General features: G+C 33.8%; 8 protein-coding genes and 3 long non-coding RNA genes across 14 annotated transcripts; 7 read left to right on the forward strand and 4 right to left on the reverse strand.

Annotated features, from left to right (window-relative positions):
- Positions 1 to 1,845: 1,845 nt before the first annotated feature.
- Positions 1,846 to 10,912, reverse strand: LOC135132591 (uncharacterized). 3 transcript variants are annotated; one of them, XM_064060738.1, is made up of 2 exons: positions 10,841 to 10,912; positions 1,846 to 3,714 (listed from the first exon to the last, which is right to left on the reverse strand). In XM_064060738.1, exon 2 carries the CDS (start codon positions 3,084 to 3,086, stop codon positions 2,100 to 2,102), a length of 987 nt encoding a protein of 328 aa, XP_063916808.1. In that variant the 5' UTR covers positions 3,087 to 3,714; positions 10,841 to 10,912; the 3' UTR covers positions 1,846 to 2,099. The 3 variants fall into 3 exon arrangements, with proteins under 3 accessions (XP_063916808.1, XP_063916790.1, XP_063916799.1); XM_064060720.1 differs by lacking the exon at positions 10,841 to 10,912 and adding an exon at positions 10,627 to 10,675; XM_064060729.1 differs by lacking the exon at positions 10,841 to 10,912 and adding an exon at positions 4,160 to 4,211.
- Positions 4,213 to 6,007, forward strand: LOC135132580 (uncharacterized). The gene is made up of 5 exons (XM_064060709.1): positions 4,213 to 4,789; positions 4,861 to 5,088; positions 5,141 to 5,379; positions 5,434 to 5,717; positions 5,770 to 6,007. Exons 1-5 carry the CDS (start codon positions 4,479 to 4,481, stop codon positions 5,797 to 5,799), a joined length of 1,092 nt encoding a protein of 363 aa, XP_063916779.1. The 5' UTR covers positions 4,213 to 4,478; the 3' UTR covers positions 5,800 to 6,007.
- Positions 6,016 to 8,027, reverse strand: LOC135132570 (uncharacterized). The gene is made up of 3 exons (XM_064060697.1): positions 7,551 to 8,027; positions 7,362 to 7,495; positions 6,016 to 7,304 (listed from the first exon to the last, which is right to left on the reverse strand). Exons 1-3 carry the CDS (start codon positions 7,840 to 7,842, stop codon positions 6,162 to 6,164), a joined length of 1,569 nt encoding a protein of 522 aa, XP_063916767.1. The 5' UTR covers positions 7,843 to 8,027; the 3' UTR covers positions 6,016 to 6,161.
- LOC135132605 (uncharacterized) lies at positions 10,074 to 11,036 on the forward strand. The gene is made up of 2 exons (XM_064060749.1): positions 10,074 to 10,265; positions 10,324 to 11,036. The coding sequence occupies exons 1-2, from the start codon at positions 10,086 to 10,088 to the stop codon at positions 11,029 to 11,031; spliced, it is 888 nt and encodes a 295-aa protein (XP_063916819.1). The 5' UTR covers positions 10,074 to 10,085; the 3' UTR covers positions 11,032 to 11,036.
- A 1,131-nt stretch (positions 11,037 to 12,167) lies between these two features.
- Positions 12,168 to 216,695, forward strand: LOC135132619 (protein borderless). Its single transcript, XM_064060762.1, has 7 exons — positions 12,168 to 12,517; positions 211,699 to 211,933; positions 211,993 to 212,274; positions 212,334 to 212,743; positions 212,801 to 213,152; positions 216,032 to 216,334; positions 216,386 to 216,695. The coding sequence occupies exons 1-7, from the start codon at positions 12,329 to 12,331 to the stop codon at positions 216,622 to 216,624; spliced, it is 2,010 nt and encodes a 669-aa protein (XP_063916832.1). The 5' UTR covers positions 12,168 to 12,328; the 3' UTR covers positions 216,625 to 216,695.
- LOC135132615 (uncharacterized) lies at positions 37,720 to 39,750 on the forward strand. The gene is made up of 2 exons (XR_010281071.1): positions 37,720 to 38,425; positions 38,510 to 39,750. It is a non-coding gene; the product is annotated as an uncharacterized LOC135132615 (long non-coding RNA).
- On the forward strand, positions 80,695 to 82,320 carry LOC135122923 (uncharacterized). Its single transcript, XR_010279495.1, has 4 exons — positions 80,695 to 81,079; positions 81,130 to 81,267; positions 81,319 to 81,753; positions 81,804 to 82,320. It is a non-coding gene; the product is annotated as an uncharacterized LOC135122923 (long non-coding RNA).
- LOC135122934 (uncharacterized) lies at positions 151,472 to 153,464 on the forward strand. The gene is made up of 5 exons (XR_010279496.1): positions 151,472 to 151,565; positions 151,631 to 151,696; positions 151,749 to 151,803; positions 153,138 to 153,285; positions 153,340 to 153,464. It is a non-coding gene; the product is annotated as an uncharacterized LOC135122934 (long non-coding RNA).
- Positions 216,696 to 221,862: 5,167 nt separating the features above from the next.
- LOC135122945 (uncharacterized) lies at positions 221,863 to 224,458 on the reverse strand. Of its 2 annotated transcripts, none has more exons than XR_010279504.1 (7): positions 224,102 to 224,458; positions 223,685 to 224,040; positions 223,524 to 223,625; positions 223,146 to 223,472; positions 222,408 to 223,005; positions 222,247 to 222,374; positions 221,863 to 222,150 (listed from the first exon to the last, which is right to left on the reverse strand). XR_010279504.1 is itself a non-coding variant. In XM_064047451.1 (7 exons), the coding sequence occupies exons 1-7, from the start codon at positions 224,107 to 224,109 to the stop codon at positions 221,943 to 221,945; spliced, it is 1,704 nt and encodes a 567-aa protein (XP_063903521.1). In that variant the 5' UTR covers positions 224,110 to 224,458; the 3' UTR covers positions 221,876 to 221,942. The 2 variants fall into 2 exon arrangements, 1 of the variants encoding a protein (XP_063903521.1); XM_064047451.1 differs by having other exon boundaries at positions 221,876 to 222,150; positions 222,247 to 222,387; positions 222,444 to 223,005.
- A 36,978-nt stretch (positions 224,459 to 261,436) lies between these two features.
- On the forward strand, positions 261,437 to 263,331 carry LOC135122961 (nuclear apoptosis-inducing factor 1-like). The gene is made up of 2 exons (XM_064047461.1): positions 261,437 to 261,498; positions 261,577 to 263,331. Exons 1-2 carry the CDS (start codon positions 261,485 to 261,487, stop codon positions 262,007 to 262,009), a joined length of 447 nt encoding a protein of 148 aa, XP_063903531.1. The 5' UTR covers positions 261,437 to 261,484; the 3' UTR covers positions 262,010 to 263,331.
- A 1,362-nt stretch (positions 263,332 to 264,693) lies between these two features.
- Positions 264,694 to 265,779, reverse strand: LOC135132525 (putative nuclease HARBI1). The gene has a single exon (XM_064060681.1). It carries the CDS (start codon positions 265,777 to 265,779, stop codon positions 264,694 to 264,696), a length of 1,086 nt encoding a protein of 361 aa, XP_063916751.1.
- Between the last annotated feature and the right edge of the window lie 22,579 nt (positions 265,780 to 288,358).

The raw sequence follows: 288,358 nt of genomic DNA on the forward strand, positions 1-288,358 counted from the left end.
TGAAAAATGGCGGGAAGAAGTTCTTTCATACAAGTGCATACACTGTCGAGAGCGCAAGAAATAATAGACAAAATTAGGAGCCTTCCTAAGGAGGAAAAAGAAACGAAGAACGACAGACGCTCGATTTGCCCTTCTGGCGAGTCCGCAGGGCCAAGGTGTCATCGGTCTTCATTCCCCAAAACCCCCTGGGGTTTTATTCACCGACATATTACATGTCAAACACCCTAAGATATGTGAAAGAAAAACACTCGCGAATTGACAGACATACACATATGAAAACCGAACGAACACAAGACCTACACATATGTAAATTGGATGGCAGAACCCGAATCATTATGAGAGTGTGGCGATCGAACAAAATATAGAGCAAAATATATCAATTTCATTTACGAGCACAGCAAAATACCCAGAGGGGGCGTTGTAGCGCAAGTGGAGGTTGGGACTCCTGATCATCACTGTTCTCCCTCACGACGGTGATTCTATCTACACCAAGGCCTGCTCACACGCACATCTCCATTACGAACGTGCCCTGCGAAACGAGGCGGTTACGATCGCAGATCCGTAGTGGGGTCCCGGCTATCACGAAACCGGCAGCGTTAAAAACCCGCGACCGCCCCCTGAAGCTATACAAAACCCGCGGACTTGTGCAGGTGACGCGATTAATCCCGTCAGTTTGAGAAGAAGTCGCGCGCCCCACGTACACTACGAGTTATGTGTTATTTACCTTCAATTTCATTTAAATGTTCAAACTCTATGACTCTAACATTAAATGACAACCGAACAAGCGTTAAAGTTTCAACAAAGAGCAATAAACCACATTTAAATTCGCCACACACTCTTACGAAAATTCAACAACAAATAATTCTTAATTGAGATCAAATTTGGACATCCGATAATTTATATGAGAGAAACATTCATCAACAAACCATTTACATGATCAAAACTTAGCAAAGATTTATAAAACAAAGATCTGGTGTGAAATAAGCTTGTACAAATTAAATATCATGTTAGGTCAAAATTGCAGAGCATGGAAATTTACGTTCAATTCAAATTATACAACAAGGAAAATTACTGAAACTGAAATTGTGAGACAAAGACAAATTGCATGAGGTGAAAGATTGTAAAGTTAACAGATTTACATGTGATTAATATTAATTCGTGTCCAGTCAAGTTATTGGTTAAAATTCAAACGTGAAATTATTTAGCTGCATTGTGGGCCATTATTACACATACATTTCCCCCAAACAAAACACATAAACAAACATGGCAGACAATCTGCAGTTGCAAAATGGCGTTGGACGAATTCGTCATTCCAAATAATAGGCGTCGAAAATATGCGATGCAAAAATACGATGAATCCTGTGGCGTTGTATAAACGATGGGCTAAATAAAAGGAATAAAGGCACGTCCCCCCATGACCCACAATGTTTGTTAATTTGTGCAATAGGTTCAGTTAAAACATGTGCTCGGTTAAAAGAAACAAATGGACGCTTCAAAATGGCCGCTGCCTGAACAAAGAACGGTGAAAATAACAATTCGTTTGCCGCCATCCAAAATACAGATTTCACAAATATAGCTAAATAAAGCATGGCCCGAAATAAAAATCACTTCCTGTAAAGCCCTACTGCGATGGATTTTAAATGAAAGATAAAAAAACGAGATTAGTGGAAAAACAAGCGCACGCGTCGCTGCGTCACGAGGTCAGAAGTATCGTCGGGACTTGAAAACTCGCGGCGAAACAGGTGTTCAAAACATACCTCTCCAAAGATGCGAAGATTTCGACACAGCTTACCGCCAACAGGAACACAAAAACCTCGTCGTAAGAACGATGAGAAATCAGGAACACCCAATGGCTCAACGGTGGCTGCTAGGTTTTCCAATGGAACTGGATCAACACTGGAAAAACAAAACACAACAGCAAAAGGCACAGAATAATTCACAATTAAAAATACAACCTGTTGCTCGAAGCGCTCGAAAAGAAGTCGACCGTTCTCTCCAAGCGATCAAAAGGAAGTGACCGTTTTCAAGACAATATCACCCTCGCTTTGCGCATCTCTGTTTCTTTGGGGTGGTTGGTTGCCAACCTCTCCTTCTTCTCACTAACCGTTTCTTGTGCGCGCGGAATTCGTTTGAAATTTTAAAAATTCGAATTGGATCCTTACAAGGGCGATTGTAGAATCGGGCGAAAACTTAGGTCCCCAAGCTGCTACGCTTTTAATAACCTCTAAGCTAACTCCTGCCCTACTTGCTGACGATGTGGATGCGTGTCGAGTGCTATGAGCACCAAATTTTTGCGTGTCGACTCCACTCCTGCTAAGTGTAGTCCGTATCCACCTGGCGATGGTTTGACCTGATGCTGCTCGATGGGGTTTTTTATGGGTCAGGAATAGCTGCTGAATGGAGCCTCGTAGCGGAGCTGTAATCTTTACATAGTGTTTTAAGGTTGAGGCAACACACAACTTGGGAATGGTCTTAAAAAAGGGTAAGACTAGCTTGGGCTGCACTCTAGGTGGTGCTTTGCTCTCCACAAGCTGCCCCCCCCACCCAGTTTTTGAAGCATCTGTAAAAATTTCCATAGAAATCGAAGGAGGCACTAGTGAGTGCAAGGCTGAGGGGATTGTTGTTTGCCACCAAGTAAGCTCGCCCTGGACAATATTTGATATTCTTATGGTGCCCTCATAATTTCCTTGAGATTTTTTCAAGGCCGCGAATTTGGACTGTTCTAAGAGTTTTAAATGCAAGGGTCCGTAAGGGATAGCAGGGCAGAGAGATACTAGAGAACCCAACACTTGAGAAAAGGTTCGAATTCTACAGTGGTCCTGGCCCTTGAGAGCCATTAATCTTTTTTGCATGGTGTCAATTTTATTTAAGGACAATGTAATAGTTAAATTGGTGCTATCAAAAAAGAAACCCAAAAATTTACATTGTTGCTGGGGTATTAAGCAACCTTTGTCCTGATGAATAACAAAGCCTAAGCGTTCCAAAAGTGTGACAGTTACTCTGACATTTGTAGAACATTCAGTCCTAGAATCCGCTATTAACAACAGGTCATCCAGGTAAAATACCGAACAATAACCTCTTTCCATAAGGAAGGAACTAAGGGGTTTTAAAAGCTTCGTGAATACAAACGGTGCAGTACAGAGTCCAAAGGGTAGGCATGCAAACTGAAATAATGTTTGACCCTACTTAAAACGAAGATATTTACGAGAGCTCTTCTCTACTGGAACAATAAGGTAGGCGTCCTGCAGATCAATTGTGGCCATGAATGCATTTGAGGTCAAAAGATGTTTTACCGATCTGTAATCTTCTAACTTAAAATGGGGAGCCGTACTGAAGGTATTAAGATGTCGTAGATTTAGAATAAACCGATTGGAGCCATTTGGTTTTTTAACCAGGAAATAAGGAGAAAGAATCTCCTCTGGACAGTGTTTGCATTCTTCAATTGCTCCCTTGCTTTGTAATTCAGTGATGCATAACTGGACCATCTTTTCACCATATGTTCATTAAGACTGGTATCCTGGCTATTAGCTGTATTGGGATCGACACCCAGTAAGGAGACAAATTCTGGGTGGAGATCGAGTTCCTTTGGCAGTCTTGGTGGTGTTGTTGGTTGCTGGGGGACGTCTGTAGACTGAACAGACACAGAGGAGTCTGAATGTGTCTCGAATTCAGACTGGTCGAACTGCCCATCGGACTGCTCTGAATGAGAACTCTCTGAAAGGAGAGGGCCGTATTAATATAGCCTTCTTAATAATTGGCACTCTACATATATAGAGGCGTCAGCGATGGATTAATATAGCCTTCTTAATAATTGGCACTCTACATATATAGAGGCGGCAGCGAGGGATTAATATAGCCTTCTTAATAATTGGCACTCTACATATATAGAGGCGGCAGCGAGGGATTAATATAGCCTTCTTAATAATTGGCATTCTACATATATAGAGGCGTCAGCGAGCCACTCCGTAAAAAAGGAAGGTGGCACTGTGTGTCCCTGGCAACAAAACGTATCTACATATATAGAACGTCTAGTCCCTCTCAACGAGTCCCAGGTGATAAGAATTTTGCAAATGGAGGTTGACCTTTGTTGCACATGAGGGGTGTCCTTGGGGTGAATTTCGCTATTCTAGAAATACTGAAATAATTAGTGGTTACCGACCTGAGGAAACTGTGCCCAGCAACGTTTCGAGTTTAGTGAGCTTCTTTCGCAGCTTTGCCAATCGACACTGCTCGCCATCCCCACTCTTTTGCTGTCAAAAACAACAGCTGATTTTTGACGCTACAGGGATACTCCGTGTAGGTTAGCATGTGTTTAATACAGCGTGGTATAACAATTGTTATATTTACGACAGTGTTCTTCAGTTTTTGATGTGTTTTTGTACGAATTTTATTTAATCGACAGTTTAGTGACAATTCTGTGACAATTTAGTGTTAATTTAGTTTAATTTACTGATAAATTAGTGACAATAGCAACCAACATGTACTTGAAATTATCAACTGTGTGCAATTACTTAAGTGCAACCCCTGCTAGTAGATGTTTTGTGGAAGGTGAAAATGTTCTGGAGGCCGAGCATTTAATTTTATGTGGCACAACGCACAGAATGAATGAGGAATGGGGCCTTAAAGCTTTCTGTCTGCAAAGTAGTCACATAAAAAAGGATCCACATGAAATAACAGGGGTCATAAAAGTTGGACAGCACGTAGAAATTGAAAATTTTGTTTGCACTTGTGCAGCAGGAGCTTCGGGAAGCTGCAAACATGTAGCTGCAACGTTGCTGTTTTGCACCAGGTTGTATTTTGATTGATATTACAAATGGCATCATGAAGTCTTTAAAATTGTGTGTTTTTTTTTTCTTTTAGGAAACCAGTAAATGACTTAGAAGAACTGTCGAGTACTGATGTAGGTTGTTTGTGGAAAAACAAGAAGCCAAAACTAGAAACTAAGTATTTGCCACAACCTCTGAAAGAGACTGAATGTTGGAAACCTGTCATGGAAAGAAGACATATAACTCTTTCAAAAGAAGAGGCAGAAGAGGTTCGTACAATAGCCTCAACATCTGTGCCAATATGTGCACTTAGTTTACATAGGTAGGTTTTGTAGGTAGTGCCTAATTAAATTCACATCTACTGTGTTGTGCAGAATTGGTCGAAGGCAAGACATCGAAGAAGAGACTCTTGAAATTCCCCCATATTTAGAGAAAATTCTAAATAATTCGAAAAATTCAACATTTATGCACAGGTTAGAAATTGACTGCACTGTTAGCAATGAATGTTGCAAACAAATTATAGAATTATTTAAAGCTGACATTATTCTTAATGGACTTGTTTGCAAACAAGGTAGTCTTGAGTGGAAAGCCTTTAGAAAAAATAGAATAACAGGTAAGAAATAAATACTTTTATTTATTTATCAAAACTAATTAACATAACTTACAGGATCGACATGTCATACTGTCTACAGATTTAAAAAAAATGATTGGACAATTATGTTAAACAATTTTTTTAATAAAAAAGACGTCATGACACAAGCGATGGCCCACGGCCGAAAACATGAAGGGTCTGCACTAGTGGCATTTGCAAATCAAAATCCCACTTACAGTGTCAAAACAATGGGAATTTTGATTTGTAAAAAGTATCCCTGGTTGGCATACTCCCCTGACGGGATTGTTTTTGAAAATGAGGAACCAACCAGACTTGTGGAAATTAAGTGCCCTTTTTGGGTAAGTGGTTTAATTTTTTTCGTTATTTAAAGTTAATGGAAATTTCTTACAGGAAAAACTAAATCCATCCAAGAAGTTCTAACTGAAAATCGGTTAATGTAATGATGACCTAACATTAAAAGAGTCGCATGCTTATTATTCCCAAATACAATTGGGAATGGCCATTTTAAATTTAAAAATTTGTGATTTTATAATATTTTGTTCGAAAGATGAAAGTTATTTACAAATTATTATACCATTTAACGAAAATTTCGCAGGTATGTTAATGGATAAAATTTGTAAAAAATATTTCAGCAATATGGTACATTATGTTTGTGGAGGAAAAAAAATCCAATAAAGGTGTAGAATTTTATTTACTCTAGTAATTCCAAGTGCATTACCATTATGAGGAAATTAAAAAATATATAGTTAGGATGTAATAATATACTTAATTTTTTTGTAATCTTATTTTTTTAAAAATAAATCATCTCGCATTACAGGCTTACTTAGGTTTACGATCGCACAAATTACTATAAAAATATCATCAACAATTGAAAGTAAATGCACTGCTAACGTATTTTTCAATATCCTAAAAACTTTAATTCGTGCATTTACTCTTTCTATGTGGACTCGAGCTGCAGCAATGCTTTTACTTTCAAGAGCCTCTGCTTTATTGAATTGCTTTTTATTTCTTAAAAATGGAGGTCTTACAATTCCAATTCCACGATCTTCGCAAAACTGTTCGATTAAAAACCCTTTATCCACCATTATTTGGTCCACATATGGTTCAAGTTTTTCAATGAGATTTGATTGTTCGAAAATACTCTTGTCAGATGCTCTACCACCGTACGCGGGACTGACATAACTGATAAGACCAGCAGGAGTAACTCCTGTCATGAACTTTACTGTATTGGATTTTTTGTAATTGGAATATAATTTTATTCTACAACATAGTTTCTTTGGTGCTTGCACATGAACCTTGGTACAATCTAACACAATTCGTACTTTTTGGTACTTTTTAAAACACATAGGTATATTTTGTAACACATTCTCTTTAGGTGGTAAGTAAATAAGTTCTTTCATAATATCAGCCAAAATCTGTACAGTTTCAGAAAAAATTCGTTTTATTGATGTTACTGATATATCACCAAATAAAATCCCAAGAGCTGAATAAGTCAAGTCTAACTTTAACTTCATAAAGACCAATAAAATACGGTGTTTAATACTTAAACGATGAGAACGAACATCTTTTTTAAATTTAGAAAGTAAATGAATTAAAAGATACAGAACATTAAATGATGGAATTCCGGTTAAAATACTTAACGCCTTATTATTATTGATAATAAAATCAGCTACCGAAAACCAAGAAGTGTTCACTTGAACACTGGTATCTTTCATAGGTTTAGTATTATCCCAAAAACTACTTTCTTCAGTCTGTGTGGAACAATCTTGGAAATGTTTAGTAATCACTGGAAAAGTACAATTCTCATTGTCAGTCACTCCAAGTGGGGCTTCTTTGAGACTCAACAATGCTTCAGCTGCATCATTCCTTTTAAATGAATTTTCAGCCTCAATACCAGCCTCATTGAGTTCTTGCACAGTTATATCCTAAAAAATGTATTTATTTTCTACCGATCATTTTAAAAAATTGCCTTCTCTACATACCAATTTTCTTCTTTTGTTAAGTCGTTCTACCCTTTCTTCTGATTTTTTTTTTGACCTTTCACTATAAACACTCCTTTCTGGCAACTGTTGAGTAGGGACTGCGGTTTTCTTTAAAAATCGCCTAGTGTAACAATCTAAAATTAAAGTGAAAACCTCTGTACGCATTTTGTAAATATTTCTAGGTTATACCTTCATCAGGAGTAATGTAATCTGCACTGGTAAAGTGCCGGGAACACACATACATGTACGGTGTTACGCTTTTGCCCATTTTTAAATTCAATTCCCAAAGTTTTCGTCTATCAGTCAAAGTTACTTCACCAATTCCAGAAGTATGTCTTACTTTTTGTCCCAGAGGTGGAAATTTATGAAATGAGAGTTCAGGATTCTTTTTATTGACACTATTGCACTTATAAACGCAGCAGTTTACATTAGATTTACTGCTTTTACGGCGTGAATGCACAGATTTCAACACAACACTCATTTTTTATAGTAAATTACCACACAACTAGTACTGCGTACGTTGATTTATCCCTGTAGGATTAACGCCACATTTTCACGGCAGAGGGCGAATCGCTTAGCGCAAACAGTCACAGGCCGAGTCCGTATAGGGAATTTTGTTCTGAGCTGTCAACTAGTGCACTAACACCCGCCAGTGGCGTAACTACAAAGTGGTCTACAAGACGTAACTACGAAATATAATCAATAAAAACGTCTGCCGTGATAAATATGATATTCTAAGACTACAAGAAACAAAATATGTTAATGGCAGACTTGGTCAAAATTAGTTTGAAAATTTTATATTTTTTGGCACTTTCAAAATTGTCTGCCACGATGTTAGACGCGTGATAATGGTCTGCCATGGTTACTTTTTAATAAAAATAAAGATATATTTTAAAATTTCCAAATGGCAGACATGGTCAAATGCATTTAAAATTAGTCATTTTTTGATACCTGGCGTACCTGAGCCCCAGCTGCGCCAGCCGCGCTGGGCTTAGTGAGTCCCCGCCCCTTGTATGTTGGATCGAGGAGACTCTCTGTACAAAATTCGAGGTCTGGTCAATTACATACAGGTAGCCGGCCACTGGCTCTTAGACTATTACTATGGAGTTAATAAAGTCAGTTTAAATTGTCAAAATGGAATAATAAATATTATTCCATTTTGACGAATTTTATTAATAAAATTTCAATAAATAAAAATTCGAATCGAGAAATCGTGTAAACTGCGAAACTAATTTTCGTGACAACCAGCTTAACAACCAGTTGTTTACATTTTTCTAAATTTGTGACACTGGCGGCATTTGTGTTTTCCTAGACAAAAATGTCTGGAATTTTGGAAGATAAAGACGAAAACGAAGTGTTTGTACCCTCAGCAGTCCTAGACGAAGCTTTGGAAGCTATCAATAAGGTGGTGCCAGCAAAATCCAAGCATTCATATGAAAAAGAGTATACGAATTTTTGTGAATAGAGGAAACGAAAGCATGCAAAAGGAGTAGATGAAAGAATAATTTTGGCTTATATTTCGGAACAGTCAAAAAATGCTAAATCTTCATCACTATGGTCGTATTATTCCCAACTGAAGAAGATGTTATCTGTGAAGGAAAATATTGATATAAGCAGGTTTGTGACATCGCAATGATTAATATAAGGTTTAAAATATTCATTATTATAGATTTCATCAAGTGTCAGCTTTTCTAAAACAACAGTCTGTAGGGCGCAGACCAAAGAAATCGAAAGTGTTCACGCTCGAAGAAATGGAAAGGTTTTTAGATAATGCTTCTGATGATGAATATTTACTGCAAAAAGTAATTTTTGTCGTGGGAGTTTTTGGAGGATGTAGAATGGGTGAATTGGTGGCCATGTCAGTTGATGATGTTGAAGACAGGGGTAGCGTACTTGTAGTCCAAATTCCAAACACGAAGACATTATTTTGCCCATTCATCGGAAATTTGATATAAATTTTAATAATTTGAATAATTGTAACTTTTATATTTCACACTACAATGACAAAGACTAATTCAATGTTAATATTTTTGGAGAAGAAATAAAAATATGTTCTTAATTGAAATTTTTTAATTCACTGAACGCTTTGATTCTACTAGTGAATTCAAACGCTTTGATTTCACTAGTGAATCATGAACTCCTTATGAAGGTTACTACGGAGTTAATAAAGTCAGTTTAAATTGTCAAAATGGAATAATAGTAATTATATACCAAGGGAGAGAAAACAATTTTTATAGCCGAGCTGAATTATACCCGAGACGCGTAGCGTCGAGGGTAATAATGAAAGCGAGGCTATAAAATGGTTCTCTCCCGTGGTTTATATATTATTTTTTTCACTACTAGCACATTTGTTTAACTTTTCTTTAATGACAATGTATAAAAGTCGGAACGAATTTAAGATATCCATGAAAATCAAATAGCCTGTGAAAACAAATGAATAAAAATGACATTAAACCAAAAATCTTAATAAAGAGCAAAATGTCGACTAGCGACGAAGATACTAGTGTGTGCACCCCGCCAGAAATCCGAAAAGAAGCAAGTAACGTGCAGTGTGATCAATTACTGCCACAAAAATCAAAAGAGTTCTACTTAAAAGTTTACGCACAATTCAAAGATTGGTGCAAAATTAAAAAAGTGGCCAAAGTGTCAGAAAATGTCCTTCTTGTTTATATGGAAGAAAAAGCTAAAAACAAAAAAGCTTCCAGTCTATGGGCCACATTTTCTATGTTAAAACAAACTCTTAAATTAAAAGAAAATGTGGATATTTCAAAATATTATAAAGTAATTGCTTTTCTCAAACGCAAAAATGATTCCTACACACCCAAAAAGGCGGCTGTTTTTGAGAAGCATCAAATCACAAAATTTATTTTAGAAGCACCTGATGAAATTTTTCTTTCGTCTAAGGTAATTCTGTTAATTGACAATGAGATTTTAAAAAACGCCAAATTACATTTGCTTCCAGGTTATTCTCATTATAGGAATTGCAGGAGCTTGTCGGACAGATGAGCTCTGCAACATGAAAATGACAGATGTAGATACACGAGAGGATATGATAGTCATAAATATCCCTCAAACAAAAACAAAATCTTCTCGAAAATTTGTCATTATGGAGCCCACCTGGATTGATGTGGTTAAAAAATACTTGACAAAAAGGCCGTCTCCTGATATGGCAAGGCTTTTCATTGGGTTTAGAGGTGGAAAACCGACTAGACAAAACATGGGACATAATACGATAAGCAAGACACCTTATAAAATAGCTCAATACCTACAACTGCCAAATGTCGACGAATTTACTGGCCATACATTGAGGCGAACATCAGCGACTATTTTGGCTGATATGGGTGGGGACATATTATCACTCAAACGCCATGGGGGCTGGAAAAGCTCAATGGTTGCTGAAGGGTATGTTGAGGAGTCTCTCACTGACAAAAGAAGAATTGCAAATATAATTCAGGGAACACCTCATCACATTAACCTACCTGCTCCTAGCTCTTCCAATATTTTATGTGAGAGGAGTGAAGAAGTGTGCAGTGAAATGCCATCTACTTCCACACATGCTGCTACAAACAGTGAAATAACTATACCGGTGGAGAACTTTACCTCCAATCGCAATACATCGGGAATCAATATGACGTGCCACAACTGCACAATTAACTATTATTTCAAATAATTATAGTTGAGGTGTTAATCTTTAGTTACTTTGTTGTTAATACTTATTATTCTCAATTTTTTAATAAACATTTGTCTTTCGAATAACACAATATTATTTCTACATTAACATTTTCATTATTTATTATAAAAATACTACTTCTTAACAGATTACACAAATTAGAGGTTAAAAATGTCGCGTGCTCGTAAGAATAACTGCAATAGATTTTTCATGGTTGCTCTGGTGGCATTCTTGCTGGAGTGTGGTCCAGGCGGCAAATTTAAGATTTCGCAAGAAATTTCAGCTTCCCAGTTCTACATCATCTGTCATTAATAAACAATGTATAAAATGTGGCAGCTTAATGTCAAGTAAACACCTCAACTACGACATTCTAAGGTAACCATGGCAATACTGTCAATTATTTTCATTATCTACTAGTAGGAGAGAAAAATCCATTATTGGGTAAGGTGGAGAACAGTAATTTCTCAAGCATCAAACACGATATATAATGAAGTCTTCTGAGGCTAGTAGTGAAAAAAAATTTTTAAAGGAACTATGAAACGTAATATGAGTCATGTAAAATACTTTAAATTCACCATTACTTAGAAGGTTTTGTTGTGAAAAAAGTATGTCAAAAAAAAATAATTTAGAGGTATTAGGTTGTGAATTAACTGGTAATTCGCATCAAATTAAAAAGTTAACCTCAGTTTGTTCAAATTTTAATTTCTCAGAACGCGCAACTAGTAATATGATGATATCGTAGAATTCTTTTTTATTTAAGATGTTGTAAAACTGTACTGATTAAGACATCTGGTATGTTTCTATCTCTGTATTCGTCCGACACACCGTAATGAATACCCGCACTTCTTACCATTCTAGGGGTGGAAACGAATACCTGCTTAAATATAGTGTGTCCAACGAAGACAGAAACATACGTCTTTAAAACATCTTGAGATAATTAAAGGAATTCTGCTACACTTTCCCTGCGAAGTCGAAGCAAGTTCGAATACTTACAGTCAGAAGAAATCATATATAACAAAAAAAGTAACAAGTTAATAAAGACTAATGCTAAGAGCTTGAAAAATGTTTTCCGGTGCCTTCGTATTGTACGTGTTACACAAAGAAATTTATTACGTAGTCATATTGTAGTGAGCATTGAAGCAGCAAACTTAATTGACTCCGTTTTATCCATGAAGGGTCCCTGAAGTGTAATCCGGGTCAAATTTAATCTAATCTTCTAGTTACCGCGGTTATTACAGTTGATTTAACTCACGTTTTTTGTATTTAGTTTTGCCTGTGAGTGGTTTATCAGTATAAAATGCTGGGTAATCTGAACATTTGTCGCTACTTAATACTATTACCTATGCTTAAAGTGAAGTGCTATTATTATGAGGAACAGAAACCTATTTATTTAACGGCGGCCGTAGGCGATTATGTTATATTTAACTGCAACATTGACTTTCCACAAAATATTCCCATACCGTATATGCTAAACTGGAAAAAGGATGTAAGTTTTCTATGTCTCTATTTATACGTAGGCCCTACTTAATCTATAATCGTTGCAATTTATTTATAGATTTTTTTTCTTAGTTTACTATGGCAAAACTTCATTAATTTAAATTTAAATTATATTTAATTATATGTAATTATTTTACAAGGGACTAATAATATTAAGAGTTGATGTTTACCATCTGCCTTGTCTAACCGCCCGTTTTTTAAGAGCACAATATTATGTGAGCTTACTTTCCCAGATACTTTTGACTTCAGAAATATATGTCTGCATTTAATAGTTATTTCTGATTTTTCTACAGATGCCTCGGTTAAATCAGTGACTGAATCAGACAGCAAACGAGAAACATGTTTCTTTGAACAAGCGGTACCAGTTCTTTAGAAATAACCGACAAAGAATTTATGATTTTAGGAGCCTTTTGTTAATTTATTTTTCAAGAAATGCGGTAAAATATTAAAGCTGTGAAAACAGGCAGTAAGAGAACATAAATTATGTGGGTAGTCGACTTGTGTGGACCTAAAATTGCGCAAAGAAATACGCAAATGCGCGATGCTATTTCTATTCACGAAAGAGTAATGGTAACATTACGATTTTTTGTATCAGGTACATATGTAAAAGTTTATGTAAATCATTGAACAAAATAAGTTGTTCTCCATAAGTTATGTCACGCAGATTTTGTGGTTTTTGAACCCTTCTTTTCTGTGTCACAGGTTGTCACATTCATAATTATGATCCCACCCTCTATTATAATATCATATAATTTTAATGTAGAGTTGATTTTGATTAAATCAACATTGCCTCTTATTTAATACTAGCTGACCCCGTGAACTTCGTTTCACCTATAATTTAATTTTGAATCTGCAAAACCGAATGCTTTGAAATCTTGCAAATGTTTTAAACATATGATAAGCATAATAAATTTTTGTTCAAAATCTATTTACGTATCCCCTCCAAAAAATTGATGACGTCAGCCCAAAATTTTGCCAAATGAATCCTATCTAAAATGTCCAAAATAGGATGAGACTAGACTTGTGATTTATCATTCCATTCATATTTTTTAGTTTTGCTTATAGGGGGTGTCTCAAAAAAATTAATCACTGAGTCAATTTATTTTATTGATTGAATCAAGAATTGCAAGACTGAATTTTGAAATATTGCAGACGTTTGGAAGTTACTGTTTGACATGGTACGTTTTTAATCAAAATATATCTGTTTATCAAGCCCAAAAACTTGATGACTTCATCTCAAGATTTTGTCGAATAAATCCTATCTAAATTGTGCAAAATATCATCAGTATATTTTCGTAATTTATCATTGCATTCATATTTTTTGTCTTTGCTTTTACAGTGACTGAAAAAAATATTTGGATCAGTCAATTTATTTTAGTGAATAACTCAAGAGTTGCAGAAATGAATACTTTGAGATCTTGCAGACGTTTTAAAGTTATTGTAAGCATGGTAAATTGTTAAGAATATTTATTTATTCCCCCCAAAAAATTGATGGAATGGCTCACTCGATTTTCGCAGATAATTTTGGGAATACAATATAGTTATTTTTAGTAATACACTGCACAAATCCTAGGTGGTATACGTGTTGATGGTAAATGTTGATTAGGTCATCACAAAATTGTGTGAAGAAAATGCTGAATATGTTTCATACTTTTGGTGAGAAGGAAGTTCTGTCGAAACAACGTTCGATCAATTTTTTGACAATGGTTGATATAAATAAAACTCAGTAGATGGTCATACTCGAAATACGAAGTATTTACTCGAATATCATATCAACATATTTCTAGTTTTTCTAAATGATGCTAATACTTCAGTAGGTAACAGTTGATGTTCAAGTATCACCGTGATACAACAAAAAAGGAAAACACTGACAGTGTTCAACCATAAGTTAGTATGGGGTAGACACCTTGAGATGGGAATCTCTATGGCCAGTGTTAGAAAAAACGCACTGCACAATTTATGCATAAATAAAAGGTAACTATCTGAAAAGTTGTCGATATTCCCGCTCCTAATGTGTTTTTCAAACTGAATGCACCTCTTGACGACGTTCCGCGTTCATGAAAGTCGCCATGTTTAGTTAAAATTCACTTTTACAATTATCCTGCTCGTTTTCTAGGCTTCTCAATTATTTGCCACGCCGATGCTAATTTTTAGATTAAATGCTCACAAAACGCGTAGATGTTCAATTTGTGTCCGGGGAGATACAGTGTTTCCAAGCAGGTACTCAGTACATAGAGCATGGCCGACTAGTATAAAGATTATGGCCTGTCCAAGAGGTACCATACGTGTTGCCATCTGTTAATAATTACACTTAATAATTTAGCAAAATTTTAATTTGATTTGACATTATGAAACTTCAAAACGTGTAATGGTCGTTTGTTTCGGTATGAATGCCTTTGTACCTTTCAAAAAGTGTTAATAATTCTTTTGTCGTTTTTGAATTATTAATAGATGGCAGCACGTATGGTACCTGGACAGGCCATAATCTTTATACTAGTAGGCCATGCATAGAGTAGATGCTCAGGTATGTAAGAGTAATAATGAAGTAGGTACTTTGTACTTCGAATATGAGTATCTACTCAGCTGTATTCATACCACCAAATGTCTCGCTTCAATGTTTGATTATGTTGATTATGAGCACAACGCTGATCAACTTCCATATCCGAATTACTCATGAAACAAATCATTGCGGTTTGCACCTGAGGTAGTTCGTCGCACATTTGATTGACTTCGTGGACCTATGTCAGCTTGTCGTCTTCTCGGCATTGTAATGAACTTCATAAAACGACACAATTATTTTCACAGTCAATCAAATCTGTAAATTTTGTCTTGAGAATTTTAAAATACTGAAAACTTCAAATTAAATCCTCGAATAACGGTAAAGTTTGAGGTTTTGTCGAAACCAACAATGTGAATATAGGTAAATAGAATGGCAGATCAAAATTAATAAGACACTTTCGCAATGTGTAAGTGAATTCACTTTAACCAAAACTTTTCTTAAAATAAACGACGTTTTTTTTTACGAAAAAACAAAGAACGATTTGAAATGCAATATACTTTTCACAATCGCAGAATAGTTTTGTATGACACGTCAGTTAGACGACAGGTCCGTCAGGAACGCCAACTATTGAAATTAATTCGAAGTGGCGATTCCCATACAAAATTTTTAGAATTTTTTTTTTAGACTTTTCCAGGCAAATTTTTAAATTTTTCTCTCCGTAAGAACCATCCTCGTACTTCAACGAATATTTGAAAACAAAAGTTAGCCGAAACGGTTGAGTCGTTCTCGAGTTATGCGCTTAGCAACACATTTAGCGATCCATTTTTATATATAGGTAAGATTATGTAAAATCTTCTTTCCAAATATCTCTTAAAAATGTAAAAAATTGGTCGAAAGTTGTTTTGGCAGAACTTCCCTAGCACCGAGAAAACAATGAAACATATCTTAACATTTTCGAGTTGAGTTTTTTCTTTACACAATTTTGTGATGACGTCATCAACATTTTTACAAGGACACGTATATCAACTTGGATTGGTGCAGTATAATACTAAAAATAACAGTAGATGAATATGAATATGAATGCAGTCATAAATCACAACTAAAAACTCAATATATTTTGCACATTTTGGATAGAATTTATTCTGAAAAATTTTGAGATGACGTCTTCAAGTTTTTGTTGGGAATAAACAGATATATTTTGATTAACAATTTACCACGCTTACAATAACCTTAAAACGTCTAGAAGATTTCAAAGTATTCAGTTTTGCAATTTTTGTGTTATTCAGTAAAATAAATTCACGCATTCATTAATTTTTTTGAGTCACCCTGTATAAGCAAATCTAAAAAATATGAATACAATAATAAATTACAACCATTAGACTGATCATATGTATTTTGCACATTTCGGGTGGAATTTATTCGGAAAAATTTTGAACTGACGTTATCAATTTTTTGGAGGGGATAAGCAAATACATTTTGATTCAAAATTTATTATGCTTATCATAACTTTAAAACATCTGTAAGATTCAAATTTAAATTGCAAAATGTTGTTTTATGTTTTTGTTTGTTTTTTCAAAAATCTGGAATCGGCCCAGTACTTTCGGAGATTATCTGTTTGATAAAAACCGGGACGGCAGATAGACGGACAGACAGACAGACGGGAACGGGAGACTTATTTCTTCGTACTCTAGGGGTCATGAAAGGTCGAGAAAACGTAAAAGTGGAGAATCGGCTGACGGAAATAATAATGTTTGAAAATTGTAATATTTTAGTTTTGTTTTTTATAAACACTCGGCATATTAAAATTTAATTTAATTGATACCACAGTAAAGCACGTACTTTTGTTTACCTCCCCATAAAATATTATTACACAGATTTTAAAATCAATACGATTGCGATTTTTTTCGTGAACCGCTTCATTACAAAAATTTTTTAGAAAATTTAAATTAGGCATTCTATTTAAAAAAGTACGTTGGATATTACGCCTCAAAAACAGAACATTCTGTATGGTTGAAAATAATTTTATTGTTAGCTACGCGATTTCTATAGTCGTTTTTTTTCATATCGTGCAATTAGTGCTGCAGTTTGGTCTTTTGACCACCCAAATTTGGCCATGGCAAAACTCACCACTCGCGGATAGCACTGTAGGAGTTCGAAACGTGTTCGTATTGTGAAAGTCTCTCCAGAGAGGCACAGCTTTGATTATCAACTAGAGCCCAAGTTCTAGCAAATTTGCTACCCTGTCCACTGCTCGGCTACATTAGCGAATAACTTTTTTAGCACACATGGGATCTATGGGGACCTTTGGCACTTTATTTCTACTGGTGTACCCAAGGTATGTACCAAAATTCAGCTCTGTCGGAATTTCTGTTATTTGATCACTATTTTTATGTCTATTTTGACCGGATTAAGATGTGGGGAGATTTATTTTCCCGATGTTTATTCTAATAATGTTTTTTCAATTTTATATTGTCAATTATCTTTTTAGTAAACCAAACAGGATATGTATTGGTCAAGTTTGAGTACTTACAGGTCGGAACATGCTTCGAGAAAATTTTGTATAAAGTGTCGTATAGATAATCGCATGCCAAGTTCACATTGTTAATGTTATCTATTACGGTCCAATCAATAGCTGCGATTTCAGCATACAATTAAGGAAAATTGGCTTTTTTTAAATTAAACCTAATGTTGTGTCCGTTACCTTCAAAGAACGTGTTTTTGGCTTAGCACTCTCTATAAAAATTCTCAGACATGGATGATGCACATCTTCTTGTAGAAGTGGTAATGGTTCCCTAATTACTTCAGTATTCAATTGATTATTTGATAACACCAGATCCAGTAACTTATTGTTTACATTCACAATTGCATTGCTCTGTTTTAAGCCATTTATAATGTTATGAATTTATTATAAGTATTGTAAAAACCAGTTGTTTTATTTCCAAGTGTACACTCATTCAGTTCTGGAATGTTAAAATTTCCCAATATTAATACAGGTTGGGTAAAGTCTACAGTATTTTCAATATAATGATATTGATATGTGGTGTGTATATCGAACGTGTGTGTTCGCGTCTCTCTCGTTTCTAAGTCGAAATACCAGTGAATCTGTGCGCGAATATTATTATTTTTGTGAGAAGCCATAGGTCCTTTGTATTACACAAATTTCTGACCCCCTCGTGGGATTGGTGAGTTTGGGTTTTGTCCAGTTTTTTTAATTTTTATATTTAGTATTCGCTTCACTGTATCGAGCTATCATTTAGTTTTTTTTTCTCTCTTTTCTTTATAATAGTTTTTCCATCATTCTTTTGTTTATTTCTTTTTCTTTCTCTTTTTAATTACAATCATGGGCGCTAAGTGTAAGAAATGCGGAAAGGGAGTTTTGCGTTGCGATGATTATGTATCCTGCAGTACTTGCAAGTATATCTATCATGCTGGATGTGCGGGTTTAACCGGACAGATTTATGAGAAAATGAAGGTAGAACTTACTCTCTCCGCATGGTGCTGTTCTTTTTGCAATTCAAAACCCGAATCAAAATCTACTTTATCCGCCACATCTGATGTTAATATTAATGTTGATAAAAATCCTTCACTCAGTTTCACTTCTGATTCACTGAAAAGTCTCTTCAAGTCTCTTTGAAGCTCGAAATGGGCAATCTACGTAAGGAAAATTCGCTGCTGCATTCTGAAGTTAACAAGTTGACTCTCGCGCTCAACCGAGTTCCTAATCCCGATACACGGCAATACTTTAACCACACATTCAGAAGTATTAAAAAAAAAACTCTCAGGATACGGTGATTGTTAAACCCAAAGATAAGAATCAATCGGTTAATAAGGCTAAATCTGATATCTTGTCTAAGGTAAATCCGGTGAACTCTGCTATTGATATCGGCAAGGTTAAAAATCTCAAAGATGGTTCAGTGTTGCTTGGATGTAAGGATGCTAGTAAATTTAAAGAACTTGCCAGCGTAAAACTATCTACATCCTATGATATTAAAGAAGTAAAGACCTTGCGTCCTCGCATCAGAATTTCGGGCATCTCAAACGATATTGATGAGAGCAGCGTTTTGTTATATGCAGTCAAACAAAACGATTTCTTATTTGACAAACCTGGCGATTATAAACTGTTAAAATTTCTTCCGCTTAAAAACAAGCTGACTTATTCCAGGCTTTAATAGAAGTTGACTCGTTTACCTATAACAAAGCTTTCAATATTGGTCACTGTCTTATCGGCTTAAATAGTTGTTCTATTTATTGCGGTTTGGAAATCCCGCGTTGCTTCCAGTACTGTGGCTTTAATCATTCATCCATCTCTTGTAGAAGTATCATTGTTTGTCCTAGATGTTCAGAAAGCCACAACGTGAAGGAATGTAAAGCTGCTTCTTTGTGCTGCGTCAACTGTCGCAATTTAAAATCAAATAGCAAACACGCGAATATTAAAACTGACCACGCCTCTTGGGATCATGACAATTGTCGAGCTTACGATTTGGCTATCACTAAGTTGAAGCAAGATCTTTTCGGTATTGCCGAATAGCAACTAATATCTGGATCCAACACTTTAGTTTCATCTTTACGTATAAGTCCAGCTGTCTCGAACTCAGATTTATCAAATATTTCTAATAATTCCTTTGTTACTACTTTTATTCCATCCCTTAACAATAATCTATCGTCTTCGTTACTTATATATTATCAAAATGCCCGTGGCATCAACACCAAACTTACAACACTTCTCAATTCTCTTTCTTCTTCCAATTTTAATTTTGTATGTCTCTCTGAAACGTGGCTTCATGACGGTGTTGGAAATTCTGAATTTTGTCCTCTTGCTTACATTGTTTTTAGATCCGATAGAAACTTTGCCAATTCCAATCTTTCCAGAGGTGGACAACAATTTTCGGCAGTTCAATTAGACTTATCTGCACGCGGTTTTGATGCTTTACGTTTGATCGATGTAGTCGGCATTAAGTGTTGTTTTAATCATCTTTTCCTTTTCATCTTTGTTGTCTACATTAATCCTAGAACTTCTACAGAAGAGTATAATTTGTTCTTCAGCCTGATCAGTAATCTTACAGAACTGCATAATCAACGCGTCTTAATCGTTGGAGATTTTAACATTCCAGAGTATCATTATAATTTATAAGCTTCTGCAATAGGTAACAATAGACTATCACTTTTTAACTTTCTGAATTTGTGCGATTATAAACAACATTCTAATATCGCTAATAGCCATGGTAGATTCTTGGATCTGGTCATTACAAACCTTCTCTGTGTTATCGATCGCTGTGCAGATCATCTTTTATCTGAGGATGCACATCACCCTTCGCTGCTTATCACGTGTTAGTTTCGTTTGCCCAATACGCGACTGTTAGGTAATCCTGTCTCTCCTGCGAAAAAGTGGAACTTTCGTAAGGCTGATTATCCAAACTTATATCGTAACCTTGAGCAAATGGATTGGTCTTTCATGGATTCCGTCACGGACGTTAATACTCTTTGTCGTATTTTTTATGATAAATTTAACTCTGTGTTTGATCTTTATGTTCCCAAAACTTGCCGACTACACAATTACTCTTACCCTCTCTGGTTCTCTTCTGATAACATAAAAAAAGTTAAAATCAAATGGAAGCTCTGGTGCATCTACAAAAGATCCCATAGTGACTTAGATTTGACTAATTTTAAAAGAATTCGAGCTGAATTAAAGCGTGACATTAAATTATCGTACGCCATTTATATTCACAATTTGGAAATTAATATTAACTGGGATCCTCGCAAGTTTTGGGCTCATGTCAATAATATTAAAAAACGTTCGGTCATTCCTTCTCAAATGAGCTATCTAAACACATCTCTGTTGAATCCTCAAGACATTGTAAACGCCTTCGCCCAACACTTTAGTGACAGTTATTCTAATCTCGCACATGGTGATTTTAATAGTCTTGACGAAGATCTCAGCAATATTCCCGTTTTTGTCTCTGCTATTTATGAATCCGATGTATTAGAAGCATTGAAAAACATTAAGTCTAATTCTACGTGCGGTCATGGCGACATTCCGGGTTTTCTTCTATCAGACTGTGCTACTGCATTTTCTCGGCCCTTGACCATTCTATTTAATTTAATACTCAAATCTTCCTCCTTTCCTAATTTATTCGTACTTGAAACTACAGTTTTGTACATGTCAAAAATTTAGCTATGACTACCTAGCTCAATTTACATTATAAAATGATCATTCATTGTCATTCAAGAAGTGATTTACATCATAATTTGCCTTAGATAACAGATGCGTTTTAATTATTTTCTTATATTTACCTAGCTCTAGTTTTTTAATACAATCTGGCAATTTATTATAGAATTTAATGGCATAGTAGTAGGTACAATTTTTAGATTTTTCTAATCTGACTTTCTTAGGATATAGCTTGTTATGGTTTCTTGTGCCATATGGATTAATTTCACGTTGTTTTATATACTTATCTGTATTTTGATGTATATATATGAGAGACATGAAGAGATATAGGGAAGGTAATGTTAAGATGTTAAAAATGATATACTGCTTCTTGCACTCCTCCCTATAGCCCAGATTTGCCAGAATCCGGATTGCTTTTCGCTGAAGTCCGAAGATACGGTGTCGGATTGTAGACCGTCCCCAGCACAGCAAGCCGTAAGACAAGTGAGACTGTATTAGTGCAAAGTATGCTTGCCGTAGACAATTGGAATCAATTTGGCCTCTAAGATTTTTTAAAAGGAATATATTTTTATTTAGCTGCTTTGCTAATTCCTGTCCGCGTTTCTTCCAATCAAGTTTGGAATCTACAGTGATACCCAGGAACTTTGTCGTGTCTTCATAAACAGGGAAAGGTGTTACTTTGTTTAGGGTAAACATAATATTTACCGATTTATCTAGGTTTAGTCTTAGGCGATTTTGTTCAAACCAATTTCTGATTATTGTCTGTGTCTCTCTGTTAATAGATGCTGCCGATTGAGCGGTCATTGCTTTACTCAACAAAGTAGTGTCATCTGCGTATAAGACAGTATCTAATGTTATTGATGTCGGTAAATCGTTTATAAATATAAGAAACAAGAGCGGTCCTAAGATAGATCCTTGTGGTACGCCTTGGTTTATTTTAAGACAATCTGAGATATTGTGTTTTTATTTGACAACTTGAGATCTATCATCCAAATATGATTTTATGAGCTTAATGCTAGACTTATGTAGGTTGTATGTACCAAGTTTTCCAAGCAAAATATTGTGAGAGACACAGTCAAAAGCTTTCGATAGGTCGAGGAAGGAGGCCACCCCATATCCGCCATTTTCGAAGATTGAAGTAATATGATCCACTAGTGTTAGGACTGCTTTCCCTCACATCATGTAAGCCAATAAGAAGCCTTGAATTTAAATAAATCAACCAATCAGAATCGAATTAGGCGATAATTTTGCACTAGTGCAATTACCGATAATTTGCATTAGTGCAATTACCGATAATTTTTGGTAATTTTTCTTAATGAACGAATTTCACAATTTTATAATTTTACAAAATTTATTTATAATAATTATTGATTGTACAATTGTTATATACATATTTGGAATTTTTACTTTCCTCTGGCTTATCTCCTACTGTTTCTTCTTGTTCATTTTGCCTCATACAATCAACTAAGGTAACATGATGGTCGCTATCCAGCTGTAAATAAGATTTAATTGAAGAAGTACTAGAATGTCCAGTAATTTTAGTTATTTGATGCTCTCCCACACCAGCTTTAGCTAAACAAGAAACCACAGTAGATCGATTGGAGTGATTTGTGATTTTAATTTTCTTCGTATCCAATCCTATTTTCTGGGCAGCAGACTTATAGTCCATGTAGAAATTTGGTTTCTTCCAATAGGGCAATTCTTAAAGAATTCAACAGAATGTGCACTCTTCCATAAGGGATTCACTGTTAAAAACAATCGATGAGTGGTAATACTTTTGCCTCTTTTGTCCATCAATTTTCTAAACAATCGGTAAGTAAATAAATTGCATTAATATCTAATTATTGAAAAAATCAAAATTACACCTACCTAACTGGACAACGATCAGAGTTTTTCAGATTATTCGTTAACCACTTCTTTTCGCACAGTCGTCCGGCTCCACCTTGTGCTGTTTTTTCAAAAATAGGATCGTAGATTATACGTCCAGTTAACTCGCCAATATTATTTCTTTCTTCCTTGAAATACGTAACCAAACATTTAGCCGCTTCCCCGCCGCGCCAAGCAAGTTCACATGCTGCTATGTGATAAAATTTTCGTTGCAGACCGTCTGGTGTTTCTTCATCCCAAAGACCAACAATTTTCTCGTGTTCCTCGAGAGTTAAACTAGCTGCACTACGTTTTCTTTTATCAATATCACGCTGGAGTTCTTTTCGTTTTGCGTCACGTGCTTTTCGGGCGCCTGAAAATATGACGTCTTTGAACGGATCAAACGATACCCTATATTCTTCGTAATGTTTCTTCTGCAACAGTTTAGCCACAGTATTCCACATAGTCTTTACAACTTCCTCTTTATACTCTTCACCATTTAGCTTCTTCATATTAAATCCGAAGTCCTTCATTATCCTGGACAATTCTTCTATAGTTGTGTCTCCATTTAAACAAGATTTCCTTTCACTGCAGAAACTCTCAAACTGTTTCCAAGCTGAAGACCTCGATTTTTGGGTATTCAGGGGAACCAGATTTGCAATATTTTTGTCGATTTCGTGCACAGAACTGATTCCAAAACGATCGTACATTTTTGTAATGATTTTACACACAAAATTAATGTTTGTTTACGGATTGCTATTGTTTCTGTTGTTTCTATTAGATACGACACACCACAACAATTTAATTTTAATGCTAGATTATTATGGGTTCAGCAACTTAATTTTTATTTTGGCTTGCTATTTTCGCAATTCGTCAAAATAAAAGTGGGTGGGTCTGTTTACAAGAAGTTGGTTCGGGAAATAGTCCTTTGAACACCTCTCGTGGCAGGTCAAATTGCCTCCTAATTTACATTTAAAATGTGAGAATTTCTGATGACCCATACGTGACATATTTTAGTATTAAATTTGTTGTAATTTGCAAAATAAAAATCTAAAAATAAATTGATCAAGATTGTTCAAAAAACTCTCAATGTTTCTCAGGTAGCCACCATTGTGGTCATTTCCGCTTTAGAAAACAATTATGACTAAGTTTTACACAAAATTATTGTTGCTAATATGTCCCGAACATGACAGTGGAATGCTCCATAATTCGGCACTCTTAAAATTTGTTTGATATGCACATACAGCGCATTTTTTTTGAGTGGCCATGGGGATTCGTATGTCAAATTTTATACACCATGTTAACTGATAAGGCTTATCGACAACAGAGAAATTATACAAAATTTTGCTACAGCATTTCCACGTCGTCCCATACCTGACAAGAACAGAATTTAAAAATTTTATGGCAGATTTATAACCATAGGTTTTCTCGATCGTGGACATCAAAAACGCAATTTCAAATTATCTTAATTTTTTCATTTATGTCTGAAATGTTTTTCTCTGTCATGTCTGTACAAACTGTTTTTACAAGTGTACGACTTTTCACAAATGTTGCACGTGAACATACTAAATATATATATATATATATATTTCTACTGCGATCCTTTCGGGAACTTTTATTTCCTACATTGTACATAATGGGGAACACATGGTCATTTTGAGGAATTCCCCAAAATGCCAGCGATTTATTTTTTATTGTGTGATGCTTTTGGGGAACGTGAAATGGTGTAGTTGTGACAAATGTAGGAACTAAAATTATAAGTCGATAAAATAGAATATGTCTTTAAAACAAGTTATTATAGGCATTTTGATATTTATTACACTGGTGTAGTGTGGGTTGTATGATATGTAGAACAATCATTTGATGCAAATATAAAGTTTAAAATTAAAGACATTCAGATGGGCCACGGCTCTGAGTTATTTTCCGCTATTCAGACTCTATCCACCCATAATAATATTTGGTTTATTTAAGAAAATAAAAAAGAACTGCAGCAAAAACGGCAAAGCTTCCTAACAGGAACACAGAACATGTGAAGAGGTAAGCGGCATTTTGAGGAACTTTTGTTCATATTTTGATCCCTTTGAGGAGGGCCGAATTTTTACAGGTGGCAAAATAAACCCTTATTCGTTATGCTTAACTTCTTATTAGCAACATTTAGAGTTGAAATTTAAATCTATTAAACAAATTGTAAAAAAAATAAGTAAAAATGAAGAATAATAAAAAATCCATCTTTGGCACTTTGGCTGATGTTCGGCAGGTGTTGTACATACTAAATAAGCATGATAAATTTATAACTTTACTTGGAAATTTTTACTTCCCGAGCGTAAGCTAAGGAAGTATTGTAAGCGCGTCTCTACTTTTATGTTTCCTCGACGTTTCACGACCTCTAAAATACGAATAAATAGGTCTCCCGCGTAGGTCTTGTCTGTCTGTCTTCCATTCATCCGAATTTTTATTAGACAGATAATCTTCGAAAATGCTGGACCGATTGTTCTCAAATTTTATTCATATACTTATTAGGAATGTTATGTAGATGGTAAAACGCTAACCAAAATTTGGCAAATCATCCCCATCCACGATGTGATGACGTCCGCTCATTATGCTTCATAATAACACTGTTTGAATTGTATGAAATAATATATTCCTCTGTTACAATTTTAATATTTTGATTACATATTATAATTGTTTATTATTCCTTCTTAGTTAGAGGCATCGTACGTAGGTGTGTGACAGCTAGAGTGGTAGGAAAGTGCGCGCCTCCCATATCCAAGGTCCAGCGATTGAAAACTGGCGGGCAGCAGTTCATTCGATTAAATAAATTTAATAAAATGAATCACTTTCTATTTTTTTCTTTTATTAATCGCAATATTTTTAAATGGGAAAATTTATTAGTACGTACAGCCCTTCTATATCAATCCATTCATATTTTTATCACAGATGCATTGCTTGGTATCTAAACGTGCTTATAGTCGAATTCTTTCAAAGTATAAACATAAACACCTGAAGTTAGCATGTTATTACAAGCTCTTATTTTGAAAGAAGGTTGTAACTATATATTTTTAAAACATTAATTCCAACCATAATTTAAATATTCTGGAATATATTTATATGGAAAAATAAATTGTTCAACAACTTGAAGCCGGTTAACAATTGTAAATTAAAACAGTTTTTAAGCGTAGTTTATTAAATTTTTAAAAAACAAGCCATGCCTCTTTAAATGTAGGTTTTTAATCAATTACGTCACAATTTTTTATTTTTGTCAAATTTATTTTAAACCTTTTTATGTTGCACACAGCTATAAAATTCAACTCATTCTCACCCCGAAGAGATTCACCGTTTGGTCCGAAATGTACATCTGATAATCTTTTGAGGTGTTTTTAAATAATAATATTATAATACAGCTTATGCAACTGTTCCTCAAATTCGTTATTGCTGTATCTATTCTTTTTTGACCTTCTAAAAAAAAATAATTAAATTGTACAACTCACACCAAAGTTCTTCGAAAAACACTTTACATAAGTTTAGTTCCCCAAAATGCCTATCTGGTATTACTGTATCGATCCTTTTGGGAAACATTTTGCAAAAATAAAAAATAAAGTAAACCAGTTCAAAACGCTAGTATTGTGGTTACTTCGTTATCTACATTCATTTGTATTTCACTTTTAAATTGCTTTTGTTAGAAATGAATGGTTAAATTATTAGTTCAATACAATTTCTGAAAATAAACAATCTCGCTAGAGATTGCAAAAATAACATCAACAGTTGAATTGTACACAAACTAACGAAATGGTGCGGTGTCTCGAAAAACACTTTCCATCTATGTAGTGGCCCAAAAAAACTTGTGTCCCCGATCGCCGGATCGATTCTTTTGCAGAACATTTTGTTTTATTAGTATTAGGTGACATTGTTCGTTCTTGTTAAGAAAATTCTCTCTAGGATGTCAGATGTTTTTAACTTAATGTTGCTGGACATAGAAGGTTAAACCATTAATTCACTATAATCTTTAAAAAAAAAAAAAAACGTTTTCGGAGTTTTTTAATAAAACAAACTATACAACTGATGCAACGGTTCCTCGAAAAACACCTTACATGAATTTAGTTCCCCAAAATGCCTATCTGGTATTGCTGCATCGATCCTTTTGGGAAACATTTTGCAAAAATAAAAAATAAAGTAAACCACTTCAAAACGTTAGTATTGTGGTTACTTCGTTGTCTACAACCATTTGTACTTCACTTTGGTAAGTAATTTTAAATTGCTTTTGTTAGATATGAATCGAAAAAAAAACAACAACAATTGAATTGTACCCAAACTAACGAGATGGTGCGGTGTCTCGAAAAACACTTTCCATATATGCAGTGGCCCAAAAAAACTTGTGTCCCCGATTGCCGGTTCGATTCTTTTGCAGAACATTTTGTGTTATTAGTTTTAGGTGATATTGTTTCGTGCTTGTTAAGAAAATTCTCTCTAGGAAGTCAGATATTTTTAACTTTACCTTGCTGAACATGTAAGGTTAAACAAACCATTAGTTCACTACAATCTTTATAATTAAGAAAACTTTTCAGAGTTTTTTTTTTTAATAAAACAATTAAACTGTACAACTGACGCAAAAATTCCTCGAAAAACACCTTACATGAATTTAGTTCCCCAAAATGCCTATCTGGTATTGCTGTATCGATCCTTTTGGGAAACATTTTGCATTAAAAATACAAAATAAAGCAAACTAGTTCATAAAGCGAGTACTGTGGTTGCTTCGAGATCTACATCCAATTGCACTTCATTTTGGTAAGTTATTTTAAATTGCTTTTGCTAGATATAAATCGAAAAAGAAACAACAACAATTGAATTTTACCCAAACTAACGAGATAGTGTGGTGTCTCGAGAAACACTTTCCATGTATGTAATGGCCCAAAAAAACTTGTGGCCCCGATCGCCGGATCCATTCTTTTGCAGAACATTTTGTTTTATTAGTACTAGGTGATATTATTTCGTTCTTGTTAAGAAACTTCTCTCTTGGATGTCAAATATTTTTAACTTGATATTGCTGGACATAGAAGGTTAAACCGTTAGTTCACTATAATCTTTATAATTAAAAACCCTTTTCGGAGTTTTTTAATAAAACAAACTATACAACTGATGCAACGGTTCCTCGAAAAGCACCTTACATGAATTTAGTTCCCCAAAATGCATATCTGGTAATAATGCATCGATCCTTTTGGGAAACATTTTGCATTAAAAATACAAAATAAAATAAACCAGTTCAAAACGCTAGTATTGTGGTTATTTCGTTATCTACATCCGTTTCTACTTCAATTTGGTAAGTAAAGTTTAAATTGCTTTTGTTGGAAATGAATGGTTAAATTATTAGTTCAATACAATTTCTGGAAATAAATAATCTCGCCAGAGATTGCAAAAAAAAAAAAAATAACAACAGTTGAATTGCACACAAACTAACGAGATGGTGCGGTGTCTCGAAAAACACTTTCCATATATGCAGTGGCCCAAAAAAACTTGTGTCCCCGATTGCCGGTTCGATTCTTTTGCAGAACATTTTGTGTTATTAGTTTTAGGTGATATTGTTTCGTTCTTGTTAAGAAAATTCTCTCTAGGAAGTCAGATATTTTTAACTTTACCTTGCTGAACATATAAGGTTAAACAAACCATTAGTTCACTACAATCTTTATAATTAAGAAAACTTTTCAGAGTTTTTTTTTTTTTAATAAAACAATTAGACTGTGCAACTGACGCAAAAATTCCTCGAAAAACACCTTACATGAATTTAGTTCCCCAAAATGCCTATCTGGTATTAATGCATCGATCCTTTTGGGAAACATTTTGCATTAAAAATACAAAATAAAATAAACCAGTTCAAAACGCTAGTATTGTGGTTATTTCGTTATCTACATCCATTTGTACTTCAATTTGGTAAGTAAAGTTTAAATTGCTTTTGTTGGAAATGAAACACACTATTAGGCAAAATATAATTAATGAACATTTTGCTAGATTATAACAATGTATTAAGAAATGGAAAGACACAATATAATATTGAAGCAAATCATATTCCATTCCTCTTTCTTTAAAACTGGCAGGTGCTTGATGAGCAACCGCAAGTACATATTTGTTCTGTCAGTTTAACAAAAGTGCCATCAGAGTCACATGGGTTTTCTAACCCAACGACCGTTTTGGCATTGACAATTCTGGGGACAGTATTTATTAGTACCGGATCAGACATTGGTTTTTGGGATGGCCCATCTCCTGTGCCTACAATGTATTTGTTATTAGAGGCTGCTACCTTCCAGGCTTTTCTTATCAAATTGTCATATTTGATTTTAATTTGTTCCAGACTTCTAGAGCTAGAATTTTTTGCGTTAAATCGCATTAAAATTAGTTTCCAAGCTTCGTTCTACAAGTTTTGTGTGTTAACGTTAATCCATAGGCTATAATTATTATTAATATTTATACCTTTTCGGAGATATTCAGTTTGTCGGTCATTTTGCACTCGACTACGTCTTTGAATTTTTCAATTTCACTCAATAGCAGTAGTTCCTCATCTTTACTGTAGTTACAGCTACGATTACGTTTGATTTTCTACTCTATGTTTTCACAAAGGTTACAATTATACCAACATGAGGCTTTTAGTTTTAATGAAACATTAGTAAATTGACGACCAAAATGTTTACATTACATATTTAATGGACCGTTAAAGTGACAATTATTTTAATTAGTTAATTCTCCATTAAATTTTCATTATGAAATCGGACCTAAGAGTATAAGGAAACTTTATCTGCTGAAGATGGGAAATTAAATGCCGAACGTAGTGAGGCATACAACCATCTGAAACACATAAAGCTTCACTTATGCTCTGCTATTTTTTCTTCAAATGTATAATAAAACCTAATGATTTAGAAATAAATTCTAATTCGTGTTCAAAAATGGTGGCGACCAAATACATTTTTGAATGTTGCCATGACCACTTAATACACGAAAAAATTTGTCACGAGATCCGAATCCTCCGGATTTACATTAGCATCTCCAGAAATAGCTGAAGTCGCAAAAGCGGAAACGAAAAACTTCTTCCGACAAAGTCAAATGTCATATACGAAGCATCTTTCAAGAAATTTACAACTTGGTGTGCTAAAAAGAATGCTGTCATTTATATTCAAAGTATCCTTCTGGCGTATTTTTCTGAGATGGCCAAAAACATGAAAACTTCCAGTTTATGATCGCATCACTCGATGGTTAAATCATTATTGAACTGGAGATACGAAGTGGACATCTCAAAATACTTCAAGTTGTGTGTCTTCTAGAAGAAACAAAATGAAGGTTATTCTCCGAAGAAAGCACGAGTTTTAACAAAGAAGCAATTCGATGAGTTCATCTCCAATGCTCCAGACTTGGGAGCAAAGATAAAAACTTGATTTGATATTAAAACAAAATACATACTTATTTAAAATAGCGATTTATTAGTCTTATTAATATTTGGAATTGCGGGAGCATGTAGAAGCGATGATCTTTTTAAGATAAAATTGTGGATGCTATTGTAGATTTTAGTTCTACGTTACTGGTCAAAATTCTTGATAGCAAAACAAATAAACGTCGCACTTACACTGTGGTTGGAAAAGTTCAAGCATTAACCAAAGGATATATACAGGATTCATTAGCAAACAAAACGAATTGACAGACAGCAATAAATGATGAAGACAACAGCAGCAAATTTGTTAATTGCCCTAGTATTTCTAACAAAATCGTGAACTTTGATTAGAATAATGCAATTGATAACCGTGAATTTCGGTTCGAATAATGCCTTGAATAATGCAGGTAATAATAGTCGCATGGAAAAAATTTCATGAAATTGTATATTGGTAATTACTAGAGAGCGGATTTCTGTCGGGCTAGACAAGGCCAAACTCGGTACGGCTCGTACGGGATGGGAATTTATTCCAGTTACCGGCTGCACTTCGTTTATTTGAGATTAGAATAACGCTGCTTCGTTGCACTCTGCTGTTAATTCCAGTTCTCATTTACTTAGCCGTTTGATTAATAAATCGTTAATTGTATTTATGGAATCAAGTGACAATTAAATTCAGTGATTACCTATCACCCGCTACTGAGTCCCGGCGTTGCAGCGCGTCCCCACCTATATCGTGACGTAGCCCGACAGAAATCCGCTGTCTAGTAATTACATATTATTACAATCAATAATAAATAAATAATAAGAGTTAAATTTTGTAACTTTACTTACTTTTGCCTTTTTTCAAACTTCTTTTTTTAGTAACTGACAAGGTTATAATAATCCAGTAACTTAGACTTATATGCTTAGGGCCGTTTGCACCACTTGTAATTAACTTTAACTAAAACTTTAACTTCCTAGAAACGATTGTTGATACAATTTTATCTAACAAAATTAACTACATATTAATTAAAGTTAATCTGAACTCTAATCAATAATCATATAATCATAAAACAGGCAACAGTTCCTCGAAAAATGCATATGAAAGCTACTTTAACCTCACTTTTGATAGAAGATATTTTCCGTAAGAGGCCAATACTACTTTGCTACTTTAAAAAGCTTGTAACTATACTCGTAATAACTTATTAAAATCGATAATTTAAAAAAAAAATGGCTTGCCATTTTGCCTTTATGACCATAACTGGTTGTAAAGTAGTCATAAATAGGGCTTTTTCTTTTTTCCATCGTCTACAGATATAGAATCCCCCAAAGAAAAAATAAATTATTGCTAATTCTTCTACTTTTATCTTTTTACTGCACCTTTGACGAGTAAAGTGTATTCAGGACTTAGGTTATGTCTGCAGATGTGTGCGAGAAATTTGAAGTAAGTTTCATCAAATTTATGGAAGGCGTGAAATATTTCAGTGAAATAAAATATTTCACGTTTACAATACTACCTCTAAAATAGGTACCTACGGATCTTATTGTTGTATATATCCATAATATTTGGCAAATATTTTTAATTAAATAACAAAAAATTGGTCTAAAATCATTTAGACCGCTTCCTTGAAAAAGTATAAAATTTAATTTTCGAATGTTATTTTTTTATGATACGCCCTATAATTTACAATAAAGTTATATATGTACAGACTTCATGAAACGTCGAGAAAACCGGAAAGTTGTCATTCGCCCGATGGACCCTGTTACAGCTATGGGTTACGCCACTGTTTTCAACTGCGTTTTTTCGTCGCCTTTATTACAATTTTTTGCTGGCCCTTGAGTATGCGACGTCTTCCGCTATAACTTGTTTTGAATGGAAGGGATGAGCGATACCCAAGTCTGGTGCAATGGTGCAATATATCCGTTTATTCCAGCGGTTTTCAAACGTTCTTGAGTAGTGGAACCCTTTGGATTGTGTTATTATTTTTGGAAACCCATAGGTTAATATAGAAAAAAAGTGTTTTTTTAATGTCCGCAACTCTTTTTACATTTTGTTACAGTTGATATTGTAATGAACACACATATTATATTTTATTAATTTTATATTGATTAATAATTATTAATACATTTTTTACGTAAGTTTTTGGAAAAAAATCAGTGATATTTGTGTAAATTGAAAAACATTGAGATTTAACAAAGATTTCTTTATTTTACTATAAATCACCTCCAATTCAATGGCTTGGGTGTGCTTGTGTATTTTCACATAAGACTCTGAAATCGGGTTCTATTGTTGTTAACTGTAAACGCACTTCGTTTTCTGCATTTAATCGATTTCTGTACTTAGTTTTCATTGCAACATACGTCGAAAACGATTTTTCGCACAAATATGTAGTGGAAAATGGCATTAAAATTGTTGTAGCCCTTTTGGAAATTTCTGGATATTCTGTTGCAATGTTAAGCCAAAAATTAAGTAGATCTTCTCCACGTTTTGACAGCAAAGTAGAATCGGTAGCAATATCTATTAACTGTTCTTTTTCTTTAATTGCTAAATCATCAGATTTGTTATAATTTTTAAATGGGTCTTTAATCTAGTCATGATGAGCATTTTTTTCGCCTGGAAAATATTCTTTTAAAGTGGCTTTTAACTGGGCAAGATGTTCCAAAATACATAGTTTCACATTGTAGTCTAATTCTAGTTCATTTTCAATTAGAAAATTATTGAGTTGTACAAAACATTCTACATTATTCTTTCTTATAATTGATTCCCACATATCTAATTTTAATAGTAATGCATTAATTTTGTCCGAAACCTTGATAATATATACCGTGAGTCCTTGAAGGGATATATTAATTTTATTCAGTATTGCAAAAATGTCTGCCAGGTAGGCTACCAATTGGAACCAGTTTTGATCACGTAATTTTTGGGCATACTCAGATTTTCGTTCATTCAAATAAATCCTTACTTCATCTTTTAATTCAAAAAATCGGCTCAAGATTTTCCCTCGCGATAACCAACGCACCTCTGCATGTAGAAGCAAGGTTTTATAATTACTAGATAATTCCTCACATAACAACGTAAGTAATCTTGAGTTTAATCCCTTAGATTTAATGAAATTAATAATTTTCACAACTTCATCCAAAACATCTTTTAATAGTTTTGGTATTCGTTTTGCCACGAGTGCATTACGATGAAGGCAGCATTGAGAATGTTGCATGTGTGGAGCTATTGCTTTTATTCGTGAGACTACCCCTTTGTTTGAGCCCAATAATGCTTTTGCTCCATCTGTACAAATATGTGAACATAGATCCCAAGTTAATCCATGGTCTTCCATATATTTATTTAATAGTTCGAAAATTTTTTCACCAGTAGCTCTCTCTATTAGAGGTTTGCAAAAAAGCATCTTCTTCAATGGTAGAATTCCAAACATAACGGACCAAAACTATCAAAATCGCCAATCCAGCAACATCTGTTGTTTCATCCAATTGCATCGTAAATTGATGAGGAGAAGATTTTAAACGAGAAATTAATTCATCTTCACAAAATGATGACATTTTCTTAATCCGTCTTGGGATTGTAGTATCAGAAAGAGGTATGGTGTCAATTTCCTTAACATATTTTGCACCAAGCTTACATGTTATTATGTCTTTAACACAGGGTTTAATTATTTTTTCAGCAATCATATTTTCGTTTCTTCCTTGGGATGGATGAATCCTGAGATGCCGGAACAGATGTAGAAGTACTGGCTTCATTTGATGTCGAGGGATCAATGGGCCTTATCGTTGGATCACTTTCTGATCGCTTGAAAGTTACAATTTTCAGCCATTTATCCATTCTAAGAAAAATTAAAGTACAACGTTATTGTAAAATGTATAAAGAATTATGAACATCCAATAATTTTTCAAACGACAGTACTTGTATAATGATAATTAATAATAATCAAATCAATACTCCAGACAATATTTAAAATCCGTACTCACAAGTAATTCACACACGGCAAATACATACGAACTGCAGAAGTGCAGAACTAACCGATAATTGCTGCACATGTGCAAATCTGGCGAATAATTCTCAGAAATCTCATTTGTTTTGTCTTCTTAGAAACTGCATTTCTGCGAAATTCCGCGGAAGGTTTTATAAACGGAAGTAGTAGTGTTTTTTCTTATACATTAAAAACTATTTCGTTGTAGAAACATTAATTTATTTTTACATTTTACTGAAAAAATATTTTTCATTTTTTTTATTTCCCTTTACATTTTTCTTGGAATTTTGGAATTTAAATTTTTTAGTAGCTGGAACCTTAGGCAGAACCCCAGAAACAGGGCCGCGGAACCCCAGGGTTCCGCGGAACACAGTTTGAAGACCGCTGGTGTAGATAATTTATTTCGATGTTAGTAAAATCCAGATTCAGTGTTTTGTAATTTGGTCACTAGTAAATTTTAGTTTAGTTTCATTTTTTTTGTTTGTGAATTTCCCTACTCTAGCGGAAAAATAGAACGTAACAGTATATTAACAAAATAAAAGTTAAATAATTAATTACATCTGATGTCCAAACGTAACTAAATATTAAATTTTATGTACAAAATTAGTCCGTTCTTTGTTATTACTCGTTACTCGCCAATTTCTTTGCTTCGTCCAAGGTGCTTCCTTTATTTATGTTCAAAATTTATTTTGTTGACCCAAATTGTGATTGCTTTCTTTTGTCTCTGTTGATTTGCGATCTAGCCAGCCATTATGTGTTTAACTTGTCCGTCCTTATTCATCTTTTGAAGATGATTCCACCATGGTAGTTGCCCATGTTCTAAATGTGCCTACATGCAGCTTATTTCCAAATTTGTCATTCCGTTCATTAACTGACTCCAATATGTTTTGGTAATTTAATCTTCATAGATTGTAACTTATCATCCTTGGCGACAATATCGATGTTTGGCAGCATAGGTTTAGATTGGTAGGTATATTTATTGCTTTTGTGGGACGCCGTCATTTTTAACTTAGCTATTTACAATGCTCCTTTCCGGCTGGAAAATCGCTTTTTATATTATTAGACTTCCAAACGTGACATTAAATTTAGAGCTGCCACTTTGACGTTGCTTATAATGTGCACTGGCCATAGAATGCACTGGCACTCCCGAAGAGGCTGAATCCATGACTACAGACTACAGATGAGGATGAGACTGCTTGGTGATTATGAATTATAGTAAATATTAACAATTACGATCAAGTCTTTACGTTTTTACCTATGAAATGCCTGTGAATTAAAAAAAAGACTTGCGGCGTCACGAAATTTTGACATTACAATTTAAATTTCAAAGGTTTCTAAACATTTTTTTTATCAGACATAATAAATGTTACGTATTTCAACATAAATCTTTGGAGTAAATTATTATATTAAAATATTGGCCCACAAACTTTTGTATTTTACACGTGTTGAAAATGTTTTGGAAATGCTCGTAAATTTCTCGCATTTTCAAAATTGCATTTTCCAGACTTGTTAAACAAATAGCTATTGTATACGTTAATATTTATTTTTTGATCACTTGTACGGTATGTTTCAACGGCAGTAAGTCTTGTCTACTGGTTACTATACAGGGTCATCAAAATTGATTGAGAGAGTTGGTACCCCCTGTTTTTGACGTGAAGTTTGTCAACCTTATGACAGATTTGTTTAAGGTTATATGGCAATGAATTCAGTGGCGTGACAAAAATTAGAAACTTCAAATCTGACAACTAATGTTTTTACCAAAAAAAAAGTCGAAAAAAGACGCCACTGAGTTTTGAAATTTGAAACTTGAAACTTCAAATCTGACAGCTAATATTTTTATACAACTTAATAAACCAAATTATTCAAGTTCAGGTTTACCAACTCTCTCAATCAATTTTGATGACTCTGTAGATGAAGCTATCTACATTGACAAAATTTGAAAATAGGCTTCTTTGATGTGTGATGAATTTTTTCAACATCTCAAATTTGATAACACAAGCTAGAATTTTGTCGATCGTACAGAAAATTATGTATGCATCACGAAGTTAAGAGGTTTACTGATCTCAGACAAATTGGTGACTTCCCTTCGCTGCGTCTCCAAACTTTTGCCTTTGACCAGAAAACCTCCCTTAGCGCTCTTAATACTTATTAATATACTAAGAACCAATTGTTTCAATTTTATATTAGCACTGTAGCAACACACCATGTTTTATGAAGGATGAACGCCGCACTATTTATTTAATTCAATGAATGTGAAGAAACGCCGTACTTTACAAATGCTAAACTTCGTACTTTTATTCAATTTTAGATTTTAGCAAAGTGTTTACTCTATGTTCTCAAAAATTTGAAAATGCAGTGCTGTTATTATTAGTATTAGTATTCTATTCAAATTTATACAGTGGATATTTTTAACGCTGGCCTGGGGATTTAAGTGCTTCATCTGATTTGTAATTCACGCAATATCAGGTCAAATCTAGGAATGGAATAATTCCATATTTTCTCATCATCACATCGCATCTTATCTATAATTCGTCCATCATTGTCATCAGGGGCGGCAGGGTCGGCCACGCCGTACCAGTCATTTTAAAATACTTAGTAAGCGTTGAAATTAGAAAATAAAAAAAGAAATAAAGTTTGAATGTACGTTAGGATAGATCATATATATTAAAAATATATTTTATTATATTGTAGGTAGAAAATAAAGCATTTGTTGCTAATTTTAAATGCTGATAAACACGCTTTGCCGGCGAGATTTCGGCACGCCGTATCCAGGAATGCATTATGCTCGATGTTTCGACTTCGTAGCAGCTTACGGTTTCATCGTTCTCTTTGTCTAGCACACTGTAGTAGACAAAGACCTGGCGGAACGTATGTTGTGCCAGGTCCGGCGAAATCCTCCTTCGCCGTACCCAGCAACGCGAATTTAGTTTTTAAAACGCTTAATATTTAAGATAGCTAACCAAATTACAAAACAATAACGGCTTCGATGTTCTTCAGTGCATACTATTTTTTTTTAATAATAATTGTCGATTTAATACAATTTCCTGTGTATGAATAATAAACGAAAAAAATTACATTAAATTATCTAAAATTTTATTTTTCGTACATAACTTAGCTACAACATAAATGCGCTTTTTCTCTATTTTTAGCATCTAAGCGTTTTCAGATATTTCAGAAACGAATTTAAAGTTTTAAATCATTTTAATTTTTCAATTATTCAATTAATTTATTTGATAATTTGTCATATACATTAAAAAAAAAAATAAATGTAAATGAAGATAGTTAACAGTTGGTACTTTTATTATTACTTTTTTTTATATTTTTTAACTGCATGTCATTATTTAATTATTATTATTTAATTGTGGATGTCCGGGGTCGGCAAGCCGTATAGCCGCCGGTCGACGGGGAACTCAGTAAAAATAATGTTTTCGGTGGTTCTCAATTAATGATAAAGCGGAACAAGTAGAATTAAGGATTAATAGTATTTGGAATCAAACTGACATTGTCAATTTCCTATAAAAAATTATTTTAACAGGTCGAAACATTTGAGATGTTTTGTACATCCTGGCACGTAAAATGTCAGTGGTTAATGAGTAGCAGCCATACATTACGAAAATATATAACACCAAGGTGTAGACTCAAAATATTTGGCCGACCCGAAATTTTGACCCACCAGCCGCCACTGATTGTCATTATCATCACAATAATACCTACTAACGTAGGTAAAGTCGAAGTCCGTGGTCGAGGTCATTGAATCTGTCACAACTATAACCTAACTTTAACTGTGTTTTGACCAAACTGATTATCATTGAATCTATATCTGCTTACAGTAAAAAACAGTAAATAATAATGGAATACCACTATGTCTAAAATAAAATGCCAATTTAATAATCACTGCAATGAAACGTTTGTAGTAGATATATTTGGTTGATTGTAGAAATGGTTATGTTCGAGTTACACACAAGAAGCTCAGATCAGCAGTTCTGTAGCACTTACAGGTAATAATAATAATGTACCTAAGAGCTACGTATTTACCACTTCGTGAATCCAGTTTGCTGTTATAAAGTGTGTACATTTTATAGGTGGCGAAGACCCTAAAACGCAGCATGTGAATAGCAGAAGTCTTGGAACGGCGACGACTTGTAATAAAATTTGTTCAAAAAGGAAGAATTATTCTGTGTGGCAGAGGGAACTACACCTCAAGCTTCGTAGTAGTTACTGATTACTGGACTACTTTAAATAAATGATTATATCGGAATTCGAAAAATTGCTGACAAAAGTGCTTGTGCTAGAAGAGAGAAGCTAGTATTAGTGCTCTTATACCAAAATGTGTGACCAATAGATTACTGTGGTAGCCACAGGTGGTAGCTATGATGAAGCAATCAAAATATTTTCAACTGTACTAATACAGTCTATGATTGGTGTAGAACGTCGTATAAAGGAATGAGACCAGCGAACCAGTAACTAAGTGATTTATTGACAAGTGATAAGTGAAATGAATAAGGATGTCTCTCAATGTTGAGAGTGAATGAAATGAATGCTGACTGACTGAATGTTAATGAGTAAATGACTACTGAATGAATCTTCAGTGAATGCATGATTACGAATAAATGTCTAGAGAATGAATGATTTGGCTACCCTATGTTCAAGGGAGGGGGTGGCTCCGGACACCCTTACGGGTAAAGGGGTGAAACAGCCACCGCCGGAAGCGCTAAAAATTGGAAAAATGTAATTTCGATTTCCTAGAAATAAGTCTATCACACTTCAACATTGGGTTGCAGAAATCATTAAATGTATCTTTACTTCATGCATCTATGAATGATTATTATTTAAGCTATTCAGGCATACAAAAGACGTCTTATTAATTATGTGAACAAAACTGCCCTACTAAACAACAAGTTTGTATCTGTACTTTTGATCAGTTTCACTTTAATACTATTTGTGTACTCAGAACACCTTAATCTAGTAATAAACATTAATTTATATAGTTATTTATGTATCAAGTGCCGAAAATAACTCTTTGCATGTCAGCGAGGCCGTTTCGGCGTGAGAAACATACATTTTCTGTGCTGCTTTTTGAAATACATACATTCAGTTACTACTTTCATTAACAAAAACCAGTGACATTACCTCCGTTGTGTTACACGTCAATTTTATATTATTCTTTTAATTTATTATAATAGCTATTTATGTAACACATAATAGTACATAAACCAGGTCTTTATTGACAAGCCGATTTTAGTAGACGAGGGAGCGTAGCGACCGAGTTGATAAAAATAAAAAATAAGGAAAACCAATTGCAAAATAAATTTCTGAAAATCCAGTCTACTTTTTTATTGTTACTACAGTAACCCATTGTCTGTTTACACAAGTGAAAATTATTTTGATTTTTGCTGTTTGCGTTTAAAGTTGAAAAATGCAAGCTAGTAGATCGAACCAAGCAGAAAGTGAGATAACAGAGATTGCTAGGAGTGTTAAAGAGTCTTTACTACCATCAAAATCGAGACATTCATACGAAGAAACTTACAACCTTTATCGGAAGTGGTGCTCTAAAAAGAACGTTAAATCAACGTCGGAAGAGAGTATTTTGGCGTATTTCACTACAGAGCTTTCCTCGTATGAAAAGACATGGGGGCTGGCCTTCATCAACTGTAGCGGAGGGGTATATTGATGAAACTGTTAAAATTAACGTTGCGGAAAAAACTCTAGGCAAAAATATTTGGGAAAAAAATGTTGCTGAAGATATGTTCAGTTGTGGAAAATCAGAAGCAATAATAGAAGCAGTGATGAACTATACGTTTTCTGGTACTAGTTATGTTGTAAATATTAAACATTGCGATCATGCCTAGATTATTTTAGTTAATAAGTTTGATTGTATTCACGAAAACTTTAATAAAAACAAGTGTAAAATAAAGTTGTCTTTGTTGTACTAGTACCATAAAGTACCACATTACGGCCGCTAAATTATAAAATAAAGTAATATTTATAGAGCAATCGGGCATAAACACTTTAACAAGTATTGTTAAATATTCTTTATAATACTACTAACTTTCAGTGTATGCGTTATCCCATTTTTCTTTATTTCAATCAAGGTATGGGATGTCTGGACCTGTATGGTCGCATATATACCTCTAGCAAAGACAAGAACCACACGAGTTCCCCAAAATGCCAATTGTTCTTATTTCTGTCTAAAATCTTATTTTTGAAGCCTTTTACAATAAAAAAATACTTAATATGAATAAATTAATTAATTAACTGGCAAAATAAGCAATTTCATTTTTAGTTCCCCAAAAGGATCGCTGTAGAAATATATATATATATATATATATATACAGGGTTAGTCACGAGAGAATTACTTCTGAAAATTATTTTTACGCAACCGAAAATACTAATACCCTGTACCACTTGATATTATCTAAATTTAAAATGAAATGCCTAATCTATGATTGCTTTGACTTTGGCAGTGTCACTTTGACGTTAATTATTTAAAAAAATTTTTTTTTCATCGTTGACTCGCCTTTAGAGCCCCATTGGATCGACGACATACAGTCAGATCAATCTGGGCTATACTGAAGCCGTAAGTGCTCTACTAATGTTGTTCGCCGCTAATGTACATGTGTTAATTCACCATGTCTGCGTCACCTAGAGCCTCTTCGAAGTGCAAATCTGCAGCCTCTGGACTTCTTCGGCCATCCATTTACAAAAAAGCCGTAGCATCCCCCCAAAATGCCCAACATTTTCAACAGATTAGTAGTTAAATTATTTACTTACTTGTTTGAGTTTGTGTTGTAATCTTTGAATAAAATGCCGTAAAAGAAATTTTTAGAAATAATTTTCTCGTGATTAATCGGTTGCAAAAGATCAAGAGGCACACTGACAAATTTATTAGCGGCGCCGGAGGAGATTTCCGACTGGCTGCGGTACCACCATGGACACTCGCGTAACCTCCTTTTCCACAATTGTCAAAATGAAATTGTCAAACTCAAAGCAATCATGGATTAAGCATTTCATTTTAAATTCAGTCAGTATCAAATGGTACATGGTATTCGTATTTTGGGTTGCGTAAAATTAATTTTCAGAAGTAATTCTCTCGTGACTAACCCTGTATAATACTCGAGAACTACCGTGCCCGAAACACACCAAAATTTTCACGTACGTACGAGTTACGAAAACACATGCGAAGAAACGAAACGTCAAATTCAAACTCAAGAACGGACGAACGAGCTATGCGGTACCATCAAAAAGAGCGAATGCGAACGAAGTCTACAATTACGTCACGGTGCCATGCGAAACTTACTGTGGTGAAACGCTCGTGTGTATAGAAAGTATGCCTCTAGTGCTCCTTATGCATTTACTTAATTTTTTATTTCAGATTTCTGTATTTATTGACATTGACTTTTTATCCCAGTTTGAACAACAATTGCAAATAGAACGTCAAACATGAAGAAGTTCTGTTTATGCGACAAGACCAGTAAACCATTCTTTGAATTTCCAACTGACCAACATTTAAGAATCAAATGCAATTTCAAAATTACATCGAGTATGTTTTTTATTGTCGAGTTACTAGTGTTTTCTATTAGCTTAACTGGCTGGTTTGAGCCCGAAATTTTTACAAGAGGTGTTTTTGGTATTTACATTTACTGGTGAAGTAAGCTCTCTGTTACATCATTAGTTTGTAATATTGTTTGTAACCATAACCTCTGTTTCGCGTTCAGAGGTTTTATGCACTTTCTACTTCAGATTTTTCTGCATTCTTTTTTGTTAAAGTTCTTAATCGAACGATAGAGAAGTGTTCCCCTTTAGGACACGCAGTGTACTTCTAGCGCTGTTCTTTACTTCGTTTATCATTGTATAAAGCTAACGTGTGAAAATGATTATTAAATGCGGCAAGCGTAACCGCACAATTAGTCGGTATGAGGCTTATATTGTTTGCATTAAAAGTTGCCATTCGAATTATCACTTAACGTGTGTAGGTTTAGATGATGACTCACTCGATAAATTACAACAGGACGGAACACTTTCATCGTGGAGTTGTAGTTTTTTTTTTAATAAGAAATAAAGATGACTTCTTGGCCTCCTAGCGCCACTTATTTGTCGATCATACCATTTTCCATAATACAAGTAAACATGGATGACCATTTTCTTTGCCTGGCAATCAGAATGTTAATCTGCCTGTTGAAGAATTTATGCGTGTAATTGAAAATGTTATTAAAACTCACACCAAACCTCCAGCTGATCAAATTGGAGAACTAACTACAGAAAGTCAGTTATTATGTAAAGAAAATTCTCAGTTACGTATGGAAGTTATTAAGTTACAGAAAAATTTGCAACCGCGTAATCTTTTTGGAAAGAAATTGAGTCAAGACGAAATAAACCCCAACACTTCATATGTACAGACTCTAGTAAAAAATTCACAAAGTACAATCATTGTTAAACCAAAGGATAAGAATCAGTTGATCTCTAAAAGTAAAGCCGATATTATCACTAGTCTTATTCCATTAGCATCTTCTTTAAATGTTAGTTAGTCACAAATCTGAAAGAACGTGGTACATTACTTGGTTATGATAATATTGGTAAACTTAAAGAGATTGAAAAGAATAAGCTTTCTAACCCTTATGACATTCAAGCAACTAAACCATTACGTCCTAAAATTAGAATTTCGGGCTTCTTTCATAACATCCAAGAGGACAATCTATTAACTTATCCTAAAAATCAAAACGAGTTCATTTTTGATGAAACTTCCGAATGTAAGCTTTTAAAAATCTATCCAACTAAGAAAAATGTAAATATCTTCCAAGCATTAATTGAATATGATATTTATTCGTACAAAAAAGCTTTAAGTAGTGGTCATTGCCTTATTGAATTAGATCCCTGTTCAATCTTCTGTGCTCTTGAAGCTGCGCGTTGCTTTATGTAAATGCAAAGATTACAACCATTCATCTAAGTCCTGCAAGAGCAAAATCTCATGTCCTCTGTTGTGCTACTCATTGGGATTATTCATCTTATTATTTAATCAGACATGTAAACACAAAGTTATTAATTATAGTTTTGGAAATTTCATTCTACCCTATAAAATTTTATTGACAATAACAAGACAGACAGTAGTACAGTGGTAAGAAATTTTTATAGCTCACACCAGTTCACCCGAATTTGTTAACATTTAGAAGGTAGTTGTATACTCATAAAATAGTGCTCATTTTCGTTCGCGAGTAACGATGGACCCTGTGCGGACCTGGATTATTCTGATTTTTAACATCTGGGGAAACCGGCACGCGTTAAGTTGTAAATATGTGTTGCTGTTGTACTACTGTCCGTCTCGTTATTGCCAATAAAATTTTATAGGGTACAATGAAATTTACAAAACTATACTAATACATGTACTTAAAAATCTTAAAATTTTGAACGGCAGTGTGCGTTTTGAAAACTATATAACCCTATAGTATTTCGGAGACTATAGGTAAACTCCGTTCTCGCCCTGCAAAAGTTCAGGTATTTTTCTTAAAGCAATTAAATAAGTTTTGAAAAGTTCAGAACTTTTTGGATTTGGTCTTCCCCAAGATTTATAACATAAATGATGTTTCAATTCTGTTCAGAATTTATTCAATTGGTTTAAGACGAATGACTGTACCCCTTGTATGTACCTAACTACCTGATATTTGAACAAAATTTACACCACACTTGGAATCCAACCTATTTTGATAAATTGATAATAATACACTTTCGTATAACAATAATATGACAAACACATTCTGTTTGGTAGCAAATTCAATATTATAATTGTGAAATTAAAATAATTAATAAGTATCTCTTACGATTATTTACTTTATAATACACAAATTTCCTAATTTGCATATCGTAATGTTCAACTTATTAAAGTATACTAGTTTTAGTCATCACACGATCGCATATTTATTCAAACTATGAAAAATACATAGCTCATGATTATATTAGAGCCATTTCGCACAACATTCAGTTAAGGCTATGTAATCGCAAAATGTAATTAGATATCTACAGGATGACTGCGAAATATATGCAAATATTTTAACCACGGCATCCCCTACCCTCGAAATATAGAAAAAACAATTTAAAAATCGAATGGGGCAAAACCCCCATGGACCACCCTCGATACGAAGGCACTGAGCCACCTTGTAAACAGAGTTGGAAAAACGTTGGAATAAAAACGTCGTAAACACTTTCAGTTTCAATTAAAAGTAAAACCGACTTTTTGCTGCTTATGATTCCCTCATTCATGCATTCATTCATCGTGAAAGGTCAGTGTGAAAGTTTTTTGGGAATTTTGATTCTGACGGATGTTTGGTCCTTGTCAGAACGATTTTACATTGTTTATTGGAACAGAAATAAAAGCAACTTAGAATCCTACTACCTTTTTACAAGAAATGTTGAAAATGTTGTCCTTGAGTAGCAATACAAGCGTCAGAGCGTCGCAAGAGGTTTGTTGATAGGTAAAAAAACACCGGAGTAGCGGCTGCCACTTTCACTTGTTGGAGCTCTTCGATAATTTCTGGACACTGTTAATTTCCACAAACGAATTGTTTCATCCAACCAATACACGTTTCTCGAAAACCGTCTCTTGAAATCGTACTTGTTGACGACTATGTGGAGTTCCATCGGACAAAAAGTGAGTTACACAACGTGGACAATCAGCGGGCTCCAAACCGTGCACATTGTCAACATGGTATGGTTGTGACCGTGTACTTTTAATGTAGGATGCACTACAAGCTGCGAAAATCCAATTTCTTCTTTCTGTCCCATCACGACCACTATCGTGAGTTTGAGGTTGAAGGTACCATGATCTCGGAGATGCTGTACCACTGATACAAGTGTTCGCGCACACAAATTACCATATCGACACACTCTGCATTGGAAAACTGAAACCAAAAGTACATATAATGAAACATATTCAGTGTTTTCGAGTTGAGCCTTTTCTTCACACAATTTTGTGATGACCTAATCAACATTAATTTACAATCAACACGTATATCACCTTGCATTGGTGCAGTGTAATTAATACTAAAAATAACTGTATTGTACCCCCAAAATTATCTGCGAAAATCGAGTGAGTCGTTCCATCAATTTTTAATGATTAACAATTTACCATGCTTACAATAACTTTAAAACGTCTGCAAGATCTCAAAGTATTCATTTCTGCAACTCTTGAGTTATTCAATAAAATAAATTGACTGGCCCATACATTTTTTGAGTCACTGTAAAAGCAAATCTAAAAAATATGAATGCAATGATAAATTACGAGAATACACTGATGATATTTTGCACATTTTAGATAGGATTTATTCGGCAAAATTTTGAGATGACGTCATCAAGTGTTTGGGCTTGATAAACAGATATATTTTGATTAAAAAGCTACCATGCTTACAGTAACTTCAAAACGTCTGCAATATTTCAAAGTATTCAGTTTGCAATTCTTGATTCAATCAATAAAATAAATTGACCCAGTGATTAATTGTTTTGGGACACCCCGTATAAGCAAAACTAAAAAAATGTTAATGCAGTGATAAATCACAGGTAAAAACTCATCATAAATATTTTGCACATTTCAGATAGGATTTATTCAGCAAAATTTTCAGGTGAGGTCATCAATTTTTTAGGGGGAATGAACAAATACATTTTAATAAAAAAATTACCATGCTTATGATAACATTAAAGCATCTCCAAGATTTCAGAGCATTCGGTTTTGCAGTTCCTGATTAAATCAGTAAAATTAATTCACCCATTCATTAATTTTTTTGAGTCACCCTATATAAGCAAATCTAAAACATATGAATGGAATAATAAATCACAAGTATAGACTCATCCTCTTTTGGACATTTTAGATAGGATTCATTTGGCAAATTTTGGGCTGACGTCATCAATTTTTTGGAGGGGATAAGTAAATATATTTTGAATAAAAATTTATTATGCTTATCATATGTTTAAAACATCTGCAAGTTTTCAAAGCATTCGGTTTTGCAGATTCAAAATTAAATTGTAGGTGAAACGAAGTTCACCGGGTCAGCTAGTCTATATTAATAAAAATGAATCGCCGAAATGTATGTACGCTCATAACTTCAGAACGGCTGCACCGAATTGGACGATTCTTTTTTTTACGTGTTCCTTATTGTCGGGACAAGGTTTATATGTAAGAAAATTTATAAAAAATAAGACGGCTAAAAGATAAAAACAATTTTAAAATTTTGTACGGGAATCGCCACTTCGAATTAATTTGAATAGTTGGCGTTCCTGACGGACCTGTCGTCTGACTGACGTGTCATACAAAACTATTTCTTCTGTGCGATTGTGAAAAGTATATTGCATTTCAAGTCATTCTTTGTTTTTTCGTAAAAAAAATTGGTCTAAAGAGTTTAGACAGTACTTCCCTCGCTGTCGGAAACTTGACTACTGCATGCCTATTGCGTTTTTTTTTCTCATTACATTTTTGTATTGGGAATTTAAAAAAAAATGCGATGAGTCATCAACATTTTTGCAAGGACACGTATATCAGTTGGGATAGATGTAGTGTAATACTAAGAATAAAATTATTGTATTCCCAAATTTTCGGGAAAATGAATTGGGTCGTTTTGAATATTGGTTTGTAATAATCAATAAAATAACGAAACAATTTACTCACGTATACGGCGCCGGCGTGTACTAGGAGAGGCAACTGAAAATCGTTAATGTATAAGCATTCTTAATTTAAGACGACAAGCGTAACATAGCATACGTGAGAGTCAAACAGGAAAACTGTAAAAAAAAACGATGGTCGCCTAGAGATTTTTATTGCTTCGACTTCCGCTTATTATATAAAACATTGGGTTTTATTTTAATTTTTGACGGTAGAATTCACAATTGGTTGATTATAAACACGTCTATACCACATTCGCGGAACCTAGTCAGCGCACAAAACAAATGCACGTCTGTAATGTTAAAGTAAATGTAAATAAGCGTGCTACCCTTATGTTTCAACCGAGTTTTTACTTTACAAAATTTTGTGTCTACCAAATTGGGTTGGTCCGATGTAATACTAACAATAAGTGTTGCCTTTAATTTAATCAATAAAATAAATTTACTTATTCATTAATTTTTTTTTGAGCCACCTCTTAAGCAAATCTAAAAAAATTGACTGGAATGATAAATCACAAGTACAAAATCATCATATTTTTTGCATTTTAGATAGGATTTATTCAGCAAAATTTAGGGGTGACGTCATCAATTTTTTTAGGGGGGATGAACAAATACATTTTGAACAAAAGTTTACCATGTTTATGACAACTTCAAAATATCTCCAAGGTTTCAAAGCATTCGCTTCTGTAATTTCTGATTAAACCAATAAAAAAAAATCATGCATTCATTAATTTTTTTGAGTCACCCTTTATATGCAAATCCAAAAAATATGAATGGAATGATAAATCACAAGTACAGACTCATCATATTTTTAACATTTTAGATAGAATTTATTCACCAAATTTTAGGGTGACGTCATCAATTTTTTAGGGGTGATGAGCAAATACATTTTGATAAAAAATTTACCATGCTTATAATAACTTTAAAACATCTCCAAGATTTCAAAGCATTCGGTTCTGAAATATCTGATTAAACCAACAAAATAAATTCATGTATTCATTAATTTTCTTGAGTCACCCTTTATATGCAAATCCAAAAAATATGAATGGAATGATAAATCACAAGTACAGACTCATCATATTTTTAACATTTTAGATAGGATTTATTCACCAAATTTTAGAGTGACATCATCAATTTTTTTAGGGGGGATGAGCAAATAAATTTTGATACAAAATTTACCATGCTTATGATAACTTTAAAACATCTCCAAGATTTCACAGCATTCGGTTCTGTAATAAATCAATAAAATAAATTGACGCATTCATTAATTTTTTTGAGTCACCCTGTATATGCAAATACAAAAAATATGATTGGAATGATAAATCACAAGAAGAGACCCACCATATTTTGTACATTTTAGATAGGATTTATTCAGCAAAATTTAGTGGTGACGTCATGCATTTTTTAGGGGGGACCACCAAATACATTTTGATCAAAAATTTACCATGCTTATGATAATTTTAAAACATCTTCAAGATTTCAAAGCATTCGGTTTTGTAGTTCCTGAGTAAATCAGTAAAATAAATTTTGCGCATTCATTAATTTTTTTGAGTCACCCTGTATGTGCAAATTCAAAAAATATGAATGGAGTGATATATCACAAGTACAGACGCATCATATTTTGTACATTTTAGATAGGATTTATTCGGCAAACTTTTGAGCTGACGTCATGAAGTTTTTGGAGGGGATAACCAAATATATTTTGACTAAAGATTTACGATGCTCTTTAGAGTCTTAAAACATCTGCAACATTTCAGAACATTCGGGTTAGCAGATTCAAAATTAAATTGCAAAATGTTGTTTTATAATTTTGATTTTTTTTCCAAAAATCTGGACGTTTCGTGTAAAAACTCAATTCGGAGTCGTAAACTACATGTATGTAGGACTATGTTATTTTATACAATTTAAGACCCATTTACTATGTACAATTTTGAAGTGACGTCATCGCATTAGTGGTGGGGATGATTAGACAAATTTTGGTTAGCGTTTTACCATCTACATGATATTCGTAATATGAGTACAAAATTTCACAACAATCGGTCCAGAACTTTCGGAGATTATCTGTCTAATAAAAATCTGGGACGGCAGACAGACGGACAGACAGACGGAAATGGGAGACCTATTTCTTCGTCTTCTAGGGGTCATGAAAGATCGAGTAAACGTAGAAGTAGAGAGTCGGCCGACGGACTCGATTACAATACTTTCTTTGCTTACGCTCGGGAAGTAAAAATTGCACATTCGTGTTTTAAACAAAGGAAAAAGTTGGTCGAAGGTTGTTTAGACAGAACTTGCCTCGCCCAAGGAGTACATACCATGAAACATTTCCAGCATTTTCGAAAATTATAAAATTTAATTTTGCAAATTTTATTTTTTTATGAGAACCTCTATATGTTGAAATAAACAAATGTATGTAATGTCAAAGTAAAAGGATTAAATGTTAAAAGAAAAAATATTCAAACTTACCGAATTTACAATTTATTTACTTGATGACATCACCATCATTTGAAATGTCCATTTGTTTTTTTTCATTTTGGCTTTTCTCGCTTTTCTCCTTGTTATTTTCATGGTATCTTAACTATTTTATAGCTCAATGTCTTTTTTCTTTGTGCAGGTTCTGTTTGCCCTATATTCCTGCTGTTATTTTCGGTTGGTTGATTTTAGGTATTCTGAGCCTCTTTAATTTTTGGCGGTTTTTTCTTACTCTTTCAGTAGATGTTAAAGACATTTTGATTAACACAGCAAAATCAAATTATTGGTAGATTGGCGGTTGTCAAGACTAATTATTTAATTTCAAAGCTAAGCCACCGAAAGAACATTATCCCGTTTCGGGTAAGTAACAATGCGATTTTTAATAATAATCACAAGGTAATTTCAATAAAAGTACAATGAAAATAGAGAACGAGAATGAGAAAAAGAGATAATGTAACTTGATTTGCAATGAATAACATGAAAATTAGTTACTTACACCAATTATCACATATATCAGAAGAAAGAAGTGTAATATTTTTTTAAAGATAATGTTGGGGTAAGTATTGATTGTACATTATTGTCAATAAAGGTGCACTCTTTACGACCGTGCTTTATATTGTAAGTAAATAAAGATATTTACTTTGTTTCTAGCAATGCTAACGAAGATATAATATCTAGCATTTCTTTGAACAATTATATTATTTCTCAATAACAAGAAATTTTTACTGCGGGTGTTATGGTATTGTAAAAGCAAATATATGCCAGTAAAGTTTTTAGAAGTACTAATTGTAACATTTAGATTAATTTAACAATTTTCAAAAAAATGTGCTGAGGTTGACATTTTCGTGGCATTGCCCAGTAATTATGTAGGTCACGAAACATTACCAGCGCCGCGTATAACAATTTACATTTAATTTCAAATAATTTTTCCTAGACACTGCTACCACTTGGGACAGTGAATTTTTGCCAGTCACATAATCATATTGTGAGCTATTCCCCATTTTTACTTCCCGAGCGTAAGCAAAGGAAGTATTGTAATCGAGTCCGTCGGCCGACTCTCTACTTTTACGTTTTCTCGATCTTTCATGACCCCTAGAAGACGAAGAAATAGGTCTCCCATTTCCGTCTGTCTGTCCGTCTGTCCGTCTGTCCGTCCGTCTGTCCGTCCGTCTGTCCGTCTGTCCGTCTGCCGTCCCGGATTTTTATTGGACAGATAATCTCCGAAAGTACTCTACCGATTGTTGTGAAATTTTGTACATATATTAAGAATATCATGTAGATGGTAAAACGCTAACCAAAATTTGTCTAATCATCCCCACCACTAATGCGATGACGTCACTTCAAAATTGTACATAGTAAATGGGTTTTCAATTGTATAAAATAACATAGTCCTACACATGTAGTTTACAAATCCGAATTGACTTTTCACCCGAAACGTCCAGATTTTTGGAAAAAAAAAATCAAAATTATAAAACAACATTTTGAAATTTAATTTTTAATCTGCTAACCAGAATGCTTTGAAATGTTGCAGATGTTTTAAGGCTATAAAGGGCATCATAAATCTTTAGTCAAAAAATATTTGCTTATCCCCTCCAAAAACTTGATGACGTCAGCTCAAAAGTTTGTGGAATAAATCATATCTAAAATGTACAAAATATGATGAGTCTGTACTTGTGATCTATCACTCCATTTATATTTTTTGGATTTGCATATACAGGCTGACTCAAAAAAATTAATGAATGCGTAAATTTATTTTACTGATTTACTCAGAAACTACAAAACCGAATGCTTTGAAATCTTGCAGATGTTTTAAGGTTATAAAGAGCATAATAAATGTTTAGTCAAAATACATTTGCTTATCCCCTCCAAAAAATTGATGATGTCAGCTCAAAAGTTTGCCGAATAAATCCTATCTAAACTGTACAAAATATGATGAGTCTGTACTTGTAATTTATCACTCCATTCATATTTTTTGGATTTGCGTATACAGGGTGACTCAAAAAAATTAATGAATGCGTAAATTTATTTTATTGATTTACTCAGGAACTACAAAACCGAATTCTTTGAAATCCACTGCGAAAAAAAAACATAATAGGCATGCAGTCGTCACGTTTCCGACAGCGAGGGAAGTACTGTCTAAACTCTTTAGACCAATTTTGTTTGCTGTATTTCGCAGTCAGCCTGTATACACGATGGTAATAAACACCATTTGAAATACCTTTAAGATAGCTGGCCCTGGAAGCAAAACTATTAGATACTGGAACCACTGTAAATCGATAAAATTTCCAGACCGGTCCCGCTAAGTTCTGGATCTTTACTTGGACTTATCCCAGTCTTAAAAGTCTGAGTTTTTTCCAGTCTTTGCTCTTCTTTTGCTCGTGTAGTACATGACTGCAAGTCGGCTTCCCCCATTTGACCCATTTCAACATTTTCAGTATTATTATTATTAATGATGATATTATTTAAACCCACACATAAACTTCTAGTTGTTCTGCAATCGAGATCTTTCTGGAAAACCCATCGCGACTTCCGCTTCCAGGCTGTCTTTTAGCGAACGCGTATGAATTAATTTCATAACAATATTATGTTGAATGTTTTTTTTATACATTATAGTATAGTTTTGTAAAGGCATCACGAATGTTATTGTTTTATAATTGCAATATTTTTTTTGTTACGCTGCACACAGTATTTTTGTATTCTCTTTGTATCGTTTTTTTAAATCAAGTATTATTAAACTGGTGACACCTGTTACATTAGTTAAGCAAGTTAGAGATGCTTGTAAATTTGTCTTAAATTATCGCGGATATAGTGTTAACTTAGTCGTAGTCCTACCCTTAAAACAAATTTATATTATTTATTTAAAAGAAAACACACTTTGTAAAGTGAAGTTACAGTTAAGTCGAACTTATTTTTAAATATTTGCCTACAGTGTATGTTTTTCGTAAATTATTTATTTTATTTACTATCGCATATGTAGAAAAGTACCGACAGTATGCAAACAAACGTATTTTCACAATCCCTTTCTGAAAAGTAATACGAAGTTTGATGTTGATCAGAACCATCCATAATTATCACTATTGTAACCATAGAATTTGTGCTAGAAATAAAAAGCCGGTTTTTATATTCACAATTCGTTGGTTGTACCATCTTCTAATTCTGGATCATTAAACGCGCGATCTTCGCTATCTCCTTAATTATTATTATTAGAGACTGAAAAAAGTCAAACACTGAAGTTGTATTGTATATTGTAAGACCACTTTAAAGGCATACTAATAAAATTTTATGACGTATGTACAAATCTGCTTTTCGCATTAGGTAAACTTGTAAGCATTGTCGCGTGCCTTCAGAATTTCCTGGGCAACACAGACGGTCTTTGGCGGTCGTACCTGTATAATTTATAAAGGGTGTTTCAAAATGATTTTCATCTAGTTAGCTTTGAAATGGCTTCAACTCCTATCTTTCTCTTGATGGAAATCTGCAAACATAGGCGACTAGATGAAAATCATTGTGAAACACGTTTATAAAGTTGTAAAATATTATTATTAGTTTCTATTTCAAGTGATCTTAGTATACAGTTATTTGAGCAGTGGCGGCTTGTCAGGTGAGGCAGGTGAGGCAGGGCCTCACCATACATAATCATAAAAAATGTTTTTCTTCCATTAGTATGAAAAATGGATTTTTTTGTACGGGGTAATTTAAAATTAGCGCGACAACTGAACTTTCTATGCCAACCACAAAATAAAGGCGCAGCGTTATTCTAACCAATCATGTATTTTCATGCGTTTAGGCCGGCCTCACGGGTTGATTAAAATGTGGGAATAGGAGGCTCGATGTTTTTACAACGCACAGTATTACCGGTTCCGTTTATTGTGGGAATCAAATGTTTTAAGATAGTTTTGAGGCCGGCCGCAGCTCTTATCTGATTGGTTCTCCTTCTCAGCTCAGTCCACATCATAGGTCAACATGCACGTGCGTTTTGCATTTTGCAGAGTGCATAAATTTTAAATTTCAGTCGTTGTCGTTAAAGAGTTCGGTACTTGGTTAAGTAGTGGATTGTGGATACTCCGATTAATTTTATTTGTAATTAAATAATAATGAACATGGACGCAGGCCCATCTGGTACTCAGGTAATCTCCACTGTTCGAAATACAAATGACATTGTTATTAACTTTCTCGTGAATAAATGTCCCTCCAATAAGTTAACATACGAAGATAAACTGTTTGTAAAGTAAAGCAAACGTCCATGTCCAGATCGAAGCTTAACATTAATTCAAAGAGAAAAACAAAAAAACAGGGTGTTCAGTCTCAATTGGTATACCTACAAAATATGGTTGGCTTGCTGGGAGTACAACTATGAATAAACTTTTCTGTTGGCCATGTATTTTATTCTCGAATAGTGGAGAATCGGTTTGGTGAGAAACTTGATATGCATATTTGAAAAATTTGTTGCGTTCCTTGGAAAAATATTCCAAAAGTAAAGATCACATATCATCTACTTTAAGTTTGTTCTTCTCGGCCAACAGAATATTGCCAGTACTCTAGATTCTGCTCGCAAAATTGAAATAGAAAATTTTAATGTCAAAGTTCGCGAAAATAGGAAAATTATTAAAAGGTTAATTGATGTTGCTTTATTTTTATGCACATAAGAGCTTACCTTTAAAGGACATGACGAGTCAGAAACGTCTTTCAATCGCGGAAATTTCAAAGAATTAATTTCATTGTTGAATAGATATATGACACTTATGTGGGAAATTTTTTGGAAAAAGATTCTGACAATAAACCCGTCTTTTCCGGTACTTCAAAAATGATCAGAACGAGTTAGCTGAATCAATTTCTTTTGTCATAAACAAGAACATTAGCAAATAAATTTTTGAACCTCCTTTTTTTTCCTGGCAGATTGATGAAACGACTGACATAAGTTGTAAATCGCAATTATCAGTTATTTTTCGTTTCGTTATCTCCGGTAAAATTGTCGAAAGATTCATGGGGTTTTTCGATGTTAGTTCTGGACGAACTTCTGAAGGTTTATTTCAATTGCTACATAATTTCAGTAAATACAACCCACAAGATAAATTAATCCATAAGTATTGTTATTGTTTATATTATTTATAAATCTTTTTTTTGTTATTTACCACGGTTTTGAAGCGGTTGTTCGAAAACTACAATTTTTATTAAGTTTTCATTTTACTTATATTACTATTGTTTTGCCACATTTTCTATTTACCTTTGTTTTAAACCTTCCACTTGTTATCATTCTTGTTTCCTATTCTGCCCTATCCTTCTTTCTTGGCAAGAAAACTCTACACCTCCACGTCGGTTCTTGCCGGACAGTTGATTATGTGGTGCATTTTTGTTAATATTTTTTTTATGTTCAAATTTCCTGTGATCAAAAAACGCCGAATTCGTGATAAAATAAATTTTCATCTAGTATTGACGTATAAAACCAACTTACAATTTCAAATTTCTTAAGTAAGTCGCCAAGTGTGGGAAAAATGGAAGTGGAAATTTTTTTAATCTCAGGTATCACTTTCAACTGACAGAGTAGAGTAATTTACAGATATAAAAAAAAATTATATGTATTTAACTATTTTTACGTCATAAGGTAATAAGTACAACCCACACTGAATGGCATCAATTTGCACAAAACTGCGTTAAAAATGAAGTGAGTAACGGATACACGAGAAAGTTTCGGTGGTTGAGAACCAACTGGAAATACTGGAATGCTTCTCTGTGAAGTGCAATAAACATAAATACCGAAAAAAGGGAAAGTCCGAATGCACACCGCAAACATCTGATGTATTGTATAGTAAATACGGATAAGAATAAATTTAATAAAACTGAATATTAATCACTCTCGAATTTTTTTGGTAACCGTCATCACTTTATAAATGTCTTTATAAAATCAAAATTCGACGAAGGAATTCTTCAAAACCTTGTCCCGTTTTAGGGACAATGGACAAAGAATTTTTATGACTTTGTTTGTGTCGTTGGGTCTTTTCGCTCAACCCCAGATGTTCTATTTATAATTTGCCAAGCAGGTACTTACAAAATAACACTTCCAGAGTAAACAAGTTTTCAGAAATAATTATTTTATTAGAAATTATTAGAATGAAAAAACTTGTCTTTGGTGTATTTCTAATTAAGCCGTTGTATTTTTTGCTCTAAATATAATCAAGCATTATGAAGGCCACTTTTTAAAAAATACGACGACCCACATCTAATTGATCATATAATCTAAAAAAAAAATGACGAAGAAAGGACGGCCTTTTGACGTCATTAATTGACGTCAGAAGTAAGTCATAAAAATCTCGTCATTTTCACGTGATTTTTTGGGCGAATGACGTCGCCGACGAGTTATGACCAAAAATTGACGTGAATTAGACGACAGTCTGCTGCTTGGGGTGTGGCCTCACCAAAATTTTAGGTCACGAGCCGCCACTGTATTTGAGATATCGAGAAGCGCGCGTTTAGACACGGATTGGAACTAATGGAAACATTACAGTTTTCTTGATTAAGAAAAGTCCGTTTTGACGGCGACAGTTTGCACTACTAAACTACTACAGGACAATATACTCCTAATTTTTTTTTATAAAAATATTACCGCTGCAGCACCAAAGTTTAGTTAAAATTATAGCCTCTTTATTACAAATTTGTATTGCTGTGGTTAAAATGTAAGCTCCAATAAATCACTATCAACACAAAAAATTGGTCGAAAGTTGTTTCGACAGAACTTCCCTCGCTCCCGAAGTACAATGAAACATATCCAGCATTTTCGAGTTGAGTGTTTTCTTTACGCAAATTTGTGATGACGTCATCAAATTTTGGCAAGGACAAGTATATCAACTTCGATTGGTGCAGTGTAATACTAAAAATAACTACTTAATGTATTCTCAAAATTTTCTGGAAAAATGGAGTGAGCCGTTCCTGACTTAATCAATAAAATAAGTTCTTTTTTTTGAGCCACCTCTTTAAGCAAATCTAAAAATCACAAGTAAAAACTCATCATATTGTTCCGTTGACCGGGCGAATAAAATCGGTTTGTGTTAAAACTCAACAATTTTATTCTTAATAACTTGTATTTACCGACTAACTATTGCAGCGATTATGTACAAAAATTATTCCGGCGAATTTCACTGGACGCTCTTGACTCCACTAGCTGAATAATAATAATCCGTTCCCCAAAGGTGAACTCACGCGGTCCTTTTCGAAGCCTTATGTCACCGCTTCTCGACTCCTCTGGAACCCCCATTCGCGACTTTTGCCGAATAAATTCTATCTAAATTGTACAAAATATGATGAGTCTGTACTTGTAATTTATCATTCCATTCATATTTTTTGGATTGCAATGTACAGGCTGACTGAAAAAAAATTAATGAATTCATGAATTTATTTTATTCATTTAATCAGGAACTACAAAATCGAAGCTTTGAGATAAATTCTATCTTAAATGTGCAAAGTATGTGACTGATGAGTGAATACTTGTAATTTATCACTGCATTACTATTTTTTAGATTTGCTTATACGGGATGTTAAAAAAAATTAATAACTGAGTCAATTTATTTTATTGACTAAATCAAGTTTGAAGTTATCGTAAGCATGGTAACTTTTTAATCAAAATGTATCTATTTATCAACCCAAAAAATTGATTACGTCACCTCAATATTTTGCTGAAAAAATCATTAATTTATCATTGCATTCATATTTTTTAAACTTGCTTATACAGAGTGACTCAAAACAAATTAATGAATCAGTCAATTTATTTAAGTTTTCTCCTCTTTTGTCACATTATACATACAAGACTCCGTAAACTAAGCGTTATGGGCGTAAAATTACTTTGCCGGTGGAAGTCCCGAGTACGAATCCTATAGCGTTGCAATTTTTATTCGCCATCAAAACAAAAAAGGCACCCGAATTTCCCCTGAATGTGAGAATCCAATAGATACTGCTATTATTTATCACACTGTACTTATCCGTGTGCTTTACAACAGTTCATAGTTTTCCATTGTTATTAATTAAAAATTGTATAGGACTAGCATGCCTACTGTAAAATTACATTGTTCCGTAAAACCTGGTATTAATTCTCTTCAATAGAAATAATGAAACACGTATTTAAGCATTTTCCGAGATTCAACCACTAAGAGGGTGAAAAGTGGTGGCTAACTTTACATGGGAAAATTATTTCTATTTTAAATTTTTGATGTGGAATTTAGTATTAATGCATAATAATGAAACACGTATTTAAGCATTTTTCGAGATTCAACCCTTAAGGGGGTGAAATGTGGAGGCTAAGTTTGTATGGGGAAAATATTTCTATTGTAAATTTAAATTTTTACGTGAAACTTGGTATTAATGCTCTTCAATACAAATAGTGAAACATGTATTTAAGCATTTTCCGAAATTCAACCCCTAAGGGGGTGAAAAGTGGTGGCGAAGTTTGTATGAGAAAGATATTTCTGCTGTAAATTTAAATTTTTGGGGAACTTGGTATTAATACTTTTCAACACAAATAGTGAAACACGTACTTCAGATTGTTTTGAGATTCCACCCCTAAGAAGATGAAAGGGGGTCACAAAGTTTTTATGAGCAAACATACAATCATACATATTTTTATGTCTATTTTTACTGGAAATTGTATTAATGCCCTTCAACACAACACCCGCGACTTCGCTCGTAGATGCGAGCGAAACCGCGGGCGGAAAGCTAGTGTTTTATAAAAAATAATAACTATATATATATAAGCTAGTGTTTTATAAAAAATAATAACTATATATATATTTATATATATGTTAATGATAACTTTCGACCTCAAATTCTCTCACGTATATATACTTTTGGGCTCAAATTGGAAGTTTCGGCCTCGCCGTAGCTTTTGAGGCCGAAGTGACTCACACATTCAACGTAACATTTGGACTCACGCACATCCAGTGACATCTTTTAACAGTAATTTTAACAATTTTGGTTTGAGAAAAGATTGTTAAGTATAAAAGTTGGTTGCATAGATGATTTACTTAACAAAGCTAATATTATGACTAGGTTTTATATAAATACGGGAAGTTGTTTGAAGGTAGTAATTTCCAGAAGAATGTTGGAAATTTATCTAAAATTAAAGAAAATATAAAGCAACTGAAAACAATTGGACAGTAGAAGAGCCAAAAATTCAGAAAGAAGTTAGAGAGTAAGAAAGAAAAAAAAGATACACAACAGCTATAGAATGTAAGAAACGGAAAGTTGAGGACATGGAATGAAGACAGGGAAATTTGGATGAAAAATTTTACAAAGAGAGTTGGAATTAACTGAGCAAGGAAGCATAAAGAGAAGGGGTGGTAATTATAAAAAAAAATAGAGAGGGAATGGAAAAGAAAAGCGGGGAGGACAAATGGGATTTAAAATTGCTTGTTTGAAATATTGCATTATTAAGAAAAATAAACAGAATTTATTTAATGAGTACATAAAATTTTGATTTTGTGTGATTAACAGAAACATGGATACTAAAGAGTAAGGGGAATAAATTGAACAAGGAAAAAGGAAAAGTTGAGGGTGAAGCAAGTGGGGGATCCATAACAGGGGTGACAAAAGATATAAAACAAATCGAAGAGCGGGTAATAGAAGTGGAACGCATAGTGGAAAGAAAGATAAAAGAAAAAAAGAATTTGCATATTGTATTGCATTGGAATTAAAAAAAAATTGAAGAAAAAAATTTAAGAAAAAATTGAAGAGTCTAACGAAGAATTTCTTCTGATAGGAGATGGTTTTAACGCCAAAATAGGCAACAAAAGCAGGGAATATAGCGGAGAACGCACAGAAAAATCTAAAGATAAAATTTTAAATAAAGACAGAAAATTTCTATGGAAATTAATTGAAGAAAGAGTTTGGTAGTCTTGAATGGGGTGAAGGAGGGGGATGAAGATAAAGAATTTACCTGTATATGTAACCCAGTAGCTGATGAAGAAGCCGAAACATTTAAATTAGGAGAAAGAATTGATTCCGACCACATGCTATAAGAAGTAAAATTGAGGGATAGAAGTAGAAAAGTCGGAGTCACAAATAAGGAAGTAGATAAAAAGGAGAAGGGAACTGAGCATTATAAAAGATGTTGGAAATTGAATTCAAAAGAAGTAAGCTAAAATAAAATAGAAGAATTAAAAACAACAACTGAAAAAGCAGCAATAAGAAAAGGATTTATAACGAAGAAATCAGAAAAGAGAAACAAATGGCGGGTTAATAGATGCAGAGATTTAAAAACATAAGAAAGAAAATGTTTACGAAGGTGTAAAAACGGAAAGATAAAAAAGAAGAGTACTGTCCAGCAAGAAATAATAACAGGTCGGTGTGAAGAAAAAAAAGAAGAGATTCCGAAAGAAGAAATAAAATAAAAGCCATAAAATCAGAGCAAGAACCAAAATAAGGAAAAACAAAAACATGATCAGTGAAGAAATGCTAATAATACAATGGAAGTACCATTTCATGAAACTAATGAGTGGAAATGAGAGTATTGTAGCGCAAAAGAGTTAAACCGAGAATGCTGAGAGAGAAAGAATGGCCGAACATTACAGTGGAAAAAATATGGAAACAAGTTGGAGGGTCGAAAAGAGGGAAAAGACCAGGGAGGAATGGATTGGTAAATGATGTATGGACGTTTTGAACGGATGATTTGATTGAAAGACTGTGTGAAATAATGAATGAGATGTGGAAAAGTAAAGGTCTCCTCGAAAGTGGCGACAAGGACAAATACGTCCAATGGCGAGTATAAAGGAACCTAGGTACAACGGGGGTTATACTCGTCTAAAGATAATATCAGAAACAACGCCAAGGTACCTAGAGAGAGAAAGAACGAAGGAGAAAAAGTAATTGCTAGACAGAGGGGTGGACATGAAGAAAGAAACAATAACTTTTGCTTAAGCGAAAGCAGAAGAATATATAGGATGTGTGGAGAAGTGCAAGAGACTTTAGAATACATGCTACAAGACTAGGGCGAAATTAAAGAAAAAAGGAAAGTATAACAGAAATATTGAATGAAGATGGAAGAGAAGCTGGGTGGATGAAAGGAGTGGAAAAGAGCGGAGTAAGGCTGGAGCAAAGGGGATGCGATAAAGGAAGTAAATTGTAAAATCCTTGATTGTTGACCATTATTACTGCTATACCACACCAAAATAGTATAAATAAAAATAAAAAATTGGCAGAGTGGTGAACTATCTAGCCTAAAATTATTTTCATCTTTTGTACAATTCGGCCTCACAGAATCGTAGAAAACAACTTTCAAACTTACAACCCAAGCTAAAATTAACTTAATAGCAGTTATTTTAATAACAAATAAGAGAAATAAACCTACAAGAAAAAGTCATAATTGTGTTATTAATTATGAAGTAACTATTAAAAAAATCTAAAGATTGTGATGCCAAAAGTTACTTTAAATCAAATAATGGCTTTCATCCATAGAAACTTTTGGCCTCATAATTACATGACGAATAACTTTCGGACTCATGTGCTAACATACATTAAAGTACAAGGTACATGAGTAAATCTAAAATCGAAAACCCAAAATTTGGTCAAATCGAGGCAATAAAATTCATGTGAATCAATATTCGGTGCTATATATTCAGGCACACCCCCAAGTGTAAAGATTCAGATTTTTTCCATAAAACGAAACATTTTCTATAAGGTTAAGACAAAATTACGACTGTGAATGGTAGAAGTATCTGTAAACGCATTCATAAAAATATTTTTTATTCAAAGTTAAAGTGATAATTTAATTTTTTTAAATACTTGCTACTTAGCCAAATATAAAGGAAGATAGGTCCAAAGTTGCTATAAATGAGCTAATTATTTTGATATGTTTGTTTCCATATTAGCGTGGGTATAAATTTGGGTTAGGTAGTTCTGCAATCAACCAATTATTTATTTTTACTTATACTATTTTGGTGATACCAGTTTCAGGGTTCATCCCCTTTCTCAGCCACCTCGTCAGTAAACCTATGACACTTTAAAAAAGTCAATATTTGGTTAGATTTTTAGACTTATTAGTGTTAATATTATCTGGAAATTGATGTGCCGTTTTTTGATCCTAAAATACTTGATTTTTGACCATTATTCTTGCTATACCACACGAAAATAGTATAAATAAAAATAAATAATTGGCTGAATGTTGAACTATCTAACCTAAAATTATTTTCATCTTTTGTAGACTTTGGCCTCACAGAATCGTAGAGAACAACTTTCAAACTTACAACCCAAGCTAAAATTAACTTAAAAGCAGTTATTTTAATAACAAATAAGAGAAATAAACCTACAAGAAAAAGTCATAATTGTGTTATTAATTATGAAGTAACTATTAAAAAAATCTAAAGATTGTGATGCCAAAAGTTACTTTAAATCAAATAATGGCTTTCATCCATAGAAACTTTTGGCCTCATAATTACATGACGAATAACTTTCGGACTCATGTGCTAACATACATTAAAGTACAACGTACATGAATAAATCTAAAATCGGAAACCCAAAATTTGGTCAAATCGAGGCAGTAAAATTCATGTGAATCAATATTCGGTGCTATATATTCAGGCACACCCCCAAGTGTAAATATTCAGATTTTTTCCATAATACGAAACATTTTGTATGAAGTTAGTACAAAATTAGACTGTGAATGGTAGAAGAATCTGTAGACGCATTCCTAAATATTTTTTTATTCAAAGTTAAAGTGATAATTTAAATTTTTTAAGTACTTCCTACTTAGACAAATATAAAATACGAGAGTTCGAAAGTTGCTATAAATGAGCTAATTATTTTGATATGTGTGTTTCCATATTAGCGCGGGTATAAAGTTGGGTTAGGTAGTTCTGCAATCAACCAATTATTTATTTTTATTTGTACTATTTTGGTGATACCAGTTTCAGGGTTCATCCCCTTTCTCAGCCACCTCGTCAGTAAACTTATAACACTTTAAAAAAGTCAATATTTGGTTAGATTTTTAGACTTATTAGTGTTAATATTATCTGGAAATTGATGTGCCGTTTATTGATCCTAAAATACTTGATTTTTGACCATTATTCTTGCTATACCACACGAAAATATTATAAATAAAAATAAATAATTGGCTGAATGTTGAACTATCTAACCTAAAATTATTTTCATCTTTTGTAGACTTTGGCCTCACAGAATCGTAGAGAACAACTTTCAAACTTACAACCCAAGCTAAAATTAACTTAATAGCAGTTATTTTAATAACAAATAAGAGAAATAAACCTACAAGAAAAAGTCATAATTGTGTTATTAATTAAGTATGAAGTAACTATTAAAAAAATCTAAAGATTGTGATGCCAAAAGTTACTTTAAATCAAATAATGGCTTTCATCCATAGAAACTTTTGGCCTCATAATTACATGACGAATGACTTTCGGACTCATGTGCTAACATACATTAAAGTACAAGGTACATGAATAAATCTAAAATCGGAAACCCAAAATTTGGTCAAATCGAGGCAGAAAAATTCATGTGAATCAATATTCAGTGCTATATATTCAGGCACACCCCCAAGTGTAAAGATTCAGATTTTTTCCATAATACGAAACATTTTGTATGAAGTTAAAACAAAATTAGACTGTGGATGGTAGAAGTATCTGTAGACGCATTCATAAAAATATTTTTTATTCAAAGTTAAAGTGATAATTTACATTTTTTAAATACTTGCTACTTAGCCAAATATAAAGGACGACAGGTCCAAAGTTGCTATTAATGAGCCAATTATTTTGATATGTTTGTTTCCATATTAGCGTGGGTATAAAGTTGGGTTAGGTAGTTCTGCAATCAACCAATTATTTATTTTTATTTATACTATTTTGGTGATACCAGTTTCAGGGTTCATCCCCTTCCTCAGCCACCTCGTCAGTAAACCTATAACACTTTAAAAAAGTCAATATTTGGTTAAATTTTTAGACTTGTTAGTGTTAATATTATCAGGAATTTGATCTGCCGTTTTTTGATCCTAAAATAATTGATTTTTGACCATTATTCTTGCTATACCACACGAAAATAGTATAAATAAAAATAAATCATTGGCTGAATGTTGAACTATCTAACCTAAAATTATTTTCATCTTTTGTAGACTTTGGCCTCACAGAATCGTAGAGAACAACTTTCAAACTTACAACCCAAGCTAAAATTAACTTAATAGCAGTTATTTTAATAACAAATAAGAGAAATAAACCTACAAGAAAAAGTCATAATTGTGTTATTAATTATGAAGTAACTATTAAAAAAATCTAAAGATTGTGATGCCAAAAGTTACTTTAAATCAAATAATGGCTTTCATCCATAGAAACTTTTGGCCTCATAATTACATGACGAATAACTTTCGGACTCATGTGCTAACATACATTAAAGTACAAGGTACATGAATAAATCTAAAATGGGAAACCCAAAATTTGGTCAAATCGAGGCAGTAAAATTCATGTGAATCAATATTCGGTGTTATATATTCAGGCACACCCCCAAGTGTAAATATTCAGATTTTTTCCATAATACGAAACATTTTGTATGAAGTTAGTACAAAATTAGACTGTGAATGGTAGAAGAATCTGTAGACGCATTCATAAAAATATTTTTTTATTCAAAGTTAAAGTGATAATTTAAATTTTTTAAGTACTTCCTACTTAGACAAATATAAAATACGAGAGTTCGAAAGTTGCTATAAATGGGCTAATTATTTTGATATGTGTGTTTCCATATTAGCGCGGGTATAAAGTTGGGTTAGGTAGTTCTGCAATCAACCAATTATTTATTTTTATTTATACTATTTTGGTGATACCAGTTTCAGGGTTCATCCCCATTCTCAGCCACCTCGTCAGTAAACTTATAACTAGAGAGCGGATTTTATGAAATTTGCATATCCGTTATTTTTCGCATATAAGTCTTGATATTTAATATGTGAACGAATCATGCTAATTAAAAATGAATACAGCTATAAAAAAATTGCATATTTGCATATATTTGCCTTCTGCTGCATATTTCACGTAACGGGTGCATATTTTGCATTTTTATCAATTTTTGTGCTAATTTGAAAAAAAAAAATAATTGTCATTATATCGGCATTTATCTATAAAGACGAAATTTCATGAATCATATTGCAAACATTGTCCTGAGCTTCAAAAACCTAGGGAAGGTTTGGGTTTTATGGTAGTTTGGAGAAACCACTGGGTGTTAAGCCATGCTTCCAGGTAAATTTCGCCCTAATTACTTTTGGAAATACGTTCATTTCGAATATTTTTGTTCCTTACTTCAGTGTGTTAATGGTATGTTTTGTGGTGGTCGAAGGAACGTTATCTTATTATTTTTCATCGTGAGTTTGCATTAAAAGCATTTAAAGCGATACAGTTGTGTTAATATGTCGAATATAACTCAAAATAATTTAAGGATTAAACCTTTTCCTGAACTTATTCTTCAAGAAGAAACTATGTTTTGTCGCGCTTGCTCTAAACCGCTAAGTATTTTTATATCTGTGGACGTAGTACTCAGTTTTTCTATTTACAAATACATACTTTAGAATCACCGGAAAAACTTTTTGTTAGAATATTTTGAAAAATATTTAAAACTAAATTTTTACCAAAATAGTAATTAAATAGTCGATTACTACTATTTTTTAATTTGTTCTGTTTATATTTATTTTTTAGTATAAGAATATTATCATTAAAAATGTGATTTATGTGTTAGTGAGATGTAATTAAACACCTTGCAATGTGATTTATGTATTTTTTGCAATAAAACCTAAGCTCGGGAAACCTATTTTTGTAATTTGTAAATAAATTTAGTTCACTTATTAAGCTTTTTTTTTAATTTTTGGAGCATATGCAACTGCATATCTCTGCATATATTAAGAAAGTTAGTGCATATTTGCATAAATTTGGTGCATATCATATGATCATATTTCCCAAAATTTTGCTGCATATTTTCCGCTCTCTACTTATAACACTTTAAAAAAGTCAATATTTGGTTAGATTTTTAGACTTATTAGTGTTAATATTATCTGGAAATTGATGTGCCGTTTTTTGATCCTAAAATACTTGGTTTTTGACCAATATTCTTGCTATACCACACGAAAATATTATAAATAAAAATAAATAATTGGCTGAATGTTGAACTATCTAACCTAAAATTATTTTCATCTTTTGTAGTCTTTGGCCTCACAGAATCGTAGAGAACAACTTTCAAACTTACAACCCAAGCTAAAATGAACTTAATAGCAGTTATTTTAATAACAAATAAGAGAAATAAACCTACAAGAAAAAGTCATAATTGTGTTATTAATTATGAAGTAACTATTAAAAAAATCTAAAGATTGTGATGCCAAAAGTTACTTTAAATCAAATAATGGCTTTCATCCATAGAAACTTTTGGCCTCATAATTACATGACGAATAACTTTCGGACTCATGTGCTAACATACATTAAAGTACAAGGTACATGAATAAATCTAAAATCGGAAACCCAAAATTTGGTCAAATCGAGGCAGTAAAATTCATATGAATCAATATTCGGTGCTATATATTCAGGCACACCCCCAAGTGTAAAGATTCAGATTTTTTCCATAATACGAAACATTTTGTATGAAGTTAAAACAAAATTAGACTGTGAATGGTAGAAGTATCTGTAGACGCATTCATAAAAATATTTTTTATTCAAAGTTAAAGTGATTATTGCACTCACATGTCACATGATGTCAACTGACCAATCAAACGCGTCAATATTTGTAAATTCAACCAATCAGCATACAATTACGTGATAATTGCACACTGTGCAATTACCACTACCGATAATTATCACTAGCCAGATGTGCCAACTATAAGATAAGCAAGTACCAGTTAATTGCAAAAAAAAACAAGAGGTTACTAACCAAATATTTAATTATGAAACTAAGAATTGTAATTAATTATGGTACAGTTGTAGTAATTTACAGGGGTTTGTGTGCTTGGTGAAGTAGTAACTATATTTTTAGACATTTGTACCAAAGCAGACGGTGCGCAATTTGTGGATTTGTTATTAGACTCTTCCATAGCCGTTGAGTTGGCGCGTAATTTGTCAATCATTTGATAATGATGATCTCCATCGAGCTGAAGGTATGGTTTGATGGAGAAAGTATTGGCATGACCGGTAATCTTTATAAGCTGTTCTTCACCGACTCCCGCTTTTGCAAGTTGCGACACTGCAGTTGACCGTAATGAATGATTACTAATCTTCTTTTTCTTTATGTCGATGCCTATTTCTTCTGCGGCGGTTCTTGTCCATTTCCCCATTTCATTCCTTCCAACGGGTGAATTTTTGAACCATCCTACAGAACTAGGTTCTCTCCATGCAGGATTTGGCGTTAAAAATAAACGATCGGTGGTTATATGTTTACCTCTCTTGCTCAGCATTTTTTTGTAGAGCCTTAAATAATAAAATAATTATTATTTTGTATTTGAAACAGTATTTAATTACCTAACAGGGCAAATTCTAGGATCTGTGGTGTTTGTTGCAAGCCATTTGCTGTCTGTTAATTTATGGCTACCTCCTTGAGCTGTTTTGGAAAAAATACAATTGTATTCTATTCGCCCCGTAGGCAAACCACAATTATCACTTTCTTCCTTAAAATGTTTGATAGTAACGTTAACACCTTCACATCCCCTCCAAGCTAATTCTAATCCAGCCACATAAAAAAACATTTTCTGTAAACCATCTGGCGTGTCTTCGTTATAAATCTTTAGAATCTTGTTGTATTCTTCTAGAGTCAAAATTGAGGAACTAGTTTTGCGTTTTTCCGGTTGTATTTGTAGGTTCCGGCGTTTTGCGTCGCGTGCATTTCTACTACCCTTGAATTCCAGGTCAACAAAAGGATCAAACTTTATACCAAATTTATTGAAATACAGTTCTTGCAACTGCTTTGCCGTTACATTCCACATCGTTTTTATTACTGCTTCTTTGTAGTCATTACCATCGACTTTTTTCATATTGTACCCCCAATCTTTGAGGATGAATGCTAGTTTTTCCGTGGAAGTGTTTCCATCAAAAACATATTTGCGTTCACCGCAAAACTTCTCAAATTGCCTCCAGATTGAATTTCGTGAGTTCTTCGTATTTAGCGGCGTAATGTTTGTAATAGAATCATCAATTTCTTTTGGCGTGTTACGACCAAAACGAAAATTGGACATGGTTTTTTAAACCCACACAAATTTTGCAAAATGGCTGTTCTTATTTACTTGCGTCGCCATAGTATCGCACACCAAACTACTTCGTAAATCATTATAAAATTATTTTTAAAATGTTTGTTCTTGCAATAATCTGTTGAATATATTGCGTGCATCACAATGAAATCGATAATTTTGAACAACAATAATCTCTCATGCTTGTTGCCTAAGAAAAATGCACTCGTGCTAAAGCACTCGTGCGTTTTCAATGCAACAAGCATTCGAGTTATTGTTGCTCAAAATTATCGATAACATTGCGATGCACTTAATATATTATAACTGATAATTTACATTTTTTAAGTACTTGCTACTTAGACAAATATAAAATACGAGAGTTCGAAAGTTGCTATAAATGAGCTAATTATTTTGATATGTGTGTTTCCATATTAGCGTGGGTATAAAGTTGGGTTATGTAGTTCTGCAATCAACCAATTATTTATTTTTATTTATACTATTTTGGTGATACCAGTTTCAGGGTTCATCCCCTTCCTCAGCCACCTCGTCAGTAAACCTATAACACTTTAAAAAGTAAATATTTGGTTAAATTTTTAGACTTATTAGTGTTAATATTATCAGGAATTTGATCTGCCGTTTTTTGAGCCTAAAATACTTGATTGTTGACCATCATTCTTGCTATACCACACGAAAATAGTATAAATAAAAATAAATAATTGGCAGAGTGGTGAACTATCTAACCTAAAATTATTTTCATCTTTTGTAGACTTTGGCCTCACAGAATCGTAGAAAACAACTTTCAAATTTACAACCCAAGCTAAAATTAACTTAACAGCAGTTATTTTAATAACAAATAAGAGAAATAAACCTACAAGAAAAAGTCATAATTGTGTTATTAATTATGAAGTAACTATTAAAAAAATCTAAAGATTGTGATGCCAAAAGTTACTTTAAATCAAATAATGGCTTTCATCCATAGAAACTTTTGGCCTCATAATTACATGACGAATAACTTTCGGACTCATGTGCTAACATACATTAAAGTACAAGGTACATGAATAAATCTAAAATCGGAAACCCAAAATTTGGTCAAATCGAGGCAGTAAAATTCATGTGAATCAATATTCGGTGCTATATATTCAGGCACACCCCCAAGTGTAAATATTCAGATTTTTTCCATAAAACGAAACATTTTCTATAAGGTTAAGACAAAATTACGACTGTGAATGGTAGAAGTATCTGTAAACGCATTCATAAAAATATTTTTTATTCAAAGTTAAAGTGATAATTTAATTTTTTTAAATACTTGCTACTTAGCCAAATATAAAGGAAGATAGGTCCAAAGTTGCTATAAATGAGCTAATTATTTTGATATGTTTGTTTCCATATTAGCGTGGGTATAAATTTGGGTTAGGTAGTTCTGCAATCAACCAATTATTTATTTTTATTTATACTATTTTGGTGATACCAGTTTCAGGGTTCATCCCCTTTCTCAGCCACCTCGTCAGTAAACCTATGACACTTTAAAAAAGTCAATATTTGGTTAGATTTTTAGACTTATTAGTGTTAATATTATCTGGAAATTGATGTGCCGTTTATTGATCCTAAAATACTTGATTTTTGACCATTATTCTTGCTATACCACACGAAAATATTATAAATAAAAATAAATAATTGGCTGAATGTTGAACTATCTAACCTAAAATTATTTTCATCTTTTGTAGACTTTGGCCTCACAGAATCGTAGAGAACAACTTTCAAACTTACAACCCAAGCTAAAATTAACTTAAAAGCAGTTATTTTAATAACAAATAAGAGAAATAAACCTACAAGAAAAAGTCATAATTGTGTTATTAATTATGAAGTAACTATTAAAAAAATCTAAAGATTGTGATGCCAAAAGTTACTTTAAATCAAATAATGGCTTTCATCCATAGAAACTTTTGGCCTCATAATTACATGACGAATGACTTTCGGACTCATGTGCTAACATACATTAAAGTACAAGGTACATGAATAAATCTAAAATCGGAAACCCAAAATTTGGTCAAATCGAGGCAGAAAAATTCATGTGAATCAATATTCAGTGCTATATATTCAGGCACACCCCCAAGTGTAAAGATTCAGATTTTTTCCATAATACGAAACATTTTGTATGAAGTTAAAACAAAATTAGACTGTGGATGGTAGAAGTATCTGTAGACGCATTCATAAAAATATTTTTTATTCAAAGTTAAAGTGATAATTTACATTTTTTAAATACTTGCTACTTAGCCAAATATAAAGGACGACAGGTCCAAAGTTGCTATTAATGAGCCAATTATTTTGATATGTTTGTTTCCATATTAGCGTGGGTATAAAGTTGGGTTAGGTAGTTCTGCAATCAACCAATTATTTATTTTTATTTATACTATTTTGGTGATACCAGTTTCAGGGTTCATCCCCTTCCTCAGCCACCTCGTCAGTAAACCTATAACACTTTAAAAAAGTCAATATTTGGTTAAATTTTTAGACTTGTTAGTGTTAATATTATCAGGAATTTGATCTGCCGTTTTTTGATCCTAAAATAATTGATTTTTGACCATTATTCTTGCTATACCACACGAAAATAGTATAAATAAAAATAAATCATTGGCTGAATGTTGAACTATCTAACCTAAAATTATTTTCATCTTTTGTAGACTTTGGCCTCACAGAATCGTAGAGAACAACTTTCAAACTTACAACCCAAGCTAAAATTAACTTAATAGCAGTTATTTTAATAAGAAATAAGAGAAATAAACCTACAAGAAAAAGTCATAATTGTGTTATTAATTATGAAGTAACTATTAAAAAAATCTAAAGATTGTGATGCCAAAAGTTACTTTAAATCAAATAATGGCTTTCATCCATAGAAACTTTTGGCCTCATAATTACATGACGAATAACTTTCGGACTCATGTGCTAACATACATTAAAGTACAAGGTATATGAATAAATCTAAAATCGGAAACCCAAAATTTGGTCAAATCGAGGCAGTAAAATTCATATGAATCAATATTCGGTGCTATATATTCAGGCACACCCCCAAGTGTAAAGATTCAGATTTTTTCCATAATACGAAACATTTTGTATGAAGTTAAAACAAAATTAGACTGTGAATGGTAGAAGTATCTGTAGACGCATTCATAAAAATATTTTTTATTCAAAGTTAAAGTGATAGTTTACATTTTTTAAGTACTTGCTACTTAGACAAATATAAAATACGAGAGTTCGAAAGTTGCTATAAATGAGCTAATTATTTTGATATGTGTGTTTCCATATTAGCGTGGGTATAAAGTTGGGTTATGTAGTTCTGCAATCAACCAATTATTTATTTTTATTTATACTATTTTGGTGATACCAGTTTCAGGGTTCATCCCCTTCCTCAGCCACCTCGTCAGTAAACCTATAACACTTTAAAAAGTAAATATTTGGTTAAATTTTTAGACTTATTAGTGTTAATATTATCAGGAATTTGATCTGCCGTTTTTTGAGCCTAAAATACTTGATTGTTGACCATCATTCTTGCTATACCACACGAAAATAGTATAAATAAAAATAAATAATTGGCAGAGTGGTGAACTATCTAACCTAAAATTATTTTCATCTTTTGTAGACTTTGGCCTCACAGAATCGTAGAAAACAACTTTCAAATTTACAACCCAAGCTAAAATTAACTTAACAGCAGTTATTTTAATAACAAATAAGAGAAATAAACCTACAAGAAAAAGTCATAATTGTGTTATTAATTATGAAGTAACTATTAAAAAAATCTAAAGATTGTGATGCCAAAAGTTACTTTAAATCAAATAATGGCTTTCATCCATAGAAACTTTTGGCCTCATAATTACATGACGAATGACTTTCGGACTCATGTGCTAACATACATTAAAGTACAAGGTACATGAATAAATCTAAAATCGGAAACCCAAAATTTGGTCAAATCGAGGCAGAAAAATTCATGTGAATCAATATTCAGTGCTATATATTCAGGCACACCCCCAAGTGTAAAGATTCAGATTTTTTCCATAATACGAAACATTTTGTATGAAGTTAAAACAAAATTAGACTGTGGATGGTAGAAGTATCTGTAGACGCATTCATAAAAATATTTTTTATTCAAAGTTAAAGTGATAATTTACATTTTTTAAATACTTGCTACTTAGCCAAATATAAAGGACGACAGGTCCAAAGTTGCTATTAATGAGCCAATTATTTTGATATGTTTGTTTCCATATTAGCGTGGGTATAAAGTTGGGTTAGGTAGTTCTGCAATCAACCAATTATTTATTTTTATTTATACTATTTTGGTGATACCAGTTTCAGGGTTCATCCCCTTCCTCAGCCACCTCGTCAGTAAACCTATAACACTTTAAAAAGTAAATATTTGGTTAAATTTTTAGACTTATTAGTGTTAATATTATCAGGAATTTGATCTGCCGTTTTTTGAGCCTAAAATACTTGATTGTTGACCATCATTCTTGCTATACCACACGAAAATAGTATAAATAAAAATAAATAATTGGCAGAGTGGTGAACTATCTAACCTAAAATTATTTTCATCTTTTGTAGACTTTGGCCTCACAGAATCGTAGAAAACAACTTTCAAATTTACAACCCAAGCTAAAATTAACTTAACAGCAGTTATTTTAATAACAAATAAGAGAAATAAACCTACAAGAAAAAGTCATAATTGTGTTATTAATTATGAAGTAACTATTAAAAAAATCTAAAGATTGTGATGCCAAAAGTTACTTTAAATCAAATAATGGCTTTCATCCATAGAAACTTTTGGCCTCATAATTACATGACGAATAACTTTCGGACTCATGTGCTAACATACATTAAAGTACAAGGTACATGAATAAATCTAAAATCGAAAACCCAAAATTTGGTCAAATCGAGGCAATAAAATTCATGTGAATCAATATTCGGTGCTATATATTCAGGCACACCCCCAAGTGTAAAGATTCAGATTTTTTCCATAAAACGAAACATTTTCTATAAGGTTAAGACAAAATTACGACTGTGAATGGTAGAAGTATCTGTAAACGCATTCATAAAAATATTTTTTATTCAAAGTTAAAGTGATAATTTAATTTTTTTAAATACTTGCTACTTAGCCAAATATAAAGGAAGATAGGTCCAAAGTTGCTATAAATGAGCTAATTATTTTGATATGTTTGTTTCCATATTAGCGTGGGTATAAATTTGGGTTAGGTAGTTCTGCAATCAACCAATTATTTATTTTTACTTATACTATTTTGCTGATACCAGTTTCAGGGTTCATCCCCTTTCTCAGCCACCTCGTCAGTAAACCTATGACACTTTAAAAAAGTCAATATTTGGTTAGATTTTTAGACTTATTAGTGTTAATATTATCTGAAAATTGATGTGCCGTTTTTTTATCCTAAAATACTTGATTTTTGACCATTATTCTTGCTATACCACACGAAAATAGTATAAATAAAAATAAATAATTGGCTGAATGTTGAACTATCTAACCTAAAATTATTTTCATCTTTTGTAGACTTTGGCCTCACAGAATCGTAGAGAACAACTTTCAAACTTACAACCCAAGCTAAAATTAACTTAAAAGCAGTTATTTTAATAACAAATAAGAGAAATAAACCTACAAGAAAAAGTCATAATTGTGTTATTAATTATGAAGTAACTATTAAAAAAATCTAAAGATTGTGATGCCAAAAGTTACTTTAAATCAAATAATGGCTTTCATCCATAGAAACTTTTGGCCTCATAATTACATGACGAATAACTTTCGGACTCATGTGCTAACATACATTAAAGTACAAGGTACATGAATAAATCTAAAATCGGAAACCCAAAATTTGGTCAAATCGAGGCAGTAAAATTCATGTGAATCAATATTCAGTGCTATATATTCAGGCACACCCCCAAGTGTAAATATTCAGATTTTTTCCATAATACGAAACATTTTGTATGAAGTTAGTACAAAATTACGACTGTGAATGGTAGAAGAATCTGTAGACGCATTCATAAAAATATTTTTTTATTCAAAGTTAAAGTGATAATTTAAATTTTTTAAGTACTTCCTACTTAGACAAATATAAAATACGAGTGTTCGAAAGTTGCTATAAATGGGCTAATTATTTTGATATGTGTGTTTCCATATTAGCGCGGGTATAAAGTTGGGTTAGGTAGTTCTGCAATCAACCAATTATTTATTTTTATTTATACTATTTTGGTGATACCAGTTTCAGGGTTCATCCCCATTCTCAGCCACCTCGTCAGTAAACTTATAACACTTTAAAAAAGTCAATATTTGGTTAGATTTTTAGACTTATTAGTGTTAATATTATCTGGAAATTGATGTGCCGTTTTTTTATCCTAAAATACTTGATTTTTGACCATTATTCTTGCTATACCACACGAAAATAGTATAAATAAAAATAAATAATTGGCTGAATGTTGAACTATCTAACCTAAAATTATTTTCATCTTTTGTAGACTTTGGCCTCACAGAATCGTAGAGAACAACTTTCAAACTTACAACCCAAGCTAAAATTAACTTAAAAGCAGTTATTTTAATAACAAATAAGAGAAATAAACCTACAAGAAAAAGTCATAATTGTGTTATTAATTATGAAGTAACTATTAAAAAAATCTAAAGATTGTGATGCCAAAAGTTACTTTAAATCAAATAATGGCTTTCATCCATAGAAACTTTTGGCCTCATAATTACATGACGAATAACTTTCGGACTCATGTGCTAACATACATTAAAGTACAAGGTACATGAATAAATCTAAAATCGGAAACCCAAAATTTGGTCAAATCGAGGCAGTAAAATTCATGTGAATCAATATTCGGTGCTATATATTCAGGCACACCCCCAAGTGTAAATATTCAGATTTTTTCCATAATACGAAACATTTTGTATGAAGTTAGTACAAAATTACGACTGTGAATGGTAGAAGAATCTGTAGACGCATTCATAAAAATATTTTTTTATTCAAAGTTAAAGTGATAATTTAAATTTTTTAAGTACTTCCTACTTAGACAAATATAAAATACGAGTGTTCGAAAGTTGCTATAAATGGGCTAATTATTTTGATATGTGTGTTTCCATATTAGCGCGAGTATAAAGTTGGGTTAGGTAGTTCTGCAATCAACCAATTATTTATTTTTATTTATACTATTTTGTTGATACCAGTTTCAGGGTTCATCCCCATTCTCAGCCACCTCGTCAGTAAACTTATAACACTTTAAAAAAGTCAATATTTGGTTAGATTTTTAGACTTATTAGTGTTAATATTATCTGGAAATTGATGTGCCGTTTTTTGATCCTAAAATACTTGATTTTTGACCAATATTCTTGCTATACCACACGAAAATATTATAAATAAAAATAAAAAATTGGCTGAATGTTGAACTATCTAACCTAAAATTATTTTCATCTTTTGTAGTTTTTGGCCTCACAGAATCGTATAGAACAACTTTCAAACTTACAACCCAAGCTAAAATTAACTTAATAGCAGTTATTTTAATAACAAATAAGAGAAATAAACCTACAAGAAAAAGTCATAATTGTGTTATTAATTATGAAGTAACTATTAAAAAAATCTAAAGATTGTGATGCCAAAAGTTACTTTAAATCAAATAATGGCTTTCATCCATAGAAACTTTTGGCCTCATAATTACATGACGAATAACTTTCGGACTCATGTGCTAACATACATTAAAGTACAAGGTACATGAATAAATCTAAAATCGGAAACCCAAAATTTGGTCAAATCGAGGCAGTAAAATTCATGTGAATCAATATTCGGTGCTATATATTCAGGCACACCCCCAAGTGTAAATATTCAAATTTTTTCCATAATACGAAACATTTTGTATGAAGTTAGTACAAAATTAGACTGTGAATGGTAGAAGAATCTGTAGACGCATTCATATAAATATTTTTTTATTCAAAGTTAAAGTGATAATTTAAATTTTTTAAGTACTTGCTACTTAGACAAATATAAAATACGAGAGTTCGAAAGTTGCTATAAATGAGCTAATTATTTTGATATGTGTGTTTCCATATTAGCGCGGGTATAAAGTTGGGTTAGGTAGTTCTGCAATCAACCAATTATTTATTTTTATTTATACTATTTTGGTGATACCAGTTTCAGGGTTCATCCCCTTTCTCAGCCACCTCGTCAGTAAACTTATAACACTTTAAAAAAGTCAATATTTGGTTAGATTTTTAGACTTATTAGTGTTAATATTATCTGGAAATTGATGTGCCGTTTTTTGATCCTAAAATACTTGATTTTTGACCATTATTCTTGCTATACCACACGAAAATAGTATAAATAAAAATAAATAATTGGCAGGGTGGTGAACTATCTAACCTAAAATTATTTTCATCTTTTGTAGACTTTGGCCTCACAGAATCGTAGAAAACAACTTTCAAATTTACAACCCAAGCTAAAATTAACTTAACAGCAGTTATTTTAATAACAAATAAGAGAAATAAACCTACAAGAAAAAGTCATAATTGTGTTATTAATTATGAAGTAACTATTAAAAAAATCTAAAGATTGTGATGCCAAAAGTTACTTTAAATCAAATAATGGCTTTCATCCATAGAAACTTTTGGCCTCATAATTACATGACGAATAACTTTCGGACTCATGTGCTAACATACATTAAAGTACAAGGTACATGAATAAATCTAAAATCGGAAACCCAAAATTTGGTCAAATCGAGGCAGTAAAATTCATGTGAATCAATATTCGGTGCTATATATTCAGGCACACCCCCAAGTGTAAATATTCAAATTTTTTCCATAATACGAAACATTTTGTATGAAGTTAGTACAAAATTAGACTGTGAATGGTAGAAGAATCTGTAGACGCATTCATAAAAATATTTTTTTATTCAAAGTTAAAGTGATAATTTAAATTTTTTAAATACTTGCTACTTAGCCAAATATAAAGGAAGATAGGTCCAAAGTTGCTATAAATGAGCTAATCATTTTGATATGTTTGTTTCCATATTAGCGCGGGTATAAAGTTGGGTTAGGTAGTTCTGCAATCAACCAATTATTTATTTTTATTTATACTATTTTGGTGATACCAGTTTCAGGGTTCATCCCCTTTCTCAGCCACCTCGTCAGTAAACTTATAACACTTTAAAAAAGTCAATATTTGGTTAGATTTTTAGACTTATTAGTGTTAATATTATCTGGAAATTGATGTGCCGTTTTTTGATCCTAAAATACTTGATTTTTGACCATTATTCTTGCTATACCACACGAAAATAGTATAAATAAAAATAAATAATTGGCTGAATGTTGAACTATCTAACCTAAAATTATTTTCATCTTTTGTAGACTTTGGCCTCACAGAATCGTAGAGAACAACTTTCAAACTTACAACCCAAGCTAAAATTAACTTAACAGCAGTTATTTTAATAACAAATAAGAGAAATAAACCTACAAGAAAAAGTCATAATTGCGTTATTAATTATGAAGTAACTATTAAAAAAATCTAAAGATTGTGATGCCAAAAGTTACTTTAAATCAAATAATGGCTTTCATCCATAGAAACTTTTGGCCTCATAATTACATGACGAATAACTTTCGGACTCATGTGCTAACATACATTAAAGTACAAGGTACATGAATAAATCTAAAATCGGAAACCCAAAATTTGGTCAAATCGAGGCAGTAAAATTCATGTGAATCAATATTCGGTGCTATATATTCAGGCACACCCCCAAGTGTAAATATTCAGATTTTTTCCATAATACGAAACATTTTGTATGAAGTTAGTACAAAATTAGACTGTGAATGGTAGAAGAATCTGTAGACGCATTCATAAAAATATTTTTTTATTCAAAGTTAAAGTGATAATTTAAATTTTTTAAGTACTTGCTACTTAGACAAATATAAAATACGAGTGTTCGAAAGTTGCTATAAATGGGCTAATTATTTTAATATGTGTGTTTCCATATTAGCGCGGGTATAAAGTTGGGTTAGGTAGTTCTGCAATCAACCAATTATTTATTTTTATTTATACTATTTTGGTGATACCAGTTTCAGGGTTCATCCCCATTCTCAGCCACCTCGTCAGTAAACTTATAACACTTTAAAAAAGTCAATATTTGGTTAGATTTTTAGACTTATTAGTGTTAATATTATCTGGAAATTGATGTGCCGTTTTTTGATCCTAAAATACTTGATTTTTGACCAATATTCTTGCTATACCACACGAAAATATTATAAATAAAAATAAATAATTGGCTGAATGTTGAACTATCTAACCTAAAATTATTTTCATCTTTTGTAGACTTTGGCCTCACAGAATCGTAGAGAACAACTTTCAAACTTACAACCCAAGCTAAAATTAACTTAATAGCAGTTATTTTAATAACAAATAAGAGAAATAAACCTACAAGAAAAAGTCATAATTGTGTTATTAATTATGAAGTAACTATTAAAAAAATCTAAAGATTGTGATGCCAAAAGTTACTTTAAATCAAATAATGGCTTTCATCCATAGAAACTTTTGGCCTCATAATTTCGGACTCATGTGCTAACATATCTTAAAGTACTAGGTACATGATTAAATCTAAAATCGGAAACCCAAAATTTGGTCAAATCGAGGCAGTAAAATTCATGTGAGGCAATATTCGGTGCTATATATTCAGGCACACCCCCAAGTGTAAAGATTCAGATTTTTTCCATAAGACGAAACATTTTCTATGAGGTTAAGACAAATATTGGTGGATTGAGAAATAAATCTAAGAAATAAATTCATAATGATGTTGTTAAGTGTAAAATACCTATGAAAAAAGATCTAAAGACTGTGATGCCAAAAGTTACTTTAATTCAAATAATAGTTTTCATCCATAGCAACATTTAGCCTCATAATTGCATGTTAGGTAACTTTCGGACTCGTGCGCTTCGTATATGTGAAAACAGGTAATTAACCCATCATTCCGGGCACAATTTTGTTTTTGGAACGAAGTACTAGATTAATAAATTTAAAATTGGAAACCCGAAATTTCAACACAAGCCAGTGAAATTCATGAGGTGTATTATTTCACGATATGGATTCGTAAAATTTAAGGCACAATCTCAACATTCAAATTGTAATTGATAGACTCCGGCTTTATCTAGTTAAGTAATTTTATCTTTGTTGTTCAGTAACTGATTTCTGGTTGAATTAATTTTTCTAAATGAAATATTAACATTTTTATTCACTCTATTTAGTATGTTTTTAATTTTGTAAGATAATGTTTCAATAAAATCCAGAAAATAATATCTACCTATGTCTTCCTTAGTATCATGGTCCGTTTTGAACAACGAGCAACATTGTTTTTTTTTTTAATTTTGTATCTTATTTTGTCAATTAGATTGTGGATTAATTTTACTTTAAAGTCATTATTTATTGCAATTTGTTTTATGGACTGAAGTTCTTTATTATAGTTTTCATGGTTTAGATTAGAATTGAACAATATTTCAATTAAAGATGCAAAAGTTGATATTTTATGAATTCATAGGTGGTTGGAAGAATTGCAAATAATGTTGTCGGTGTATGTTTTATTGACCCAATATCTTACAAAATTAAAAACATTCTTGGAGAAATATTAAACACGAGAGGCCAAAAGTTGCTATAAACGAAGTCATTCTTTTCATCTTTAGTACACTTTGACCCCATATGGATTCATACAAAACAACTTTCAGGCTCACAGTCCAAGGAAACATTAAATTAGTAACCCTTGTTTTAAGAATACCAAATCGTCTTTCAAATATCGGCGGATTGAGAAATTAATAAATCAAAGGGACAGATTTATAATTATGTTGTTTACTGTGGAGTATCTACGAAAAAAATCCAAAGACTGTGATTCCAAAAGTTAATTTAAGTCAAATAATAGTTTTTATCCATAGCAACATTTGGGTTCATAATTACTGCTCCATTAAAATATTAAACTGGTTTTTCAAATTTCGCTTGTTTCTTGGATAAAATAATATAAAATACGAGAGTCCAAAGATTGCTACAAATGTAATTAATAATTATAAAAGAGTATAAGTAATTATTTTCATCTTTAGTACACTTTTGTCACACAAATTCATACAAAACAACTTTCAGGTTCACAACTCAAGCTAAAGTTAAATTAATTGTCGTTGTTTTAAGATTATCAAATTGTGATTCAAATACCGGAAGAAAGAAAAACAAATCTAAGAGACAATTTCATGGTGATACTATTAACTGTAAAGTACCCATGAAAAAAATCTAAAGAATGCGATATCAAAAGTTATTTACTTTATATCAAATAATACATTTCATGCATAGTAACATTTGATCTTATAATTACATGTTTCGGAATAATGAGCTTCATATCTATCATTTCAAGTACAATTTTTGTTTTTGGAAATGAAATTCCAAGTGATTAGAAAATAAAACAGAAGCTCAAAAATGTATGGAAACGATGCATGACGTTCCAAGATATTAATTCCTAAAATTTAAAGCACACCCTTAAGCAAATATCCAGATTGGCTCCATAAGTAGAAAAATAATTTAAGAGATTAACAAAAACTTGTACTGCTAATTGTAGAAGTGCCTGTACACACAACCATAAAAGTAAATTTCTTACTCCAACTTAAACTGGTATTTTAAAATTGACATGTACGCCTTTCTTGGAGAAATATAAAAAGAGAGGTTAAAAGCTGCTAAAAAATAGTAATGTTTCTTTTTTCGAAATCGCGCAGTAATGTGCTTTTTCTATGTTCAAAAATCGGCACAGAAATTAAATGCGGTGTTGTCATATTAGTATTATCTACCTCCACAATTACATTTTACAAGGTTATAAATTGTTTTTCGGTTTAGCAGTAATTCTATACTCTTTGTTAACCCTTTTTATTAGTTATTAGAAACACATCCGGTTTATTAATTTTATAAATATAATTTATTAACTAAATTTGCGCGTAATCTCGCAACGTCGCAACCTTCCATGGCAACAGCGGATTTCTTGAAGTGCAGCGACATTCTATGGCAGCGAACAATGTGTATCCACATAACCTGTAATAAGTTTTTGTTCGGTGCAGAAACAACCATGGAAAACATTATATGGAGAATATCTCATTTTGCATACGAGTATTTCGCTGAAAAAGAAAATTCTGTGAAATCAACATTTTGGGCTACAAAATCGTTGTTAAAGTCAACTCTGTTAATATAAAACAGCATAGATATAATCTAAGTACACCAAGTTCTCAAGCAAAAAATATAGGTTATGTTTCCCAGAAATCAAATATATTTACAAGAGAAAACTTACGAAAATTTTTAACAGAGGCCCGTGATTAATGTACCTAATGTCAAAGGTAATCTCAAAGAAGGTCAATCACATTGTCTATAAAACATAATGTTTTAGGTATATTTTTTATTCGAAGTTGTAGGAGTATGCGGAATGGAAGAATTTGAACAATTTTCTTGTATCTACATAACCTATAATAAGCTTTTATTATTATTACAGACAGATTATTAGCTTACATGCCCATTTTAAATGAAAGTATGAAGCATACCTCTTATTTTTCGGCACTTTTAATATTTTTGCTTGCAGAAAGATCTGTAGCAATTGCAAAATAGAGATGGATAGCAATAATAACAAGCAGTTTACATGCATTCGACCGAACTTGCAAAAACTGGCAGATAATATATCAAATTTATTACCTAAAAACTCAGCCACAGTTTATGAAAAGCGGTATGAATTTTTTTTTTGCGCAGAAACAACCATGCAAAATATATGGAGAACACCTCATTGCATACGAGTATTTCGCTGAAAAAGCAAATTCTGTGAAATCTTTAACACTTTGGGCTGCATAGTCGTAGTTAAAGTCAACTCTGTTAATAAAAAACAGCATAGATATATCCAAGTACACCAAGTTTTCAAGCAAAAAATATAGGTTACATTGCCAAGAAATCAAATATATTTACAAGAGAAGACTTACCAAAATTTTTAACAGAAGCCCGTGATTAAATGTACCCGATGTTAAAGGTGATCTCAAACAAGGTCAATCACATTGTCTATAAATCATTATGTTTTAGGTTTATTTTTTATTAGAAGTTGTAGGAGCATGTGGAATGGATAAATTGAAAAATAATGACAGCATTCAAGACAAAAACGATACGCTAATAATTAAAATTCCAACGTCTAAAACTGGCAAAGCACGAGAATTTACAAATATGTGTAAAAATATTTATCCAATTGAAATATAGTAAAAATACCTAATTTTAAGACTGCACCATACACCAGACAAATCATTATTTATACATTACATTCGGATAGTGAATGCAGCAGCTGCTGCATTGTACAAATATACCTGCAAACACACTAACAAATTATGCAGACACCTCTTTTGACTAAAAGATATATATTTAACTTTATCCATACGTTGTCAACTTTGTTAATAATTGCAATCTCTAACTTCATAAGAAATATGAATAATCTGCTTTGGTGTTTTATAGTTGTATTAAATGTTCATAGAATATAATTGCACTTACTACGAAGTAAGCTTTCCTAGTTTTAAGTTGTTTTCTTTTCTCTTTGATTATCTTAATTTCTTCAGCCTCTATGTGGCTGTTTTAATTCCAAAAAATTATTTCTGAATAAACTGATTCATACCACTTTTTCTTTCTTTTACTCGAAAACAGTTTAAACTATAACTCCAAATATTTACCTACTTTAAAACGTGTCAAGCATTCGCTTGTTGTAAATGATGCAACCATAAATACAAATTTGAACACTGATATGACAGGTTTGAGGCTAGGATGTGGTTTTCATATTCTCCCATTACTTGTTGCCTAAATCTGGCGCGAGGCCAAAAGTTATTATTGACGTATATATATATCAATATATGTATGCACGGTATGTTGTTACCTCCGAAGTATATACGTATAGTACGTTGTCACCTCATCTACAACGTTCCTACCTCCGTTTTCGGAGGTAGAAACGTTTTGCCTTGTAAATAATTTTTTAATCATCTAGGGGGCGCTAGGAGCTTGATTTTCAATTTTCGTCTGGAGGTCATAACGTGCATCCCATAGTCGCAACTTTTTATTTTAGTTCAGCTGTAGACCGTTGGCGCTGGCGTCGCTTACCTTTATACACTGCTAGTATGTTGTTACCTCCGGCATATAAACTGTACGTTCTGACCTCTGAAACTTGGCAACGTCGCCGTCATACATATGTCCAACGCATGGTAGAAGGAAACATGGTATCGACTGTTACGTCCAGAGACTTTAATACATACTGTATTTAAAGTCTCTGGTTACGTCCAAAGGCATCAAATTAGGGCCAAATTTAAAATACATTAATTTGCAATCACCCCGGAGACTAGACAACGTGTTGGAAAACTGTAGCCTGCAGTTTCTATCTTGTTTGATCTCATCAGTACAGCACATTCCATCAAGTTGTCTAGCATTCATTGTGTTTCGTTTATGTGCTTAAGATTTTAAACTTGCTAATTTCACTCCACTCTTTCTTGTTAATCTTTATGCTCCTTGCCTAAGAATGACATTAATTTACAAATTTAAACTTTTTTTCATATCCAAAAATAAAAAAAATATTTTTTACTTCTAAATTACTTACTGATAACAAATCCAAAAATGGATACTAATCCTTATCACGTCAGCTTTTAATACAAAATAATGAACTTTGTTTTTACCTTCACGTTAGGTTAAATTGATTCATGTTAATACTGTGGCATAAAACATGTCTTCGAAATCGTGCAAAGTAAGTACAAATCAGTTTTGTTACGTTTGTGGTAAAATTATAGTACCTAAAGCGGGAAGACCTGTTCAAATATGCTTAAAAAGAAGGTATCAAGGATTTTGGGACGAAAATGTGTTACTGTTGGTCTATTATAAGGAAAACTGACAGTACTGTCAATAAAAGAAACGCTAGTGTTAATCATTTTTAATTTTCAGTCATAATGTTTATAATATATACTAGGTGTTGCTTTTATTTGATGCAACCCCTGTAACTACTTTATTTTTAAAGATAAACCTGTATTTCTTTGAGCAAATTTATATCCTTTTAAAAGATCTTTGTGAGACCAAGCTCACATTTTTATTATCACGTCCCGTAGAGAAATCAAAAGCAACCAATTATTCTAAAATCAATACTTGAAAAATTTTAAATAAAATATTGATGACAATCTAGTAGCTTGAAAAATTGACACTCATGTTATTTATTGACGTAGATGATCTTGTAAAATGAAACAAATTTGCTAAAAGAACTATATGTTCATATATATTTAAAAACAAAAAAATAACAAGAGTTGTATAAAAGAAGAGAAATACGGGATATGTTTATATAAATATCTCAAAAACCTGACGTGATGGATTTTCTCTGCTTTCAGATTTGATTTTCCTGAACCCAAATCCTTCAGATTCAACTATTTTTGTCTTTGGATATAAAACCTTGTAAACTAGTGTAATTGGAGTTTTCACTCTGTTGAGGCATTGTATCAGTAATAATAAGATTAGCAACCATCTAACCAGCTTTAAATTGAAAAATTTATTTGTGATTATACAGTTGTTGCAGTCGTATGTAATATGGGATCGCAGAATTTAGGTTTTCGTGTAACCACTAACCAACATTAGTGCAGAGTGCACATTCTTCTCCAAAATATTGACTAGTACCAATTTACTGTTACTTTATTTGTCGAAATTACTATTGGTTCTGAAAAGAGCCGATTTGATGCCAGTTTATAGTAACCACACAAGATTTTCGAGATATGGCCCTCCATTCTGGACACAGTCCGAGCCCTTCTTTTTTCTTATTCTTTTTTATGTAGGACATTCCAAGCTCGATTTCCTCAATTAGCCCTGATTATTGTATTTAAAATTTCAGCATCTTCGAATTCTTTCACTTACGTCATATAGGTGTTTATAAAAGTTCTATGTGTTGAACCTGTGTTTCATTAAACATTCTGTCACTAATGGTGTTTGAATCGTCTCAAAATCGTCTTGAAATTAGAATTCGAGTCGCTATTGTTGCTTAAATCGTCTTCAAATTCGAATTTAAGTTGCTATTGTTGCTAAAAGCAACGTTTTGTGATGACGTCATTTTTACAAATACAAGTATATCAACTTGGATTGATGCAGTGTAAAATACTAAAAATAACAGTATTCTATTCCCAAAATTTTCTGGGAAAATGGAGTGAGGCGTTCCTGATTTAATCAATAAAATAAATTTGACCCATTCATTAATTTTTTGAGTCCCCTGTTTTAGAAAATCTAAAAAATATGAGTGCAATGATCGACCACAAATAAGAACACATTTGCACATTTTGGGTGGAATTTATTCTACAAAATTTTGAGATGTCGTCATCAGTTTTTTGGGGGACCTAAACAGATATATTTTGATCAACAATTTACCATGCTTCAATAACTTGAAAACGGCTGCAAGATTTCAAAATATTCAGTTTTGCTATTCTTGATTTATTCAATAAAATAAATTGACTGATTCATTAATTTTTTGGAGTCACCCTCTATAAGCAAAGCTAAAAAATATGAATGCAGTGATAAATTACAATTATAGATTGATCATTTTAGATAGGATTTATTCTGCAAAATTTTGAGATGACGTCATAAATTTTTTGGAGTTGATGAACAGATATATTTTGATAAATAATTTACCATTCTTTCATAACATCAAAACGTCTACAAGATTTCAAAGTATTGAGTTTTGCAATTTTTGATTTAATCAATAATTTTTTTGAGTCACTTGTATAAGTAAGTCCAAAAAATATGAATGGAATTGTGGGTATCGGTGGGGATTTTAATAAGAAATAGCGATGGTCACGGTTTTCAGATTTTTATTAGATGCTTACGGGTTGAGAGCTCGAGGAAGAAAAAGGAATGGTGTTTAAAAATTGTCGACACGTAGGTTCGGTTTTGGAGAGGTGGAAGAACTTAAAGAAAGCGTTTAGAAAATTCTAGAAACTGAAAGAGAAAGTTGGACCATAGGGCAGGTAGACGAAAGATAGGATAAGAGGAAGGATAGGATTTGCACAGAAATTTACATAAATATCACATGTATTCAGGTATATTACGTGTTTTTGGAGCAACTGTTGTTCCCAAATATAGACTCATCATATTTTGGACTTTTCCGAAAGGATTTATTCGGCAACATTTTGAGCTGACGTCATCAATCTTTTGGAGGGGATAAGTAAATAATTTTGATTAAAAATTTATCATGATTATCATAACTTTATAACGTCTGCAAGATTTCAAAGCATTCCGGTCTGCAGATTCAAAATTAAATTGCAAAATGTTGCTTTATAATTTTGATTCTTTTCCCAAAAATCTGGACGTTTCGATAAAAACTCAACACGGCTTCATAAACTACATGTTATTTTATACATTTTAAAACCCATTTACTATGTACAATTGTGAAATGATATCATCACGTTATTGGTGAGGATGATTAGGCAAATTTCGGTTAGCGTTATACCATCTACATGACGTTCCTAATATAAATACAAAATTTGACAACAATTGTCCCAGTACTTTCGGAGATTATCTGTCTAATAAAAATTTGGGACGGCAGCCAAACGGACAGACAGACACACGGAAACAGGAGACCTATTTCTTCCTACTGTAGGGGTCATGAAAGCTCGAAAAAACGTAAAAGTAGAGAGTCGGTCGACGGACTCGATTACAATTACAATTACAAAAATTATAAGACGTTTCTGTCAGTAATAGCGTTCGAAACATGTCAAAATCGCCTTAGAATTAGAATTCAGGTTGGTTTACAGCCTGCGAGTGATGAAATGTGAGTTTTTAGCAACAGTAGCATACAGTTTGAAAAGTCTAGTCTTAAATTCCAGGACTTCGAATTACTTTCACTTATAATACAGTCACAAGTATAGTAATCGAGTCTATCAAGCAACTTGCTACTTGCATGTTTTCTTGACGTTTCATGACGTCTAGAGTACGAAAAATTTGGTCTCCCGGTTCCGTCTCTCTGACGCCTGACTCTCCAACGTCTGTGTTTTTTTTATTAGACTGATAATCTTCGAAATTACCGCACCAATTGTTATCAAATTTTATACTTATGTTAAGAATATCGTGTATATTGCAAAACGCTGACCAAAAGTTGATTAATCATCCCCCCACCAATGGGATGACTGACAATCCAAAATTTACAATAGTAATTTTATAAAATACGATATTCCTGCAGTTGTGGTGTATGAATTCGTACTGCGTTTTCACACTGGACATCGAGATTTTTGGAAAAACAAAATTAAAATTGTATATTTTGTAATGTAAGTTTTAACATGCAACACACAATTGTTATATAATTTTGATTTTTCTTCCAAAAATCTGGTCGTTTCGGGTAAAAACTCAACACGGATTCATAAACTATACGTGTAGGACTATATTATTTTACACAGTTTAAACCTATTTACTATGTACAATTTTGAGGTGTCATCATCACATTGTTGGTGGAGATGACTAGACAAAGTTTGGTTAGCGTTTTACCATCAACATGATATTCGTAATTTACTTACATATAAAATTTGACAAAAATCGGTCCACTAGTTTCGGAGAATATCTGTCTAACAAAAATCCTCACGGACGGCGGACAGATACACACACGGAAACGAGAGATCCATTTTTTCGTACTCTGTGGGTCATAAAAGGTCGAGAAAACGTAAAAGTAGAGACTCAGCCGACGGACCCGTTACAATACTTCCTTACATTTTGAAAATAAAAAGTAAAATTCGCAAAATCAAATAATTTTCAAAAAAGCTGGAGTTGTATTGTACTTCAGGGGCGAGGAAAGTTCTCTTGAAATAACCTTCGACCGATTTTTGTATGTATTTCTAGGATGATGTCTTGCTATTCCTATAAAAAAATTGGAGCCATTTTGCAATTTTTACCAAAAATTTCCAAAAAATTCAGTAATATAATTAAACACTTTCTTTGAATGATCGTACGAAATCAAGATATCTAATTTGGTGTGAAATAGCTATATACGTAAAAGAAGATAGCTTGTGTATAAACTTGACAACACTGTTGGAGGTAACAACAAACTACGAGTACCCACTCATATACGTATATGGAGGTAAGAACGCCTCTTTTGTATATCTTATGTATATCTTATATATGGCCTTTTAAAATACTAGAAATCGTTTCCCCTCTTTTGAGATTCGAATAGTAGAGGTTCCCCTCATTCCAAATATATCACATATATGACGCTAGCCGAAGGGGGTAACCCGGAGGTCAGGTCGTCTGTTCCATATGTCGGAGGTAACAACTTAACAGGTATCAATATATATATATATATATATATATTATTAAAATAAAATATACTTACCTATAACAGATATTGAGCTATGTAGAAGAATATTAGAAAACAAAAATTTGTTATCTTTGTGAAAATGTGTTTTCTATAGAAAAGCCAAAAGTAAGAGGTCATGATCATTACACGGGAAAATATGGAAGAGCTGCTTGCAGAACTGCAATTTGAATTCTTTATCCCAGTTTTATTTCATAATTTAAGTTCGTACGATTGTCATTTGTTAACTAATCTAGGAAAAAATAAGAGTTGAAGTTAATACCTAATAACGAAGAAAAGTATATTTCTTCAGTAAACTTTTAAGAATGGATGATAATGAATATATCGAACTGAGATTTATCTATTCATTTAGATTCATTAGACAATTTGTCATCTAATCAAGTCAGTTTGAGAGAAATAATGAAATACTTTTCAAATCATGAATTAGATGTGTTATTATTATTATACTATTATTATTAACATCTTCAATGTGTTATTTAGGAAAGAAGAAAGCAAGATAATTAGAAAAAAAAGGAATTTATCCCTACGAATACATGGATTCTTTTGAAAAATTTTCTTAAACAAATCTGCCATCAATAGATAAATTTTATTCTTCTCTCACTAAAGAAGGAATTTTTCAAGGAGAATTCAAACATGCAGTGAGTATGGAAATATTTTAAAATTAATAACTTGGACGAGTGGCATGATTTATACCTAAAACTAGATAAATTGCTGTTGTCTGATGTATTTAAAAATTTTAGAGATTTATGTTTGAAAAAGGGTTATGGACTGGATCCTCTTTGTTATTATACAACTCCGGGGTGTGCTTGGGACTGTATGCTCAAATATACTTCAGTGGAGTTGGAACTATTAACTGATTACGTGTATGAAATGTATTTGTTTTTTGACAACGAAATTAGAGGGGGTATTTCACAGTGTAGTAACAGATATTCGCAAGCAGATGAATTTACTCAGATTATGATGGGCTTTATCTTAGAAATTACCACAAAAAGACTTCAAAGGGTTGACTTGTGATGATGTGGAATGAAATTAAAAATGTTGACGGTATATTATTTATCAGATAGTGAAGCTGGTTATGTGTTAGAAGTCGAGTTAGCATTTCCAGAAGACCTGACTATTCATAACAAATTCAATGACCTCCCGTTAGCTCCGGAAAATAGAATTCCTCCAGGCGGAAAAGTAGAAAAACTACTTTGTCATTTCTATAACAAAAATTATATAATTCATTACAATACATTAAAACTTTACAAAAGATAAGGTATGAGAATAACGAAGGTTCACATAGGTATAAAATTTACTCAATCAAATTCCATAGCACCATATGTAAAATTTAACACAAACAACAAGAACAAGAACAAACACAAAACACAAAAAATGATTTTGAAAAAGATTTCTGGATATTAATGATTAATGCACTATATGCTAAGTGTATGCAGTCTGTTAGAAACCAACAAAATATTAAAAATTATATTGTGACGAGGAAAAGTTACAAAAAGCGATAAACAAACCTAATTATATACATAAAACTATATTTAACAAACATTTGGCAGCAGTTCATAATTATAGACCCAAAGTATTGTTTAATAAACCAATTTACATTGGGCAAACTGTATTAGATTTGTCGAAATTGTTAATGTATGACTTCCCTTACAGGGTACAGTAGGCCCAAAGGCGAGGCCTAAGTGCCGGCTGGCTACGGTCAGCCCCCATAAAGTAAGAATCCAGAATCCAGACTTCCCTTACAATATAATTAAAAAAGAATTTAATGAAAAAATAAAACTTCTTTATGGAGATACTTACCAACAGTTTTATAAGTACATATGAGATTAAAAAGGCTGATTTCTATTTTGATATACATATCTGATTATCCAAAAGGTCAACCATTATACAGGGTCTTATTGAAAGGTATGTACAACAAAATTGACAGTTCTTCGCGGAGTCTAAGAAGTCTGAAAAACTTATTTTGTGTTATCAAAATTTTAAGGGGAAAATTAACCCTTATCCAACCTTTTTAGACGCTACTGAAGGATATATGGGTAAAATTAATTTATTTCAGTAAATCCGAGCAACTATAACAATAATTAAGAATAAGAGACCCTTTTGTTGGTATAGAAACGAAAGATGGCCTTTTTATTAGAGGCGTACAACGAATTTGGACATAAATTTTAATAATATTTATCTCTAAAAGGAGAACACTTTTACCTGAACTTTTTTTTTACTTTTAGCACCCATACTTCGAGACCAATTGCCGATTTTATTTTGTACGTACTTTTCAATAACACTTTGTATTCCGGTAAAAATAAAAAAATGTTAGGAAAATTCAAAGATGAATTGAATGGTGTTAAGATATTAGTAGAGCCCGGACTTTAGGTTTTTTGCCTTTTTGTTCCTGTTTAAGGCATTTACATAAAACTTAGATATAAATGTGTTTCGCAAAAAATAACGTTATTTGAGCCTACTTTATAATTGCCTAATTGCCTAAAATGAGAGTATGTGACCTAAAACTGATTTCTGTGACCTAAAACGTCCTAAACGTGCCGCTTTGCGGTAATTTCACAAAAATCCACACAACGGGTGAGCCGAAAGCAGACCTTTCCAGGAAACAACACCAATAAAGTGCGGCAGTTCTTTGAAAGACGTCTTGCGCCTTTACTTTCAGTTGTAATACTTTATCTTACAAACAAGTTTGTAACACATTTTTATTAGTTTTTTTGTAAATGCATTTCCGCTATTGCCATATTTCTGACGTTCAGTTAAAATTGTGTCGTGGTGTAAGTTTGGTGTTCACTTGTGAAATATTCTTAAACATCGTGATGCCTTAAGAAAAAACCTCTAACACGGTTAAGATTAACCATTGGCCATCATCCATGGATGATGCCAATATATATTAAATTGCCAACGATGCCAGCAGATTATTCTGTAAAGCATGTGGCAAAGTGGTAAGCATGTAATTACGATTTTCATCAATTTGTTGTTGACATACTATATTTTAATTTTAATATTGAATATTCAAGTTTAAGTGTGAAAAGATGTTTCATTTGGAACAGCATGAACAAGGAGACAAAAAAAATGTAAAGAACCCATTGCATCAAAGTTTGCGTCAATTACATCAATTGATGTAGAAAGATCTTTTTCATGTTTAAAAAATATTTTTGTAGATAATCGCACATCAATGACATGTGAAAATCTAGAGCGATATATAGTTTGTTATGCGAATGCCCGCTTGAATAAATTATTTATTATAGTATTACGAGTATTTAAGTTAATTTTAATATTATTAAGCTGTGTCCTTAAAATCGAAAAAAACTAAAAGTAACGAAGAACTTAGAAATATGAAAAAATTAATTAGCAAAAAATGTTATTCCTATGTCATTTTTTTTGTAAAATAGAAAATACAGTTTTTTTTTCCTCTAGTGAACTCAATCCGGGGACATACTGTATGTATTATGTTAATTAATATTGTGAATAACTGTTAAACAATATAAAGACTAAACATAACCTTGTTTTAGTTGCTTTGAAATTTTGAAGATTTCAGATTCGTATCAACCTATTTGAACCTATTTCAACATTGTTATAACCTAATTTGACATTTTTTAAAGCCTATTTTAGGCGCCTTTTTAGACTTTTTTTGTGACCTAAAATCCGGGCCCTAGATATTAGAATACATAGGTTTGAGGTCAACAATGTAGTTACAGAATTGAAAATTCTGTTTGGAAAAAATTAAAAGGTATCAAGTTAGCAGTATTGAAGAATGAAATAAGTTGTAACTATCGTTACACTGCTGGAGGTCATAACTGTCTTGTTTTTAATGGTGTATAATATTCTGCTACAACTTTATTGTCTTTGCTATTGCTCATTTTTTTAATTTTTAGTTTAGTTAATGTTTAGTCCTCTCTAAAATTTCTGATATTTTTTCTATTAGAGTAACTTTAGTTATTTATGTATTAAGGGCATAATCAGGGAGATTGTGGCACGAGGGAATGTTTAAAGCCCGACGAAGGAGGGCTTTTAATTTCTCGAGTGCCACAATCGACAATTATGCACGTGGTACATACAACGTTTTATTCTATTTTAGTTTCTAAACTATTTTTAACGAAATATTGAGTATTTTCGGCAAGACTGTGTGAATTGTGCCGATGCGAATTTTAATACATAGCTGGCTATTATTTTGATGTTGTTATGGATACCACATTGATTATTTGATAATTCGTTTTTCAAAATGTAAATTAAAGAAGCGGAAAACCTTTATTCAAACGAAAGTTTAGAAGAATTTGAAGTAGGTCAGGTAATGATTTGATAAAATATTATTTTTCCAACTTAAGAAAAACGTTGAATATCGAAGTGTGTTTGAATAATTAATTGATTAGTGTAAATGAACAATCAATTGTTGCTTAGCAATTTTTGACAGATTTGTGCTAAAAAGACCAATTTAAGCCCGCATTTGGGTGCTTATAAATAAGATTATGGTTCTAAAATAGAATAAATATCATATTCGATTCAAGTAAAACACTTATCCGGTGTTGCCAAAGCTTAAACAAGTTGTTAAGAATTTGTTAAAAATTACAGATCTTGGTTCACCTTGTAGACCTAGTTAACACAAAAAAAAAAACTATTAATTACGCGTTAGTCGGTGATTAATTTGTCTGCACACATAATAAGTAGGTACTCATGAGTAGACAGCGGATTTCTGTCGGGCTACGTCACGATATAGGTGGGGACGCGCTGCATCGCCGGGACTCAGTAGCGGGTGATAGGTAATCACTGAATTTAATTGTCACTTGATTCCATAAATACAATTAACGATTTATTAATCAAACGGCTAAATAAATGAGAACTGGAATTAACAGCAGAGTGCAACGAAGCAGCGTTATTCTAATCTCAAATAAACGAAGTGCAGCCGGTAACTGCAATAAATTCCCATCCCGTACGAGCCGTACCGAGTTTGGCCTTGTCTAGCCCGACAGAAATCCGCTCTCTACTCATGAGAGTTAAAATATAATTTGTTGGGTCCAACAGGGCTCGTGTTTAAATGAATGTCTACATACATATGTAATACATTATACAATAGAAATAAACGTAGATTATTATAGTAAAAAAACGGTGTTAAAAACGTTTTACATTATCCCAATGTGCATGCCAATTAGGATGCAAATTATTTTGTAATGAAAAAAAAGATATAATGTTCTTTTTCCATACCAAACGTGGGCAGAATGCTTTGTCATCTTTGTTGGTGTCTTCGTGTCTCGCGCGTGGGCTCGTGTTCATGTCATCTATAAGTTATGTCCTTCGAGAAGCCGAATGCGCATGATTTATTTGTATTTTTTGTATGAAAATTGTTACAAGTGGAATCCACAAACTAAAACTTGCATTTACAGAACAATTTGCATTACAATTGGCATGTAAATTGGGTTAATCAAAAACGCGCGTAATGTAAACTGTAAAAAAAAGATGTTAGTATCGCTGGTGTAGACAATATTGTATTTTGTTTTTTTAAGCATTGTTGTTTTTATTATACAGGATGGTCTCGATATAACGTGCTAAAAGAATTCTGGGGCATCAGGAGGATTCATCAAATCCAGAAAAGCTATGTTTGATAGGTCTAAAATAATGGGGATAATCACACACTGTTAACGCTACTGGCCACAAAAATACATTAGTCAGGAATTAATTGTATTTAAGGATCACCATATCTAAGCAACCATTCCTGACAAATATGACACACTAAATCACATTAACGATATTTACTAAAAATGGTGTGTGATTGTAGTCCACAAACTTATGTTAAAACGTGATTGAAACCGACCCTTTCACTGGATTCACTAATTTGAAATTGACAAATGTCCTAGTAGTTCGAGATAAGATTGCTAAACAAATTGCAATTATTGTTGCTATACAGCCAGAATTACCTAATTAATTCATTAGCGTGCAGTTAATTGTGATCAGAGTTTTTATTCGAAAAGTAAATGACTTTTTTTAGAAACATTTTTGTATATGAGTTCTCCTTATCCCTTATACCATCTTTTTTTGGCACGTTATATCAGCACCATTCTGTATATGCCTGTAAAAAGGTATTTTTAGTTGCTTAGCCTTAGACTACCATCTTTTACCATGGGTCCTACATAAATATTTTTTTCTTCAAGCTTCAGAAAAATGGACCTTTGTATACCATCATACACATAGTAAAAGACGCATTTCAATGTCATGTCTAAAAAAACTTTTCCCGTCGCCTTTATTTCTGCTATCAATAAATCGTGATTATCACGCGACCTGATAAATGCTGACAGTTATGTTAATCAGGCGCGTGAAGAAATGTATTTGAATCGTTTATTAAGGTAAATATAGAGCCAATTATACTTTTTAATCCATTTATTACTTCCAAAGGTATTGGATGTAAGTCCTATAGATAAAGTATGCCGTATACCTTCCATACTATCAAGGTATGACCAATTATTGTACTGTACCGCAGTACAGTGGCTGACGAGTTTCAGTTTGATACAATTTCAAGAAAAACAGAAAATATTGGTTTTTAAACAAAATGTGTGGTTATAGTAATTTACACAACTAGTTCGGGATAACCTGCTTCCCGCATGAATGCTTGCAGCAACCTCATGAACGTGTTGTGTACAATATTTTTTGCAATGAATAAATGTTGAAACTAAAGAGATTAACTATGAGTTATTTATAAACAACGGCATTGACAACGCCGTCAACACGTCACAATGTTGACACTACCCGAGTATTATTATGGCAACGGGAAGTTGGAACTCCCGCACCCTGGTGAATGCGCGAAAGCCATCAAAAAATGTCATGAGTGCAAAAATACTCTTCCCACACGTTCGCGTATCTGGTCTTTGCAAACATTCACTAAAATCTAGAACATTGGCAAATGTATTAAAACTAACAGACACTAGTAAAATTTAGTTCCGCCACTGACTCGCCCAACCGCTTATCCGTCAATTCACGAATGTATACGTATAAGCACGATGGTATAAGTAAGGTGTTTCAACTCCATTCATAAATTTTCATAAAACGGGCGCTTAAAAACTGGTATCGTAGTAGGTTGTGGGAGCTAGTGTCCCTGTAGAGGGACACTAGTGGGAGCTAAAGTCACTAGATCTACTATTACTTTTAGAAAGTACGGCAAACTGCCTGTGGTCGGAATTCGACAGAGAGGAACCTAACCTATGTGTTAAACAAAGATAGCGCGAGGCTAGTAATTTTCGCTATCTGTCAACGAAAGTTTGATGTGTTTACGATTTGAGGTTACGACAGACTGTACTAGAATTATTGAGTTAACGGTCCGGAAAGAACATTATTCCAGTCACAAAGTAACTCCAGCCCTATTCAACGAGAAAGTGTCACCGGTAACCAGCAAACAGTCGTGGAAGACGTGTTACCACCAAGGCAATTGACGGCCAAATGACAGTAACAGGATCGCCATACTGGAAGCAAAAAATACCTGCTGTCGAAAAGACGGAGCATAACAAGGACACAGATATATTTCTATTTCATAAAAGTTACTAATTGCCACACATTTCAAGATCGAGTCACATTAGTGGGAGCTTAAGATGAGCGCCACCATGTGGTAGTTAATTGTACTATTTGCACTATCAACTGATGTTTGACATGACATTTGACGTATATTCCCCCTCATCTTTCAAAAAGACGTCACAAAACTTAACCTATAAAGCTGACATTTTTGACAACTTGCATTCAAGGACATTTTTACGCAAATTTCATTCATTATTGCTCGACCTTTGTGAATAGTTTCATCATAGTGTCCAGTAGACGGCGCTAGGAACTTTAAGTTCCCGTGGCCTCCTAGGATCTCTTCGAAAAAAGACCATTTTAAACTGGGAGTTCGCAGACCTGTTATATACGGCCGTGCGTATAAGTGTAATATACGAACAGAAGAGAGGGTTTGTATTTGTGCGATGCAAAATAATGAGCACTGTACTCTCTCTTTACATTTAAGCCTCCTTGATTACTACATTACTACTATTAAAAAGTGAGGTTATGCTGTCAAATTATTTTTCCCAACGGCGTGCGGAAAGTGACTAGTTTCCGCACGCTAACCCGTGCGGAAAGTGATACTTTTCCGCACTAGTGCGGGAAGTAAAATGTAAGTACATTTTAAAGATTTATTGATTAATGATTACAACTATTTATATTAAATGTAAAAGAACAATTTATATAGTTATTTTTCTCATTGCTTTCATTTCGATCTGTCCCTTCAGTGGTTTTCATCTCAAACACCTTACTAACATTTGCTGCCTCCTTTTGTTCAGATCCAACTTCAGCTTCGTTTTATCGGTGATAGTACAACTGTTACGCCAATACAGCTACTTCTGAAACTTTCTTTACTTGCTTTTCATTGCAGCATGCCCAAAATTCCTTATAAGCCTTCTCATATCGGTCCTTACATTTTGTCGGTATTAGGTCTTGAATTGCATTCTCTGCTTCAGCAACTATATCCGAAGGAATAGAATTGCTAGAGGAATTTTTGTTTTCCATCTTCAATTGGACACACAGAACACAACACGATTAGGTATTATTGACAAATATTTTGCGAAAAACTTGTTTGTGTTTAAACAATTGCATTCGCAATACCTTGACTACTCAACGATATGATTTTCGAATGTGCTGCGATTTAAAATTTGACGAAAAACTTAATTGCTGAAAGATTTAACAGACGCTGTTAGGAAAAACATTGTTCTTAACGCGCGCGGGAAGTGCGATTCCGAAACTCGTGCAGGTACCGAAACTCGCTACGCTCGTTTCAGTAACACCTGCACTCGTTTCGGAATCGCTGACTTCCCACACTTGTTAGGAAAATAGCTATTCCATTAAAATTTCAACGGGTGTCCTTGGATTACCCGAATCCAGAATAATTATTTTCCGATACAAGTGTGGATATGTTTTAAGATAAATTCTTATTTCTTTATATTTTTATTTGAATTTTGTAAAGGTAAAAGCAAATACGCCTTATGGTAGAATTGATTGCAACTAGTGTACCAGTGTTCATGGTGTGTAGTTCCTAATTGTGGGGTTGTGTGGTGGTCTGATGTAGTGATACCGGGAATAGTGAGGTTATGTAAAAAAAAATGTGTTACATTTTAACTTGATTGAGACGTTTGAAGAAAAAATAGCATATTTTATTTGGAGAAAAATGAGTTTTCGTGGCTCATCTGTAATTGCCGTCTTCGCGCGCTTGGCCGTCAAACCTACAGATTCGTTACGAAAAGTCTCATTTTTGCTCCTAATAAAACAATATACTATTTTAACTTACTTAACTTTTTATTACATCTAGAGGGTCTTATATTAGAATATTGGAATATTACTTTTAGATTAAATCCTTTTTATGATTATAAATATAGGTTAATATTTTTTTCTGTTTCAGCTTTTTGGAAAAAAAAATACTGCTTATAGTCCTCGAGTAACACGACGTATGTCAACATCGTCTAGCAGACGACGAAGTATAAGCGAGTCACGATACCATACTGACCATATATATAACTGTGAATCGCTATCCATTTGACTGGTTGTCTATGCCTGTCAGTCGGCCCCTTTGCAAAGAGTATATCGCACTGTGAGAGCAATACTCACGCAATAACCAGCGTGTTTTGAGTAATGATGATTTAAAATTCCCAAGTTTTTATATATTATTTGTATCTTAAATACCAAAGGCTTCAAAATACATTATAGTCGTATTGTCAATCTATTATTATTAATCGTGTTTTTATTCCCTTAGAGTAGAACCTTCTACTCGTTATAGAAAACAAGAAATTTTGACTTACGTGACTATTGCACTGGTACACCATATCAAATATTTCAGCTTGCGTGTTAATGAATTTAAGACAAGAGCAAACTAGCAACACATTGTAATGAAAAACATATAACAAAACACAAAACGATCACAGTATTAATTCATTCAACATCTACACTGACCGGCAAAAAAAACCGGCCACCTTGAAAAATTTCGCAAAACCACTTTAAAACTTAATTTAACTGGTGATCGTTATTTTATTAAAGAATCATTCACTATTGACACATGATGTACAAATTAGCACAAAAAAGAAGACAATTAAAAGCAGAATTAAATTTAATTTAACAAAATAACAGAAACATACCCAGTACGATATTTTCTTAAAAAAAAAAAACAATAAAGGAGGCTGTTGTTGTAAATAGTGTTTTTCATCATTTGATTATAAGTTTGGCAACTAATACACGTTTTTACGCGAAAATAATTCCGGTAACTCTTACAGACGTCTTTCAAAGTGTCGTTTTGTTTGTGTTATTTTGTTAAATTAAATTTAATTCTGCGTTTAATTGGCTTCTTTTTTTTGCTAATTTATACCTTATATGTCAATAGTGAATGGTTCTTTAATAAAATAACGATCACTAGTTAAATTAATAATTTTTAAAGCTTCGTTTTGGGAAATTTTTCAGGGTGGCCGTTTTTTTTTTGCCGGTCAGTGTCTTAGATCATATAATAAATAGATACCAATACTCAAACTGAAAGGTGTGACTAGACATGAAGCTATCTGTTGTCGTTTTCTACGTCCAGGGGAGTAGTATAATGCTATCCTTGTGTGATCACCACATCTTCATCTTTGTTATATGCATTTCATCTGTATATGTCTATTTCACTTCCATCCTTGTACCGCACCAGCGCAACAAGTCGCTTTTGACAGATGTTTCTTCTAACCTCTCTTTCGAGTTGTTGTACAAAAAACAATTTTAGAATTTAGAACAAAGATCCTATTTTAAGTGATGTAGTCATAAAGGATCACAATTGCTGCCCAATAATTTACTATTGCTTTCGTTATCTACTGTGAATTATTTATAAAATCAAGCTGTCAACATCTTTCTTCCGAAGTTAGTTCAGACATACTTCCTAAAATTTAGGCGCGCAAAATTCAAATAGTGATCAGGCAAGGATAGCTTCATTGTAATCCCTCCATGCACGAGAGAGATGTGTGAAAGGAGGATGTCGTCACAGGCTGTCCTAGGGAAAGAACACGGCATGGTGGTATCTATTTATTATATGATCTAAGGTCAGTGTACTATGGAGCTAAATTGTTATAAAATGTGTTATAATTTTATTTAATTCGTTTTTTTATACATAATTGATTCAATCCATCGTATTTTTTACGTATTGCTAAAGGACCTTCATAAATATTGTTTAATCATTTTTATTTAAGTCTGATGCCGCCGTTGTCGTGATGTTCGGGAATTGATTGACTATTATTTCCTGATATACTTCCTTTCTATACGAAGTTACAAAATTCCATCGGAATTGTTGACAAATTTTAAATTTTTTATTTCGAACTAATTAACTTTCCTACCTTTCCTATTCAAAGAAAAATTGATTTCCATGTTTTCGGTCAATTCTTAACTATATCAGAAGACATTGTGCATTTGTTGTGTTCAATTTGTACCTAAATTAGTAGGAGTATCAGATTATCAACATCGACTGAAATCTCATAGCTTCATAGCTTACGTGCATTTCACTTAGTTTTAAGATACGGCAGTCTTGCATTAAGTGCACACGTAATGTTCGAAAATGCAATAGAAATATTTTCATGAATTTGTCCATTACGCAACTATTAAAAACCGTTTATACTTACATATAATGCATTAATGATAAATTTAAGAATTTGGCAAATTTTGACTTACGTGAGTATTGTTCTCACAGTGCGATATACCTATCTAACAAGAGAGATCATTTGAAAAGAGCGAGATGGAGGCTGTCATCTCAATTAAACGGTCAGCCTATAGTTTACGAGTATTTTCGTCTGTAACCGTTATCTCCATGTTTCGGATAGTGACCTGAACAGTATGCTAAGCTTCAGATTAGAATTGTAAGAAAAATCAATTCATGGTTTAAAGAAAAATTCGAATTCTAATTCAGTGTCAACAAAATCGAACAATTAAAAATCTACACGTATAATAGGAATTTGAAACAAAAATTTTTGTTTTTAAAACAAAAATTAACACAACTTAAAACTGCAAATAATATAATCAGACATTCTTTGTCATGACGACTTAACTAAATTAATATTATATTATAATTGAGACCATTATATGGGGGACCGATTACCATTTATTCAGACGAATTTAAACTATGTATAACAATCACTTCCATATAATAATTTTCAGTTAGTCGCTCTCAATCGATGTTCTTAGTGAATTAAAATAATCGATTCACGAATGGACTATTCGAACGAGTATACATAAATTGAGGACCAGTAATCATTTAATCCTTTTGGCACATCGTTTATAGTTTCCTCAAACCTATAAGGCGTGTATGGCTTTGACGTTTAAAGTACTTTACAGCCGACCCTTCATAAAGCTTAGTAAATGTAAACCATGCCACGTGCCAGGGACGGCCGACACGCGAAGGACCGGACTAAGAGTAATTTTGTTTTTAACGTTTCTTCCGTACCTTAATTATTTAATCATCGGACTAAGAGTAATTTTGTTTTTAACGTTTCTTCCGTACCTTAATTATTTAATCATTATTCTGCACATTTGAAAATATTATTAAGATACTGAAAGCAAAAAACATAAAATCTTTAATAAGTACGATCGCAATCATAGAAAACTGGTCCACTAAGTTTTTCGATAAATCAAATAATTTTGACGATGTCACCGTCCTTTGTTTCAAATCCAGAGGGTACATTCATATTGCTGTTATATTAAAAATAATACATGACTAGAGAGCGAAAAGTATGCAACAAAATTTAGAGAAATATGATCATGTAATATGCATGAAATTTATGCAAATATGCTGTAACTTTATTAATATATGCAGAGATATGCAGTTGCATATCCTCCAAAAATTCAAAAGAAGTGTAATAACACAGCTAAAGTTATTTACAAATTATAAAAACAGGTTTATCAAGCTTAATTTTACTTTACTTTTCGAAATATTGTAGCAAAAAATTTTGCCGATGATCCGAAAACATATATTTGTAAATAGAAATGCGGTTTGTAGCAGAAGCTACAAAACACAGTGCCTTCTTGAAGAATAAATTCAGGAAAAGACCAGTACAGGGTACGGTTGATAAAACCGTTAATTGTTAATTTAGAAGAGTCGAGTGATGATGACAGTGACTATTTCGATCAATAAATAAGCAGTAGTAGTTAATAAGTAAATAGTTGTGTATGTCAAAATTCTAACTAATTTGCTGTAATAAAAAATGATTGAGTACAAAGTTACTTTGTTTTTACTTAAAATAAAAAAATCGAAAGGCACAGTTGTCGGTAAATGCAAAACTCAGTCCTACCCTGTGCTTTTACCAGAGAAGGTCTTTTCAGGTAGGTATCGGTGAGCGGGTTTAAGACATCCGGTTGTGATGGCCTATTGAATTATAATGGGAGTCAAATTGGTGTGAAGTCATAAACGCCTTATATGTTTGAGGGAACTCTACCTGCGAAGTCACACATTAATTGAGGACTGACTCCGTGCTGCCCACGACAGAAGGTTTATACTTATGACCACTTGACCGTCCTTCAATTTCTACTCGAAAATCATTTGTATCTGTAATTGTACTTAAATAAAATTTTTAACACTTCAAAAATCATTTATTAAAATAAAAACAAAAATATTATAAGTATATACAATCTAACAAAATTCTGCTCATGGTAACTATGTAGTACAGTGCATTTCAGAACTTCTTTCGCCTAAGCCATAAACCGTCCAAAATATTCCAGGATTTCTCAAGCGTCGATCGGTTGAGAGATGGTAATTCTCAAAAGTCACTGCCACGATGGAGCAAACGATTCGTTTTGCTTTATTAATTGTAAATAATAAAGAAATAGGGTACCTTTAAAAAAATGCTGTTTCAATTCCTTTAGTACATATAAATGCACTGCTTCAACATTTTTAATGTTATTGCTCTAACTGCTGAGTGAATGGCTATATCATACAACCAGTCTGAAAGTGCACCATGGTTTTGTTGCTTTCATTGCCCCATACTAAAATACAAGGCCACCCTTAGATTCAACGCCGCCAGTAACATTTTATGTGTAATAAAAATTAAAGTTTTGACATTTAAATAATATGGGAACGACAGATTTTTTTTTTAAATCAATACTGGTTTTAAATATTGAATATATATTTATTTTCAATGTATAGTAATTATTTAGTTCAGAACATTTAATAAATGTTCTTCATGTGAAAGGGGGTATGGATATAAAAAAACTTGTATGGAACACAATATAAAATTTATTAAACACAAAAATACATTGTCACTGGAAATAACAGTGTATTTGAAACATTGCGGCAATATTTATACATTTAAAAATCATTTGCCCTGAACGAATTCGTTGAAAATTTGTATCAAGTGATTTTTTTTTAATTTCTGCTGTAGTTACCCACGACACTTATGTCAGCAGTGAAACTGAAACTTCAGAGCATAAATTTAAAAAAAATCACCTGATGTGAAACACAATATAAATTTTTTAAACATAAAAATACACTGCTAGCTTACAATGAAAAAAAAATACAATGTCAATGGAAATAACAATGTACTGCTACAATCGTTATACAGAAATATTTATTTAATAATTATCTGCTCTATAACCAATTCATTGAAAATCGATATAATTAATTAAAATAAAAAAAAATCATACCTCATGTTTTTTTCGATGAGAATTCATTTTTGCTTTTGTCTGCGCTAAATATGGTCCTACCATTTTTTAAATTTCAGTAGTTATGGCGTTTTTGTGACGTTTCCGTGTGGTACCTATAATTAAATTAACTTACAAAGTTCGTAATTTTTAAGAAATCACGTAACTTTACATATTGTAGCCTTGTTAATTGTGAGTTCACTAAAAGAGAGCTTATTTTTTTCCTTGTCCTGAAAACTTGAAAGCAATTTGGTTCATTATTAATAATTTCTTCAAAATTGCATACATGGTTTTTTTACGCCTTCTCTTCCTGGCAAATAAAGATTATTATCAGTCTGAAACTAGTTTATGATTACTCGAAGTTAATAATAATAATGATAATAATAATTTCTGCGTATCTCCCGCATTTTCTAACTCGATTTCTTTTTTTTTTTTTGGTTGCGCCCGGCAACTTCATCATTCATCATTTTGTCCCTACATTCATAATATGCTTATATTCAGAAATATTAAACATCTTAAATATACTTACGTGTTGAGAAATTGCATTTTTTGCATTACATGTAGAAGTGAGGTTATGGAGGTTTAGTACTATCTTCTTGACGGTATTACTACTCTATTCTGAATTTATCGCAGTACCGATAATCACAAACACCATTGTGATAACCCAAACGTTCTTTCATACAAGTGAGCATACGCTGCGTGTGATTCCAGAGTGCAAGAAATTATAGACAAAATTTTTGGGAGGGGGCTAAAATTCGCACCCCCTCTCAGGAGGAATGAAGCTGCGAGCATTCACTTCTCAGCCCCAAAAACCCCCTATCGTATATTCACCGACATATTACATTTCAATTAAAACACCTTAACAATATGAAAGAACAGATACTCGCGAATTGACAGACATACACATATGAAAACCAAACAAGTACAGAAACCCTACGCTAATGTTTCGAATCAAAGCAAATATTTGAATATCACAAATTTAATAAAAGAAAAATAAAATCTGAATTAAAGTAATTGGATGCAAATACACAAATTATTACGGGCGTCTGGCGACAGATTTAAAATTTCGGCAGTTAACAAGAGCACAAAAATACCTTTGGGGCGTTCTAGCACAAGCGGAGTTTGGGGCTACCGGTCGGGGCTGTTCCCCCCTCGACGGTGATTCTATTTTTCGCAAAGCCTACCGACACAGCACATCTCCATGACGAACATGCCGTCCGAAACTAGTCCGTTACGATCGCAGACCTGCAGTTGGATCTCGGCTAAGGACAGAAGCCGAGAGCGTTACAACATCGGCGACCGCTCCTGAAGCTATCCAAACCTGTACCCTTTGTGCAGGTGACGCGATAAATTCTCGTCAGCTCGACTAGGAACCGCACTTCGCTTCTGCCATGTTTTCTGTGTTATTTAACCTCAATTCCATTTTAAATGTTCAATCTCTTATAAGTCTGATATTAACAACAACTGAACAAGTGTTAAAGTTTCAAAAGAGCAATAAACAACATTTAAATTCGCCATACAATCTTGTGGAATTTTAAACACCAAATAAATCTTATGTGAGATTAAAATTGGACATCAGATAATTTATCCGATGGAAACATTCATCAACAAAATATTTACAAAACAAAACTAGCAAAGATTTATGAAAACAAAAGATCTGGTGTGAAATAAACTTGTGCAAATAAAAATATTATGTGGTGTTAAAACTGCAGAGCATGAAATTTATGTTCAATTAAAATTGTACAACATAGAACATTACTGAAGTTAAAATTGTCAGATTAGAGAAATATTGTATGAGGTGAAAGATTTCAAAGTTAACAAAATTTACTTGAGATTAATAATTGCCACTCTTTATCAACGATTCAAACAAAGAGTCTACATTATGCCAAATTATGCCATAATCCAAGTGATTGGTTACTTAAAAACAATTTACTTTGAGAGTTTAAAATACCGCGAACTGGTTAACCCAACAAAACACATAATAAATAAACACAAAAATATCCAGTCATCGTTGCGAGGAAATGCCTCGATTATGTAAATTTTTAACGTTACGAGGAAAAGCGTCTCGGTGATGTAGTCAATCTTTAGCGTTGCGAGGACATGCCTCAGTGATGTAATCAATGTTTAGCGTTGTGACAACATGCCTCGATGAAGTAATCAATCTTTAAGCCGGATTTATAGTTATTCCGCATACGCAAACGGGCCCGGATGACGCAACGGAAGAAAGTTCAACATCAGGTTTTGCTAACATGCATTTATAGTAACTCCGCATCCGGAAGCAGGTCCGTAACCGACGCAAGTTCTTGCGGTGCTTACGTTCGACCGTGCGTTCGATAATACGGGTGGCTATTGTGCCAAGAGGATCCGAATAAATGCGACGAAAATCGAATCAAATTGCATTAGTTGATGATTATTATGTACAGCAAGCGACGTAACCAAGTGACAGCTGTAAATGATAATTTGTGACTGTGATCAATTTTAATAAAAAAGTTGTATAAAAAATGGACACAACATAAGTCAAAAACAACGACGTCACAAAAGATGATTTAAAATGCATGAAATTAATTGTAATCGACATAGGAATGATTTTATATAGATATTTATATTATATATAGGTATTTAATATTAATGAATTTAAATAATTAATATTAAATATATTGGAATTATATTGCTACAAATATTTCTGTAGTTTGAGTAAAGCAAAAACTATGAAAAGCAAATTTATGAAAAAAGTCAAGATTTACATTTAACAGAGAACTTATCAAACGTTGAGACTGATATTTTTATTAGTGTTTAATTAGAGAGCGGATTTTATGAAATTTGCATATCCGTTATCTTCTGTAGGTATATACCTAAGTCTTGATATTTAATATGTGCACGAATTATGCTAGTTAGAAATGAATATATAGCATATATCGCATTTTTATACATGTTTGTGCTAGTTAAAAAAAAGTATTGTCATTCTGTCGGCACTTATCTAGAAAAACGAAATTTCATGAATCTTGTAAATTTTGTCCTGAGCTTCAAATAACCAGGAAATGGGTTTGTGTTTTATGATAGTTTGGAGCAAACCACTGGTTGTTAAGCCGTCCTTCTAGGTAAATTCGACCCCTAATTACTTTGGGAATTCCGTTCATTTCCAATATTTTTGTTCGTTATTTAAGTGTATTAAGAGTATGTTTAAGCTGGTCGAACAGACGTTATCCTGCTACTTTTCATCTTGAGTTTTAATTTATAAATTAAATCTTTTCCTGAACTTATTCTTCAAGGAGGAACTGTGTTTTGTAGCACCTCTTCCAAACCGCATTTCTGTTTACAAATATATGCTTTCGGATCGCCAACAAAATTTTTGCTACAATATTTCGAAAAGTATTTAAAACTAAATTGTGACCAATATACTAATTAAACGGCCGATTATTATTATTATTTTTTAATTTCTCATGTTCATATTTATTTTTTAGTATAAGAATATATATTTTTATTAAAGTTAAACACAGTCACAAATTATTATTATTTGCAGGTTCTGCTCTGTCACTTGGTAACGTCACTTGTTGTACATAATAATAATCAGCTAAAGCAAATTGATTCTATTTTCGTCGCATTTATTCGGATTCTTTCGGCACAATAGCCACCCGTATTGGTCGAACGCACGGTCGAATGTAAGCACCGCAAGAACTTGCGTCGGTTACGGACCTGCTTCCGGATGCGGAGTTACTATAAATGCATGTTAGCAAAACTTGATGTTGAACTTTCTTCCGTTGCGTCATCCGGGCCCGGCTTTAGCATTGTGAGGACATGCCTCAGTGATGTAATCAATCTTTAACTTGGCGAGGACATCCCCCGGTGATGTAATCACGATACAATGATAATAACGATGATAACCGCCTAAGGGAATACATTATTTTAACCCCCCACCAGTTCGCGATATAATGAATTTTGTTAATTTAACTGCCGTAAATGAACTACTAACAATCTTGTGTGAAGAATTAAGAAGTGTTATAATGTAACACTTATGTATATGCATCCAGAAACGTATTCGTAAAGAACAAAGGTGTTATCCTGACTAAGTGAATTTCATGAAATCTTCTAGCAAGTGGTTTATTTAAATAATCCTGATTGTTAAATTGTGTTAGCACTAGCTGACTATACAAAAAAAACTAACTTGATTGGTGAATTTACAAACAATAAAGTGAACGAAAGTCCGTACTTTTTCGATTAAAAGGCCGCAAGAATTAGCCACATGTGTTGGGGGAAAACGGTGTTGTCATAGGAGTTACGATTGATTGTCGTTAAACAAAGACTTCCTCCCTTTTATTAATTACCAAACCAACTAAACTAACCAAAACTACCTTACTACGTGATTATCCTCACAAAAACACATCCAGACTGACGCTTCGCCATGCCGTCCTCTGTCTACCAACCAACCCTCTAACTAAAATCCCCTTGCGCTACTATCCAACAAGCGTTACTGTGCACCTGATTTTTGATTTGATCATTCTTTTTTCTCAAATTCAAATTATTCAAATGTGATTTCGCGCCGCTGTTAATTAATTTCAGCGCGAAAGTTTGATTCAAATTCGGTCACCACACCATGAACTTACACAAAATACTTTTTGAACCACCAACAATAACAAAAAATATGTATATGTCGCACATTGCGCAAACGCGTTCAAGCAGAGCAAGCGCATGTGTAGGTGAAACGCAAATTTAAGTAAGTTTTATAAAACAGTTGCTAGGATTCACTAAAATAAATTAATTTTACCTATTTATCCTTCAGTAGCGTCTAAAAAGGTTGGATAAGGGTTAATTTTCCCCTTATAATTAATTAAATTAGTTCAATTAATAAAATAAGATTTTCAGACTTCTTAGGCTTCGCGAAGAACTGTCAATTTTGTTGTACGTACCTTTCAATAACACCCTGTATGTTGAAGTTCATATATAAATTTATAAATATAAAATGAATATTATTTAAATATTTGTAATATCTAACCAACATTTAATATTATATCAATCTTGTATAAATATTAGAAAAATATTGCCTACTACTGGGGGCTTACCTGCGTAAAGAAGGGAAAAGCTTGTTCTTTAACAAAAGAAGCACCGTAGAAGGTTACTAGGTGATAATTGTTGATTTACAATCACCCAAATTTATGGTTTAGGCGAACGGAGCTCTGAAATACACCATACCATGTGGTGGGTCCATGCGAAATTTTGGAACCAATCAGAACTCGGGGCATATAGATAATAATTTTTAAAATGCGCAAATTAGCACTATTTGTTTCTATTCTAATTCTTAAGAAGATTATATGGGAATTTCCATTTTCGGGAATTTTTATTTTTTAGCATTAGCGATAATTAAATACTCCTAGTAAGTTGGAAAGTAATAACCAATAAATAATATCCTTAGAGAGTGCCTGTAGACGATGTCGGTACTCTTCCTAGGTAGATACTTAATCTACCCGACCGCGACCCCCGCGGTGTAAGGTACCAAACCCTTACGCAATTTATGGATCAGCTTAACGACCTCTCAAGAATTGGTCCTCAATTAGCCAAATACACTGATGTCATCCGAGGTTATCAAGATGGCAGCGTTTGACAACTAGCCGGTTTTCTCATAAGAGTCAATGCCAATATTTTTGGAATTCATTTAAATTTGAGAGTGCGTCAACTGTGTTTTTATAATTTGGTAAGTTTGTTACAGTTTCTAGACTGTGTAGATATCTGTAAAACGCACCATAACGTTTGAATATCCTTAAAAAATAATGTTTTCCAATGTGTTGTACAGGTTAACTTCGCTGCATCTTATATTATTTGTTTTGCAAATGAATTCTGTATTAATGTACATCAATGTTTTTTAAATACACTAGGATCTTAATATTACAATCTTTTGTTATTTTAGGAGAAAATGCCTAAATTTTGTGCTGTTGTGGGTTGCGCGAATCGAAGCACCAGAAATGCGGACAAATTTTATTTTCCTTTCCCAGCAATTAGCAACAATAAAGGTAAATATATACAGGATGGGGAAAAAGGCGGAAGCTTTGGTTAAAAGCCTTGAAACGAGTGGATTTAACGAAGCCAAAGTAAATTCCTATATTTGTTCGGATCATTTTATTTTAGGTACAGTAACTACCTATTAGATTTACAGTTTCTAATAAATTACTACATTGGTGCTCTTTTAGGTAAACCTGCAGATTTGTCGGATGTGGACCACCCTGATTATGTTCCATCACAAAATTTAGGATATCAAAATAAATCCACTCATAATACTTGTAATGTTGAAAGACACAGTCGTTTAAAAAAGAGAAAACTGAATAAATGCCTCTCGACTTTTGAATGCACGAATTTCATTGTGGGTTATTTTACTTATTCCAAAAATAAAAAAGTTTAGAATGGTAATCATTGTTATGGTAAGGACATCGTCTAAACACAAATTAAAATCACTTGCACTCATTATATAAGGATCTAGGCCGTTTAAATTGTTTAACTTTTGTACATATCTGTTTTTCTCTTTGACGGAAAGACATCGTGCATAATCACTTAAATTATCCATACTTTAAAAACAAATCACACACCTTCACTTAAACCCAAGGAGGTTTATTTATCATTTTAAACTTCCTTGCTTAAACCCGTCACATTAACCTCAAACGAAAATATTGATTTCCGATTTACCGCTTAAAACACACGGATGTATTTTGGGTGACGAGGAATTCAGACCAAAACCACAGATTACGGATATCGTACGTATCCGTAATCTGTGCCAAAACAGCGTTCTGTATTTTTATTTTTATTATGTATTTTTAAACTCAAATCGAAAAAAAAAGCACCCTGATACACAGAAAAGATATGAAAGAAACTATTCACGTGTTTATTTTCTAGATAAATACCCACAATTTTAAATAAAATGCGAAAATGTTAACATTGTCACTTATCGAGTTTTACGGCGCTTGTCAAACGCTGAGTTCCCGCCACAGCGTGACGTCACGTGTTATTGGGTAATTCAGTTCCACCGATTCGAACACCACTAATTCAGATCACAAATTAATTTATATTCATTTATGCGAGTTTTCACCGCAAGTCTTGTCGTTTAAAGAGCTAGATGTATTCAAGGTCATTGAAATATTTTTTCGACTTCAAAGCTTCCGACAGATATATTTTTTTTGTCTAGGAGGGGAAATACCTTGGTCAGACCACCGTGTTGGTTCTTGGCACAGGATTGCAATAAATTGCTTACCACCCTAAAATCCCTCCATCTTCTGTTAAGGTGCCAGAACTTTGTCCTCTTCACCTGGGTTCTGACTTCTGAGTGGTCGCAGAGATGCTGTGCCACTACAGTTCGGTTGAGCTATTGATTCGCCTAGAAGGTTGCCCCCCCATAGGCTTTAATCCTTTCGGTCCTCCTCTCGTGTGGTCGATGCAAGGATCTGCAACAGAAAAATGTGCGCTATGCGCTGGTATTAGATATACTTACCTCTTTTTTAGGGGTGGTGTGGTCGGGGGTGGGGGCTTCCGACAGAAGTGATCACTTTTTTGTATATACTCTTTGCGCTATGCGTTCGTCTCCTTACCTGTCTGCGTCTGTATGGCTCGATTTTACCAAAATAGTCTTAAATTTAAAATGCGGTTGATTAGGGTAAACTGAAGTTATTTCAGTGGTATTGTAATAAAACATGTTATCTGCCATTTGTGTTATGTACATATAAACATAACTTATTTTGTCATATTAATTTCAACAGTCGTTTTGTAAATAGTATATAGTGATTGTCAACAGAAACTTTATCCTTTGAGCAATTAAACCTATACGTTATTTGCGGATACTTGATGCCAAAAAATGCAGATAATACATTTTACTATAATATTACTGACTTATAAAAGTCATTTTTCAAACCATGTTACCTCTAACTCGAAGCTAAACTGCATGTTATTTTAACTTGTTCTGTTAACTTTGTGTTAAGTACACGTGTCCGTCAGTTTGCGTGGCTCCTGTCAAAAACATATGCATCATGAACTAACTATTTATTCGGAAAAACATTCGTCACGGTGACTTGATGTTAACAAGTGATTTAAAAATTTTTCATTTGAATGGACCATGATCGTTTAAATTTACCTAATCGTAATTCGGCTATGTCTAGGGGGCGATTTTGGTTAGCTCCGATAATATTGTTAATTTCAACTAAAAACAACCTAACGGAAGTTACCTATGCTTCTATAAATCCATTATTTAAGAAAGAAATAACAGTCAATGTAATTTTGTTAATGCTTATTATTACAGGCGGCTACAATCAAAGCCGACTGGCTAGTAAGTTCACAACAAGGATGAGATATCGAAAAGCGAATGGTTTTGTTTTAAATCAGTTTTTTACAACTATAGAAAGGAAACAGGACCGTCGTATACCAACTAAAAACCGATGTTCGCCAACTAAAAACCGAAATCGAGCAATTTGCACCTACCAGCCATCTGATCGTGCGAGAAGAAATATGAGAAGTTATTGACAACGAAATACGCAAAGAGATTAAGGATCTTTTGAAACTGGGCTTTGATAATTTGTAATGTAATTTAATTAAGGATAACTATGTATTATTAAATAATGTGTAATAGGTATCTTTCAAAGTGTGATTTGGTTTTATCAATATAACGTTTAAAATTAAAACATTTTTAATTTTTAATGACACATATTTCTAAAAGATAAAATACTTGCGGATAATAATGACTAAATTAAAGGGTTAATAGCTTAAAACTAAAAAAAAAGTCGCGGTAAGTATACAAAATGTTATAAAACAACAAACTTTAGGTTGTGATAATATTATGTTTATGCAGTGGCGTAACAATCAAACAGCGGATCTGTGTTCTACAACACTGTGTATTATTATTAGGCCCCTAATGAATAGCGAAATAAAAATATTTAAAAATACGAGTATAATGAGTAAAGTATGAGTAGATTGCAATTACGCCTTACGTTTTATTAAAATCATTCTACCTGAAACACTAAATTAAAAAAACAAAATACAATAACTAGCTGAATACATATAATTAAAATATTAGAAATAAAAATGTCCATTTTTTTTTATCTTAAAATTATATTCTTCTTTCTTTACAATGGGCACAAGTTGATACAAGATTACATCTAAGTTTCTAGCAATTTGATTTTCAGTTGAGAGATTCAGTGAATATAATCTGCATTGGCCCATTGTGTTTCTTAACAAATTTTTAGTCATTTTTAATTTCTAAAAAGATCTTTCCCCTGAAGCTACCGAAAGAGGTACTGTAAGAAAAGTGAAACATGCTGTGATAATTTCAGTGAAACTAGTGCAGGTACTAGGTACTGCAACGTTATTTAATATAGTTAGACCAGTAGTAATAGTAACACCTCCACTCGCATATAAGGAGTGTCGTCTTCAGCAAATGTTGTTAAGATGTAATTTAAGGTGATATTAAAATGATCGTCGGGCGAATTATTAGGTGTGGGAAGTAAGGTCTGACGCCTCCCTACTTTCTGTGCCCGCTTTCCGAACTCTTATTACAATCTGGACAAGTGATGGTAGTATATCCACATTTTTGGCATTTAAAACATTTCAACAAATTTTTGCTACGGCAATCCTTTGCCAAGTGATTTGAGTTGTTACAATGGTAGCAATTCCAATTAGTTTTACGGCTAGGTTTTAACTTAGTGGTGTGTTTACTCACGGTAGGTGTTGAATTTGTCTCAAGATAGGATTTCGTTTTTTGAAATTTCTCCATATTAATTCTGGTATAATCAGTAGTTATATCCCAAGTGCATGCCGAATAGGCGAATATTTTTAATTTTTTACTCGTGCACGAGTAAAAATATTCGCCTATTCGGCATGTAAGAGGGATATATTGAGGACTATTTCTCGAAGAACATTTCATAATTTTGCATTCATTCCAGTTAAGAATGACCACGGAATAAAGACAATCTAAATTAGTTGTCAAATTAAATTTTAAAATCAAGCCTGTGAAACTTGTCATGGTAACAATCTCCGATAGTAACGCAAATAAACAAGCAAAAATTGCAATTTATTTTGTGAATAAAATGAGTGAACTTTCTTGTGAGTGTTTTGGAAAAAATTCCTTAGAGGAAATTGACTCAAAAATTGGAGATCTAATTCCAGCAAATACGAAGGAGTCATACATTAATTCGTGGAACTACAATGTTCAAGTCAAAAACGAAAGACTAGTACTGCAAGTTTCAACGTAGAAGAACATAAAAAAATGGTTGCCTTATGGGACGAAAACACGCCTGAAGGTTTACAACGCAAATTTTACCACCTTGCCTCATACGAACTGGCTTGGTGACGAGGAGAGGCTGTAAACTGCCTTACCACTTTTTTTGAAGGAGAAATGGATAATTTTGGACAACTAACAGGACGTATTATTTACAACCCAGTATTTAGTAAGGCATCGCAAGGAGGAGCTAGGCCGCTCACAAAGAAAAAATTTCTAGGGACCAACAAAATAAATCCAGATCGATGCCCAGTCCGGTAAGTTTACTTTTTGCAATAATTTTTAATTAAATGTATGTGTTCTATAGATTATTTCACAAACTGATAGAAAAACGAAACATGAATGTCACTACAAATCCTCTTTTTCTAACTCCTAATCCTTCGTGGAAGAAAGAAAATTCTGTTGGATTCTTCAAGAACTCGCCGACAGGATGTAAAACGCATAAAAGTGACATCATTCCAACCGTTCCAGTGCCGTATCAAATTTGGCAAAAAGTGATGTTGGCGAACACCAAATAACGAAAATTACAGGTCACACCAGTGTGAGCTCAACCAATTGATACTTAAAACTGGATGAAGAACATCAAACCGAATTGATTTCAAGAATGAGAAATGAATATTTGCCAAGCGAAGCTACAAGTAATAAAATTGCAACTAATAACTATTATAACTGTGTATTTCAGTATTCGAATAAATAAACTTTTAAAATAATTTAGTCAATACTTATTTTTGTAGAATGTCAAAAATATTCACTATAAGCACAAGTGAAAATACCCGGGTATTTGCATAATGCATCGAATACTCGGTCATATTCTTCTGTTGCTAGGAGATTTTGGTAAAATGCGTTAATATGATTTGTTGAAATTTTCTGAGAGAAATAGTCAATTGTATTGCAAATTTCTAATAATTGATCTATCGAAGTGATTTCCTTCTCTCAGATTCTATCTTGGTAATATGGTATGTAATATATTGCGTTTAACAGTTTTTACACGTTCTGTATTTAAAAGAGGTGTAGGCAAATATTTCTCTCGTTAAGTCTCGTCGCGTGCTAAATATAATGCTATTGATAATTGAAATGAATATATATATTTTAGTAATAATAATCGATTATTTTAGCAAATTTTCGATATTCATTCCATTACGTCTAATCAATGACAACTCTCGAACTATAAGAAAAAGTATTCTTAACTTACGGGGTTCCCGAATATGTCATAACGGATAACGGAGTACAATTTGGTCGCAGTAGACATTTTAATGAATTCTTAGAGCGGTTCGGAGTAAAACCATTTTATAACAGCTTATATACACCTCAAAATAGTCCTACCGAACGTTTAAATAGGACAATGAAAACCCTAATTATTAGTTATTTAGTAGACGATCAACGCCAATGGGACAAACACCTGTCCAAATTAGCTTGTGCTCTTCGGATTTCTAAACACGAAGCCACTAGGAAATAGTATATTATTAGCCAAGGTTGCAGAGCCAAGCATTCTAGACCGAGCGCAAATTAGAACCCGAGACGCGCAGCGTCGAGGGCTCTAAGTGCGAGGTCTAGAAGTGGCTTTGCAACCGTGGTTAATATACTATTTTTTTCACTAGTAGAAACCATAAGACAATAAACTGAAAAATAAACGTTCAATTTTTTGACGCAACATGATTTTGTTTTGATTTTTAATCAAACTTGATCTAAATCTTCAACACAAAGAAAACCGTTTATACTTGTCGCTGAGTTAATCATTTTATCTTCTACCGTCTACCAACTACCATGCGTATACTCAAGTAATGTTTGTAGCACACATTTGTTCATTTTTTAAGAAATAATCACATCAAACATTGCGTACATAACCTCAATTTTTCTTTTTGAACCGGTGGTAGCAAAAGTTGAATTTGCTACCACTAAATGAGTCGACATTTGCATGCGTCCAGGCTGCTAGTGAAAAAACTCCTTATTTGATTAATTTCGGGTACGAAATGATAGTGGACGGGCGACAATTTTGCGCGGAATCGGGACCGTGACAATGTGAACGATTCCTCCTCGGATGACAAACCTCCTCCAGAGGAGGGCGTAATTCGAAGAATCCATCGAGACGTTGCAGCACGTTTAAATCGGGCTCGCAAAAAAATGATAACTTATTATAATAAAACGCGTCGAGACATAAACGATCGGGAAGGCGATATAGTTTGAAAAAAGGAATACCCTACTACTGATTCAACGAAGCATTTTACCGTCAAATTCGCGAAACGTTTTAAAGGCCCATATGTCATACAACAAAAGTGTGGCACAATCGTTTATATATTACAGACGCCGGATGGAAACACAATTGGACGTTGGCACACAAAAGATCTAAAACCTTATTATCCTTCGGACCCGGAGGATAGTGAACACTCATAGTAATGCCAGCACGACGTCATCCATTTCTTCATAATCGGGCTAGCCCTGTTGGCTAGGGGGCTTTAGAATACCTCAACTGCGCTTCGCCGTAGGAAGTAAAAGTCTTCCATGAGTACACTCGTTACAAATATACGTATATAAATTTCGGTATTTCATAGCAGCCCTAACATCTTGTCTGACCTATCGACACTAAATTTTATTTCACTCGTATTCGACATGTAGCTTGAGTCGAATGGTAGAAGATATGAGTCGTTTGGGCATGTGCCTTATGCTAGTTCAGTCAGATATATTTTTTTTTCACTCGGTTGTGAGGCTCTTGAAGCCGAAAAATTCCTAGCACTTGGCGTAGGTCGGGTTTCTTCTTCTTTCTTTTTTTCATTACGTGATGGCCTACGTTACAGTGATAGCGTGGAGGACTCAGTTGCTGAGGTGCTGACATCCACACTATCGGTCAAGTAGAGCACCTGTGGGTTGTGTGGAAGTGCGTGTCGTGCCTGACTTAGACTCGAGATATTTTGTTGTAACTTATTTTGGTCAGGGGAAACGTTGCCGTTGGCGCTACTCTGCCATCCGTGTGGGACTGGCGCAGATTTCCGTGCCTGGGGACACGGATAGATTGTTGGCGAACCACGGCGCGGCTTTTACATACTAGCGCGAGGAACCAACAATTTCCTTTTCTTCGGACTCGGGAGGATACGGCAGGGTCGCTAGGGGGCTGGAGTGTCAACGCATCGTTGAACCTGTTCATGTTATCATGACACGATTTAATGTGTCCTAGGTTAAGTTTATTTATACATATATATTTCCTAACAATTTCAGTTTGACCGAACTATATCGGTTGGGTTTATTTTGTTCTAATCCCTGGGCTTTACCCTAAACACCACAAATTCGGAACAATTTCACTTGCCATTTATTTTTATTACGTATAGCATATACAATATTCTCACATATATAATCTCTTTCAGTATCTTTTGCTCTCTTGTCCCACCCTTAGTCCTACTAGTTTGCAAAAGACCATAGTTTACAAAAAAAAAAATAAATAAATAAAAATTGCTTCAATTTTTATTTTCTTTCCTTTAGAAGGGGGCGATTGTAATGTTATTTAATATAGTTAGACCACCAGTCATACGCATGCGACATGCCAATAGTCCGATGACTCGGGGGAAGGGAGAAATGGCAAATTAATCGCGTTGATACGTCCTCTTGTCTAAACTGCCAGCGTGAACGGATCTATCTGCCGGTTGACTTCGACAAATGTAAAGATTCTCGATTATTATTTATATTCTTGGTGGTCCTGAGAGACCGATATAACGAAGTCAATCGAAAAGGCGTTAAAAGTAAGTTAATCATGGCCCACGGGCGGATTCATACAGACTTCCACGGAAAAAGAGATTGAGGTTGGTTTTGCTCTCATTGTAACATTTTGGGGCGCAGTTTACCGTCTGATTACTGAGATTCATTAACCGGGTAGTACTACCATCTGTCGCTATCTGACCTGCAGACACCACCCCTCAAAGGAAGCCAAAATCCCCGTTCTAGCGGATTCTGTTGGTACGAGCAACTCGGGGAGCTAGTCGAGGACATCCAGACCAGAAGATTATCCCCATTAAGAAAAGCGCCCCCATGTCATCTTGTTTTTGTAAATGTGCTAGGGATGCTATTTTGTTTTCCAACCTAGATTAAGTACTAACCCCACTTTATTAGAATATTCCCTTAGAGGTTACGATCAACCAGTAACATGTAAATCTCTGGAAAAATACACTTTGATGGTTGTTTAATCTTATTTGTAATCACCACTGCTGAACACCGAAAAAGATCGTAACAGTACTCATTTTGTAATAATTTCGCGGTCCAGTTCTTTTTCTGCTTAAAAAATTAGTTGTAACATACATCAGATATATTTTATTATTCCAAAAAAGCACCACAAGTACAGAATTAAAATAGTTTTGAAAATACGAAAATTTTCATGAAACTGATTTTTTTTTAGCATAAAATTTCACTGAAGATCTGAGGACAAAATTTAAGTATTTTGTTGTCCTACAACATAAATTAGTCATACTGTTGTCGGATAAAGATTGGTAATTTACTACATGGGGCGTTACATTTGCCACAATGGGATTGCGACGCTGCGATAGGTTTATTAGGCATAGATGCTGCTGTATTTCGGCGGCCGGTGCCGCCAGAGGTTCATCCCTTTGCAGCAAAAAATTCGTAAATAGCAATGAACGATCGATCCTGGGATTACCGCACATTTTCGAATGTTTTATTTCGGGATGTAATTTGCGCAATAATATGAAAAAATCCAAAGAAAAAAATGTTCGTGTGACCGGACCGAGCCCCTTGAAGAAGCAGGCCCGGCGAACACATGGAACACCGGTAGTTACGCCACTGTGTTTATGCAGTTACGTTTGCAAACTAAAAAATCAGCTAAAAGTTAATTATTGTTAGTATGAATAAAAACCATTTTTATAACAGAAAACATTGTTTTATGTTTGCCTCGATACACATACCTATCAACGGTATAAGCTGTCGAGAAAGAGGAGATGTAAGAATAGTTGGGATCGTAGGCGGTACACTTTTTTATTAATTCGGTAAATATTGGTTTTGATTTGGTGCAGTACTTACCTAATGAAAAGGAATTTTAAAGTTTCAAAGAAATGAGGAATTTTTGTAGAATTCTTCATGGATGGTATGGAATTAAAAATTCGGAGTCCGGAGTGGCGAATCCTAATTTGAAAAGGATGAAAAAGTATTGGTACGAAATAAATCCATGCGCCGCCCCGGTCGACGCCTATGGCCTATCGGTTTCCCGAGTTTTCTGGTATTTACGCCGATAATGACGCATCGTAGATGACGTCACCCAGACAGCGCTAACACAAAGCCAAGCCTCGAGCGGATTACCGGAAGTCTCGATTGCGGCATCCATAAAAAACGCTCGAAACGGCGTTGGCTAAAGAAAGGCCTAGAAACGGAAGTCGCGATGGATTCCAGAAAGACCTCGATTGGGAAACATCGAGAAGGGAATACGAGTTTAAATAGAGGCCGCCGTCGGGAGCGGATCCATTCATTCGAACCACGAGTCCAGCGAATGTTAAGTTAGCAAGTCGAGTGAACCACTGAGTTATTCTGTACATAATCGTTGTAATAGTGGTGTAATTCGAGTTATTACGAAATAAATTGTTGAGTTTTATCCACGCCAATTTTTATTCGCCCGTACACCGTAACAGTATCTAAAAATGAGGGACCTTGACGTCTTTTTCAATTATTTTAATAACTTTAGGACAAATTTCCATAATTTTTATTAAGTTTTTTTAAAGCGCCAAAACATCTTGGTCCAGGAATTGATAAAAAGCCATTTTAAGGTGTGGAAAACCGGGGGATTTAAATAAGATTTTTTCAATGATTTTTGCATGCGCCAAATGGCTTGGCCCAGAAATAAAAAACCGTTTTGGGCTGTAAGGTATTTTGTAAGTTTTTAGGATTGTCTTGAGGTAATTATGCTTGATTTTGGATGATTTTCGATGGTCTTTTTCCTGTGTCCAATTTCTGGTGGTTGATAGATATTTGAGTATATTTGGGATGCATAAAAATTTGTGTTTTTTGGAGGATTTTAGATTTTTTTCGGTTGTTTACTTTCGGAAAAGAGCTAAATGTTTTAAAATATGCCCTGTTTTTAAGGTCCTAAATATCCTACTATTCATGGTAGGGTATTTTACTGAATGGTTCATTATTTATGTTAATAAATGGATTATAATGGATGTAGTAGGAAATTTTGTTATTTTAGTAGAACTTTCATTTAATGTATAAAATGATAATAATGTAACACCTATAACATTATTGAACATATATTACATATCTTAGTAATGATATATGTATCTCATTTCTAATATTTAATGTATTATCCGTTCACGATCTTTATATAGTAGGGTTGGCCATGAAAATCTAGTGAGTTTGTTGGTATTTGATGCAGAAGAATAAAAATTACCTGAACTTTTTTCGTTAAGTTATGTTTGATTAAAGTAAAGGTTAAAAAATATACCAGAAATATAAACATTGTTGCCGATACTTTCAGTTTTCAGTAGCAATGACCAAGTTAACGGTATCCATTTCTTAGAAAGCATAAAACTTTACGCTATTTAAAACAGTTATTCGGCTTCTTGTAAGTGTTTATTTCATATGTAAGGAACAAACACTAAAATTTCACTTAAACATCGTTTTTATATGAATGGGGGTTCTACATACGACTATTGTCGCATGCCACATTTAGCATCTCATCTTTAATTCTCAATCATCAGTTCGTTCTGCTCGCCCACTCTTCTTAGAAATGGAAATTTCGACCTTTGTGAACAGCCTATTTCCATATCTTCCAACTTCTTTTTTCACTTTTATAAGATTACTAAAAGGGTTGGTAAAAGACAATAACCTTGCTCTAGTGCTTTGATGGGTTTAGCTCTGAAACATTTTTCCGGCCTTGAATTGAATGATTTATCTATGTAGCTATTACTAATGCTTACGTAAGTTCTCTTTATTTGCTTTTACTAAGTACTTCCAAACGCTTATTAATAAGAACGTTATTATACTGCCTTCTCCAGGTCCATGCAGAGTTACAAAAAAAATGAAAATGCTTAAAATTTGGTGCAAAGTAACAACGTGGATGATCTAACTAAAATTATCCTTATTTTGTTGTACGTCAGGTAGTTTTTCACATACTACCTTGGAAAATTTAGAACGAAAGATGCGTAAAAATATGACCCCCCGACAAGCTACAATTCACTCCATTTCCATTATTTCGCTATGAAAATCTGTATCATCACCGTCATTTTCAAATTCAGATACTGAATGAGATTCACCTAGCGAAATAATGAAAGGAGGTATAGATTCGTACTAAAGATTTCCCATATTTTTTTCCCAGTCTGCCAAAATAAGCTTTTCACAATGTTTACAAAAATTTTACCACATGCTTGGAGTACATTTAGAAAGCGTCTCAAGCCATAAATTCTTCACCCTATTTTTTAATGAAGGTTGAGAATTTAATGCTTGTTGTAATAGTTCTTACAAAATCCCCACACCATTTCAATTGGATTATATTGACAATGGTACGGAGGTAATCTAAGAACTTCCTGGCCACTTTCTCTTAATGTCTCGTCTACCAAATATATTTTTTTTTCTATTGTTTCTGAAGGGTTTAATTAAATCCCATAACTGTTTCTTCGAAATTTTTTTGTCAAATTCGACACCATGTTTAAAGAGCCATTTCTGCATTTCCCATTTTTCACTAAAAAAAGTGGGTGGTTTATCCAACTGAACCGAATGATACGATGCATTGTCTAAAACCACCACACATTTTTGGTTCAACTTTGCCAAAGCAGGAATGAGCTGATTAACCACCCAATTTTGACAAATTGTCCCGTCCATCGTTTTATGATAGTCGTGAATGGATACCTAATACTTACCGCATTATTTGCTTCCAAAAACTCGAAAAATTAGAATTAGGAACTGGATTTATTATTATCAAACACCAGACTTCTCCCAGTAACTAAATGCCACTATTCGACAGTTCTTACCGTTGTGAAGACAGCAACGATTTACCAGCAACGATTTTAGTTCGAACCGTAATTTCATGCAGGCGGCACACACATAGAAATACATATAGGGCAACCCTTCTCAAATTCTAAGGATTTCCCACACTGAATTTCATCGTGGCACAAACACTGATAAGCGAGTTACAGGGGTGCCATATATGTATGGTATGTCCGTGCATACCCTCATCCCCTAAAATTTTAAATTTTTTTCAAACCACAATTCGTTACAAATTCTAAAAATCTCCCACACTGAATTACATCGTGGCACAAATACTGATAAGTGTTTGTGCCACGATGGCACAGGGTTGCCCTATATGTATTTCTATGTGTGTACCGCCTGCATGAAATTACGGTTCGAACTAAAATCGTTGCTGGTAAATCGTTGCTGTCTTCACACAGGTTAGTTTTTGACATCCAGTTTATCTGAATTCTGAGTATTAATACGAATAATTATTGTCGCGCAAAATAAGGGAAGACAGTAAAGGCACAGTGACAAAATATTTCAAACTGCGAATGTAGAATGTTTGAAAACTAGGTTTCTAATTCTGTGTCTATTCTTTCCAAGACAATCAAATTGACCATCACACACAGTTAATTATTTGTATCAGGTGTTCAATTGAAAAATTCCTCAAGTTGGCCCAGGAAACAGAAAACTATAACAGTTATATAACAACATCATAATACTGTTTACAAAAGATATAACAGATTACCTATATAACACTATCATAACATCAACATAACGCCTCTATTCCAATTTCCGCCTCAAGCTAGTATAACGACAATATAACAGTTATGTAATAATATTATTAATAATAATAATTTAATAGATCCAACGGCCAGAGGCCTTTACAGGAAAATATAGTACACATCAATTATTATAAAATGCGTTAAACAAATACTAGAAACACTTACTAATCAGTAGACGAAATTACTTAGCACTAATGAATATTTACAAAGTGATAATATAACTGAGAGTAACTGAATAAGTTAACTAAAATATACACATCTGCATTTACTTTGAAATTTTCTAAAATTCATCCCAAATAAATCTAAACCAAATTTGTGCTTGTTATATTCTCTTAGCATACATATTATAGGACAATTAAAATACTGATTGGTGTTAGTATAGCCGTAATGAAACAACAGTGGATTTCGGGGCACAAGAAAATTGATCTCAGGCAATATGTTAATATCCAGGATAATGTTATTCAAAATCTTAAATAAAAACATAACAGAATGGTATTTTCTGCGAATACACAGTGATAGTTCCTCTTGTGGATAATTCCTTACTGGATAAACACTATGCTTTTTGAAATGTACGTATTTACACAGTTTTCTTTGCACGGATTCGATAATTGCTAAACATTATAATGAGGGTTCCATACAATATAACAATATTCTAACACAGTTCTTACAAATGAATAATATAGCAAAAGTATACAGTCAGTATTTTGAAACTCCCTAGTGTTTCTGATAACAAATCCTAACATTTTCGTTGTCTTATTAGTGATGTAGCTAACATGTGAAACAAACGACATACTGGAGTCCATAACCACACCTAAATCTTTGAATTCATAGCACCTAATAAGTGATACATTTTATAATCCAAAAAGATATTATTGTGTATACGGCTGTAAGTCATTATACGACATTTCTTTTTATTCATTGATAATAATAAATTTCTGCCACACCATTCTAATCTGCTATTGATATTATCCTGCAAATCGATACAATCTGTCACACTGTTGAGAGTATTTACAAGTTTTACGTCATCAGTATACAGAAAAATATAACAGTCCAAGTTAATACACTTTATTAAGTTATTTATATAGCGTGAAGTTTCCTTTTCTCTGAACATAGGATAATACATGTATGTTGGGTAGCATATTCATCCTCTAATGGATTGATTTGGACTTTTAAAAACTGAACATAAGATCACATAAAATTCGTAATAATTGAGGAGTAGGCCATGTCAACGATGACATTTACAGTAAAATTTTTGACGAATTTTTTTTAAAAAGGTCAATAACGTAAATTTTCTGTTCTTTAAACTTGTACTTATTACAATACCTTAACATGAAGACAGTAGTGCCAAATGTCAATGGCAATATCTTTGACATATCCTAAATCTCGATTAGATTTTATGTTCAGTTTTTAAAAATCCAAGTCAATACATTGCAAGCAGATATGCAACCAACTTAACATTTATCCTATGTTCAGAGAAAAAAAAAACCTCACGATATATTGTGAATAACAAAGAATCTAAGTTTGATCCTTGCACTACACCTGAATTACATTAAAAAATAGATGACCTATGCCCGTAATAATCAACATATTTCTTTTGACCAATTAATATCGACCTAAATGTAATCAATTGATCACAAATACCACTTAAACTTAATTTACGTAACATGATGTTATGGTCAACTTTATGAAACGCTTTCGATAAGACCATGTAGATGATATCAACTTGCTGTCTATTATCTAAAGCACTTGAAACCAAATGTGTGACTGACAAAGATTTGTAGAAGTTGAACGTCTTGTACAAAGCCATGTTGAAAAGTCGTTATTTGTTGTGAAACGTGATTGTATACCTACTACATTGAAAAGAATTGTTTCAAATATTTTACTGAAATTCGGAATGATAGCCACGGGTCTGTAGTTTTTTTTTTTTATGTTAAAGTTACTTCCAGATTTAAACACAGAACAGACTTTGGCTAGTTTCCAAAGAGACGGGAAAACACCAAGCTTAACAATCAAATTAAATAAATGACACAACGGACTAACAATACAAGAAATACAATCACACAACAAAGTATGTGTATGTATGTATGTATTGTGCTGACACCAAATTTTAGGACTCACACACTGAGGCCTGAAAATATTCTAATCAAGTCAAAATTCGATATTCGCTAGTTTTTCAATACGAGGATCATTGATGCAAAATTCCAGCCCATTCGGAGAAACTCTCAAAAATCACCCCCAAAATATCCTTGTAGACTGGGGGTTAAAATTGCTTCAATCAAGTCAAAATTTCGATATTTGCTTATTTCTCAATACGAAGATTGTTGGTGCAAAGTATTAACCCGTTCGGGAAAACTCTTAAAAACCACCCTTGAAACACATTTGAAGGCTGGGTGTTAAAAATACTCCAATCAAAAATCAAAAATTTTTGTCAATACGAGGATTGCTGATACAAAATTTTAACCTGTTCCCAGAAGCCGTTAAAAACTACCTCCAAAACAGCTTTGCAGACTGCGGATTAAAAATGCTTCAATCTGGTCAAAACTCCACATTTGTTAATTTTTTAATACGGGGATTATTGATCCAAAAATTTAGCCCTTTCAGAGAAACTCTTCAAAACCACCCCAAAACAGACTTGCAGACTGGGGGTTAAAAATACTCCAGTCAAGTCAAAAATCGACGTTTGCTTATTTGTCATTAGCTCATTACGACGATTGTTGTTGCAAAATTTCAACCCGTTTAGTGAAACCGTTAAAAATTACCCCCAAAATAGCCTTGCAGACTGCTGGTTAAAAATGCTTCAATCTGGCCAGAACTCTACACTTGCTTATTTTTTAATTCGGGGATTATTGAAGCAAAAATGTAGCCCTTTCGGAGAAACCCTTAAAAACCACCCAAAAACAGACTTGCAAACTGCGAGTTAAAAATACTTCAATCAAGTCAAAACTAGACATTTGCTTGTTTATTAACATGAGGATTGTTGAGACAAAATTTCAATCGATTCGGAAAAATCCTTAAAAGCTGCCCCCGAAATAGACTTGCAGACTAGAGATTAAAAATATTCCTATTAAGTCAGAACTCGACATTTTTTAATACGAGAATTTTTGATGCAAAATTTACGCTCAACCGGACGAACCTTTTAAAACTACCCTTGAAACAACCTTGCAGATTAAGGGTTAAAAATACTGTAATGAGATCGAAATTGGGTCTTATATGCAAAATATCAACCTGTTAGGAGCAAACTTTAATAATCACTATAGAAACAACTTTGCTGACTGGATTTTAAAAATGTCTTCCTATTCAGAGCATTTTTAATTACAGGATAATGACTGTATCGATGGGACCTTTATTTGCTTAAACTCCATCTTCAATAAATACGGTAAAGTAAACACTGAGAGTTTAAAATAATATATTGGAGTATAACACTGCTATACGTATTTCGGTACACAGTACCATGCTTCAGACAGAAGGGTGACTGCCTGAAGACTATATTAAGTAAGTTAAGGTACGTTCTGAATTTGACCAATAAAAAATTTGTGACGACGTCATCAACATGGATCACATTAGTCACAGCCACGGTTGTAGAATAGATAGGTTTGTACACTAATGGCTTGGGATGGCGACGCTTCTTTTCGATCCCTATATCCATGGAAAGGACACATACAGCTAGCGCCTCTACCTTGTCGAGCGGAAATCATTCTAGTTATTTTGGGGATTTTCGTTTACATTGCTTTATGAACAATACAAAATTTGTAAATGACATTTGATCGGAGTCGATAAGTACGATTTCTTTTATTAATTACATCGGTTATAGACAGATGCCTATAGAGTTCTGTGTCCCTAAAACGTCAAAAACCAGGCGACGCGATCGACAATTGGCGTCGCTGACCAGGGATATGCAAATGTATGCTAGTGTATCAACCTATCTATTCTACAACCGTGGTCACAGCACAAAAGAAATGTAGTCACAGCGTATTACCAGCGCAGGAAAAAACAAGCACATGTATATCAACTTGGATTGGTGCAGTATAATACTAAAAATAACAGTATTGACCACTCAAGTAAGGTTAGAATTTCCATTGCGCGGCAGTTCATAATTCAAAAATTCTACTATGGGTTTCTTATGGGAGCTTGATTTTACAGACAATACACCGCACAGGTAGAAATCTTAACTAGTTCTTGCGGCAAGCGATAAAGGCTGTTAAAGAAATATCGCAAATTAAAAACAACGTTGTTCATCAAAGCAACGTACATCGTTTCCAGTGACTATATATAAAATAAATATAGTCACTTCAGACTGTCGTTTCTAATTCCTTGCGCATGAGTGAAACGGAAAATCCAGAAACACGCCGAACAGAAAAAGAACGCGAATATTTTGCGGGGCTAGTGACGTTTAGATCGTGAAAATTCCCAAAATATGACACTTATCTCGTATTTTCTTCACAACAAACAATCATAACCACAATTCTTGGATGATATATTAGTTCTGCGACATTGGTTCACATTAGGTTGTGTATGTCTGTGGACTTGTTTTTTTTATATTTGTTATTAATAATGACAGAAAGACATGTGTTAACATGTTAAACTGTTGTCTCTGAAAATTCTTTTAATCCCCAAGTCAGCCTAAAAACAGCTAATGTTGAGGTAGAACTTCATGAAAGCTTACGACAAACTGATGGGAGCGAAGCATTGCTTTGGCTATTGGGCCCTGAACCAGAAAGATCTGAAGAAAATCTACTTCACAGTGTCGTAGAACTATTAGTGTCCGAGGACTATTTAAATGGCCCATCAAGAAAACCGGTTCCGTTCATGTTTGGTATCAACAGTAAAAATATCAGTTTTAATGGTACAGGTAGTGAGATGTATAAGAAAATTGCTTTAATGGTAGAATTTAAGCGTTAAAATGACGCCTCGATTTCACCCTAAGGATTACACGGGGAACTGAAATACGGGTCTCGTGTTATGAACTGAGTTCAAATTTCGCGAATCGCGAGTCGTTCACTTTACTAGTCAATTGTATTCCAAAATTTTCTGATTTAAAATAAATTGACTCACTGATTAATTTTTTGAGTCATTTGTTTAAACAAATCTAAAAAATATGATTGCGGTGATAAATTTCAAGTAAAAACTCATCATATTTTGCACATTTTGGGTAGAATTTATTCGGTAAAATTTTGAGCTGACGTCATCAATCTTTTGGAGGGGATAAGCAAATATATTTTGATTAAAAATTTATCATGTTTATCATAAATCATAACTTTAACATATGCGAGGTTTCAAAGCATTTGGTTTTGCAGATTCAAAATTAAATTGTAAGATGTTGTTTTATAATTTTGACTTGATAACTATATGTGTAGCACTATGTTATTTTACACTAATTTTGGTTAGCGTTTTACCATCTACATGATATTTCTAATATAAACACAAAATTTCTGCAATGCCTACTATGTTGACAACCTAAAAGTTTGTGAGGGATGAAGTAAATGTACACATGAGCAACATTTTTTAGGGGGGATGAGCAAATACATTTTGATCAAAAATTTACCATGCTTATGATAACTTTAAAACATCTCCAAAATTTCAAAGTATTCGGTTTTGTAGTTCCTGATTAAATCAATAAAATAAATTTACGCATTCATTAATTTTTTTGACTGATTTTGATTTTTTCCCAAAAATTTTAACGTTTCGGGTAAAAATTCAATAGGGAATCATAAACTACATGTGTAGCATTATGTTATTTTATACAATTTGAAAACCATTTACTGTGTACAATTTTGAAGTGACGTCATCACATTATTGGTGGGGATGATTAGACACATTTTGGTTAGCGTTTTACCATCTACATGATATTCTTAATATAAATACAAAATTTGACAACATTCGGCCCAGTACTTTCGGAAATTATGTGTATAATAAAAATCCGGAATGGCAGACAGACGGGCAGACAGACAGACGGAAACGGGAGACCTATTTCTTCGTACTGCAGGGGTCATGAAAAGTCGAGAAAACGTAAAAGTAGAGAGTTAGTCCACGGACTCGATTGCAATACTTCCTTTGCTTACGTGAAAACGAGAAATCACAAATTTAATTTAAGGAGATTCTTAACAAAATGTCACCAAAAATTGAATTGAAAGAGAGTCTCTTATTGCATGATTTTACTCGTTGGAAAGTGCCATTGCAATGTCAAAACAGAGAATAGTAATTTACACAATTAGTTCGGGATAGCCTGCTTCTCACATGAACGCGTGAATACGAGAAGCAGGCATCCGAACTTGTTGTGTACAATATTTTTTGCAACGAGTAAACCTTTAAACTGAAGAGATTAACTGTGAGTTATTTATAAACAACGGCGTTGACAGCGCCGTAGATACGTTACAATGTACACACTACTCGACTATTTTAAGGTTACCATGGCAACGGAAAGTTAAAATGCACGTGTGCGGGAACTTCGACTTACCGCACCCTGGTGAATGTGCGAAAGTCATCAAAAAAGGTCATGAGTGCAAAAAAGATTAAACAAGCTAATTTCCTAATTTTTAAATGCCTAACTAGTGTATACATATTTAGAATACCAATGTTTTGAATGCAGATTACATTTTTGCAAATACAGGGTGAACTGCGAAATAAGTGCAAATATTTTAACCACGGCATCCCCCACCCTAGTAGTGCCGAAATATAGAGAAAATAAATTAAAAATTGAATGGGGCAAAACCCCCATGAACCACCCTCGATACGAAGGCACTGAGCCACCTTGTAAACAGAGTTGGAAAAACGTTCGAATAAAAACGACCTAAACACTTTCAGTTTCAATTGAAAGTAAAACCGACTTTTTGCTGCTTATCAATCGTTCATTCATTTACTCATTCATCGTTAAAGGTCAGTGTGAAAGTTTTTTGGTAATTTTGATTCTGACGGATGTTTGGTCCTTGTCACAACGATTTTACATTGTTTATTGGAACAGAAATAAGAGCAACTTAGAATGCTACTACCTTTTTACAAGAAATGTTGAAAATGATGTCCTTTACTAGCAATTCAAGCGTCAGGGCGTCGCATGAGGTTTGTTGATAAGTAAAAAACACCGGAGTAGCGGCTGCCACTTTCACTTGTTGAAGCTCTTCGATTATTTCTGGACACTGTTGATTTCCACAAACGAATTGTTTCATCCAACCAATACACTTTTCTCGAAAACCGTCTCTTGAAATCGTACTTGTTGACGACTATGTGAAGTTCCATCGGACAAAAAGTGAGTTACACAACGCGGACAATCAGTAGACTCCAAACCGTGCACTTTGTCAACATGGTATGGTTGTGACCGTGTACTTTTAATGTAGGATACACTACAAGCTGCGAAAATCCAATTTCTTCTTTCTGTCCTATCACGACCACGATCGTGAGTTTGAGGTTGAAGGTACCATGATTTCGGAGATGCTGTACCACTGACGTAAATGTTCGCGCACATGGAATCGCGCGATTTGGAAAGCGTTCGATCCACAATTCGCGGGCCAAACTTGAGTTCCCATCCGCCACCCCATACAGCATTACCATGTCGGCACGCTCTGAATTTGTAAAATTCACCATTGTCAAACACAACCGAACACACCCAGCTACGGCAAGTAACTGATGCACTACTGTCCTTATCGTCTTTTTGCACTAGTTTTTTGGTTCTTAAACTTCGTCGCTGTGTGCCATTCATTGTAGTAATGATGTAGGTCAAGAAACACTACCAGCGGCGTGTGTAACAATTTATATGTAATTTCAAATAATTTTTTCTCGACACTGCTAACACTTAGGACCGTGAATTTTATACAGTGACATACTCGTATCGTGAGCTATTACCCATTTTTTTTTTGCACATATTTCGCAGTCAGGCTGTATAAGTATAAGTAAAAAAATTTGGGCTAAAGAGTTTAGACAATACTTCCCTCGCTGTCGCAAACGTGACGACTGCATGCCTGCTATGTTTTTTTTTCGCAGTAGATTTCACAGCATTCTGTTTTGTAGTTCCTGAGTAAACCAATAAAATAAATTTAGGCATTCATTTTTTTTGTCACCCGGTATATGAAAATTCAAAAAATATGAATGGAATGATAAATTACAAGTACAGACTCTTCATATTTTGTACATTCTAGATATAATCTATTCGGCAAACTTTTGAGCTGACGTCATCAGTTTTTTGTAGAAGATAACCAAATATGTTTTGACTAAAAATTTATTATGCTCTTTATAACCTTAAAACATCTGCAAAATTTGAAAACATTCGGTGCTGTAGTTCCTGATTAAATCAATGGAATACATTGACGCATTCATTAATTTTTTTGGGTCACCCTGTATATGCAAATCCAAAAACTATGTTTGGAATGATAAATCACAAGAAGAGATTCATCGCATTTTGTACATTTTAGGTAGGATTTATTCAGCAACATTTTGTGCTGACGTCATTAATTTTTTAGGGGGGATGACCAAATACATTTTGATCAAAAACTTACCATGCTTATGATAACTTTAAAACATCTTCAAGATTTCAAAGCATTTGGTTTTGTAGTTCCTGAGTAAACCAATAAAATAAATTTACGCATTCATTAATTTTTTTGAGTAAATGCAAATAGAAAAAATTTGAATGGAATGATAAATCACAAGAAGAGACTCACCATATTTTGTACATTTTAGATAGGATTTATTCAGCAAAATTTTGTGGTGACGTCATACATTTTTTAGGGGGGACGACCAAATTACCATGCTTATGATAATCTTAAAACATCTTCAAGATTTCAAAGCATTCGGTTTTGTAGTTTCTGAGTAAATCAGTAAAATAAATTTTGCGTATTCATTAATTTTTTTGAGTCACCCTGTATATGCAAATCCAAAAAATATGAATGGAGTGATATATCACAAGTACAGACGCAACTTAAATTCGGGAGTACACAAATTAGGTTTTTAAAAAACTAAAAAGCTTTATTACGACCGTTACACAAGTGCGACTAAGAGTGTGCTACAATGTAGAAAATACATAGATATTTATATTGTTAAGAAATGCTGAGTCCGCCCGCAGTCTCGTCCTTGCATATAGGCCGGATGACCTAATTCCTCCCCAACGTAGAGGCGACTTCCAGGAGCTTAGATAATGATTTCCTCCCTGGGATTACCGTGTGGATTATCAGCAGCTTGGTCATTTGTCCTGTGGGTAAAACATCTTCTTTTGACAACAACTCTTCCCAAAAAAAGCAGAAACCCAGTTACATACAAAACGATTGTCCAAACACTTGGGTTTTGGAAATAATTTGTTACTCCGTCCGGGATTGTCTCCAACTGCTTTGTTTGTAGTTCTAAAGCAGCTTTTATGTGTCGAAATTCATCCAGGTTAATAGATTCCAATTTAATCGATGCAAAATTTGAAGTTTGGTTAGAGAACCTGGTAGTGAAGTCCAAATGAGGCAGAGCAATTACTTTGAACTCGGGAGAACTTGTTTGATAACTCTTGATTTTGAAGGGTCCTATGTTTACTTCACAAACGTCGTTCGCTTCTATCATATAAGTACCCAATATCGGAACGTTGTCGGTGTTTTGACCACACTGAACTGTGGCGATGGTTTTGTTCGGTGCTATCACGATCCATTTGTTTCTTTCCAACTTTCGAATCTCGGTACGACTTGCTTTTATATGAACATATCCGCAACCCTCGATGTCCTCGGAATACCGTAGCAATCGAATCTCGCACGGAACGTTGTTGTCTATTTCGATTGGGTTGAATTCACGACACAGGTAGTTTTCTACGGTTATTTCCTGGCATTCTTGGTTGGAAAAGATGTACTTTTGTTCATTTAGGAGTAGGTACTTTGATTGGGGTATGATCACACGGAATTGGCCATTTTTGATTGTGGGTAGTGGGTAAAGGTGATAATAATTGTCATTATTTTTTTCAACCAACGGAATTTTTACAACAAATACGATTTGATTATTTTTTATATAACTATCAATATTTATAATTTTTTCAAATATCAAAATTTTTTGTAAAATTGCTTCAAAAGGCAATTGCTTTTCATTATTCAGGTGGTTATTAATCAGTTGTAATTCTTTAAGTAATTCATGAGGTTCTACGATGGAATTGTGAAAAGTATTTAATTTAGCGAATGTTATAGCTACTTCGATTTTTTCTAAGATTTCAGTCATCATTTGATACGTTATTATAATTTGAGAAATAAGCATCTGAAATAAAAAATATTCGTAAACTTCAATTCTTTTAGACTCAATTTTTGATAGAATATTTTGAACCTCTAATATTTGTGACTCTAGATGACGTTCGTTTTGTGCCAAAATGCGGGTGTTGTTTTCGAATTTTTGAATAGAATCGTGCAAAAGTGTAATTTGTTCTTTAATAAGTGTTTTGAATTTTCGTTGATTGTCAGAGAGAGTAGTAATTGCCTTATCTTTCTGCGTCGACCTGATCCAAATTTCCTGTTATGGATTTTATAATGGATCCTAATCCATCGATCAAGCCCCGTTTTGTCCGTTTATTAAATGTGGGATTAAGTTGATTAATTTGCAGTATTATTTTATCTTCTAATAGTTTTATTAAGTGGTATGAATTATAACTTTCATTCTTATGTAAATTAAGTTTTTCGATTTCAGGCTTTAAAAGTTTAAATTGTTGGTGTAGCTTTGAAAACTCTTCTACTATTATCGTTATATCAAAAATTTGAATAAATGACCAAGAATCAATAATATTTTGGGCGTTGCCAATTTTAAGGGGTAGCAATCCGGGATTTTCATTTAGGTTATGGAATTTGGGTGGTTCGAATCCATGGCAAACGATTAATCTGAAAGAAGAGGAATTTTAAGTTCTTTAATATGTATAATTTCAGATTTGCCGGTTGATTCGTTCTGAATTTTCACTTTGTTGTGTTCCAAAATTTCTATTATTGTATAAGGACCTTTAAATTTATTTTCCTTTTTATTTCTTTTTTCATTAATTTTATATACCGTCTGACCTAATTTAAACTGATATTGTTCTGGACCTCGATAGTTTCTAGAGTCTAGAACGTTTTGTTTTTTTGTTTGCAACCTATCCTTAATATTTTGGTACAAATTTCGGTATAGAAACTGGTTTCAACTAGATGACAAGGATCCCGAATATTTGTATGACCAAAAGTCAACTCGAACGGTGTAAAATTTGTACTCGAATGGATTGTATTGTTATAACCAATTAAAGCGTATTTCATCAATTGAGATGCACTACAGTTCGAAGTGGTTTGCCTCAAAATACGCAAATGTTCAATAAGAGTTGAGTGAAACCGTTCTACGATCGAATTTGATTCATGATGGAGCGGTGTTCCAAAATGAATGTTTATTTTATGGATTTTCAAAAGTTCCTTAACCGTCTCATTATTAAATTCAGTTCCGTTGTCCATAATTATTTTTTCAGGTAAACCGTAAATTGAAAAGTAAAGTGTTAAACGGTCACAAATTTCTACAGCTGTTTTTCCTGCGATGGGAAAAGCTTGACCTAATTTTGAAAATGCATCTATTATTGTAAGAAAATTTTGGTTGTCAAATTTAAATACATCCACATGAACGAGTTGGAATGGTTTGCCTATAGATTCTGTTAGGACAAGGGGTACGTAGCGTTTTTTTCTAGAATATTTCGCTGTTTGGCAAATTTGACAGTTGTTAATGTATTGGTTGACTTCTGTTTTCATAGAAGGCCAATAATAATTTCTTTTCAATTGTTCCAAAGTTTCATTAATGCCGCGGTGGTTGTTTTTTCCCTCGTGTTGGAACTGTATTAACATAGTTCTCTCTTCGCGTTCTCGGACCGAATTTACTAACTTAGTACATGTAATAAGCTTTAAACCACTTGCGTAAAAATGTTTTCTATATACTTGACTAGCAGTTACCCGCAGCTCCGCTTGCGTGGATTTCGCAATTAGGACATATTATTTTTCATCCCCTGATTTATTTTTTGATTTCAATTTTATTACTTTTTAAGTTTGTGCAGTCTTCATTAATAACAATATATAAAAGTGTTTATCATCGGGCTGACTGATCCATCAACGTACCTACTGGAGCTAGAAACACGAAATTTGGACAGAAAGTTCCTTAACCGCAGTTTTATTTTCGTCCGAATGAACGGTAGTTATACTGTTAGAGTTGTGGCGCCACCTAGTTTTGATTATTATAACTAACTTTCATAATTGGCGCCACCACCCCTACCATTGAGGGAGTTGGGGATGGAGTAGGAGGACACTGGTGAGCCATCGGCTCGCTCTCGCCTTCCGGACACCAGACCGATAACACGTACCAAAGATTGGAATAAATAAGTTGTTGTTTGACTCGGCCATTTTGGATTCAACCCCCGTCACCACACCTATAACCATATTGGTGACCCATACGTGAGTACAAAAACGTCAGTAAATTTGCGATTGTGGTTTCGCACGTGGTGACACACATTCTTTTTCCGAGATGACTCCAAAACCCAACGACGACTTGGTGCCACCCTTTCAAACCGGGGACAAGAAAGTTGAAGCTGTTGCATGCGTTTTACCACCATTTTATTGTGCTAGACCAGACGTATGGTTTCTCACTATTGAAGCCAAGTTCCAACTTTCCAACATCACCCAAGAACAGACGAAGTTCAATTACGCCTTGACAGCGCTCTCTCCAGAAGTGGCGGCAGAAGTGTATCATGTCATAAGTAGGCCGGATAAAACAGCACCGTACTCTAGACTAAAAGAAGCGGTGATAAGCCGAGTTTCCCTATCAGAGACGCAAAAATTGAAACAACTGCTGTCTGGCCTGGAAGTAGGAGATCGCAAGCCATCTCAATTGCTGCGCCACATGTTGTCGCTGGTCGGCGATGGCGACAACAACCAATTCAACGACACGGTACTTCGGGAGCTGTTTCTCCAGCAAATGCCAACAAGCGCACGCCCGATTCTGGTATCGTTAGGCACCTTGGAGTTGTCTGCATTGGCTGAAGTAGCAGACAAAATTGTTGAAGCCACTCCACCAATGGGAGTTGCGGCGTTGACCACGCCGAAACCTACTTCCAGCTCCGCTCAGAGTGGCACTGACGCCTTACTACACAGCCTGCTCGAAAAAATGGACCAACTGCTGAGCACATCCAACGCTTCAAACAACCACCAGAAACGAAATCGCAGCAGAAGCCGCGGCCCACAAGATAGCTCGTCAAAGCTTTGCTGGTACCACATGAAGTTCGGAGACAGAGCCAACAAATGCGTCGCGCCATGCACGGCCGAAAAAAACCCCTCAAGGCTTCAGAAGTAGGGGCACCTTCTGCAGCCAAGCCATCACGCCGATTATTTGTGGTCGACCGGGACTCAAAAATACATTTCCTCGTCGACACTGGGAGTGATGTAAGCATACTGCCCGCAAAATTTAAAGACAACATTTCGCGCCAACCATTACCGTCCATCGAGTTAGAAACGGCAAACGGTACACAGCTCAAGACATATGGCCACTTGACCCTAAAACTCAACATAGGACTCAGAAGGAACTTTCAGTGGTTGTTCTTAGTTGGTAACGTGACTGACGCCATTATCGGTGCGGACCTTTTAAACCATTTTGGCTTACAAGTGGATGTGCGCAATAAAAAACTGATTGACCCTTTAACAACATTACAAGTAAACTGCAGTTTGAAAAACAGTGAAACTTCCGGAATCCGTGCAATTTTCCGAAACGCGGATAAAAAGTACGAGCAAATATTGCGTCAGTTTCCGGAAGTTTTGAAACCAACCGCGCCGCGCGAACCTCGCCACAATGTAGTGCATTATATTACGACAAAGGGTTCCCCAGTGCATACCAAACCGCGACGCCTTGCCCAAGACAAGTTTCAGATTGCTAAGAAGGAATTTGAGCACATGCTGGAGGCCGGAATAATTCAACCGTCTTCATCAGAATGGTCCAGTCCTCTCCACATGGTTCCGAAAGCTGACACGACTTGGGGACCATGCGGAGACTACAGAGGACTGAACGCAGTGACTTTCCCTGACAGGTATCCAATACCACACATCCATGACTTCAGTCACAACTTGCAGGGAAAAACCATATTCACTTCATTGGACCTCGTGAAAGCTTATTATCAAATACCTGTGTATGAGGGTGACCGACCAAAAACGGCAATAACAACCCCATTTGGTCTGTTTGAATTTAATAGAATGCTATTTGGGTTACGAAACGCCACTCCAACATTTCAGAGGTTTTTAAATCAGGTACTCTTTGGTCTAGATTTTGTGTTCGCTTATGTGGATGACATCCTAATTTTCTCCACCTCGGAATCAGAACACCTCCATCACGTCACCCAGGTCCTGCGGAGGCTTAATGAATATGGGGTAGTCATAAACCCCAAAAAATGTCTTTTTGGTGTTACAGAGTTAGACTTCCTAGGGTTTCGAATCTCAGCTCATGGTATAGCTCCCTTACCCTCAAAGGTGGAAGCGGTCAAAAATTTCCCTATTCCAAACAAGTCGAAACAACTTCAGAGATTTTTAGGGATGGTCAACTACTATAGAAGATGGTTACCAGCAGCAGCCGCAACTCAAGCACCATTACATGACACGTTAAAAGGATGCACTCGAAAGAACGCCGACATACACCTAAGTGAAGCCGCCCTGCAAGCTTTCCACAAATGCAAAAAAGATCTCTGTGATGTCACTTTGTTGACCTATCCTAACACGTCAGCAGAAATCAGCTTGTACACGGACGCTTCAGATGTAGCCATTGGGACAGTTTTACAGCAAGTGGAAAATGGGGTTCCGAAGCCAATTGCTTTCTTTTCTACAAAGCTCAGCCAAGCTGAAAAGAAATATTCAGTTTATGACAGAGAACTCTTGGCTATCTACCGAGCAATAATTTACTTTAAATATTTTTTAGATGGGCGCAAATTCAGCATTTTCACAGATCACAAGCCTCTCACCTTTGCTTTTAATCAAAACCCTGAAAAGTGCACTCCGAGGCAGGCAAGATACTTAGATCTTATAGGCCAGTTTTCCACAGATATCCGATACATGGCAGGGGCGCACAATGGACCTGCAGACGCCCTATCGAGAATATCGGCGGTGACAAAAACCGTTTTCACAGCCGAATCCATGGCCGAAGCACAAGAGACTGATCAACAACTGCAGACTTTACTCAACAACTCAAAATTCAATTTCAGCAAGTTGCCAGCACCCCTGTCAAATCATGAGTTATGGTATGAGACAACCAATGGAAACAGGCTATATGTACCTCTCTCCTTCAGAAGAAATGTTTTTGACACTGTCCACAATCTGGCGCACCCTGGTGTGAAAGCAACGAGGAAGTTACTAACTCAAAAGTACTTCTGGCCAAATATTAACAAAGACGCATCTGCATGGGCTCGCTCGTGCGTTCCATGTCAGAAATCAAAGGTGCACAGGCATACCAAAGCACCACTTGGGACATTCGCCGCTCCTGATGGGAGATTCTCCCACATACATATTGATATCGTTGGCCCCTTGCCACAATCTGCAGGTAAACAATATCTCCTCACTATAGTTGACCGTTTTACCAGGTGGCCAGAGGCAATACCAATCCCAGACATTACTGCTGAAACCTGTGCAGAAGCATTGGTGAATACATGGATTGCTCGATTTGGTGTACCAACACAAATTACCACTGATCGGGGCACCCAATTTGAGTCACAACTCTTTTCAAATCTTCGGACACTGACAGGGACACACAGAATCCGAACCACAGCATATCATCCCATGAGCAACGGCTTAGTGGAAAGACTACACCGACGTCTGAAAGCAGCTCTTAGATGTCACGACACCTCGTGGACTAAAGCACTTCCACTAGTGCTGTTAGGCATACGAAACGAGATAAAGGAGGACATAGGTTCAACTGCAGCCGAACTTGTTTATGGTTGCACATTAAAATTACCATCCGATCTAGTCGAAGTTCAACTACCCATATCACAGGGAGCAGTCACTGATTTTGCTACAACGCTCAAGCATCGAATGCAGCTTATTCAGTTTACCAAGACGTCCAACCATGCAGAACATCACGTCTACGTTCCTAAAAATTTGTTTTCATTCGTGTGGACTCTGTAAAAAAGCCACTACAAGCTCCATACGTCGGACCATACCAAGTCCTGTCAACTGGCGAAAAACATTTCCAGGTATTAATTAAGGGTAGGCCACAGTCAATTTCTATTGACAGGTTAAAACCGGCCCACCTGGAGGTGGATGAAACCAATCCAATCTCATCCAAAAGTAGCAATCACAACGAGGTTAGAAATGACAGCCCAACTGACGTCCAGCAAACCAGCAACACTACGAACTGGAGAAGACGAAAATCCCGACAGCGATTCGAACATGGGCGCCATTCCTGTACCTGGCATCCGCAAAAATTACACAACTCGATCAGGGCGCAGAGTGAAGTTTCCCGTACGCCACTCTGATTTAATCGAAATTCGCCAGGCATAATATAAAATTGAAATATTCTTTTTTACAAAAGTATTGTACATATTTAAGTTCATTTTGTACTGTATCATTCGTTCGGAGCTCTCTCACTGGAGAGGGGGTCCTGTGGCGCCACCTAGTTTTGATTATTATAACTAACTTTCATAATTGGCGCCACCACCCCTACCATTGAGGGAGTTGGGGATGGAGTAGGAGGAGACTGGTGAGCCATCGGCTCGCTCTCGCCTTCCGGACACCAGACCGATAACACGTACCAAAGATTGGAATAAATAAGTTGTTGTTTGACTCGGCCATTTTGGATTCAACCCCCGTCACCACACCTATAACCATAGAGTCTTGATCCAAACTACTATTAACGGATGGAATAAGTGGTATATTTTGTAAAATTTTTATTTTTGGTCCTGAGGTTGATGTGACGGCAAATTGTGGTTCGAATGATACTGGAGATAAGGATTTTTCTCTACTTGTAGACGGCTGATCGTTAATATTTACACCTGGAGGTGTTTCAAGTGATCGTTCGTTACTTAAGTCGTCCAGAGCGATTTCGTCTAAACCTTGTAAAAAATCCGAAATATCTTTATCAATTTCGCCTGGATTATTCGCGACACTCTGTTGTTCAATTGCATTTAACTGAATTCGAGAGAGAGCATCAGCATTGGTATTTTGTTTTCCCTTTTTGTAGATTATTTCATAATCAAACTCTTCCAATTTCAAACGCCACCTGATCAGTTTACTATTAGGTTCTTTTAAATTAAACAGCCAACCTAACGGTCGGTGATCTGTATAAATTTTGAATTTTCGGCCAAATAAGTATTATGGTCGGAAGTACTTACAGGCCCATACGATCGCCAATAGCTCCTTTTCAATCGTCGAGTATTTTGTTTCACTCTCGTTTAGTGTACGCGACGCATAACAAACTGGTCTATCATTAGGAACAGACCCTTGTGAAAATACCGCGCCAAGAGCGTAATTACTGTTATCAGTGGTTAATATAAACTGTTTAGAAAAATCTGGGTATTGTAAAATTGGAGCATTTATCAAAAGACTTTTACAGTGTTCGAACGCTATTATAAAGTCAGGACTATGAATAACTTTTGCATTTTTCTTCAGACAGGTAGTCATTGGCTTTGTAATTTTGGCAAAGTCTTTTATGAAACGTCTATAATAACCAAGTAGGCCTACAAAAGATTTAATTTCCGTTTGAGTTTTTGGTATGGGAAAATTTCTAATAGTCGCAATTTTTTGAGGGTTTGGTTTTACGCCCTCTGGTGTTATTACATGTCCGAGGTACTGTACCTCCTTCCGTAGAAATTCCGACTTGTCAAGTTGTATTTTAAAATTCGCTTCGCGGAGCCTTTCAAAGATTTGTTTTAAACGAGAGATATGCTCTTGTAAGGACGTACTAAAAATGACAATGTCATCTAAATAAACTAAACAGATTTCATTTTGGAGTCTGCGTAAAATATTATCCATAACACGCTGAAAAGTCGCTGATGCATTTTTTAGTCCGAATGGCATACGTCTAAATTCATAGTGACCATTTTCAGTCGTAAATGCTGTTTTAGGAATGTCGTTCGGGTTCATTTCAATTTGATGAAACCCACTAGCTAGATCTAGCGTCGTAAAGTATTGACTCTTCCCTAACTTATCCAAAATATCGCAAACATTCGGAAGAGGATACTTATCGTTAACAGTTTTTTCATTTAATTTGCGATAGTCAACAACCATACGCCATTTTTGAACACCGGAGGCGCTAAACGTTTTGAAACTATCCAAATAGGGCTAGACCAAGGCGAGGTAGAATTTTGTATGATACCCTGTTTCAACATTTTTGAAATTTGATCACGGACCTCTGCTTTATGCACTTCCGGATATCTATAACTTTTAGTATAGATGGGAGTGTCATTTGTCAGTTTAATTTCATGTTTGACTTTGTTAGCAAATGTTAGTGGAATTTTATCACAATAAAATATATCCCTAAATTCGTAACATAACTTACGAATGGCATTTTTCTCCTCACGATTACAATGATCAAGTCGCAGATTTTTTAAATTATTCTTTTGAAAGTGATCGTCCTCAGCGTCTGGCACTTCGTCAGTCTCCATTTGTTCACAAAAATTTACATCGCATAAATCTAAAGGTTCTATATCAAAAGGTTCTTGAATTTTAATTTTGACAGAACGCTCATTAGAACTGGAAAATACCGTTAAAGCAAAATGATTATTAACATTAAAGCTTGAGGTGTTTCTAATTGATTACCGAAATTTTTACTTTTCACTACACCCTTTTTCATTTTCACTGGAATTCTTACAACTTGCTGACATCGAGGTGCTACAACTATCGAATGACAATCGATATTTTTGGAAACGGTTTTAAGTGAAGATTGGGCTTTTTCATAAATAATAATCGGGATTTTGGTCGAAGGTGTTATTATTACATGTTGATTAAAATCTATACTAGCATTTAACTTCATCAAAAGATCAGCGCCTATTAATCCATTGAATTTGGGCGAAAAATTAAACAGATAAAATTTATGCAAATTATTCGTTTTAATAGTATATTAAGTATTAAGAACGGTAAGGGGTGTTTACTGGTCGAAGACAAAAGTTTGGAGACGGAGCGAAGCGACGTCTCCAATTTGTCTGAGACCAGTAAACCCCCTTAACGTTAGTGATGCTTATACTATTTTTTGTACGATCATAAAAAGATTTGCATCTTTTTATCAAATCCATAAATTGAAAGAATTTATATCGAACATCAACAAGGTCGTTTTTTTAATTTAAAATTTGTTACTATGGTTTCGTTTAATATTAACAACAATTTTAAAAATCAATTTCCATTTTGACCTCTGTCGATTTAGATTTGATCTGGCTCTATTTGGAGTTAATTTTCTATCCGCGACTATTAGTGAGTGATTTATTTGCTTAAAATATCAATCACGAGTAATTCTGAAAGCGAAAATATCGAAGTCGAACAAGCATGGAATTTAAAATAAAAAAAATCTTGAATGCATGATTACTTACCGTTCAGCTGAACAGTAAGTAATTTGCTTACCGTTCGCCTCTTGGTTGTTAGTCGTAGCAACCCGTAAACTGAACTTACTGCTATGGAAACGTGTACGGTAAATGATCGAAAAAGTGATGTTCGTACAAAAAAATATTAAAAAGAGGTATTACAGCTGTTTGGGAGTGATTAGAAATTCCATGAGGGGTTTGTACATTGAAATTTTCACTTTGAATATATGGTTGATAATAATGATATGCTAAATTTGGATTTAAAAAACTTTTTGAGCTACCAGTGTCTATCAAAAAAGAAGAATTTAATTCGGGGATAGAGATATATGGAAGATTTTGACCGGTGTGATTGAACGTTGTCATTTCGGGTGCATTTCTGGAAAATCCTGGTAAAAATTTTGAGAATTCGAGTCAGCATTTTGTGTCGAATAAGTTTCATGATTGTGATAAGGATCTTCTTCAAACGCTTGGTAAGCTGAACCTAGGTCGTTGTATTGAGTTGACGAACTTGATGCTTGGTTTCCGATTTCGTTACCGTAACACGTGTAGTACATGCTATTATCATCAAAACAGTTGTTTTCTGCCGCATTCTCAGATGCGAATAGTTCAGGGCCGGATTCAAATGGATTTTCAAATTCAATATTTTCGGTTCCCTGAAGGTTACCTACTTCTTGAGTGTACAGTTCTTCAAAAGTAAATTTAGGTTTTGGTTTTATGGTTGAGGTTCTGGAAGTTGTATCCATTGGTTCGGGTTTTGATAACTTATTATTTCGCGTCATCGAACTCATCCGATTATTACCAAAAGGTTGTTGTTGCACAGGTCTAGGAGGAAAGAAATTTTGTTTTTGCGATACAAAATTTTGAAATGGCCGTGGTTGAAATGGCATGTTTGGCCTAAATTGATTTGTTTGATTTGGCATAAAATTTGGTCTTATCGGAAATATTGGTTGCGAACTGAACATAGGGGACATGCGGAATTTCGAAACGCTATTTGGGGTCGATTAAAACTTGTATAAGTTGGAGGAGCAAAATTTGGTGGAGATGATTTAAGATGATGATTTTGATTTTGATAGTTTTGACTGCTTCGAGGTTGTGGTTTATAATTCTGTTGTTTTAAATTTTGATTACTTCCGGTATTAAAGTAAACAAAATTTTCTTCTTCAACGACAAATGCTAGAGCCTGTTCTAATGAATTGGGATTTTTCAAACGCACTGGAAGTTGCATGAAATATGGCAATCCATTGATAAAAGTTTTTAAGGCAAATTCTTCATAATGATTGATTTTGATCTGTTTTTCTTGCGCATTTATAATGGAAGCATTCAATTTATCAAATAACAAACTACGCGCGTCTTGTATTCTCATACCAAATTGTATCGGAGTTTCAGTTTTAAAACGTTTTAAGTTAATCAGGTCCTGGATAAGACAGTCAATACTTCTCTGATCCGAAAAGGTTAAAGTCAAAGCATCTTTAATTAGTTGCCAACTGGTTAGTTCTGTACGGGAGCCTATAAGCTCGCCTGCACGGTCTCTCAATTTTGAAACTATCGTATCACAAATTGCCAAATTTATAGGATCATTCGGATTTTGAACATTTTGGAAGGCACGAATAAAATTCTCACATGCAGTTACAAATCTATTTAAAACTTTAGGATTACCGTCGAAAGACGGAATATTATCTGCGTAATACCGAAGTAGACCAACATTTAGTGGTGGCTGATCTGGCATATTGTCTAATATATTTATATTTAAAAATTGATTAATCAAATCGTCTAAATCTAAGTCAGAGTTTTGCATATATTATGTTTCAACGAATTGCTCGCGAAATTACAATTATTATTATTAAAGAAAATTATGATTAAAATGAAAGGAATGAGCACTCACAGTAACGAAGAAAAAAGGGTGATTTTCGTCATCTGCACTGCCTCTAGGAACCAGCGATGTCGTCCAGAATCCCAGGTCTTCGGTGATACGGTCTCCCAATTTTCTAGGATCCCACTTTTTTGTTCAAATTGCCGGATTAATCGTAAAAACGAAAATTATCAATGCCCGATGCAAGATAATTTCCAGCAATCCTACCGACTGCGCCACTTAAATTAGGGGGTCCACAAATTAGGTTTTTAAAAAACTAGAAAGCTTTATTACGACCGTTACACAAGTGCGACTAAGAGTGTGCTACAATGTAGAAAATACATATTTATATTGTTAAGAAATGCTGAGTCCGCCCGCCGTCTCGTCCTTGCATATAGGCCGGATGACCTAACTCGCATCATATTTTGTACATTTTAGATAGGATTTATTCAGCAAACTTTTGAGCTGACGTCATCAAGTTTTTGGAGGGGATAACCAAATATATTTTGACTAAAGATTTATGATGCTCTTTAGAGCATTAAAACATCTGCAACATTTCAAAACATTCGGATTAACAGATTCAAAATTAAATTGCAAAATGTTGTTTTATAATTTTGATTTTTTTTCCAAAAATCTTGACGTTTCGGAGTCGTTAACTACATGTGTAGGACTATGTTATTTTATACAATTTAAAACCCATTTACTATATACAATTTTGAAGTGACGTCATCGCATTAGTGGTGGGGATGATTAAACTAATTTTGGTTAGCGTTTTGCCATCTATATGATATTCCTAATATAAGTACAAAATTTCATAACAATCGGTCCAGTACTTTCGGAAATTATCTGTCTAATAAAAATCCTGGACGGCAGATAGACGGACAGACGGACAGACGGACAGACGGACAGACAGACGGAAATGGGAGACCTATTTCTTCGTCTTCTCGGGGCCATGAAAGATCGAGAAAACGTAAAAGTAGAGAGTCGGCCGACGGACTCAATTACAATACTTCCTTTGCTTATGCTCGGGAAGTAACAAAATGTTTTAATTATATTTTAACGCACAATAACACTCACAAATAATGTTCGTAATCCCATTCGTTAACAAATTATCAAAACATTATAGAATTGTTTGGTTTTGTTGTAAATGTCCTAAAATGAAATTAGTTAGAACTCTAGTTATTATGTATTTATGTATTTTTCCGCATTATATACAGGGTGACTGCGAAATAAGTGCAAATATTTTAACCACGGCATCCCCCACCCTAGTAGAGCCGAAATATAGAAAAAAAGAAATTAAAAATCGAATGGGGCAAAACCCCCATGAACCACCCTCGATACGAAGGCACTGAGCCACCTTGTAAACAGAGTTGGAAAAACGTTCGACTAAAAACGACCTAAACACTTTCAGTTTCAATTAAAAGTAAAACCGACTTTTTGCTGCTTATCATTCGTTCATTCATTTACTCATTCATCGTTAAAGGTCAGTGTGAAAGTTTTTTGGTAATTTTGATTCTGACGGATGTTTGGTCCTTGTCACAACGATTTTACATTGTTTATTGGAACAGAAATAAGAGCAACTTAGAATGCTACTACCTTTTTACAAGAAATGTTGAAAATGTTGACCTTGACTAGCAATACAGGCGTCAGAGCCAGGGCCGGCGCTAGAGATTTGGCCGCCCCGTGCAATTTTTTTTGCCGCCCCCTCAATAAAGTTAAAAATATAAACTACTTACTGCGTAATTAATTTTGCTCCCCTGGACTAAAATTTATGAAACCACCTACCTCTTGTTTCATCCAATGATTTTGGATGAAACAGGAGGTGGCTTTTGGTTAAATAGCGTGGTATTAGGTGGTAGGTATATACATTAGATAGATAAGTACATATACACTGACCGGCAAAAAAAACCGGCCACCCTGAAAAATTTCGCTAAACCAAGTTTTAAAAATTATTAACTAGTGATCGTTATTTTATTAAAGAACCATTCACTATTGACACATATGGTATAAATTAGCAAAAAAAAAGAAGCCAATTAAACGGTTTAATTGTCTTCTTTTTTTGCTAATTTGTACATCATGTGTCAATAGTGAATGATTCTTTAATAAAATAACGATCACGAGTTAAATTAATAATTTTTTAAAGTGGTTTTGCAAAATTTTTCAGAGTGGCCGGTTTTTTTTGCCGGTTAGTGTATTTACACGGGGAAAACTTGTTTATTTAAAACATTGCACAAACACTTAAAATTTAACTCTTCTCACCTTGATTGCTGAGAAGACTTGCACAAGTTCTTTATAGTCCAAATTTTGAGCTAGTTCGTGTTCAGTTGAAAGTGAGATAAGTATTTTTCAAGAGAACCACTTTGTTTTTACTTCCCGAGCGTAAGCAAATGAAGTATTGTAATCGAGTCCGTCGGCCGACTCTCTACTTTTACGTTTTCTCGATCTTTCATGACCCCTAGAAGACGAAGAAATAGGTCTCCCATTTCCGTCTGTCTGTCCGTCTGTCCGTCTGTCCGTCCGTCTGTCCGTCCGTCTGTCCGTCTGCCGTCCCGGATTTTTATTAGACAGATAATCTCCGAAAGTACTCGACCGATTGTTGTGAAATTTTGTACTTATATTAAGAATATCATGTAGATGGTAAAACGCTAACTAAAATTTGTCTAATCATCCCCACCACTAATGCGATGACGTCACTTCAAAATTGTACATAGTAAATGGGTTTTCAATTGTATAAAATAACATAGTCCTACACATGTAGTTTACAACTCTGAATCGACTTTTCACCCGAAACGTCCAGATTTTTGGAAAAAAAATCAAAATTATAAAACAACATTTTGAAATTTAATTTTTAATCTGCTAACCAGAATGCTTTGAAATGTTGCAGATGTTTTAAGGCTATAAAGAGCATCATAAATCTTTAGTCAAAAATATTTGCTTATCCCCTCCAAAAACTTGATGACGTCAGCGCAAAAGTTTGTGGAATAAATCATATCTAAAATGTACAAAATATGATGAGTCTGTACTTGTGATCTATCACTCCATTCATATTTTTTGGATTTGCATATACAGGGTGACTCAAAAAAATTAATGAATGCGTAAATATATTTTATTGATTTAATCAGGAACTACAAAACCGAATGCTCTGAAATCTTGCAGATGTTTTAAGGTCATAAAGAGCATAATAAATGTTTAGCCAAAATATATTTGCTTATCCCTCCAAAAACTTGATGACGTCAGCTCGAAAGTTTGCCGAATAAATCATATCTAAAATGTACAAAATATGATGAGCCTGTACTTGTCATTTATCACTCCATTCATATTTTTTGGATTTGCATATACAGAGTGACTCAAAAAAATTAATGAATGCGTAAATATATTTTATTGATTTAATCAGGAACTACAAAACGGAATGCTCTGACATCTTGCAGATGTTTTAAGGTTATAAAGAGCATAATAAATGTTTAGTCAAAATATATTTGCTTATCCCCTCCAAAAAGTTGATGACGTCAGCTCGAAAATTTGCCGAATAAATCATATCTAAAATGTACAAAATATGATCAGTCTGTACTTGTGATCTATCACTCCATTCATATTTTTTGGATTTGCATATACAGGGTGATTCAAGAAAATAAATGAAAGCGTAAATTTATTTTACTGATTTACTCAGGAACTACAAAACCGAATGCTTCGAAATCTTGAAGATATTTTAAAATTATCATAAGCATCGTAAATTTTTGATCAAAATGTATTTGGTCGTCCCCCCTAAAAAATTTATGACGTCACCACAAAATTTTGCTGAATAAATCCTATCTAAAATGTACAAAATAAGGTGAGTCTCTTCTTGTGATTTATCATTCCATTCAAATTTTTTCGATTTGCATATACAGAGTGACTAAAAAAAATTAATGAATGCGTAAATTTATTTTATTCATTTAATCAGGAACTACAAAACCGAATGCTCTGAAATCTTGCAGATGTTTTAAGGTTATAAAGAGCCTAATAAATTTTTAGTCAAAATATATTTGGTTATCTTCTACAAAAAACTGATGACGTCAGCTCAAAAGTTTGCCGAATAAATCGTATCTAAAATGTACAAAATATGATGAGTCTGTACTTGTGATCTATCACTCCATTCATATTTTTTGGATTTGCGTATACAGGGTGACTCAAAAAAATTAATGAATGCGTAAATATATTTTATTGATTTATTCAGGAACTACAAAACCGAATGCTCTGAAATCTTGCAGATGTTTTAAGGTCATAAAGAGCATAATAAATGTTTAGTCAAAATATATTTGCTTATCCCTCCAAAAACTTGATGACGTCAGCTCGAAAGTTTGCCGAATAAATCATATCTAAAATGTACAAAATATGATGAGCCTGTACTTGTCATTTATCACTCCATTCATATTTTTTGGATTTGCATATACAGAGTGACTCAAAAAAATTAATGAATGCGTAAATATATTTTATTGATTTAATCAGGAACTACAAAACGGAATGCTCTGACATCTTGCAGATGTTTTAAGGTTATAAAGAGCATAATAAATGTTTAGTCAAAATATATTTGCTTATCCCCTCCAAAAACTTGATGACGTCAGCTCGAAAATTTGCCGAATAAATCATATTGTCACGTGCCCCCAAACATCTTCAAAAAAAGAACCCACACTTCGAAAAAAATAAAACTTCAAAAATTTTAGGAAAAAACTTAAGATCTATTTATTTGAAATAACCGAAATAAATTTACAAAAAAAAAAGGAACTACTCACCTACTACTCGTGTTGTCGCCGTGGGCCACCACACACACTCTGCCTTCCGGAGCTCCGGCACGAGCCGAGGAAGACTCCCTGGTGCTGAGCTTGCAAAATCACAGTTCATCAATCTATGGCAAGCTCAGCATTATGGTCTCCCCGGTCTCCCGCCGTAACTCGCGGCTGGGCCATTTCCCGAAGAGAGGAATGTCGAAACTTTAAAACTCAAAAAATCTAATGTGACAATATCTAAAATGTACAAAATATGATCAGTCTGTACTTGTGATCTATCACTCCATTAATATTTTTTGGATTTGCATATACAGGGTGATTCAAGAAAATAAATGAAAGCGTAAATTTATTTTACTGATTTACTCAGGAACTACAAAACCGAATGCTTCGAAATCTTGAAGATATTTTAAAATTATCATAAGCATCGTAAATTTTTGATCAAAATGTATTTGGTCGTCCCCCCTAAAAAATTTATGACGTCACCACAAAATTTTGCTGAATAAATCCTATCTAAAATGTACAAAATATGGTGAGTCTCTTCTTGTGATATATCATTCCATTCAAATTTTTTCGATTTGCATATACAGAGTGACTCAAAAAAATTAATGAATGCGTAAATTTATTTTATTGATTTAATCAGGAACTACAAAACCGAATGCTTTGAAATCTTGCAGATGTTTTAAGGTTATAAAGAGCATAATAAATTTTTAGTCAAAATAAATTTGGTTATCTGCTACAAAAAACTGATGACGTCAGCTCAAAAGTTTGCCGAATAAATCGTATCTAAAATGTACAAAATATGATGAGTTTGTACTTGTGATTTATCATTCCATTCATATTTTTGGATTTGCATATGCAGGGTGACTCAAAAAAATTAATGAAGGCGTGAATTTATTTTATCGATTTAATCAGGAATTACAAAACCGAATGCTTTGAAATCTTGGGAATATTTTAAAGTTATTATAAGCATGGTAAACTTTTGTTCAAAATGTATTTGTTCATCCCTCCTAAAAAAATTGATGACGTCACCCTTAAATTTTCCTGAATAAATCCTATCTAAAATGCAAAAAATGTGATGAGTTTGTACTTGTGATTTATCATTCCATTCATATTTTTTAGATTTTCTTAAGAGGTGGTTCAAAAAAATTAATGAAGTCAATTTATTTTATTGATTAAATTAAAGGCAACACTTATTATTAGTATTACACCCCAACCAACCCAATTTGGTAGACACAAAATTTGTTAAAGGAAAAACTCGGTTGAAACATAAGGGTAGCACGCTTATTTACATCGACTTTAACATTACAGACCTGCATTTGTTTTATGCGCTCACTTGGTTCCGCGAATGTGAAATAGACATTTTTATAATCAACCAATTGTGAATTTCACCGTTGTGAATTAAAATAAAACCCAATGTTTTATATAATAAGCGGAAGTCGAAGCAATAAAACCGATGGTCGTTTTGTTTACAGTTTCTCTGTTTGACTCTCACGTATGCTGTTACGCCTGTCATCTTAAATTAAGAATGTTTATACATACACGATTTTCAGTTGCCTCTGATACGTATACGTGAGTAAATTGTTTCGTTATTTTATTGATTATTACAAATCAATATTCAAAACGACCCAATTCATTTTCCCGAAAATTTGAGAATATAATAATTTTATTCTTAGTATTACACTACATCTATCCCAACTGATATACGTGTCCTTGCAAAAATGTTGATGACGTTATCGCAATTTTTTTTAAATTCCCACTACAAAAATGTAATGAGAAAAAAAACACAATAGGCATGCAGTCGTCAAGTTTCCGACAGCGAGGGAAGTACTGTCTAAACTCTTTAAACCAATTTTTTTAACTCGGTTTCTCGAGCAAGTTTTCTATTACGGTACACAGCACCCGAAATACAATACCGTTTTTCAGACATTTTTCAAAGAAAAGTCTCGAAAACGAAATCGAAAAATACAGAACGAAAGCACAACACTTCCTAAAGTCGATACAAAACTGAGCTTTAATAGAAACTTTTCTTGAAGAATCGAATCATCTTACAAAAATAAATAAATTTAAGTACTTTAAAACAAGTTTATTAACCGTATACCGTTTCGGTTGTTTAGGAAAGCGTCACGCTTAATTGTTTTAAGTATTGCTCTGGCGACTGAAATATGAGTCTATTTTAGTGGAGGAATGATACGGTTGAAATTTTTCCCACATAAGCATTGTAATCTTTTTCTTGTTTGAGTTTGATTTCAGTTATTTTAAAAATAAGTTTTTATGATCGAATTTCGCCGCCCTTCAAAAATCCGCCGCCCCGTGCAATTGCACGTGTTGCACCGTCGGTAGCGCCGGCCCTGCAGAGCGTCGCAAGAGGTTTGTTGATAGGTAAAAAAACACCGGAGTAGCGGCTGCCACTTTCACTTGTTGAAGCTCTTCGATAATTTCTGGACACTGTTGATTTCCACAAACGAACTGTTTCATCCAACTGATACACATTAATCGAAAACCGTCTCTTGAAATCGTACTTGTTGACGACTACGTGGAGTTCCATCGGGCAAAAAGTGAGTTACACAACGTGAACAATCAGCGGGCTCCAAACCCTGTACTTTGTCAACATGGTATGGATGTGGCCGTATTCTTTTAATGTAGGATGCACTACAAGCTGTGAAAATCCAACTTCTTCTTTCTGTCCTATCGCGGCCACGATCGTGAGTTTGAAGTTGAAGGTACCATGATCTCGGAGTCGCTGTACCACTGATGCAAATGTTCACGGACACCAATTACCATATCGACACAATCTGCATGGGAAAACTCCACCATAAACCGATTTCACCGACCGCTCGATGCTAACTGGCCCTTTTCGTGTTTTTCACGTTGCGATTAAAAAAGTGCCTGATAAAGTAACTTTTTTGGTTCTTAATCCGACTCGCTCTGTTCCATTCATTGTAGTAATTATGTAGGTCACAAAACAGTCCAGCGGCGCGTACAACAATTTACATTTAATTTCAAATAATTTTTTCTAGACACTGCTACTACTTAGGACCGTGAATTTTACCCAGTGACATAATCATATTGTGAGCTATTCCCCATTTTTTTTTTGCATGTATGTCGCAATCACCTTGTATGTATTGTATTTATTTATAAAATCTTAGATAACTTAATTGATTGCCCGTTTGTATTGTCTCTACTTTACTCTAATGCCAGCCCTTATGGATCTCGACATCATAACATCTTCTATTTCATTTACAATATATTTGGTTTAGATTTTATTTACGTCATTCTCTTAATTAATACTACATGTCCATACATCGAAAACCGTAGGGGAGTGTATCAACACAACACATACAAAACGCCCGTTCATGACGAAATACAAAATCCAACTGTCTTAAAAAAAAATGTAAATTTTTCCAAACTGCAGTGGACTAATTTTTTAACAACCAATGCCAATGCAATATTGTTGATGATGAGTGGGAGATAATGGGAAACTAATTGATGTCTGCATATTTTTGCAAGCATTTTTTCACTTTATTTCTGTCTTTTGTGTGTGCAAGTTTGTATTTCCTGTCCCTCGTGGCGCAAAAGTGTTGTTAAATTTTAAACAAAAGTAAGTAAATATTTGAAACCCCTGCCAAATAAATGATTCACTGTAATGTTTTTTTAGAAGCATGGATTTTACTTTGTTTACAAAGGATTATTTATACGAGGTTGTGTTAATGGGTGATAGCCACTTAATTGAACTCTAACTGGAATTGTGTGGTCGAAACAAGAATAGTGAAACAAACCCCATTTTTCGCCAAATTGGAGAAAAATTGCTTCTGTCTGCAGAGTGAGTATTTTATATCTACAATACGAGTATTTGCAGTTGTTAATGTTATTGTTATAAATTTATAGTTCCCAAGGATCACTGATAGATTTCAATTTGAGTGGAGATGTAGTTGTCAGTAACGAAGAAATCATGTAAGTGGGTCTATAATGTTACGAAAAAAGCAAAAATTAAACATAATTTCAGCAACGATGCACAAAATACCAGGGCCGTCTAATGTAAGACCTACATTACATAACAGGTATATACCTATACATACAGGGTGACTGCGAAATATGTGCAAATATTTTAACCACGGCATCCCCCACTCTAGTAGAGCCGAAATATAGAAAAAATAAATTAAAAATCGAATGGGGCAAAACCCCCATGAACCACCCTCGATACGAAGGCACTGAGCCACCTTGTAAACAGAGTTGGAAAAACGTTCGAATAAAAACGACCTAAACACTTTCAGTTTCAATTAAAAGTAAAACCGACTTTTTGCTGCTTATCATTCGTTCATTCATTTACTCATTCATCGTTAAAGGTCAGTGTGAAAGTTTTTTGGTAATTTTGATTCTGACGGATGTTTGGTCCTTGTCACAACGATTTTACGTTGTTTATTGGAACAGAAATAAGAGCAACTTAGAATGCTACTACCTTTTTACAAGAAATGTTGAAAATGTTGTCCTTGACTAGCAATACAGGCGTCAGAGCGTCGCAAGAGGTTTGTTGATAGGTAAAAAAAACACCGGAGTAGCGGCTGCCACTTTCACTTATTGAAGCTCTTCGATTATTTCTGGACACTGTTGATTTCCACAAACGAATTGTTTCATCCAACCAATACACGTTTCTTGAAAACCGTCTCTTGAAATCGTACTTGTTGACGACTATGTGAAGTTCCATCGGACAAAAAGTGAGTTACACAACGTGGACAATCAGTGGACTCCAAACCGTGCATTTTTTCAACATGGTACGGTTGTGACCGTGTACTTTTAATGTAGGATGCACTACAAGCTGCGAAAATCCAATTTCTTCTTTCTGTCCCATCACGACCACGATCGTGAGTTTGAGGTTGAAGGTACCATGATCTCGGAGATGCTGTACCACTGACGTAAATGTTCGCGCACATGGAAGCGCGCGATTTGGAAAGCGTTCGACCCACAATTCGCGGGCCAAGCTTGAGTTCCCATCCGCCACCCCATACAGCATTACCATGTCGGCACGCTCTGAATTTGTAAAATTTACCATTGTTAAACACAACCGAACACACCCAGCTACGGCAAGTAACTGATGCACTACTGTCCTTATCGTCTTTTTGCACTAGTTTTTTGGTTCTTAAACTTCGTCGCTGTGTGCCATTCATTGTAGTAATGATGTAGGTCAAGAAACACTACCAGCGGCGTGTGTGACAATTTATATGTAATTTCAAATATTTTTTTCTCGACACTGCTACCACTTAGGACCGTGAATTTTATACAGTGACATACTCGTATCGTGAGCTATTCCCCATTTTTTTTTGCACATATTTCGCAGTCAGGCTGTATATTTACTTTTTAATTTTCAAAAAAAACACAAAAAAAAACCTTTTTTTAGTTTACTTACCCAAAACGGACGTGGTTTGAAGCATTTGCAAATTTTGTCTGAAGAAAAAAAATAATTCAAGCGTTTTGGGCTTAAGGGACGCGCCATATCGTTTAAATGTGTGGAACCTACGTCGGAAAATTCAATGCAATTTGTGAAAGTAAGCTGTTAATTTTCTTTTATGGATTTATTAATAATATTTAAACTTTTCCAGATTGGAATTGGTAAACGCGTGGCGTGGACAGTGATGATTATGCTGCCATTTCATTTAGGAAACTGCATCAGTTGAATGTTGATATAATGAAAGTTGTAGCATCAGTGTACCAGAGTAATACTGGATTTTTTGGTAACGGTGTGTTATGTTTTAACTTGCACAGTGTAAAATTACCGATAGGCATGGGACAAAACGGTAGGGCAGTTTAATCGTCATGTATCATGAATTTACACTTCAAAAATCAAGTATGTTGGTTGTAACCACGGTGGTAGAAGTAAGGCGTGGAAACCTCATTCATAATCATAACTTTTCTCAAAATCATTGATAGAAAACACAAATCACGTGGTTTGGATTATATGTCATTAGCTGTCCAGACTCCGGTGATGGTTCAGACCTCAGTGACGTCTAGAGAGATCCGTTGAAATTAAGTAATAGAAAACTGAATTAATTCTTTGAAATTTATGACAAGGTCACTTATTAAGTGGGATTTATAAACTTGCTGTTGACGTTGAAGTTGCCGTTGCAGTTGCTGTTCCCGCTGACGTTGCTGCTAGAGCTGAAAATTGTCATTTATAAACTCCGTTGGCAGTTGCCGTTCGCACAGGCCGCAGCTGTCAAATCCAATTGTGAGGTTACGTTTTCACGTCAACATTGCGTACTTTCGAACGAGTTAATTTTTTACATGGCCGACTAGTATAAAGATTATGGCCCGTCCAAAGGAATGCCAAAGGTACCATACGTGCTGCCATCTATTAATAATTCAAAAACGACAAAAGAATTATTAACACTTTTTGAAAAGCACAAAGGCATTCATACCGAAACAAACCACCATTACACGTTTTGAAGTCCCATAATGTCAAGTCAAATTAAAATTTTGCTAAATTATTAAGTGTAATTATTAATAGATGGCAACACGTATCGTACGTCTTGGACAGGCCATAATCTTTATACTAGTCGGCCATGATTTTTTAAAGTAAAATGAAGTCAACCAAAATTCGACAAAAGTACTTACTAGGTTCTCTCGGCTATCTTTTGTGTGTTTACGCAGCAATTAAAATTAAATATGGAAGACAAAAACGTAGGTTTAAGGTTGGCCCTATTAATAAAGCCAGAAGAATTGCTGGAAACTTTCAGTATCTTATACTATTAAACGAGCAAAGTTTGTATATATATATTTATATACTAGCCGACCCCGTGAACTTCGTTTCACCTACAATTTAAATTTGAATCTGCAAAATCGAATGCTTTGAAATCTTGCAGATGTTTTAAACATATGATAAGCATAATAAATTTTTATTCAAAATATATTTACGTATCCCCTCCAAAAAATTGATGACGTCAGCCCAAAATTTTGCCAAATGAATCCTATCTAAAATGTCCAAAATAGGATGAGACTATACTTGTGATTTATCATTCCATTCATATTTTTTAGTTTTGCTTATAGGGGGTGTCTCAAAAAAATTTATCACTGAGTCAATTTATTTTATTGATTGAATTGCAGACGTTTTGAAGTTACTGTTTGACATGGTAGGTTTTCAATCAAAATATATCTGTTTATCAAGCCCAAAAAGTTGAAGACGTCATCTCAAGATTTTGCCGAATAAATCCTATCTAAAATGTGGAAAACATCATCAGTATATTTTCGTAATTTATCATTGCATTCATATTTTTTAGATTTGCTTTTACAGTGACTCAAAAAAATATATGGATCAGTCAATTTATTTTAGTGAATAACTCAAGATCTTGCAGACGTTTTAAAGTTATTGTAAGCATGGTAAATTGTTAAGAATATTTATTTATTCCCCCCAAAAAATTGATGAAATAGCTCACTCGATTTTCGCAGATACTTTTGGGAATACAATACAGTTATTTTTAGTATTACAGTGCACCAATCCAAGGTGGTATACGTGTTGATAGTAAATGTTGATTAGGTCATCACAAAATTGTGTGAAGAACAGACTCAATTCGAAAATGCTGAATAGGTTTCATTATACTTTTGGTGTGAACGAAGTTCTGTCGAAACAACGTTCGATCAATTTTTTGACAATGGTTGATATAAATAAAACTCAGTAGATGCTCATACTCGAAATACGAAGTATCTACTCGAATATCAAATCAAAATATTTCTAGTTTTTCTAGATGATACTAATACTTCAGTAAGTAACAGTTGATGCTCAAGTAGCATCTCGATACAACAAAAAAGGACAACAGTGACAGTGTTCAACCATCAAGGCAAAAATCGAGTCACCAAAATATAAGTTAGCATGGGGTAGACACCTTAAGATGGGAATCTCTATGGCCAGTGTTAGAAAAAACGCACTGCACAATTTATGATTAAATAAAAGTTAATTACATGAAAAGTTTTCGATATTCCTGCTCCTAATGTGTTTTTCAAACTGAATGCACCTTTTGACGACGTTCCACGTTCATGAAAGTCACCATGTTTAGTTAAAATTCACTCTTACAACGATCCTACTGTTTTCTAAGCTGCTTTACAGACAGCTCAGTTATTTGCCACGCCGATGCTCATTTCTAGATTAAATGCTCACAAAACGCGTAGATGTTCAGTTTGTGTCCGGGGAGATACAATGTTCCCAAGTAGGTACTCAGTACATAGAGTAGATGCTCAGGTATATAAGAGTAATGATGAAGTAGATACTTCGTACTTCGAATATGAGTATCTACTCAGTTTTATTCATACCACCCAATGTCTCGCTTCAATGTTTGATTATGTTGATTATGAGCACAACGCTGATCAACTTCCGTATCCGAATTACCCATGAAATAAATCATTGCGGTTTGTACCTGAGGTAGTTCGTCGCACATTTGATTGACTTCGCGGACCTATGTGAGCTTGTCGTCTTCTCGGCATTTTAATGAACTTCATAAAACGATACAGAATTATTTTCACAGTCAATCAAATCTGTAAATTTTGTCTTGAGAATTTTAAAATATTGAAAACTTCAGATTAAATCCTCGAATAACGGTAAAGTTTGAGGTTCTGTCGAAACCAACAAAGTGAATATAGGTAAAAAGAATGGCAGATCAAAATGAATAAGAAACTTTCGCAATCTGTAATTAAATTCACTTTAACCAAGACTTTTCTTAAAATAAACGACTTTTTTTTACGAAAAAACGAAGAACGATTTGAAATGCAATATAGTTTTCACAATCGCACGGAAGAATTAGTTTTGTATGACACGTCAGTTAGACGACAGGTCCGTGAGGAACGCCAACTATTGAAATTAATTCGAAGTGGCGATTCCCATACAAAATTTTTAGAATTTTTTTATTTTTTAACTGTTCTTTTAAGTTATCCTTATTTTTTTATTTATAAACCATTCCCGTAATATAAAAAATTTTCAAATCGGTCAAGCCGTTTTTGAGTCTTAGCGAGACTAACAGGAACAGCAATTGATTTTTATTTTATAGACGATTAAAAAATGGGGGTTAGTGGTAGAAAGGTAAAAATTTAGTGTTATGTGTATTTTTTGATGCCAAATCTTAAAAAATTTAAAATAAAAAATTTTGTCCAAAAAATAGACAAACATTTTTTAGGGTGGGCCACCCTTATCACTTAGGGGTTTAAAAAATAGTTTGCAACTTATTGTCAGACCTACCGAATATACATAAAAAATTTCATACAAATCGGTCAACCCATTTCGGAGAAGTTCGGTTACAAACACTGTGACGCCAGAATTTTATACATAATGCATTATTATTTTAGAACAAATTTCATTACCATAAAAAAGCTTATACTGACTCGACCTTAAAAGATAGACATATGCTGTCCGGACTTTTCTTTAGAACTTTTAGAGAGGAATAATTTCGTCATACATGATTTTTACGTAACTTTAACCGTTTAAGCAGCGTAAGCAACGGAAGCTGTCAAAGGAGGAATAATTTTCCCGTTTTTCCGAATTTTTCATTGCTACTTTGCTCCTAATGATCGTAGCGTGATGTTATACAGCCTATATGTAGGTATGATACATGGACTATCCAACACAAAAAGATTTTTTGAATTTGAACCAGTAGTTTCTGAGATATGCGTGTTCAAATAAACAAAAGCTTCAGCTTTATTATATAAGTATAGATATATATATATGTATGCACGGTATGTTGTTACCTCCGAAGTATATACGTGTAGTACGTTGTCACCTCATCTACAACGTTCTGACCTCCGGTTTCGGAGGTAGAAACGTTTTGCCATGTAAATAATTTTTTAATCATCTAGGGGGCGCTAGGAGCTTGATTTTCAATTTTCGTCTGGAGGTCATAACGTGCATCCCATAGTCGCAACTTTTTATTTTAGTTCAGCTGTAGACCGTTGGCGCTGGCGTCGCTTACCTTTATACACTGCTAGTATGTTGTTACCTCCGGCATATAAACTGTACGTTCTGACCTCTGAAACTTGGCAACGTCGCCGTCATACATAATTCGAACGCATGGTAGAAGGAAATATGGTATACGCATACGTATCGACTGTTACGTCCAATGGCATCAAATTAGCGCCAAATTTAAAATACATTAATTTGCAATCACCCCGAAGGCTAGACAACGTGTTGGAAAACTGTAGCCTGCAGTTTCTATCTTGTTTGATCTCATCAGTACAGCACATTCCATCAAGTTGTCTAGCATTCATTGTGTTTCATTTATGTGCTTAAGATTTTAAACTTGCTAATTTCACTCCACTCTTTCTTGTTAATCTTTATGCTCCTTGCCTAAGAATAACACTAATTTACAAATTTAAACTTTTCTTCATATCCAAAAATAAAAAAAATATTTTTTACTTCTAAATTACTTGCTGATAACAAATCCAAAAATGGATACTAACCCTTATCACGTCAGGTTTTTTCAAAAATCCAAAATAATGAACTTTGCTTTTACCTTCACGTTAGGTTAAATTGATTCATGTTAATACTGTGGCATAAAACATGTCTTCGAAATCGTGCAAAGTAAGTGCAAATCAGTTTTGTTACGTTTGTGGTAAAATTATTATACCTAAAGCGGGAAGACCTGTTCAAATATGCTTAAAAAGAAGGTATTAAGGATTTTGGGACGAAAATGTGTTACTGTTGGTCTATTATAAGGAAAACTGACAGTACTGTCAATAAAAGAAACGCTAGTGTTAATCATTTTTAATTTTCAGTCATAATGTTTATAATATATACTGGGTGTTGCTTTTATTTGATACAACCCCTGTAACTACTTTATTTTTAAAGATAAACCTGTATTTCTTTGAGCAAATTTGTATCGTAGAGGAATCAAAAGCAACCAATTATTCTAAAATAAATACTTGAAAAATTTTAAATAAAATATTGATGACAATCTAGTAGCTTGAAAAATTGACACTCATGTTATTTATTGACGTAGATGATCTTGTAAAATGAAACAAATTTGCTAAAGAACTATATGTTCATATCTATTTAAAAACAAAAAAATAACAAGAATTGTATAAAAGAAGAGAAATACGGGATATGTTTATATAAATATCTCAAAAACCTGACGTGATGGATTTTTTCTGCTTTCAGATTTGATTTTCCTGAACCCAAATCCTTCAGATTCAACTATTTTTGTCTTTGGATATAAAACCTTGTAAACTAGTGTAATTGGAGTTTTCACTCTGTTGAGGCATTGTATCAGTAATAATAAGATTAGCAACCAGCTAACCAGCTTTAAATTGAAAAATTTATTTGTGATTATACAGTTGTTGCAGTCGTATGTAATATGGGATCGCAGAATTTAGGTTTTTGTGTAACCTCTAACAAACATTAGTGCAGAGTGCACATTCTTCTCCAAAATGTTGACCAGTACCAATTTATTGTTACTTTATTTGTCAAAATTACTATTGGTTCTGAAAAGAGCCGATTTGATGCTAGTTTATAGGCACCACACAAGATTTTCGAGATATGGCCCTCCATTCTGGACACAGTCCGAGCCCTTCTTTTTTCTTATTCTTTTTTTATGTAGGAGATTCCAAGCTCGATTTCCTCAGTTAGCCGTGATTATTGTTTTTAAAATTTCAGCATCCTCGAATTCTTTGACTTACGTCATTAGGTGTTTATAAAAGTTCTACGTGTTGAACCTGTGTTTCATTAAACACTCTGTCACTAATGGTGTTTGAATCGTCTCAAAATCGTCTTGAAATTAGAATTCGAGTCGCTATTGTTGCTTAAATCGTCTTCAAATTCGAAATTAAGTTGCTACTGTTGCTAAAAGCAACGTTTTGTGATGACGTCATTTTTACAAATACATGTATATCAACTTGGATTGATACTAAATACACAATACAATACTAAAAATAACAGTATTGTATTCCCAAAATTTTCTGGGAAAATGGAGTGAGGCGTTCCTGATTTAATCAATAAAATAAATTTGACCCATTCATTAATTTTTTGAGTACCCTGTTTTAGAAAATCTAAAAAATATGAGTGCAATGATCGACCACAAATAAGAACACATTTGCACATTTTGGGTGGAATTTATTCTACAAAATTTTTAAATGTCGTCATTAGTTTTTTGGGGGACCTAAACAGATATATTTTGATCAACAATTTACCATGCTTCAATAACTTGAAAACGGCTGCAAGATTTCAAAATATTCAGTTTTGCTATTCTTGATTTATTCAATAAAATAAATTGACTGATTCATTAATTTTTTTGAGTCACCCTGTATGAGCAAAGCTAAAAAATTGGCCTAAAGAGTTTAGACAGTACTTCCCTCGCTGTCGGGAACGTGACGACTGCAAGCCTATTATGTCTTTTTTAGTATTAGATTTTTGTAATTCTTGATTTAATCAATAAAATTAATTGACTCAGTCATTAATTTTTTTCAGACACCCTGTATAAGCAATTCTAAAAAATATTAATGCAGTGATAAATCACAAGTAAATTCTTTACACATTCAAGTATTTTTTCAGCAAAATTTTGCGGTGGCGTCATCAAATTTTTAGGGGGGATGAGTAAATACATTTTGATCAAAATTTTACAAGCTTCTGATAAATTTAAAACATCTCCAAGATTTCAAAACATTCGGTTTTGTAGTTCCTGATTAAATCAGTAAAATAAATTCATACTTTCATTAATTTTTTTAGTCACCCTGTATATGCAAATCCAAAAAATATGACTGGAATGATAAATCTCAACTATAGTTGGATTCATGTATCTTTTGACACACGTGACCGAAGTATCATACAAGCTCAGACAGCACCTACCATAAGAATCTTTGTTTCAAGGATTACAAAAACGAATGCAATTAAATCAAAATCATTTTCATGAACAGTATTACAGAAATCTGAGATTTTTGACCTTAAACCACGAACATTTTGGTAGAGTATAAGTGAAGAACTGCGGTAATAAATGGGTGTCTGTACTAGTTTAAAATTTTTGGAACGCCTTTAACATATCTAATTTTCAAACCAGTTTCGCCGTTTGTAATACGAAGATCCAATTCATCTTTCAATAGCTTGTAGTATTCAATCTGCCTTGGAGTGCGGTCAAACGAAACAAAGATATGTTTATATTGGGTCGAATTTTTTAGTTGCTTAGCGAAAAGAATGATATTTTGTACCTCTTGTTCGCTCTTAAGAAGGACTTTAACAGGCCTATTTTTACCTGCTATAGTTGGATTCATGTATCTTTTGACACACGTGACCGAAGTATCATACAGGCTCAGACAGCACCTACCATAAGAATCTTGGTTTTAAGGATTACAAAAACGAAGAGCCAGACAAATAGTATGTCTACCGAAATTAGGCCAAATTACGCTCTACGTCAGTTATTCTCTTCCACAAAGTTCCTTGAATTAGAAAAAGATAAAATACGTAATAAATGCGTCCACATAGTGCGACAGGCACTGATGTAGTCAATCTAGTGACTGATAATAATTCATCGATTTTTCATCAAACGTCACTGTCATTTTTGGTTTTACTCAGAGTGGTTAATCGCAGTTGTTCGTTGTTCTATTCAAGTTTTCTATTCAGTTCTTCGTAAAGTTCGTTGGTTGTTAGGATTCTTGTTTCGTTGTCCTATTTTTTATGTTTTGTTATTTTATTTCTTGTTCGTGTTTGGTCTACAACATGACGGGCAAACGTTTGAGTTCCCGTGCCCAGGACATCGTGTCCAACTTTATAGAGTATTTTGCTCTTGTGAAGGAAAACGGTGGTCCTTTAATCTCATTAAATGATACAGAACGAGTAAGTAAGTAAAAACCACTTGAAGGTTCATGGTTAATAATTTCGCTCAAATTTTTAGCGAGTTGCAGATGCTCTAGGCGTTACTCGCCGAACGGTTTCGAAGATTAAAACTCGAAAAGAAAGACTCGGCGTCCTTCCCAGTCCGGCAAAATCACGATCCAATCGGAAAGCACCGAAACCAAAAGACCTGCCTGAGCTTACACATTTGTGTCATGTTGACGTTATGAACATTGTCATCTTTTTGACTAATTACTACAAAGTAACAGTTATTAGTTCGGACGTTAGCTTTTGGTCACGTGTGTAAAAAGATACATGAATCCAACTATACAGACTCATCATATTTTGCACATACATTTGTGATAGGATTTATTCAGCAAAATTTTGAGGTGACGTCATCATTTTTTTTAGGGGGAATGAGCAAATACATTTTGACAAAAAATTTCCCATGCCTATGATAACTTTAAAACATGTCCAACATTTCAAGGCATTTGGTTTTGTAGTTCCTGATTAAATCAAGAAAATAAATTCGCACATTCATTAATTTTTTTGAATCACCCTGTATATGCGAATCCAAAAAATATGAATGGAATTGTGGGTATCGTTGGGGATTTTAAGAAATAGCGACGGTTACGATTTTCAGATTTTTATTAGATGCTTACGGGTTGAGAGCTCGAGGAAGAAAAAGGAATGGTGTTTGAATTGTCGAAACATAGATACGGTTTTGGAGAGGTGAAAGAACTTAAAGAAAGAGTTTAGAAAATTCTAGAAACTGGAAGAGCAAGTTGGAGCATAGGGCAGGTAGACGAAAGATAGGATAGGAGGAAGGATAGGATTTGTACAGAAATTTACATAAATATGACATGTATTCAGGTAGATTACGTGTTTTTGGGGGAACTGTTTTTCCCAAATATAGACTCATCATATTTTAGACTTTTCCGAAAGAATTTATTCGGCAAAATTTTGAGTTGGCGTCATCAATCTTTCGGAGGAGATAAACAAATAATTTTGATTAAAAATTTCTCATGATAATCATAACTTTATAACGTCTGCAGGATTTCAAAGCATTCAGGTTTGCAGATTCAAAATTAAATTGCAAAATGTTGTTTTATAATTTTGATTCTTTTCCCAAAAATCTGGACGTTTCGATAAAACTTAACAGGGCGTCATAAACTACATGTGTAGGACTATGTTATTTTATACAATTTAAAACCCATTTACTATGTACAATTGTGAAATGATATCATCACGTTATTCGTGAGGATGATTAAACAAATTTGGGTTAGCGTTTTACCATCTACATGACGTTCCTAATATGAATACAAAATTTGACAACAATTGGCCCAGTACTTTCGGAGATTATCTGTTTAATAAAAATTCGGGACGGCAGCCAAACGGACAGACAGACAGACGGAAACAGGAGACCTATTTCTTCGTACTGTAGGGGTCATGAAAGTTAGAAAAAACGTAAAAATAGAGAGTCGGTCGACGGACTCGATTACAATACTTCCTTCGCTTACGCTCGAGAAGTAAAAATTATAAGACGTTTTTGTCAATAATAGCGTTCGAAACGTGTCAAAATCGCCTTAGAATTAGAATTCAGGTTGGTTTACAGCCTGCAAACGATGGAAGTTAGCTTTTAGGAACAGTAGCATACTGTTTGAAAAGTCTAGTCTTAAATTCCGGAACTTCGAATTACTTTCACTTATAGTACAGTCACAAGTGTAGTAATTGAGTTTATTAAGCGACTTGTTACTTGCATGTTTTCTTGACGTTTCATGAAGCCTAGAGTACGAAAAATTTGGTCTCACGGTTCCGTCTCTCTGAGGTCTGACTCTCCATCGTCTGTGTCAATTTTTATTAGACTATAATCTTCGAAATGACCGCACGAATTGTTATTAAATTTTATACTTGTGTTAAGAATATCGTGTATATGGTAAAACGCTGACCAAAAGTTGACTAATCATGCCCACCACCAATGGGCTGATTGACATTCCAAAATTTACAATATTACCGTACTTCGGTTTTACACTGGACGTCGAGATTTTTGGAAAAAAAAAATTAAAATTGTATATTTTGCAATGTAACTTTTAACTTGCAACACACAATTGTTATATAATTTTGATTTTTCTTCCAGAAATCTGGTCGTTTCGGGTAAAAACTCAACATGGGTTCATAAACTATACTTGTACGACTATATTATTCTAAACAGTTTAAAACCTATTCATTTACTATGTACAATTTTGAGGTCATCATCACATTGTTGGTGCGGATGACTTGACAAAGTTCGGTTAGCGTTTTACCATCAACATGATATTCGTAATATATTTACATATAAAATTTGACAAAAATTGGTCCAGTAGTTTCGGGGATTATCTGTCTAACAAAAATCGTCACGGACGGCGGACAGACACACACACGGAAACGGGAGATCCATTTTTTCGTACTCTATGGGTCATAAAAGGTCGAGAAAACGTAAAAGTAGAGACTCGGCGGACGGACCCGTTTACAATACTTCCTTACATTTGGAAAGTAAAAAGTAAAATTCGCAAAATCAAATAATTTTCAAAAAAGTTGGAGTTGTATTGTACTTCAAGGGCGAGGAAAGTTCTCTTGAAATAACCTTCGACCGATTTTTTTATGCATTTCTATGATGATGTCTTGCTATTCCTACAAAAAAATTGGAGCCATTTTGCAATTTTTACCAAAAATTTCCAAAAAATTCAGTAATATAATTAAACACGTTCTTTGAATGATCGTACGAAATCAAGATATCTAATTTGTTGTGAAATAGCTATATACGTAAAAGAAGATAGCTTGTGTATAAATTTGACAACACTGTTGGAGGTAACAACAAACTACGAGTACCCACTCATATACGTATATGGAGGTAAGAACGCCTCTTTTGTATATGTTATATATATCTTATATATGGCCTTTTAAAATACTAGAAATCGTTTCCCCTCTTTTGAGATTTGAATAGTAGAAGTTCCCCTCATTCCAAATATATCACATATATGACGATAGACGAAGGGGGTAACCCGGAGGTCAGGTCGTCTGTTCCATATGCCGGAGGTAACAACTTAACAGGTATCAATATATATATATATATATATATACATATTCATCTAGCAGGCAGTTTCGCATAGGGTGCTCATGTGACAACAGCGCAATTCATGCCGTCTTGGTTTATATCTTAGCTACATCTCACCTGAAATGACAGTTTGGCCACTTGCTCAGTGATAGCAGCACGTAATTTTGCTAGCTTCGTTAAACACTGTTTTGACTAAATTGTAGAAAACTATGCATCATTGCAAGTGTTTACAGCCATTGTAGTTTGTAGAGGTCAGTCAAATTTTTATTTTTGTGTGAACAGTGTGGAATGGAACTTACTCGAAATCATAACAACACGATAAATAGATTTTTATCTACAATAATAAATATAAGTGAGTTTTCTAAATTGACAGTGGATATTGAGATATTATCAAGAAAGATTTGGTTTTCTCACCAGTTCAGTGCAAGTTTTATAAACGCGATGTTGTTAAACAAATGTTTTAATGTTTACTTGCTAAGGTTATACTTTCTAATTAGTAGGAAGAATTTACCATCCTTCAGCTTCCGCAGCAAATTCACTGGAGGAATACCAGTTAATAATCGAGACTGGGAGTGCTGCCAACATCTGAAACTGTGTTAGTACTTCTAAACCCTTGAAGAGAAAAATGGGCTGTAAAGACAGCATTTTCGGTTAAAACAAATTTCCTGTCCTTCAGATTCAATCGACAATTCACCAGGGGAATATCTCAACCAAAGTTGATTTTATCAAAAACTTTGAACCAGAAATAAAATTTGAGAGATGCTTTTAACCCTCTCTGTGAGAAACTGACAGTGAAGTTTTTCAATGTTAGTTAAGTTTTCTCAGTTGGTGGACTGACAAATAAATGTGTGGAAACTATTTGAAAAAATTAGATGAAAAAACAGTTTAAAATTTGTGTAAATGTAGAAGTTTGGTTGGAAACTATCTATAACAAACACATTTTCTGTTCATTATTTTTTGTAAATTGTACTCATTAAATGTGTTGTTAAACTTCCATATTTATAAAAATGTTTTTCTTACAATTCAGGAAATTTGTCACCTTCGTCATTTATGTAGTTTTTATAGTAAAAACATTTATTTATAACACATTTTGTATTTTTTTTTTAATTTTTTGTCTACTTTGAAACAAAATTATTATTTTATTTAGATGGAATCGCAGCATTAGAAAAAAGCGAAATCTTCCTGTGTGCCAAACTTCCCTCCTGTCAAGAGATGTTCGCGTAAATGCGCAAGTTCGGGAACCTTCTGAAAATATCAAAACATAATGTATTTTCAAAAAATTAAAAGGAATATGATTAGAGTCACTGATGTATAGGTTGTGCTTTAAGACTTTTTTTTATTTTTCTAATAAAGTTAATATAAATAGTCTGGAGCCGTATATTTTTGTAACCTCATCTCAAATACATATTGTGTAAAATTGTTTTTTTTTTTGTATTTATTATAAATACATTTAGCATCATGTTTGCAAGATTTCGTCAGTTAGTAGAAGTTTAATGCAACTGAATAATTTAGTGTGTGCCAAATTTCTTGATTGGTAAAAAAAATTTCTATAAAGAGGCAACATTGGCAACTCCCTAATAATGAAAAATTAAAATTGAATGAAGTGGATGATTACTAGGCTTTTTTACTTTCCGAACGTAAGTGAAGGAATCCATCGGGCGGCTTACCAGTTTCATGTTTTCTTTACGTTTCATGACCCCCCAGAGTACAAAAAAAATAGTCTACCGTTTCTGTCTGTCCGTCTGTATCGATTTTGATTAGACAGATAATCTCCTAAACTACTGGATCGATTGTTGTCAAATTTTGTTTGTATATTACGAATATCATGTAAATGGTAAAACGCGAACCAAAATTTGGTTAACCATCCCCACCAACAATTTGATGACGTCTGCTCATTATGCTGCATAGTCAACATTACCAGAATTGTATGAAATGATATACTCTTGTATTTGTGGTTTACAAATCTTGAATTTGTGTATGATTAAACTTTGACTTTTTTTTTTTAATTTTAATGAAGTATACTGTTATAAATAGCTTTTAGATGTTTTTGTCAATAAGTATGTAATTTCTATTAAAGTTGATATAAATAAATTTTACGAGTATATTTTTGGAACCTCAAATGGTGTGTAAAATTTCTTTTGGTTTTTTATTATGCATTTATTCTAAATAATTACATTAAGTTATTTTTTTAACATTTCGTCAATTAGCAGAAGTCTCATGGGCTTAAAAACCTTATGCGTGCCAAACTTCCTTATTGATGAGAAAAAAATTTGCAAATACGGAACTCTGGAAACTCCTAATAAATTTAAAAAAATCTTTTATTTTGTACCAGCCATTAAAAGTAGGTCGTTTGGCCTTATGTTTAGTAGATAAACAAGTCTTGTTTACCGGTAGATAAAGGAGTCTTTTATCTACAATTTATTTTGTTATTTGTTAAGATTACAAATTGAAACCAAAGTCAAACCAAGACAACACATGTATTAGCCAACACGTTTGCATTCGCCGATGCGCGACGCAGCGTATTAAAAATATTACGTACAGCACATTCGAACAGTTTTAAAGTTTTAGTTAAAATCTGGTAGAAAATAAAATAAAATATTACACTCGATGATAAAGAATGTTTATGTACTCGTGAAAAATAGTCCACTAGTGAATGATCATTTTTCTCTTGTAGATAATAAATAACATTTTTTTTTTCAAAAAAAGACTAAATGAATGGAATAATGTGGATAACTACTAGAACAATATCTTCCTAATTTTATTGGAGTGAACTAATATAAATCCACGTTTTATTTCCATAAGATGTGTGATTACGATCAGGGTCATAAATTCAAAAAATTCGTCTAAAGAGTTTAGACAGTACTTCCCTCGCTCTTAGAACCGTGTCTCTATGTCTGTCATAGTTTCTTCTCATTAGAGTTCTGTGACGGGCCATTTTAATAAAATCGCTTTCAGTCTGAAAGTCGCGGCTCGTTCTTAATTTGATCAAAAATAAATTGACTAATTCATAAATTTTTTTGAGTCACCCTGTATAAGCGAATTTAAAAAATATGAATCCAACCATAAATTACAAGTATAGTCTGATCATATTTTGCATATTTTCGAAAGGATTTATTTGGCAAAATTTTGACATGACGTAATCAATTTTTTGGGGTTGATAAACAATTGATCAAAAATTTACCATGCTTAGGATAACTTTAAAACATGTCCAAGATTTCAAAGCATTCGGTTCTGTAATTCCTGATTAAATCAATAAAATAAATTCACGCATTCATTAATTTTTTTGAGTCACCCTGTATATGCAAATCCAAAAAATATGAACGGAATGATAAATCACAAGTACAGACTCATTATATTTTGTACATTTTAGATAAAATGTATTCACCAAATTTGGGGTGACGTCATCAATTTTTTTAGGGGGGATGAGCAAATACATTTTGATAAAAAATTTGCCATGCTTATAATAACTTTAAAACATCTCCAAGATTTTAAAGCATTCGGTTCTGTAATTCCTGATTAAATCAATAAAATAAATTCACGCATTCATTAATTTTTTTGAGTCATATTAATAAAAATGTTTTTCTTACAATTCAGGAAATTTGGCACCTTCGTTATTTATGTAGTTTTTATAGTAAAAACATTTATTTATAACACATTTTGTATTTTTTTTTTTAATTTTTTGTCTACTTTGAAACAAAATTATTATTTTATTTAGATGGAATCGCAGCATTAGAAAAAAGCGAAATCTTCCTGTGTGCCAAACTTCCCTCCTGTCAAGAGATGTTCGCGTAAATGCGCAAGTTCGGGAACCTTCTGAAAATATCAAAACATAATGTATTTTCAAAAAATTAAAAGGAATATGATTAGAGTCACTGATGTATAGGTTGTGCTTTAAGACTTTTTTTTATTTTTCTAATAAAGTTAATATAAATAGTCTGGAGCCGTATATTTTTGTAACCTCATCTCAAATACATATTGTGTAAAATTGTTTTTTTTTTTTGTATTTATTATAAATACATTTAGCATCATGTTTGCAAGATTTCGTCAGTTAGTAGAAGTTTAATGCAACTGAATAATTTAGTGTGTGCCAAATTTCTTGATTGGTAAAAAAAATTTCTATAAAGAGGCAACATTGGCAACTCCCTAATAATGAAAAATTAAAATTGAATGAAGTGGATGATTACTAGGCTTTTTTACTTTCCGAACGTAAGTGAAGGAATCCATCGGGCGGCTTACCAGTTTCATCTTTTCTTTACGTTTCATGACCCCCCAGAGTACAAAAAAAATAGTCTACCGTTTCTGTCTGTCCGTCTGTATCGATTTTGATTAGACAGATAATCTCCTAAACTACTGGATCGATTGTTGTCAAATTTTGTTTGTATATTACGAATATCATGTAAATGGTAAAACGCGAACCAAAATTTGGTTAACCATCCCCACCAACAATTTGATGACGTCTGCTCATTATGCTGCATAGTCAACATTACCAGAATTGTATGAAATGATATACTCTTGTATTTGTGGTTTACAAATCTTGAATTTGTGTATGATTAAACTTTGACTTTTTTTTTAAATTTTAATGAAGTATACTGTTATAAATAGCTTTTAGATGTTTTTGTCAATAAGTATGTAATTTCTATTAAAGTTGATATAAATAAATTTTACGAGTATATTTTTGGAACCTCAAATGGTGTGTAAAATTTCTTTTGGTTTTTTATTATGCATTTATTCTAAATAATTACATTAAGTTATTTTTTTAACATTTCGTCAATTAGCAGAAGTCTCATGGGCTTGAAAACCTTATGCGTGCCAAACTTCCTTATTGATGAGAAAAAAATTTGCAAATACGGAACTGTGGAAACTCCTAATAAATTTAAAAAAATCTTTTATTTTGTACCAGCCATTAAAAGTAGGTCGTTTGGCCTTATGTTTAGTAGATAAACAAGTCTTGTTTACCGGTAGATAAAGGAGTCTTTTATCTACAATTTATTTTGTTATTTGTTAAGATTACAAATTGAAACCAAAGTCAAACCAAGACAACACATGTATTAGCCAACACGTTTGCATTCGCCGATGCGCGACGCAGCGTATTAAAAATATTACGTACAGCACATTCGAACAGTTTTAAAGTTTTAGTTAAAATCTGGTAGAAAATAAAATAAAATATTACACTCGATGATAAAGAATGTTTATGTACTCGTGAAAAATAGTCCACTAGTGAATGATCATTTTTCTCTTGTAGATAATAAATAACATTTTTTTTTTCAAAAAAAGACTAAATGAATGGAATAATGTGGATAACTACTAGAACAATATCTTCCTAATTTTATTGGAGTGAACTAATATAAATACACGTTTTATTTCCATAAGATGTGTGATTACGATCAGGGTCATAAATTCAAAAAATTGGTCTAAAGAGTTTAGACAGTACTTCCCTCGCTCTTAGAACCGTGTCTCTATGTCTGTCATAGTTTCTTCTCATTAGAGTTCTGTGACGGGCCATTTTAATAAAATCGCTTTCAGTCTGAAAGTCGCGGCTCGTTCTTAATTTGATCAAAAATAAATTGACTAATTCATAAATTTTTTTGAGTCACCCTGTATAAGCGAATTTAAAAAATATGAATCCAACCATAAATTACAAGTATAGTCTGATCATATTTTGCATATTTTCGAAAGGATTTATTTGGCAAAATTTTGACATGACGTAATCAATTTTTTGGGGTTGATAAACAATTGATCAAAAATTTACCATGCTTAGGATAACTTTAAAACATGTCCAAGATTTCAAAGCATTCGGTTCTGTAATTCCTGATTAAATCAATAAAATAAATTCACCCATTCATTAATTTTTTTGAGTCACCTGTATATGCAAATCCAAAAAATATGAACGGAATGATAAATCACAAGTACAGACTCATTATATTTTGTACATTTTAGATAAAATGTATTCACCAAATTTGGGGTGACGTCATCAATTTTTTTAGGGGGGATGAGCAAATACATTTTGATAAAAAATTTGCCATGCTTATAATAACTTTAAAACATCTCCAAGATTTCAAAGCATTCGGTTCTGTAATTCCTGATTAAATCAATAAAATAAATTCACGCATTCATTAATTTTTTTGAGTCATATTTATAAAAATGTTTTTCTTACAATTCAGGAAATTTGGCACCTTCGTTATTTATGTAGTTTTTATAGTAAAAACATTTATTTATAACACATTTTGTATTTTTTTTTTAATTTTTTGTCTACTTTGAAACAAAATTATTATTTTATTTAGATGGAATCGCAGCATTAGAAAAAAGCGAAATCTTCCTGTGTGCCAAACTTCCCTCCTGTCAAGAGATGTTCGCGTAAATGCGCAAGTTCGGGAACCTTCTGAAAATATCAAAACATAATGTATTTTCAAAAAATTAAAAGGAATATGATTAGAGTCACTGATGTATAGGTTGTGCTTTAAGACTTTTTTTTATTTTTCTAATAAAGTTAATATAAATAGTCTGGAGCCGTATATTTTTGTAACCTCATCTCAAATACATATTGTGTAAAATTGTTTTTTTTTTTGTATTTATTATAAATACATTTAGCATCATGTTTGCAAGATTTCGTCAGTTAGTAGAAGTTTAATGCAACTGAATAATTTAGTGTGTGCCAAATTTCTTGATTGGTAAAAAAAATTTCTATAAAGAGGCAACATTGGCAACTCCCTAATAATGAAAAATTAAAATTGAATGAAGTGGATGATTACTAGGCTTTTTTACTTTCCGAACGTAAGTGAAGGAATCCATCGGGCGGCTTACCAGTTTCATGTTTTCTTTACGTTTCATGACCCCCCAGAGTACAAAAAAAATAGTCTACCGTTTCTGTCTGTCCGTCTGTATCGATTTTGATTAGAAAGATAATCTCCTAAACTACTGGATCGATTGTTGTCAAATTTTGTTTGTATATTACGAATATCATGTAAATGGTAAAACGCGAACCAAAATTTGGTTAACCATCCCCACCAACAATTTGATGACGTCTGCTCATTATGCTGCATAGTCAACATTACCAGAATTGTATGAAATGATATACTCTTGTATTTGTGGTTTACAAATCTTGAATTTGTGTATGATTAAACTTTGACTTTTTTTTTTAATTTTAATGAAGTATACTGTTATAAATCGCTTTTAGATGTTTTTGTCAATAAGTATGTAATTTCTATTAAAGTTGATATAAATAAATTTTACGAGTATATTTTTGGAACCTCAAATGGTGTGTAAAATTTCTTTTGGTTTTTTATTATGCATTTATTCTAAATAATTACATTAAGTTATTTTTTTAACATTTCGTCAATTAGCAGAAGTCTCATGGGCTTGAAAACCTTATGCGTGCCAAACTTCCTTATTGATGAGAAAAAAATTTGCAAATACGGAACTCTGGAAACTCCTAATAAATTTAAAAAAATCTTTTATTTTGTACCAGCCATTAAAAGTAGGTCGTTTGGCCTTATGTTTAGTAGATAAACAAGTCTTGTTTACCGGTAGATAAAGGAGTCTTTTATCTACAATTTATTTTGTTATTTGTTAAGATTACAAATTGAAACCAAAGTCAAACCAAGACAACACATGTATTAGCCAACACGTTTGCATTCGCCGATGCGCGACGCAGCGTATTAAAAATATTACGTACAGCACATTCGAACAGTTTTAAAGTTTTAGTTAAAATCTGGTAGAAAATAAAATAAAATATTACACTCGATGATAAAGAATGTTTATGTACTCGTGAAAAATAGTCCACTAGTGAATGATCACTTTTCTCTTGTAGATAATAAATAACATTTTTTTTTTCAAAAAAAGACTAAATGAATGGAATAATGTGGATAACTACTAGAACAATATCTTCCTAATTTTATTGGAGTGAACTAATATAAATACACGTTTTATTTCCATAAGATGTGTGATTACGATCAGGGTCATAAATTCAAAAAATTGGTCTAAAGAGTTTAGACAGTACTTCCCTCGCTCTTAGAACCGTGTCTCTATGTCTGTCATAGTTTCTTCTCATTAGAGTTCTGTGACGGGCCATTTTAATAAAATCGCTTTCAGTCTGAAAGTCGCGGCTCGTTCTTAATTTGATCAAAAATAAATTGACTAATTCATAAATTTTTTTGAGTCACCCTGTATAAGCGAATTTAAAAAATATGAATCCAACCATAAATTACAAGTATAGTCTGATCATATTTTGCATATTTTCGAAAGGATTTATTTGGCAAAATTTTGACATGACGTAATCAATTTTTTGGGGTTGATAAACAATTGATCAAAAATTTACCATGCTTAGGATAACTTTAAAACATGTCCAAGATTTCAAAGCATTCGGTTCTGTAATTCCTGATTAAATCAATAAAATAAATTCACGCATTCATTAATTTTTTTGAGTCACCCTGTATATGCAAATCCAAAAAATATGAACGGAATGATAAATCACAAGTACAGACTCATTATATTTTGTACATTTTAGATAAAATGTATTCACCAAATTTGGGGTGACGTCATCAATTTTTTTAGGGGGGATGAGCAAATACATTTTGATAAAAAATTTGCCATGCTTATAATAACTTTAAAACATCTCCAAGATTTCAAAGCATTCGGTTCTGTAATTCCTGATTAAATCAATAAAATAAATTCACGCATTCATTAATTTTTTTGAGTCACCCTGTATATGCAAATCCAAAAAAATATGACTGGAATGATAAATCACAAGTACAGACTCATCATATTTTCTACATTTTAGATAGGATTTATTCAACAAAATTTAGAGCTGACGTCAACAATTTTTTGGAGGGAATAAGTAAATATATTTTGATTAAAAATTTGTCATGCTTATCATAACTGTAAACCATCTGCAAGATTTCAGAGCATTCGGTTTTGCAGATTCCAAATTAAATTGCAAAATGTTGTTTCAAAATTTTGTTTTTTTTTTTTTCAAAAATCTGGACGTTTCGGGTAAAAACTCAAGTCGGAGTCATAAACTACATGTGTAGGACTATGTTGTTTTGTACAATTTAAAACCTATTTACTATGTACAGTTTTGAAGTGACGTCATCACATTATTGGTGGGGATGATTAGACAAATTTTGGTTAGCCTTTTACCATCTACATGATATTCCTAATATAAATGCAAAATTTCACAACATCGGTCCAGTACTTTCGGAGATTATTTGTCTAATAAAAATCGGAGACGGCAGACGGACAGACGGACAGACAGACGGACAGACAGACGGAAATGGGAGTCCTATTTTTTCGTCCTCTAGGGGTCATGAAAGGTCGAGAAAACGTAAAAGTAGAGAGTCAGCCAACGGACTCGATTACAATACTTCCTTTGCTTACGCTCGGGAAGTAAAAAAATGAATAAATAAAGATCAAATTTTACATATTTTCCTAAGTGGACGTTATTCGTATGCTTGTGTACTAGTTTAAAGCGAATCTCAAATAATGTGTACAAAACAATTGTTTTGGCTCAGTATTATGTCTTCTAATTACTTATTTTGCGTTTATGAATTTTGTCAAATATTAGAAATATTTTTGGTCTATATGTGGTGTGAGTGCCAAACTTTCTCATTCGTAAAATACTTGTTTGTAAACGCAGAATTTCGCTAACTCCTGAATACATAAATATATAATTGTTATTCAAGAATGTCAAAAAGATTCACCACATGAGTTTATCATCAATGTACTATATTTCGGGACTAATGTTTCTGTTCTAAGAAAATTGATTTTATTGGTATACCCACCTCTCACTGTAAAAGGAGTTCTAAATGAAATTTAAAATTTAATTTTTAGTGTTTTATATTTCTCACTCTAATAGACCACAATAATTTGTGTTTATAAAAATCATTTGTCACGAAAAAATTTTCAGTATTTGAAAAAATCGAAAATCTTGGGTGTGCCAAACTTCTTCGCTGTTAGGAGAGATTCCCATAAATACGGAAGTTCGGCAACACCTCAAAACGTGATGTATGTATTTAAAAAAAATGAGAGAATGTGTACACTGGGGTAACTACTGCATAGATAATGCTTTTAGGCTTTTTTTTATAACTTCTATTAAAGCTGATATAAACAGACTTTCGTCGTATATTTTTGTAAATTCATCTCAAGTGGTATCTAAAAATATTATTTCTTTATTATTTATTCTCAAAACTTAAAATAATGTTTTTATAACATGTCGTCAATTAGCAAAAGTCTCATGCGCGTCAATAATAAATTCTAGTGGCTGCCAAACTTCCTCATGGATGAGAAAAAAATCTATAAATACAGAATTCTGGCAACTGCCTAAAACATAAGATTTTTTTCTCAAAAATTTTGGAATTTTCATTTGTTACAATTACAGTTGTAATAAAAAAAATCTACGATAACTGACGTTTATTTATTCACTCTTTTTTGTCAAATATCCTCCGTTATCCTTCTATACACCAAAATTGTTAACAAGCAACAACGGTAACTGACAAACTGCTGATCTGTTTTCCATAAGTTCTGTTCTGCTTCTGCGACGCCCTGAAGCCCAGCGAATGCACTGCACACATCACCTTTGACGCGCTTTGTAAAAATGATAGTTTCAGTAGATCAACCGATTCTAAATAACAATAACAATAACACGTGCAGCGCGCACATGAGCCAAAACATCCGCACGGGAACAAAGAGTGGTTTCAGAGAATCAGTTGGGCTATTTTTATGTTTTCGACTATTTTCATAAAAATTGATAATTTTTGAAAACAAGTTATATATCAATATGGTAACTATTCATTTTTTTGTGTTGTTTAACTTCCGTTTTTATGAGAACATATAATATAATTGGGAAATTTAGCTGTCGCAATATTTTTGTAAATTTAAATAGTAGTAAAAGTTTTTTCTAAATGGTGATGTTTTGAAACTGTTCTCGGTATTTACATGTAGTACATATTAAATTACAATAATCCCCATACTAGTTGACAATGAGTTTAGTATACTAAAATATATACATTCTGTTTTTTGTAAAATTACTGGTGAAAATAATCACCCGCTTCATTCCATTCATTCTGACAGTTTTTTAGATGAAATTATGTTTTTCATATTTTTAGAGTTTTTAGATTTCCAGATTTACAGAATTTTTTCTCATCAATAAGGATGTTTGGCACCATTAGATTTGTCAAGTGAATAAAACTTCTGCTAATCGACGAAATGTTGCAAATATAAATTATTGTACTATTTAGTATACTTATACAATTAAGATAAGTTTACAAAACTATAAGGGTAGAGCCTGTTTTTATCAACTTCATTGAAAATTACTTAAAAAAATTGGTCGTCACTAAGTACAGTCGAACAAGTACAGCTTCCAAAAATGATCAAATTTGACTTCGAGAACTTTGTTATCATCACTCCTATGGGCTAAAATTAATATAAGCATGCGTGGATTGTTAAGGTATAGGTAAAGAAGAATAGTGTGTATATGTCTCTTATGAGTTTTTCTATATAAAATTTTTTTGATGACGTCAGCAACATTTTAGCAAAGACACGTATGTCAGTTTGAATAGGTGCAGTATAACACTATTTTAGTAACAGTACTGTTACCCTCAGATTTTCAAGGAAATGGGATGTGAATAAAACATGACACTTCACTGATTAATTATTTTGGGGTCACTTGATCACTTGATATTTCGACAGAACTTTCCTGGCTCCTAAAGTACAACATATCCAGCTTCTTTGAAAGATTGTAAAATTTGATTCTGCAAATTTTAGTTTTTTTACGAGAAGCCTTGTAAATTGAAATAAACATATGTATTATGTGGTGTTACAGTAAATGTAAAGAAGCGTGCTACGCCTATGTTTTGAAATGAGTTTTTTGCAATTTCAAAGTTAAATTGCAAAATGTTGTTACGCAGTCTTGATTTTTTTCAAAAATTTGCATGTTTAAGATCACAATAACACAAGATGAATTTAAATAACATTTATTCAGCAAAGTTGTAAAATGATGTCATCAGTTTTTAGGGGGATCGTAAACCCATAAATTTTTATTAACGATTTACCTACGTGTTTCCGATAACCTTAAAACCTTTGCAGAGTTTCATATCATTCGGTTTTGAAACTTCAAAATTAAACTGTAACATGTCGTTAAACAAATTTGATTTTTACATAAGCGTAAGCTGAGGAAGTATAGTGGTCAAGTCCATCGGGCGACTTGCGACTTTCGTGTTTTTTCGACGTTTTATGGCCCCTAAAGTACGAAAAAAGTGGTCTTCCGTTTCCGTCTGTCTGTTCGTCTATCTGTCTGTCCGCCTGTCTGTCTGTGTCGATTTTTAATCTTAGACACATAATCTCTGAAACTACCGGACCGATTGTTGACAAATTTTGTACATATATATTAGGATTAGGACAATCATGTAGATGATAAAACGCTAACCAAAATTTCGTTAATAAGCCCCACCACAAATGGGGTGACGTCATCTCCAAAATTTACAATGGTAAATTTGTTTTTAATTTTATAAAATAAGATACGTCTGCACTTGTGCTGTATGAATCCGTGTTGAGTTTTCACCTTCGACATCCACATTTTTGGAAAGAAATCAAAATTGTATAGCAACAAAGTATTTAATCTTGAAACTGAAAAGCCGAATATCTTGTAAAAAGTTGATATATATATAAAATGTGCACACTACTACTAAAAGTAGGTACTTGTGGTTTATCGACGCATTCATGTTTTTTTGAATTTCTTATACAAAGTTATTAAAAAAATTAATGGATGGGACATGTTTTATTAGTTGTTAATAGTAATACACTGCATTTACTAAAATTGATGATATACATGTCTTTGCTAAGATGTTGATGACGTCATCAAAAAAAATTCGAAGTTAAATTTGATAATTTTTCGAAGCTGGATTTGTTCGACTGTACTTTAGGGCTGAAGGAAATCCTGTCGAAATATACTTTGATCAATTTACAAAGTGTATTTATATATATCAGTTTACTTCATTAAACATCGAAAAATATTGTTTTTCTTCAAACGTCAAAAAAACATGACTTTATGTACCTCAACAAATGAACTTAAAGTATGACATTTCAGCCGCTCCTCACCACCGACAGATAAAAATTTTTGCTGCCGCTACAGGCGGCAGCAAAAGTAAAACCATAGCAACAGCATACAAATCATTCCAAAGCGCACTGAAAAACCATAGTAACAGTTAACTTAATTCATTCGTTTTAAAGAATTGATATGTAATTCCATTTTTTTAAATTACTTCTCTAATTGAATTGCAGACGTTTGAAGAAAAAATAGCATGTTTTATTCGGAGAAAAATGACTTTTCGTGGCTCATCTGTAATTGCCGGCCTCGCGCGCTCGGCCGTCAAACCTACAGATTCGCCACGAAAAGTCTCATTTTAGCTCCTAATAAAACAATATACTATTTAGTAATTATCCACATCATTCTATTAATTTTGTTTTTTTTGAAAAAAGAAAGTATTTTTTATATTTTAGGGAGTTTTCAGAATACCGTGTTTACAATTTTTTTTTCTCAACAACAAGGAAGTTTGGCACACATCAGATTTTCGAGTACATGAAACTTCTGCTATTGACGCAATATTATAAAAATAAATTACTGCATGTATTTAGAATAAATTCTAAAAAAAAAAACAAATGTACACACCATATAATCAACTTTATTAGAAATAATTAAAAATAACATCTGAAAGCTATTTAAAACAGTTTAATTTATTTAAAAAAATGGTCGAAAATTATTTCGACAGAATTTTCCTCTCTCTTGAAGGACAGTGCGAGAAATCCTGCTTCTTTAAAAAAATATAAAATTTAATATTGCGATTTTCATTTTGTGTTAACCTCTGTAAAGTAAACATCTTTGGCGTAAATAACTCCCCTGTGGCCCCTACGCCGCGAAGCCGTAATTCAAGAGGGTACACAAGTGTGGACAATATGAAATATATTTAAATAAGCAGATAACCAACTGTAAAAAATGATTGAAATTCTCAATTTCTCAATACATGCTTAACATCAACTGTTTATGTTTTTACTTCGTGTCTCCACAACACAGAGGAGAGAAGTGATTAATCAGTTTCTTTTCCCGAAAACAGTTACAAATTAGAAGATTTCATCAAAATTGTAAAATGACGGACAAATTTTGATTAACGATTTGTCATGCCTGGTGCAACCTTCAAACATTTGCAAGATTTCAGAGCCCTGCGTTTTGCAGTTTCAAATTAAAATTGTAAAATACAATTTTGAACTACATATTTCCCAAAAATTTGGATGTCTAGGGTAAAAACTCAACACGGATACCTTTTAAGATTTCATAACATTCGGTTTTGTAGTTTCAAAATTAAATTATAAAAGGTTGTTACAAAACTTTGCTTTATTATTTTTCAAAAATCTGGATGTCCATGGTAAAAGCTCAACACGGATTCATAAACCACATAAACCAATTGTGCAGGAGTATCCTATTTTATAAAATTTAAATAATAATTACTAATGTAAATTTTGGAGATGACGTCATCATATTATTGATGGGGATGATTAGCCAAATTATGGTTAGCGTTTTACCATCTACACAATATTCATTATACACATTAAAAATTTGACAGCAACCGGGACCGCAGTTTCGAAGATTATCTGTCTAATAAAAAAAAACGGCCAAACGGCAGATAGACAGACAGACAGACGGAAATGGACGACCAGTGTTTTCGTACTCTAGGATTTATGAAACCTCCAGAAAACAAAGAAGTAGGCAGTCGCTCGTTGTACTCGATTGCAATACTTCCTTAACTTATACAAGCGAAGTAAAAAAGTAATCATCCACCTTATTCATTTTTATTCTTGTATTATTATTATTAGGAGTTGCCAGTGTTGCGTATTTATAAGATTTTTTTTTATCATTCAAGAAGTATGGCACCCATAAATTTTTTAGTTGCATTAAACTTGCACTAATTGATAAAACCTTCTGAACATAAATTATTGAGCATATTTACAATAAATAAAAAAAAACAATTTCACACAATAAGTATTTGAGATAAGGATAAAAAAATATCCATGTAAAGTCTATGTATCATCTTTATTACAAATTACAAGAAAAAATGTCTAAAAGCATAATCTATTCATCAGTGACTCTAATCTATACATTCTTTTTCTTTTTACTTCCCGAGCGTAAGCAAAGGAAGTATTGTAATCGAGTCCGTTGGTCGACTCTCTACTTTTACGTTTTCTCGACCTGTCATGATCCCTAGAGGACAAAGAAGTAGGTCTCCCGTTTCCGTCTGTCTGTCCGTCTGTCTGTCCGTCTGTCCGTCTGTCTGTCCGTCTGTCCGTCTGTCTGTCCGTCTGTCTGCCGTCTCCACTTTTTATTAGACAGATAATCTCCGAAAGTACTGGACCGATTGTTGTGAAATTTTGGATTTATATCAAGAATATCATGTAGATGGTAAAACGCTAACCAAAATTTGTCTAATCATCCCCACCAATAATGTGATGACGTCACGTCAAAATTGTACATAGTAAATAGATTTTAAATTGTATGAAATAACATAGTCCTAAACATGTAGTTTATGACTTCGAATTGAGTTTTTACCCGAAACGTCCAGATTTTTGAAACAACATTTTGCAGTTTAATTTGGAATCTGCAAAACCGACTACTCTGAAATCTTGCAGATGGTTTACAGTTACGATAAGCATGATAAATTTTTGAACAAAATATATTTACTTATCCCCTCCAAAAAATTGATGACGTCAGCTCAAAATTTTGCTAAATAAATCCTATCTAAAATGTCCAAAATATGATGAGTCTGTACTTGTGATTTATCATTCCATTCATATTTTTTGGATTTATATATACAGGGTGACTCAAAAAAATTAATGAATGCGTGTATTTATGTTATTGATTTAATCAGGAATTATAGAACCGAATGCTTTGAAATCTTGCAGATGGTTTACAGTTATGATAAGCATGATAAATTTTTTATCAAAATATATTTACTTATCCCCTCCAAAAAATTGATGACGTCAGCTCAAAATTTTGCTAAATAAATCCTATCTAAAATGTACAAAATATGATGAGTCTGTACTTGTGATTTATCATTCCATTCATATTTTTTGGATTTATATATACAGGGTGACTCAAAAAAATTAATGAATGCGTGTATTTATTTTATTGATTGAATCAGAAATTATAGAAGCGAATGCTTTGAAATCTTGCAGATGGTTTACAGTTATGATAAGCATGATAAATGTTTAATCAAAATATATTTACTTATCCCCTCCAAAAAATTGATGACGCCAGCTCAAAATTTTGCCAAATAAATCCTATCTAGAATGTACAAAATATGATGAGTCTGTACTTGTGATTTATCATTCCATTCATATTTTTTGGATTTATATATACAGGGTGACTCAAAAAAATTAATGAATGCGTGTATTTATTTTATTGATTTAATCAGGAATTATAGAACCGAATGCTTTGAAATCTTGCAGATGGTTTACAGTTATGATAAGCATGATAAATTTTTAATCAAAATATATTTACTTATCCCCTCCAAAAAAATGATGACGTCAGCTCAAAATTTTGCCAAATAAATCCTATCTAAAATGTACAAAATATGATGAGTCTGTACTTGTGATTTATCATTCCGTTCATATTTTTTGGATTTGCATATACAGGGTGACTCAAAAAAATTAATGAATGGCTGAATTTATTTTATTGATTTAATCAGAAATTACAGAACCGAATGCTTTGAAATCTTGGAGATGTTTTAAAGTTATCATAAGCATGGTAAATTTTTTATCAAAATGTATTTGCTCATCCCCCCTACAAAATTGACGATGTCACCTCAAAATTTTGTTGAATAAATCCTATCTTAAATGTGCAAAGTATGATGAGTCAGTACTTGTGATTTATCACTGCGTTAATATTTTTTAGATTTGCTTATACGGGGTGCCTTAAAAAATTAATGACCGAGTTAATTTATTTTATTAATTAAATCAAGAATTACAAAACTGAATACTTTTAAATCTTGTAGACGGTTTAAAGTTATTGTAAGCATGGTAACTTTTTAATCAAAATGTATTTGTTTATCAACCCCAAAAAATTGATTACGTCTCTCCTTTTGAAAGTGTGCAAAATATGATCAGACTATACATGTAATTTATCCTTGCATTCATATTTTTTAGATTTGCTTTTACAGGGTGGGTCAAAAAAATTAATGAATCAGTCAATTTATTTTTGATCAAATAAAGAACGAGCCGTGACTTTCAGACTGAAAGCAATTTCATTAAAATGTCCCGTCACAGAACTCTAATGAGAAGAAACTATGATTGACATAGAGACACGGTTCTGAGAGCGAGGGAAGTACTGTCTAAACTCTCTAGACCAATTTTTTTGAAAATACACTAAGTTTTCGGACGGTTGCCAAACTTGCGCATTTACGAGGACATCTCTTAACAGTAAGGAAGTTTGGCACACAGGAGAACTTCGTCTTTTTCAACTGCTGCAAATTCATCTAATTTTTTTTCGAAGTGGCCAACATAATTATAAAAAGAACTTTAACAAATGTGTTATAATTTAATATTTTTACTAAAAAAACTGTATTAATAACGAGGGTGCCAAATTTCCTGAATAGTAAGAAACATTTTCAACAACACATTTAAAATGTGAACAGTTTACATAGAAAAAAGGACAGAAAATGTGTTTGTGTAGTTCTCAACAAAATTTCTATATTAACACAAATTTAAAGATGTTTTTTCAACCAATTTTTGCAAATAATTTTCACACTTTTATTTGTCACTCCACCAATTGAGAAAACTTAACGAACACTGTATAGTTTCACTGCCTCACAGAGAAGGTTGAAGACATCTCAAAAAATTTTATTTCTAGTTCACAGTTTTTGATAAAATCACCATTTACTCCAGCAGCTGACCAATACTCCTCTGGCGAATAGTCGACAGAATTTAAAGGACAAGGAATTTTTTAAAATCAAAAACTAGTGAAAAATTGAAACGTCTTCACTGCCCATTTTTCACTCAAGAGTTCTAAAGTCTTCACACAATTTCAGTTGTTGAGAGTATTCATAGTCTCAGTGGTTGATTGGCACTCCTCTGGTGAATTTTCTGCTGAAGTTGATGGATACAAAATTTTCTCCACTAATTAGAAAGTTTAATTTTAAACAAGTGAACATCAATACAGTTGTTCAACAATATCGTGTCTGAAAAACTTGTACTGGACTGGATACCAAACAATATCATTTTTGATATTGTTTCAGTCTTTACTCTCAACTCCGAAAACTCACTTAAATTTGATTATTGTAAATAAGTATTTATACGTGATTATGGCTCGATCGAGTAATATTATGGCAAAAATAATAGTTTGACTAACCACAACTTTTAAAACATGCAAATGCAATGCCTGCCATGTGAATGTGCGAAAGTTCCTTTTAATGAGTAACATGTTTCCCATGGAGGCAGCACATTGCAGATTATCGACAAGCAAGCCAGGTTCTCATATGAAATAAGAAAACGTGTGCAACGATGTCAAATTTCACGTTTATTTATGCCAAAATTCCGCTTTGATGAAAGTGGCAATTTGGCACAGGTGCGAAAGTAACCACGAAGTTACCGAATTGCCTACAATATACATGTTTTCGATGCCAAATTGCCGCCTAGATATATATATATATATATATATATATATATATATATTGATACCTGTTAAGTTGTTACCTCCGACATATGGAACAGACGACCTGACCTCCGGGTTACCCCCTTCGGCTAGCGTCATATAAGTGATATATTTGGAATGAGGGGAACCTCTACTATTCGAATCTCAAAAGAGGGGAAACGATTTCTAGTATTTTAAAAGGCCATATATAAGATATACATAAGATATACAAAAGAGGCGTTCTTACCTCCATATACGTATATGAGTGGGTACTCGTAGTTTGTTGTTACCTCCAACAGTGTTGTCAAGTTTATACACAAGCTATCTTCTTTTACGTATATAGCTATTTCACACCAAATTAGATATCTTGATTTCGTACGATCATTCAAAGAAAGTGTTTAATTATATTACTGAATTTTTTGGAAATTTTTGGTAAAAATTGCAAAATGGCTCCAATTTTTTTATAGGAATAGCAAGACATCATCCTAGAAATACATACAAAAATCGGTCGAAGGTTATTTCAAGAGAACTTTCCTCGCCCCTGAAGTACAATACAACTCCAGCTTTTTTGAAAATTATTTGATTTTGCGAATTTTACTTTTTATTTTCAAAATGTAAGGAAGTATTGTAACGGGTCCGTCGGCTGAGTCTCTACTTTTACGTTTTCTCGACCTTTTATGACCCACAGAGTACGAAAAAATGGATCTCTCGCTTCCGTGTGTGTATCTGTCCGCCGTCCGTGAGGATTTTTGTTAGACAGATATTCTCCGAAACTAGTGGACCGATTTTTGTCAAATTTTATATGTAAGTAAATTACGAATATCATGTTGATGGTAAAACGCTAACCAAACTTTGTCTAGTCATCTCCACCAACAATGTGATGATGACACCTCAAAATTGTACATAGTAAATAGGTTTAAACTGTGTAAAATAATATAGTCCTACACGTATAGTTTATGAATCCGTGTTGAGTTTTTACCCGAAACGACCAGATTTTTGGAAGAAAAATCAAAATTATATAACAATTGTGTGTTGCATGTTAAAACTTACATTACAAAATATACAATTTTAATTTTTTTTTTCCAAAAATCTCGATGTCCAGTGTGAAAACGCAGTACGAATTCATACACCACAACTGCAGGAATATCGTATTTTATAAAATTACTATTGTAAATTTTGGATTGTCAGTCATCCCATTGGTGGGGGGATGATTAATCAACTTTTGGTCAGCGTTTTGCAATATACACGATATTCTTAACATAAGTATAAAATTTGATAACAATTGGTGCGGTAATTTCGAAGATTATCAGTCTAATAAAAAAAAACACAGACGTTGGAGAGTCAGGCGTCAGAGAGACGGAACCGGGAGACCAAATTTTTCGTACTCTAGACGTCATGAAACGTCAAGAAAACATGCAAGTAGCAAGTTGCTTGATAGACTCGATTACTATACTTGTGACTGTATTATAAGTGAAAGTAATTCGAAGTCCTGGAATTTAAGACTAGACTTTTCAAACTGTATGCTACTGTTGCTAAAAACTCACATTTCATCACTCGCAGGCTGTAAACCAACCTGAATTCTAATTCTAAGGCGATTTTGACATGTTTCGAACGCTATTACTGACAGAAACGTCTTATAATTTTTGTAATTGTAATTGTAATCGAGTCCGTCGACCGACTCTCTACTTTTACGTTTTTTCGAGCTTTCATGACCCCTACAGTAGGAAGAAATAGGTCTCCTGTTTCCGTGTGTCTGTCTGTCCGTTTGGCTGCCGTCCCAAATTTTTATTAGACAGATAATCTCCGAAAGTACTGGGACAATTGTTGTCAAATTTTGTATTTATATTAGGAACGTCATGTAGATGGTATAACGCTAACCGAAATTTGCCTAATCATCCTCACCAATAACGTGATGATATCATTTCACAATTGTACATAGTAAATGGGTTTTAAAATGTATAAAATAACATGTAGTTTATGAAGCCGTGTTGAGTTTTTATCGAAACGTCCAGATTTTTGGGAAAAGAATCAAAATTATAAAGCAACATTTTGCAATTTAATTTTGAATCTGCAGACCGGAATGCTTTGAAATCTTGCAGACGTTATAAAGTTATGATAATCATGATAAATTTTTAATCAAAATTATTTACTTATCCCCTCCAAAAGATTGATGACGTCAGCTCAAAATGTTGCCGAATAAATCCTTTCGGAAAAGTCCAAAATATGATGAGTCTATATTTGGGAACAACAGTTGCTCCAAAAACACGTAATATACCTGAATACATGTGATATTTATGTAAATTTCTGTGCAAATCCTATCCTTCCTCTTATCCTATCTTTCGTCTACCTGCCCTATGGTCCAACTTTCTCTTTCAGTTTCTAGAATTTTCTAAACGCTTTCTTTAAGTTCTTCCACCTCTCCAAAACCGAACCTACGTGTCGACAATTTTTAAACACCATTCCTTTTTCTTCCTCGAGCTCTCAACCCGTAAGCATCTAATAAAAATCTGAAAACCGTGACCGTCGCTATTTCTTATTAAAATCCCCACCGATACCCACAATTCCATTCATATTTTTTGGACTTACTTATACAAGTGACTCAAAAAAATTATTGATTAAATCAAAAATTGCAAAACTCAATACTTTGAAATCTTGTAGACGTTTTGATGTTATGAAAGAATGGTAAATTATTTATCAAAATATATCTGTTCATCAACTCCAAAAAATTTATGACGTCATCTCAAAATTTTGCAGAATAAATCCTATCTAAAATGATCAATCTATAATTGTAATTTATCACTGCATTCATATTTTTTAGCTTTGCTTATAGAGGGTGACTCCAAAAAATGAATGAATCAGTCAATTTATTTTATTGAATAAATCAAGAATAGCAAAACTGAATATTTTGAAATCTTGCAGCCGTTTTCAAGTTATTGAAGCATGGTAAATTGTTGATCAAAATATATCTGTTTAGGTCCCCCAAAAAACTGATGACGACATCTCAAAATTTTGTAGAATAAATTCCACCCAAAATGTGCAAATGTGTTCTTATTTGTGGTCGATCATTGCACTCATATTTTTTAGATTTTCTAAAACAGGGGACTCAAAAAATTAATGAATGGGTCAAATTTATTTTATTGATTAAATCAGGAACGCCTCACTCCATTTTCCCAGAAAATTTTGGGAATAGAATACTGTTATTTTTAGTATTTTACACTGCATCAATCCAAGTTGATATACTTGTATTTGTAAAAATGACGTCATCACAAAACGTTGCTTTTAGCAACAATAGCAACTTAAATTCGAATTTGAAGACGATTTAAGCAACAATAGCGACTCGAATTCTAATTTCAAGACGATTTTGAGACGATTCAAACACCATTAGTGACAGAATGTTTAATGAAACACAGGTTCAACACATAGAACTTTTATAAACACCTATATGACGTAAGTGAAAGAATTCGAAGATGCTGAAATTTTAAATACAATAATCAGGGCTAATTGAGGAAATCGAGCTTGGAATGTCCTACATAAAAAAGAATAAGAAAAAAGAAGGGCTCGGACTGTGTCCAGAATGGAGGGCCATATCTCGAAAATCTTGTGTGGTTACTATAAACTGGCATCAAATCGGCTCTTTTCAGAACCAATAGTAATTTCGACAAATAAAGTAACAGTAAATTGGTACTAGTCAATATTTTGGAGAAGAATGTGCACTCTGCACTAATGTTGGTTAGTGGTTACACGAAAACCTAAATTCTGCGATCCCATATTACATACGACTGCAACAACTGTATAATCACAAATAAATTTTTCAATTTAAAGCTGGTTAGATGGTTGCTAATCTTATTATTACTGATACAATGCCTCAACAGAGTGAAAACTCCAATTACACTAGTTTACAAGGTTTTATATCCAAAGACAAAAATAGTTGAATCTGAAGGATTTGGGTTCAGGAAAATCAAATCTGAAAGCAGAGAAAATCCATCACGTCAGGTTTTTGAGATATTTATATAAACATATCCCGTATTTCTCTTCTTTTATACAACTCTTGTTATTTTTTTGTTTTTAAATATATATGAACATATAGTTCTTTTAGCAAATTTGTTTCATTTTACAAGATCATCTACGTCAATAAATAACATGAGTGTCAATTTTTCAAGCTACTAGATTGTCATCAATATTTTATTTAAAATTTTTCAAGTATTGATTTTAGAATAATTGGTTGCTTTTGATTTCTCTACGGGACGTGATAATAAAAATGTGAGCTTGGTCTCACAAAGATCTTTTAAAAGGATATAAATTTGCTCAAAGAAATACAGGTTTATCTTTAAAAATAAAGTAGTTACAGGGGTTGCATCAAATAAAAGCAACACCTAGTATATATTATAAACATTATGACTGAAAATTAAAAATGATTAACACTAGCGTTTCTTTTATTGACAGTACTGTCAGTTTTCCTTATAATAGACCAACAGTAACACATTTTCGTCCCAAAATCCTTGATACCTTCTTTTTAAGCATATTTGAACAGGTCTTCCCGCTTTAGGTACTATAATTTTACCACAAACGTAACAAAACTGATTTGTACTTACTTTGCACGATTTCGAAGACATGTTTTATGCCACAGTATTAACATGAATCAATTTAACCTAACGTGAAGGTAAAAACAAAGTTCATTATTTTGTATTAAAAGCTGACGTGATAAGGATTAGTATCCATTTTTGGATTTGTTATCAGTAAGTAATTTAGAAGTAAAAAATATTTTTTTTATTTTTGGATATGAAAAAAAGTTTAAATTTGTAAATTAATGTCATTCTTAGGCAAGGAGCATAAAGATTAACAAGAAAGAGTGGAGTGAAATTAGCAAGTTTAAAATCTTAAGCACATAAACGAAACACAATGAATGCTAGACAACTTGATGGAATGTGCTGTACTGATGAGATCAAACAAGATAGAAACTGCAGGCTACAGTTTTCCAACACGTTGTCTAGTCTCCGGGGTGATTGCAAATTAATGTATTTTAAATTTGGCCCTAATTTGATGCCTTTGGACGTAACCAGAGACTATAAATACAGTATGTATTAAAGTCTCTGGACGTAACAGTCGATACCATGTTTCCTTCTACCATGCGTTGGACATATGTATGACGGCGACGTTGCCAAGTTTCAGAGGTCAGAACGTACAGTTTATATGCCGGAGGTAACAACATACTAGCAGTGTATAAAGGTAAGCGACGCCAGCGCCAACGGTCTACAGCTGAACTAAAATAAAAAGTTGCGACTATGGGATGCACGTTATGACCTCCAGACGAAAATTGAAAATCAAGCTCCTAGCGCCCCCTAGATGATTAAAAAATTATTTACAAGGCAAAACGTTTCTACCTCCGAAAACGGAGGTAGGAACGTTGTAGATGAGGTGACAACGTACTATACGTATATACTTCGGAGGTAACAACATACCGTGCATACATATATATATATATATATATATATCTATACTTATATAATAAAGCTGAAGCTTTTGTTTATTTGAACACGCATATCTCAGAAACTACTGGTTCAAATTCAAAAAATCTTTTTGTGTTGGATAGTCCATGTATCATACCTACATATAGGCTGTATAACATCACGCTACGATCATTAGGAGCAAAGTAGCAATGAAAAATTCGGAAAAACGGGAAAATTATTCCTCCTTTGACAGCTTCCGTTGCTTACGCTGCTTAAACGGTTAAAGTTACGTAAAAATCATGTATGACGAAATTATTCCTCTCTAAAAGTTCTAAAGAAAAGTCCGGACAGCATATGTCTATCTTTTAAGGTCGAGTCAGTATAACCTTTTTTATGGTAATGAAATTTGTTCTAAAATAATAATGCATTATGTATAAAATTCTGGCGTCACAGTGTTTGTAACCGAACTTCTCCGAAATGGGTTGACCGATTTGTATGAAATTTTTTATGTATATTCGGTAGGTCTGACAATAAGTTGCAAACTATTTTTTAAACCCCTAAGTGATAAGGGTGGCCCACCCTAAAAAATGTTTGTCTATTTTTTGGACAAAATTTTTTATTTTAAATTTTTTAAGATTTGGCATCAAAAAATACACATAACACTAAATTTTTACCTTTCTACCACTAACCCCCATTTTTTAATCGTCTATAAAATAAAAATCAATTGCTGTTCCTGTTAGTCTCGCTAAGACTCAAAAACGGCTTGACCGATTTGAAAATTTTTTATATTACGGGAATGGTTTATAAATAAAAAAATAAGGATAACTTAAAAGAACAGTTAAAAAATAAAAAAATTCTAAAAATTTTGTATGGGAATCGCCACTTCGAATTAATTTCAATAGTTGGCGTTCCTCACGGACCTGTCGTCTAACTGACGTGTCATACAAAACTAATTCTTCCGTGCGATTGTGAAAACTATATTGCATTTCAAATCGTTCTTCGTTTTTTCGTAAAAAAAAGTCGTTTATTTTAAGAAAAGTCTTGGTTAAAGTGAATTTAATTACAGATTGCGAAAGTTTCTTATTCATTTTGATCTGCCATTCTTTTTACCTATATTCACTTTGTTGGTTTCGACAGAACCTCAAACTTTACCGTTATTCGAGGATTTAATCTGAAGTTTTCAATATTTTAAAATTCTCAAGACAAAATTTACAGATTTGATTGACTGTGAAAATAATTCTGTATCGTTTTATGAAGTTCATTAAAATGCCGAGAAGACGACAAGCTCACATAGGTCCGCGAAGTCAATCAAATGTGCGACGAACTACCTCAGGTACAAACCGCAATGATTTATTTCATGGGTAATTCGGATACGGAAGTTGATCAGCGTTGTGCTCATAATCAACATAATCAAACATTGAAGCGAGACATTGGGTGGTATGAATAAAACTGAGTAGATACTCATATTCGAAGTACGAAGTATCTACTTCATCATTACTCTTATATACCTGAGCATCTACTCTATGTACTGAGTACCTACTTGGGAACATTGTATCTCCCCGGACACAAACTGAACATCTACGCGTTTTGTGAGCATTTAATCTAGAAATGAGCATCGGCGTGGCAAATAACTGAGCTGTCTGTAAAGCAGCTTAGAAAACAGTAGGATCGTTGTAAGAGTGAATTTTAACTAAACATGGTGACTTTCATGAACGTGGAACGTCGTCAAAAGGTGCATTCAGTTTGAAAAACACATTAGGAGCAGGAATATCGAAAACTTTTCATGTAATTAACTTTTATTTAATCATAAATTGTGCAGTGCGTTTTTTCTAACACTGGCCATAGAGATTCCCATCTTAAGGTGTCTACCCCATGCTAACTTATATTTTGGTGACTCGATTTTTGCCTTGATGGTTGAACACTGTCACTGTTGTCCTTTTTTGTTGTATCGAGATGCTACTTGAGCATCAACTGTTACTTACTGAAGTATTAGTATCATCTAGAAAAACTAGAAATATTTTGATTTGATATTCGAGTAGATACTTCGTATTTCGAGTATGAGCATCTACTGAGTTTTATTTATATCAACCATTGTCAAAAAATTGATCGAACGTTGTTTCGACAGAACTTCGTTCACACCAAAAGTATAATGAAACCTATTCAGCATTTTCGAATTGAGTCTGTTCTTCACACAATTTTGTGATGACCTAATCAACATTTACTATCAACACGTATACCACCTTGGATTGGTGCACTGTAATACTAAAAATAACTGTATTGTATTCCCAAAATTATCTGCGAAAATCGAGTGAGCTATTTCATCAATTTTTTGGGGGGAATAAATAAATATTCTTAACAATTTACCATGCTTACAATAACTTTAAAACGTCTGCAAGATCTTGAGTTATTCACTAAAATAAATTGACTGATCCATATATTTTTTTGAGTCACTGTAAAAGCAAATCTAAAAAATATGAATGCAATGATAAATGACGAAAATATACTGATGATGTTTTCCACATTTTAGATAGGATTTATTCGGCAAAATCTTGAGATGACGTCTTCAACTTTTTGGGCTTGATAAACAGATATATTTTGATTGAAAACCTACCATGTCAAACAGTAACTTCAAAACGTCTGCAATTCAATCAATAAAATAAATTGACTCAGTGATAAATTTTTTTGAGACACCCCCTATAAGCAAAACTAAAAAATATGAATGGAATGATAAATCACAAGTATAGTCTCATCCTATTTTGGACATTTTAGATAGGATTCATTTGGCAAAATTTTGGGCTGACGTCATCAATTTTTTGGAGGGGATACGTAAATATATTTTGAATAAAAATTTATTATGCTTATCATATGTTTAAAACATCTGCAAGATTTCAAAGCATTCGATTTTGCAGATTCAAATTTAAATTGTAGGTGAAACGAAGTTCATGGGGTCGGCTAGTATATAAATATATATATACAAACCTTGCTCGTTTAATAGTATAAGATACTGAAAGTTTCCAGCAATTCTTCTGGCTTTATTAATAGGGCCAACCTTAAACCTACGTTTTTGTCTTCCATATTTAATTTTAATTGCTGCGTAAACACACAAAAGATAGCCGAGAGAACCTAGTAAGTACTTTTGTCGAATTTTGGTTGACTTCATTTTACTTTAAAAAATCATGGCCGACTAGTATAAAGATTATGGCCTGTCCAAGACGTACGATACGTGTTGCCATCTATTAATAATTACACTTAATAATTTAGCAAAATTTTAATTTGACTTGACATTATGGGACTTCAAAACGTGTAATGGTGGTTTGTTTCGGTATGAATGCCTTTGTGCTTTTCAAAAAGTGTTAATAATTCTTTTGTCGTTTTTGAATTATTAATAGATGGCAGCACGTATGGTACCTTTGGCATTCCTTTGGACGGGCCATAATCTTTATACTAGTCGGCCATGTAAAAAATTAACTCGTTCGAAAGTACGCAATGTTGACGTGAAAACGTAACCTCACAATTGGATTTGACAGCTGCGGCCTGTGCGAACGGCAACTGCCAACGGAGTTTATAAATGACAATTTTCAGCTCTAGCAGCAACGTCAGCGGGAACAGCAACTGCAACGGCAACTTCAACGTCAACAGCAAGTTTATAAATCCCACTTAAGAATACAGCTCAATCTGTTACTTAGACCAGATCGGACATATTAAAAACGTCAATATTATTCAGGATAAAATCGCGATTACTAATGTCAAACAAGTTTCAAGTGGGGATTTAATTATTTCTTGTCAGGACGAGTCAGGTGGTAAGACGTTTAAAGAAATAGTATCAGCCAATCTCGCTCAGAATTATAAAATTAAAGATTATGCCCATCAGTCAGGGTTGTGGGCATATCGAAATATATTTCTGAAGACTTAGTTATAACCTATTTAAGGAAACAGAATCCAGATTTATTTAGACAATCCTTTCTGTGTAAGTTAATTCGTTTTTGGCCTACTCACTCTAATAAAGACATATATCAAGCAGATGTTGAAGTGGATATCAGTACTTATAACTTACTTTTAAAGTCTGGTCATGTGCTAGTGGGTTTTAATCCTTGTACAGTGTATGATGCTGTAACTGTACCCCGATGTTATAGGTGTAACGATTTTTTCTATGGTAGCAGACATGTTGTTGCCCCTTGTGTGCTGAAAAGCACAAAATTAATGAATGCCCGCTTTCAAAAGATACACCTGGGAAATCTGAAAAAGTTCGATGCCTTAATTGCAAGACCATACGCAATCGTTCAGAAAACTTATGCGAAAATCATGCGGTATGGGAGTATAATAAATGCGAATCTTATAAAATTGCACTTGACAAATTCAAACAAGACCTCTTTTCAGATTTGCAAAATAAAAATCCTTTTCTCCTATGATTAATGCTCGTGTTACTAGTCCTGCGCCAGAGGCTACTTTAAGTACATATTACCAGCATGTCAAGGGGCTAAATATGAAAACCAAGGACCTTTTCACTTCATCTGACGGTGAACTTTTTGATTTAAATAATTTTAATGTCTTGAGAGCAGGTCGTAATTTTCGAAAATATTCAAAGGCACGTGGTGGAGGCATGCATCCTGATTGCAGCTCGCAATAATTTGCAGGTTGTTAAACTTAATATATGTGCTTTGATAGAGGATTTTGGTAGGCTTACGAATGTTGATGTGGTGACCGTAAAATATGCGCATTCTACTGGAACATCTGTTTATATCGTTTTGGTATACCTACCTCCTGAAGCTTCAGTGAATGAATATGTGTTATTATTTAAATGTTTAATGTTCTTAGATTGTTTAATCAGAGCTAAAATGATAATACTAAGGGATTTCAATATACCTGAATTTCGGCAGTGTAGTAGATTCAATTCAACATGTAACAACAAAGTTACGTCTTTGATGAAAATTTTGAATTTCTTTGAACTAGTACAGTATAATGAAATTCTTAACAGCAAAGGTGTAATATTGGATTTGGTTATGATTAGAGCTGTGCGGTCGAAATTTATTTACCCCCACTATCGGCCCACAGTGCCGATCGCCTTGCTCGCTTCTCGCTTTTCAGTTGTGGATTATTTTTGATAATTCACACAAATAGTTTTATTGTCAACGAGACGGACACCTGAACATTATTAAAATTATTATTACTCTTATTTCGTGAATATGGATTTTAAAATCATCAACTGACATGCCGTTAACATTATTTTTCGCGTAAATTTCTTCGCGATACATAACGTCGGTTGCAAGCCTCTGGCCTGCCGGAGTGGGGGTCAATTCGCAGCGTTTAAATTTCAACCGCACAGCTCTAGTTATGACTAATCAAACGCTGAAGATTGCTATACCAGATATATTTATTACAAAAGCTGACCATTACCACCCTCCTTTAGAGCTAACTTGTTCCTTTGAACAAAGAAGGTATGTTCCGTTTGGCATTAATAGTAATTTGATAGACTTACAATTTTAGGAAGGCAAATTTAGTAGCGCTCTATACGAATATTAGTCTTGTAGATTTTAGTTTTTTAAATAAAATTAAGGATCCTAATATTGCAGTGAATCAACTATATGCAAAACTATATCCACTATTTGCAACCTATATCCCAGTTAAACGAAGGCGGTCGAAGAAATATCCTATTTGGTATAATAATACAATTATTTCATCGCTGAAAAGAAAGTATCAACTTTGGCAGATATATGAGCACCGAATCTAAAATTGACTACGACAACTTTAAGTCAATTAGAGCTAGGGTAAAAATACTTATCAAGAATGCATACTATACTTACGTGAGAAATGTTAGCAATAACATAAAGACTGATTCCAAAGCTTTCTGGAAATTTTTTAAAGCTAAAAATCGCCAAATATCAATAACATCTACAATGACGCGAGAAAATGACATATTTGAAACACCGTTACAAATTGTCAATGAGTTTGCCAATTTCTTTACACAGGCTTCGGAGATAAATGTTAATAGCTTGCATCTGCTACGGATTTCTGAAATCGATGTCGTGAAAGCTCTGAAAAAACTCAAGCCTTCCTTGACAGCGGGCCCTGATCTAATACCGTCGTTTCTGTTAAAAGACTGCGATACTTTATTTGCCAAACCACTAGCTACTGCATTTAACATAATCATTCAAACTTGCCAGTTTCCTGATTTATGGAAATCATCACGTGTTTCACCTATATTCAAAGCTGGAAATAAATGAGTAATATCGAATTATGGTCCCATAACTATTGTGAACAACGTTGCAAAAGTATTTGAGTATGTTCTCCATCATATTTAGTTTGCACAGTCTTCAGTGTAGAAGAAAGATAGATTCTGTCTTATGGTTGGTTAATGTATTACGTTCCAATATTGATAGTTCTGAAATTCTAAGCAGGCTGAAAATTCGAACATCGGTTGCTCGCCTTAGGAGTAACAAAATATTTGAATTAGCTATTCCAAGAACTAACATATTGTTGGCTGTTGGCTTCGCCTTTACATCAAGTAATCCGAAACTATTACAAATTTGAAGAACAAATTGATTTATTTTCATCCAGTTTGCAGTCGATTAGGTTTCATATATCATGAGAGGAAATTAGGATCTCTTGAGGGTAATGCGAAAAGATGTTCTAGGCATTATGACATCTGCTTTTTGGTTTAATGAGTATAATGTGTCTAAATTATAAAACTTTCTCACTTGAAATTCGTAATCCAGTAAATGGGCCCGCCTGTTGGATTACTACCTCTAATAATAATATTAAATGGTTATTCTGGCTTGAGCATTCTTTAAATATTGACATTTACCGTTTTGGTAATGGCCGTGAAGTTAAATTGAGGGATGGAGTCTTTGTTGATGTCTATACCGAGTCGAACAATAGTGTTTATCAGTTCCATGGGTGTTACTTTCATGGATGCGAAAAATGCTTTCTTAACCAAGTTGAAGCTGTAGACGACGACAGAAAACATGCTAAAGAAGAGCTCATGTTTTTACGTCGTGAGCACACTAGAACTGCAGAGGTGGATACAGCAATCAGGATACAACTTGGTTGTTATCTGGGAATGTGAATTTCGCCATGACATGCAAACAAACATGGAATTGAAAACTTTTATTTTAGGGAACTCTGAATTGTTCATGAAGGAAGGAACCTCTTAACCCGAGAGTTTTTTCGGTGGACGAACCAATGTAGTACGAGTGTACTATAAATCAATGGATGACGAAAAAATTTGTTATTTGGACGTATGTTTATTATACCCCTACGTTAATAAATATGGCAAATATCCCGTTGGTCACCCAAAAATTATAGTGGGTCGGGCCGAATGCAAAAAAGTAGATATCAGGAAAGTGGAGGGGATTATAAAGTGTAGTGTGTTACTGTTACCGGCAATCTGTATAATTAGATATTCTATGCAATACCTAGGCAATGTATAGAATGCCTAAAACGTTAAGGTAATGTATGAAATATTATTCATTTTATACTTTGCCTAGGTATTCTATAGAATGCCGAATGCGTAGGCGGTAATGTGTGTAAAAGACGAGAGTAGGTAAAATGTCACATTGTTCTTCATGTAAGAATAAATAATTATTTTTTTAATTATTGGCTATTATTATTATTATTATTAATATCTTTCCCAACTGTAAAAAAAACAATTAGCAGGGAAAAATAGTTAAATTACGAGTAGATATAAAGAAAATATGTTGAATAACAATTTTACCAATCTTATACTATTAAACGAGCAAAGTTTGTATATATATATATATATAATGGGTTTCTCGAGAACGGCTCTAACGATTTCGATGAAATTTACAGGTTGGGGGTTTTTTGTGTCAAGAAATCGATTCATCATAGTGTTAACTTCTGAAAATTACAGCTTCATACATTTTCAGCAATTTTCAGGCAGTGAATTATATTTGTTGCTAGGCAACATCAGATGACACTACACGAACACGAGATTATTTTAGAGAAGTGTGGGTGACAGTACGTTTGACGTACAATTTTATCTTCAACTGTACGTACCGAAACATACTCCATTGTATATAGGACGTTAAAATTCACCTTTCGAAGTGAGAAAATTTACGGAAAACTAAACAGCGGATAAAAGGCACACGAAAGTGCTTTGAAATGAGGTTATGTTGTCAAGAATTAATTAGCCAAATACACTGACGTCATCCGAGGTCATCAAGATGGCAGCGTTTGACAACTAGCCGGTTTTCTCATAAGAGTCAATGCTAATATTTTCGGAATTCATTTAAATTTGAGAGTGTGTCAACTGTGTTTTTATAGTTTGGTAAGTTTGTTACAGTTTCTAGATTGTGTAGATATCTGTAAAACGCACCATAACGTTTGAATATCCTTAAAAAATAATGTTTTCCAATGTGATGTACAGGTTAACTTCGCTGCATCTTATATTATTTGTTTGCAAATTAATTCTATGTTAATGTACATCAATGTTTTTTAAATACACTAGCATCTTAATATTATAATATTTTGTATTTTAGGAGAAAATGCCTAAATTTTGTGCTGTTGTGGGTTGCGCGAATCGAAGCACCAGAAATGCGGACAAATTTTATTTTCCTTTCCCAGCAATTAGCAACAATAAAGGTAAATATATACCCTGTATATATTATGGGAAAAAAGGCGGAAGCTTTGGTTAAAAGCCTTGAAACGAGTGGATTTAACGAAGCCAAAGTAAAGTATTCCTATATTTGTTCGGATCATTTTATTTTAGGTACAGTAACTACCTATTAGATTTATACAGTTTCTAATAAATTACTACATTGATGCTCTTTTGTCGGATGTGGACCACCCTGATTATGTTCCATCACAAAATTTAGGATATCAAAATAAATTCACTCATAACACTTGTAATGTTGAAAGACACAGTCGTTTAAAAAAGAGAAAACTGAATAAATGCCTCTAGACTTTTGAATGCACGAATTTCATTGTGGGTTATTTTACTTATTCCAAAAATAAAAAAGTTTAGAATGATATTCATTGTTATGGTAGGGACATAGTCTAAACACAAATTAAAATCACTTGCACTCATTATATAAGGATCTACGCCGTTTAAATTATCCATACTTTAAAAACAAATCACACATCTTCACTTAAACCCGTCACATTAACCTCAAACGAAAATATTAATTTCCGATTTACCGCTTAAAACACACGGATGTATTTTGGGTGACGAGGAATTCAGACCAAAACAGCGTTCTGTATTTTTATTTTTATTATGTATTTTTAAACTCAAATCGCCAAAATAAAGCACCCTGATACACAGAAAAGATATGAAAGAAGCTATTCACGTGTTTATTTTCTAGATAAATACCCACACTTTTAAATAAAATGCGAAAATGTTAACATTGTCACTTATGGAGTTTCACTGCGCTTGTCAAACGCTGAGTTCCCGCCACAGCGTGACATCACGTGTTATTGGCTAATTTGGGAGGCTTCCACGGTCGGAGTCAATATATGATCGTTTTCCGGGTTGGGACCGTGTTATTTGAGTTTTCGGGCTCAACGTTTCGCACACTTTCGTAAGTGGCATCTTCATGAGCAGAGTTGAGAAATAAGGAATAACGCAAAAGAGCACGGTAACTCAGTATGTTAACCATATCAGAGGGAAACTCTTCTGGCAGTAAGAATCAGTAAGAATGTGGTGAATAAAAAAGAGAACGACACACAAAGAGAACTTGGGTAATAAATGACATTGTAATAAATATCAAACAATAATTCCAGTTTTCTATTCTTGAATCTCTACATCAGTGGCGGCTTGTCAGGTGAGGCAGGTGAGGCAGGGCTTCACCATACATAATCATAAAAAATGTTTTTCTTCCATTAGTATGAAAAATGGATTTTTTTGTACGGGGTAATTTAAAATTAGCGCGACAACTGAACTTTCTATGCCAACCACAAAATAAAGGCGCAGCGTTATTCTAACCAATCATGTATTTTCATGCGTTTAGGCCGGCCTCACGGGTTGATTAAAATGTGGGAATAGGAGGCTCGATGTTTTTACAACGCACAGTATTACCGGTTCCGTTTATTATGGGAATCAAATGTTTTAGGACAGATAGTTTTGAGGCCGGCCGCAGCTCTTATCTGATTGGTTCTCCTTCTCAGCTCAGTCCACATCATAGGTCAACATGCACGTGCGTTTTGCATTTTGCAGAGTGCATAAATTTTAAATTTCAGTCGTTGTCGTTAAAGAGTTCGGTACTTGTTTAAGTAGTGGATTGTGGATACTCCGATTAATTTTATTTGTAATTAAATAATAATGAACATGGACGCAGGCCCATCTGGTACTCAGGTAATCTCCACTGTTCGAAATACAAATGACATTGTTTGTTATTAACTTTCTCGTGAATAAATGTCCCTCCAATAAGTTAACATACGAAGATAAACTGTTTGTAAAGTGAAGCAAACGTCCATGTCCAGATCGAAGCTTAACATTAATTCAAAGAGAAAAACAAAAAAACAGGGTGTTCAGTCTCAATTGGTATACCTACAAAATATGGTTGGCTTGCTGGGAGTACAACTGTGAATAAACTTTTCTGTTGGCCATGTATTTTATTCTCGAATAGTGGAGAATCGGTTTGGTGAGAAACTTGATATGCATATTTGAAAAATTTGTTGCGTTCCTTGGAAAAATATTCCAAAAGTAAAGATCACATATCATCTACTTTAAGTTTGTTCTTCTCGGCCAACAGAATATTGCCAGTACTCTAGATTCTGCTCGCAAAATTGAAATAGAAAATTTTAATGTCAAAGTTCGCGAAAATAGGAAAATTATTAAAAGGTTAATTGATGTTGCTTTATTTTTATGCACATAAGAGCTTACCTTTAAAGGACATGACGAGTCAGAAACGTCTTTCAATCGCGGAAATTTCAAAGAATTAATTTCATTGTTGAATAGATATATGACACTTATGTGGGAAATTTTTTGGAAAAAGATTCTGACAATAAACCCGTCTTTTCCGGTACTTCAAAAATGATCAGAACGAGTTAGAATCAATTTCTTTTGTCATAAACAAGAACATTAGCAAATAAATTTTTGAAGCTCCTTTTTTTTCCTGGCAGATTGATGAAACGACTGACATAAGTTGTAAATCGCAATTATCAGTTATTTTTCGTTTCGTTATCTCCGGTAAAATTGTCGAAAGATTCATGGGGTTTTTCGATGTTAGTTCTGGACGAACTTCTGAAGGTTTATTTCAATTGCTACATAATTTCAGTAAATACAACCCACAAGATAAATTAATCCATAAGTATTGTTATTGTTTATATTATTTATAAATCTTTTTTTTGTTATTTACCACGGTTTTGAAGCGGTTGTTCGAAAACTACAATTTTTATTAAGTTTTCATTTTACTTATATTACTATTGTTTTGCCACATTTTCTATTTACCTTTGTTTTAAACCTTCCACTTGTTATCATTCTTGTTTCCTATTCTGCCCTATCCTTCTTTCTTGGCAAGAAAACTCTACACCTCCACGTCGGTTCTTGCCGGACAGTTGATTATGTGGTGCATTTTTGTTAATATTTTTTTTATGTTCAAATTTCCTGTGATCAAAAAACGCCGAATTCGTGATAAAATAAATTTTCATCTAGTATTGACGTATAAAACCAACTTACAATTTCAAATGTCTTAAGTAAGTCGCCAAGTGTGGGAAAAATGGAAGTGGAAATTTTTTTAATCTCAGGTATCACTTTCAACTGACAGAGTAGAGTAATTTACAGATATAAAAAAAATTATATGTATTTAACTATTTTTACGTCATAAGGTAATAGGGGAAAGGTGCCTAAAATGATCCCCCTAAGGGAGAAATTCTTTAAAAAATACAAATTATTATTATTCATGTAAAACTGTAGCATTATTTGTAAGAACATTGATTTATTTAGGTAACAGTATAAGCCAATTGGTGATTCGATAATTATAAAAAAAGTTATTAACGTTTTTCCAGGACCTTACAAAAGGGTCATTTTAGGCATCCCCATAGGTAAAATGATCCCTCGGCATGGGCATAATGATCCCTTTGAATTTTGACCATAAGGGGACAGCATCAACAAGAAAAATCAAACCATGACATAACTGATAAATATGTTATTTCAAAAATTAACAAAAAAATAAATTCTTAAAAAAAAATAAACAAAACAAGCTTGAAAAGCACCGAAAATACGGGGTGTATAATTTCTGGAAGAGTTTGAGACAATACTTTAGTCATCAGTACGTGCTAAGATTAGATTAATTTTGCCAAATGGGATACCCTCCAAGAAAAGAGAGGGCGGGTGGGCGGGCCTACTACCTGCTAAGATAAAATTGAATTTGGCAAATGATATACCCTCTAAGAAAAGAGAGCGTGGGTGGGTGGGACTAGTAACTGCTAAGATAAAACTGAATTTGGCAAATGACATACACTCTAAGAAAAAAGAGGGTGGGTGGGTGGGGTTAGTAAGTGCTAAGATAAGACTGAATTTGGCAAATGATATAGCCTTTAAGAAAAGAGAGGGTGGATGGGTGGGGCTACTAACTGCTAAGATAAAACTGAATTTGGCAAATGATATACCCTCTAAGAAAAGAGAGGGTGGGTGGGTGGGGCTAATACTTGCTAATATAAAACTGATTTTGGCAAATGAGATATCCTTTAAGAAAAGTGACGGCGGGTGACTGGGATTAGTACCTCTTAAGACTGAGAATTTCCCAAAAATAGAACACGAAAATCCCTAAAATTCTTTTAAAACTATTTAAATTTCCCCGTCTTAAGAGGTACTAGCTCCACCCGCCCTCCCTCTCCTCTCTTAGAGGGTATTTCATTTGCGAAAATCAGTTTTATTTTAGCAGGTAGTAGGTGGGTGGGGCTAGTAACTGCTAAGATAAAACTGGTATTGGCAAATGGTATTCCCTCGGAGAAACTAAAGGGTGGGTGGGCGGGGTTAGAGGATATGTCATCTGCAAAAATCAGTCTTATCTTAGCAGGTAGTAGCCCCGCCCACCCACCCTCTCTTTTCTTGGAGGATATGTCATTTGCGAAAATCAGTCTTATCTTATTAGGTATTAGTCCTCTAACAAGATAAAGGGCGGATGGGCCGAGCTACTGCTTGGAAAGATAAGGCTGATGTTGGCAAATAACATACATTCTAAGAAAATAACGGGCGGGTGGGTGGGGTTAGTACTTGCTAAGATAAAACTGATATTGGCAAATGGTATTCCCTCAAAGAAAATAAAGAGTAGGTGGGCGGGGTTAGTGCATATGTTATCTGCAAAAATCAGTCTTATCTTAGCAGGTACTAGCCCCGTCCACCCACCCTCTCTTTTCTTAGAGGGTATATGATTTGCAAAAATCAGTCTTATCTTAGCAGGTACTAGCCCCGCCCAATGATCCGGGATCATTTTACCTCAAGAAAAAGGGATCATTTCGCCTTAGGTAGCATATCCGCATTCAAAAATTGTAAACTAACCTTCAATTTTTACATGCGGTAAAAAGATCATAACTAACCTACGACTGAAATGCATCTAATTCTGTCAAAACAACTACCACCGCTATAAGACCTTTCAAATGGAAGTAATGGACTTTTAAAATATATCTTACCTTAGATCAGAGGTGCTTATTTTACATATTTTGGCACAAAACTGTGCAGAATACACAGAACGCCATCAATCTTTCAGAAGGTATTAATTACAAAGCGCTTTATCAAATGACAGTAATGTTTGGTAGATGGAGCCACAAATTTTCTTACAATTGATGGGGATCATTTGACCTGAGGGGATCATTTTAGGCACTATTCCCCTAAGTACAACCCACACTGAATGGCATCAATTTGCACAAAACTGCGTTAAAAATGAAGTGAGTAACGGATACACGAGAAAGTTTCGGTGGTTGAGAACCAACTGGAAATACTGGAATGCTTCTCTGTGAAGTGCAATAAACATAAATACCGAAAAAAGGGAAAGTCCGAATGCACACCCCAAACATCTGATGTATTGTATAGTAAATACGGATAAGAATAAATTTAATAAAACTGAATATTAATCACTCTCGAATTTTTTTGATAACCGTCATCACTTTATAAATGTCTTTATAAAATCAAAATTCGACAAAGGAATTCTTCAAAACCTTGTCCCGTTTTAGGGACAATGGACAAAGAATTTTTATGACTTTGTTTGTGTCGTTGGGTCTTTTCGCTCAACCCCAGATGTTCTATTTATAATTTGCCAAGCAGGTACTTACAAAATAACACTTCCAGAGTAAACAAGTTTTCAGAAATAATTATTTTATTAGAAATTATTAGAATGAAAAAACTTGTCTTTGGTGTATTTCTAATTAAGCCGTTGTATTTTTTGCTCTAAATATAATCAAGCATTATGAAGGCCACTTTTTAAAAAATACGACGACCCACATCTAATTGATCATATAATCTAAAAAAAATGACGAAGAAAGGACGGCCTTTTGACGTCATCAATTGACGTCAGAAGTAAGTCATAAAAATCTCGTAATTTTCACGTGATTTTTTGGGCGAATGACGTCGCCGACGAGTTATGACCAAAAATTGACGTGAATTAGACGACAGTCTGCTGCTTGGGGTGTGGCCTCACCAAAATTTTAGGTCACGAGCCGCCACTGCTCTACATGCCACTCAACAGTGTTTGAAACAAAGATTGTTTACGGAATTTCTTTTTTAATGTGTATTTTTAATTAGTACGGGTAGTTCAAAACGCATACTATAGGTACGCCTATTTATCTGTCCTAATCTGATCTAATACTACCAAACGAGCCGAGTGAAGCTCGGTCAACCAGATATTATGTATTTAAATACCATATTCAGATATTATGCAATAAACAATGTTTGCAAATTTATCTGTCACTTCACAGCTCATCGATATATTATTGAAGAAACGACACATACCAACTATAGGAGACATCACGAGTAAATTACTTCTGCAAATGGAACAGTAAAACATATTTTGCCGTCGAGTGTTATACCTGGGAACTGAAAAGTTTAATTTACTATGTAGCCAGATGGAATCGATTTTGTTTTTGTTATTGATTAAGTTTATTAGAAATCGAACATGCGAAATTATTCGTCTTGTGTTGAGTGTGACAATATTAAACCTGTTCAATAAAAGTGATTGATCATAACCTCTTATGGGATACACCCTGTCTTCGCGAAATGCTAAATACTTTAGAAACCCCCTTCTGGATACTCTCAATCTTCTTTATGTGGACTTTATACATCAAATGTCATTATAACTGAACCATATTCCAATCTAATTCTGACAAGTGAGAAAAACAGTATTTTTAAGGTTCTTATTTGATGGAATTCCCTGGCATTTTTGTAAATAAAATCCAAAACTTTATAAGCCTTAGTCACCATATTATCAATATGAGGGACAACTCAACTCACAATCAAACAATAAACCAAGGTCCATTATCGAGCCGTCACGTTTGAGATTCACATTGTTAATGACATAGTGAAATAGAATAGGGGAGAGTTTACACGAATAACTGACAACCAAACATTTATTGATATCAAAAAAATTGGTCTAAAGAGTTTAGACAGTACTTCCCTCGCTGTAGGAAACTTGACGACTGCATGCCTATTGTGTTTTTTTTCTCATTACATTTTTGTAGTGGGAATTTAAAAAAAAATTGCGATGACGTCATCAACATTTTTGCATGGACACGTATATCAGTTGGGATAGATGTAGTGTAATACTAAAAATAAAATTATTATATTCTCAAATTTTCGGGAAAATGAATTGGGTCGTTTTGAATATTGATTTGTAATAATCAATAAAATAACGAAACAATTTACTCACGTATACGTATCAGAGGCAACTGAAAATCGTGTACGTATAAACATTCTTAATTTAAGATGACAGGCGTAACAGCATACGTGAGAGTCAAACAGAGAAACTGTAAACAAAACGACCATCGGTTTTATTGCTTCGACTTCCGCTTATTATATAAAACATTGGCTTTTATTTTAATTCTTGACGGTGAAATTCACAATTGGTTGATTATAAACATGTCTATTTCACATTCGCGGAACCAAGTGAGCGCATAAAACAAATGCAGGTCTGTAATGTTAAAGTCGATGTAAATAAGCGTGCTACCCTTATGTTTCAACCGAGTTTTTCCTTTAACAAATTTTGTGTCTACCAAATTGGGTTGGTTGGGGTGTAATACTAATAATAAGTGTTGCCTTTAATTTAATCAATAAAATAAATTGACTTCATTAATTTTTTTGAACCACCTCTTAAGAAAATCTAAAAAATATGAATGGAATGATAAATCACAAGTACAAACTCATCATATTTTTTGCATTTTAGATAGGATTTATTCAGCAAAATTTAAGGGTGACGTCATCAATTTTTTTAGGAGGAATGAACAAATACATTTTGAACAAAAGTTTACCATGCTTATAATAACTTTAAAATATTCCCAAGATTTCAAAGCATTCGGTTTTGTAATTCCTGATTAAATCGATAAAATAAATTCACGCCTTCATTAATTTTTTTGAGTCACCCTGCATATGCAAATCCAAAAATATGATTGGAATGATAAATCACAAGTACAGACTCATCATATTTTGTACATTTTAGATACGATTTATTCGGCAAACTTTTGAGCTGACGTCATCAGTTTTTTGTAGAAGATAACCAAATATATTTTGACTAAAAATTTATTATGCTCTTTATAACCTTAAAACATCTGCAAGATTTCAAAGCATTCGGTTTTGTAGTTCCTGATTAAATGAATAAAATAAATTTACGCATTCATTAATTTTTTTGAGTCACCCTGTATATGCAATTCGAAAAAATTTGAATGGAATGATAAATCACAAGAAGAGACTCACCATATTTTGTACATTTTAGATAGGATCTTTTCAGCAAAACTTTGTGGTGACATCATAAATTTTTTAGGGGGGACGACCAAATACGTTTTGATCAAAAATTTACCATGCTTATGATAATTTTAAAATATCTTCAAGATTTCGAAGCATTCGGTTTTGTAGTTCCTGAGTAAATCAGTAAAATAAATTTACGCTTTCATTTATTTTCTTGAATCACCCTGTATATGCAAATCCAAAAAATATGAATGGAGTGATAGATCACAAGTACAGACTGATCATATTTTGTACATTTTAGATATGATTTATTCGGCAAATTTTCGAGCTGACGTCATCAAGTTTTTGGAGGGGATAAGCAAATATATTTTGACTAAACATTTATTATGCTCTTTATAACCTTAAAACATCTGCAAGATTTCAGAGCATTCGGTTTTGTAGTTCCTGATTAAATCAATAAAATATATTTACGCATTCATTAATTTTTTTGAGTCACCCTGTATATGCAAATCCACAAAATATGAATGAAGTGATAGATTACAAGTACAGACTCATCATATTTTGTACATTTTAGATATGATTTATTCCACAAACTTTTGAGCTGACGTCATCAAGTTTTTGGAGGGGATAACCAAATATATTTTGACTAAAGATTTATGATGCTCTTTATAGCCTTAAAACATCTGCAACATTTCAAAGCATTCTGGTTAGCAGATTAAAAATTAAATTTCAAAATGTTGTTTTATAATTTTGATTTTTTTTCCAAAAATCTGGACGTTTCGGGTGAAAAGTCGATTCAGAGTTGTAAACTACATGTGTAGGACTATGTTATTTTATACAATTGAAAACCCATTTACTATGTACAATTTTGAAGTGACGTCATCGCATTAGTGGTGGGGATGATTAGACAAATTTTGGTTAGCGTTTTACCATCTACATGATATTCTTAATATAAGTACAAAATTTCACAACAATCGGTCGAGTACTTTCGGAGATTATCTGTCTAATAAAAATCCGGGACAACAGACGGACAGACGGACGGACAGACGGACGGACAGACGGACGGACAGACGGACGGACAGACGGACGGACAGACGGACGGACAGACAGACGGAAATGGGAGACCTATTTCTTCGTCTTCTAGGGGTCATGAAAGATCGAGAAAACGTAAAAGTAGAGAGTCGACCGACGGACTCGATTACAATACTTCCTTTGCTTACGCTCGGGAAGTAAAAAGATGAATACACTAGTTGTGGATAGCATAAAGATCATACTGAAGCGCTTTACAGTCCTCAATAGAATTTACGATTTTAAAGACTTTATAATTGTCAGCATACAGCAAATTGTCACTTTTGATAACATCAGCAAGGTCATTATTAAACAATAAAAAGAGCAGCGGCCTTAAATTCGACCCTTGGGGCACACACGATGCTAGAAAATTTTTTTTCGACCTATGACAACGATACTGTACGTACTAGGATCTGCTAACTAGATAGATATGATTCAAATAATTTTATCAGAGAATCCGAAAAACTAAAGTGATTTAATTTTTTAGGAGCAAATAAAAACAGAATTGTTATGTAAAAATTTCAAAAACTTGCAGCATATAGACATCTTAATTGTTAAAGTAAGAGTGGGATATAAATCTATTTACATTGTTGCCTTGTATATTCCTCCTGCTACATCTGTTGAGGACTATAGACTCCTCTCTGATTCTCTCATGTCAGTTAATGTTTTGTTCGAAACGGAAGTAATAATATTGGGAGATTTCAACATTTCTGAGTATTTTAGCTGCATAGGATCGGTCGCCAATTACTCTAATATTGTCAGTACCTGCAAAGATTTTAAGAATTTTTTCAACTTATTGCAGAAAAATACTGTTTTAAATGTTGGTATGCGTTTATTGGATCTTGTATTCACTAATATTAAGTGCGAGGTCAGACACTGCGCTGAACTACTGACATCTGATGATCTTTATCATCCTGCAATTACTATTGTGTTTGAAGTAGACAAAAAAAGTCTCTTCCGTTTTGTAGCAATGCAAATAATTTTTAATTTAATTTTAGGAAAGCTAATTTCCACCACCTTTATGCAAGTTTGTGTGCACTGGACGTTTCTTTCTTAAACTCTGTTAGTAATGTTGAGGAAGCGGTAAATTCCTTATATGGGGTTCTATTTAATAATTTTAGATCTTGCGTTCCATTGAAACAATCATCACGGGGACATTATCCGAAATGGTATAACTCCGAAATTATTCCAATTCTGCGTCAAAAACATAGGCCTTGGAAACAAAATAAGTTAGAAAAAAATGTGAAAACCTATGAATACTTCAAAGCATTAAGAACTGAAGCTAAGAACCTAATGAAAAGCTCTTACTTATCCTACGTACGCAAAGTAGTTATAGGTATTAAAACTGACCCAAAAAAGTTCTGGGCATACATAAACGGGAAAAATAATCTGTCAGAAATTCCGTCAATAATGACGCATGAGAATATTGAATTTAATAGTCTTCAAAGTCAATGCATTCTCAGATCATTTCAAAACATCGTTTACACCAGATTCATTGCAGCTGACTACGCCCATTACTAAACTATGCAGTGATGTTCTACATATTAAACACATAGAAGAAGAAACGGTATATAGGGCTATCAAACGTCTGAAACCATCATTGACTGCAGGTCCCGATATGATACCTTCGTTTTTGGTTAAGGATTGTGCAACTATTTTCGCAAAACCTTTATCCATAATATTCAACTTGATATTAGGAGAGTCTGTTTTCTCAAACAGCTGGAAAATATCTCGTATTGTTCCTATTCATAAATCAGGTCGACGAAATGAAATAGGAAATTATAGACCAATTACGCTCATAAATAACTTTGCCAAGGTTTTTGAAATTGTGTTATAATCATATAACATCATATAACATATCCACATATCGTTAATTGTCTAACACCACGACAGCATGGGTTTGTGAAGGGAAAGTCAACGGTGACTAACTTGTTTGTAAAGACTCAGTATTTGGCTGATCGCCTTGATAGATGTAGCCAGGTAGATTGTGCCTATGCGGATTTTTTGAAGGCATTTGACCGAATCAACCATGCAATATTGCTTAATAAATTGGAAGGTTTTGGTTTTTCAGACCCATTAATTAAACTTCTTGGTTCCTATTTATGTGGTAGGTCTCAATATGTATAACACAAGGGTTTCTCGTATAACAAATTTACTCAATTGTCTGGGGTCCCTCAGGGATCTATTCTGGGTCCGTTGCTTTTTAATATTTATATATTACCAACCAGCTTGATGTCGAATATCTGTTATATGCTGATGACCTGAAACTTTTCTTTGAGATTAACAGTGTTGAGGATTGCAAACGGCTTTAATCAAACTTAGATCGTGTAGTTATATGGTCCAAAAATAATCAACTATCTTTGACTAGCGAGAAATGTTTCATAATGTCTTACACCACAAAAAGACAAACTCAAGATTTTGACTACAAAATGGATGGGAAAATTCTGAAGCGTCCATAGTTTATAAAAGATCTCGGAGTCACATATGACGCGAAATTGAATTTCGTTGAGCATGTCAGGAAGGTTTCAATATCAGCATCAACATCCTTGGGGTTTGCAATTCGTAATTCGCGTGAAATTCAGGATCTTGAAGTGGTCAAACTGTTGTTGTATGCATTAGTTAGATCCCGCCTTGAATATGCTTCCGTCATATGGAGTCCCATATATCAGATTCATTGCGACACCGTGGAGAGGGTTCAGAGGCGTATGCTGAAGTATATAGCTTCTAGGCGGGATGGGGTTTATCCATGTAGAGGCTTTTCATTATGTCAACGTTTCGAGGTAATAAGTCTGCTAACGAGAAGGCAATATGCGTATGTACTTTTCCTGCATGGTATATTAAATAATACGGTTAAATGAGAAAAACTAGTGGCGTTGATAAAGGTACGGGTTTTGGAACGTAATTTAAGATCCTATTCTATATTTAAACAAGAAAATCCCAGGACAAATACATATAATGAAATCATCGCCTCTATACCAGATGCTAGCTTATAAGGCTATCGAAAAGAAGGTTGATATATTTTGTTGTAAAAGGCTGGATATTAGGGAGTGTTACAACATGTAGGAGCTAATATTTATTAATATATAAATTTGTAATCAAGTTAGGTAGGAATATTTGTGTGCTTGACAATTCTTTATTGGCTCCTAGTAATTGGGTCCAGGCCTGTTAGGAGACCTTACCAAATAATAATATCATTAATAATAATAATATTAATAGTAAGACTTTATTGCCCAACAGATTATTATCCAATTATAATTAAATTAAGATACAATTATAATTAAATTAAGATACAATTCAAAGAAAAAAAAATTATACATAATTAAAGAAATAATTACAAAAATTACAAAATACAGTGCAGTGCTCTCTAAATCTGCACCCTAAATATAAAATAAAAATTAAGTAGTATCATATTATATTGCTTTAAACAGTACAGTTCACATCACTAAAGTTGCGTAAAATTGCACTAATACTTGAAACAAATATGTCACAACAGTCTGCTACTTGATTCATAGATTTGCACATCCTGTATAATGGTGAATTTAACCCTAAATTAGTCCTACAATGGGGTCATTTGAACGGATCTGGATTTCTGCTTTTAGACCTAGGGATGTTAAACGATAATTGACACAATAAGTCACTGCAGTCAATGGTGTCCGCTAAAAGTTTTTTCAAAAAAATTACACCAGCAGTATTACGTCTGGAGCGAAGGAACCCAATATGATATTCCGAGAGTTGTGAATATCCATTTGGGGGATACACAGCGTGAGTTCGAAAATACAAATACTTTAAAAAGCGTCGCTGCACAGATTCTAAATTGAGTGATTGATAATTGTAGAATGGCGACCATATAATAGATGCGTATTCAAGTTTGGAACGAACCAATGAATAAAATAATGACATAAGAGCTTTAGGATCAGTGAATGATTTTGTATTTCGAATTAAGAAACCTAATACTTTAAGAGACGATGTAACAATATGATTCATATGGTCATTAAAACTTAGTTTCATGTCAAATATTACTCCAAGATCCCTTGCAAAGTCAACCTATTGAGGTTTGCGTCACATATTAAGTAATCGAAATGTAGTACGTTGAGTTTGCTAGAATACGAAACTATATGACATTTATCTGTGTTAATAGAAGATCATTATTATCACCCCATCTACTAACTCTGTTAAGATCTTCCTGCACTAATCGACAATCTTCTTCACAATTAACAACTCTGTAAAGCTTTAAATCATCTGCGTATAAAAGACAGTGAGAGTTAGAAATATGAGCAGTAATATCATCTACGTAAAGAAGGAAGAGAAGTGGACCCAAGTTTGAACCCTGGGGCACACCTGATGATTGTAAATAATTAGTAGACTTACAGTTATTATAGACAACACTCAACTTTCTGTCATGTAAGTACGAAGTAAATAAAGATAAGAGAGGAGTAGAAAAACCAAATTGACGTAGTTTACACAGAAGATTAATGTGATTTATGCGGTCAAATGCTTTTGATATGTCGGTATAAATTACATCGACCCGTAAATTATTATCCAAACAATTTGATAAACAATGTGTGATGCAAGTGAGGTTACTGATTGTTGAACGGCCACGGATAAAGCCATGCTGTTTGACTGACAATAAGTTTTTTACGCAAGGATATATGGAACTGTAAATTACACTTTCAAAAATTTTTTGTAAAATTTGACGATAATACATAATCTAACTATAAAAACCAGCAGCTTCCTTATTGGATATTTCGAAATTAGCCATTGGATCATCCACTTTCAAAAATGGCAGTAGAGGTTAAGTTGATCATCAAATTTAGGACCAAGGTGACTGTAGGCGTGTAGTGTTTTCCAATTAGTCGAGGTTCGATCTGAAGTCTCCTGAAGTTTAATTGTTGAATTTTTACCATTTTATATTGAAGTAATGTAAACTTTATTTTGTATATTATCTGATCTTGTTTTCTAAAAAAGACCCGTCTTTCGACACCGGTCAGTAGTTTGTTATACCCATTTCTATCTACTTTTAAGACTAAATATATATATTTTTGCAGGGCAAAACCATATTCTCATGGTACGATGGGGTGATGACGTCTACGGATCCATTTGTTGGTAGGATTGATTTAGTTAATGTTGCCAGTATAGGAGATCGTCGTTATGGAAAAGCCTCCGTAAATTTAACATCAATTCGAGATACAGATAGTGGATGGTTTGAATGTGAAGTACTATTTCCAAATAGAACACCTAGTTCACGAAATAATGGTACATGGTTTCATTTAACAGTAAATGGTAAGAAAACAAACACATGTTTGTTTATATGTCCATATTAGCATAATTTATCTACTTAGGGGGTAACTTATTAGCAATTCCTCCAATTAATCAAACAACACTTGAAGGTGAAGAAGCAAAATTTATATGTTTGGTAAAAGACCCTGACTTAAAAGTGATTTGGTATAAAGATGGGATCCCGTTGAAAGAATTCCAGGATTTAATAAAAAGATCTTATATAACTAAAGAAAACACTCTAGTTATCAATCCGACAGATATGGGTGATTGCGGAGAATATGAATGTGAAGTTACAAATATTGAAGGAGAGAAGCAAACAGCCAAAGCTTTTCTAAACGTTCAATGTATTAATTACTTGTCGATTACATTACTGTATGGACCATTCAATTTTGTTTAATTTCAGATCAAGCTAAAGTAATTTTTGCTCCACCTGAAATACACTTACCATATGGTCGTCCAGCTTTAATAGACTGTCACTTTCGAGCCAATCCCCCATTAACCAACCTTCGCTGGGAAAAAGATGGTTTCCTTTTTGATCCATACAATATCCAAGGTGTATTTTATAGAAGAAACGGCAGCTTATATTTCACCAAAGTTGACGAAAGTCACAATGGACGTTACACTTGCACTCCTTTTAACGAATTAGGTACTCAAGGTCCGTCATCACCAATATTTGTTACTGTCCAACGCCCTCCCGTGTTTGTCGTAACTCCTCATAATTTATATATAAGAAAGCTTGGGGAAACAATTGAAATGCCGTGTAACGCACGCGATGGTGAAAACGGTCATAAACCTATTATATTATGGTACAAAGTAAGTAATTTCCAGACTATGCAATAATTATTACGTACAAATGATTCCGTATTTTAGAAAAACGGTGCCTCGCTTCCTATGGGACGGTATTCGATAAGGGATGGAAATTTGACTATTATAAATATTCAAGAAGAAGACAGAGGGATTTATCAGTGCTCTGCTACTAACAAAGCAGCAACAATTACAACTGAAACTGAACTATTGGTTGAAAACATTCCATCAAGTGCACCTTCGAATTTAACTGCAGTATCGTCAGCTACCTCAATACATTTAGCGTGGCTGCCAGGAAGACAAAAACATACCGTTGAATACAGTGTATGGTATAAGGCTGTGGGTAGTTCAGAATGGAAAACCCACAACGTTTTTTCACCTAGAAGTTTAGAGGCTACTATTACTGGTTTAAATCCTGGTAAGTACTCATAACGTATTATTTTAAGAAAAGGTTGCTACCAAATATTTTTTTCAAATAAATATTTTAAAACTGTGAAATCATAATGTCCTAAATGAATGGTTCTTCACTTAAATTTAATAATAGAAAATAATTATGTGTTAAATTGATGTACGAGGGCCGTTCAACAAAGACTAGGACTGATTTTTTACGGCCCTGCATGAGTAGCTACGAAAGGCTAAAACGCAGAAAATATTATTGAAGTAGGCTTCTTTCGGAGATGAGGCAACACGGCACACAGTGAGTAGAAAAAGGAGGGCTGCCACCCAAAAAAGCACGCGGGCAAAAATCTGCCGCAAAAGGTATGGTTTTAACATTTTTTTATTACAAGGGTATGGTATATACCCATATGGTCCCACATGGTACTACGGTAAACGCAAATTATTACAAAGGAGTTTTGCATCAGTTGACCAAAGATCACATTCCTAAAAAACGACCCGAAATGAAGCGAAAGTGGAAACGTCATCACGATAATTCTCGCCCGCACGTGGCTAATGTTGTGACTGAATTTTTGATCAGTAAAAATATTAAGTGTGTACCGCATCTTCCGTATAGGCTTTGATGTAGCCCCATGCGACTTCCATTTGTTCTCTCAAGCAAAAAAAAGCTTAAAAGACGACGGTTTCAAACAGAATTGGATGCTGTTAAGACTTTAGAGGCGATTTTAAAGAGGCTCTCAAAAAAATGGCGTTCATCAGTTTCATCATGTTTTTATAGAATGACAGCACGGTTGGGATAAAGTCATTGCAGTACAAGGGGAATATACAGAAAGTGAGAGGAGTATTATTGTTCAAGATTAATAAATAAAGTTTTGGTAGTACTACTCCTAGTCTTTGTTGAATAGCCCTGGTAATTTACTCCGTGAAAAAGGTTGACCCCTTTGATTAAAAAGTATTGTTATTAGAAGTTAAAAAAATTATTAATTTCAAGAAAGCTTCACAAGTATTTAAAATATTGAAATGAAAATGAAATTAATTAATTACATGAAATAATCTTACACTATTAAACGAGCAAAGTTTGTTTATGACGGCCAAAAAAATGGAAAGATCTAAACTACTCATGTCAGCAATTTTTATTTAATTTTTCTATTGTAAGTGCAATTTTTCTGTCACGTTGATGTTGAAAACGTCAGAAAATCAGAGGCGTCATTCTAAAGCAGACACAAAATAAATTTGACAAATACAATAGAAATAGTATTTAACATTACTAACGTGCTAAAAGGGTTTTTACTGGCGAACAGAAGGATATGACTGGCGAGTCGCAGGCGAGGCCTTTTGGTGCCAGTAAAAACCCGTTACCTTGCGTGTATTGTTCAATATTTTATTTGTTTCTCACTTGTAAGTAACTATTATAAATTATTAAAAACTCTAGAAGGTCCAATATTTGAAGAAACATCGTATGACGGTCATTTACGGGATCAGTGGGGGGTTCTAATAAAATGAATTGTTAAGTTTTTGTAGCAATGCCTTAACACACAACTATATCGATCAAAGTTTAGATCATAAAAAAATTTGAGAAGTTATTCAACAATTCGTGAGTGTGGGGTAGAAAAATACCCCGGCACGGGTTAAATAAAATGACGTACAGGACAGGTGGCGATGCCGTCTCGTCGCTGTCCCGGTGATGAATAATTTCAAATGGTGAAGACTACCCTAATACCTAGGGGTGGAAGTAGGGTGGATAATTAATTCACTCTCAAACTCCTGCTCTTGCAGACGTTTTAAAGTTATTGCAAGCATGGTAAATTGTTAATCAAAATATATCTGTTTATTGACTCAAAAAAATTAATGAATGCGTAAATTTATTTTACTGATTTACTCAGGAACTACAAAACCGATTGCTTTGAAATCTTGAAGGTGTTTTAAAGTTATCATAAGCATGGTAAGTTTTTGATCAAAATGTATTTGCTCATCCCCCCTAAAAAATTTATGACGTCACCACAAAATTTTGCCGAATAAATCCTATCTAAAATGTACAAAATATGGTGAGTCCCTTCTTGTCATTTATCATTCCATTCAAATTTTTTCGATTTCCATATACAGGGTGACTCAAAAAAATTAATAAATGCGTGAATTTATTTTATTGAGTTAATCAGGAACTACAAAACCGAATGCTTTGAAGTCTTGCAGATGTTTTAAGGTTATAAAGAGCATAATAAAGTTTTAGTCAAAATATATTTGGTTTTCTTCTACAAAAAACTGATGACGTCAGCTCAAAAGTTTGCCGAATTAATCCTATCTAGAATATACAAAACATGATGAGTCTGTACTTGTAATTTATCATTCCATTCGTATTTTTTGAATTTGCATATACCGGGTGACTCAAAAAAAATAATGAAATCTACTGCGAAAAAAAAAAACATAATAGACATGCAGTCGTCACGTTTCCGACAGCGAGGGAAGTACTGTCTAAACTCTTTAGACCAATTTTTTTTAATTTTTCTCGCATATATGATGTTAAATCAACACAGTCAGAGGTATATATAAATTTTTTAACAAAAATATGCCCTGACTCACTAAATTTAAATAAACACACTGCGTTTATCAACAAACAAGAAAAACAATGTTGTCAAATTATTATCAATAGTAAGATCCCGAGACCGCTCTCTGGCGATAATTTTTCATCAATTTCCCGAGTATTGATGAAAAATTATCGGCAAGTTTTCGAGGTCGAGAGGTCTTTTGTAAGTAGCAGACAACTATTGTTCGATAAATATTAAACGATGGGGCAGTTGATAGAACAGCCAACATGAATGCGCTCAAAGCAAAGAACTTAATAGACGCTTTGTACAAAAAAAAAGTGTTATAAAGTTGTAAACTAATCCTATTATTTTTTTTTAGGTAGAGAATACGAGTTCATGGTATTGTGCAAGGATGAGAGTGGTGATGGTCTTTTCAGTAAATCAGTACGGGTATGGACCAAAGGAGTAAACGGCGAAGCTGATAGATATAGAAGCAATTTATTTCCGCCGGTAGGTTATCCAAGAAACATTTCTGTTTTTCCCACAGATCATGGATTTGTGGTAACCTGGGAACCTCCGGAGTATGGCGCTGAAAATTTAAAGTTTTATGTCGTCAGATGGTTTGAAGAACCTGAAAATCATCTCTTTGGCTCGGCGGAAACGAAGAACACGTCATACCTATGTAATTAGCTTGAATAAATATTTCCTCAATATGTACACGAAAGATTTTCAGTAACGACGTTGTCGGAAGGTATCGAATATAATATTCAGATAATAGCGGTTTCAGGAGATGATCAACAAGCAGTAAGCGAAAAATTTAGTTTATTAATACCAACGTATAAAAAAATTCGGGCAGTATCTACAGGTATTATTACAGGTCTTGCACTTTTAGTGGTAACATTTGTGGCCGTATATTATGCACGAAAGAAGTGGTGTGCTCCATATAAACAAAATTTTAAAAGTAATATGTAAAAAAAACTTGTGTGCAGCATTGATGTACATTTAAAAATTTCAAAGAATATATATATTTTTCTGCATTTTAAGTGTGTTTGTTTATTTAACATAGTTTCGCATTCCCTCGGTCTCTGTCTGTCTGTCCGGCTTGTCGTCTGTCTGCCGTCCCGGATTTTTATTAGACAGATAATCTCCGAAAGTACTGGGCCTATTGTTTTCAAATTTTGTGTTTATATTAGGAATGTTATGTAGACGGTAAAACGTTAACCAAAATTAATTTGTCTAGTCATTCCTACCAATAATGCGATACCGCCACTCTAAAATTGTACATAGTAGGTAAATGGGTTTTAAATTGTATAAAATAACATGGTTCTACACATGTAGTGTTGAGTTTTTACCGGAAACGTCCAGATTAAAAAAGAATCAAAATTATAAAATAACATTTTACAATTTAATTTTGAATCTGCAAAACCGAATGCTTTGAAATCTTGCAGATGTTTTAAAGTTATGATAAGCATGATACATTTTTAATCAAAATGTATTTGCTTATCCCCTCCAAAAATTGATGATGTCAGCTCAAAATTTTGACGAATAAATCCTGTCTAAAATATGTAAAATATGATCAGTCTATACCTGTAATTCATGACTGTATTCATATTTTTTAAATTTGCTTATATAGAGTGATTCAAAACAATTCATGAATTGTCGATTTATTTTATAGAATAAATCAAGAATTGCAAAACTGAAAACTTTGAAACCTTACAGACGTTTTAAAGTTATTGCGAGCATGGTACATTGTTAATCAAAACATATCTGTTTATTCCTCCAAAAAATTGATGACTTGGTCTCAAAATTTTGCCGAATTAATTCTATCCAAAATGTGCAAAATATGATGAGTATTTACTTGTGATTTATCAATGCATTCATATTTTTTAGATTTGTTTAAACAAGTGGCTCAAAAAAATTAATGAATGAGTCAATAAGTTTTATTGATTAAATCAGGAACGGCTCACTCCATTTTCTCACAAAATTTTGGGAATATTGTACTGTTATATTTAGCATTACACTGCACCAATCCAAGTTGATAGACGTGTCCTTGTTTATTCTTGCACTGGTAATACGCTGTGACTAATATGGTAGTATTATCCATGTTGATGACGTCGTCACAAATTTTTTATTGGTTAAATTAAGAACGTGTCACCCCATTTTCTCGAAAATGTGAAGAATACACGGGTCTTTATATATTATATAATAATGATAAAATAAGAATTATAATATTTAGAACATTTCGTTTGATTGTGATGTAATCAAAAATGTAAACCCTCTGAAAGACAACATTAATATCGGCAAAGTTAAAACATTCAAAGAGGGTCGTTTGCTCGTAAAGTGTGATAACCCTACCTTATTTAAGAAGGTCGCCAAAGACAAATTAGCAGATGCATATGAAGTACGTGAAATCAAAACACCTGGACCCCGCATCAGAATTTCTGGAATTCCTAATTATGTTGATCAAGACGACCTAGTTTCTTATATGAAGAAGCAAAACGAATCTATCTTCGGTGATTGTGCAGTTTGTAAGGTATTGAAATTTAGTAGGTACTATAAAGAAAAATGAAGAAATCTTTCAGGCTGCATTAGAAGTTGACCTAGATATATATAAAAAAGCTATAAGTCTTGGACATTGTCTTATAGGATTAAATGGGTGTTCCATATATGATGCCATTGATATTACTAGGTGCTTTAACTGCAATGCATTCGGTCATTCATCTAAATACTGCAGAAACCCTCTATCTTGTCCTAGATGCGGCGCTAGTCATGGCTTGAAAGATTGTAATTAGGAATCAGTCTCTTTAAAATGCGTCAGTTGTAATAAATTAAATATAAAAAATAAGAATCTGGATATAGATATCAATCATGCTGTTTGCGATTATGAGAAATGCAGTGCTCATAATAATATCATTACGGAACTAAAACAGGACATTTTTGGCCTGGTCATATAGCAACCAATTGTACTTACTTCTGGTAGTTTGCACTTCTATTCTCTAACAAAGAATCCAATATGTTCAAACATTATTAAGCCACATTATCAAAATAATAAATCTCCTCTTTGTTGTTTTTATCAAAATGTCCGAGGATTGCAGTGGCGGCTCGTGACTGTCTGATGTGGTGAGGCGATGATTAGAGAGCGGATTTCTGTCGGGCTAGACAAGGCCAAACTCGGTACGGCTCGTACGGGATGGGAATTTATTGCTGTTACGGCTGCACTTCGTTTATTTGAGATTAGAATAACGCTGCTTCGTTGCACTCTGCTGTTAATTCCAGTTCTCATTTACTTAGCCGTTTGATTAATAAATCGTTAATTGTATTTATGGAATCAAGTGACAATTAAATGCAGTGATTACCTATCACCCGCTACTGAGTCCCGGCGATGCAGCGCGTCCCCACCTATATCGTGACGTAGCCCGACAGAAATCCGCTGTCTAGCGATGATAGAAGTTTGACAATAATATTATCAATAATAAAATTAATTAAATTAATGTGATTAATGCGTATTACTTGGTCTTAGTAGTTAGTAATGATAGAAGTCTTGCCTGAATATCGTTCATTTCCCAGTCAGTAGTGGGTCCTAATAATAGTAATAATAATATTAACACCCATAACACATTTAATCAACAATGTTTTTACAAGTCAAAATTTTGTTTAAACTAGCACTTTCTTGGAGGGATTCGGCAATAGTGTTCCTTTCTAAATCTTTTAAGCCCATGAAATTTTTAATGTGTACTTTGGAACTTTTGTGTAACTTTGCACTTCGAATGAAATCCTTTAAATCGTTATATTCCGGAGACGTCGTCCATGTGTTTTTTACATTGCCTAAGAGTAGACACGGCCAACAATATAGACTTTCAGCATAAATATTATGGCTACGGCAGAGCCGTTTATGTTTCGTACCAGGCTGGTTTAAAAGACCTGGAGTACTGATGACATTGTCGCTTATCAATGGAAGTTAACGGTTTTGACTGTTCGATATTTAGCAAAATTTACCGACGTTCTAACTCGGTTCGTCGTGAAAACGGCGTTTCAAGAAGCAACATGACAATATCTTACTCAGGATACATTAATTTCAACACCCATGCGGACCAATTACACAGAAGAGGCGGGGTCTTCCAATGGCGCGTAATTTAAATTTAAAATTAATCTTGTACAGTGGGTTTTTTTTTTATGGATGCATTATAGGGATTGACATGCCGTATACTTTGAGTCGTGTTAATGGTTTTTCTGCTGCAAGTACACGCTTAGTTCACATTATTTTTTACAAATTCTGATAATTTTTAGAGCCACAGATAGTCCAATTAAAAATTAAAATAATTCCATCATTTTAATCACTTTACCTGAGATCTAATATTTTTGAAGACGTGTCCCCTGACCTTTACATACAAATAAAAAACGTCCATTTATACAACTCAAGCAAAGGTTTAAATGGTTACGGCCTGTCATTATCATTTTATTGTGACATTCTTTGGTGACAATGAAATATAAAACATTAAAAATCGGAATATTTTTTTTTTACTTTTTGGACTTCAAAAACTGTCATAACGTGTAAAAATAATGTAAAGTAAGCGTATACCAATCAGAGTTTGGAAACTCGCAGTAGAAAAACCATTAAAACGAGATGAAGTTTACACCATGTAAATCCATGCATTCGTTAAAAAACGCACTGTATAAAATTGGAACGTAAATGAAATTTAAAACTCGGAAAATGCTTCAGACGACAATAAAATAATACACATATAAATTGTGCAATATATTTATTAAAAAAAAAACACAAATCACTTGAGAAATATATTGGTTACAAATTACAAACCAACAAGCTCTAGTCAACACCAGTAACACCCATAAAAAAACACTAACAAATTTATATACTAACTACATTTTTAAAGAATCCATCATACAGTAATAACTATAAATTTTATTTCAAGAATATGTACAAGAAAACAACTAAATTTATAAAAGCAGTTTTATTTGCAATCTATCACCAGACTAGCTACCGCCCCCACCAATAATTTTCTCACAAATTTTACCATTTTATTTTCTATTTGGATAATACGTCTGTTTTTCTATTTTCCTCTTCTTATTAAGTACTTCAGTCGTCTCTGCACGCTCCAGGTTATTCTTAAAATTCCTAAACATGTTCATAAACTTTTCAAAAGACCCCTTATCTAATTTCATCGTATAATTAACCACTTCATCTAGCTCAATCTATAAAAAAAAATCAATTTTACTAATCATACTTCAAAACACAATTCTTTAATACACCTTTTTTTGTCTTTCAAAATCAATTGGATTATTTCCTTCACTCATTTGTTCTTCTAAAAATAAATTTAAGTCATCCTGGTATTTGTTTTTGGTATATTCATTAGCATTTGAAGGCTCTCCTGTACCTGTATTTAAAGTATCTAAAACAGATCCATGCACTCTCCTTTCATAGAGAACGACCGCATATATGCTTGCATACAGCAGTTTTCACACTAAATTCTGGACATTCACACTTATATCTATGGAAACATACTTTACATCAGGGTTTGTAAGTAGTTAATGAAGTGTTATTATACCGTAATATTACACGTAGTTTTTAACTATTTTTTACGTCATTAATTAACAATTATCTACATAATTAATTACACCAATTTTTACGTTGAGTAAATTTATTCTTTTTTATGAAATAAGTGCTAGACCAGCAGACCAGGACTGCTGAATGCTGATAGCATACTCTTTAGTCTTTACTCAGTGATCACATTATTACAGAACAGAACTTATTTCCAAAATGAAAGGGGCCAAAAGTACATATATACCAATAATATTTTCATAATTTATTGAAGAAAACAACAAAATACATTATTATTATTCTAATTAAATCGTGAATGGTATAAAACAGACCTATGAGCGAGGAGCCTTTGTTTCGACGTATTTTTCAAAATTTTATTACAAATATTACAAACAGCAGCAACTTTACTGTTAATTTTTATTGTAGTAAATTCCCCTACTGACCAAAAGTTGTGGTATTTTCTACCCGGCATCTTTCTTATTCTCACCACACAACTCACAAGCCGTTTCCAAAACTTAAGTTTGCTGACTTTACAGTTGGAGGTTAGAAGATTTGACATTTGTATCTTGATATACGTATAAGTAAAAACTACATATTAACGACATAAAAAACTACACGTAACGTAATTAATGTAGTTAATGTTTTTTACATGTAGTTTTACAAACCCTGCTTTACATTCATTGCAATACATACTTCGACAATCTTTATCACAAATTAAATTATAAGACACGCATTAAAAATGTTTACCTGTTGATGATTTTACCCTGAACTTACCAAACTCAATTGTTTCTACACAATTTGTCATATTTTCCGCCTTCTTATGTGCTTCTGCTGTTACTTTATGTTGATAATTATTGGCATTTGGTCTTTCAGTGTTCAAAATTTTTTTCCACATTTTTTCGTTTACTAGTTCTTCTAACATGTCTAATAATTTTTCAATTCTGGAAATATAATAGTTTTATATAGCTATTAATTTTATAGTTATATAAATTACTATATTTTATGTAATTCACTAAAACATTAATAATTATTTTAACCTGATATTACGGTTCCCCTTCATTTTATTATGTTTCAATACTTTATTTAGGGATTCTATGGCCATATTCGTGTTAATTCCAACATTAATCCTAAAACAGTGAGCCCACATCATGATCCTATCTTCATTCTGAAAGTAGTTCCTAAAGGTAATAATAATTACACCCTTTTCCTATTTGAAATGGTATAAAAATTATACTTTTTTAAATAATTTAAAAAAGAAAATTCATTTTCCTCCATTAGATGGTTGAAATAATTTTCCTTGAGTTCTATAAACTTTTCGACTTTGGTCTCTTTTAAAATGTTTCGCATCTCTTTTTTCATTTTGAGTCTATTTTCTTGTTTCTTTAACTTTGATCGTCTTTGAATGTTCCAATTATTAATAACATGCCAACTACATAGTAGTCGTCGTGGTTTTCTTTCAGTCTTCATTATGTCAATCCATGCATTATAATATTTTGGATCATCATCACTCATCACATATTCAGCTTCAATAATGTGACCTAATTTTTCCTTTAACGCTGCAAAAAAAACTTTCTGAATTAATGTATCCAATCTATTAGAAACTAAAAAGGCCACTGGGAAACCCATATTATCTTCATCTTTTATTAGAATTGTTGTTAACTCATAATTCATTCTGTTGGTTCCATGTGTTCCATCAATACAAATTATTCGTTTAAAATCTTTCAATTTCTTCTCCATTATCTCATTCATATATCCAACTGCAAAATCTGTATCTAATAGGTCAGGGTGACTTTCACCTGAAACATATTAATTCCACCGCCATTCTTTCACCAGGTACCCTATAAATATCTACTTCTAAAAACTAACCCACTACTATTACAATTTTAGTAATATTTCATGCAAAAAAGCTAAGTAATTTATATGAATGTTTAGTTACCTTTTCTCTTAAATAAAAATGCATAATTTTTCCCATCTTCATTCCACTCTTCAATCTTCAAAGCTGTAGCCACCGTGTCATCTGCATTTCGTCTTTTATTCACATTAAATTTCCTTATCAAATATTCTAAATCCCCTCTTCTTATTAAATTTTTTCGTTCCAATTGGTTTTCATTGATTTTTCGTGCATCCTGTAGTATTCTTTCATTTGTTACTCCTGCATGCAACTGTTCCACTAATATCATTTGATCTTCTTTCGTTAACCTTTTTGTTCTTAATTCATTTTGCTGTCCAACATGTGTTTCAACAAATTTTACATTCACCATACCTAAAAATGTTTGCACCATAACTACCATTAATTTGAAGTCATAAAAGTTACCATTTCCACAGATTCTAACGACTATCCTTAATGGACATATTCCTGAAATTCGAATAGTGCCTCCAGTCTTCATTCCCCTCTTCGTACATCTACTATGGAAGCCTAAATTCACATCATTGTAACAGTTATTATCCATTTTATAATTACGTTAAACAACGCACCATAAGAGTCACTTCGGTTACAATTGTAATAGATTAATTGGTCACCATTTGACGTTTTTTTACTTCTAGCACATGCATAATCTACTTCTCTATTTTCCTTCGATCTCCACAATTGAAATTCTTCCATATTTCTAAAACTCAAGTCAAATTGTTTAATACTTACTTCGTGTATTTCTGTTAAATGATTAATTAGCATTTCCTGGTTTACTAGAGTTTCCTGTTCTACGGGGCATAAAGGGCAACGAATGTGTTTCGATTTTTTTTCTTCGATCATTATATTGTGCATTGTCTTCATGTGCCGGTTTTTTGTCGAAACGCTGCTAAATGTCTTGTGACATGCATTACAAGTTGGTGGACTTACATAAAAATATTCAATACTTATTAATAAATAATTATACAACGTAACCTCAAACATACCTTTCCATTTTTCAATTAACTATTGAACAGTGAACTAATACATTGATAGCAGCGAGAAAATTAAAGCAATAATAATTGCTGATTTTTTAACAGCTTCACTATATACACTTAAATTGCGTTCGCAAAAATCTAGAGAACAGTGACTTTTACGGACAAATGTTTTCCCGCTTAAAACGCTGAACTCTGCACGAGTGCACGCTCTGTAGCACAAACTACCCCCTCTGCATGAAGGGAGAAACACGCAACAAGAGTTCGAGCGTTTTCCGTTTTGTATTTGGCGCGCTAAAGTGCTCTGCCTTTTATTGGACTCTGTAAAGCGGATTGCCCATTGGTCCGCATGGGTGTTGAAATTAATGTATGCTATCGTACTCGGGATTCATTTTTCACTCACCTGTACCCTGTACCTATGAAAGAGACAAAAATATGAAACACCAACTCCTGGACTTTTATTCACGTTAATGCTAATTACCCACGCACCCTGCACCCCTTCCATTCTGTAAAATAAATGGGAAAATGTTTTAATGGGTCCGTCGAAATTGGCCGAGAAGCATCGAAGATATCGCCTCAGTTCCGAGCGAATTCATGTATAGGAGTATAGCAGCTGAGTCATGGAAATCCGTGTCTGTGATTGGGCTTCATTGGCTCAAATGAACCGACGCTCTGGCCGCTTCAGTTAAAGAATTCGGGGCATAAATCGTACAGTATTCAACGGAAAATGTCCGCAGAAAGTGTAAAAAATAAAAAATAATCTACAGATTTACCATTTCAACATATTTTTGTAACTAAAAATGCATTGAGAGCTCTATTTTAATTATAAATTAAATCAATCTGTTCTTAAGATATATGCTGTGAGGCGCCGCCTCACTTGCCTCATATGACGAGCCGCCACTGGAGGATTGTGTATTAAGGTTAGGGATGTCTATAATAACATCTGTTTAAATACGAATATTGAAGTTGTAGCAATTACTGAAACTTGGTTAGACAGTGATATAATGGATAGTGAACTTTTTCATAATGACTTTGTAGTTTACAGGCAGGACAGAGACTTTCAAATTATGAATGTTATTGTTTGGAGCAAACAGGCCAAAGGCCGGCGAAGAAGAGATGGCGCACCAACAATTGGCCGTCAATCGCCGGCGAATAGCTTGGACCCCAATCACAGTATAGATACTGTGCCCCAATCGCGTGCATAGGTAACCTACTTAACAGCAAAAATACAGCGGGTAAATCTACCACTCGATAGAGAACGACGAAAAAAATGTGCAAAAATCTCATAGTGAGCATTTAGATAATTTACAACGTTACCAGATGAGCCTAACACAACTAACGTTATTTCTAGTCAGTTAGATTTTATTTCGTTTAAAATTGTCTGATAAATAAATGGGATTATTATAATGAATAAATAATGCAAACAAATTATTAGTTGTTATTTTAAATACTTGTTAATGCTAGTGAAAACGTAAATAGTAAATAACGTTATTATAAAACTCAAATTTTACAGTACGGGTGAGATGTTTCAGAACGAGGCGACCGCAGGGAGCCGAGTCTTTAAAAAAAATCTACTGTAACTAATCTTCATGTTTTTCACAATTCGTTTCTGAATCCATTAATAATCGTGGTCAAGTGGATACAATTTATACGGATTTTTGTAAAGCATTTGATAAAATTGACCATTAAATATTTATTAGACAAGTTACGGCAATATGGTTTTTCAGATCCCTTGATTACATTATTCCAATCATATCTAATGAATAGGCAGCAAGTTGTTATATATATCGTAATTTTAGCTCTAAATCCATCTCTCCGACTTCCGGTATCCCACAGGAGTCCAATTTAGGACCCTTATTATTCATAATATTTATTAATGACATTGTTAATGAACTTACCTGTGAAAAATTGATTTTTGCTGACGATCTTAAACTGTTTGTTGAAGTTCATAGTGCACGAGACTGTGATATTCTTCAACACAATCTTAATCGTTTACTTGATTGGTGTAAACTGAATAATCTAACACTTAACAAGAATAAATGCTTTGTTATGTCTTTTACAAGAAAGAATACCCCTATTACCTTTTCTTACAACATCGAAGGATTCATTTTACAACGGAAAAATAAGATCAGAGATTTGGAAATCAATTTTGATTCAAAATTTACCTTTGTGGATCATATTAATGATATTATTGCTAAAACATATAAAATGTATGGATTTGTTACAAAAATTGTAAGGATTTTTATAATATTAAAACTCTCTATAACTTGTGCTATGCACTTATTCGATCGAAGTTAGAATATGGTTCAATTATTTGGCATCCAATATATCAAGTGCATATTAACAACTTGGAAGGTGTCCAACGAAAATTTTTGAAGTTTCTATGGTTCACTGTCGATGGTATATACACTGAGAGGGGTTATGATCATGCAGCACTGTTACAGCGATTTGACTTTATACCTCTTCAACTGAGGCGAATAATAATTTCGATGGAATTTTTAACTAATTTAGTAAACAATAGGATTGATTGTGAAATGCTGCTAAACAAAGTCAACTACAGTAGACGCCGCTTAATATGATCACGGTTAATGTTATCAACCGCTTAGTGTGATCAAAATGGCTTGGAACGGGCCCACGCAATACCAATGCATTACAGTTTTTCCATTTATTGTGATCAATATTTCGCTTATTGTGATCAATCTCGCAATTCTTATACCAGCGGGAATTAATTGCTTTTTTGGAGAAGCGAGACGACTGAAACTAGCATTGTGTTTTAATGAACATTCATTGCTCGCAAAAGGTACATTCGCTTATAGTACTTACTTTACTTTATACAGCCACAATCAGTGACGGACTTAATTAGTGTGTTTTCGTCTTTTGAATGAACGCATTTTTTCTATTTTAAATTTGAGTAATACTTATGTAAAAATGAGCACGTCAGAACGACGACATCTCATCTTATCAGAGAGAAAAAAAAAACTTCTTAGCCCTTTCTTAACAAACTTCTAAAATAAGCAAAGGAAATGAAGAGTTCCTTTCTCAGAATGATAACCAAAATTCAAAATAAATTATAATGTTTATGGACCTTCATCTACCAGCATAATAAACACTGTCTTGTTCATGATGAAGATCTCTGATGGTGGTTTTCGCTTATTGTTATCAGTCGGTTAGTGTGATCAATTTGTCTGAGTCCCAAAGTGATCACATTAAGCGGGTCCACTGTATTTAGTTCCTCGCATTCATTCTCGTCAAGGCCAAACGTTTTATAATATATCATATAGGACAAACGTATTATGTAATTCGCCTATAGTTATGATGTGCAATGAATTTAATAACATATCTAAATTTTGCGATATACATTTCGATTCTTTGAACTCTATTGTTAACATCACCTGCAGACGCCACCTTAACAACATTTAACTAGAAGATGTATTTATTTATATTTAATTAGTTGAATCTGTATTATTTTCTTTTTAATTCTTTATATATACATTTTTATTTAATTTTGCTATTATTTTGTAATATATATTACTTTTGTTTTTTATAGATTTCCTGTAATTGGGTTTGTAACCTGTTTGGAAATAAACCATTTATTATTATTATTATTAATATTATTATTAATTAATAATATAATAATTTTAGTCTTGTGTTTTGGGAAAAAAAACTTCAAACATTGTTTCGATGAATTTACACAAACTAACCACTTGAGCGTAAGATGGTTATTTTATTACCATTGTTTAAGTTTATTCTAGTTGGACAACCTATACGGAGAATCATTTTCCCATGCAGAAAAGAATAAACATATATTTCACATCTCACTCGCTTCATTGTGAAGTGGCTGTACCTTACGAAAGGGGGTAAAAATAGTGTGTAAACACGTGATGTCGATAGGGTAGTAAACGGACGTATTAGTCAGTACGTTGTACGGGGAGCAGTCACAAAATAAGCAAACGTACGTGTTGATGACTTATGCATATATGTATATGTTTATATTGTGACGTCACTCCCGTCTGACGTCAGCTACAGCACCGGCAGCTAGATTTAATCGGGGCAAGGTCGTGGATCTTTATTATTTGGGGTGGTAACAATATTTTGGGCGCCAGTCGACAGAATGTCGACGAGAAAATGAAAAAGTAAAGTTTAGACGAAGAGGGAAGAAGAGGTAGTAGGTAGAATGACAGAAACAACACCTACTCGCTGATATGTATATAATTTTGAAACTGAATTTCCGAAATGACTTGCTTTAAATATGCAATAACAATATAATTTTGAAACTGAACTTCCGGAATGGCTTACTCTAGATCGGCAATGACATGACGCTTAAGCGTGTAAACGACCCTTAAGAATTACAAAGTGGGTAAAATAATCTTTACCTTGATTCTTGATTACCTTATGTGCTTACGCCACGAAAACTGATATTCCCAATGCCGTCACTCTCGTATGTTATAATAAATTTCTTTATCTGATAATAAATGCTGGGATCGAAACCATAAATAGGTAAGTGCCTTCTAAAATGCTCCTAAATGATTAACGTACCTACTAACAATTATAGATTAAAGCTACGAATTAATAACTACTATAGCAAAACCATAACTTAACACTTATAACAATTATAATAATCACATCTTGTGGACCTCTTTGCCACCATAAACCATAAATTGTACAGTAAATACCTCCAAATAGTTGTTAGGGGATGGTATTTCGGACTAATCAACAAAAAAAAAGGCAGCTACCACATCCCACGGCTATTTCAAATTAACTCTCTTGACTCCAGAGTTTGGTAGGGAGTCACCAACATGACACCAATGACAGCACCAAGATATCAGACGTACCATCGGCCCATAAGAATCGGTATCTCAACGGAACCAGTCCACACAAAAGCAGGGGCGTATAGCAGCAACACTATGATGGTTAGCACTCTGACTTTATGGTCAAAATTACAACCAAGGAGACATAAAAAAAAGGACCTAGAGAATTCCCAATGATTAGAAATCTATTTTAATTTTACCAAATAAAAATGTTACCTAGGTGTTATCGGTCCTATTTAATCACTTAATTTTAGTGTATAATACTTGTAAGGTGGTATTATTAATAAAATTCAGCCCACAGAATTACTCGCCACCATTTTTAAATCTTTATCAGAACCCCTCTCTTTTTATGTCTTTTTCCGCTGATCCTCGCGCCTTATCAATTACACGGCCAAGCGTCATGTCAGTAAAAAAGAAGCGCAAGAATTTGAAATAAGTGCGAAATAAATGTAACAATTACTTCGTGATTGTTACAATATGTAGTGCACATGGCAGAAGGAGACATGGTATAGGCATCCGATGTACCAATTTAAAAATCGTCTGCACATCTATTTGTGACGTTAGGTGGCATCAACGATCTTGCGAGCTTCGCTAGGGAAGTCTAGGGAGTTTCAGCTTGAGTTGTCATCGCTCTGTCAAATACGTCAATTAATCTTCGGCTAACGAAAGTTAATCACATTAATAATGATAAAAATGAAATTATTGAAAGTTGAACAATACAAAAACGTGGTTTCGTATCAATTTCGATAAATGCCCGCAAATGCAAATACTAATTTGCTCTTATCACTTGGGTGTTGAAAAGAGGTTTTTCACATATTTATGCTCAGTTCTCTCCACAAACCTAATTTCTGCGATTACTTGACACATACGACTGCAGCAACTCAATAATTAGTTAATCACACATACATTTTTGTAATTTAAAGAATGTATTTTAAATTTCGCGCTAATTTGATGCCACTTGACGTACGCCTATACCATGTCTCCTTCTACCATGTGTAGTGCATATCTGCTTCATGCATGTGGTCGCTCTCCACTAAAATCAAGATTTACATTTACTGTCGCTGAAATGCTTCCGTCCATCGTTTCTCGATTTCAAAACCGAAAGTGTCGGAAAAAGGCATCATACCACACTGTTGCACGGTTAATAAGATTTCTTGTAATTTCTAAATTAATATAAAGTTATTTAATCGAAGTTCTTCGTCATAATCATTTAAGCCACAATAATAAATATTATTATATTATTATATTAGAAATAATTGCTGTAACTTCAAGGTTCTTTTAATTACTGATGAATTATATAAAAGGTTCTCCTAATTAATTAATGGACGAGAATTTTAACAGAAATGTTAAAAATCAACTTTTTTGAACAGAAAAAGACATCTATCTTTTCTCTCGAGTATGAGGCACTTTCCGTCTTGGTATGGAATGCACTATTGTTCAGTTACCTATATTTTGTATTCTTTGACAATTTTTTATTTAAATTCCTTCAAGGCGTTTTAGTGTGAAATTGATTTTAATCCAAAATGAACATAAATTAAGAAAATTGACGAAAATTCTGTATTGTCTACCATCGAAAATATACGTATAACATTTTAAATTTTTTATTTAATAAATAATAAAAAGAAACGCAGGACTGTGTTTCAGTTTTTCATTTAAAGAGAACACATTTAAAGGTTCGCCAAAAATTTATTCTCATCCTTTTACCCAACAGTTTAAGTATGAAAACAAAGAATTAAAAAATCAAGTGCAACCAGAAAGTGAAGCCGGATCGTTGCGTTCACATGTTTCTGTTTTGTTACACACCGAGGCTTGGGATGAATTTCGATAAACGCCGGTCTTTGTTTGCAGTTGTCAGTTGTGCCTTTCTCGAAAGGTTCGGGTACTTTCGGCAGGCCACAGCTAGGACCATGGCCGCGGGCGGCAGTCATTATTAATGGCCCCATCTGTACGTGCTTATCAGTAGGCATTTTAACACAAAGCAATAATCGTTCTTGATGACGACTGTAATCCTCGAAACTGAAAATTTAAAACATTGAAAAATTCAAATATACGACAACTGTAAACTCGAGAAATCCAAACATGAAAAAACAAAAAAAAAATTGGAAAATCTAAAACTAAAAAATCAAAAATTTGAACAATCGGTTAATTGCAAAATCGAAACATCCAAAAACTAGAAAATCGAAAAATTAAAAAAAAAATGGAAAAGCGAAAATTTAAAAATTCCGAAAATTGAAAAATTGAAATAATACTAATACTAATAATAAATATTGCTTATTTCGTTTGGTGTGTTATTTTCACCAGCCCCATATAAAATTATTTAATTGCGATTAATCGTCACGAATAAAAGCCGTGTTTCTTGCGACAAAATTCCGTTTATTTTCCTAACAAATAAATGGTCACTTAGGTTATTTATAACAGACAAAAAAATTGGTCTAAAGAGTTTAGACAGTACTTCCCTCGCTGTCGGAAACTTGACGACTGCATGCCTATTGTGTTTTTTTTCTCATTACATTTTTGTAGTGGGAATTTAAAAAAAATTGCGATGACGTCATCAACATTTTTGCAAGGACACGTATATCAGTTGGGATGGATGTAGTGTAATACTAAGAATAAAATTATTATATTCTCAAATTTTCGGGAAAATGAATTGGGTCGTTTTGAATATTGATTTGTAATAATCAATAAAATAACGAAACAATTTACTCACGTATACGTATCAGAGGCAACTGAAAATCGTGTATGTATAAACATTCTTAATTTAAGATGACAGGCGTAACAGCATACGTGAGAGTCAAACAGAGAAACTGTAAACAAAACGACCATCGGTTTTATTGCTTGGACTTCCGCTTATTATATAAAACATTGGGTTTTATTTTAATTCTTGACGGTGAAATTCACAATTGGTTGATTATAAACATGTCTATTTCACATTCGCGGAACCAAGTGAACGCATAAAACAAATGCAGGTCTGTAATGTTAAAGTCGATGTAAATAAGCGTGCTACCCTTATGTTTCAACCGAGTTTTTCCTTTAACAAATTTTGTGTCTACCAAATTGGGTTGGTTGGGGTGTAATACTCATAATAAGTGTTGCTTTTAATTTAATCAATAAAATAAATTGACTTCATTAATTTTTTTGAACCACCTCTTAAGAAAATCTAAAAAATATGAATGGAATGATAAATCACAAGTACAAACTCATCATATTTTTTGCATTTTAGATAGGATTTATTCAGCAAAATTTAAGGGTGACGTCATCAATTTTTTTAGGAGGGATGAACAAATACATTTTGAACAAAAGTTTACCATGCTTATAATAACTTTAAAATATTCCCAAGATTTCAAAGCATTCGGTTTTGTAATTCCTGATTAAATCGATAAAATAAATTCACGCCTTCATTAATTTTTTTGAGTCACCCTGCATATGCAAATCCAAAAATATGAATGGAATGATAAATCACAAGTACAGACTCATCATATTTTGTACATTTTAGATACGATTTATTCGGCAAACTTTTGAGCTGACGTCATCAGTTTTTTGTAGAAGATAACCAAATATATTTTGACTAAAAATTTATTATGCTCTTTATAACCTTAAAACATCTGCAAGATTTCAAAGCATTCGGTTTTGTAGTTCCTGATTAAATCAATAAAATAAATTTACGCATTCATTAATTTTTTTGAGTCAGCCTGTATATGCAAATCGAAAAAATTTGAATGGAATGATAAATCACAAGAAGAGACTCACCATATTTTGTACATTTTAGATAGGATTTATTCAGCAAAATTTTGTGGTGACGTCATAAATTTTTTAGGGGGGACGACCAAATACGTTTTGATCAAAAATTTACCATGCTTATGATAATTTTAAAATATCTTCAAGATTTCGAAGCATTCGGTTTTGTAGTTCCTGAGTAAATCAGTAAAATAAATTTACGTTTTCATTTATTTTCTTGAATCACCCTGTATATGCAAATCCAAAAAATATGAATGGAGTGATAGATCACAAGTACAGACTGATCATATTTTGTACATTTTAGATATGATTTATTCGGCAAATTTTCGAGCTGACGTCATCAAGTTTTTGGAGGGGATAAGCAAATATATTTTGACTAAACATTTATTATGCTCTTTATAACCTTAAAACATGTGCAAGATGTCAGAGCATTCCGTTTTGTAGTTCCTGATTAAATCAATAAAATATATTTACGCATTCATTAATTTTTTTGAGTCACTCTGTATATGCAAATCCAAAAAATATGAATGGAGTGATAAATGACAAGTACAGGCTCATCATATTTTGTACATTTTAGATATGATTTATTCGGCAAACTTTCGAGCTGACGTCATCAAGTTTTTGGAGGGGATAAGCAAATATATTTTGACTAAACATTTATTATGCTCTTTATGACCTTAAAACATCTGCAAGATTTCAGAGCATTCGGTTTTGTAGTTCCTGATTAAATCAATAAAATATATTTACGCATTCATTAATTTTTTTGAGTCACCCTGTATATGCAAATCCAAAAAATATGAATGGAGTGATAGATCACAAGTACAGACTCATCAAATTTTGTACATTTTAGATATGATTTATTCCACAAACTTTTGAGCTGACGTCATCAAGTTTTTGGAGGGGATAAGCAAATATTTTTTGACTAAAGATTTATGATGCTCTTTATAGCCTTAAAACATCTGCAACATTTCAAAGCATTCTGGTTAGCAGATTAAAAATTAAATTTCAAAATGTTGTTTCATAATTTTGATTTTTTTTTCCAAAAATCTGGACGTTTCGGGTGAAAAGTCGATTCAGAGTTGTAAACTACATGTGTAGGACTATGTTATTTTATACAATTGAAAACCCATTTACTATGTACAATTTTGAAGTGACGTCATCGCATTAGTGGTGGGGATGATTAGACAAATTTTGGTTAGCGTTTTACCATCTACATGATATTCTTAATATAAGTACAAAATTTCACAACAATCGGTCGAGTACTTTCGGAGATTATCTGTCTAATAAAAATTCGGGACAACAGACGGACAGACGGACGGACAGACGGACAGACAGACGGAAATGGGAGACCTATTTCTTCGTCTTCTAGGGGTCATGAAAGATCGAGAAAACGTAAAAGTAGAGAGTCGGCCGACGGACTCGATTACAATACTTCCTTTGCTTACGCACGGGAAGTAAAAATTATTTGTTTTGGCTCGAAATTAGGCCCAGACTACATAAACTTTTACCCAAACGACAAATAATAAACCGAACCACGCCCGTAATAATTTAAAATAAAATTTCAGCTGTCCGAAGCAAAGTTTCTGTCGATTTAAGCTTATTTGCACTCGGAATCTTGTACATTACAAATAATTACGGACCAATCTAACATAAAAATAATGATGCGAAACACGTCCGTAATTATTGGAATAAAATATCAAATGTCGGAAGGCGAGTGTGTGTTGTTTAAAATTAAAAAATGTCACTTACATCGTCGAAAATAGACAGTAAAATTATCCGTTCTTTCTCGAAAACATGCATATACACACATATCACAAAAACCACCATTTAGTGTCCAAAACAAAGCAACAAAACCATCTATTTTCCGATATAATTACAAATATTTTCACGGTAAAATTTGTAAACCGAAACTTTATAACATTATAACAATATTCTTTCGCATCAGCAGATTCTTTCGGAACCACACGTTATTATCTCATTAGACAGGGACGTATTCGGAAATATTTAAAAATAAGGAATTCTCGCTTCAGGGTGCCAAAAAGCAGAAAGTTTGTTTACAAAAAAAAAAAAACGGATCTCTATAAACTAATGACACAATTTGTGTAAAAATAACTGAGGGTAAGGGGTGTAATAATTTTTAAATATAAAAAAAATGTTTAACTCGAAAACGGTAAGAGATAAGAGGTTCAGAACAAAAAAGTTTCTAAAATAGGAAACATGCATCTATCTTGACGGTTTTTAATTTGAGTTTAGCATTTCGGAGAAAAGGGCAAAAGTTTGTGGTGACCAAACGGAATTAGTTAAAAATATGTTTTTTGTGTCAAATTATTTTCGGATGAATAATCGATAGGTCCATATAATTAAATATGTGAAAATTTGAGTTTGGGGCGCACCAATTTTTGTCAAAAAAGGTTGTCAAAATTCGAAAAAAAGTTTTCCTTGAGCAGTAGGAAAGTAAATTAGAAGTTTTGGTGAAAAAAAAAATTAAAAAATTCAAAGAATCCATAGAAAAATTAAAACAAAAAAAATCTCAAAAAAAAATCGAAATTTTAAAAAGTTTGTTTTTCCACAAAAATCTATCTAATCGTGTGTAAAAATGATTATGACGCATAGGTGTATCTGCCGTTTAAATAGAAAAAAATTTGGTTACTCGAAAATGGTATATATATATAGGACAAAAAAGATTGACAAAAACAAATTATATCGACAGCCGTCGATGGTTTTAAGCTAACTTTTGACATGACTGTGAAAAGGGCAAAAGTTTGTGGCGCCCAAACGGTAAAACTTAAAAAATATATTTTTGTACCAAAATATTTCCGAATGAACGGTCTATAGGTCTACGTGGCAAAACAAGTATTTTCATCTACCGTTTAGTAGTAATAACGAAAAAACCTTATAGCTCCTAAGGGGTAAGAGGTAGCATGTCGGTACAAGGGAACGAAAAAAAGCTAAAAAAATTAAGACACACACTGAGCAAAAAAATTTCGAAAAAAGTTGAAATTGAGGGAGAAAAGGGCAAAAGTTTCTAGTGCCCAAACGGTAAGAGATAGGGTATCGGTTGTATACATCAAAACCTTTGTCTCGAACGACCTGATAAGTTTGCCCAAAAAAATCAGTTCTGTCCACATCGGCCTGGGCATAGGAGCCATTTTTAGTTTTTTGTAGGTCGCTACGTAAAACTTTTTCAGGTCAAAAAATAGACCATCTAAAGAGGATTCGAATAAGCCTAACATGAAGGACATAAAAAAAAATCGAAATAGCATATTCATATAATTTATTAATGATATAATACTACGACTACTATGAGTACTACTATTACAACTACTACTACTACTACCAATATCTACATTACTGCTATAAACATCTAATTATCTAAACTACTGGCCTACACACAATTAATTCTACAAAGCAAAATTGTGTGATCTAAATGTGTGTAGCTAAATTTTCTTGTATCTACGAATGCCAGAATGCATAAAATTGTCCCAAACGTCACCTTTTCCTAATCTGAGACGATTCTTTGTGCTCTAAGTGTGTTTCGTAGCTCAGAATCATAAAAAAATGTTGAAATATAGTTCAGATTTAATAAATATCGACAAAAAACTGTTTCTAGCTAAAATTTGATGGTTTCGTTGCTCTTTCCGAGCCCGTGGGATTTCTCATTGGTTTAAAACTACAAGAAAACACTTCAAAAGTGACGTTTCTGAAGAATTTTAACAATTTTCTTGTATCTACGAACGCCAGAATGCATAAAATTGACCCTAACGTCGCCTTTTCCTAATCTGAAACGATTCTGCATGCTCTAAGTGTGTTTCGTCGCTCAGAATCATCAAAAAATGTTGAAATATAGTTCAAATTCAATAAAAATCGACGAAAATACAGTTTCTAGCTAAAATTTGATGGTTTCGTTGCTCTTTCCGAGCACGTAGGGTATCTAATTGGCCTAAAAGTACAAGAAAACACTTCAAAAGTGACGTTTCTGAAGAATTTTAACAATTTTCTTGTATCTACGAACGCCAGAATGCATAAAATTGACCCAAACGTCTCCTTTTCCTATCTGAGACGATTCTGCATGCTCTAAGTGTGTTTCGTTGCTCAGAATCATCAAAAAATGTTGAAATATAGTTCAGATTTAATAAAAATCGACAAAAATACTGATTCTAGCTAAAATTTAATGGTTTCGTTGCTCTTTCCGAGCCCGTTGGGTTTCTGATTGGCTTAAAACTACAAGAAAACACTTCAAAAGTGACGTTTCTGAAGAATTTTAACAATTTTCTTGTATCTACGAACGCCAGAATGCATAAAATTGACCCAAACGTCTAATTTTCCTAATCTGAGACGATTCTGCATGATCTAAGTGTGTTTCGTCGCTCAGAGTCATCAAAAAATGTTGGAATATAGTTCAGATTTAAAAAATCGACAAAAATACTGTTTCTAGCTAAAATTTGATGGTTTCGTTGCTCTTTCCGAGCCCGTTGGGTTTCTGATTGGCATAAAACTACAAGAAAACACTTCAAAAGTGACGTTTCTGAAGAATTTTAACAATTTTCTTGTATCTACGAACGCCAGAATGCATAAAATTGACCTAAACATTTCCTTTTTCTAATCTGAGACGATTGTGCATGCTTTAAGTGTGTTTTGTCGCTCAAAACCATCAGAAAATGTAGAACTATGGTTCATACTCAATAAAAATCGACAAAAATACAGTTTCTAGCTAAAATTTGATGGTTTCGTTGCTCTTTCCATGCCCGTAGGGTTTCTGATTGCCTTAAAACTACAGGAAAACACTTCAAAAGTGACGTTTCTGAACAATTTTAACACTTTTCTTGTATCTACGAACGCCAGAATGCATAAAATTGACCCAAACGCCTTCTTTTTCTAATCTGAGACGATTCAGCATCCTCTAAGTGTGTTTCGTCGCTCAGAGTCATCAAAAAATGTTGAAATATAGATCAGATTTAATAAAAATCTTCCAAAAGACAGTTTCTTGCTAAAATTTGATGGTTTCGTTGCTCTTTCCGAGCCCGTCGGGTTTCTGATTGGCTTAAAACTACAAGAAAACACTTCAAAAGTGAAGTTTCTGAAGAATTTTAACAATTTTCTTGTATCTACGAACGCCAGAATGCATAAAATTGACCCAAACGTATCCTTTTCCTATTCTGAGACGATTCTTTGTGCTCTAAGTGTGTTTCGTAGCTCAGAACCATAAAAAAATGTTGAAATATAGTTCAGATTTAATAAATATCGACAAAAAACTGTTTCTAGCTAAAATTTGATGGTTTCGTTGCTCTTTCCGAGCCCGTGGGATTTCTCATTTGTTTAAAACTACAAGAAAACACTTCAAAAGTGACGTTTCTGAAGAATTTTAACAATTTTCTTGTATCTACGAACGCCAGAATGCATAAAATTGACCCAAACGTCTCCTTTTCCTATTCTGAGACGATTCTGTGTGCTCAAAGTGTGTTTCGTAGCTCAGAATCATCAAAAAATATCGAAATATAGTTCAGATTTAATAAAAATCGACAAAAATACAGTTTCTAGCTAAAATTTGATGGATTCGTTGCTCTTTCCGAGTTCGTAGGGTTTCTGATTGGCTTATAACTACAAGAAAACACTTCAAAAGTGACGTTTCTGAAGAATTTTAACAATTTTCTTGTATCTACGAACGCCAGAATGCACAAAATTGACCCAAACGCCTCCTTTTCCTAATCTGAGACGATTGTGCATATCTAAGTGTGTTTCGTAGCTCAAAACCATCAAAAAATGTTGAAATATGGTTCATATTAAATAAAAATCGACAAAAATACAGTTTCTACCTAAAATTTCATTGTTTCGTTGTCCTTTCCGGGCCCGTAGGGTTTCTGATTGGTTTAAAACTACAAGAAAACACTTCAAAAGTGACGTATCTGAAGAATTTTAACACTTTTCTTGTATCTACGAACGCCAGAATGCATAAAATTGACCCAAACGTCTCCTTTTCCTAATCTGAGACGATTCTGCATGCTCTAAGTGTGTTTCGTAGCTCAGAATCCTCAAAAAATATTGAAATATAGTTCAGATTTAATAAAAATCGACAAAAATACAGTTTCTAGCTAAAATTTGATGGATTAGTTGCTCTTTCCGAGTTCGTAGGGTTTCTGATTGGCTTATAACTACAAGAAAACACTTCAAAAATGACGTTTCTGAAGAATTTTAAGAATTTTCTTGTATCGACGAACGCCAGAATGCATAAAATTGACCCAAACGTCTCCTTTTCCTAATCTGAGACGATTCTGCATGCTCTAAGTGTGTTTCGTAGCTCAGAATCCTTAAAAAATGTTGGAATATAGTTCAGATTTAATAAAAATCGACAAAAATACTGTTTCTAGCTAAAATTTGGTGGTTTCGGTGCTCTTTCCGAGCCCGTTGGGTTTCTGATTGGCTTAAAACTACAAGAAAACACTTCAAAAGTGACGTTTCTGAAGAATTTTAAAAATTGTCTTGTATCCACGTAAGCCAGAATGCATAAAATTTACCCAAAAGTCTTATTTTCCTAATCTAAGACGATTCTGCACGCTCTAAGTGTGTTTCGTCGCTCAGAATCATCAAAAAACGTTGAAATATATTTCAGATTTAATAAAAATCGACAAAAATACTGTTTCTAGCTAAAACTTGATGGTTTCGTTGCTCTTTCCGAGACCGTAGGGTTTCTGATTGGCTTAAAACTACAAGAAAACACTTCAAAGGTGACGTTTCTGAAGAATTTTAACACTTTTCTTGTATCTACGAACGCCAGAATGCATAAAATTGACCTAAACATTTCCTTTTTCTAATCTGAGACGATTGTGCATGCTTTAAGTGTGTTTTGTTGCTCAAAACCATCAGAAAATGTAGAACTATGGTTCATACTCAATAAAAATCGACAAAAATACAGTTTCTAGCTAAAATTTGATGGTTTCGTTGCTCTTTCCATGCCCGTAGGGTTTCTGATTGCCTTAAAACTACAAGAAAACACTTCAAAAGTGACGTTTCTGAACAATTTTAACACTTTTCTTGTATCTACGAACGCCAGAATGCATAAAATTTACCCAAACGTCTCCTTTTCCTAATCTAAGACGATTCTGCATGCTCTAAGTGTGTTTCGTCGCTCAGAATCATCAAAAAATTTTGAAACATTGTTCAGATTTAATAAAAATCGACAAAAATACTGTTTCTAGCTAAAATTTGATGGTTTCGTTGCTCTTTCCGAGCCCGTAGGGTTTCTGATTGGCTTAAAACTACAAGAAAACACTTCAAAAATGACGTTTCTGAAGAATTTTAACAATTTTCTTGTATCTACGAACGCCAGAATGCATAAAATTGACCCAAACGTCTCCTTTTCCTAATCTGAGACGATTCTGCATTCTCTAAGTGGGTTTCGTAGCTCAGAATCATAAAAAAATGTTGAAATATAGTTCAGATTTAATAAAAATCGACAAAAATACTGTTTCTAGCTAAAATTTGATGGTTTCGTTGCTCTTTCCGAGACCGTCGGGTTTCTGATTGGCTTAAAACTACAAGAAAACACTTCAAAAGTGACGTTTCTGAAGAATTTTAACAATTTTCTTGTATCTACGAACGCCAGAATGCATAAAATTGACCTAAACATTTCCTTTTTCTAATCTGAGACGATTGTGCATGCTTTAAGTGTGTTTTGTCGCTCAAAACCATCAGAAAATGTAGAACTATGGTTCATACTCAATAAAAATCGACAAAAATACAGTTTCTAGCAAAAATTTGATGGTTTCGTTGCTCTTTCCATGCCCGTAGGGTTTCTGATTGCCTTAAAACTACAAGAAAACACTTCAAAAGTGACGTTTCTGAACAATTTTAACACTTTCCTTGTATCTACGAACGCCAGAATGCATAAAATTGACCCAAACGCCTTCTTTTTCTAATCTGAGACGATTCAGCATCCTCTAAGTGTGTTTCGTCGCTCAGAGTCATCAAAAAATGTTGAAATATAGATCAGATTTAATAAAAATCTTCAAAAAGACAGTTTCTTGCTAAAATTTGATGGTTTCGTTGCTCTTTCCGAGCCCGTCGGGTTTCTGATTGGCTTAAAACTACAAGAAAACACTTCAAAAGTGAAGTTTCTGAAGAATTTTAAGAATTTTCTTGTATATGCGAAAGCCAGAATGCATAAAATTGACCCAAACGTCTCCTTTTCCTAATCTGAGACGATTCTGCATGCTCTAAGTGTGTTTCGTAGCTCAGAATCCTCAAAAAATGTTGGAATATAGTTCAGATTTAATAAAAATCGACAAAAATACTGTTTCTAGCTAAAATTTGATGGTTTCGGTGCTCTTTCCGAGCCCGTTGGGTTTCTGATTGGCTTAAAACTACAAGAAAACACTTCAAAAGTGACGTTTCTGAAGAATTTTAAAAATTGTCTTGTATCCACGTAAGCCAGAATGCATAAAATTTACCCAAAAGTCTTATTTTCCTAATCTAAGACGATTCTGCACGCTCTAAGTGTGTTTCGTCGCTCAGAATCATCAAAAAATGTTGAAATATATTTCAGATTTAATAAAAATCGACAAAAATACTGTTTCTAGCTAAAATTTGATGGTTTCGTTGCTCTTTCCGAGACCGTAGGGTTTCTGATTGGCTTAAAACTACAAGAAAACACTTCAAAGGTGACGTTTCTGAAGAATTTTAACACTTTTCTTGTATCTACGAACGCCAGAATGCATAAAATTGACCTAAACATTTCCTTTTTCTAATCTGAGACGATTGTGCATGCTTTAAGTGTGTTTTGTCGCTCAAAACCATCAGAAAATGTAGAACTATGGATCATACTCAATAAAAATCGACAAAAATACAGTTTCTAGCTAAAATTTGATGGTTTCGTTGCTCTTTCCATGCCCGTAGGGTTTCTGATTGCCTTAAAACTACAAGAAAACACTTCAAAAGTGACGTTTCTGAACAATTTTAACACTTTTCTTGTATCTACGAACGCCAGAATGCATAAAATTTACCCAAACGTCTCCTTTTCCTAATCTAAGACGATTCTGCATGCTCTAAGTGTGTTTCGTAGCTCAGAATCCTCAAAAAATGTTGGAATATAGTTCAGATTTAATAAAAATCGACAAAAATACTGTTTCTAGCTAAAATTTGATGGTTTCGTTGCTCTTTCCGAGCCCGTCGGGTTTCTGATTGGCTTAAAACTACAAGAAAACACTTCAAAAGTGAAGTTTCTGAAGAATTTTAACAATTTTCTTGTATCTACGAACGCCAGAATGCATAAAATTGACCCAAACGTATCCTTTTCCTATTCTGAGACGATTCTTTGTGCTCTAAGTGTGTTTCGTAGCTCAGAACCATAAAAAAATGTTGAAATATAGTTCAGATTTAATAAATATCGACAAAAAACTGTTTCTAGCTAAAATTTGATGGTTTCGTTGCTCTTTCCGAGCCCGTGGGATTTCTCATTGGTTTAAAACTACAAGAAAACACTTCAAAAGTGACGTTTCTGAAGAATTTTAACAATTTTCTTGTATCTACGAACGCGAGAATGCATAAAATTTACCCAAACGTCTCCTTTTCCTAATCTAAGACGATTCTGCATGCTCTAAGTGTGTTTCGTCGCTCAGAATCATCAAAAAATGTTGAAATATAGTTCAGATTTAATAAAAATCGACAAAAATACGGTTTCTAGCTAAAATTTGATGGTTTCGTTGCTCTTTTCGAGCCCGTTGGGTTTCTGATTGGCTTAAAACTACAAGAAAACACTTCACAAGTGACGTTTCTGAAGAATTTTAACAATTTTCTTGTATCTACGAACGCGAGAATGCATAAAATTTACCCAAACGTCTCCTTTTCCTAATCTAAGACGATTCTGCATGCTCTAAGTGTGTTTCGTCGCTCAGAATCATCAAAAAATTTTGAAATATTGTTCAGATTTAATAAAAATCGACAAAAATACTGTTTCTAGCTAAAATTTGATGGTTTCGTTGCTCTTTCCGAGCCCGTAGGGTTTCTGATTGGCTTAAAACTACAAGAAAACACTTCAAAAGTGACGTTTCTGAAGAATTTTAACAATTTTCTTGTATCTACGAACGCCAGAATGCATAAAATTGACCCAAACGTCTCCTTTTCCTAATCTGAGACGATTCTGCATGTTCTAAGTGGGTCTCGTAGCTCAGAATCATAAAAAAATGTTGAAATATAGTTCAGATTTAATAAAAATGGACAAAAATACTGTTTCTAGCTAAAATTTGATGGTTTCGTTGCTCTTTCCGAGACCGTCGGGTTTCTGATTGGCTTAAAACTACAAGAAAACACTTCAAAAGTGACGTTTCTGAAGAATTTTAACAATTTTCTTGTATCTACGAACGCCAGAATGCATAAAATTGACCCAAACGTCTCCTTTTCCTATTCTGAGACGATTCTGTGTGCTCAAAGTGTGTTTCGTAGCTCAGAATCATCAAAAAATATCGAAATATAGTTCAGATTTAATAAAAATCGACAAAAATACAGTTTCTAGCTAAAATTTGATGGATTCGTTGCTCTTTCCGAGTTCGTAGGGTTTCTGATTGGCTTATAACTACAAGAAAACACTTCAAAAGTGACGTTTCTGAAGAATTTTAACAATTTTCTTGTATCTACGAACGCCAGAATGCACAAAATTGACCCAAACGCCTCCTTTTCCTAATCTGAGACGATTGTGCATATCTAAGTGTGTTTCGTAGCTCAAAACCATCAAAAAATTTTGAAATATGGTTCATATTAAATAAAAATCGACAAAAATACAGTTTCTAGCTAAAATTTCATTGTTTCGTTGCCCTTTCCGGGCCCGTAGGGTTTCTGATTGGTTTAAAACTACAAGAAAACACTTCAAAAGTGACGTATCTGAAGAATTTTAACACTTTTCTTGTATCTACGAACGCCAGAATGCATAAAATTGACCCAAACGTCTCCTTTTCCAAATCTGAGACGATTCTGCATGCTCTAAGTGTGTTTCGTAGCTCAGAATCCTCAAAAAATATTGAAATATAGTTCAGATTTAATAAAAATCGACAAAAATACAGTTTCTAGCTAAAATTTGATGGATTAGTTGCTCTTTCCGAGTTCGTAGGGTTTCTGATTGGCTTATAACTACAAGAAAACACTTCAAAAATGACGTTTCTGAAGAATTTTAAGAATTTTCTTGTATCCACGAACGCCAGAATGCATAAAATTGACCCAAACGTCTCCTTTTCCTAATCTGAGACGATTCTGCATGCTCTAAGTGTGTTTCGTAGCTCAGAATCCTTAAAAAATATTGGAATATAGTTCAGATTTAATAAAAATCGACAAAAATACTGTTTCTAGCTAAAATTTAATGGTTTCGGTGCTCTTTCCGAGCCCGTTGGGTTTCTGATTGGCTTAAAACTACAAGAAAACACTTCAAAAGTGACGTTTCTGAAGAATTTTAAAAATTGTCTTGTATCCACGTAAGCCAGAATGCATAAAATTTACCCAAAAGTCTTATTTTCCTAATCTAAGACGATTCTGCACGCTCTAAGTGTGTTTCGTCGCTCAGAATCATCAAAAAATGTTGAAATATATTTCAGATTTAATAAAAATCGACAAAAATACTGTTTCTAGCTAAAATTTGATGGTTTCGTTGCTCTTTCCGAGACCGTAGGGTTTCTGATTGGCTTAAAACTACAAGAAAACACTTCAAAGGTGACGTTTCTGAAGAATTTTAACACTTTTCTTGTATCTACTAACGCCAGAATGCATAAAATTGACCTAAACATTTCCTTTTTCTAATCTGAGACGATTGTGCATGCTTTAAGTGTGTTTTGTCGCTCAAAACCATCAGAAAATGTAGAACTATGGTTCATACTCAATAAAAATCGACAAAAATACAGTTTCTAGCTAAAATTTGATGGTTTCGTTGCTCTTTCCATGCCCGTAGGGTTTCTGATTGCCTTAAAACTACAAGAAAACACTTCAAAAGTGACGTTTCTGAACAATTTTAACACTTTTCTTGTATCTACGAACGCCAGAATGCATAAAATTTACCCAAACGTCTCCTTTTCCTAATCTAAGACGATTCTGCATGCTCTAAGTGTGTTTCGTCGCTCAGAATCATCAAAAAATTTTGAAATATTGTTCAGACTTAATAAAAATCGACAAAAATACTGTTTCTAGCTAAAATTTGATGGTTTCGTAGCTCTTTCCGAGCCCGTAGGGTTTCTGATTGGCTTAAAACTACAAGAAAACACTTCAAAAGTGACGTTTCTGAAGAATTTTAACAATTTTCTTGTATCTACGAACGCCAGAATGCATAAAATTGACCCAAACGTCTCCTTTTCCTAATCTGAGACGATTCTGCATGCTCTAAGTGGGTTTCGTAGCTCAGAATCATAAAAAAATGTTGAAATATAGTTCAGATTTAATAAAAATCGACAAAAATACTGTTTCTAGCTAAAATTTGATGGTTTCGTTGCTCTTTCCGAGACCGTCGGGTTTCTGATTGGCTTAAAACTACAAGAAAACACTTCAAAAGTGACGTTTCTGAAGAATTTTAACAATTTTCTTGTATCTACGAACGCCAGAATGAATAAAATTGATCCAAACGTCTCTTTTTCCTATTCTGAGGCGATTCTGTTTGCTCAAAGTGTGTTTCGTAGCTCAGAATCATCAAAAAATATTGAAATATAGTTCAGATTTAATAAAAATCGACAAAAATACAGTTTCTAGCTAAAATTTGATGGATTCGTTGCTCTTTCCGAGTTCGTAGGGTTTCTGATTGGCTTATAACTACAAGAAAACACTTCAAAAGTGACGTTTCTGAAGAATTTTAACAATTTTCTTGTATCTACGAACGCCAGAATGCACAAAATTGACCCAAACGCCTCCTTTTCCTAATCTGAGACGATTGTGCATATCTAAGTGTGTTTCGTAGCTCAAAACCATCAAAAAATGTTGAAATATGGTTCATATTAAATAAAAATCGAAAAAATACAGTTTCTAGCTAAAATTTCATTGTTTCGTTGCCCTTTCCGGGCCCGTAGGGTTTCTGATTGGTTTAAAACTACAAGAAAACACTTCAAAAGTGACGTATCTGAAGAATTTTAACACTTTTCTTGTATCTACGAACGCCAGAATGCATAAAATTTACCCAAACGTCTCCTTTTCCTAATCTGAGACGATTCTGCATGCTCTAAGTGTGTTTCGTAGCTCAGAATCCTCAAAAAATATTGAAATATAGTTCAGATTTAATAAAAATCGACAAAAATACAGTTTCTAGCTAAAATTTGATGGATTAGTTGCTCTTTCCGAGTTCGTAGGGTTTCTGATTGGCTTATAACTACAAGAAAACACTTCAAAAATGACGTTTCTGAAGAATTTTAAGAATTTTCTTGTATCCACGAACGCCAGAATGCATAAAATTGACCCAAACGTCTCCTTTTCCTAATCTGAGACGATTCTGCATGCTCTAAGTGTGTTTCGTAGCTCAGAATCCTTAAAAAATGTTGGAATATAGTTCAGATTTAATAAAAATCGACAAAAATACTGTTTCTAGCTAAAATTTGATGGTTTCGGTGCTCTTTCCGAGCCCGTTGGGTTTCTGATTGGCTTAAAACTACAAGAAAACACTTCAAAAGTGACTTTTCTGAAGAATTTTAAAAATTGTCTTGTATCCACGTAAGCCAGAATGCATACAATTTACCCAAAAGTCTTATTTTCCTAATCTAAGACGATTCTGCACGCTCTAAGTGTGTTTCGTCGCTCAGAATCATCAAAAAATGTTGAAATATATTTCAGATTTAATAAAAATCGACAAAAATACTGTTTCTAGCCAAAATTTGATGGTTTCGTTGCTCTTTCCGAGACCGTAGGGTTTCTGATTGGCTTAAAACTACAAGAAATCACTTCAAAGGTGACGTTTCTGAAGAATTTTAGCACTTTTCTTGTATCTACGAACGCCAGAATGCATAAAATTGACCTAAACATTTCCTTTTTCTAATCTGAGACGATTGTGCATGCTTTAAGTGTGATTTGTCGCTCAAAACCATCAGAAAATGTAGAACTATGGTTCATACTCAATAAAAATCGACAAAAATACAGTTTCTAGCTAAAATTTGATGGTTTCGTTGCTCTTTCCATGCCCGTAGGGTTTCTGATTGCCTTAAAACTACAAGAAAACACTTCAAAAGTGACGTTTCTGAACAATTTTAACACTTTTCTTGTATCTACGAACGCCAGAATGGATAAAATTTACCCAAACGTCTCCTTTTCCTAATCTAAGACGATTCTGCATGCTCTAAGTGTGTTTCGTCGCTCAGAATCATCAAAAAATTTTGAAATATTGTTCAGATTTAATAAAAATCGACAAAAATACTGTTTCTAGCTAAAATTTGATGGTTTCGTTGCTCTTTCCGAGCCCGTAGGGTTTCTGATTGGCTTAAAACTACAAGAAAACACTTCAAAAGTGACGTTTCTGAAGAATTTTAACAATTTTCTTGTATCTACGAACGCCAGAATGCATAAAATTGACCCAAACGTCTCCTTTTCCTAATCTGAGACGATTCTGCATGTTCTAAGTGGGTCTCGTAGCTCAGAATCATAAAAAAATGTTGAAATATAGTTCAGATTTAATAAAAATGGACAAAAATACTGTTTCTAGCTAAAATTTGATGGTTTCGTTGCTCTTTCCGAGACCGTCGGGTTTCTGATTGGCTTAAAACTACAAGAAAACACTTCAAAAGTGACGTTTCTGAAGAATTTTAACAATTTTCTTGTATCTACGAACGCCAGAATGAATAAAATTGATCCAAACGTCTCCTTTTCCTATTCTGAGACGATTCTGTGTGCTCAAAGTGTGTTTCGTAGCTCAGAATCATCAAAAAATATTGAAATATAGTTCAGATTTAATAAAAATCGACAATAATACAGTTTCTAGCTAAAATTTGATGGATTCGTTGCTCTTTCCGAGTTCGTAGGGTTTCTGATTGGCTTATAACTACAAGAAAACACTTCAAAAGTGACGTTTCTGAAGAATTTTAACAATTTTCTTGTATCTACGAACGCCAGAATGCACAAAATTGACCCAAACGCCTCCTTTTCCTAATCTGAGACGATTGTGCATATCTAAGTGTGTTTCGTAGCTCAAAACCATCAAAAAATGTTGAAATATGGTTCATATTAAATAAAAATCGAAAAAATACAGTTTCTAGCTAAAATTTCATTGTTTCGTTGCCCTTTCCGGGCCCGTAGGGTTTCTGATTGGTTTAAAACTACAAGAAAACACTTCAAAAGTGACGTATCTGAAGAATTTCAACACTTTTCTTGTATCTACGAACGCCAGAATGCATAAAATTGACCCAAACGTCTCCTTTTCCTAATCTGAGACGATTCTGCATGCTCTAAGTGTGTTTCGTAGCTCAGAATCCTCAAAAAATATTGAAATATAGTTCAGATTTAATAAAAATCGACAAAAATACAGTTTCTAGCTAAAATTTGATGGATTAGTTGTTCTTTCCGAGTTCGTAGGGTTTCTGATTGGCTTATAACTACAAGAAAACACTTCAAAAATGACGTTTCTGAAGAATTTTAAGAATTTTCTTGTATCCACGAACGCCAGAATGCATAAAATTGACCCAAACGTCTCCCTTTCCTAATCTGAGACGATTCTGCATGCTCTAAGTGTGTTTCGTAGCTCAGAATCCTTAAAAAATGTTGGAATATAGTTCAGATTTAATAAAAATCGACAAAAATACTGTTTCTAGCTAAAATTTGATGGTTTCGGTGCTCTTTCCGAGCCCGTTGGGTTTCTGATTGGCTTAAAACTACAAGAAAACACTTCAAAAGTGACTTTTCTGAAGAATTTTAAAAATTGTCTTGTATCCACGTAAGCCAGAATGCATAAAATTTACCCAAAAGTCTTATTTTCCTAATCTAAGACGATTCTGCACGCTCTAAGTGTGTTTCGTCGCTCAGAATCATCAAAAAATGTTGAAATATATTTCAGATTTAATAAAAATCGACAAAAATACTGTTTCTAGCTAAAATTTGATGGTTTCGTTGCTCTTTCCGAGACCGTAGGATTTCTGATTGGCTTAAAACTACAAGAAAACACTTCAAAGGTGACGTTTCTGAAGAATTTTAACACTTTTCTTGTATCTACGAACGCCAGAATGCATAAAATTGACCTAAACATTTCCTTTTTCTAATCTGAGACGATTGTGCATGCTTTAAGTGTGATTTGTCGCTCAAAACCATCAGAAAATGTAGAACTATGGTTCATACTCAATAAAAATCGACAAAAATACAGTTTCTAGCTAAAATTTGATGGTTTCGTTGCTCTTTCCATGCCCGTAGGGTTTCTGATTGCCTTAAAACTACAAGAAAACACTTCAAAAGTGACGTTTCTGAACAATTTTAACACTTTTCTTGTATCTACGAACGCCAGAATGGATAAAATTTACCCAAACGTCTCCTTTTCCTAATCTAAGACGATTCTGCATGCTCTAAGTGTGTTTCGTCGCTCAGAATCATCAAAAAATTTTGAAATATTGTTCAGATTTAATAAAAATCGACAAAAATACTGTTTCTAGCTAAAATTTGATGGTTTCGTTGCTCTTTCCGAGCCCGTTGGGTTTCTGATTGGCTTAAAACTACAAGAAAACACTTCAAAAGTGACGTTTCTGAAGAATTTTAACAATTTTCTTGTATCTACGAACGCCAGAATGCATAAAATTGACCCAAACGTCTCCTTTTCCTAATCTGAGACGATTCTGCATGCTCTAAGTGAGTTTCGTAGCTCAGAATCATAAAAAAATGTTGAAATATAGTTCAGATTTAATAAAAATCGACAAAAATACTGTTTCTAGCTAAAATTTGATGGTTTCGTTGCTCTTTCCGAAACCGTCGGGTTTCTGATTGGCTTAAAACTACAAGAAAACACTTCAAAAGTGACGTTTCTGAAGAATTTTAACAATTTTCTTGTATCTACGAACGCCAGAATGCATAAAATTGACCCAAACGTCTCCTTTTCCTAATCTGAGACGATTCTGCATGCTCTAAGTGGGTTTCGTAGCTCAGAATCATAAAAAAATGTTGAAATATAGTTCAGATTTAATAAAAATCGACAAAAATACTGTTTCTAGCTAAAATTTGATGGTTTCGTTGCTCTTTCCGAGACCGTCGGGTTTCTGATTGGCTTAAAACTACAAGAAAACACTTCAAAAGTGACGTTTCTGAAGAATTTTAACAATTTTCTTGTATCTACGAACGCCAGAATGCATAAAATTGATCCAAACGTCTCCTTTTCCTATTCTGAGACGATTCTGTGTGCTCAAAGTGTGTTTCGTAGCTCAGAATCATCAAAAAATATTGAAATATAGTTCAGATTTAATAAAAATCGACAAAAATACAGTTTCTAGCTAAAATTTGATGGATTCGTTGCTCTTTCCGAGTTCGTAGGGTTTCTGATTGGCTTATAACTACAAGAAAACACTTCAAAAGTGACGTTTCTGAAGAATTTTAACAATTTTCTTGTATCTACGAACGCCAGAATGCACAAAATTGACCCAAACGCCTCCTTTTCCTAATCTGAGACGATTGTGCATATCTAAGTGTGTTTCGTAGCTCAAAACCATCAAAAAATGTTGAAATATGGTTCATATTAAATAAAAATCGAAAAAATACAGTTTCTAGCTAAAATTTCATTGTTTCGTTGCCCTTTCCGGGCCCGTAGGGTTTCTGATTGGTTTAAAACTACAAGAAAACACTTCAAAAGTGATGTATCTGAAGAATTTTAACACTTTTCTTGTATCTACGAACGCCAGAATGCATAAAATTGACCCAAACGTCTCGTTTTCCTAATCTGAGACGATTCTGCATGCTCTAAGTGTGTTTCGTAGCTCAGAATCCTCAAAAAATATTGAAGTATAGTTCAGATTTAATAAAAATCGACAAAAATACAGTTTCTAGCTAAAATTTGATGGATTCGTTGCTCTTTCCGAGTTCGTGGGGTTTCTGATTGGTTTATAACTACAAGAAAACACTTCAAAAATGACGTTTCTGAAGAATTTTAAGAATTTTCTTGTATCTACGAACGCCAGAATGCATAAAATTGACCCAAACGTCTCCCTTTCCTAATCTGAGACGATTCTGCATGCTCTAAGTGTGTTTCGTAGCTCAGAATCCTTAAAAAATATTGGAATATAGTTCAGATTTAATAAAAATCGACAAAAATACTGTTTCTAGCTAAAATTTGATGGTTTCGGTGCTCTTTCCGAGCCCGTTGGGTTTCTGATTGGCTTAAAACTACAAGAAAACACTTCAAAAGTGACTTTTCTGAAGAATTTTAAAAATTGTCTTGTATCCACGTAAGCCAGAATGCATAAAATTTACCCAAAAGTCTTATTTTCCTAATCTAAGACGATTCTGCACGCTCTAAGTGTGTTTCGTCGCTCAGAATCATCAAAAAATGTTGAAATATATTTCAGATTTAATAAAAATCGACAAAAATACTGTTTCTAGCTAAAATTTGATGGTTTCGTTGCTCTTTCCGAGACCGTAGGGTTTCTGATTGGCTTAAAACTACAAGAAAACACTTCAAAGGTGACGTTTCTGAAGAATTTTAACACTTTTCTTGTATCTACGAACGCCAGAATGCATAAAATTGACCTAAACATTTCCTTTTTCTAATCTGAGACGATTGTGCATGCTTTAAGTGTGATTTGTCGCTCAAAACCATCAGAAAATGTAGAACTATGGTTCATACTCAATAAAAATCGACAAAAATACAGTTTCTAGCTAAAATTTGATGGTTTCGTTGCTCTTTCCATGCCCGTAGGGTTTCTGATTGCCTTAAAACTACAAGAAAACACTTCAAAAGTGACGTTTCTGAACAATTTTAACACTTTTCTTGTATCTACGAACGCCAGAATGGATAAAATTTACCCAAACGTCTCCTTTTCCTAATCTAAGACGATTCTGCATGCTCTAAGTGTGTTTCGTCGCTCAGAATCATCAAAAAATTTTGAAATATTGTTCAGATTTAATAAAAATCGACAAAAATACTGTTTCTAGCTAAAATTTGATGGTTTCGTTGCTCTTTCCGAGCCCGTTGGGTTTCTGATTGGCTTAAAACTACAAGAAAACACTTCAAAAGTGACGTTTCTGAAGAATTTTAACAATTTTCTTGTATCTACGAACGCCAGAATGCATAAAATTGACCCAAACGTCTCCTTTTCCTAATCTGAGACGATTCTGCATGCTCTAAGTGAGTTTCGTAGCTCAGAATCATAAAAAAATGTTGAAATATAGTTCAGATTTAATAAAAATCGACAAAAATACTGTTTCTAGCTAAAATTTGATGGTTTCGTTGCTCTTTCCGAAACCGTCGGGTTTCTGATTGGCTTAAAACTACAAGAAAACACTTCAAAAGTGACGTTTCTGAAGAATTTTAACAATTTTCTTGTATCTACGAACGCCAGAATGCATAAAATTGACCCAAACGTCTCCTTTTCCTAATCTGAGACGATTCTGCATGCTCTAAGTGGGTTTCGTAGCTCAGAATCATAAAAAAATGTTGAAATATAGTTCAGATTTAATAAAAATCGACAAAAATACTGTTTCTAGCTAAAATTTGATGGTTTCGTTGCTCTTTCCGAGACCGTCGGGTTTCTGATTGGCTTAAAACTACAAGAAAACACTTCAAAAGTGACGTTTCTGAAGAATTTTAACAATTTTCTTGTATCTACGAACGCCAGAATGCATAAAATTGATCCAAACGTCTCCTTTTCCTATTCTGAGACGATTCTGTGTGCTCAAAGTGTGTTTCGTAGCTCAGAATCATCAAAAAATATTGAAATATAGTTCAGATTTAATAAAAATCGACAAAAATACAGTTTCTAGCTAAAATTTGATGGATTCGTTGCTCTTTCCGAGTTCGTAGGGTTTCTGATTGGCTTATAACTACAAGAAAACACTTCAAAAGTGACGTTTCTGAAGAATTTTAACAATTTTCTTGTATCTACGAACGCCAGAATGCACAAAATTGACCCAAACGCCTCCTTTTCCTAATCTGAGACGATTGTGCATATCTAAGTGTGTTTCGTAGCTCAAAACCATCAAAAAATGTTGAAATATGGTTCATATTAAATAAAAATCGAAAAAATACAGTTTCTAGCTAAAATTTCATTGTTTCGTTGCCCTTTCCGGGCCCGTAGGGTTTCTGATTGGTTTAAAACTACAAGAAAACACTTCAAAAGTGATGTATCTGAAGAATTTTAACACTTTTCTTGTATCTACGAACGCCAGAATGCATAAAATTGACCCAAACGTCTCGTTTTCCTAATCTGAGACGATTCTGCATGCTCTAAGTGTGTTTCGTAGCTCAGAATCCTCAAAAAATATTGAAGTATAGTTCAGATTTAATAAAAATCGACAAAAATACAGTTTCTAGCTAAAATTTGATGGATTCGTTGCTCTTTCCGAGTTCGTGGGGTTTCTGATTGGTTTATAACTACAAGAAAACACTTCAAAAATGACGTTTCTGAAGAATTTTAAGAATTTTCTTGTATCTACGAACGCCAGAATGCATAAAATTGACCCAAACGTCTCCCTTTCCTAATCTGAGACGATTCTGCATGCTCTAAGTGTGTTTCGTAGCTCAGAATCCTTAAAAAATGTTGGAATATAGTTCAGATTTAATAAAAATCGACAAAAATACTGTTTCTAGCTAAAATTTGATGGTTTCGGTGCTCTTTCCGAGCCCGTTGGGTTTCTGATTGGCTTAAAACTACAAGAAAACACTTCAAAAGTGACTTTTCTGAAGAATTTTAAAAATTGTCTTGTATCCACGTAAGCCAGAATGCATAAAATTTACCCAAAAGTCTTATTTTCCTAATCTAAGACGATTATGCACGCTCTAAGTGTGTTTCGTCGCTCAGAATCATCAAAAAATGTTGAAATATATTTCAGATTTAATAAAAATCGACAAAAATACTGTTTCTAGCTAAAATTTGATGGTTTCGTTGCTCTTTCCGAGACCGTAGGGTTTCTGATTGGCTTAAAACTACAAGAAAACACTTCAAAGGTGACGTTTCTGAAGAATTTTAACACTTTTCTTGTATCTACGAACGCCAGAATGCATAAAATTGACCTAAACATTTCCTTTTTCTAATCTGAGACGATTGTGCATGCTTTAAGTGTGATTTGTCGCTCAAAACCATCAGAAAATGTAGAACTATGGTTCATACTCAATAAAAATCGACAAAAATACAGTTTCTAGCTAAAATTTGATGGTTTCGTTGCTCTTTCCATGCCCGTAGGGTTTCTGATTGCCTTAAAACTACAAGAAAACACTTCAAAAGTGACGTTTCTGAACAATTTTAACACTTTTCTTGTATCTACGAACGCCAGAATGGATAAAATTTACCCAAACGTCTCCTTTTCCTAATCTAAGACGATTCTGCATGCTCTAAGTGTGTTTCGTCGCTCAGAATCATCAAAAAATTTTGAAATATTGTTCAGATTTAATAAAAATCGACAAAAATACTGTTTCTAGCTAAAATTTGATGGTTTCGTTGCTCTTTCCGAGCCCGTTGGGTTTCTGATTGGCTTAAAACTACAAGAAAACACTTCAAAAGTGACGTTTCTGAAGAATTTTAACAATTTTCTTGTATCTACGAACGCCAGAATGCATAAAATTGACCCAAACGTCTCCTTTTCCTAATCTGAGACGATTCTGCATGCTCTAAGTGAGTTTCGTAGCTCAGAATCATAAAAAAATGTTGAAATATAGTTCAGATTTAATAAAAATCGACAAAAATACTGTTTCTAGCTAAAATTTGATGGTTTCGTTGCTCTTTCCGAAACCGTCGGGTTTCTGATTGGCTTAAAACTACAAGAAAACACTTCAAAAGTGACGTTTCTGAAGAATTTTAACAATTTTCTTGTATCTACGAACGCCAGAATGCATAAAATTGACCCAAACGTCTCCTTTTCCTAATCTGAGACGATTCTGCATGTTCTAAGTGGGTCTCGTAGCTCAGAATCATAAAAAAATGTTGAAATATAGTTCAGATTTAATAAAAATGGACAAAAACACTGTTTCTAGCTAAAATTTGATGGTTTCGTTGCTCTTTCCGAGACCGTCGGGTTTCTGATTGGCTTAAAACTACAAGAAAACACTTCAAAAGTGACGTTTCTGAAGAATTTTAACAATTTTCTTGTATCTACGAACGCCAGAATGAATAAAATTGATCCAAACGTCTCCTTTTCCTATTCTGAGACGATTCTGTGTGCTCAAAGTGTGTTTCGTAGCTCAGAATCATCAAAAAATATTGAAATATAGTTCAGATTTAATAAAAATCGACAAAAATACAGTTTCTAGCTAAAATTTGATGGATTCGTTGCTCTTTCCGAGTTCGTAGGGTTTCTGATTGGCTTATAACTACAAGAAAACACTTCAAAAGTGACGTTTCTGAAGAATTTTAACAATTTTCTTGTATCTACGAACGCCAGAATGCACAAAATTGACCCAAACGCCTCCTTTTCCTAGTCTGAGACGATTGTGCATATCTAAGTGTGCTTCGTAGCTCAAAACCATCAAAAAATGTTGAAATATGGTTCATATTAAATAAAAATCGAAAAAATACAGTTTCTAGCTAAAATTTCATTGTTTCGTTGCCCTTTCCGGGCCCGTAGGGTTTCTGATTGGTTTAAAACTACAAGAAAACACTTCAAAAGTGACGTATCTGAAGAATTTCAACACTTTTCTTGTATCTACGAACGCCAGAATGCATAAAATTGACCCAAACGTCTCCTTTTCCTAATCTGAGACGATTCTGCATGCTCTAAGTGTGTTTCGTAGCTCAGAATCCTCAAAAAATATTGAAATATAGTTCAGATTTAATAAAAATCGACAAAAATACAGTTTCTAGCTAAAATTTGATGGATTAGTTGCTCTTTCCGAGTTCGTAGGGTTTCTGATTGGCTTATAACTACAAGAAAACACTTCAAAAATGACGTTTCTGAAGAATTTTAAGAATTTTCTTGTATCCACGAACGCCAGAATGCATAAAATTGACCCAAACGTCTCCTTTTCCTAATCTGAGACGATTCTGCATGCTCTAAGTGTGTTTCGTAGCTCAGAATCCTTAAAAAATGTTGGAATATAGTTCAGATTTAATAAAAATCGACAAAAATACTGTTTCTAGCTAAAATTTGATGGTTTCGGTGCTCTTTCCGAGCCCGTTGGGTTTCTGATTGGCTTAAAACTACAAGAAAACACTTCAAAAGTGACTTTTCTGAAGAATTTTAAAAATTGTCTTGTATCCACGTAAGCCAGAATGCATAAAATTTACCCAAAAGTCTTATTTTCCTAATCTAAGACGATTCTGCACGCTCTAAGTGTGTTTCGTCGCTCAGAATCATCAAAAAATGTTGAAATATATTTCAGATTTAATAAAAATCGACAAAAATACTGTTTCTAGCTAAAATTTGATGGTTTCGTTGCTCTTTCCGAGACCGTAGGGTTTCTGATTGGCTTAAAACTACAAGAAAACACTTCAAAGGTGACGTTTCTGAAGAATTTTAACACTTTTCTTGTATCTACGAACGCCAGAATGCATAAAATTGACCTAAACATTTCCTTTTTCTAATCTGAGACGATTGTGCATGCTTTAAGTGTGATTTGTCGCTCAAAACCATCAGAAAATGTAGAACTATGGTTCATACTCAATAAAAATCGACAAAAATACAGTTTCTAGCTAAAATTTGATGGTTTCGTTGCTCTTTCCATGCCCGTAGGGTTTCTGATTGCCTTAAAACTACAAGAAAACACTTCAAAAGTGACGTTTCTGAACAATTTTAACACTTTTCTTGTATCTACGAACGCCAGAATGGATAAAATTTACCCAAACGTCTCCTTTTCCTAATCTAAGACGATTCTGCATGCTCTAAGTGTGTTTCGTAGCTCAGAATCCTTAAAAAATGTTGGAATATAGTTCAGATTTAATAAAAATCGACAAAAATACTGTTTCTAGCTAAAATTTGATGGTTTCGGTGCTCTTTCCGAGCCCGTTGGGTTTCTGATTGGCTTAAAACTACAAGAAAACACTTCAAAAGTGACTTTTCTGAAGAATTTTAGAAATTGTCTTGTATCCACGTAAGCCAGAATGCATAAAATTTACCCAAAAGTCTTATTTTCCTAATCTAAGACGATTCTGCACGCTCTAAGTGTGTTTCGTCGCTCAGAATCATCAAAAAATGTTGAAATATATTTCAGATTTAATAAAAATCGACAAAAATACTGTTTCTAGCTAAAATTTGATGGTTTCGTTGCTCTTTCCGAGACCGTAGGGTTTCTGATTGGCTTAAAACTACAAGAAAACACTTCAAAGGTGACGTTTCTGAAGAATTTTAACACTTTTCTTGTATCTACGAACGCCAGAATGCATAAAATTGACCTAAACATTTCCTTTTTCTAATCTGAGACGATTGTGCATGCTTTAAGTGTGATTTGTCGCTCAAAACCATCAGAAAATGTAGAACTATGGTTCATACTCAATAAAAATCGACAAAAATACAGTTTCTAGCTAAAATTTGATGGTTTCGTTGCTCTTTCCATGCCCGTAGGGTTTCTGATTGCCTTAAAACTACAAGAAAACACTTCAAAAGTGACGTTTCTGAACAATTTTAACACTTTTCTTGTATCTACGAACGCCAGAATGGATAAAATTTACCCAAACGTCTCCTTTTCCTAATCTAAGACGATTCTGCATGCTCTAAGTGTGTTTCGTCGCTCAGAATCATCAAAAAATTTTGAAATATTGTTCAGATTTAATAAAAATCGACAAAAATACTGTTTCTAGCTAAAATTTGATGGTTTCGTTGCTCTTTCCGAGCCCGTAGGGTTTCTGATTGGCTTAAAACTACAAGAAAACACTTCAAAAGTGACGTTTCTGAAGAATTTTAACAATTTTCTTGTATCTACGAACGCCAGAATGCATAAAATTGACCCAAACGTCTCCTTTTCCTAATCTGAGACGATTCTGCATGCTCTAAGTGGGTTTCGTAGCTCAGAATCATAAAAAAATGTTGAAATATAGTTCAGATTTAATAAAAATCGACAAAAATACTGTTTCTAGCTAAAATTTGATGGTTTCGTTGCTCTTTCCGAGACCGTCGGGTTTCTGATTGGCTTAAAACTACAAGAAAACACTTCAAAAGTGACGTTTCTGAAGAATTTTAACAATTTTCTTGTATCTACGAACGCCAGAATGAATAAAATTGATCCAAACGTCTCCTTTTCCTATTCTGAGACGATTCTGTGTGCTCAAAGTGTGTTTCGTAGCTCAGAATCATCAAAAAATATTGAAATATAGTTCAGATTTAATAAAAATCGACAAAAATACAGTTTCTAGCTAAAATTTGATGGATTCGTTGCTCTTTCCGAGTTCGTAGGGTTTCTGATTGGCTTATAACTACAAGAAAACACTTCAAAAGTGACGTTTCTGAAGAATTTTAACAATTTTCTTGTATCTACGAACGCCAGAATGCACAAAATTGACCCAAACGCCTCCTTTTCCTAATCTGAGACGATTGTGCATATCTAAGTGTGTTTCGTAGCTCAAAACCATCAAAAAATGTTGAAATATGGTTCATATTAAATAAAAATCGAAAAAATACAGTTTCTAGCTAAAATTTCATTGTTTCGTTGCCCTTTCCGGGCCCGTAGGGTTTCTGATTGGTTTAAAACTACAAGAAAACACTTCAAAAGTGACGTATCTGAAGAATTTCAACACTTTTCTTGTATCTACGAACGCCAGAATGCATAAAATTGACCCAAACGTCTCCTTTTCCTAATCTGAGACGATTCTGCATGCTCTAAGTGTGTTTCATAGCTCAGAATCCTCAAAAAATATTGAAATATAGTTCAGATTTAATAAAAATCGACAAAAATACAGTTTCTAGCTAAAATTTGATGGATTAGTTGCTCTTTCCGAGTTCGTAGGGTTTCTGATTGGCTTATAACTACAAGAAAACACTTCAAAAATGACGTTTCTGAAGAATTTTAAGAATTTTCTTGTATCCACGAACGCCAGAATGCATAAAATTGACCCAAACGTCTCCTTTTCCTAATCTGAGACGATTCTGCATGCTCTAAGTGTGTTTCGTAGCTCAGAATCCTTAAAAAATGTTGGAATATAGTTCAGATTTAATAAAAATCGACAAAAATACTGTTTCTAGCTAAAATTTGATGGTTTCGGTGCTCTTTCCGAGCCCGTTGGGTTTCTGATTGGCTTAAAACTACAAGAAAACACTTCAAAAGTGACTTTTCTGAAGAATTTTAAAAATTGTCTTGTATCCACGTAAGCCAGAATGCATAAAATTTACCCAAAAGTCTTATTTTCCTAATCTAAGACGATTCTGCACGCTCTAAGTGTGTTTCGTCGCTCAGAATCATCAAAAAATGTTGAAATATATTTCAGATTTAATAAAAATCGACAAAAATACTGTTTCTAGCTAAAATTTGATGGTTTCGTTGCTCTTTCCGAGACCGTAGGGTTTCTGATTGGCTTAAAACTACAAGAAAACACTTCAAAGGTGACGTTTCTGAAGAATTTTAACACTTTTCTTGTATCTACGAACGCCAGAATGCATAAAATTGACCTAAACATTTCCTTTTTCTAATCTGAGACGATTGTGCATGCTTTAAGTGTGATTTGTCGCTCAAAACCATCAGAAAATGTAGAACTATGGTTCATACTCAATAAAAATCGACAAAAATACAGTTTCTAGCTAAAATTTGATGGTTTCGTTGCTCTTTCCATGCCCGTAGGGTTTCTGATTGCCTTAAAACTACAAGAAAACACTTCAAAAGTGACGTTTCTGAACAATTTTAACACTTTTCTTGTATCTACGAACGCCAGAATGCATAAAATTTACCCAAACGTCTCCTTTTCCTAATCTAAGACGATTCTGCATGCTCTAAGTGTGTTTCGTCGCTCAGAATCATCAAAAAATTTTGAAATATTGTTCAGATTTAATAAAAATCGACAAAAATACTGTTTCTAGCTAAAATTTGATGGTTTCGTTGCTCTTTCCGAGCCCGTAGGGTTTCTGATTGGCTTAAAACTACAAGAAAACACTTCAAAAGTGACGTTTCTGAAGAATTTTAACAATTTTCTTGTATCTACGAACGCCAGAATGCATAAAATTGACCCAAACGTCTCCTTTTCCTAATCTGAGACGATTCTGCATGCTCTAAGTGGGTTTCGTAGCTCAGAATCATAAAAAAATGTTGAAATATAGTTCAGATTTAATAAAAATCGACAAAAATACTGTTTCTAGCTAAAATTTGATGGTTTCGTTGCTCTTTCCGAGACCGTCGGGTTTCTGATTGGCTTAAAACTACAAGAAAACACTTCAAAAGTGACGTTTCTGAAGAATTTTAACAATTTTCTTGTATCTACGAACGCCAGAATGCATAAAATTGATCCAAACGTCTCCTTTTCCTATTCTGAGACGATTCTGTGTGCTCAAAGTGTGTTTCGTAGCTCAGAATCATCAAAAAATATTGAAATATAGTTCAGATTTAATAAAAATCGACAAAAATACAGTTTCTAGCTAAAATTTGATGGATTCGTTGCTCTTTCCGAGTTCGTAGGGTTTCTGATTGGCTTATAACTACAAGAAAACACTTCAAAAGTGACGTTTCTGAAGAATTTTAACAATTTTCTTGTATCTACGAACGCCAGAATGCACAAAATTGACCCAAACGCCTCCTTTTCCTAATCTGAGACGATTGTGCATATCTAAGTGTGTTTCGTAGCTCAAAACCATCAAAAAATGTTGAAATATGGTTCATATTAAATAAAAATCGAAAAAATACAGTTTCTAGCTAAAATTTCATTGTTTCGTTGCCCTTTCCGGGCCCGTAGGGTTTCTGATTGGTTTAAAACTACAAGAAAACACTTCAAAAGTGATGTATCTGAAGAATTTTAACACTTTTCTTGTATCTACGAACGCCAGAATGCATAAAATTGACCCAAACGTCTCGTTTTCCTAATCTGAGACGATTCTGCATGCTCTAAGTGTGTTTCGTAGCTCAGAATCCTCAAAAAATATTGAAGTATAGTTCAGATTTAATAAAAATCGACAAAAATACAGTTTCTAGCTAAAATTTGATGGATTCGTTGCTCTTTCCGAGTTCGTGGGGTTTCTGATTGGTTTATAACTACAAGAAAACACTTCAAAAATGACGTTTCTGAAGAATTTTAAGAATTTTCTTGTATCTACGAACGCCAGAATGCATAAAATTGACCCAAACGTCTCCTTTTCCTAATCTGAGACGATTCTGCATGCTCTAAGTGTGTTTCGTAGCTCAGAATCCTCAAAAAATGTTGGAATATAGTTCAGATTTAATAAAAATCGACAAAAATACTGTTTCTAGCTAAAATTTGATGGTTTCGTTGCTCTTTCCGAGCCCGTCGGGTTTCTGATTGGCTTAAAACTACAAGAAAACACTTCAAAAGTGACGTTTCTGAAGAATTTTAACAATTTTCTTGTATCTACGGACGCCAGAATGCATAAAATTGACCCAAACGTCTCCTTTTCCTATTCTGAGACGATTCTTTGTGCTCTATTAAGGGGCGAGTCATTGCGAGACTGTAACTGCGATTTCCTTACAATAACTACTTGCGATCAATTTCATGTTCAAATAATTCCCCATCGCAGCGAGCTCGCAAACGCGGCGCTGTAGCCACAGCATCTTGCGAAAGTAAATGTCAATAGTGTAATTTTATATCAAGTCAACATAACCTTACATCGGGTGTTGTGTTTGTGTTGTTTATTTTATTTACTATTGTGACTGAAAATGTCTCAGAAGTCGTAAGTACATATTTTTTTTAATTCTCATTCTTTTTGTGTCAATAATGAATTCATAAATTAACGGCAAAGTGCTTGTAGAAACCAGAAAAGCAAGGTACCACGGAGGAAGAGGGCCTCAAATTTCACAGAGGGTGAGATTGAAGTATTGGTAACAGAGGTGGAGCAGAAACGGGCGACATTATTTGGACCCCTTAAGGGTCCAAAATTGACCCAGTACCATCGGGATGTCGCCTGGAACGCAGTGTTGGACTGTGTCAATGCGGTGGCCCCAGTCCGGAGGAGCCTCGAAGACATTAAAAACAAATTTCGAGATCTGAAACACCGTACGAAACAGAAGGCCAATACTTTTAAGCGCGAGGCACGAAAGACCGGTGGGGGTGAAAACGAAGCTCCTCCACTGTCTGATGTGGATTTGAAGGTGGTGTCCTTTATTGGGGAGGAGAGCATTGAGGGCATCCATGGAGGCATTGACACTTATCGAGAACAGGGTAAGTATATACTTTCTTATTGATGTTACTTTTTTCAGGTAGGCCCTTACAAATCAACATCAATAGCGTTGTTTACAAGCCTGCCTTTTTCTGAAATGCAACTCAAAAAACATTCTTGCAGCAGCCTTCTTTTATAATTTTTTTAAAACAGCAAGTTTGGCTTTAAAATTTTTACGTATAAAAGACTTAAATCACTTGAATTTGTTGAATATGATGTATTCAAACAATGAAAAAACGAATATGATTGTCATGAACAGGATGTTCATTTTATCTGTTCACATGCTATTAATATAGGGAAAGTGCGACAAAAATTTTGATGCTGCTGTTCGCCTCTACGCCAGGCAGTATCCCAATAGAAGAACTCCCTCAAATCAAGCGTTTAGAAAACTTGAAAAAAATTTACGAGAATTTGGGCAATTAAAAAAAATTAAGTTAGAAATCGAACTGTAACAACGCCGGGTAATAAAGCTGTTCTAATTGAAATTGTAGCAGAAAATCCCCACGTGAGTTAAAGACAGATTGCAAGACAAAAGGTGATTAGTTTGGGTTCGGTTTTCAACATCTTAAAGGCAAACCGATTTCATACCTACCATGTGACAATTGTCCAATATTTAACAGAACGCGCTTTTATCCGACGGTTAGTGTTTTGCGAATTCGTGAGGGCTCAATTTCGAGACAATCAAGATTTTTTTATTTAACGTTTTGTTTACGAATGAAACCACATTTACCAATAACGGGGATGTAAACAGACACAACTCGCATTACTATGCCCAGCAAAATCCAAAGTTAATCCTTGGTGTGGAATTGTTGGTAACCACGTCATTGGTCCACATTTTTTTGAAGGAAATTTAAACGGACCTATGTATCTAAATGTTTTAAAGAATATTTTACCTGAACTGTTGGAAAACGTAGAGTTAGACATACGAAGAATAATTTGGTTTCAAAATGATGGCGCTCCCGCTCATTATTATCAGAGAGACGTTAGGAACTATTTACACAGAGCGTTTGGGCCAAGACTTATTGCTAGAGAAGAAGAGTACACTTGGTCTGCACGGAGTCCTGATCTAACGCCATTAGATTTTCTTCTTTGGGGGAATGTGAAAAATGACGTTTATAGTCTCCCAATCGAAAATGAAAACCACTTACGTGAAAGGATAATAGCGTCATGCAGATCTATAACTCTCGACATGTTAGAGCTCGTAGAAATTTTAAACGTAGGATAGGACTTTGTGAAGATAGTGGAGGCAGGCACCATTAAACCGAAAACCATAAACGAAAGCTGTGCAATGTATTTTGGGTTGCGTTTTAAATTCATTTTAGCTCATCACTTATGGACAATCCAGTATTAATATATTAATATATATGGATGACACAGATATAATAAAATAAAAGTTTCACTTAACTTCTGTATTTATTTTAACGTTTTTTAGTTGTTAACGATCCTGTAGAAAAACAAAATCCCATGCATTTCCCTATAATCCTGCCAGTACCATTAGTTGAGGACGAAATGGAACCACAATCCCCACTCAATAATGGCAATATGTATTGAAATTTCTACAAAATCGTTTTTGAAGACAGTAATTTTACTTACAAAATCTTATTTGTTATAAAAATAAACTCATGGGAATAGAAAAAAAAAGCTAGTAACATTTATATATTTATTTTGCACTAGATATTTTCAAAAATACTTGATGTAAGCTATTTCTGTTAATTTTTCTGATTTGTAGAACCACTGAGTACTCCCAGTAATCCTTCCTTCCCGCCAAAAGCCCCACTGCCCAAACCTATCCCAAAGAAAAAAAAGAGCGGTAGAACCATTGCGGCAGAGCAAATGGTGGAAACAAGCCGCCTTATTGATGAGGGGAATAATGTTCTGCGTGAGCAAAATGCAATTTTGTGGGAGCAAAATTCCATTTTACGAAACATGCTCCACGAGCAACAAAAATTTACAGCTGGCTTGATTAGTGAAATACGAGATTTCAAGATGCAGTTGGTTGATTGTTTCAAAAAGCGGGCACTCGAAACTGACGATGAAGACGGGAAGAGAAGAAAACTTATTTAATTTTTTTGTGTTCATTATTTTTGTTGTTTTTTTGTTTTGTTTTGTTTTTTGTCAATGTTTTTGTTCTATCTTAAAAGTTTCTTTTTTTTTTGTAGTATAATTTTAATTTTTTGATAAGTTGTTGATCCTCAAAATTTTTCACGCCATTTCTTTTCTAAAAAAAAAACAGGTTAATGTGCTTATCAAATTCAAACTTGTTCATTAGTAATTTTGTCAACTTGGTTATTTCCACAAATTAGAAAGAATAATTATTCAATACTTTGCATTCAAGTTAGAGTGAAGAAAAAAATTAACTACATGTGCGAAAAACTACATATTTGTGGAGGTTATCTAGCGAGGCCACGGAGAGGCGGGCAAATTGTCGCCAGGATAGGGAAAAGGATAAGGGTTATGTTAATTTGAAATACACTGTTAGTAAGTACAATTCCCAGTAAGTATAAGAAGAGGTTCTAGTTCAAATGAAAACAGTATGGTCTAAAAAATGCCGCGATTAGTAATTACTAAAGTCTAAAGTAAAAATGCTTAAATGAATTAAGTATTACAAAATTAATAGCATGATCAAGGAAAGACTATGAATTTTTTTAAGTAAAAAAAAAAAAAAAATAAGGCATAGAACCCCATAAAAAAAGGATACAAGACAAGTTATTAGGTGAAATGTCGTTCAATCAGATTTTGTCTAATATTAGCATAGTTGGGATTTGGGGGTTCTTGACAAGGAAAGTCGTCATGTAGTGGATATTCTTGTCGATTGTCAACGCCTAAGTTATGCCTTGTGCAAATGTTATGCAGTACACAACATGCTGTTGTTATTGCACAAACTTTTCTTGGCGAATACTTTAGAGGAGAATCTAGAACATGCCAACGACTTTTTAAAACTCCATTTGTCCTTTCCACTGGATTTCTTGTGGAGATGTGCACAGAATTGTATAACAATTCTGCAGGTGTGTTAACTTGCCCAACCGGAGTCATGATCCATGGTTCTAGAGGATAACCAGAATCTCCTACAAGCCAGCCTTCACCAAAGTTTCCATTGGCTAAACCATCTCGAACAGCGGAATTGCGCCAGATGTAGGAGTCATGATTTGAGCCAGGATATTCAGCAAAAACATTGTATATGATCAAGTCAGGACCTACAATTAACTGAACATTAATTGAGTGGTAAATGTGCCTGTTAAGATATTGTTCTGGTCTATTTGTGGGTGCCTGGATCCTAACATGTGTGCAGTCAATTGCTCCTAACACATGTGGAAAGCCTCGTCCATGTCTTGTGATGCCCAATCTGTAAAAATTTTGTTTCACAGCTGGGTATTCCTCAGCATCTGGAAAAATAATGAACTGAGGGGACACTGCTACAAAAGCGTCTGTAACTGCCCTGATGGCCTGACATACTTCGGACTGAGACATTCTACCACTACTACCAACTAACCATTGGTAACTTCCTGTGGCATAAAATTGCAAAGCGACATACAACTTCTGCATTGGCGTTAGATGTTGGTAACGTCCTTTTCTTGTGTTGGGTGTTAGATACGGAGTTAGAAGGTCTAAAACAAAATTAAATACCTCCCTATTTAACTGGGTCTGTTGGTACAAGATTTTCTCAGAAATCTGACGGATGGTAAACGGCTGCTTTATTAGCCTTTGGTCTTCGTCATCATTTTCACTGCTTTCCGAAAAATTTCCGACAATAATTCCCGCTAAAACTTGTTGCGCAGCCGCTCCCGCCAATGCCATTCCAACTATTTCAAAGTAAGTATTAAAACAAGACGAGAGCTGCGGGGCTGCAGGCAATAAGGAAGAATAATAACTTAAATAATGCCCCAATTGGGAACTTCAACCACTGGTAGTTTATTTCTCGTGTTTTTGTCAAAATTAACCTAGGGTGACCATTTTCTTCTGAGTCCAACGCGGGACAAAATAATAATAATAGTAACAATAATAAAAAACAAAAATATCTTGAACACAATTTTTAATAAGAATAAAATATATATTATAAAAAAATGAGAAATAAAAACAATAAAAAATTTATTTGTATTTTTCAACAGAGTGAACTTGTTTTAAAAGTTCGAGATTGTTTTCAATTTGCATCCTGAATTGCTTACAAGAGTTGGCACTGTTCCACCTTGTTATTAATTCAGCTTTTAATGTATCAAGTTGCAGCTGTGACTTCTCAGCAGTCCACAAATTGTTAATGATTGAAAAAACCCGCTCCGTTGCTGCATTTGTGCCTGGTAGGCACAAACACAATTGGACAATTTTTTTTAGGTATTCACAAGGAACATGGTTATTCGAAAAATGATCGAAAATTTCGATCCATTTTTGATCGACTTCAACTTCAGAGTTGGCCCAGTCTAAAATCTTTGTGTCCGTTACGTAGGCCTTTAAATAGGACACTTCATCAAATAAATCGTTTTCAAGTGATGAATTTTTTGTTTCCCCAAGATTCTTCATTTTGATGGCATAGTCAAGGGTTGCTTCCACATCTTTCCAATTTACTTGTTTCTTTAACTCTATCCATTTAAAATGCTGAGTTTCATTAAACTGCGTTTGCCATGTTTCCAAATATTGGACGCAATTTTCATAAAAATTTATAATGCGGGAAATAAACCAGTCTTTATTTCTATCACCATTATTGACTAGATTTGTTAGCATAGAATTTAGTGCAAGTGGTACAAACTTACTTTCAATTCTTTGCTTATATTTGTCTATTAAAATATCAATTTCGGCAGAAATTTCAATTACGGTCTTTTTTTCTCCTTCGATTTGTTTAACAGTGTGATGGAAAATGGCCGCTTGATTGTGTAAAAAATATAACCAAAATTCAGACTTCTCATCATTAAAAAAATTTTCCAGACAGGTTGGGCATTTTTCACAAGACAAAAAGTAAGACTTCAGTGGTCCATATAATTGTAGCACACGCTCAATAGAAGGCATTAATGCCAGGCACCTTGTTTTAGAAACCCCAAGTAATCGGCGGTATTCTACTTCGGCTTCAGCACAAAATTCTTTAAGTGTTTCGACGCGCACGGTAAAAATATAAAAATGTCTATAAATTTTGTTAATAATAGACTCTATATCTATTGGTAATAAATTAGCAGCAGTTTCAATTGCATTATGTACAATATGTGCGCCACATCCGACTCCAATTATCGGTCGATTTAATTTTTCATTTAGTCGCGCAAATACATTATTTGTCCCCCGTCTATTAACTCCACCAAAATTTGAATTGGTGTTGTCAGCACAGTATGCAGCAATTTTATCCTGAAGGTTATTCTTTACCAATATATCAAAGATAGAATTTGTAATCAGCTCGGAAGTTTCACCTGGCAACGAGACTATATCTAACAGTTTGATCTGAATACCTTCTTTACAATCGAAGTATCTTATTAAAGTAGGAAATAACTTGATATCTTTGTGATTTGATGCATCAGAATAAAGTGTTACAAATGATACATTTTTTAATATATTTCTTACTTCAGAAAGTATGTATGGACCAATTACATTTTTTACTATTGCCTCAGTCTTTGTTCGGGCACAACTAAATTTTTTGTCAAAGTGTGCTTTAATCAATTTGGATGTACAATCCATAGACCGAAAAGAATGATTATGGCAAACGGTATGGAATGCGAAGACTGCTTCGGATAATGCACGTTTTTTTTCTTCATCATCAAAATTTTTGCTACGGAAAAATTGATTTAGACGACTTGACGAAGCTATTGCTCTAAGTCTAGTTGCTCGCTTATGTTTATCAGTTTGTGCATGTCGTGATACATCATATTTTCCTCCTGCAGCAATAGAAAATTCTGAATTGCACTGTGTACATTGCACATAAGTTTCAGTTTTGCCTCGTTTTATAAATGGATAATTTTCAGCAATTTCCTGAGTAAATTTGCAGGTTCTTTTTTGAGGTCTACTAGATGATGGTTCCATGATCCATGGCCCCGTTTCTGCAATCATGAAATGAAAAAATGAAATAATCATTGAGTTTCACATTTATCTTTATCAACTACCTCATACACCTTATACAGTACTTATTTTTATTACTCCTATCCCTCTTTTATATCAAAAATTGCACTACAAAAGTTTAACACGTTGTCCGTTGTCACTGACTTATAGGTTATGTGCCGTCATTACTCAATACTCACAGTCACAGAATACGTAAGAAATGAAACCTAAACAAATTTGCGCCCTCTGAACTCGAAGTATGGTACTAAAGCCGCAAATGAATGTTTTATTATTACTATACTGGGTGTTAACAACCTGTAGTTGGAGAAAATTCCGAAAATCAGAGAATGCGGGACAAATGCGGGACACTTCACTCCGCGGGACAGTTTGTTAAAATGCGGGACTGTCCCGCGAAATGCGGGACGAATGGTCACCCTAAATTAACCACATAACCTCCAAACGTTTTTACTCAATTTCACAAAAAAAGCGGCCGTTCGAATATTTAGTATATAATAAACGTATTATTTCGCTTATTTTCTCTTGGAATCTTCCTAATCACTCTTATCAAATCCACTGAAGTTAAAAAAAAACTTCAACAAAGCCCGCGGAAACCGCTCCGACTTGTCATTAACGACTTGCAACCGCAACCCAAGCGATCGCAAAATATCTAATCGGAAACCTAAACGTCATTGCAAATAGCCGGTCAAAAACGAACTTGAAATTCATCGCAAGGAGTTGCAAGTGATGTTATTGTAATTTCCATGGCAACGGAGTTTGCGATTAGTTGCGACACAACTTGAAATTGGCCCCTAAGTGTGTTTCGTAGCTCAGAATCATAAAAAAATGTTGAAATATAGTTCAGATTTAATAAATATCGACAAAAAACTGTTTCTAGCTAAAATTTGATGGTTTCGTTGCTCTTTCCGAGCCCGTGGGATTTCTCATTGGTTTAAAACTACAAGAAAACACTTCAAAAGTGACGTTTCAGAAGAATTTTAACAATTTTCTTGTATCTACGAACGCCAGAATGCATAAAATTTACCCAAACGTCTCCTTTTCCTAATCTAAGACGATTCTGCATGCTCTAAGTGTGTTTCGTCGCTCAGAATCATCAAAAAATGTTGAAATATTGTTCAGATTTAATAAAAATCGACAAAAATACTGTTTCTAGCTAAAATTTGATGGTTTCGTTGCTCTTTCCGAGCCCGTTGGGTTTCTGATTGGCTTAAAACTACAAGAAAACACTTCAAAAATGACGTTTCTGAAGAATTTTAACAATTTTCTTGTATCTACGAACGCCAGAATGCATAAAATTGACCCAAACGTCTCCTTTTCCTAATCTGAGACGATTCTGCATGCTCTAAGTGTGTTTCGTAGCTCAGAATCATAAAAAAATGTTGAAATATAGTTCAGGTTTAATAAAAATCGACAAAAATACTGTTTCTAGCTAAAATTTGATGGTTTCGTTGCTCTTTCCGAGCCCGTTGGGTTTCTGATTGGCTTAAAACTACAAGAAAACACTTCAAAAGTGACGTTTCTGAAGAATTTTAACAATTTTCTTGTATCTACGAACGCCAGAATGCATAAAATTGACCCAAACGTCTCCTTTTCCTAATCTGAGACGATTGTGCATATCTAAGTGTGTTTCGTAGCTCAGAATCATCAAAAAATGTTAAAATATAATTCAGATTTACTAAAAATCGACAAAAATACTGTTTCTTGCTAGAATTTGATGGTTTCGTTGCTCTTTCCGAGCACGTAGGTTTTCTGATTGGCTTAAAACTGCAAGAAAACACTTCAAAAGTGACGTTTCTGAAGAATCTTAACAATTTTCTTCTATCTACGAACGCCAGAATGCATAAAATTGACCCAAACGTCTCCTTTTCCTAATCTGAGACGATTCTGCATGCTTTAAGTGTGTTTCGTCGCTCAAAACCATCAAAAAATGTTGAAATATGTTTCATATTCAATAGAAATTGACAAAAATACAGTTTCAAGCTAAAATTTGATGGTTTCGTTGCACTTTCCGTACCCGTTGGGTTTCTGATTGGCTTAAAAGTACAAGAAAACACTTTGTGGCGGCACAATAACACGCGGGTAAAGCAGAGTAAAGATAAGTTGTCTTGTGGTGTAGCGGTTAGCATACCAGCCCGGAATGCTTGGAGACGTGGGTTTCGAATCCCACCGAGGCACAACATTTTTCTCTGCTTTCCCACATTGGTGACCACCGACAGGCAACGCGCACGCAACATCCTTCTGCCACCGCCCTGTGCCCGCTGTGTTCGGGGTCCGCAGCACCGCCAGGGTTCGAACGACGAACGTAAGAGTGGCAGGAGCGACGCCAGCAACCATCCCCTTCGCACCCCAGCACGACTGCGCGCTGTGTCGCTGGGGGGGAGTCCTGTGGCGGCACAATAACACGCGGGTAAAGCAGAGTAAAGATAAGTTGTCTTGTGGTGTAGCGGTTAGCATACCAGCCCGGAATGCTTGGAGACGTGGGTTCGAATCCCACCGAGGCACAACATTTTTCTCTGCTTTCCCACAACTTCAAAAGTGACGTTTCAGAAGAACTTTAACACTTTTCTTGTAATAACGAACGCCAGAATGCATAAATTGACTTAAACGTCTCCTTTTACTAATCTGAGACGATTCTGCATGTTTTAAGTGTGTTTCGTGGCTCAGAACCATCAAAAAATGTTGAAATATAGTTCAAATTCAATAAAAATCGAAAAAAATACAGTTTCTAGCTAAAATTTGATGGTTTCGTTGCTCTTTCCGAGCCCGTAGGGTATCTGATTGGCTAAAAAGTAGAAGAAAACACTTCAAAAGTGACGTTTCTGAAGAATTTTACCAATTTTCTTGTATCTACGAAAGCCAGAATGCATAAAATTGACCTAAACGTCTCCTTTTCCTAATCTGAGACGATTCTGCATGCTTTAAGTGTGTTTCGTGGCTCAGAACCATAAAAAAATGTTGAAATATGGTTCATATTCAATAAAAATCGACAAAAATACAGTTTCTAGGTAAAATTTGATGGTTTCGTTGCTCTTTCCGAGCCCGTGGAGTATTCGATTAGCTTAAAAAGACAAGAAAACGCTTCAAAATTGACGTTTCTGAAGAATTTTACCAATTTTCTCGTATCGACGAACGCCAGAATGCATAAAATTGACCTAAACGTCTCCTTTTCCTAATCTGAGACGATTCTGTATGCTTTAAGTGTGTTTCGTGGCTCAGAACCATCAAAAAATGTTGAAATATTGTTCAAATTCAATAAAAATCGACAAAAATACAGTTTCTAGCTATAATTTGATGGTTTCGTTGCTCTTTCCGAGCCCGTTGGGCATCTGATTGGCTTAAAATTACAAGAAAACACTTCAAAAGTGACGTTTCTAAAGAAGTTTATCAATTTTCTTGTATCGACGAACGCCAGAATGACTAAAATTGACCTAAACGTCTCCTTTTCCTAATCTGAGACGATTCTGCATGCTTTAAGTGTGTTTCGTGGCTCAGAACCATAAAAAAATGTTGAAATAAACTTCAAATTCAAAAAAAATCAACAAAAATACAGTTTCCAGCTAAAATTTGATGGTTTCGTTGCCTTTTGCGAGCCCGTAGGGTATCTGATTGGCTTAAAATTACAAGGAAACTCTTCAAAAGTGACGTTTCTGAAGAATTTTACCAATTTTCTTGTATCCACGAACGCCAGAATGCACAAAATTGACCTAAACGTCTCCTTTTCCTAATCTGAGACGATTCTGCATGCTTTAAGTGTGTTTCGTGGCTCAGAACCCTCAAAAAATGTTGAAATATAGTTCAAATTCAATAAAAATCGACAAAAATACAGTTCCTAGCTATAATTTGATGGTTTCGTTGCTCTTTCCGAACCCGTTGGGTATCTGATTGGCTTAAAAGTACAAGAAAACTCTTCAAAAGTGACGTTTCTGAAGAATTTTACCAATTTTCTTGTATCCACGAACGCCAGAATGCATAAAATTGACCTAAACGTCTCCTTTTCCTAATCTGAGACAATTCTGCATGCTTTAAGTGAGCTTCGTGGCTCAGAACCCTCAAAAAATGTTGAAATATAGTTCAAATTCAATAAAAATCTACAAAAATACAGTTTCTAGGTAAAATTTTATGGTTTCGTTGCTCTTCCCGAGCCCCTGGGGTATTTGATTGGCTTAAAAGGACAAGAAAACACTTCAAAAGTGAATTTTCTGAAGAATTTTACCAATTTTCTTGTATCTACGAACGCCAGAATGCATAAAATTGACCTAAACGTCTCCTTTTCCTAATTTGAGACGATTCTGCATGCTTTAAGTGTGTTTCGTGGCTCAGAACCATCAAAAAATGTTGAAATATGGTTCATATTCAATAAAAATCGATAAAAATACAGTTTCTAGCTAAAATTTGATGGTTTCGTTGCACTTTCCGAGCCCGTAGGGTATCTGAGTGGCTTAAAAGTACAAGAAAACACTTCAAAAGTGACGTTTCTGAAGAATTTTAACATTTTTCTTGTATCTACGAACGCCAGAATTCATAAAATTGACCTAAACGTCTCCTTTTCCTATTCTGAGTCGATTCTGCATGCTTTAAGTGTGTTTGGTGGCTCAGAACCATCAAAGAACGTTGAAATATAGTTCATATTCAATAAAAATCGACAAAAATACAGTTTCTAGCTAAAATTTGAAGGTTTCGTTGCACTTTCCGAGCCCGTCGGGTATCTGAGTGGCTTAAAAGTACAAGAAAACACTTCAAAAGTGACGTTTCTGAAGAATTTTAACAGTTTTCTTGTATCTACGAACGCCAGAATGCATAAAATTGACCTAGACGTCTCCTTTTCCTATTCTGAGTCGATTCTGCATGCTTTAAGTGTGTTTGGTGGCTCAGAACCATCAAAAAACGTTGAAATATAGTTCAAATTCAATAAGAATCGACAAAAATACAGTTTCTAGCTAAAATTTGATGGTTTCGTTGCACTTTCCGAGCCCGTAGGGTATCTGAGTGGCTTAAAAGTACAAGAAAACACTTCAAAAGTGACGTTTCTGAAGAATTTTAACAGTTTTCTTGTATCTACGAACGCCAGAATGCATAAAATTGACCTAAACGTCTCCTTTTCCTATTCTGAGTCGATTCTGCATGCTTTAAGTGTGTTTGGTGGCTCAGAACCATCAAAAAACGTTGAAATATAGTTCGAATTCAATAAAAATCGACAAAAATACAGTATCTAGCTAAAATTTGATGGTTTCGTTGCACTTTCCGAGCCCGTGGGGTATCTGAGTGGCTTAAAAGTACAAGAAAACACTTCAAAAGTGACGTGTCTGAAGAATTTTAACAGTTTTCTTGTATCTACGAACGCCAGAATGCATAAAATTGACCTAAACGTCTCCTTTTACTATTCTGAGTCGATTCTGCATGCTTTAAGTGTGTTTGGTGGCTCAGAACCATCAAAAAACGTTGAAATATAGTTCAAATTCAATAAAAATCGACAAAAATACAGTTTCTAGCTAAAATTTGATGGTTTCGTTGCACTTTCCGAGCCCGTAGGGCATCTGAGTGGCTTAAAAGTACAAGAAAACACTTCAAAAGTGACGTTTCTGAAGAATTTTAACAGTTTTCTTGTATCTACGAACGCCAGAATGCATAAAATTGACCTAAACGTCTCCTTTTCCTATTCTGAGTCGATTCTGCATGCTTTAAGTGTGTTTGGTGGCTCAGAACCATCAAAAAACGTTGAAATATAGTTCGAATTCAATAAAAATCGACAAAAATACAGTATCTAGCTAAAATTTGATGGTTTCGTTGCACTTTCCGAGCCCGTGGGGTATCTGAGTGGCTTAAAAGTACAAGAAAACACTTCAAAAGTGACGTTTCTGAAGAATTTTAACAGTTTTCTTGTATCTACGAACGCCAGAATGCATAAAATTGACCTAAACGTCTCCTTTTCCTATTCTGAGTCGATTCTGCATGCCTTAAGTGTGTTTGGTGGCTCAGAACCATCAAAAAACGTTGAAATATAGTTCAGATTCAATAAAAATCGACAAAAATACAGTTTCTAGCTAAAATTTGATGGTTTCGTTGCACTTTCCGAGCCCGTTGGGTATCTGAGTGGCTTAAAAGTACAAGAAAACACTTCAAAAGTGACGTTTCTGAAGAATTTTAACAGTTTTCTTGTATCTACGAACGCCAGAATGCATAAAATTGACCTAAACGTCTCCTTTTCCTATTCTGAGTCGATTCTGCATGCTTTAAGTGTGTTTGGTGGCTCAGAACCATCAAAAAACGTTGAAATATAGTTCAGATTCAATAAAAATCGACAAAAATACAGTTTCTAGCTAAAATTTGTTGGTTTCGTTGCACTTTCCGAGCCCGTAGGGTATCTGAGTGGCTTAAAAGTACAAGAAAACACTTCAAAAGTGACGTTTCTGAAGAATTTTAACAGTATTCTTGTATCTACGAACGCCAGAATGCATAAAATTGACCTAAACGTCTCCTTTTCCTATTCTGAGTCGATTCTGCATGCTTTAAGTGTGTTTGGTGGCTCAGAACCATCAAAAAACCTTGAAATACAGCGTGTTATTGAAAGGTACGTACAAAATAAAATCGGCAATTGGTCTCGAAGTATGGGTGCAAAAAGTTAAAAAAAGTTCAGGTAAAAGTGTCCTCCGTTTAGACATAAAAATTATTAAAATTTCTGTCCAAATTCGTTGTACGCCTCTTATAAAAAGATCATCTCTCGTTTCTATAACAACATTTAGTCTTCACAAAAGTTTTATTGTTACAGTTGCTAGGATTTACTAAAATAAACTAATTTTACCTAATTTATCTCTCAGTAGCGTCTAAAAAGTTTGGATAAGGGTTAATTTTCCCCTTACAATTTTGATAACACAAAATAAGTTTTTTAGACTTCTTAGACTCCGCGAAGAACTGTCAATTTTGTTGTACGTACGTTTCAATAACACCCTGAATAGTTCAAATTCAATAAAAATCGACAAAAATACAGTTTCTAGCTAAAACTTGATGGTTTCGTTGCACTTTCCGAGCCCGTAGGGTATCTGAGTGTCTTAAAAGTACAAGAAAACACTTCAAAAGTGACGTTTCTGAAGAATTTTAACAGTTTTCTTGTATCTACGAACGCCAGAATGCATAAAATTGACCTAAACGTCTCCTTTTCCTATTCTGAGTCGATTCTGCATGCTTTAAGTGTGTTTGGTGTCTCAGAACCATCAAAAAACGTTGAAATATAGTTCAAATTCAATAAAAATCGACAAAAATACAGTTTCTAGCTAAAATTTGATGGTTTCGTTGCACTTTCCGAGCCCGTAGGGTATCTGAGTGGCTTAAAAGTACAAGAAAACACTTCAAAAGTGACGTTTCTGAAGAATTTTAACAGTTTTCTTGTATCTACGAACGCCAGAATGCATAAAATTGACCTAAACGTCTCCTTTTCCTATTCTGAGTCGATTCTGCATGCTTTAGGTGTGTTTGGTGGCTCAGAACCATCAAAAAACGTTGAAATATAGTTCAGATTCAATAAAAATCGACAAAAATACAGTTTCTAGCTAAAATTTGATGGTTTCGTTGCACTTTCCGAGCCCGTAGGGTATCTGAGTGGCTTAAAAGTACAAGAAAACACTTCAAAAGTGACGTTTCTGAAGAATTTTAACAGTTTTCTTGTATCTACGAACGCCAGAATGCATAAAATTGACCTAAACGTCTCCTTTTCCTATTCTGAGTCGATTCTGCATGCTTTAAGTGTGTTTGGTGGCTCAGAACCATCAAAAAACCTTGAAATACAGCGTGTTATTGAAAGGTACGTACAAAATAAAATCGGCAATTGGTCTCGAAGTACGGGTGCTAAAAGTTAAAAAAAGTTCAGGTAAAAGTGTCCTCCGTTTAGAGATAAAAATTATTAAAATTTCTGTCCAAATTCGTTGTACGCCTCTGATAAAAAGATCATCTCTCGTTTCTATAACAACATTTAGTCTTCACAAAAGTTTTATTGTTACAGTTGCTAGGATTTACTAAAATAAACTAATTTTCCCTAATTTATCTCTCAGTAGCGTCTAAAAAGGTTGGATAAGGGTTAATTTTCCCCTTACAATTTTGATAACACAAAATAAGTTTTTTAGACTTCTTAGACTCCGCGAAGAACTGTCAATTTTGTTGTACGTACGTTTCAATAACACCCTGTATAGTTCAAATTCAATAAAAATCGACAAAAATACAGTTTCTAGCTAAAACTTGATGGTTTCGTTGCACTTTCCGAGCCCGTAGGGTATCTGAGTGTCTTAAAAATACAAGAAAACACTTCAAAAGTGACGTTTCTGAATAATTTTAACAGTTTTCTTGTATCTACGAACGCCAGAATGCATAAAATTGACCTAAACGTCTCCTTTTCCTATTCTGAGTCGATTCTGCATGCTTTAAGTGTGTTTGGTGTCTCAGAACCATCAAAAAACGTTGAAATATAGTTCAAATTCAATAAAAATCGACAAAAATACAGTTTCTAGCTAAAATTTGATGGTTTCGTTGCACTTTCCGAGTCCGTAGGGTATCTGAGTGGCTTAAAAGTACAAGAAAACACTTCAAAAGTGACGTTTCTGAAGAATTTTAACAGTTTTCTTGTATCTACGAACGCCAGAATGCATAAAATTGACCTAAACGTCTCCTTTTCCTATTCTGAGTCGATTCTGCATGCTTTAAGTGTGTTTGGTGGCTCAGAACCATCAAAAAACGTTGAAATATAGTTCAAATTCAATAAAAATCGACAAAAATACAGTTTCTAGCTAAAATTTGATGGTTTCGTTGCACTTTCCGAGCCCATAGGGTATCTGAGTGGCTTAAAAGTACAAGAAAACACTTCAAAAGTGACGTTTCTGAAGAATTTTAACAGTTTTCTTGTATCTACGAACGCCAGAATGCTTAAAATTGACCTAAACGTCTCCTTTTCCTATTCTGAGTCGATTCTGCACGCTTTAAGTGTGTTTGGTGGCTCAGAACCATAAAAAAACGTTGAAATATAGTTCAAATTCAATAAAAATCGACAAAAATACAGTTTCTAGCTAAAATTTGATGGTTTCGTTGCACTTTCCGAGCCCGTAGGGTATCTGAGTGGCTTAAAAGTACAAGAAAATATTATGATTATCTGGTTTTTATTCTGTAAAAACATTGAACAACAAAAATTACTAAATAACAACACTTACATTAGCGACCTCTAGTGGTTCACATTATTAACTTTAACTTGATATTTGGTTGCCTACCTCTAACACTTTCCCTTATCATTTTAAAATTAATCTCTTTGAAACATAACCTCATTCTATGAATTCTTAACAAAAATAAAACGAAAACCTATCTAATTGAGTCCCATCTGATCACAAAGTATTCTTAATCGTGTTCTGGGTAACGGCTTGGTCATTATGTCTGCAAGCTGTTTTTCAGTTGATATTTGCTGAATTCCTAAATTTCCTTCAATCACTTTTTCTCGAATGAAGAAGTGCTTGATGGCTATGTGTTTTGTTCTGCGATGAAACTGTGGATTTTGGGCTAGTCTCACCGCTGCAGAATTGTCAACTTGAAGAATGGGAACATTTTTCAACCTTGAAATTTCATTGAATAATCTGCTCAACCAAATAACTTCTTTGGTTGCTTCGTTGGCTGCTACAATCTCTGCCTCAGTTGTTGAAGTAGCCACGAGTGCCTGTCTCTGACTAAGCCATGTAATTGCTCCACCTCCATATTTAACAACTACTCCTGAAGTTGATCGACCGGTTTTTGTGCATCCTCCAAAATCTGCGTCACTGTAACACTCTAACTTGCCTGTTTCTGTTTTATGGCTGTAAACTATTCCCAGGTCGATAGTTTCTGCAATATATCGGAATACTCGTTTAACTCGTGCTACGTCGTCTGTGGAGGGATTTTCCAGTGACCTTGACAGGAATCCTACACTATAAGCCAAATCTGGTCTTGTACCAAGCATTAGATACATCAAAGCGCCAACTGCTTGCCTATATGGAAAATTGTGCTTCTTGACATCATCTTTCCCTGTTTGCGATGTTTCTGGACTCTTCAACATTGGTGTTGAAACCGGCTTACATTCTAGAAAGCCAAAGCGTTCAAGGATCTTCTTTGCATAGCTCTTTTGACTTATCTTAATGTTGCCACTTTCCTTTTCAATTTCAAAACCCAAAAAATACTTAGCTTTCTTTGAGACAATCTTGAATTCTGATTTAAGCTCTTCAAGAAAATCTTCCAAGTCATGTGAGTCTGTTGCTGCAACCAACCCGTCGTCTACGTACACAACTAAAATGAGCTTTTTGCCGTTTTTCTCTCGAACGCACAAACACGGATCGGCTTCACTGACCATGAATCCTAATTTTGAAAGGAAAGTTCCAAAACGTTTGTTCCAACATCTTGGAGCTTGTTTGAGCCCACACAAACTCTTCTTAAGTTCACAGACCCTGGTTGTGCCATCTTCATATCCTTCTGGTTGTTCCATGTAGATAGTTTCTTCAAGTTCTCCATAAAGAAAGGCTGTAGACACATCAAACTGTACAAGTTCCATCTGCTCTGTTGCAGCAACACTCAGGATTGAACGAATCGTTCCTAACTTTGCTACAGGACTGAAAGTTTGACTGTAGTCGATGCCATAACGCTGACCAAAACCTTTGACAACTAGTCTTGCCTTATATTTGTCAATGGTACTATCTGGATTTGTCTTTAAACGAAAAACCCATTTACACGGAATTGCTTTGGCACCCTTTGGTAGTGGGATCAGTTTCCATGTCTGGTTTTCTTTCAATGCAGCAATTTCTCTGTCCATGGCTTCTCGCCACTTACTACTCTCTTTGCTGTCAAGAGCCTCTTCAAAAGTTTCGGGATTTTCGATTCCAATAACAAATTTCTCTGCTGTCATGACGAAGTCTTGAAGGTGCTTTGGTTTTTCGAGAGTTGAACGATCTCTTAAATATCACCCTGTCGACTGTTGACTTTTCTTTCCTTCTTGATCTTCAAATTCAACGTCCGTCTCAGCCTCGGTTTCATATTCGTCGTTGCTATTTTCTTCTTTTATAAAACCTTCTTCACTCTCGTCTGCTACCTCTTTTCGTTCTGTACTTTCGATGGCATGCCCTTTTTTAAACTCAATGTGTTGGAATGGTACCCTGACTTTTTCTTCACAATCTGTAAGTTTCTCTTGAAATCTTACATCTCTGGATAACACAACTTTATGCCCTTCTTCTAGATATATTCTGTAGCGCTCGTCACCGTCGTAGCCCACCAGATATCCTTTTACAGCTTTCTCGTCCATTTTCCTTCTTTTCTCAGCTGGGACATGAATAAAGCATGTAGAAGCGATTATACGCAGATGTTTTATTCGTGGTTTCTTACCCATCCATAGCTCATATGGGCAAACTCCTTCTTTTGACGATTTTCCAGTTCTATTCAGAACATAGATTGCCGTATTTACCAACTCCGCCCAAATTGCCTCTGGAAATTTCACATTTGGATTGGAATACTTGAAAGTCCTTGCCATCTCGACTATTGTGCGATTTTCACGCTCACTTCCACCATTTTGTTCAGGTGTGTATGGTGCTGTCAATCTTAGTGTGATTCCGTTGTTTTGTAGAGTTTCTCTGACTTCTACATTGTCAAATTCGCCGCCATTATCGCAGAGCAGCTCTTTAATTGAATGGCCTTGCGCTTTTGCATGTGCTAGCATCTGTTTAAGCACATTCTTGACTTCCGATTTCTGACTGAGAATGAAACCATAGCGGAACTTTGTGTAGCTGTCTCTAAACACTACCAAATACCGCTTCTTGGTAAAGGATTCATCAAACGGTCCACATACATCAGCTGACATCAACTCTCCAGGCTGTGTGGCCCTCTTTCTTGTACCAAATGACAGTCGATGTGCTTTGCCATAGATACATGGCTCACAGAGTTCTTTGTCTAATTTAACTTTGATGCCTACTTCTTTCTCAAGCATTTCTTTGACGTGCCGTTTATCTTGATGTCCCCACCTTTCATGATAAAGCTGTAGCATTGAGCTATCTGCAACAGCAACATTTACTTTTGTGTCACTTTCAGGAATAATTGGTTTGATGGCTGCCTTATACAATGTTCCATATACTTTACGAACTCCACATAGTATTACTTTACCATCAACTTCCAGACTGCACTTGGTAGCTGTTGACTTAAACTCGCTGCTTGGATTTCTGTCTTGAGCTGCTAAAACAGAGAATAGGTTTCTTGAAATTTCTGGAACATACCATACGTCTTTTAACGTCATCTTCAGGTTTCTGCCTTTTACTTCTGATAAAATTTCAATTGTCCCCTTTCCAAGAGCTTGTAGTTTCTCGTTTCCAGCAGCCTTTATGCTGCATGGGTTCTCAAATTCTTTAAACTCAACAAACAATTCTGAACGATTTGTAACATGTCTTGTTGCTCCATTGTCAACCCACCAATCTGTGATATTTGCCTCAGCTGCGCAAACTTCGTTGCAAATAGAGAAAAGAGCTACTTGAGTATTACATGCGCTAGTCTGAGCGTCACCTTCTGTCTTGTTTTTCGCTGGTCTTCCATCAGAAATCCATTTCTTGCAATCACGAACCCAATGTCCTCTCTTTTTGCAGTAATTACATTTGTCTTCTTTTCTTGACCACTTATTATTTGTTTTAGTTTGGCTCCCTTGTCTCTGTCTATCTGATTTCACCACTAACGCCTCTTGAACAAACTTTTCGGTGTCCTCACTTCTTCTGAAATTCCTTTCAAACATGCACAGTTGCATGGTTAACTCGTCGAACGTTCTTGCTTCATCCTTAGTTAACAGCATTCAACTGGATCGAAAAGATTCAAAGCTCTTTGGCAAAATATGCAAGGTTTTGCATACTAGCATTAAATCTGTCAGCGGATTCTCGTTTTTAGCTGCGAGTCCGATGTTTAACTCGTTCCACAAACTTTTTAGCTTTGCAATGTGCGTAGACACGTCTTCGTTTGGCGTCCAACTGAATGTGAAAAAGTCTGTGCAGATTTTGAATAACTGATCCTTGGATGTCGCCTCAAACTGCTGCTTCAACGCCTCCCAGGCGTCATGGGCGGTCTCTTTGTCCATGATTTTATGGTAGACTGCATCAGTAACTGTGCTTGTAATAATTGACTTAGCGTAACTGTTGGCCTTACGATACAAATCACTCTTCTCTTTGTGATCTTTGATTTGCGCTTCTGTGGCGCTCTGTGGTAGAGCCCTTGGCTTCTCTAGTTTGTTGTCAATTATATCTAAAGTACCTTCGTGATAATCCAGCAAGTCTCTAATTTTTCTTTTCCAGATCGGCCAGTCTGCTTCACCTACTAGTGGCTTGATATGCTTCGTTAAATCCATTTCTCTCAATTGATTTCAACGATACTATGTAAAAACTCTTCTTATTTTTACAAAACAAACTTCGGCGTAAACTAAAACGTGGCTGGGGCTCATAACCTATTATGATTATCTGGTTTTTATTCTGTAAAAACATTGAAAAACAAAAATTACTAAATAACAACACTTACATTAGCGACCTCTAGTGGTTCACATTATTAACTTTAACATGATATTTGGTTGCCTACCTCTAACAGAAAACACTTCAAAAGTGACGTTTCTGAAGAATTTTAACAGTTTTCTTGTATCTACGAACGCCAGAATGCATAAAATTGACCTAAACGTCTCCTTTTCCTATTCTGAGTCGATTCTGCATGCTTTAAGTGTGTTTGGTGGCTCAGAACCATCAAAAAACGTTGAAATATAGTCCAAATTCATTAAAAATCGACAAAAATACAGTTTCTAGCTAAAATTTGATGGTTTCGTTGCACTTTCCGAGCCCGTAGGGTATCTGAGTGGCTAAAAAGTACAAGAAAACACTTCAAAAGTGACGTTTCTGAAGAATTTTAACAGTTTTCTTGTATCTACGAACGCCAGAATACCTAAAATTGACCTAAACGTCTCCTTTTCCTATTCTGAGTCGATTCTGCATGCTTTAAGTGTGTTTGGTGGCTCAGAACCATCAAAAAACGTTGAAATATAGTTCAAATTCAATAAAAATCGACAAAAATACAGTTTCTAGCTAAAATTTGATGGTTTCGTTGCACTTTCCGAGCCCATTGGGTATCTGAGTGGCTTAAAAGTACAAGAAAACACTTCAATAGTGACGTTTCTGAAGAATTTTAACAGTTTTCTTGTATCTACGAACGCCAGAATGCATAAAATTGACCTGAACGTCTCCTTTTCCTATTCTGAGTCGATTCTGCATGCTTTAAGTGTGTTTGGTGGCTCAGAACCATCAAAAAACGTTGAAATATAGTTCAAATTCAATAAAAATCGACCAAAATACAGTTTCTAGCTAAAATTTGATGGTTTCGTTGCACTTTCCGAGCCCGTAGGGTATCTGAGTGGCTTAAAAGTACAAGAAAACACTTCAAAAGTGACGTTTCTGAAGAATTTTAACAGTTTTCTTGTATCTACGAACGCCAGAATGCATAAAATTGACCTAAACGTCTCCTTTTCTTATTCTGAGTCGATTCTGCATGCTTTAAGTGTGTTTGGTGGCTCAGAACCATCAAAAAACGTTGAAATATAGTTCAAATTCAATAAAAATCGACAAAAATACAGTTTCTAGCTAAAATTTGATGGTTTCGTTGCATTTTCCGAGCCCGTAGGGTATCTGAGTGGCTTAAAAGTACAAGAAAACACTTCAAAAGTGACGTTTCTGAAGAATTTTAACAGTTTTCTTGTATCTACGAACGCCAGAATGCATAAAATTGACCTAAACGTCTCCTTTTCCTATTCTGAGTCGATTCTGCATGCTTTAAGTGGGTTTGGTGGCTCAGAACCATCAAAAAACGTTGAAATATAGTTCAAATTCAATAAAAATCGACAAAAATACAGTTTCTAGCTAAAATTTGATGGTTTCGTTGCACTTTCCGAGCCCGTAGGGTATCTGAGTGGCTTAAAAGTACAAGAAAACACTTCAAAAGTGACGTTTCTGAAGAATTTTAACAGTTTTCTTGTATCTACGAACGCCAGAATGCATAAAATTGACCTAAACGTCTTTTTTTCCTATTCTGAGTCGATTCTGCATGCTTTAAGTGTGTTTGGTAGCTCAGAACCATCAAAAAACATTGAAATATAGTTCAAATTAAATAAAAATCGACAAAAACACAGTTTCTAGCTAAAATTTGATGGTTTCGTTGCACTTTCCGAGCCCGTGGGGGATCTGAGTGGCTTAAAATTACAAGAAAACACTTCAAAAGTGAAGTTTCTGAAGAATTTTAACAGTTTTCTTGTATCTACGAACGCCAGAATGCATAATATTGACGTAAACGTCTCCTTTTCCTATTCTGAGTCCATTCTGCATGCTTTAAGTGTGTTTGGTGGCTCAGAACCATCAAAAAACGTTGAAATATAGTTCAAATTCAATAAAAATCGACAAAAATTCAGTTTCTAGCTAAAATTTGATGGTTTCGTTGCACTTTCCGAGCCCGTTAAGTATCTGAGTGGCTTAAAAGTACAAGAAAACACTTCAAAAGTGACGTTTCTGAAGAATTTTAACAGTTTTCTTGTATCTACGAACGCCAGAATGCATAAAATTGACCTAAACGTCTCCTTTTCCTATTCTGAGTCGATTCTGCATGCTTTAAGTGTGTTTGGTGGCTCAGAACCATCAAAAAACGTTGAAATATAGTTCAAATTCAATAAAAATCGACAAAAATACAGTTTCTAGCTAAAATTTGATGGTTTCGTTGCATTTTCCGAGCCCGTAGGGTATCTGAGTGGCTTAAAAGTACAAGAAAACACTTCAAAAGTGACGTTTCTGAAGAATTTTAACAGTTTTCTTGTATCTACGAACGCCAGAATGCATAAAATTGACCTAAACGTCTCCTTTTCCTATTCTGAGTCGATTCTGCATGCTTTAAGTGGGTTTGGTGGCTCAGAACCATCAAAAAACGTTGAAATATAGTTCAAATTCAATAAAAATCGACAAAAATACAGTTTCTAGCTAAAATTTGATGGTTTCGTTGCACTTTCCGAGCCTGTTGGGTATCTGAGTGGCTTAAAAGTACAAGAAAACACTTCAAAAGTGACATTTCTGAAAAATTTTAACAGTTTTCTTGTATCTACCAACGCCAGAATGCACAAAATTGACCTAAACGTCTCCTTTTCCTATTCTGAGTCGATTCTGCATGCTTTAAGTGTGTTTGGTGGCTCAGAACCATCAAAAAACGTTGAAATATAGTTCAAATTCAATAAAAATCGACAAAAATTCAGTTTCTAGCTAAAATTTGATGGTTTCGTTGCACTTTCCGAGCCCGTTGGTTATCTGATTGGCTTAAAAGTACAAGAAAACACTTCAAAAGTGACGTTACTGAAGAATTTTAACAGTTTTCTTGTATCTACGAACGCCAGAATGCATAAAATTGACCTAAACGTCTCCTTTTCCTATTCTGAGTCGATTCTGCATGCTTTAAGTGTGTTTGGTGGCTCAGAACCATCAAAAAACGTTGAAATATAGTTCAAATTCAATAAAAATCGACAAAAATACAGTTTCTAGCTAAAATTTGATGGTTTCGTTGCACTTTCCGAGCCCGTAGGGTATCTGAGTGGCTTAAAAGTACAAGAAAACACTTCAAAAGTGACGTTTCTGAAGAATTTTAACAGTTTTCTTGTATCGACGAACGCCAGAATGCATAAAATTGACCTAAACGTCTCCTTTTCCTATTCTGAGTCGATTCTGCATGCTTTAAGTGTGTTTGGTGGCTCAGAACCATCAAAAAACGTTGAAATATAGTTCAAATTCAATAAAAATCGACAAAAATACAGTTTCTAGCTAAAATTTGATGGTTTCGTTGCACTTTCCGAGCCCGTAGGGTATCTGAGTGGCTTAAAAGTACAAGAAAACACTTCAAAAGTGACGTTTCTGAAGAATTTTTACAGTTTTCTTGTATCTACGAACGCCAGAATGCATAAAATTGACCTAAACGTCTCCTTTTCCTATTCTGAGTCGATCTGCATGCTTTAAGTGTGTTTGGTGGCTCAGAACCATCAAAAAACGTTGAAATATAGTTCAAATTCAATAAAAATCGACAAAAATACAGTTTCTAGCTAAAATTTGATGGTTTCGTTGCACTTTCCGAGCCCGTAGGTTATCTGAGTGGCTTAAAAGTACAAGAAAACACTTCAAAATTGACGTTTCTGAAGAATTTTAACAGTTTTCTTGTATCGACGAACGCCAGAATGCATAAAATTGACCTAAACGTCTCCTTTTCCTATTCTGAGTCGATTCTGCATGCTTTAAGTGTGTTTGGTGGCTCAGAACCATCAAAAAACGTTGAAATATAGTTCAAATTCAATAAAAATCGACAAAAATACAGTTTCTAGCTAAAATTTGATGGTTTCGTTGCACTTTCCGAGCCCGTAGGGTATCTGAGTGGCTTAAAAGTACAAGAAAACACTTCAAAAGTGACGTTTCTGAAGAATTTTAACAGTTTTCTTGTATCTACGAACGCCAAAATTAATAAAATTGACCTAAACGTCTCCTTTTCCTATTCTGAGTCGATTCTGCATGCTTTAAGTGTGTTTGGTGGCTCAGAACCATCAAAAAACGTTGAAATATAGTTCAAATTCAATAAAAATCGACAAAAATACAGTTTCTAGCTAAAATTTGATGGTTTCGTTGCACTTTCCGAGCCCGTTGGGTAGCTGAGTGGCTTAAAAGTACAAGAAAACACTTCAAAAGTGACGTTTCTGAAGAATTTTAACAGTTTTCTTGTATCTACGAACGCCAGAATGCATAAAATTGACCTAAACGTCTCCTTTTCCTATTCTGAGTCGATTCTGCATGCTTTAAGTGTGTTTGGTGGCTCAGAACCATCAAAAAACGTTGAAAAATTGTTCAAATTCAATAAAAATCGAAAAAAATACAGTTTCTAGCTAAAATTTGATGGTTTCGTTGCACTTTCCGAGCCCGTAGGGTATCTGAGTGGCTAAAAAGTACAAGAAAACACTTCAAAAGTGACGTTTCTGAAGAATTTTAACAGTTTTCTTGTATCCACGAACGCCAGAATGCATAAAATTGACCTAAACGTCTCCTTTTCCTATTCTGAGTCGATTCTGCATGCTTTAAGTGTGTTTGGTGGTTCAGAACCATCAAAAAACGGTGAAATATAGTTCAAATTGAATGAAAATCGACAAAAATACAGTTTCTAGCTAAAATTTGATGGTTTCGTTGCACTTTCCGAGCCCGTAGGGTATCTGAGTGGCTTAAAAGTACAAGAAAACACTTCAAAAGTGACGTTTCTGAAAAATTTTAACAGTTTTCTTGTATCTACGAACGCCAGAATGCATAAAATTGAACTAAACGTCTCCTTTTCCTATTCTGAGTCGATTCTGCATGCTTTAAGTGTGTTTGATGGCTCAGAACCATCAAAAAACGTTGAAATATAGTTCACATTGAATAAAAATCGACAAAAATACAGTTTCTAGCTAAAATTTGATGGTTTCGTTGCACTTTCCAAGCCCGTAGGGTCTCTGAGTGGCTTAAAAGTACAAGAAAACACTTCAAAAGTGACGTTTCTGAAGAATTTTTACAGTTTTCTTGTATCTACGGACGCCAGAATGCATAAAATTGACTTAAACGTCTCCTTTTCCTATTCTGAGTCGATTCTGCATGCTTTAAGTGTGTTTGGTGGCTCAGAACCATCAAAAAACGTTGAAATATAGTTCAAATTCAATAAAAATCGACAAAAATACAGTTTCTAGCTAAAATTTGATGGTTTCGTTGCACTTTCCGAGCCCATAGGGTATCTGAGTGGCTTAAAAGTACAAGAAAACACTTCAAAAGTGACGTTTCTGAAGAATTTTAACAGTTTTCTTGTATCGACGAACGCCAGAATGCATAAAATTGACCTAAACGTCTCTTTTTCCTATTTTGAGTCGATTCTGCATGCTTTAAGTGTGTTTGGTGGCTCAGAACCATCAAAAAACGTTGAAATATAGTTCAAATTCAATAAAAATCGTCAAAAATACAGTTTCTAGCTAAAATTTGATGGTTTCGTTGCACTTTCCGAGCCCGTTGTGTAGCTGAGTGGCTTAAAAGTACAAGAAAACACTTCAAAAGTGACGTTTCTGAAGAATTTTAACAGTTTTCTTGTATCTACGAACGCCAGAATGCATAAAATTGACCTAAACGTCTCCTTTTCCTATTCTGAGTCGATTCTGCATGCTTTAAGTGTGTTTGGTGGCTCAGAACCATCAAAAAACGTTGAAATATAGTTCAAATTCAATAAAAATCGACAAAAATACAGTTTCTAGCTAAAATTTGATGGTTTCGTTGCACTTTCCGAGTCCGCAGGGTATCTGAGTGGCTTAAAAGTACAAGAAAACACTTCAAAAGTGACGTTTCTGAAGAATTTTAACAGTTTTCTTGTATCTACGAACGCCAGAATGCATAAAATTGACCTAAACGTCTCCTTTTCCTATTCTGAGTCGATTCTGCATGCTTTAAGTGTGTTTGGTGGCTCAGAACCATCAAAAAACGTTGAAATATAGTTCAAATTCAATAAAAATCGACAAAAATACACTTTCTAGCTAAAATTTGATGGTTTCGTTGCACTTTCCGAGCCCGCTGGGTATCTGAGTGGCTTAAAAGTACAAGAGAACACTTCAAAAGTGACGTTTCTGAAGAATTTTAACAGTTTTCTTGTATCTACGAACGCCAGAATGCACAAAATTGACCTAAACGTCTCCTTTTCCTATTCTGAGTCGATTCTGCATGCTTTAAGTGTGTTTGGTGGCTCAGAACCATCAAAAAACGTTGAAATATAGTTCAAATTCAATAAAAATCGACAAAAATACAGTCTCTAGCTAAAATTTGATGGTTTCGTTGCACTTTCCGAGACCGTAGGGTATCTGAGTGGCTTAAAAGAATAAGAAAACACTTCAAAAGTGACGTTTCTGAAGAATTTTAACAGTTTTCTTGTATCTACGAACGCCAGAATGCATAAAATTGACCTAAACGTCTCCTTTTCCTATTCTGAGTCGATTCTGCATGCTTTAAGTGTGTTTGGTGGCTCAGAACCATCAAAAAACGTTGAAATATAGTTCAAATTCAATATAAATCGACAAAAATACAGTTTCTAGCTAAAATTTGATGGTTTCGTTGCACTTTCCGAGCCCGTAGGGTATCTGAGTGGCTTAAAAGTACAAGAAAACACTTCAAAAGTGACATTTCTGAAAAATTTTAACAGTTTTCTTGTATCTACCAACGCCAGAATGCACAAAATTGACCTAAACGTCTCCTTTTCCTATTCTGAGTCGATTCTGCATGCTTTAAGTGTGTTT

The sequence above is a fragment of the Zophobas morio genome, unplaced genomic scaffold (assembly GCF_036711695.1).
Source record: "Zophobas morio isolate AGI-343-1 ecotype UQ-CSIRO unplaced genomic scaffold, CSIRO_AGI_Zmor_V1 ptg000002l, whole genome shotgun sequence".
NCBI lineage: Eukaryota > Metazoa > Arthropoda > Insecta > Coleoptera > Tenebrionidae > Zophobas > Zophobas morio.

Excerpts from the sequence above, each read along its gene's own strand:
- LOC135122945 (XM_064047451.1), bottom strand. Across the intron at positions 223,626-223,684 it reads TAACCGAAGTGACTCTTATG|GCTTCCATAGTAGATGTACG; the intron begins GTGCGTTGTTTA and ends ATGTGAATTTAG. Across the intron at positions 223,473-223,523 it reads CGTTAGAATCTGTGGAAATG|GTATGGTGAATGTAAAATTT; the intron begins GTAACTTTTATG and ends AAACATTTTTAG.
- LOC135132591 (XM_064060738.1), bottom strand. The coding sequence starts at position 3,086 with ATGGAAAGAGGTTATTGTTCGGTATTTTACCTGGATGACCTGTTGTTA.
- LOC135132570 (XM_064060697.1), bottom strand. The coding sequence starts at position 7,842 with ATGAGTGTTGTGTTGAAATCTGTGCATTCACGCCGTAAAAGCAGTAAA. Across the intron at positions 7,496-7,550 it reads TTACATTACTCCTGATGAAG|ATTGTTACACTAGGCGATTT; the intron begins GTATAACCTAGA and ends CTTTAATTTTAG. Across the intron at positions 7,305-7,361 it reads TTAACAAAAGAAGAAAATTG|GATATAACTGTGCAAGAACT; the intron begins GTATGTAGAGAA and ends TACATTTTTTAG.
- LOC135132580 (XM_064060709.1), top strand. The coding sequence starts at position 4,479 with ATGTACTTGAAATTATCAACTGTGTGCAATTACTTAAGTGCAACCCCT. Across the intron at positions 4,790-4,860 it reads ACGTTGCTGTTTTGCACCAG|GAAACCAGTAAATGACTTAG; the intron begins GTTGTATTTTGA and ends TTTTTCTTTTAG. Across the intron at positions 5,380-5,433 it reads TAGAAAAAATAGAATAACAG|GATCGACATGTCATACTGTC; the intron begins GTAAGAAATAAA and ends CATAACTTACAG.
- LOC135132605 (XM_064060749.1), top strand. The coding sequence starts at position 10,086 with ATGTTAAAACAAACTCTTAAATTAAAAGAAAATGTGGATATTTCAAAA. Across the intron at positions 10,266-10,323 it reads AAATTTTTCTTTCGTCTAAG|GTTATTCTCATTATAGGAAT; the intron begins GTAATTCTGTTA and ends ATTTGCTTCCAG.
- LOC135132525 (XM_064060681.1), bottom strand. The coding sequence starts at position 265,779 with ATGGCATTGGCGGGAGCGGCTGCGCAACAAGTTTTAGCGGGAATTATT.
- LOC135132619 (XM_064060762.1), top strand. The coding sequence starts at position 12,329 with ATGCTGGGTAATCTGAACATTTGTCGCTACTTAATACTATTACCTATG. Across the intron at positions 212,275-212,333 it reads AGCTTTTCTAAACGTTCAAT|ATCAAGCTAAAGTAATTTTT; the intron begins GTATTAATTACT and ends GTTTAATTTCAG. Across the intron at positions 216,335-216,385 it reads GAAGAACACGTCATACCTAT|TAACGACGTTGTCGGAAGGT; the intron begins GTAATTAGCTTG and ends AAAGATTTTCAG.